The sequence below is a fragment of the Melanerpes formicivorus genome, unplaced genomic scaffold, assembly GCF_026170545.1.
Source record: "Melanerpes formicivorus ecotype bairdi unplaced genomic scaffold, bMelFor1.0.p_v2 SCAF_8, whole genome shotgun sequence".
In the NCBI taxonomy this organism is placed as follows: domain Eukaryota; kingdom Metazoa; phylum Chordata; class Aves; order Piciformes; family Picidae; genus Melanerpes; species Melanerpes formicivorus.
Window position 1 is genome coordinate 11,125,769 of NW_027142360.1, and position 253,660 is coordinate 11,379,428.

At 42.7% G+C, this 253,660-nt stretch overlaps 5 protein-coding genes across 12 annotated transcripts in view; 2 read left to right on the top strand and 3 right to left on the bottom strand.

The window, feature by feature from the left end:
• The window catches only part of SINHCAF (SIN3-HDAC complex associated factor), an 18,381-nt gene extending 4,777 nt beyond the window's left edge, over nucleotides 1-13,604 (bottom strand). The window contains exons 1-3 of the mRNA XM_068142123.1: nucleotides 13,515-13,604; nucleotides 3,094-3,242; nucleotides 194-293 (exon numbers count right to left, since the gene is read on the bottom strand). Coding sequence (XP_067998224.1) covers nucleotides 194-293; nucleotides 3,094-3,221 — 228 coding nt within the window. The 5' untranslated portion in view covers nucleotides 3,222-3,242; nucleotides 13,515-13,604. The remainder of the gene's footprint in view (nucleotides 1-193; nucleotides 294-3,093; nucleotides 3,243-13,514) is intronic.
• A 13,121-nt stretch (nucleotides 13,605-26,725) lies between these two features.
• On the bottom strand, nucleotides 26,726-135,023 carry DENND5B (DENN domain containing 5B). 4 transcript variants are annotated; one of them, XM_068142124.1, is made up of 23 exons: nucleotides 134,763-135,023; nucleotides 93,287-93,352; nucleotides 85,817-85,926; nucleotides 80,041-80,707; nucleotides 71,564-71,751; nucleotides 67,337-67,873; nucleotides 65,915-66,146; nucleotides 63,735-63,885; nucleotides 54,487-54,580; nucleotides 53,348-53,458; nucleotides 50,396-50,527; nucleotides 49,494-49,646; nucleotides 48,908-48,986; nucleotides 47,631-47,712; nucleotides 42,753-42,881; nucleotides 40,895-41,016; nucleotides 38,210-38,355; nucleotides 36,372-36,490; nucleotides 35,001-35,188; nucleotides 33,108-33,190; nucleotides 32,818-32,944; nucleotides 31,864-32,035; nucleotides 26,726-30,658 (listed from the first exon to the last, which is right to left on the bottom strand). In XM_068142124.1, exons 1-23 carry the CDS (start codon nucleotides 134,872-134,874, stop codon nucleotides 30,475-30,477), a joined length of 3,984 nt encoding a protein of 1,327 aa, XP_067998225.1. In that variant the 5' UTR covers nucleotides 134,875-135,023; the 3' UTR covers nucleotides 26,726-30,474. The 4 variants fall into 4 exon arrangements, with proteins under 4 accessions (XP_067998225.1, XP_067998227.1, XP_067998228.1 ...); XM_068142126.1 differs by lacking the exon at nucleotides 93,287-93,352; XM_068142127.1 differs by lacking the exon at nucleotides 53,348-53,458.
• A 12,608-nt stretch (nucleotides 135,024-147,631) lies between these two features.
• ETFBKMT (electron transfer flavoprotein subunit beta lysine methyltransferase) lies at nucleotides 147,632-154,221 on the top strand. Of its 3 annotated transcripts, XM_068142134.1 has the most exons (5): nucleotides 147,632-147,676; nucleotides 149,443-149,477; nucleotides 149,590-149,868; nucleotides 152,292-152,422; nucleotides 153,321-154,221. In XM_068142134.1, the coding sequence occupies exons 2-5, from the start codon at nucleotides 149,461-149,463 to the stop codon at nucleotides 153,683-153,685; spliced, it is 792 nt and encodes a 263-aa protein (XP_067998235.1). In that variant the 5' UTR covers nucleotides 147,632-147,676; nucleotides 149,443-149,460; the 3' UTR covers nucleotides 153,686-154,221. The 3 variants fall into 3 exon arrangements, with proteins under 3 accessions (XP_067998235.1, XP_067998233.1, XP_067998234.1); XM_068142132.1 differs by lacking the exon at nucleotides 147,632-147,676 and having other exon boundaries at nucleotides 149,422-149,477; XM_068142133.1 differs by lacking the exon at nucleotides 147,632-147,676 and having other exon boundaries at nucleotides 149,474-149,868.
• Nucleotides 154,209-173,544, bottom strand: AMN1 (antagonist of mitotic exit network 1 homolog). Its single transcript, XM_068142136.1, is given in 8 exon segments — nucleotides 154,209-157,938; nucleotides 158,546-158,657; nucleotides 160,837-160,893; nucleotides 162,534-162,751; nucleotides 164,622-164,766; nucleotides 165,713-165,845; nucleotides 173,358-173,452; nucleotides 173,455-173,544. Coding segments are annotated over 8 exon segments (909 nt in total). The 5' UTR covers nucleotides 173,530-173,544; the 3' UTR covers nucleotides 154,209-157,864.
• Nucleotides 173,545-204,655: 31,111 nt separating this feature from the next.
• On the top strand, nucleotides 204,656-232,858 carry RESF1 (retroelement silencing factor 1). 3 transcript variants are annotated; one of them, XM_068142129.1, is made up of 5 exons: nucleotides 204,656-204,780; nucleotides 221,379-221,463; nucleotides 223,653-228,910; nucleotides 229,665-229,739; nucleotides 230,968-232,858. In XM_068142129.1, the coding sequence occupies exons 3-5, from the start codon at nucleotides 223,684-223,686 to the stop codon at nucleotides 231,108-231,110; spliced, it is 5,445 nt and encodes a 1,814-aa protein (XP_067998230.1). In that variant the 5' UTR covers nucleotides 204,656-204,780; nucleotides 221,379-221,463; nucleotides 223,653-223,683; the 3' UTR covers nucleotides 231,111-232,858. The 3 variants fall into 3 exon arrangements, with proteins under 3 accessions (XP_067998230.1, XP_067998232.1, XP_067998231.1); XM_068142131.1 differs by lacking the exon at nucleotides 230,968-232,858 and adding an exon at nucleotides 230,309-230,956; XM_068142130.1 differs by lacking the exon at nucleotides 204,656-204,780 and adding an exon at nucleotides 204,819-205,603.
• The last annotated feature ends 20,802 nt before the right edge of the window (nucleotides 232,859-253,660 follow it).

Consider the following 253,660-nt stretch of genomic DNA (forward strand, 5'->3'; position numbering starts at 1 on the left):
ATACTCCAGGAAGGATTTAGGGATGCCAAGGGTGGGAAGGGAGAGTGTGAGGTAAATAGCAACTCCAAAATTCTTGCCTGCACCACCTCCCCTGCAGGAGAAGGGTTGTTTTCAGATAGCTTTTCCCCTCTCTAACATGATAGGCTAAGACAGAGATAAGTTAGTTTTGGGATGGAAGAGAAAAATTACTAACATGATTCCAGTTTTTTTTGGATCCTGCTGGCAATTTTTTCCATCTTTTCACCAAAAGGACACAGGCATTGCAAATATCTCCTGAGCGGGCCTCATGAAGCCTGGTAAAAACAAAAGCAAACATCACTTGTTAATAAAAGCATCCCTCTCCATTTGATAACAGCAAGGAGCATTAACATTTCTGGAAAAGAAGGGTTCTCAAGTTCTGTTTTTCAGGCATTACAATTCTACATGTGGTGGTCAAATAGCATGATTTAAAGACCAGATCTCACTTGCCAAAAGCTCTCTTAGAAATAATATGTTTTGTAAACTGACTCCAGAGGGGCACTAAAAACAAGAGTCCTGCACCTTCATTTACTTTTGCTTTTTTCTTAAAAAAACCCAAACCAACCAAGAAAACCACACAGGTCTCTGGTGGGTTGGTTTGCATGGAGAAGGAGGGAGGAGGACTAATCATACTCTTTGAATGCAAATTTGAGAACATACCTCAGAGACCTGACAGAAGCTTATTCCGCTCTTAATTTTCACATAGAGTTTCAAGGATAAGTAAGAAACGCCACCTATAGACACACTTTTACAGTTTGAAGGGGGAACTTTAGCCTAGTTCTTGACTGCAAAGGTTGAAAGTAAAATTACCACCATTGGATGCAAAAGGAAAATAATTAAGTCTATATAATTCATTGGATTGCTAATGGGAATATAGAACAGAGGCATAAACAGTTCTTTCTTCTTTTCTTCTTCTGTCACTTCTGCTTGCAACTCTCTCTTCTGTTGGCCTTACCAGAGTTATCTGTTTTGACTACTGTGTAAGGTAATGGGAAGGAGGGAGGGAGTTGGGGAGGAGGTAAACAGGTCCTCCTGGATCCATCCAGGGGGGCTCTGAGGAGTTTGTGCTGTTTACAAATTGTAAATCTATATATAGAGTACATTGTGTATTTTGTACATATTCATTGCATTTCATATTTCTAAATTTTAGTTGGCTTGTAAATATAGCTTCATTTGCTTCCATCCCAAACTGAGCTGGTCTGGCAATTTATTTTGGGCGTAGTTTTTGCCAAATTAATTGGGGGGTAATTTCAACCCACCACACACACTCTTCCTGAATAAGCATAGGATAAGATTTGATAAGATTTCAGAAACAGCAGTCACTGGAATGACAGCAACATTTGCTTCCTTAAAAGACCTTTCTTCAGAAATCATCTCTGCTCCTAATTTACGCTAAAAGAAATATAAATGAGATACAGTGTAGATTTTTTCAGCTATTTAAATGGGAAGACTTTGAAGCATTTATAGATGTATGGGGCAGGCTCAGATAAGCCATTATTTGCTCAGTGTTAAGACTGCATTTTTACCTTGACAAATATATTTCAGATAACAGAATACCAGAGGCCCTTGTATACATACAGCAAGCTTCTTTACTGTAGTTAACAGCAACATGAAAAAAACAAAAGCAATGGAGTCTTCACACTGTGATTCCATTGCCAAGGACAATAGCCGAGAAATACGATAAGGGAAACTCTCAGCACCAGATTTATGTACAAAAGGCCATGGTAAACACAAAATATTTTATATTAAAGGTGTACAAGAGTGTTTCTAGAAAAATGTGCAGGGGAAAGAACAGATTTCTAAAGACTGCAAAGATCTACACACAAAGTTAAGCATTGGAGACAAAAGCAGCCATACTGATATGTACATATGGTTTTTAATATACTGCATGAAAAGTTCCACTTGTGCCTAAGATTTTGATGAGAGGTAATCCAACAAAACTCGAAAGAAACAGCAGAAAACATACAGACAACACAGACTTTTTCCAGGGGAAATAATTTCATCAAACAATGCAGCATAAGCAGGAGAAATTCTTACTGGCTCAGAAAAAAAATAAAATAATGACAGTAAAAAAAATAATTACAAGCTGCCACAGAAGAATTTCCTTTGCTGTCAATTTAGGGACACAAATTTATAAAGAATTTCTAAGTACTTCAAAAGTGTTTCTAAAAAAAGTTAAAAGGTCACAGCAGCTGGTACAAGAAATCACTGGCATTTATAGTTTTGCGTACCAATGCTTTCACATAGCATTACATGCAGCATTATCTAATTGAAAAGCTAATTACTTGATGCTCACTTTCCATGAGAATGGGTTTCCAGTGAGAAGTTTTAATAACATGTTTATACATGCCCTATTTGAACAAAGGCATCAGTACCTGAAACAGTGTAGACCGCAAAACCCTGCTGGAACTACTAAATATTTATTCATCAAGTGTTGTCTATGATACTTGAATGTTCAGAGTCACAGCAAACCTCTAGAGACCTGTGCTGTTTACTGTCTTGTATGAGAATATATATGTTAGGAAGAAGTTCTGTACAGAGAGAGTGATTGCCCATTGGAGTGGGCTGCCTGGGGAGGTGGTGGAGTCACCATCATTGGAGGTGTTCAGGAGGAGACTTGATGGGGTGCTTGGTGCCATGGTTTAGTTGTTTAGGTGGGTTGGATTGGTTGATGGGTTGGACGCGATGATCTTGAAGGTTTCTTCCAACCTGGTTTATTATTCTGTTCTATTATTCTAAGGAACAAGTGCCAAATGCACAGCCTGAGAAGGCACTAAATCCCCACAGATGCTGTGAGGTGGGAGAGGCACAAACCTGACCCTTCACTGTTACATACTATAGCTGCTCTGCAATGGCAGCAACAGCAGGTCAACAACCAAGTGGTACCATGCACAGCAGGAGAGCATCCAGGCCTTCCTCCTCTGGTCAGGAAAGCTGGGAGGAAGCTGAAGCCATCCTTTCCTTGCCACCCACCTTTGCTAATCTAATCTTCCAGTCCTTCAGAGAAAAGAGGGATATGTCAGTTTTGTGGCTTGGAGATCAACATTATGATGTTGACTAAAGAAAGAATCTTACCCAAAACAGTTCTGGAAATCCTTTTCATAACGTTTGCTGTCAGTGAAACGAGAACTGGAAGACTTAGCTCTGCAAATACAGCAGCCTTCTATACTCCGATACATCTTCGGTTTGTGAAAGCCAAACATCTTTCCCTCCCCAGCTGTAGCCTGTAAAAACAAACAGGAACTGGTGTTACTTATCACTGTCAGATACAGAAAGAAACATCTAGGGAATACAGTGGGCAAACCAAAAGTACATTATAATACAGCATGGAATACTGCTAGATTAAGCCACGGCTTTATCCTGCATTGCCTCAGAAGAGCAGATACACCTCAAATGCACTCAATATAAAGAAATAAAGTTATAATTAACAACAGCTATACTATTATTATGCAATACCCAGCAGGACTCATGACAAGTTCATTTACTGTACAATTCTACTCTAAGGGCACATCTGCAACAGCACAACCCAGAGGTGTGAATGCAGCTGACTTGGCTAATGAAAGCCCTATGTATGTAGCAAAACAGGCTGCAGGACAGACTCTCTGAACTGCCTGAGCCCCTGGATAAATCATTGGCAGCTGAACTCTGGGTCACTGGAACTACTACCTCATCATCACCAATGTCTGTTGGAATCAACCCTGCCAAACTTTGTCGAAAGTGAGTAGGAGTCATTTTAAATGAACTGCCGTCATACCTCCAGGCTGTTGGGCAGACATACCTGAAAAGCCACTCTGAAAGCAGCAGGGTGGAGTCCCACCCAGCCCTCAATGGCCGTGTCTGCACTGCGGGACCCAGGAGCACTTCTTGATTCTCAGGCCTGAGTGAGCATCCCAGACACAACCCAGCTCCGTGTCAGCACAAGCTCAGTTCTTGCCCTCCCGCCTGCCTTCCCCGCCCTGCTTTCCATGGGAAGGAACCCTGTCTAGAAAAAGGCCAAGGAGCAGGACCCTGAGGCAAATTTCAGCCTCCACCTACCACATCCCAGCCACAGCCAATGACAGTGGAGCAAAAGCTACTCCATTTACAGAGAGGTTGTGTTTTCTTAAACATCAGCTCTGCAAACTCTGTGCTGGCTCAGAAAGCCAAAAGGCATGCTGCTCTTGGAGGGCTCCCTATCCTTTTCAGTACACCTGAGCTAGAACTTGCTATGAGAGCAGGTAACAAACAGTGGAGATGTTTACCAGGCAGGTTTTTTTAAGTTACTTACAAGTGGATTTACTGCACCCACCACCACAAAGACCCCTTCAATGTTGTCACCACCACCAAATCAGTCCTCCCCAGGAGCCAGTTACTCCCCAGTGCAGACTCCACAGACTCCTGTTATGCAGTTTGACACTGCATGATGTGCTGTCAGAGCAAAGACAGCTCCCACAAGCACTTAAAAAAAACCAAACCAACAACAGAGCAAAGTTGGTGCTTCCCTGGCACTGGGCCTGGACACACAGCAAGTCCTCACAGGCCACCGAGTATCAGTCTCATAACACAGGCAGGGACTGTTCCAAGATGTTCTCTTTTAAATAGACCACGCTGCCATGTTTGCCTAAACCACCCACTGCATGGAGTGAGCAGTCACCTCTGCTGCTTATCACATATTAATTGCTCAGAGGAGACTGGCCACCAGCTGCAAAAAGTTCCATGAGAATAGGGTCCCACTGCTGAGAGCTTCTCCTTCCAAAAAATTAAAATTAGATGGAATCACACAAGTAACATGAGATTCCCCCTCTTCCCTTAAGTAAAGGCCAAGTTGAAGAAGCTGACAGAAAACTATCTCTCCTCTTCACAAATACTACTGAAAGACCCAATAGCTCAGGCAGGACTTGAGGAAAGTGCAGAATTCTCCATTACTTGTGGGCAACTCTAGCGAGAAAACTCCTACTCACATCTCAGTTCCAAAAACTGTCAAGTCCCAGCAACCCAGCTTGCATTACTGGTGCATTACTGTGCATTACTGCATTACTGTGGCAGAGGGACCTGTTTCCAAATCTTCCACCTCCAGGGACATAGTAAGGGACATAATTCTAACATCCTCTAGAGAAACCAGAGAAAATTAACCTGAAATATTCAGTCTATAGCCCCAAGACTTGCCACATCATTACAGCAATAAAGTAATTTGAAAAGCAGGTTCAGGTGAGGTCAAAAAAAAGCATCATAGCCAGCATCATGCTTACTTTACTGACATGTGAGGGAAAAGATCCCATGCATTTTCACAGGATCACAGCAAAAGCTCGTGAACCAACAAGGCCTAGACACAGTCCTTGACAGAGACAAAAATACATCCTCCCAGTTCAGAGGGAAATATCAGAGCCCAGTGGCATTGCAAAATAAATGTACAAATGTGCAAGGTTCCACAGAAAGTTCCCAGGCTCCTATGAAAAAGAGAAAAGCAAAACATTTATCCAGTATCATTGGAGAAGACTTTTACACTAAATCCATTAAGGAACCCCTATCCAGCTGACAGTGTACATGTTTGTGTTTCAGTCTAACATATTATAATACAAGACCACTTGGTGCCCACTGAGGTTGGTCTCCTTGCACTATTGCATAAACATGTAGAAAGACACGAGTCAACTCTGTGAAAACTTGTCTTCACCAAACCCCTGGCAAAGCCTGTTAAAGCAAGAGACCCACATGAGCTGAATGCAAAGGAGACCCTTCAGGCTTAGGAGAGAGACAGAAGGGACATCTGCAGCACAAGGAGCAAACCTACCCAAGGACAGCTTGTGCAAACAGCCAGCAGTCACCCCAAATGCTGTTAGGCTTCTGCTCCCTCTGCTAGCACAGCATTGTCCTGGAGGCCAGGAGCAGGTATAAGTAAAGGAAGTTATAGAGCTAGTGACCTGCTGAATGCATTTGTTGAGGATGATTAGACTCAAAACTACTCTGTCCTACTGCTTCCACATGTTTTCAGGGACATGTAGCAAATGCAATGAAGGCAGAGTCAAATCAGATTAGTATCCCTGGACTGTCAAGACAAATAAACAACAGAGTGTCTAGGCAAACACTTAAGAATATGTATTTTTGTTTCCTAGCTTCCAATGTGCTTCTCTTCAAGAGACAGCCTCTTGAGGACACTGTGTTTAACAAGCCTCTGGAGTTCCAGTAGCATGTTCATGTGGGAATTTTCAACTACTCAATAGCAATTTTAAATTTTGTTTGACTACCCCAACGTTAAGTCTGTGGTCTGGTGCTTTTCTTCAGAAAGTAAAAGACACAAAGTTCATCAGCGCAGCAAAACTTAAGCAGCAAGAACATTACTGCTACAGGGCAAGACACAGAACTCATATCAATAATGTGATTTACTTTCTAACCCAGTTGCTTCCAGAAATCCAGACGCAGACAAGATGACCTCTGTCACCAGCTGCTATTTATACCACAGTAGAACACGATGCACATTTTACAATTCATGTTCTGGCAAAGGCTGGCATCAGACACATATATTCTGAAAATATTTTGGTTTGTATTGTTCCTGCCATTCTCACAGGAGCAGCCTTTCAGCACCATCTTTCAATACAAGGGAAACTAGTGCCATCTGTTTCCCACTTGATGAATGGTCAGCAACAGTATTACCATATATCACGCCTGAATGGGGGAAGAGCTAGCAGGAAAGCAATGAGTAAAGCAGATTTCTCCAACAAATGCATCAAATATAACTGCAGTTATAAATGGAAGGCATCAGTCCAGTTACATGTTTAATCCTAAAGAGTTGCCATTTGACCATTATACAATCAATACTCTGTCAGCTGCAAAACTCAATAGTTACTATGTATTTAGAAGTATATATATATATATATATGGCTGTGCCCTCTAAAAGTTTTAACTTGAAGCTTTGCAATTTAGATCTCAATTTAAAAGGAGGGAGTTAGACTGCCAGCTACTGTAGCACCTGAGCCTTAGCTGTTGAAGCTTAACCATTTGAAATCTGTGACAGATAAAAAGATGGCAATTAGGAATGAAGTAATTTCCACAGAAGTTTAAAAGCATTACACAAGCTTATTTCACTGAATCTAAGCATGCTATTAATGTTATTTAAACGTGTAATTAAAATATATGCTTTTTTTATTTTTAATCAGCAGCTGCACAGAATTAAAAGGGATGGCTCACCTGCAAATAATCAGAAATCTTAGTGGGGTGTATTTGGCATTCTGCAGAAATGGAGATATACCTGCCACAGTAGAAGAGCAGTATTCCCCAAGAGAGGGGAAAAAAAAACCCCAGTCTTCTTCCTCCCTGGCCCCCCTGCAAAAGGAGAAGTTGCTATTCCCCAATGTTTTACTTTAAACAACTGCTTCAGCGATTTGGACTCTCACTTTTGGAAAAGTAGCACCAAAATAGAGACTTGCCTTGCAAAAAAATTTGTGGGAGTCAGGCAGAGAACAATAATGTAGGTGGAGAATAATAAAACACACCAACACGCCCTGCTTATTATATTTGTGAAGGGCTAGTACAAAGCAGCATGCTTTGTGTGTGTGAAAATGGGGTTTCTGTTTTCACTACCTGTCAGGACTAGAATTTGGTGCTTAGTTTTCTCCACAAAGTTAATTTGATGGTCTAAATTAAAAGTAGGTATTACTTCAGGTGCTCGTGAAGTTTAAGTTAAGAGAGAACTTCTGAACTCTTTGAGATTTTAAAATAAGAGAAGCTGGGCCACTTTCATTTGCTTTTCCAGATTCTTTCTGCATTCTTTCTGATCATCCAAGAAGAATGAAAACCCTTTGTAGTAGAAAGCAAAGAATTCCTAGAAGGCAAGCATGTCTCCCTTTGTAACACGATTACCAGGCCATTACCAGGCCAGTCGGAAGAAGCATGCTCACCTGCTTCTTGCAAAGCTTGAAAGAGAAACATTCCCTGAGGTTAAGATAGAGCAGAGATGTCAGTCCAGCTACTTAGTACCTTCCCCTCTGTCCATTCTTCTCACTGACAGTATATCATTCGCCCTTTGTGCAACGCAAGACTGCCAGTACGCTGTCAGAGAGGAGGAGAAACCCTGCCAATAACGTGATTTTTCCCTTCTCTGTACAAAACAGCCTTAGCTCAGCCTCACAATAATCATCTCTACAGCATTTCACTGGAACTAAGAAACATAGCCAAAATAGTACCTTTTTTTTTTTTTTTTTTTAAGGAAAAGAAACACAGACCTCAACATAGAAAGAATATACATGCTCTGGCTTTTGCATCTGCAAGTGCACACACCTAGGCACAGGCACATACACGAAAAATGCTCCCAGAGCCGTCTACGGCGCCAGAAGCTGAGTTGCTTGTCTTGCTAATAAATTCTTGGGCCCGTCTCTCTGCTGAAATTAATTGCAATACCTCTCCTGAAAAATCAACTGAGAGAGAGAGAATTGTACATCAACAGAGGAGCTGATCTATACCAGAGACTCAATGTAAACATACCTCCCCACTAAGTTTACATGCCGCAGAAAGAAACTTTGGAATATAAGTTAAAACGGGACCCCAGAAAAACATATTTTAACAAGCCAGAATGCTCCAAGGAAGTAAGAGAACAAACTAATTTTGACAGAACTGAAAATGCAGCTTTGTTTTACACTGTTAGCTAACCTTGTATCTCAAAACAGTGACTTACTTCCAACAACTATACATAACCTTAGAATTATTTATACTGCACACACTCTTCAGTATCCTATGTCCTCAGATTTTCCTCCCACTTCCCTTCCTCTCTCCACCCAAAACAACTTTACTTGGAAGAAAGCTGTATTTGGCCGCTTACAGCCCAGGCACATCTGAACAAAACAGCATCCTCTGTGGAGTTTTCACTTGGAGCTATGTGAAACCACATCTTCAGGAATCTTTCCTTTGGTGACTCTTGCTGGTAGCTGTCTGCAGCTACTGTTGTGTGCTTGGTGCTGCAGTGAAATAACACCCTAGATGCACTTGGCAGTAACTACAAAGCACCTATCAAACCAGCCCTTTCCCCATCATGTTTGAGCCTCCACAGCATCCTAGCTGGATCACAAACTGTTCTAAGTTTTCAGAAGCAGTTAAGTCTCAAAGGAGCACACTTAGCTGCTGAACTTCAGCAGAAAGAAGTACCTAACCAATTTAGGCAAAAGAAGTGAAAGACTAAGCCACTTGAGTGTTCCACTAAACTGGTGTGCTTCAGAAGGGATAGGGCGAAGCATGAAAACAGTAACCAGTAATACCTGCAGGGTGGGGAGTGTGTAAAAAAAATCCCAAACCTGTCCCACCTGCAGGCATTCCATCTTGAAAGAGGACTTCACCCCCCACCCCTAGCCTCTGTGGCCTAACTAACACGACACTCAGCTTGATCAGGAGCCCTGAAAGGAAATCCTGGGATGTTCTCAAGCAAGTGATGGAGTTCAGTCTGTGATTGCTAATCTCAGTATAGCCACTGCAGCTGTTATGATGCTTGTTTGCAACCACCTGCTACTGGAAAAGCATCACAGATAATTGAGATCCTGAGACACTGAACAGTTTGGGGCTTTTTTTTTTTTTAAGGCGGCAACATACTAGTAATTATTTGGCAGAAGAGCTGAAGAAGTGACTACTTTAAAAAGGACATATTTCCATGTCCTTAAGTAATATCACTGGTCATTTCCCTTGGACTTTGGACTGTGCACATTCTACAGAAAGGTAAAGATTTGAGTCATGAAATGGAGTCCCACCCGTCCATTCTGCTTAACCACTCAAGTTTTCAAGTCTCAGCTCACTTAGTTCTTTTCGGTTAAAAGTGCTACAAGGGGTGTAATTCTGAAGAAGTTTGTTGTCTGGTAGGACTATGAATGTCATTCATGTCATTATCAGAGGTACAAAGCATCAGGTGTTAAGAATGCAAAGCAGAAAGTCTGGTGAGACAAAAAAAGAGATGTTTCAGCATGAGTAAGACAACAAACCGTCAGTTTTAATGCTGGTTATTTTTAACCTGTGTAAATTTATTGTGTCTTTTGACATCTACTGTAAGAAGTCAGCAACGATTTCGTTTTAAAGGAAAGACTGGAAATATAGGCAATTGGATCTTTTCTGAATCTATGGGCTGGGAGAGAAGCAAGGAGGAATTTTTTTTCCCAGAAGCTCTGGCACTCAATCCCACCTACTTTCAGTGGGAACTGGATAGTGCATGCCTGTGGGTATGCTTCAAAATCCCACAACTTGTTATTTGCTGATTGTCTACCATGAACCACAGATACCAAGACAACTGGAATCCACCTGGATGCCAAAGGAGTCCAGTATCCACGGGTGCCAGCAGAAAGGCCTCCAGTTCAGTCTGCCCCTGTGCTGCAGAGTTTGTGCAATCTTCTTTATTAAAACACAAAGCAAAAACAACACCCACAACTGTAAATTACAGTGAATCTGGCTATGTGCAGACCAAGGACAAAGGGGCTTCCAACAGGGACACACCCTGAACACAGCTGGGAGTAACAGTCTCACCTTTGGAAGCAAATACACAGTAGTAAAAGGGTTTACTGAAGAATCATTACCCTCCTGGTTTGCCTTGTAAAATGGATAAGATAATGCCTCCATGGATGTCAACCCACCACCTTCCACTAGCACCGGATTAAAACTCAGGATGAAAAAGCATCACAGTTCAGTTGTGCTCAAGTTTATTATTCGGTCTCCACCAAAAAATGCAATGCTGAAGTTCTGGGCTCAATTCTAGACACTGGGCCTCATCTCCCCACTCACAAGGCGGGGGGGGGGGGGGCAGAATGCCGGCCTTCAGCCCTGCCAAGAGACACGTGCTTCAGGCACAGGGTAGCAGGTTGAGGGACAGCATCCTGCAGCAGCCGCCTACAGAACTACAACGCCGGGGCACTGTTACAAACTTTTTAAGCTATTTTTAACGGTTATTGAATAATTTGGGTCCAAAGGACTGCCCGGCAGCGAATTGAGGAAGACAAGGGTCTTTGAAGGATGAACCGGGGCTATTCCCGCCGGCGAGGCTAGGGGAGTCCCGGGCCAGGCACGATTCAGCCCTGATGGCTGCGCTAAGGAACAACCGAATAAACAACAGGTTTGGCAGGTCCCTTTAAATCTCTTCAACTACAAGACCCGGAGACTGGTACTCGAGAGGAGACGGCAAGTTTTATGTCACGAAAGTGAGAGCTCGACTAGTAGACTTTCCCCGACTCAGAACTCCCAAGGTTTTAAAAAATAGTAGTGACAGAAGATGGCTGAGGTGGTGAGAGTTCGGGTCGCGCCGCTCCCGCAGCCCCTAGGACAGGCGCAGTGAGGGAGGCGGCGGCTGCGGCCACGTTCCGCCAGGCACCGCGTGGCGCGGGGGAAGCGGCGGCGGACCGGGGCACGGCGGGACGCACCGCTCCCGACAGTTACCGCCGGCGGGGCTGCGGGATCATTCGCTCAGCGGCTGGGGGCCGCGGCGAGCGGAGGCGCGGGAGCGCCGGGAACAAAGACTCCCCCCCGGAGCGGACGACCTACTTTCGCAGGCGGGCAGCGCCGCCGGCCAGGTGGAGCCACCGGCGCACACACGCGGGCGGCACCAGCCCCTCTTTCCCGGGGCTGCCAAGCGTTGAAAGGCGAATAAAATTAAAAATAAATTTAAACAGCACAGGAAGGGGAAGGCGGCGCGCCGGAGAGGAAAGCTCCAAGCGCGGAGGTGGGCGCTGCGAGACGGCCCCCGCGCCGCAAACACCGCCCCACCACGCGGTCTCGGTGCAGCCGCCCCATCCGGCGAGGGGGCGGGGGTGAAGCGGCGGGAAACGGAGGGTCGAGCCCCGACAGCTCTGCCGGGCACACCGACCCCAGCTCCAGTAGGGTGATGGCTGCTTCCCGCCGCCGCCCCCACCCCCCGCCCGCCCCGCGCTGGCACCTCATGGCTCGGCCCTGACGTAATTCAAACATGGCAACAGTTGCACTTCAAAGGGCCGTCGCAGACCTCCCAGCAACGCGGGCACGCCGCGGCGGGGACGACGCGGACCACTCCGGACCCCAGACCCCTGCGCCTGCCCCGGGGCGCTCAGCGGGGCGCGTCTGTTCAGCAGCGCACGCCAACGCCGTGTACGCAGCGTGGTAGCTAGGGGACCGCGTGTGCGTCCAAAGTTTCACCAGCCCTCCAAAGTCCTCCAGAATCGGCAGGCAGCCGGTACAAAACACCAGCCCCCGCGGGACATGTTTTATCCCACGAGCACCCCCGCACACACCTGGGCTGAGCTCCCCCCGGCACCGCACAGACGAGCGCTTTCCTCCGGCGCGCCGGGGAGCCGCGGCGCCCGCAGCACATGCGAGCCCTTTGTTTTCACTTACAGCCGGGCGCTGCCTACGTGCCGCGCCGGGGGCACGCCAGCCGCCCCGCCGCTCCGCTCCGCGCAAACACCGCGGAAGCTGGCCAAGTCGGGAAACTTGTTGGCGCCGGGCGAGGGCACACGCTGACGGCAACTGGAGCGACTTTTCACTCGCGCTGTGCTGCGAGAGCGGCAGGACGCCATCACCGCCCGCCGCACCATCCCCACACCGGCAACACCCCACACGGGATCGGCGGCACGGCGCCTGCCGATGTGGGGAAGGCCCCACACAACCCAACACTGCGACCCGTGCGACCGGCAGCACGTGTCACTCCAGCCCACAGCAGCACGTTTCCCCGTAACGGGGCGCGTAGAGACCCCCATCCTCCGCAAATACTAGCGATAACTAAAAATCAACTGCCCACTCTCCCCCTTGAAACACGGCATAAGGGAAGGGATGGATGGCGGGCACTACTATAGCCTCCTGCCGTCCGCCATCCCACTGGCACCAACTTGTGCGCGCTGGTGCTACAGGTGTGAGGTGCGGAGCGGCGCTCCGCGGAGCGCGTCAGGGGCCGCACCTGTGACACCCGGTCCCCTCCACACCGGCAAGGCACAGCCGGCGGGGCCGCGTCCCCCCTTCTCGGCAGAACCGGTGGTGCCTAGTAGTCCGCGTGGCGAGGCTAGGCAGCCGCGGCCCGTCACCGCCAGGCAGCCCGGTTTAACCAAACCCGCTCTGCAGCTAGGGACCACTATTGGAGTTAAATGGTCGGGAACCTGGCTGCTCTTCATCCCAGAGAACTGAAGCTTTGGGTGGGCAACGGCAGAGCTCCCGGGATGGGTCTGCAACAATACAGGAGGCGCCTCTCCCCGCCAACATCTCCTTTAAACTCCACTAATTGAAGAGGGAAACAGCCGCGCACAAGCACCACGCGTGTCAAACTGTTTGAGACGGCAAAGTCTTTTCGCCGCGGCACAACTAGAGACACGCTCCAGGATTAATTTGTGCTTAAGGGAAACCACCGACTGCTGCTGCAAATTTAAAAAATGCGTATTAAAAAGATCAGCCCAACAAACCCACCCCAGGAACACATAGATAAAACGAAACGAAAAAAAAACCCAAACCAACAAAACACCCTGTTTAAGCCTCCCGCTCTCTTTCAGCTGTACTTTTCTTTTCTCCTCCCTAAGCAGAAGAAAGAAGCAGAACTCACTCACCGCTGTCTTACGCTCACAAACGCGGGGTACGGTGTCGGTACGGTGCGCGGCCAAGCCCCACCGCTGCGCGCGCTCCCCACCTCGCTGCGCTCTGCCAGCCCGCGCGAGCGCGCGAGGCCGCGCCCCCGCCTCCTCCCCGCCCCTCCAGGGCAGCCGCTCTGCGCATGCGCCGTTCCCACGGCTCCATTCTATTCAATCGAGCCTTCCTCGCTTTGAGCGCCCCATTGTCCTTTTAAGGGAGAAAGGCCGCGCGGGAAGGCTGGGAGGAGGAGGTGCTGCTGCCCATTGTGACGGCGGAGATGACTTCACGCACGTGGCCCGTTCCCCCGTCCCGCCCCCGGTGGGCAGGGCTGGGCCCCAGCCGCAGCCCCTGTGGTGCTGGGCCGTCCCGGGCACCTGTCTGCTCGGCAGCGCGATGTGGCCGTGGTCGGCTACCGGGAGTCGATGCAGCCTGCTGCTCTGAGCGCGGGCATCGCTCATCGCTCATTCCGCCCGCGCCGTTTATAACGGCACCCCCCAGCAGCAACCAGTGCCTCTCCGCGCGGAGCACAGCCGGTCTTGCTCTGGAGACACCGCCGCTAAACCCCAATGCACCCGCGGGCAGGCTGTCACGGCCTCTGGGAGGATGAAGGAAAAAGTTTTTGCTCTTCTAGAAGGTTTTTTTTTTTTTTTCCATGTAGAGTTCCTTTTAACGTGATGTAAAAGTCATCAGCGGCTCACTTGTTCTTTTTCATGCTGTGTCAGAATGAGTGATTTAAGCATTCACATCATCACCACCTCTTGTTAACGCTTTTTGTGCAATTTAGGAAAAGTGGCTTTATGAAACATCTGGTGGGTTATGTCAAAATAAGTTGCCTTAAAAAACTAGCTATGTCAGAAGGATTAGCACATAATGTACAAGGCGACACTCAGGCACTTCTGACTTAGCACCCTTGCAGCCTGTGACTGCAACAAAACCACAAGCTGCTCCCTCCCAGGCTCGTGTTCAAGCCAAGCCTGAATACTAAACACCTTTTTTCAAACTATTTAAAAGACAAAACTTCTCCCACCGACTGAACAGCAGCTCAAGCACAGCTGCTAGTAGTTGCTGTTTAATACTCTAAAAGAGTAAAATAATATAAATGAATATTCTTGTAACAAGTTGTTTTATCCTGATAGTGACATTTTCAGTCTAATCCTAATACAGGTACAGATGTGGCAGGTCACCAAGAGCTCTTGACAAAATGATCCCGTTACCTCTAGCAGCAGCACCAGCACTAGCTCCCTGTGAGGGAGTCCCAGGGGAACAGCATCATTACCTTTTCCTCACCTTAGTCAGCACCTTGCCCTCATCTCTACTTCCTTGTAAATCCTTGGTAATTCTACAACATTGCCTTCCTCGGTGCTGTAAAACCAGCCAATATGGGCATGAACAGCAGGAGGATTTCTCACAGGGAAGTCTTCAAGTTTGTATGTGAGGTGTTGAGATTTTTTTTTAATGACTCTTACGTGCTGCCTTTTTTACTGGTCCTTCATTACAGACACCGCTAACCCAAATCATATTTAATATGGGACAGGATCATAGCTAGTGCTACATTGTCTTCCGAAGCATACATACAATTTTACTGGTTTTAAGTGGTCTAGGGTGCTCTTCTATGTCTTTTGAGAACTTTTGTTTGCGTAAAACATGCATCTATTTTTTTTCTGCCCCTTTCTCTTTTGTTTGAGGAAGTGATTCTCCCAGATTTTATCCCATTATTTTCCCCCTTTTTCCTCTCCACACTTCTCGAGGTCCCTTGGTGACAGTCCTTTTATTCCAGTGCCATTCAGCATAGAAATTAAATCCCCAAATGAGAATGAAATATTGTTTTCAAGGAGAATTCTCATATATAGCAAGCAACATGCAGCCTCTCACCACTTAGACGAACAAAACTGATCTCCTGATGCCAGTCAGTTGCTATCTTCCCTTACCACCATGCTGAGCATTAACAGAATGGCCAGGGTAGGATTTGATTGTCCATAAATTGGGGTCAGCACAAGTGCTTAGATATTTATGTCACACTCAAATGTTGTGCAAGCACCGAAGCCCAACGGAGGACAGAGGCTTCTTTCTTACAATGATGAAAATAGTTGATGCTGTAATCTGGAGAGGATCTAAACTTCCAAACACTGGCCTCTGAATAGCATGGCCATTCCTGCCCTCTCAGAAGAAAGCAATTTCTAACCACAGAAGTCCAAAAGGCAATGCAAGAACATGGTCAAAACTGTCATTTGTGAAACTTCTCCAGTTTCCCTGAAACATCTGCTGATGACATTTCAGGGCTACCCTATAACTTGACAGAGGTTTGAGTATCCATTTTTGGCTGATAGCCATCTTGCAGATAAACAAAAGGCATTTAAATAGCTAATGACCTTTCATCGAGGTTCCTCTAGCTCCTTCCTCTTATGCAAGCCACTTGTGCTCCCAACACCATGAAAGAAACACCTTGTCTGAATTCACTGTGTGGAAAAGAGAGTGACGAAAAATAACCCCCAAGCAAGTGTTTAATCTGGCAAATGCAGATGTGTGAAGCAACGCATGCACCTTTACACAAAGGCTCTGATTTAAAAAATTAGGCATCTTTCCTTCCACTCAGACCTTGGTAAAAAGGAGGAATATGGTATTTCCTGGAGCTCACAAGTGACCTGGAATACAGGCTTTAGACATCTACTTGAAGAATGCCTGTAGTCTCTGGAAATCCAATGGGACTGTTGCTGTCAAACTAGTTAAACTGGTACCTTTCTTGGGTGGGATCTTAATTAATTTATCTGGGAAGCTGAATTATGTCAATCGTGTGATAATAAAGCTAACCACCAGGGGTTTTAAAATACAAAACACACCTGTATCATGAATGCTGAGGCAGAGGCATTAATCCAGAGGAAAAGTAGGGCATTTGCCAGCTAAGACATCTGATCCTATTGTGTTATTTTTCAATATGAACGAGTAAGTAAACACAAATAGGCTACTTGTTGTGAGGGGAGGAGCAGCAGTCAAACCCAAAGCCAGGCAGCTGTTCCTGCTTTAAGATTTCACTGTAAAATGTTTTCTACAAGTTATTTCAGAAGGAAAAAAGTGTTGACTGACTTACAGATGTAAATAAGATTTTGTCAACAAATACAGTTTGAGAGGGAGATAATATCAACAGATCAACTCTTTAGCTCCTGCTTGTACCAGTTGTCCATACAAGAAATGTTATTTCTTTGAAGGTGCAAATGCTCACAGAACCGGTAGTTTAAAAGCAAACAGGTTAATAAAAATATGTGCTTTTCCCATGTTTTAGGCTGAATGACAATGACTACAAATAAACAGTGGCAGCAAAGTTTGATTCTAATAAAAATGGTATATTGTGATATCCATGTTGCCAAAAAAGAACCACTCAAGTTATGTGACTCAGATAGATCAGCCCACTCTGCCTGCCAGGCTGTTTCCTGTCAAGAAAGTTGTATCCTCCCTGTATCTTGTTATTTGGGACAGTTCTGAAAATGGAGACCAAGAGAACCAAGATCCCCATCCTTCCAAACAGTGCAACATTTCAGAGTAACCTTTAGGGAAGAAAAAGAGATGAACTGCTTTGGAGTGTTGTGTAGGCCTGGCCTCACACGGGGATCGTTTAAGGGACATAATTTTCTCTTTAAAGCTTCTGACAGAACCAAAGACACTTGACCAAGTGCATCTATCTTCTTAACCCTGTTAGTCACTTCATAGCCCTGAGCACAGGCACAGCTGGTTGGCTGAGAACAAAACGCAAGGGTAGGTAGTCATAAGACCATCTGTGGTGGCTAGAGAGCAATGCTTCAGCATGACAGGCTTTTTCTCTTGAGGTCTCTCTCAACTGAAATCAAGCAGGTAAACAGGGATACCTGGGAACAGAACCTAGGGAAGCTGATTGTTCTTTGTTGTGGTTCAGGAATGAGATTTTACCCTGGTGTCTGAAATCCTGTGCATCATGATCAGTATGGGAGGGAACAGGACTCCTAGGGGCAGCTGCCACAAAGGATTTTCTCACAGGTGTATACACATATTCTAGGCTCATACCCAGAATGCTGTTAAACAGAACCAAGCAACATGAGTCAGTATGTTTCCAGGTTAAAGCTTCACTCATCACCATTCTTTGGAGATTTTGTAGCCTACAGGTCTGTTCTCAGTGACACTGATTTTTAATCTATAGTATCAGCAGGCGCAACAAGGGTTCCCCTTTCTGGAGAAAACAAACAAACTAACCCCCTACCCTTCTATCCCAATCAACAACAAATCAATCAAACAAACCCCACCAAAAAACCAAAACAACTCCCCAACCCCAAACCAAACAAAAATAATAAAAAATAAAACCAAACACCTCCCCCCCCAAAAAAAAAACAAACCCAAACCAACCAACCACCACCACCACCACAAAAATACCCAATCCAGAGAAGAATAAGCGATCTCAGATCACGGAAGAGCGAAGTGAAGAATGACATCAACCTAGCAGTGAGATAGCCCCAGGAAAGGAAAATGGTACTTTGAAGGAGGTGAGTTTCAGATTTAAGGCTTTGACTTCAGGAAGCCACAGAAACTATGGAGAAAACATCTCTTGGTAGGCAGAGTTTTGACTCAGCCAAAGCAAGGCAGTGATACTTCACCAAGCTCAGGTGCAAGTGACTAGTCTCACAAGGGGATGGCATCTTGCTGCCCTTATTGCCAAACTGCCAGACAGACACAGTGCTTACAAATCTCTGGTGAGGAAGAAGAGCTGTGGGCAGACTTGCCTAACCAGGAGAAGGAGGTGGTGGGAGGAGATGGTCTCTGAATGAAATTTGCAGAACCTGGAGTCCTGATCACAAGCTTTGAAGAAGCAGCCAAGAACCAAGTGGAAATCTACCACTGAGATCTGGAGGAAGAGCTGGAGGCAAATTTTTTTGCAAGGGTAAGAAGGAATGGAGTTGGCTGACAAAGCCATCACATAACACAGATAACTTCAGATAGCTTAATTGGATTGAATCAGCTAATTAGACTGCAACAAATCAACCAGATTTGACACATAACATCCTCTAAATACAAGCCAAGGGCAGAGAGAGGAAAAGGGCAAGCAGTGAGACAACAACATGAAGGGAGGAGACAGTAGGATACAGCCCTCTTCCTCAGGGTAGAGGCATCTCTCTCTGAAAATTAGAAGAAGATAAGAAAAGGTGAAAGACTTTCCAGGAGGAAGTCTTCACTCACAAAATCACATAAATAAGGGGAGGCACAAGCAGGATGGGTGAGCTTCAGACTAAGTGTGAGCAGATGCTGATCACAAGGATTCCCAAAACCAAGTTTGGTCTCAGAATGTGTGGTAATAGCTGGAAATTAACTCTACAGGGTGATGGAAGAGATCTAAATAAATCCAAATCAGGACACTTAATTTTCTTACCTTAGTGACTTCCCTCAGGTCTGACTGCCTGTTCATACTGCAAATTACAGCATGCAGAGAAGTCAAGGGCACCAGATGATGCCTCCAGGGCAGAAGTGGCAGAGCCTGAGCCACAGAGCTAATGTGCAGCAGGAAGCCTTGCTACACTGGCACAGAGTGATGGGATAGATATCCTAGAGCCAGCAGGAAAGGTTCTGTCTTCACTGACCTACTAATGCAGACAACAGCAAGGTATGGGAGAGAAGGAATAAAAGAGGGTACCAGTCCTGGAAGGCCAGAGAAGTATTTTGCAAATTATGTGTGTTTCCAGGAAAGGTTTATGAAACCTCTCAGGATGGAGAGAGCAGTTTTTGAAGCAGAAGCATTTAGGACTTCCATACCACATACCTTTCAGGTTCCAAATAAATATCTGGTTAGAGCCACAGTTGAGATTTCCCTTTCTGAATGGAGTACTGGTTTTATTTGTGAGGAGTTGTGGCTGATTAGGTGCCATGGGAGGGGAGATACTCATCTGGGACTGAGCTCACCTGAGCAAGTTGGAAGCTCAGCAGAACACCAGTGCCATGAAGTGTATGGGATGTGCAGGAACCCCAGCTTCCCTGAAGGAATGCAGGTGAGCATGCATAGGGTGGTTCCCTGAGTGAAGGCATCCCAAAATGAGTTCATGCTTCTCCTAGGAGCCCCAGGGAAGCTGAACAAGAGCAGCCTGCAGGGATGGCCAGGCCATGAACAGCTGCCCTGGGATAGCATTGTCCTTCAGGCATGTGCACTCTCTGAAAACCAGCTAAACAAAGTGATTGTTACTTACAGAGTAATGTGCTGGCCAATCAGAGACACTTCAGAACTGGCCTTTCTAAAACCAGCTAGCAGTGTGGTTTCTGAGATGCTATTTTCAACATGCTGTCAAAACAAATCTCTTTCCATAGCTAAACCGAATGACTCTTCAGGACAACTAACCTTACCAGTGGCTGAAACAATCATAGGTGCAAGGTTTCAAACCCAAGAGCAATATTGACTGGTAGATTTGTGTTATCTGTTAGGAAGGAAGTAGAAAACCTGAACAGTATGAAAGTGACCTCTTGAGCTGGTCTTTCTTTGCCTTGTGAGTGCTGGAGCTGAGCATCACTTGCACTCAGAAGTGATTAGGGAATGACGAACGTCTAATTCACACCATGTAATACAAGAAGTCTGAGTATAGGCTAAATTCCTTCCACTTGGGGCAATTGTTAACTGCTGGATGGCAAGCAAAACAGTTCAAGGTTTCAGACACTTTGTGCCACCCAGTACCATCCATGGTCCCAGACATACCAGAGTCTGCAGATCTTACCAGCCTGGTGTTTGTGCTGCTTCTAGATCCTCAAGCTGCTTCAGAGCAGAGAGGTCCAACACATTTAGACAGACAAAGAAGTCAAGAGAAGTAGCTCACCTGCAATCCTCGAGTGCAAAAACATTGGTACTGGTACCCATCAAGCTGAGAAGACCCAGGGCTTTCCCAGTTGTGTGTAAGCATTCAAATGCTTCTTACTTCAGGCCAGGTTTACCCTCTTGTAAAACATATCCTGCTGTAAATCAGAATAAGTAGCTATTCATAGGATGTCTAAAAAATAGGAGGGGTTTCATATATGCTGTTCGGTAAGGCAGCAGCAGCATTTTATAAGCTGTGGCTAATGGCCTCCCAGCATCCTCTGAGTCAGCATGTCTGTCAGGGCAAGTAAACAGAAGCAGAAAACGTCATCTGCCTGTATGAAATTCATACAGGGTCCTTGCCAAAACACTGAGAGTAGCCAGCTACAGCATCCTAACTACATTTCTCATTGAAATTTAGACTGAGTTGGTGGGGCACAGTCTGTTCAGTGTGGTAACCCTATTCTGGTATGGTGGGCTAACAGCTGGTTTAGACTTGAAAACATCCATAAAACTCTTGAAGAAGCATGTTCCTTTCACTGATAGTTTCTCATTGTCACCAAGGGCTTCTAAAACTCACCTATATTCTATATATGATCCTAAGAATGCAAGTATTTTCCTCTCCATAGAGGGAACGGGCATACCCAACTTCTCTGAGATGAGTAAATAACTTGCTGATGGAAAAGTCCTGTTTTGCTCTCAGGTAGGAGTCATAATGCCCATAGCAGCAAGAAACTACAAACAGCACTAACATTTAACCAACTACATAGTATATGTACCCTAAGATGTTCTTACCAAAATCCCACCTTCCAAAGTATTCATCAAAGTAAGGTCATTCACTCCGTACCCAGCTGTAGGACCACACATGGTGTCAGAAGGAGAGCAGAGAATCTCCTGCCTCAGGAAAACAATTTGCATTGTGTCCAGCAACAAATAAGTCCTGTTCTCTTATCAGGAAGCTGGGGCTGGCACAGAACACCACCCCTTGTTCTCAGGTTGTGAGGTGTCTCTGACCACCACGACTATGTCTAGGGTCAACAAGGGTTAGCTTTCGAAGATGGATGAAAGCAGTGCCTGTACATACACAGATCGATTCCAGCACAGAGCAAGCTAAGTACACTCTGGTTATTCTCTGTTAAGGAACTGGGGACTCTTCTGGCTGGGCAAAATCCACCTGGTCTGAATTGTACTGAATATAGCTTAGTATGAAAGTAAAAAAAAAAAGTAGGGGCCAGCTTTTATGTTTCATGTTGTTCATCAATACAGGATGCCCAGGGTTTGACAAAAGTCACTGACAGCTGCTACCTGACACTGCTTCCAGGCTATTCAACCTGTTGCTCCCTGAGCAGTTTATTCTTTGTGGACTCATATTGGTTGTAGTACAAATTCTGAGCACTAGACAAGGCTGAATTCAGACCTAAAAGCAATATCTTGGACCAAAGTTTTTCACTAGCCAGCAAGAGAGAATTTTTTTCTGTCACCAAAACAAGACAGAAACTGTGATTCTTGATTTTATAGAGGAAGTGCAATGGTATCTTTGGCCCTGGTCTGATTGCAAGATGGAAAATATATTGACTCAGAAGGACATTTGTGCCTGTGAATCTGATACCACGGGACAAGCAACTGAGATCATACGATGAGATGGCCTCCTAGATAAAACAAAGAAAATAAGTTTTAAAACATCTGGTCTCATGTTTAACTTCATGAATAATTTGTTTCCCAAACCTTGCCAATTGCAGGAGTAGATAGGCTTACATTTACCTGCAGGCCTGCACAAAGCCTGCAAGACTGTTCAGAACAGAGTAGAAATGGACTCTTAAATAAGTACACAGGCTTAGCCTTTGTTAATCCTCAGAGGTTGATACTGGATGTGTCCTACTGGTTTGGAGACGTCAATGCTTCAGGTAGATAAATGCTTCCTATTCAAAATAAGTTATATGAAGTTGAATCAATCTATGAGAACAACAACAGAAGCTAAACTTAAGAAGCCTACAACTGGAGGGCTGCCAGTCTTCTCTTACCTCCCAGCTGGTATCAGCTGTTAGAGTGGCACCTCCTTCATTGATAATGTGACTACCATTTAAAAGAACCACCCTACATGAAACATCTGTATTGAAGGGTTTTGACTCTGGCCTTTCAGCAGAGAACAGATCTGGACTGTTATTGATCGCCCTTTCACCAGACTGTGTCCCATTGCGGTGGGAAGAATGAAAACAAATGGTTAATAAGACCAAAAGTCCCTTCCCTTAGAGGTTCCACTTCTTCCTTTGCTCTTGGGTCAGCTGAGTTGTGAAATGATGCTAGCTCTTGTGCAGGCTTAGTTATTTCAAATGTAGAGTAGTGTGTGTAGCTCTGACTTCAGGGGGTTAGAATAACTTTTTCTGGCTAAGACTGCAGATGTGTTTGCTCTGGGCTGAGCTCATGGCTGGTCTGTAAGCTTAAATTACACACCCAGACTTCCAGCATGCCAAAATGCACAAGATTCCTGCTTAGTCACCTTTTGTCTTGACTGTTGTGGTCTCTTCCTCACTACTGCAGCTCTTGGTACTGCAGCACAATGGGCAGCACCGGGTGTGCCATGATAGACCCTTCTGCCCCATGGGGAAGCCTCCGAATTCTCCTCCAGCCACACCTGACTTCATCAAACTCACTTGCATTCCAGCATAGCAGCAGAATGAATGTCAGTGTTTTGCCTGCTCCTCAGGCACTGCTCCATTGCCACTCACCTTTTTTACCTTAAAAACATTGTGGGAGAGTGCTGGCTGTCCACCTGCAAGCTTCAGCCCTCTACAAGCCCCAGCCTCCTCTACACTACCATGCCAGGGCTGGCAGCTACACCATGAGGTTTACAACATTGCACCTATTCAACCATACTGTCAGATGGCAGGACCCTTTACTGGTCCAGTTTCAGCTTGACAGGGCAGTTCTGTGGCAGTCTTAGCCAGTGGTTTCTTCAGGCCAGCACAGGGCATGGGGACCCCATGCTTCCCTCCACAGGAACTCACAGGTTAAGGCTGTGGTCCCTTTGCTACCTTGAAGAAATTATGGCTCTGTTTTCCCCTAGGCATTCACATAGAACTTGTCATGGCCTTCTAGAATTCCTGCATGGTTCTGCCAGTTTCCTGTGGGCTGGCTGAGGTGGGCCAGTGGAGTACACAAGGCAGCAGATAGAGAAGAGGATGCAAATCTTCATGCTCCATTTGCTGTTCTACTTGCAGCCCTCAGAGTTGCTTTCCCCTGAGCCTGCATGGTCCTCTCTAGCTCTGTCTTCCTCTGCTCTCCTGCTCTTACTGTTTATTTTGATCCTGTGTTGTCCTCTTGCTTTTTTATCTTCCTCAATTTATTTTTTATTTTATACCTTTGATAACTCCTTGGTGATCCTGCCTCTTTTGCAGTCCTTCCTCAATCTTGTTGCTGAACAATACTTATCTATACAGGTTTGCATTAAAGCGGAATCAACTCTAAATGTCTCCATGATTTCTGTTTAGGGAATGGAGCATATAGAAGTGCTATGCTTCAGCCCACACTGTTCAGCTGGGCTCTACATGCTCATGTCATTCCACAGAGTCCCTCATTTTGCCATCTTTGAAGTCACAACTGGAGAAGAATAGATCAGGTTTATTCTGTAGTGTCTTTATCAGGTGCAGCAAGGAACCAAGCAGTTTCACTTACTAGTTTTTACCCCAAGGGTTCATTCTGTGCTTGGACAAAACACACTTGTATTTGGATTGATAGAAAAATGAATACTCAAAAGCTGAGTGTCTTTTTATCAGACTCAACTTTGTTACTAGTTTCACATTCATTTTTCCCTTTGTTTTACATTATGTCAGATTTGCTCTTGGACATGCCTTGTGCATTTAGCCAGAGGTTCAAGAACAATCTCCTGTCTCATCCAAGTTTTTCCTCCTGCTTTAATATGTTTTGTCTATTTCTTTGCTACTTTTGCTGAGAACACAGTGCCCTTGGAAAAATCTTGTTTTGCTGCATAGAGCACACCCTTTCTATCAGTACTAACTTTAGAGACAGGCAAAGCACAATGCAAAGGTGTTCAGACAGCTTTGGCCCCTGTCAGCTGTTTGTGTATTTCATGCATTTTTAATTGCATGCGCTTCTGCTTGTCTCCAGTTTTTTTCTTCATTAGCCTGTGTTACTGTTACTATGAATGGGAAACTTTTCACAGGTTTAAGAACATGAATGCTAGGTACAGCCATGGGGTGGTATTGCCCTTTTATGTTCCCTGAATTGTGGCAATGCTAGCGACGAGCAGTGTGAGCAATCTGGCAGTGTAGGCCTAGAGCCTTGGAACAACAGGACATGCACCTGCATCAACAAACCTCATGTGTTGTTAGTAGTTGGACTGATAATCTATAATAGGGCGATGTGTGGTCACTCCTAGGGAACCAATGAAGCCATGCCAACAAGGCACTCTGAGTTTATACAAGTTGTAGAAGTTCCCTTGCTAAGCACTTCTGCCTTTCCTTTCTCTTCTTCTATGCTTTACTGTACTGTGCTATACTCGCACCATAGGCCTACACTACTGGAACAATAAAGGAACAATACTCGATCATATTGGTCGGCTGTATTGACTCCAATCTCCATCATCTATACTGAATAAATTTTTTCCAAAAATGATTGTTTTATGTGTGTAAGTGTCTGGTGCACCACACCTCTTTTCATCCATCTTCATACTATTTATCTAGTCAGCAATAAGAGACCATGTGCAAGAGGTTTAGATCTCAGGACAGCCTATAGCCACACTAACTCCAAGCTGGTGGGTTCTTATTATCTGGTCTGATTTAGAGCACATCTTATTTACCTCATGGGGTAATGACAATTCAAAAGCTGCATGTCCCTTCTTCCCTCTCCCATCTTGGTTAAAGGATAAAATATTTGTCTGGTTCCATCCTCTTTTGACAGAAGAAGTTCTGACAGAGGAGCTGAAATGCCCTGCAAAGTCTGCAGGAATACAAATGGGCCTATTAAAGTGTCAGCATTCCTCCAGAACTAGAGCCTTCCACTGACAAATCATCTCTATAGTGGCTTTGGCAGATAGCTTGCCTTAACCAGCCACTGGATAGCAGACTTGTACAGTAATTGTCCCACTCCATTCACATCCTGTACTGAGCTCAAACCAGCTTATAATGATATGTATTTGATGGAATAGTAGGGGAGAAAATAGGAATGTCAGCAATGAAATACTCCCTGACTGCAATGACAGGAGCCTCAACCTCTGAGCTGATGGACTGACAGATGGGGAAGGTGGTTCACACTTAATTTGGGCATAATTTGTTCCAACAAGTTTACCTGAAACATTTGCAAGGAACAAACTAGACTGGTGAGGTTATTTAAATTCCTACCTAGTCAAGTTTTCTCCATTTTCTTCAACTTACCTTTGGCAGAAAACATTGCAGTGTTTCCAGACTGCATCAATGACAGCACAGTAGAGAGGAAGCTATTTGTACTTCCTCATCTGGACAAGTTTAGTCCTGCTTTACTTCAAGTGCTTACTGCCTTTAACATGTCAGATCCCACTATCTTCAATTTACATACCTAAGCCTAAGGTGTATTAAGTACTCTATTGAAATTTGACCACACACTGTATAGATTTCATTCACTCTTATGGGATCCCGTAAATTTGCTGCTACGCTGTGATAAACATCACTATCCTACACTCCAGCTAATAAGGAAGAGAGCAATCCAGGCTGCCTAGCAAATACAATTTCACTTCAATCCTGTTTCTTCCTTTTGATCAGCCATGCTTTCCACCACACCTTGAAAATGGCTAAACTTCAGTGTCAGGGAAGGGAAGAAGGGCAGATTTTGAGAGCGGACCCTCGGAAGCCTTATCCCACATCTTTGCTCCAGTGAGCTCCCAGCACCGGAAGTTGCTATCGGCTGAGTAATTTTGTTCTGCTCATTCCATTGCTGGAACGAGTCCAGAGAAGGGCAACAAAGTTAGTGAAGAGTTTGGAACACAAGCCCTATGAGGAGAGACTGAGGGAGCTGGGGTTGCTTAGCCTGGACAGGAGGAGACTCAGGGGTGACCTTATTGCTCTCTACAACTACCTGAAGGGAAGTTGTAGACAGACAGATGTTGGTCTCTTCTCCCAGGCAGCCAGTACCAGAACAAGAGGACACAGTCTCAGGCTGCACCAGGGGAGGTTTAGGTTGGATGTTAGGAAGAAGTTCTATGCAGAGAGAGTGATTGCCCATTGGAACGGGATGCCTGGGGAGGTGGTGGAGTCACCATCATTGGAGGTGTTCAGGAGGAGACTTGATGGGGTGCTTGGTGCCATGGGTTAGTTGTTTAGGTGGGTTGGATTGGTTGATGGGTTGGATGCCATGAACTTGAGACTCAGATCTCCCGGTTCCTCTGCAAGGAGAAAGTGACACCAACCATTATTCTCACAGTTTTATTTGTAAAGGACATTGCATGAAAAGCTGTATTTCAATGTACTTCAAAACCTGAAAAACCTATGTCAGTTTTTTTTGTGTGGTATGTATGTTAAAGTGCTTGAGATAACAATACTTTTACTAATGTCATCTTGAAAAGAATCCAGTTCTTATTCAGTCAGTAATAATGTAAAGATAAAATATACTTAATGGAAACATTTAAGGATCATTTTAAGCTATACAGGGTGCATTTGTACATTTCAAGTGTAACATACAACATTTCCCCTTATGAAGTGCACCTTCATTGGATTGAAAGAAGTCCTTTCTCTCAAAGACGCCATTGCGCACCTATTCTAAAGAAGACATTTTTTGAACCATGACATCTAATGACACAAACTGACTTGGAATAAACATGAGTAGATGTTTTCACTAAACAGGAGAATTTAGCTCATTTCAGAGAATTATAAATACACGTTTTGTACATAGTGAGGCATCTGATTCTCTGACTCCTTCAAGTTACCACGCTGGATGTTAGTATAACAGGACCATGAAAACTCAGATGTCTGCAGAGAGGCATTGGATGGGAATTTTTTCTTGCCTCTGTTTTGTCAAAAAACAACCCCCCCCAAACACTGCAAAAAACAGGTACCAGAGATCATTGGTCTTTTCTAAGCTTCCCTTTCTCAACCAAAGAAGGTGCTTTAACACTCAAGTAAAAAACTGTGTTAGCTTAGAAGAATCCTGATGGGTTTCTTGCCATTCTATCAGGAAGAATGGTTTCTGTAAAATGTACAGAAACCCCCCCTCAATTTTCAATAACAAAAGTAGTCTACTAAAATAAAAATTCATCATACATGGTAAACATACCCTACAAAGAACCATACTCCAAGGCTGTAAAATAACTAGTCTAGGAATCTGAGGCACTCAGCTGCGCCCCTTGCAACACAGGGTGTTTTATTGCCTACAAGGAAATATCAGACGTACATGATTTTTATTGTATTGTTATTATTAACATGATGTGAAACCCAACAAAACCAAACAAGTCAACATTTGCTGAAAAAGCTGACGTGAAGTTGTGTTAAAGTTACATGCCAGAAGGTCCTTAATGCAGTTTGAGACAGGGGAAGGCCCTATTTTGAATATTAAAATTTCTCAGGCTGATTTATTTTAACTTAAGAAAGACTTCATGTAGTTATTACCCTTCTCCCTGTGTCTGGTTTATACATCTATGCTTGCCCTTTAGAGGTGCCCACTTGTCCTGATTGCACTTAACCTGTGTCACATTGGGCATATGTTATGACTGCTTAAGTCATAAATAGGCTTTGGAGAAGTCTGCAGCAGTACATGTTTGAAATGTATCCAGCAAGCAAATGCAGATGATACTGCGAAGAAATCTAAGGACTAAAGGGGTTATTATTTCAGTAAAATGAAAGTCACTCAGACTGGGTTGGGCATGAAAATTCATGTATAGCAGCTATTAGACATAAAAGGCCTGATCTGCAACAGAAATCAAAACATCCTAAGCAGTCATTACCAAATAATGCTGCCACATGGTTTCTGGTGCTAAATGTATAATTTATTGATAGAGTTAAGTACTGGGGGCGGCATTTTCAATTGCTGCTAAAGAGCCGTCATGCATCTTCTGCTGAGTTAAGCAGACTTGCCTGGCCACACATCCTTAACATTCAGATATCTCTGGAATCCAGATGATCCTTGGGGTCCCTTCCAGCTTGGCATTCTGTCATTCCAAATGTCGCATTTCTGGAAATGTAAGAGAGGTGTCACACTGTTGGGGGCTCTGGCTACTAACTCATGACACCTTTGTGTTAGTTACTCACACCTACAGTACTGACATTGCAGTGCTGCCTGAAGTATTTGCGATGAGTTTAGTCAGTTTAAGGAAGGAAGTACCAGCCCAGAAGGAAAGAACTGTTACTGAAAGCTGGAACCCTCATTACAGTCAATGACTCCCTGACATGTTATTTTACTTCTTTCTTAGAAACAAAGTGACTTCTATAACATAAAACTCCTCCCTTCTAATGAAACAAAGTCACAAGAGGAGTTTTCTTCTGGCTGGGAATGTGATATGAAACTCAGACACTAAAGTGAGTGCTGGTGTAAGAACTGGACAGCAGAAGGACCACAGGAAATTAGAGAAGCTTTGACAAATGGTAGGTGAGAATGCAAACTCTAATTTTCATCCTCTTTCCTTTTCCTTTGCTTTCATCCCTCTCTTCACAAAGTGCACACTATACCAAGACCTGCTACGGCCCTCCTAATGCTACTTGATAGCACAGCACAAGGCAATACACCTACAGTACCAGCTAGGGGCCGTCCCCAAGCCACACCCAACAGTGAGAGATCCACAGAAATCCACTAATTAAGCGGCCAAGATCATAGGGAATAAACATGTGAAAACTGGCTTCCAAAAACTAAACCCAGATGAAGTTAACTATGCCCTCAGATCCTTCCCACTCCCACCCACAAGCATGGAAAATGCACTCCATATTTGCTGCATGGTATCCGCTTGATGGTTTCAATGTAACCTTTTAACATTTTTAGCATACAGGATTTTAGTTGCTCCCACTGCCTCTTCAAGAGCTGTATTACACTCTGTGAAGTAATGTGTTTGTAGGAGAGACACCTCAAAATACCTAAGTGAGATTCTCTTTTTGTTTTGTTTTAGTTTGGTATCTGGATAGCTTGACGGGATAAAGGAAGACTCATAACCTGTCAGCATTGGAAAACCAGCTGACAGGTCAGTAGCACAGCAACATCGGTGTTTGTGGCTCTGCAGCAATGATTCTTCTCAAGTACAGCAAGAATTTGATATTAAACAAATTCCTCAGAATGAGAAAGAAAGGAAAAAAAAAAAAAACAACACCCACAACACAGACTGGCTGAGGGTGTCAGAACATGTACACAGGTGAAGGACACACCAAGTGAGTCAAGCAATCCATCATTCCCCACCTCAGGCTGCAGCAGCGCCACTTACACAGGTCTCATACTTAGGCTCTGAGGCTGACAGTTGTCCTCCCCTCCAGTGTTCAAGCATTTCAGCACTTGTCCCCCCTTTTGGTGATCAACAAAAGTGACCCAAAAGACCTTACAGGGAAAAAAATTGACTCAAAACTTCTGTGCATGGCAAAGGTCGAGTCTTCAAACAAACAAACAAAAAGCAACCTAGGAGAGACTATGTACAGTCGGTAAACCAGCATTTGCTTACATTTCCAAGAGTGAGACAATCCCAATGGCTATGTAAGGGTATCTGCCATATGAATTTGCAATACCTGAAAAAAGCCCTGCTGAGTTTGCGCTGTATTTACACATTGATTGGCTTCTTCCTTGCAAGCAAGTAGCAACATCCCTTCCCACCTCAGTCCTTCCCTCCTGACAGGTCCTTCCCCTGGGTTTCAGCTACTCATAGTCAAGAACAAGAACATTTAGTCTAAGAAAAATTTCTTAGAGTAATATAATTTCTTAAAGAAGATAGCATATTTACACACATCTAACACATGAAAATACTCTATTTTATACTAAATTTCTGTTTCAAATAAACTACAATACTGCATCTTAGCTTTCTGCAGCTTTAGAGGACAGTCCCCGTTGGGCAGAAACTGGGCTTCCCACTCCCACTTCAGCTGGCAGCTTTGCCTTACAGTGGTGCACTACCATCGTGTTCAAGTCCTGACAGGTCTCCTGTTGTGGTTTGCTTGCTTGGGAAAGGAATAAATGAAGTTCTCAGCAAAGCCATGCTAAACATCCACTCCTTTAATAAGTGATCCTTCTAGGATGATGTTGAAATCTTGCAATGTCTGTAGGACACGGATAAGGGAGTTGACAGTCATGCGGTCCCGTAAGAGAGCATTCTCCTCATACATCCTTGTAATGGGTGGGCATTCTGCCAACAATGGGATCCACTGAGAGAGGAAGTGGTCCCTGCAAAAAGGATGAAAGGAATTATTTTAGCAGGGTACAACACATCTCTAACTGAATTTCTTCTCCAAGAATACAACCCACTTTTTTCCTCTTTTTGTGGGTGATACATGTTGTTTTCACATAAAAGTGTCCTGTAATCTGTAATCAAGTATAATTATAACCCTTGATATTAGAATAGAATAGAATTAACCAGGTTGGAAGAGACCTTTGAGATCATCAAGTCCAACCTATCATCTAACACTATCTAATCAACTAAACCATGGCACTGAGCACCCCATCCAATTTCCTCCTAAACACCCTCAGTGATGGTGACTCCACCACCTCCCTGGGCAGCCCATTCCAATGGCCAGTCACTCTTTCTATGAAGAACTTCTTCCTAATATCTAGCCCAAACCTCCCCGGTGCAGCCTGAGACTGTGTCCTCTTGTTCTGGTGCTGGTTGCCTGGGAGAAGAGACCAGCCTCCACCTGGCTACAACCTCCCTTCAGGTAGTTGTAGATGGCAATAAGGTCTCCCCTGAGCCTCCTCTTCAGGCTAGTATTGTTAGTAAGATCCTGGTAACTGAATGTAGTGTATGAATGAAGATGGAAAGATATCAGCAGAACTGGACAACCCACTTTGGAAGAATTCAGCAATATTTTCAGATCAGGAACAGGGAAAATAAAACTCAGGAGAACACAAAGACTGCTTTCCAACCAGTTTTCCATGTATCCAGACAGACAAGACAAAAATTGTACTTATTTCTAGACATACCAACTTCCATCCTCCAAGACACACCTAAGTTGCTCTCACTATGGCCCTCTTACAAGTGCAAGACAGAAAGCATTCTATTAGGAAATAAAGATTCATCTAGAACAGTATAACAGACATCACATTTTCATTGGCCATGTGATTCAATGATGACTTAGAAATGCACCAGCGCTTGCAAAGGAACTCTGAGCTCCCAAAGCCAGTACTTCATCAGAAGCACCATTTCAAGATAAATTTCATACCTATGACTGTCAAGTTAACAGTTATACAAGAGCAGAAAACATTTTTAGAAGTTTAAACACTGCTTCATTGCTTCATTTTTTTGCCTAAAATAGGTACTGGATAATAGATAGGTATGAGATACCTTAAAATGGAAAACTACAGGTAATAGCAATGCAAAAATATTCTTCCAGTTCGATGCAAGAAGACACATATAAAGAACAGCAGTTAGGTACCTTGTCCCCAGGCAAACCAGAATTTGGAACTTGCCATCCTTTCCAATATTCCTTGGAGCCGTATTGATGGCATTTACATAATGACAGAAGGTCTTGCATGAAGATCTTTGCAGCAAAAAGGCCTCCTCATTGTCTCCAATGTCACTGGTTTCAAAATAAGCAACAGCTTTCTCTGTGGTAAGGACAAAAATCAGAATCCTGTGAGCAGAAGTCTTTCACTGTGACACAAAATGACACAACATAATTCTTAAAGAACCCAACCTGCTGAGAGCTATTCCACAGCTTCTCTATGGATTTCTCACTCTGAAGACCATAGGCAGGTGGTGATCTCCACCTTTGCTACATAGCAGTGGCCAGCAGACTGGTTGATGCCTAATACAGTTAAGTAGCTGCACCCCAGTACCTATCAATGATTTCATTGTAAGTGATAAAATCAGCTTTGATGTTTTGTATTTTCTGAGTAAACATTTACCCTCAGGCTAAGTATTTCAACATGCAAGCAAGTTTTAAGGGAACAAGCATGTCTTAAATTACCACAACATAGGCCTACAGAGAAGCATCAGTAGAAGACAAGTGCAATAATTGGGAGAGTTCTCACAACTAGAAATATAAACCTTTCACTCCCTGCCCTTTTCCAGCTCTCCCCTTAACATCGATCGCTACTCTACTCGACCCTCCAGCCTACCCTCTTTCTGGGTAGAAAAACAGCTGTTTGAACACACATACATGAATGAGTAGAATTTGAAGTGCTCTTAAATTTCTGCACAGATTCACACTCATCCCTTGTATACAGTTTAGTATTTCTCATCTCCTATCTTGTTTCTCACTGACTTAAGCCCACCAGGTGCTGTGCAGGAACAAATGGCACCCTAGCTGAGAAGACTTTGAGGTCTGTGCATGAGTAGTCATTTTCCCTTAAAGTTTCTTCTGCCTCCAAATCACATACCAGCTTACCTATGAAATCCCAAATAAAGACATTCTTATGAAAAATGCGAGCTGATTTGAATCCATGGTGGAAGACCTGCTCCAATGCTGCAACCAGACCGTTTTCTCCACACAACAGAATGGTAAGGCTCCCTCTCTGCACAGAAAGGAAAGTCTGTAAGCATAGCTTGCCTTGCTTGCATGCCAGAAGCTTCAAATATGTAAGTTAACAGTCTGATAGTACTCCAGTTCTGTTTCTGTTCACAAAAGTATTTACATGCATTGTAGGTACCAGGCAAGTGATAAAAAGAAGGAAGTACCTCTTTCTCTGGCTTGTGAAAGTGTTTCACAATATTGTTCACAGCTTCCCCAATTCCCTCTTGGATCTGACCCGCATTAGGTTCTATGAAATGATGGAGAGCATATCAGCTGAAGACAGCAACTTTAAAACACTCATCAAATTCTCACAATGACATAACTTGAACTGCAGGAATTATTCTGTAGCTTTAACAGAGTTCAGGCAATAATTTGTCTTTGGTAAACCTGAACCTTAATTACAAGCAACTGACAAGCAACCCTGGAATAGTCAAATAAATCACTCTGCTTAAAAATATACAGCCCAAGGATCTGGCTTGATAAATATTCTATTTGAATTTATCATACCTTGCTCATCACAGAGTACAGCAACCCTCACATGAAGAGACATGGGCTGGGAGGTTGTAGTCCAGTCATTTGACTCAATTCTACGTGGCAGAGGCCAGAAAACTCAGCAGTCATTAATTCCTCACTTGAACCTGCATTGTTTTATTGAGCCAAAACAGGCATCTATTTTAGGCACATGTCCTGTCATTCTATCTATATGAGGGGCCACAGGCAGAGAATATCCCTTCCAAGAATAAGTTATCTTCTGTGTTAAAACATATGCCACGCTTCTGTTCTGAATCTTTTTACATGCATGCTCCAACTACTGATTCCTGCTATCAATACAGACTGGGGGATGAGGTATTGGAAAGCAGCCCTGTGGAAAAGGATTACGGGGTGCTGATGGATAAGAAGATGGACATGAGTACGCAGTGTGCACTTGCAGCCCAGGAGGCAAATCACATCCTGGGCTGCATCAAAAGATGCGTTGCCAGCAGATCCAGAGAAGTGATTCTGCCAATTTGCTCTGCTCTGGTAAGACCTCACCTGGAGTACTGTGTACAGGTCTGGAGCTCTCAAATATAGGAAGGACATGGACCTGATGGAGAGGGTCCAGAGGATGGCCACGAAAATGATCAGAGGGTTGAACCACTTCTGCTACAAGGACAGGCTGAGGGAGCTGGGATTGTTCAGCCTTACATCAATTGCTAATGACTTGTCCTGCAATTATTTTGGAAGCATTCAGTATCATTTTAGTACATGATAACCTCCACAGTTTTTGATAGGTCTAACACAGAGACTCGTGTGCCTTACAAGACAAATGAATTATTTGCCCTTAGCATTCTCAGACCTAAGGAAATACTCTTGTGCCCACTCCTCCAGTATGGACTCACACATGTGAAGAGCTGCAGTGGTCCCATGGTGGTTTTTAAATGCTGCATCACTCTCAGAAGCTAATCTTTCCTTGCTTGACATTTCAGCAGTCATATCCTCTAATTTTACAGGAGCTGGATGGATTTACAAACAGGGTCTACACTGTGCTCATCTGTATGTTTTAGCATAGAATACTCCACATGGCCTTTATAGTTTCATGCTCTATTGCAGATATGTGAAGTTACTCTTAAAAGCTGAATGTAGTGATGTGAAGTTGATGTACCCTAGGGTCCCCCTTGATACGTGCTCCTCCAGAAGGCAGTTCACAGCATCCACATCAGGCTCTGAACTGTCCTTCAGAGAAGTCTGTCTTCCCGTGCACTGCAAAGTGAGCCAGGAAGCTGAGCAGCATCAGCTGCTGCAAATTTTGCTGCCTCCTCCTCCCTCGTCTCATATCTCCATGCTCCAAGGAAAGAGATTATTATCTCTTAACTGTCAAATGGGGACATTGAAAGAGGCAACGTACAGTCACAGAGCAAGCGGCAGACACAAACTGGGGCAGGGGAATCACCTCACAGCTGTTCCTCTGCACCAAGCAGAGCTTGGAGCAATAGAAGGTCTCCTGTTCACAGGAGCTTTATTTCTCAGCAGTTGCTGCTCATTTCCCTAGGCTTCTGGGGAGAAAGAAAAGTACTTACTGCTGTTCTTCCCTGTAAGGGAAGTGATGCTCAGCCGTCGAGCCATAGTAGGAGATTTCTGTTGGGGTGGGGTACGGCACTGCTTTCCCAGCTCTTCATCGGACGTGGAGGACACCAGCTCTCCAATAAGTATTCGCTCCAAGCTGCCATCGTCAACACCCTTCCCAAGCCACTTTCCACAGGGAAACCTGCCACGAAGCCAGCACAGGCACAGGTCAGCCACACAAAAGTCTAGCTTGCTCTTCAAGTCAGAGGGACCACTAGCACCCAGAAAATCTGCTAACGGGCAGAGAGCAGTCTATAGCCAGAAACTTTTCACAAAGCAGAACTCAGCAGGCAGCACACTGTGCACCACAACTGACAGAAAAAAAACCAGAAAACTATATTCATCCCCATCCTTAGGAAAAGGGAAAACCACAAAGCTTGTGTGCAAGCAGAGAACAACAGAAAATATTATACACATATTTCATGGGCCACATCTTGTTATCTTGATTTCTGCTGGGTTGTTTTTCACTTGCAACCACAACTGACACTCAGCCTTTCAAAACATTGTGAATGACAAGCAATTACATACCCTCACAGAGTTCCCACCCAACTGAAGCCATGACATAGCCTCATATTCCAGCCTCACCTCGTTTTATGGCTGTATTTTTTGACCCCATCTACAGTCCTAATGAAATCCATGCACGTATCCATAGCCCCAGTGCTTGTACCCTATTTCTTCCTACTTTCTCCCTGCACTGTGAGCAAACTTGAGCTCTGAAGCTCACCCCTCCCTATTACTGTTTTCCAAGTCCACAGTTAGAAAAAAACAGTAAGTCTGCTTAGCCAGATGCTTTGTAAAACCAAGGGTATGTCAGATCATTTTGACAGAAGAGGTTTGTACTTAATAGAAGAACTCATCAAGAACTTTTATTTTCTTGTAATCCAAGTTTCTTATCATGTTATAATATTTAGACATCTGATTTATTGGGTTTTTTTTGAGACAGAAAAAGAAACAAAAAATTTGCCCAGAACTATCATTGCAGCTCTTAAAGAGTTCATTTCTGCACAATTTTACCACAATACTTTAAATCAAGAGATTCATTACACACAAACATGTGAATCACTTCAGAAGTCTTCATACTGTCTACCCAGTCTCAGAGAGACATAAAGAACGTTCTACATTCAAGTCTCATTTATCAGATTATTTGACTTCAGTAGTGCTTCTGAAATGAGAGAACTGGGGGTGGAGGAAAACAACGCCATCCTATCAGGTACCCACATCGGCCCACAGCGTTCTGTCAACTGAGAAGATGGTGAATATGTTTTTGTGCTTTCTTTAGATTTAATAGGTAACAATTACAGACAAAATTAAAACTTGTTACCTACCTGTATGTGTGTCCTGTAATTTCGTTTCTGACCATGACACAATCGACCAGCCACTTGGCTAGCAGCCCTGAGTTGTCATGACCAATCTGCACGGTTGTCAGCTTCCCTAAATTTTGGCACTGAAACAAATAGCAGTTTTTACTTGATTTAAAAACAACAGACAACACACACCCACACCCATGCACACATATGGTCTCCGATGTAGGTTCTCATTTCAGTCCCCTTTGATTTGTACAGTAAGTATTTTCAACCAAATACACAGAAAAGCAGAATCATTATTTTAAGACAGAAGGAAAGAAATACCTTGAGATAAAACTATTAAAAGCTTGTGAAAAGATTACATTCTTTGCTGTGAGCACTCACTTTGAATATCTCTGAAAAGTATTCGTTACAAATTTCTAAGGTAAGGCAGTAAGAAGGTGTGTTTTTGTAGAAGAAATAGATCTTCAGTACACACATTTTCAGGAATGCAGTTTGATCATACTGATCATAGTGTCGAGAGTCTAGACTTTCTACACTATGAAACAGTACTTAGCTGCTTTATTACTTTTAAAGATCAGTTTTGCAAGGCAAAAATCACTACCATGAGACCCTCAACACCACAAAGAGACAGAACAAGGAAAACAAGCAACTGTGAATTCCAGTGCAATACGTAATTGTAGGTGGAGCTGGCAGCAACATCCGTTAATGCCACCTAAACACTTCCCTTCTAAGACCTTGGTTTTCATTGCTCCTCATACTGCCAAACATGCAGCTACGGGCTGACGTTTTCCCCAGCAGGTGGCTACCCAAGTTGGTATTTTTGGAAACCTTCAGCCAAACAAATAATCCAGAACAGTTAGTATGGTCCTTAGAAATGCCTGGATATGTTTTTCTCTTCTTGTTAAGAGACCATAGATCTTTTCTACAAAATACTAATATCTCAGTGAGCGGCAACCACTGTATCACAAAAATATCCTCTTGGCTTCTGTCAAAATCTACCCAATATTAGGCACAAAGGTTTTTTCGCTGCTGTTGTTGAAGATCAGTATGCATATTATCGATGGGTGCAGCTTCAATTTTATTAGCAGATTTTCCTACAAAATCACTTCTTACTCAATACAGTACAGCCAGGAGCTACAGAAGCTCGAAGGGGCTTCCCCTGCAACTCCCATTACCAGCTGCTTTGAGGTGGCACCAAGCAACCTGTAACTTATGGGTGGGAAAGCAGATGGGAATGCCAGGTAGTCAAACACAAAGAAGCCACAGCAATCCCAGAGAAGAGAGCCCAGTGGGAATGGCATCTCTGCAGTTTCCTGGGAGCACCAAATGAAGCTGGGAAGTTGAAGGGCTCAGGGTTTAGACTGTCTGGTTGGAAGGAAAATGGCAAGGTCAGGCAAGGAACTGGGGTGTGAGTAGAAGAAATCCAGGACTGGCTGGAGCTAGAAAAGGGATCTGGGTGTTGGTAAGTGGGAAGATAGGTTGAAAGAAGGGAAAAGAAACTTGAAAGAGAAATAAAGTGTCAGAAATGAGCCTTGAAAGGTAAAATTAGGCAAGGAGACATGGAAGACAATGAGATGTGGAAATAGATTGGGTAAGTGAGAAGGAGAGCTCTAGTCTGGGACAGGGATAGCAGTGAAATCTATCGTTAGAAGTCGGATGTGCTCACAGGAAACTTTCTTTCAGCACAGGAGGCCCAGACAGCACTATTTTGCCTGTATGTATCTGAATGCAGAGCAAATTCACAATCAAAAATCTCAAATGCTGTGATTTTAAGGCAATAAACCCTCACCAAATTAATGGTTTTTCAAAACCACGTTTCAAATTGAAAAGTAAAACATAAAGAGCATGTAACTCACCTCAAATGTCATTTCTAGGTGGTTTTTAGGAATCTGCATTACACCTGTATCTCCTAGTTCTCCTGATACACAGATCCATGGGTTTGAGGTGGTTATTGAATTGCTTAGTTTTTTGATGGGAATTATCACTGACCTGTAAGGGATCACTAAGAACAGAGAGGTGAGGGAAAGTTAGTCTTGATTATTTTTTTCCTTCCTTACAATAAACACAATTTCTGGAGGAAACACATCTCTCTCTTTTTGTCCCACATCTCAGCGAACTAACACGAAGGACTCCTCCCCTGTTTTCCCTGTAACAGCTGATGTAACGGCCGAGACAAATCTCCAGCGTATGCCTTCCCCGGGCACTGAGCACTGCAAGGCGTCTCCCGCAGCAGCCTCTCCCGCCGTTCTACGGCTCAGCGAGGGGCCCGGTGCCATCTCGCCAGAGGCGGCGGTGGGCGGCGGTGCCGCACGGTGGAGCTGCAGCCCCGCGGCACAACCGACCGCCGCCTCCACCGCAGCGCCGGGGCCGCTACTTACGGCCCGTTACTTACAGCTCCGGGGACAGGGAGAGACCCCGCCGGCCACGACGGGCGGAAAGGCTGAAGGGGCACACAGAAAGTTATGGGGGTTAGGGAAAGTCAGGAGTGCCGGTGCGGCTGTTAATGTCAGCCAAGGTCTGGACATCCCTCCGTTAAAAATTGTGGTGTAAGGTCTAGCACCCGGGTTGGAGCAATCCCAAGCACAGGTTCACACAGGATGTTAGGGGTTGGAAGGGTCCTCTGGAGACCATCTAGTCCACCCCCCCTGCCAGAGCAAGACCATAAAATCCAGTGCAGGTCGCACAGGTATGCATCCAGATGGGTCCTGACAGTCTCAGAGAGAAGGAGACTCCACAACCTCTCTGGGGAGCCTGTTCCAGTGCTCTGCAACCCTCACAGTGAAGAAGTTCCTCCTAATGTTGAGGTGGAAACTCCTGTGCTGTAGGGATGCATGGATTAAGCAGCCCTGTGGAGATGTGCTTGGGGATGAAAAACTGAATATGCGCTGGCAGTGTGCGCTCACAGCCCAGGAACACAATCACATCCTGGGCTGCACCAAAACAAGTGTGGCAGCAGGGCAAGGGAGGTGATTCTCCCCCTCTGCTCCACTCTTGAGAGACCACACCTGGAGTACTGTCTCCAACTCAGCACAAGAATGGCATGGACCTCTTGGAGTGAGTCCAGAGGAGAGCCAGGACTGGAGCACCTTTCCTGTGAGGACAAGCTGAGACAGCTGGGGTTGCTCAGCCTGGAGAAGAGAAGGCTTTGGGAAGACCTTCCAGTATTTAAAGGGGGGGGGGGGTGAGGGTGTCTGTGGGAAAAATAGGGAAGGACTCTTCATCCCAGAGTATAGTGATAGGACAAGGGGTAGCATTTTCGAACTGAAAGAGGGTATATTTATATTAGGTATTAGGAAGAAATCCTTTACTGTGAGGCTGGTGAGACAGTGGAACAGGTTGCCCAGAGAAGTTGTAAATGCCCTCTCTCTAGGAATGTTCAATTCCAGGTTGGATGGTCTAGTGAAAGATGTCCCTGCCCATATCAGGGAGTAACTAGAACTAGACAATCTTTAAGGTCCCTCCCAACCCAAAACATTCTAGGATTCTATCATTATTTTTATTATTATTATTTTGTTTTTAAATCTGTGCCACTTACATGTGATTAAGGCAAGGACTGCCACACACCCTGTTTTGGATTTGACATACACACTGCACACTAGCACATCAAGACTCTCCCTCCTTTCACAAGCTGCCATTTTGCCCAGGTAAAGGTAAGCCAGCCTTTTTACTTTTTTGTATGCTATACACTAATATTACACTCAAAATAAATACCCTAAAATTCCAGATGTTTGTGCTACAAGACATAGATGTCAAGCTAGGTACCCTACAGAAAAAAGGTAGTCAAGGATGAATAAATCTCCTTGTACTGTGGTAGTTCTGAGGGGATTTATTGCTTTAAAAGGGGAAAAAGCAGAATGAGTGCCTGCTTTGACAGCAATGTAAAACTTGCTTCACTTCACTCTGAACAGGCATGGAAATGAAGACAAAGTGCTACCAAAGCAAATCCAAATAATTGGGTCATCCCACTGGGTTCTGCCTGCACCACATGGCCTAGTGCTAGAGAAAAAGATTCATTTTCAGATTTCAGTCCTATCTCTGCTCTCCTCCTTACAAGAGTGTAAGAGAAAGGGAATCACTTTGGCACTTAAGAAGAGATAAAAAGAGATGTAAAATATACAGCAGAGCACAAAATGCCATGTATTTCATCCTCCAAGATTTCTACCTCCTTTTCAGTCTCTGTAGAGCAGGCTGTTCAGCTGCACACTTGGCAAAGGCCAAGGATGTGATTGATTGTGGTGAGGACTTGTCTGGGAAGAAAGAGACCATGCAACTTGGTGAAGAAAATCAAGTACTAGTGTGTCACTCTCTGCTGATTACTCCCCTTTGTGAAATGCTCTTATCCAAAGCACTCCACCGCATCCTTGCCTTTCCAGTTGGTTTCCAAGAGCAACACCCAGCACCTGTGAGCCCAGATGCAGTAACCAACGTTTTCAGATAAGGGCTCCACTACTCAGGCACCAGCACCAGCAACATCACCTCTTACAAGTCATGACAGCAACTAATTTTTATTCAGGGGGAAAACAATTGATTCTCCAACTCACTGATTGTGGTGAAGACACTCGTGAAGCAAAAGTAATCCACAGCGTTGAGTGACAGCAGGTGATAGAGAAACTGCTCCCGTTCCTCTTCGCAGCGCAGGAAAGCGTAACGCTTGTAAAGTTTCCTGGTAGAAAGAGATACATTGCCTTTTGTTGTTATTGTTGTGGACAAAGTGTCTTAAAAGGTGTTTGAATCTCAAAACAACACATGAAGACTTGACCTTAATAGTAGGTATGAAAAGTAAGACTCCCCAGCTAATACAAGCTGCTAGAAACCCATTTACCATCTATGATACACATTCTGCAGATCCCTGCTATCATAGCAAGGATATGAGATGGAGAAGAGGAGGCTCAGGGGTGACCTCATTGCCCTCTACAACTACCTGAAAGGTGGTTGTAGCCAGGAAGGGATTGGCCTCTTCTCCCAGGCAACCAGCACCAGAACAAGGGGACACAGTCTCAAGCTGCGCCAGGGGAGGTTTAGACTCGAGGTGAGGAGGAAGTTCTTCACCAAGCGAGTCATTCGTCATTGGAACGGGTTGCCCGGGGAGGTGGTTGAGTCACCGTCCCTGGAGGTGTTCAAGAGGGGATTGGACGTGGCACTTGGTGCCGTGGTCTAGTCATGGGGTCTGTGTTGATAGGTTGGACTCGACGATCCTCGAGGTCCTTTCCAACCTAAGTTATACTGTGATACTGTGCTATAGAGTTCATCACATTAAAGGACTGGTTTGGTTTTGCTGCAAAGGACAGATATAAACTAACACTATGGACAACAACAGATCTGAACTAACGTACAGCAACCTCATTTCTTCCTCTCCCAACTGTGAATTATCCTTGTCTAAAAACCTAATCTTCCTTCTGCTTCAGTGTGAGAGGGAAAACTAAGCAGAAGACACCAAACCAGGGAAGGCACCAAGCAGCAGCAGGGGTCCACTATACATCATTGATTGCCCAGTGCAGTGCCTTGGGACACCAGGACACCTGCTTTGAGAAAGCACAGGGCTTGTCACACTGCCTGTAGTCTGAAGGCAACAGACTCCCAAAAAGCTGCCAAGGTTAATGGCTGTAGATAAAAACTTCAGGAAAATAAACGGTCTGCCACCATCCTTTCGGCTGACCACCCAGGAGGTGACTTTCTGCAGCTACTCCTCTTTCTTCCCATTAGCAGATCTGAGTATTTGGTAGCTTCTGGCATAAATCCTATGTGTAACTCATCAGAGCCAGAACTCTCTGCAATAACCATGATGTTTTCTTTTCATAAGGTTTGGTGTTTGTTTTTGTTTGTGGTTTTGTTTGTTTTGTGTGGTTTTGTTCTTGTTTTGCTGTTGTGGTTTTTTTTGTTTGGTTGTTTTTTTTCTCTAAATGCATTCCTTTGGGAAAATAAAGTTAGGGAACATCTACATAGGCAGGTCCTTAAGTACCTGTGCTTGCAAAAGGAGGCAAAGCCATGACATCCACTAAGAGGCTGAGAGAACTCAGCACCTGGGCAGTTTGGGCAGCAGGGGGTGGGGGCTGTGTTTGTCTTGTGTCAATGTGACACAGGGCTGTGTGAGAAAATGGACATTTTTTCCCCTTGCTGCTTCACTTGCAGAAGATACAGTGATTGTAGAGCTGTGAAATGGCTTGGATCTGACTAAACCCATACACCTTCTTCCTGAAAACTGTGATTCATTTTTCATGCAGATGAGCAGACTTCTGCCCTGCCCTCCTTCCCCAGCCACCCTCCATCCTTCAGTCACTTCTACCTAGAAACCACAGTACCCATACAGGGTGCCCGGCTGTGCCCCAAGCCTGCACAGCACCTTGACACACCACTGAGGAAATCATGAAAGTGGACCTTTGAGAAAAGCAGACAGCTTACTTGGCAAGTGCCTGGTTGGAAAGAAGCTGTTTCAGGTGTTGAGACAAAAGCTTCTTCTCCAGAGAAAGCCTTATCCAGGCTCTGGCTCGTCCCACATCAGTCTTTATCTCACTCATGTTTTGAACGTGCCTGAAATGAGAGGGGACAAAAAAAAATATTTAAAAATAAATAAATAAACAAATCTCCTGACATAATTTCTAGAGGCAGAGACCTCCAGCAGAGCCCCTGCAGAGCCCTGCACTGTGGCACTGAGAGGCCCAGCAGCCCCAGGCTGGTCCAGGGACATGAGGCAGCCCTCTCCAGAAGTGGCAGGTTGCAACCAATTCAGCTGTGTCCTGGCATTTGCTTGGCTAGGGTCAGCAGAGGTAGATCTGCTCATCTCTGAATTGCTTGAGGTAGATGTCCTCACTGCTAACACTAAAAAGCAGCCACCTTGCAAAACTCAGTTGTATCACAGTTGCCCTCTCAAGCTGCTGACAGGAACAAATATGTGTGGGAGGGTCAAGAACCCATCATAAGAGAACATATAAGAGTTTCTCTGAACCACAGTCTACTCTGAAGGCTACAACAAACCCCTTGATGGCAATGGCAACAGGAATCTGAGAAAAGGAGGATTGTTCAGTGCAAAACTAGCTAGTCACAAGCAGAACCATATTTTCAAGGACATAAAGAGGCCCTAGTGTAAGCGATAATCTGGACAGCCCTCCACATTCCTGGTCTGTAGGAAAGCAGAACTGTTCATAGTGGGGTTCTTCTATGTTCTTTCTTTTCTTTTCTTTTTTTAAACTTCCCATATATCAGCTTGGAGAGCACCAGAAACACTAGTTTTAGTGCACAGGGAGCTTTAGGAGAGGAAGAGAGCTGCCATGGCAGGGCAAAGCTGCTTCCAAAAAAAATCAACAACCAAACACTTGGTTAAACAAACAGCAAGAAAAATGTGCAACAGTTGACAGCAGGAGAAAGAAAAAGCTGCAAATTTTGTGTGATTTGCATGCTAAGTGCACAGGCAATTCACCCCTCCAAACCTCTGTGGCATGCTCCAACTATCATCACCTGAGTCTGAACTGATCTCTGTTATGACTGACTTCCCAACTCCTGTGTCTTCCTGGAAGGACCCCAGTGCATTTATTGGTGTTAGGGAATGTGGCAATATTTACTCCAAAACCAGTCCAACAAAGTCAGGCTGTGACTAATGTTTTGCACATTGACTAGTACAGTCTCACTGTCTCGTGCTTTCCCCCATCTGTTACACCTGAGTGCATGCTTGGCACTATATTTAGAGCCTGCATTATTTGAGAAAAATACTGTCCTGTTTACAGAGCTTCTAGCATAATGAGACCAGGACCTTAAGGGCAAATCTGTAAAGTACAACTTAATCCTGTCCAGAAATACATATTCACTGTGCAAAAAGGAAGTGGATACCACATGTAGCTCAGCATCATCCTTCTCTGCCAGGCTGACCAATCCAAATTCTCAAAACACAGGTCTACCTCTGCAGTCCAAGCTGAGGTGTCTGTGTCACATGGTTCTCTGCTGTATGTACATGCTTGGAGCACCATCAGGAAGAAACAAGCACTAAGAGTAATGGTAGCTTTCCAATGACAAAACCTAGGTTACTTAAAACTCCTTTTAAAAGAAAAGAGGGAAAAAAAGAGGGAGGATTTTTTTTATTTTAAAGAAGAAACTTTATTCCCGTTTCCTAATGTGACACATGGATAGCTCTCTGATGGACTAGGTGAAAAGAACTAATTCTTAGTGAGCTGTAAAACAAACCCAGGAAGCCCCTTTATAAGCAAGCTCAGCAGCTTCCCTCTGTCAGCAGTGATGCTTACCAGCCAAACCGCTGCTCAGAGCCTTGCTTCTGCCACTGCAAAGCCCTTCCTGACTCAGAGTGTGGCAGCCAGGCACACCATCTGGTGCCCCTGAGAAACAGGAGATGGGCACTACACTCAACTACATCTCGCCGAGACACTCTTCTCAGACATTTCAAGGTTTTCTGAGATGGGAAGATCAAAGCACATCTCCCCTCCCTCCCCTTCCTCCCTCAAGTGCTTGGCTTGAATTACATCAAATAGGGAATGCTGCGTAGAATACGTTATTTTACTGTGAGAATACTGAAGTGCAGATGGGCTCAACCTTACTCTGTACATGCTCTGTACCTCTTCATTACCTGCTTCTGATTCAGATCAGAGTGGCATTATCCACACATTTGGGAAAAACAAGGATCTGCAATCACAAGCCTTGCCACAGGCATTGAAAAGGTTCAGTAATCAGTCTTGGTATCAGCAACAGCTGAGTGTAACAGAAGAACAGAGCAAAGCATTCAGGAACTCAAATATATTTCACTCCCAGAACAGCTCTATTTTTATCTGTGACCTAAGCATTGTATGCTCACCACTGCACAGCAAACTCTTCTTGTCAGAGCACTGAACAGCAATTTCAATGCAGCTCCCTAGGTTGGGACTTGCTTTTAATCCCATTAGCAATAAAGCAAAATCTATTTACCCTGTCAAATGTAAGCCTGAGGTATGGCGAGACATACCCTCTGCAAATAGCTGTGCTGACAGAAGAGGTTACAGCTGCTCAGTGTCACATGCCCCTGAGGATGGTGTGCATGCTCTACATTGCAGCACAGTAAGAAACAAGCAGCACTAGCTCATCCCATGTAGGTAGGAGGTCTTTGCTAACCCAGCTGCTTTTGACTGCAGCAGGTTACACATCACTGACATGGACCCAGCACCCAGGGCTTGCATCTTCTACTGCAAGTTCCACACAGGAAGGGAGACACAATGTGGGCATGAAAACAAGCACTAGCAGCAAGAAAGAGCTTGCCTGAAGGAGAAGGACAGAAACCTTGAACTGGATAGATGAAAGGTTTCAGGGAGTTGCCTTGGTGCTGACTGGTCTGGCTGAATGCACAGAAATGTGCCCAAAGGTGAGGCAGTGCAGCTGGAAAAGGGGTGGGAGAGATGCCACAGATCCTTGTCCAGAGGAAAGGCTGACGGGCATTCCCCTAGACATACTTGTACAGAACTTGTGCAGAGAACTAAAAGAAATATCTTGAGCACCTCCTTTACTACATCTAAGTTACCTGTAGCCCAGGCATGTTGCACATTCAGAGCGTGACTGTGATTCAGTCCTGATTTAAGTTGTTTACGTAACCTTGCATGAGCCATCAAAACCAAGCCATGCTTAAGGCAATGATTAATCTTCTAGCCATTAGTTCAGTTAGCACCACAAGCCCAGCAATTTAACAATTATCCATCCTTCTATCTTCAGCATAAATCTATGTGTGCAAACAAGTATTAGTCAGCATTCTTTCCAAGCAGGAGAAAGTACACCGTGAGACTATGGATGACAAATGCAACTTATCATCTGCTCAGCATTTTCTATGACCAGACATGTCTGTGGAATACTCAAGTTATTACACAAGGTAGTGCTCTACTTCTGCACTTTTTCTCTCAAAAGCAGTGGAATCATTCTTGTGATGCAAGCAAAAGAGCTTAGATCTACGCTGGGCTACATGCATGCAGCGAGTGCGTGCAGCCTCCTGTCAGCAATCCCCTCCCAGCATGCAAGTTTCCGCTCCAGATCCTCCTTCAGCCTTTCCTCAGACTGACCCTCTACATGCCTGTCAGCCTTACAGGACTGAATTAAGTAAATAGCTGCCACATCCCATGAGAGGGAAGCTCAAGTGACAGACACACATTCAAAATGACCTCTTAGCATCACACTCCTAATTATACTGTATACTGTTCTCCCCTCCCAGTTTCACACGTTTTAGCCTTATGTGGCAAAGCCACATTCTTCACAATCAGAGCACAGCACTCAGACAAAAAGGTGGCACACTGCACATGGAAATTACAGCCATTTTCTTTCAGAATAGTCTGACTCATCTGTGAGATCTCACATCGGAATACAAAAAAAACCCTGTAATAACACACATGGTAAAAGTCACTGTACCCATGTTTTTGTGAACTACAATTAATCTTATTTTTGCCACAAGATCTTTCCCCCCATATTTTTATGTCAAAGAAGGACATGGTATTACAAGAAATAATACCCATGTTGCCTCATCCATTAAATGGCTATCAATTGCTTGCAGCTCTCTACAGGTGAGCATTATTGCATTAACTCCTCCCCACTTTTCATGACACATTTTCCCAACTGCAAGCCTTAGCCATGGCAAGCAAATATTAAAACAGTAGTCTGACCTGGCAGTGGCACTGAAGAACTTCTGCTGGGTGTTGTTACATCGGCTTCCACCTCTTGTTACTTTAATCCTTCTGTTTCCCAACCAACACTGCTTAAAAAGCTCTCCAGAATCAGGCTGTGGTCTCCTACAGAGCACCTACCACTACTTCGTATCCCAGCTCTAAACTCAACCAAATACTGGGTTTGATTATATTTCTAAATATGTACATTCATAACTATTTTCCATAAAATGCTAAGTGAAAAGAAAGAAAGAACATTGCTCAGGCATCATAAACAGGTTTTTATGTCCTTTTGCTTTGTCTTGTAGCTTGCTCAGTATTCTGAATGGTCAATACTCTGAAACAAGCAAAAAGTTAACAGGTACTGAGTATCAAGAAATTCAGTGTATCTGCTGCTATTTGTAGAAGTTTGCCTTACTGCTAGAAAACCCTCCTTGGAGAAACAAAAACCCCAGTAACAGGTGTGTGTTTTTCATTGTCTTTTAGGTAAAACAAATCGAGTGAACATGAAAAACAAAGCTTTGCAAAATAAAAAGGCAACACTTTGTAGGCTAAGGAGGTTTAATTCTCTTTAGCTTTTTTAGACCTAAAGCCAGTGAGGATCTTTATGTTATGCTACACAACTGAAACCATCAATGAATGCCTCAGGAAACAAACTGCATACCTCATATCTTGTATCAGGGAAACCCTCAAAGTAGGCAGACTAATTCCTGTATCAGACTTCCGTCTTTCTGTTCCAACAGCAACTGCAGTGAAGAAAACAGATGAAGTTTGTACAAAATTATGGAAACAGTCTGCAATGCATTTGCTTTACATACAGCTGAAAAACACTCTTAAGTAGTTGGTAACCACAATGTTTCTGTGCACTTTCAGTAACTCTATCCTGAAAATGTAGAAGTAGATCAAAAAAGATGCTTAATACATTACCTATATCTTCTTTAAACAAGCACTGAACTTGGACATTTAGCTTCCTAATTTCTTTGTGAACTATATTAACATAAATCTGCATGGCATTGAGTTTTATTAGTAGCATGCTCCTATGGAAAGCTCACAACTGAGGAGGACATGAAATGAAGCTACAGTAGCAGGTCTGATGCTAAGAATGCCATGCATTTCTCTGCTCTGCTACCCTGATCAAACTGCTTTGTGGTGACAGATTTTGCTCTCAGGAATTTGTGCCTGCCAGCTAGATTGCTTAGTGCATTACTCATTGAAGCTTACTAAGAAGTCCTTTTATGAGTGAGACTGGTTTATCCATAGATATGTCATTCAGGACAGATCATACATGTTCCCATCTGCAGGATTTAGAGGATTGGAGAGTCCACTAAGTTCAGACATATTTACTACAATACCCAGCAGCAGCCACTGGGCAGGGAGATCTCAAGGTCATCAGAAACATAGAAATACTTCAGTGATTGCAAAGGGCCAAGCTAAAGTGTGCACTAAGCATGGAGACTGATGTACAGAAATTACTTACACATCTTCTGAACCACTCGCCATTATAAAGATTTATTGAACAAGGAGTTATTCACATTGGAACTGGAGAGGCAGATTATGCTCACTGAAAGAAAATTGTCAGCTGTCTTAGCTACAGCTTTACACCTTCTTTTTTTCAGAAATCACCTCCTGCAGAAACACTGTTTCTCCTATCTCCCTCAATGCTAATGAAAAGGGAACAAAGGTAATGAACAGACATCAAGTGGTTTTCCAGATAGGGATCGTTAAGTATGTTCCTTTGCCTTCAACGACATCAATCTCTTTTGTTCAGATATCACAGCATCTTCACAATGATTATTAAAGGTCTCAAAATGTAAATGTGATATTAGCAAGCAAACACACTGAAAATCCTGCATGGGATTCACATTGTTTGAAGCATTCCTCCAAAGCCCAAGTTCATTCGCTGCAGTGGACCCTTAATGGAATCAACTGCCAAGTACTCACCTGGGGAGCCTGCACTGTGCTCTTGCTTCTCTTCTTTCTCCTGGTACTGAAGTAAATGTGACCACAAAGCCGATTTCCCCTGAAAATGAGTATGTAGTTTTAAATAAATTGAGAAGGAAAAATAAAAAGAAAAAGAGGCCAACAAACACAGCAAAATCATGAGCTGACATTGCAGTGAGTAAGATGTTCAGTAGTGACAATCAATTTTTCTCTCTTAGGCCATGAAACTGCAGGAAGAGGAGTGAACCAAGCAATCACACCATCTGCCTTATTTGTTCTCTCCCTGGGTTTCCCTTCTGAAGGTTGAAAGAGAAGAAAGGAAACATCTATTTGACAACATCACTGAAATTTCCAGAGGTACCTCTCAAGTTAAACCAAACAACCAAACAAAAACAACCAGACAAAAAGTAAACCAACCCTCCCAGACTCTTGAAACTCTCAGGAGATAAAAACCAGGAACTCTTGAGACCAAAGATACCTCCCATTTCATGCTAGAATGACAGACTAACACTTTAAATGCCAGAGATGTCATTCAGTATTTGCTAGAGTACTGTACACACAAAGTCCCAACTTTCCAGTTACCAACCTGCTTGACCTGCAGACCATGGCTCCAGATTCTTTCTAGCAGATCACAGAGACTAGCAATCAATGTATTTTCCTCCAGACCTGTTATATTGGCTTCTCCATGTCCCAGCTCCACTGCTTCATGGCCCATCTTCTCTACCAACATGCGTTTAGTCTACAGAAAAACAAAGTAATTAAAATCCCCAAAGGTTCCTAAGAATGTTATCTATCAAGGGACAGAGTTTATTGAGACCATTGCTAATAGCCTGACCAGAGAAACTTCAAATCTCTTTACAAAGATTGTAAATTAAAAACAATAATTAAAGTCTGCACTATTACTCCACATTGTCCTATTCCTCCACTGCTCATTTAGAATAAATTAGAATTTATTATCAACCACTATCAAAAACATAGCACAGAGACAGATACATTTTCAGTCTTACTCAGTATCTGTATTGTTACAGCTACTGAGGCTTACAATGTAGGTAAAATTCAGTATACTACCAACTGCAATATGAAGAAGTCCCATTTCCATGGCTGCTAAAAGCTTCTTTAGTATTAGAAACTGATGTACTTCATTTGTGCTACATAAACAACATGCACAATAGGCACACATGCTGAATGCTCCCCTTGTGACTGACGGTCTCGAGCTCATGTTTAGGCTACATATAAATAGGGACAATTAAAGGAAATCCTCCCTCAGATGTCTGATTCTGTCAATGATTCTCCTCCCTGTCCTTTTTACTCTTTCCACTAGTTCTGACCACATAAACAGAAGCAGTTGAAAAATATAACATTAAAGGCACATCCACCTTGCAATAGCTGGGTACAGCAACAGACCAATGCCGTTGCAGCTGTGAAAGACTTTTAGGACACCATCTGCAGATGCTGTTTAGGCTCAGTGTGAGCAAGGGGAGAACCTACCTTCATGCGACATTCCTTCAGTAACCCTTCCACAAATTTCCAGTTGGTTTGTGCAATCACAGCTGGAGAGAGATCTGAGAGTTTGGGCTGCCTCAAATTTTTTCCTAAACTCCTTGCCTCCTGCATGTATTTCTAAAAATAAACAGAATAATTTTAGATACTTCAAGTCAGAGGGACTCTCTTTGTCCTAATCCTAAGCAAGCAAATACTGGTGAAAAGGAATGAGCTAGTGTTAATCTAGGAACAAAATTGTGATTTGTCTGAGGTTTAGGTGTGAGGCTGGAGAAGTGGAATACTCCCTTCTGACAACAGAAAAAGCAAGATATTTTCTTATATGGTACTGAAATAGTTGATGTTAGTTAGAGAACTGTGCTGTTAGCCACTAGCATGAAGTTAGCCACAGCAAGTGCATAACAGCAATACCTCTTCATTCAGCAATGAAATCAAAATACCAAGTAAGGTTTTTCTTTCATAGTTGATTCTCACATTTCAAAAAGGCAAACAAATAATACTAATAATTAAAAAAGGTCATTTGTGACCAAACCATAAATGAATTGAAAAAAAACATTCCTTGGAAAACAAATTACAAGAAGCAGAAATACACTTACTGAAGGAGAAAGATTTTATCCATTACTTTTTCTCTAGGTAGTTTATGGGGGGAAAAATAAGATTTGATTTGATTCTGAGTTAACTTTTTAATTACAAATTAAGACTGCTTTAAACAAAACTGACATTTAGGATGAATCCATGTGGGGTGGTTACTGAGAAGCATGGACAAAAATTAGCATATTCTTTTAAAAAGAGATTCAAGCTATAATAAGACTTGTAAAGTTTTCTGTTCCACTGCCTTGTTATTCAGGGGTGGGTTGGGTTTGTTTTGGTTTCATTTTTATGTTAACCTTAAACCAATCAATGTGTCCTCTGCCTCCAACATTACAGTATCACAGTATTGCCAAGGTTGGAAGAGACCTCAAGGATCATTGAGTCCAACCTGTCACCACAGACCCCTGACTAGACCATGGCACCAAGTGCCACGTCCAATCTCCTCTTGGAACACCTCCAGGGATGGTGACTCCACCACCTCCCTGGGCAGCACATTCCAATGATGAATAACTCTCTCTGTGAAGAACGTTCTCCTCACCTTGAGCCTAAACTTCCCCTGGCGCAGCTTGAGACTGTGTCCCCTTGTTCTGGTGCTGGTTGCCTGGGAGAAGAGACCAACCCCTTCCCAGCCACAACCACCCTTCAGGTAGTTGTAGAGGGCAATGAGGTCACCCCTGAGCCTCCTCTTCTCCAGGCTAAACAACCCCAGCTCCTTCAGCCTCTCCTCACAGGGCTATGTTCAAGGCCTCTCCCCAGCCTTGTTGCCCTTCTCTGTACACGTTCAAGTGTCTCAATGTCCTTCTTAAACTGAGGGGCCCAGAATTGGACACAGTACTCAAGGTGCTGCCTAACCAATGCAGAGTACAGGGGCACAATGACCTCCCTGCTCCTGCTGGCCACACTATTCCTAATACAGGCCAGGAGGCCATTGGCCTTCTTGGCCAGTGAGAGGTCTACATGGTGGGCAAGAAGTTTGCCATATTTAAGTGTGCAAATGTGAAGCCTACCAGAAAGCTGTCCAAGTATTATGAAGTTTTTGTTAAAAAGACCAAGATAATAGAATGATGCCAAAAAAAAGTCTTGAAACACAGCATTTGTAGCCTGGTGTGGGAATGCTCTGCTTCCACAGTGTGGTTTTATATAGTTAATGCTGCTTCTTTGGGGGATGGTATGTGACAATGACTGTTGTTCCCCCAGGAGGAGCAGATGATGTTCCTCCAGTGACTTAGTGTTGCCGCTGGCTGAGTTCTCTGGAGACCTGAGAGGTCAGTACAACTGCTGCATCCTTAAAGCTTTCTATCTGGGGAGACAATAATTTATATAATAGAATCATAAAACACTTTGGGTTGGAAGGGACCTTAAAGATCATCTAGATCCAACCTCCCTGCCATGGGCAGGCAAAATCCAAATGCACGGAAGTTAATTGAAATACCTTTTTTATTTTTGGGGGAGGAGTACAGTTTTTCTGACATGATTGGATTTTTTTGAAACACAAAATTTGGACAAGAACCACTTAGCATCAGTCCAAGAAGTCAGACAAGACTGCAGCGTTCTGCCACGAAAAGCTATGTTTGGCAAGAATGCTCAGCTAAGTAACTACAATTTCACTGACACTCTGAGGACTTAAAAATGGTTGAAAAACCACATGTGGGAATTAAAAGCACCCAAACCAGATAATGGAGGCATATTGCTCAGCAAGCAATCTCACAAGTGACTTCCACCTAGCTGAGTGCAAAAGATACTGACAGAAAAATATAAGGAATATAAAATTAGGAAATAGAATGTACCTTCTTACATGTAAAGGGATAAATAAAGTGCAAAGTGTGGTTATATTCTGAAGAGTACAGAACATGGATAACCTTACTTTATTCATTGTATGTCTTGTTATTATACTAAAATAAAAAAAAAAGGAAAGGATTATTAAATCTTGCAAGTTCATGAGAAGGGTAAGGATGGGATGAGAGAACTAATTGCCCTTTGTCTGTTGATCAGCATCCACATACCACCACCCTCTTCTCACTGAGATGCAGCAATCCCACAGTCAGATAGCAATGCTTCTTGGATTTAACACCCTAAGCTGAATTGACAGGCAATCAACACGGGAAAAACAGAAGTAAATCCAAATTCTTGTCTTTCAGCCTTGGAGCTGTCATGTTTACCATGAAGCAGGCACAGAAACCTACAGCTGGTTTCCAGCTACTTTTCTGATTATAACCACACTTTCAAGCGTTACAGGGATGTGCTCGTACTCTACAAGAAAGGGAGAGGTTTGAGACACAGTGAAGACAGTGGCTCCTCGTGTGAACAACATCCTAAAAGCAGCTTTCAATAAGAAAAACTAAAACATACCAGGCAGCATTCAGAGAAGGATTTTTTAGGAGGCCGTGCAGGAGGGGGTGGTCCCTGATCCCACTCCCAGAAGGCCATTGAGTTCTGACGAAGCAAATGCTCCTCTGATGGCTAAGAGGAGGCAGATGCCCCAATGGAAGAACAGCCAGAAAGAAAGAGGAGACAAAGGAAAAGAAGCATGCATATGATCCACAGCCAAAACAAAACAAAAATGAAGAAAGTAAATACATGACAAAGTATCAAAAAGGCTCTGCTGAGATAGACACACAAGGCAACATTGAAAATATATTTGCAAAGCCATGCTAGCAAAAATAGCAACAAACATGTTCAGGTGCTGTTTTGTTGTGTGTCCATGAAACCTTATTCCAAGCTGCAGTTCATAGGTCCACTCCCACTCATCAATCTGGGTTCTTTCAGAGGGCAAATGCCAACACTGGACATCATTATTCAGCAAGATTTAGCACAAAACAGCATGAATGTTTTGGGTTTGCTACTGACACACAAAAGAAGCACATGGGCATCAATGGAAAAATATAGCAGAACGTATTTAATGCAGGATGAGAAACTGAAAAGATGGGAAAGAAATGTATGTATGTGAGTGACATTTAGAAGATGCATGGGAGTTTCCAGGCTTTAGGTATAAAAAGGCCCCAAAGTTTTAACCTTTCAAATAGGCTTACTCATGTCAGGAATCTATGTAAGAGAGAGGGAAAAAAATTCCTTTGAAAAAGAAAAAAGCCCTGCCTCATTCACCTCTGCAGCACTGACATTTATTCAAGGAATTGACTTTTGCAGAGACTTTCACCCTGGCTGAGCTTGGTACCTGCACCAGGAAGGCACCAGGGCTCTACTCTCAGCATGCAGTGGCACAACTGGAGCCTAAATCACCAAATGAGCCATTTTCCTGATGAGAAAAGTGCTGTCTTATTTCAAACAAATAAAAATACTTCATTTATGTTGTGTGCTTTGCAGTTGTACAATGCATACAAGCACCTACGACAAGCAGCCTCTAAATGGCTGCTGAGACCCACACAAACTCTATGGTAGCCACAAAACTGCCTGAAGTAATAATACAACATTTGTCTAAACCTCAGCTCCTGAATCACAAGCTCATGTCACCTGTAGCTGATTCCACCTACCTCCCTCAAATCATTGTCCAGCCCGATGTGTTCTGAGTGCTGCCGCAGGCGGTCTTTCCTTCTCTGCGTGGTGGTGCTACGACTGGTCCAGCGGCTGCCAAGTCAGAGAGAGACAGAAAAGACACAAGTAGAAAAAATCAGGAGGGAAAGCCAGGGTCAGAAGCCAGAGGACACCTGACAAGTTTGCAGGAGAAGTGAAAGCACAGACTTGGACCTTGTGGTACATGTGGGTGGCAAGCTGGTGCCTGAGCCCATGAGAAACTGCCTGACAGCTCACAGGCCAGCACACACCCAAGGGACAAAAGCCCTGATAGCAATGTGCCCACTGCCTGCCAGAGCCTGCAGTGACAGCTCCTATGTTACCCGAAATGCAGGTCATGCAACAATAGTGATAGTAAATTGTACTCAGTTACTCAACAGTACTTGAAGGACCCTTCAAAATCTGTCTCTGTCCTGGCCTCTTTACTCCAGACTGAAGTGTTCATGCTGGGCACCACACCAGGATGACTGCTCTGAAACGGCCTTTTCTAGAGGACCTGCGATCAACATGTGGAGCCCCTGGGAATTTGGGCTCTCTGCTGGTGGTAGATCTATACAGAGGGAAACCTAGAGATGCTTGGTGAATCTTTCTACATAGGTGGTGTTGGCAAGGACAGCAGTCTCCAGATCCCCAAATCATCTATTCCTGTGTGCATCCCAAACAGAAGTACATACAAATAGGATCTAGGATCTGAATTTTGGCATGGAGTTTCAGCTGATAATACATAGGCAGATGTATGCCTGGAGGAAGAATCCTTTGCACAGATTTGTACTTGAGTCCTGAGATGTGAAGCAAGCCATTGGAGTTGTGCAAAGAGGGGAACTTGACCCAAGAGAGAAGTGCAGGGATGTGACTCCTGGTAACGAAAGCCACAGAGAGAAGGACTTTGCATACATGTACCTATCTCCATCAGTTCCCCCAATGGGTCTATCAAAGACCCAAGTTTAGCTAACCACACAGATGAAAAGGGAAAAAAGTCAAGAGACATACTTTTTGCAGTCAAGTCAAAATCCCTTTGTACCTCTGAAATAACATCAAGAAAACAAGTACAAAGGAAGAAACAAACATCTGGGTCAGCATGTAATTATGATTCAGCACCTCACCATCCCATATGACAAGAAATGTATTTTTAAAGCAACGTAGCCTCCAGTCTCCAGTAACAAAGCAACACAGCCCAATAGGTGTCTGCACAGCAAACACTGATACATTCTCAGAGGAATACATTACTGACATAAGTGTCTTTGCACCTCCTCAGAAGTATTAAAAATATATAGCCTGCAAGTTTAGTGAGTCCCCACACTTTTTTGGGGAGTTTTGTCTTCAGAAGCAACACCAGCACCTCATTATATCACTGAGTGGGGGAAAAGAAAACTCCACATTTTAATAATCTCAACAAACAGAAACTCAGCAGGAAAAAAACACCCTGAGGATACTTTAGCTACCTGGCTCTGGAGACCTTACATTTATTGCAAGTTAATGTCAGTCTTACATTTCACACCAGAGAATGCCAATAGCACACTGGAAAGCTAAGTCATAGATCAAGTATTACCCGTATTGTATTTATTTTTCTGCTCCAATTTATATGGCATTTTCTGAATTCTAGACAAAGCTTGGATCCCTCTTCACCTGCATTTATGCAATTACTGAAAGATATAAGAAGTACTAGAAGCATCCTTTGAGGGACCACATCACACCGAAGGTAAAAGCACAACAAAAGTCACATAATAATTACAATTAACACATCATCATTAAAGCATTTTCAGTTAATTCCAGCCCTGTAATCCATCTGGGAGAAAGCACAGACCATTCTCCAGATTATTAATCAGAACTATTTTAACATTTTAAATGTAAAGATCATTGGGCATTTATGACAAAGACACTGCTGCTCATTAACTGAGCAATTACACATGCAGCAAGCTGTGTGCTCTTGCTTCCCCATCCTCTGTTGCTGAGGAAGAGGAGATGCTGGGGCACTGGGTGAGCTCTCTGCATTCAGCTGCTGCTCTGAATCTTGTTGGGAGATTTTGTGAAGATCTAATAGCAGATAAGCAGGACTAAGCAGATAAATCTCTTAAAGCCTCTTCTCTAGGCCACACAAGAATTTTCCCAAAATAATGCTTCAACACTACAGAAACCATTCCCACCGCCCTCATCAGCAGAGGTTGCATTTTAAGCTACTCCTTCTCTCCCTTCAGTCACTCAGTGATTCTAAGGTAAGTAAAAGCCCTCTCCAGGGCCACACCACCTCCCTTGGCAAGAGAGCTGCTCGGGACTGGCACCAAGACTGAAAGGGTGGTACCCACAGCTGCCATCCTCTGCACGAAACAGCAGTAGTGATTTGCCAGCATCACCCCTTAAGCCCTGACAAACCCTTGTCCTAAGTGGTATTTAACTTGCAAATTCCCTTGAGACAGTAATACTGTTCAAGGAAGAGCAAACAGAATAGAGGATTCAAGGATTCAACACACATTTTTTGCTATGAATTTAAATTCTGCACAGCTATTTTAAAATCATCTATTAGCTCAAAGAAGTTAACTGCCCTTTTACCACCTTGCACCAGTTGAGCAGAGGATCAGTATTCAGCACACTTGCCCATTAGGTTCCAGGTCCCAGTAGCACACAGTTCCTATTTTAGAAGCCATCTTTAAGCACAGTTTGCCAGTCACACTTTATTCTTGCAAATGAATGCATTTGAACACAAGTGGTTAAGGTTTTCATTGGATCTGTTGGTGGTTTGCTGTATTACATTACCTAATCTATAGTAGCTGCCTGTTTCAAATTTTCATACATTAAAGGTGAGGTTTAATACCCACAAAGCTGAAATAACATCAGCATTGTGTGTGGATACCTCATGGCTGATTAATTTCTCACTCACTTAGATGCACTGCAGAGATGCTACTCTATACTACCGAAAATGCAACTGGCTTGACTTTCTTTTAAAGAAAAAGCTTCACTGAAGACAGTCAGCCTTAAAACAGCATCCAACAGATGGGGAGGCAGGAAAAAAACACTTTTATGATATGAAGCACTTGGTACAAGAGACAGAACATTTCCCATAGAAAAAATAAGTTACTACACACACAGAGACACATGCATGCATACATAGCTATCTAAAAATAGTGGGTTTTTTTTAAGAAAGCTCAACCAATGTTCATGCTTGTAAATGAGCAAACAGTAGTCCTGTTTTAAAATGATGAGAACAAGAGCATCAGGCAGATAAACCCTGGGCAGTTCACAACTGCAAGGGAGAGGGTGTTGATGATACAGTACAGTGATTAGAATAGAATAGAATAGAATAGAATAGAATAGAATAGACCAGACCAGGTTGGAAGAGACCTTCAAGATCATCGTGTCCAACCTATCATCCAACACCATCTAATCAACTAAACCATGCAACCAAGCACCCCATCAAGTCTCCTCCTAAACACCTTCAGTGATGGTGACTCCATCACCTCCATGGACAGCACATTCCAATGGGCAATCCCTCTCTCTGTGTAGAATTTCTTCCTAACATCCAGTCTGAGACTGGTCAGGTGCAGCCTGAGACTGTGTCCTCTTGTTCTGGTGCTGGTTGCCTGGGAGAAGAGACCAGCCCCCACCTCTCTACAACCTCCCTTCAGGTAGTTGCAGAGAGCAACAGGGTCTCCCCTGAGCCTCCTCTTCTCCAGGCTAAGCAATCCCAGCTCCCTCAGCCTCTCCATGTAGGGCTTCTGTTCCAAACCCTTCACCAACTTTGTTGCCCTTCTCTGGACACGTTCCAGCAAGTCAACATCTTTCCTAAACTGTGTGGCCCAGATGATATGGTACAGTGCCCACAGAAGTTGTACCATAAACTGCAGCATGCATAGTTTTTACAAATAAATATTGACATAGTGGTGAGATCAGCAAAACACAGCACAGGAACAAATGCCTGGAGAAAGCAATCAAATTCTTTTCATGGGTAAGAGCAACACATCACTTGGCTAAAGCCTGAGGTTAGGAGGCCAAGTATAGCAGGATCTGTGCTTGAAGACTTGGATTGTGCCTTCCTTTGGGAATTGCTGTAGGCCATTAGGACATAGGACAGACAAAAGCACGAAGCTCCCTGTAAACTGGGATACAAGTGAGAGGGCCTGGGAGAGAGAAGTGGCCAGTCCTGGGAAGAGGAAACAGGCTGATCAGGGAAGGAAGCAAGAAGCAAAGCAGGGCTCAGATAAAAGGTTAAAAAAAAACAGGGCTAACTAAAAGGAAAGGAAAAAAAGTATAACTTGAGCCATTTTGTAAATGTACAGCAAAGCAAAATCCTCCTTTAAAAACTATCAAAAATGAAGAAAAAATAAGAATCTGTTCAGTTGTTCTTTGCAAGCATTCACTGCAAATTGCCAGAATGGAAATACATTCCCATGCTTGATGTGCAATCAGTGTTTTCCTGTGCAATATTTAATCTCATTTATCAAGCTTCTTAGTACAAATTAAGTTACAAGGTAATCAATTAGATTGAAAACACAGCTTGTTTCATTGTTGTAATTTTGCACTGTAAGCATATTCACCATAATTCAACAATTAGCTAATCAAAAACCATGAAGTGTTTATGTAGCTTGGCTTTTTTGTCATTCAAATTCCTCTCTTGGATCATTGTAAATGCATCAGCCAGTGGAGTCCCAGTTATGATTTTAAAAGCCTAGTAGAAAATGCACACAGGGAAGGAAGCAAGAGGGGAATGTTTGGAAACCACAGTGTGGTGCTGGGGTCTGAGAGAAGAAAGGAGGAGTCTGGAAACTGTGGCTCTTATCCAGGATAACAGACAAACTGCCTAAGGGACTGCAGCCTATTTTCTCCTGGGACACTTCTGTAGAAGTAACTGCTTTAAAAGGTTAGAGCAGCATGGAAGGGCCACTTTTGAATCCAGAAGAAGATGCAGCTGCTCTCTGTAGGGTCAGGTTTTCTTACATCTGAAATAAACAACGGCCAGCAGGGGTAGGGGAAGTTATAATGACCCTGTACTGAGGCAATACCTCAAATAGTGTGTTCAGTTTTGTGCCACTCACTGCAAGAGGGACATTGAGATGCTGGAGTGGGTCCAGAGAAGGGCAACAAAGCTAGTGAAAGGCCTGGAAAACAAGTCTTACGAGAAGCGGCTGAGGAAACTGGGATTCTCTAGTCTGGAGAAGAGAAGGCTTGAGGGGAAACCTCATTGCTCTCTACTGCTATCTGAAAGAAGGCTGGAGTGAGGTGGGGGTCAGTCTCTTCTCCCTAGTGTCAAGTGACAGAGAGGAAATGGTCTAAAATCATAGAATCAATAAGGTTGGAAAAGACTTCAGAGATCATCAAGTCCAACTTGTCAGCCAATACCTCATGACTAGCTAAACCATGACTTTAAGTGCCAGATCCAATCCTTTTTTGAACACCTCCAGGGACAGCAAATCCACCACCTCCCTGGGCAGCACATTCCAATGGCCACTAACTCTTTCTGTGAAGAACTTTCTCTTCACCTCGAGCCTCAATGTTCCCTGGCACTGCTTGTACCAGAGGAGGTTTAGATTGGATATTAGGAACTAGAATAGGCTGCCCAGGGAGGTGGTGGAGTCACTGTCCCTGGAGGTGTTCAAAAAATGTGTAGATGTGGCACTTTGGACCATGGTTTAATGGCCGTGGTGGTGTTAGGTCAATGGTTTGACTTGATGATCTTTTCCAACCAAAATAATTCTGATTCCCTGAGTGCAGAGCAAGTCCCTCCAGTGGGACATTGTTGCCAGACTGGAAAGAGAACAGAACTAGGTAGGGGGGGTTTTGTTTGTTTTGTTTGGGTTTTTTTCAATTGCTGTGAGCTGGGATGAATTGCTCTTTTCTTTACAGAAGAATACTCTGCCTTTTAGTTTAGAGAAATAGTTTGGATACGATAGTTATCTTTAGCTTAAGTTTAGATCTGTGTACTCTGCAGTTAGTGTCTTTCCATGTTCTGTCAGTTTTGATCAAAAAGATGATTAGAGAAACTATACCTAGGAGCTTATTCTCCAATTTTATCACAGTGGGGATTTGGTGTTTGCTTTTTTTGGTTTGTTTGTGTTTCTTGGTGTTTGGTTTTTGCGGCATGGGGTTAAGTTTTGTTTTCTTTTTTTTTGTTTATTTGGTTTTAAAGTCTTCATTTATCTTTAGTAAACTGAACTCCAGAGTTATTTTCAGTGAAGTTTTTGCTTAGCTGAGCAAGCCACCAGTTCCTGACCACCATGGGGAAGAGGTACCAGCCCACATGACACTGTCCAGGGGCATTGTTTAGTGGTGGGCAGTGCTAGGTTAACAATTGGACTTAATGAACTTTAAGGCTTTTTTCAAACCTAAATGATTCTATGACATCAAGCATGCACCTGCAGTCTGAATGCTTGGAAGAATAAGAGCAAACAGAAGAGGAGTTGCTTTCTCAGCTCACAAATGACTGAGCAGATCAAAGAATGCAGTATGCAGAGTGATACTGGCTGGGGCCAGAGGAGCATAGGTTCACCCCCTTGTCCAGTCTTTTAAAAGAGGGGAAGTGGAAGGAGGCAGCAGAATGACAGAAGTAGGGCAAAGCATGCTGCTGTGCATGGCTGCAGGCTGACAGATGAAATCTTATTAGACTTCACTTCTATGACAGACTTTGGTGTTTTAACACTTACAAATGGTAATGTGATCAGCATTTGTTTCCAGCTGTGTTTAAGGTGTAAGTGATTCAATATGACTGTCAACCCTCACGCTGTCCCCAAGCCCTGCTCTCCGTGCCTAGCAAGCAAGAGCTACACACCTCCTCTCCTGATGACAATTTCTGCCTGTGTAGGCAGTGTTGTTTTCCGGGATAACACGTCATGTGATTTAGAACTAAAACCAAAAGTGTTTGTTGTTTGCACTGGATTTCATAGAATCAATAAGGTTGGAAGAGACCTCAAAGATCATCAAGTCCTACCTGTCACCCAAGACCTCATGACTATTAAGCCATGGCACCAAGTGCCACGTCCAATCCCCTCTTGAACACCTCCAGGGATGGTGACTCCACCACCTCCCTGGGCAGCCCATTCCAACAGCTAACAACTCCTCTGATTCAGATACAAGGCATTATATACCTAACAGTTCAGCAACTGACAGAGACGCCTTCAGCGAGCTGCTTGGTTACAGGAACACCCAGGTAACATGTTGAGTTATGTATTTGCTAGTTTATCTGCCCAGAAAGGAAAGCAACAAAAATCTGATTGCTGGCCAGGGAGACCAAATTTTCATGAGAAAACTCTGAACTGGTGCTCTTGCTACTGTCCAGCAACTGACTGTACCATTGGAATGATCTTTATATTTTTATTTTCCCTTCTGCAAATACACTTCCTTACAATGCTGAGGACTAAATTTACTATGTACAACTGAAGACTGCAAAAATAATTCTGGCCTGCATAGCCAGATCTTCTAAACACACAGAAGAGCTATATTGAAATGCCTGGAAATGTAGAGCTGAAATGCTGTGCTCTCCAAGCCCCATACATGAAGGTCCAGTCCAGTATGCAAGTATAATGAATCTCCAAGAAGCACACACTGGGAAACTCAAATTAATGGAGGTCTATACTTCAATTGATTTTGTGGCCAAGAGAATGATGCTGTTTTCTGCAAAGAGCATGAAAAGGCTATCTGTTTTACATGTGGGTGTAAATTCAGCAGAATTGCATGTCTTAAATGAGAGAGAGTCCTCTGCTGCTCACATAGAAAATCAGGAAGCAGAAAGATATAAACAGATGGTCTTGAGATTTTCCAATTATAACCCCTTTTGGCAATATACAACTGGATAAATTCCAAACATTTGTCACTTTGACACTGCTTTGTGGTAAGTAATAGGATTTAGGTACTAACAAATCCTGAAACATGCTACAATTTGAAGACCCAAACTGGCTATCTAAATTAAGTTTATCACTCCAGGAATTAAAAGTCAGGTTTTAGAATATGCACTAACCTAACAGAAGGGTCTTGCTAGGACTCTGCATCAGAGCCAGAAGAGACATGCAACTTGAAGCATGCTGGGTATGCTCACACCATTGCTGACACTGTAAAACTGAAACCCACCATAAGGATAAGAAGCAGGCTGCTAAACACAGCATGCCACAAGATGAAGAAATCCTACATTCCTCAAGGGAGCATTACCCAGAAACGTGTGTATCATTTGCAAGAAGACTGTGAACAAAAGGGCTTTGAAACGTGCACCCCTCTGGCTGGTTAGGTTTAGTGTTTGGGTTTTTTTTGTGTGTTTTTTCTCTGGGTTGTTCTTTTTTTAATTTTATTTATTTTAAAGTTGCTTACAGATATGGTATTTTATCATTTGCAAGCTTTAGAACAGAACAGAATAGAATAAACCAGGGTGGAAGAGACCTTTGAGATCATCACGTCCAACCCATCATCCAACACCACCTAATCAACTAAACTGTGGCACCAAGCATCCCATCAAGCCTCCTCCTAAACACCTGCAATGATGGTGACTCCACCACCTCCCCAGGCAGCCCATTCCAATGGACAATCACTCTCTGTATGAAGAATTTCTTCCTAAGATCCAGTCTAAACCTCCCCTGGTGCACTTGAGACTGTGTCCTCTTGTTCTGGTGCTGGTTGCCTGGGAGAAGAGACCAGCCCCCACCTGTCTACACCCTCCCTTCAGGCAGTTGTAGACGGCAATAAGGTCTCCTCTCAGCCTCTTCTCCAGGCTAAGCAATCCCAGCTCCCTCAGCCTCTCCATATAGGGCTTGTGTTCCAAACCCCTCACCAACTTTCTTGCCTTTATTCCTAGCAGGTTATTAAAAAGTGATTAGTGATTATTCCAATGAGAAAACTAAGCAAGAGATACAAAAAACTTTGGCTCATGTAATAACAAGGTAAGAATGGGCTAATTTCATTCTGCATAGCGAGGCAGAGTCTACCAATTTAATGTAAAACTGTGAGGAAACAAAATGTAAATTTATTATGGAATGATAAAACTAAAAATATGAGAAGACACATGATCCAGCATCCAACAGAAATCACTACTGAGGAATCTACCTAAAACCAGAGCTAATGCTTTCTGATATAGCCCAAACCATGACTTAAAAATCACAGCCTATACAAGCCACAAATGGAAATAGTTGCTAGAGCTCATTAGATGGGTTGGAAGCCATCCAAAATTAGGACTGCTGTGATGTGGATCTTTCATATGAGAAACCTTTCAAATCCAGAGAGTACAACCTATGCTTACTTGTTATTGGTGGGTCCTGTTGCCAAGACATCCGATTGCAGCTTTGGGAAAAATCCTTGCTCGTATTTCCCTTGGCCTATCTTCATATCCAGCAAATGGGGGTGGATAGCTGTGTGATCAATCTTCATCAGCCGCTGCTCGATGGATTGGGCTGAAAATTAGTCACAGGTGAACAACCATGTTAGTGAACCACCTGAACACACATGCTCCAACAACAGAAGTGGTCATGCTCCGACTCCTGAAAACACTCTAAAGAGTTAAATAATGACTTTAAAGCCAGAAATCTGCCACAAGTGAGGAAACAGCTGTTATTTTGTTATTTAGCTTTTAGTTTCTTCACCCAACACAACTAACTAACACAAATGAGTTAACTGTTAAGCAAGCAGGTATTTACAGGAGCCTACAAGATGGATTATGAATTGGCAAAGAGCACTGTGATCTTTCCCTGCAATTTGATGCTTGGCTTTAATGCTCCTTCAGCAGGACGGAGACCTCTGAGGCCAGCTGCAATTCTCTGCAGGCTTGTATACTTTGCTGAGCCCCAGACATGTTTCCCTGGGCAGATGTGTCAGATACCTGAATTTTGCAAACATTTGGCACCTACAGTGATCCTCCTTTTGAAATTAGGTATGCCATTACTGGATGACAGGTTGTCAAAAAGCATGGCAAAGGCCTGAGAAGCATCAAGATGAACAGATGCTTGGAAACAGAGGAGGCTACAGCAAGACCAGAGAGGGCTCTCCAGGAATCTCAGCTCTGCTGAGATTGACATAGTTCAGTGGGTTTGCTTCAAGACTGCAAGGATTTCACCTCAACTCTAGAGCAGAAAGAAAATAAAATCTGCCACCCTCTCAACATTGAGTCAGGGGAAAGGAGGTGTATGTGGGAAATCAGAGAGGGGAAAGGAGGTGTGTGTGGAAAAAAATCAGCATTTAATTGGCAGTTTGAATATTCAGCTCTTCATGGCTCATCCATTAATGGACAAGCACATTCTTTTCAGCATATCACGACTATTGAACAAATATTCAAAATGTGAAAGGTAACTCAATTTTCCATTTGTCAAGAACAACACAGAACTCATTTCCTATTTTATAAAGCTGTGACAGAAAAGAAACTGTCACAAGATTCACGTACATTATCATTAGAAACAGCAGGGTCACTGCATGTGATTTTACTTGAGAGAAAAGGACTGGGTAGTGTGGGGTCAGAGGGTTTGAGGGATTCCAAAACCAGTAGGTTAAACAAATAGGTGCTGGATCGGTGCTAGGGTCACATATATTGTGAAGGGTAAGTATGAAGGAAAGTTGGTATTACTATCAGTTTGCTGCTTTTCACAAGACAGCAAATGAGGTTCCGGTGCCACAATATCTACCAAAACTAGACGCTGAATAGACAGGCGACCTGCAGATTAGAAGTGATTTGAAATAGAAGTTAAGCAGACATAGGATTTCTATTCCTGCCACATCTGTAGCAAGCAAAATACTCTGAAGGAATTAAACAACACCCCCCACACAAGAAATGTGCTTGCTCCAGTTCATTAATATATGTTCCAACACATTTAAGAGTATTGGAAATTAAATATGTACTTGCACAGTATGCAACTCGAGTACAACTTGAAAATGCACCCCTGTGACTGTAATGGAAATAAATCCAAGCCTTCAGTACAGAGCACATTATTCATTAACACTGAGCAGCTGGAGCTGCTAAATATGCTAGAGACATAAACCTGTGTGGCATTGCCTGCTGTTCTAATCAAATGGCATAAGGCAAATAAAGGCCTTTTTATGGGAAGCGGGAAGACAATGGCCAATGAAGGAGACACCAGAACTTGGCTCTTGGGTGTGGCTGGCACTGGTCCCACCACTGCCGTGAAGCTCTCCTGATGATGGAACAGGAACTACCTGAAATAGGAAGCAGCAAGCCCAGGTCCATGGTTTGGTTTGTGTTTATTGAAGGCACCAGCCTATAAAAGCTTGAAGGGAAAATAAAGGCTCATGCTGGTTTTGGTGTTTAAAAGCATGGTGAAAGTTTTGCCTGGGGAAAATAAGGACACCGCTGAGTCCTTCTCAGGTAGCTCTGGGGCTTTGTCACCAGCTGTAATGCTCAGATGACTGAGGACCTACATTTCTTTGTGGTTGGCATTGTACTTCTGAATATTTTACTAGCCTGTCTGAACATACCTGCTTCTTTCAAAGTGCTGCATTTCTGATAGTTGGATGTCCGCAGTGCAGGGGCTCTTACATTATATAGCCTTAATTTCTCGATTCGGGAGTCAAAAACTCGCAGAAAAGGGTCCTTCTCTTCCCACTGGGAGATTATCTTATTGTCTATGAAGGTTGCAAACATCTGGGTTTCAATGAAGTGTGAAAGGAATGGGAGGTATGGCTCGGGTTGGTCCGAAAGGAAGGAAGCCTGAAACACAGAACAGATATTTACTGCCACATTCCCATCCAGTGATGATGTGACAAGCAGTCCTGTGGCAGAGAACTGATCTGGCAGCCAATGGGAAAGCTTAGTACAAAGCTTCCCCAACACAAAAACACCGCTCAGGGAGGGCAAGATCCAGTTACATAGGAGGTTAACTCATGGGCCATCTCTTTGGTCAGACTGCGAGGAACGACTAAGGTGTCACAGATATCAAGAGGTGTACAACGCTCTTGGGCTAATGTTCTGTTGTGAAGCTAAGTAGGACAACTAATCATTAAATTCCAAGCAAGACTGAGCTTGTGCCTAAGTCTAACTGAGCTCTGAAAACTCCACCTGTAGCAGTCCATTTTATTATAGCAGTAATAGTGTAGCTAGCCTAAACAACTCTCGCCTTTTGAACGCTGCACCATTCATTGCTTGCATATAAACAAGACCAATAAAAGGCATGGCAGCATTTTCATATTATTTTTCTTTTAATGAAAAATGGACTCAAATCAGTATTTAGTCTGTTCCTGACTGTTTACCTTTGTAACATTCTCCTCAGAGAAGGACTTGTATCTGAAAAACCCGATGGCTATGAGTGCTACCTACATTGCAAAGTCACTTTTAAACATTACTCATTCTTTTTTCTGGCTTACAGACTAGTTATTTCCTCACTTCTAATCTCAGCTTCCTTTTTACTCTGGTGTATACACTACCAGGAAATCATAACAGTACTCTTCTGCCTTAACAATGTGATAACCTTCTACTGAACAACACTACCCATAAAGAAAACACTCTGCCGTGAGATCAGGGAACAAGAGACTGGATTTGGTTCTTGTCTTGTGTGTGCAGCTCTCCTCTCAGCAAACAAAAAAAGAAAGATAAAAGTCACTTTCCATTACTACCCTTCCACCAAACCCACAGGAGAAGCCCCATCAGCTAGGCAGAAACCTGCCAGCCTGGTTTGTACAAGTCAGGACAGCTCTGACTGGCTCAGTGGATCTGCACCAATTTACTTTGGCAGGCGATCTGGCCCTGTGTAATCGAAACAGACAAATCTCTCGGTGAGGCAGATGAAGAACAGCGGATTAAAGAGTACCTATATACAGAGGCTATAGATACATAATATAGCTATTCTCTTTCCCTCCCAAATGCACTTTCAGATGAAAAAATGAATACATGGCTATCTTTACTTTGTCAAAATTTTGCATTTGTTCCCTGTTTGTCAGCCACGACTCCATGTCAGGAGCAGCCTGAATGACGAAAGCCTCATAGTCTGCAAACATCTGCGTGAAGCGGTTGGCAAAAACCTCACGAAGCTGCACATTCAGTTTGTAGTCCCTCAGCTCCATTTCCTCACATGGCAATTTCCCATCCTTCTCCTTCTCTGTGAGGGGAGCTGTGATGGCCATTTTTTCCATCATCACACCCGTTCTTTTGGTGAGGGCTTGCAGGCGGGCAATAGTCTCGTTGCCTTTCAGCAGCTCATACATGTTGAGGGCATTGCCAGGGATGTTCCCATTCTTCTTGTCGTTCACCAAGTCACTAAGAACCAAGTTCTTGAGTTTGGTGGCACTGTCACTGCAGTGAAGGTTACCCTCAGGTGGGATCCCAAACTGCAGGAGAACCTCGGAGATTTCCTGGATGAACTCCAGCTTGTTGGGGAACTGGGGAAATTCCTCTGGCAGTTCGATGAAATGGCTGTCAATGTCGACAAAGCACAAGTTTGCCTGAAATATAAAGAAAAGTTTTAAAACAGACACTCAGCACTGAATTTGGCTCCTCTGCTAAGCAGTCCTATTTTCCAGGGTGATCCAGACAAAAAAAGTAAAAGCACACATATGCAGGAGACTTATGTAGTGTGATCTAGCCTGTGAGATTTCAGTAAAGCTGAGGACCTACTAGGCAGCAATGATTTAGTGAGTAAATAAAACCTCCTGCCCACTCCTGTTCTCCTGGGGCTTGCAGATCCCACACATGCCACTACAAAGATGTCATATCAGCTTCCAGACCAGCCAAGGACACACCAGCAAGCAGCACCACTTTGCAGCCTACGTAAATACTATTTATGTGAATTATTACATCTCAAAGGTACATTTATTTTACCAGGACCCAGCTGCATGAAGCCTTTATAGCTGTGCTACCAAAGGATGAGATACTCAGTGGGAAAGATGACACTTCTATGAGCAAAGCTACAAAAGAAGATCCTATGCAAATACTCTGGGATTATGTCTGAATAGCTTGTCCACTGGAGGTCAAGCCCTTATTTCCCCACTCCCCTCTACCCTCTGTCTCCATGGAGGCTTTTAATCCTGGAAATTTCTCTGCTCAAGATTTAAAGAGAGTGCTTTTAGACAGCTTTGCTATGAATGGAGATGGATCTCAGCCCATAAGATTAAAGCTAAGTGAAGACATGAATCTACCAGGCAGTTACTTTTACTAGGCAAGTGTCAATAGGGGGATGGAAGAACCCTACATAAAAATTAATTACATTGCAAATGCACCCTCAGGAGTAATAAGAGAACGAAAACCAGTAATTGATCTTCTGAGCTGTGGCTTACATCCAAAATTCACTGAATAAAATCTTAAACCAGGTCAGATTCCCAAAGTGCTGAGCTCTGAGGGGTTTTACCCTGACCACAAAGCTTCAGAATGAGAGATGCAGAAACCCACAGGGCAGCAGTAGGTCTTTGTTAGCCTGACTTGGCCATTAACACAGCTCCTCTGATTTCTCCAAGGCACTTTTACTGTTCTTTACTTGTCACCAAACACCACAGACTTCTCTTCAGCTTACATGAACAGAAAGGACTTATTTCCCTCCTTTTCTGGAAAGGTTTTCAGCAGGACAATACATTCTATAGCAAATGCACTTAGAATATATTGGATATTTCAGGGACATGTTTGACATTAATCATATTTCACCCAGACACTTTAAAGGGTGTTAGGATTCATTTGGTGAAGCAGAAGTGTCCCTTTGGCTCACTTTCTCATTAGAAAGTTGACCTGTACAAAGAAAATACATTTCTCTATACAAAACAAATAGCTTTTTTTTTAAACTATACAGCTATTACAGAGTGGTGGTATGAGCTGGTACTGTTCTTTAGCTCAAGGACTGTCTTCTTATCTATCAATATTTCATTTCAAAGGCTTTTTAATTTCAGCTCTGCATATCATTTACAAAATTTGAAAAATGAGCTTTAGATTCAGAAAACCCTTGGGGAATTGTTCTCACTTCTCTCTTCAAAAACATCTGATGATTAAAGTTAATGCAGAGAGATTAGTAACCTTAAGACAGCGTGATGGCCACTTGTTAGAATTTTTATCTCTAACAAACAAATGGTTTCTATTTAGAGCAAGAGCCTGAAAAGCTAGCCCCTGGCCTGAACAATAAAGGAATGCTAAAGTGAACAGCACTTCATCACTGCTTGCATGTCGAAGGATTTTCTGTCTTTTGTTGTCCACAGAAATGTGAGATTAAAGAGCTTCCCTGTTCAAGACCCCTTTTTCTCTTTCCCTTTCCCATAGTTCCTGTATCTGTGGTGGTCATAAACACTGATTATTTTTTCACTCATTTGCCAAACATCATAACGGGGATGCGGTTTCCACCCTGCTATTACTCATCCCTCACTGGCAACGGTTAATTTGTTATTCTAGCAATACTGCAAGCCCATCACATTAAAATTTTCATTTAAGGAAAATGACAGCTTAATCTGCTAACTAACAGCACATGACTAATAATTTCAAAAATCACAGTAATTATGTAATATTAGCATGGTTTTACTGAAAAGCATCGCTAGATTTCAGCCTTGTTTCCATGCCAATGCAAATTTCATGCAATTGGGTCACTGCATCCACGAGGCAAGCCTTGATTTGCACTGCTACATGCCACCAAGGCTAAGAATCAGTCACCTCCATCAAATACATTCAAAAGATCTTTATTAAAAAACAAATTATCCTTGCACTGTGTCCACTTCCACATAAACACAATGCCCCCTCTCTCCACAGCCCCCCTGCATATTCTTCTCTGCTGCTGCTCATAACATCATACAAGGCAAGGGACCTTTAAAGGTCACCTCATCCAACCATTCTGCAGTTAGCAGAAACATCTTTAACTAGGTCAGGACGCTTAAACACCCATCCAATCTGACCTTGAATGTTTCCAGGGATGGTGCATTTATCACCCCCCTGGGCAATTTTTTCCAGTAATTCACCACCCTCATAGTAAAAAAACCAAATTCATTCTTAGGTCTAGGCTAAGCCTACTTTTAGTTTAAAACCATTGCTTTTTACTCTACAGCAGCAGACCCTGCTAAAAAGATTGTTCCCAGCTTTCTTTTAAGTCTCTTTCAAGCATTGAAAGGCCACAACAAGGTGGAGCCTTCTCTCCTCCAGGCTGAACAACCCTGACTCTCTCAGCCCTTCTTCACAGGAGAGGTATTCTGATCAATTTTGTGGCCCTCCTTGGGACCCATTACAACAGGTCCACATCTTTCTCTTGCTGATGACTCCAGACAGCACTCCAGATGGGGTCCCACCAGCTCTCACTTGCCTTCCCAGTAAACACACCTATTTTTAAGCCTTAGGACCTCTGCCCCCAGGAAAGGTCCCCATGTAGAGCCAAGCACAGCACTGTGACCACCATGAGATGTTACAGCCAACAAACAGCTATTCTTTGTTTCTCACTAATTTTAAGAAGAAATCCAAGTTAAAACATGGCATGTTCAAGAGATAGGTCCAGTCACCACCTCAAATGCAGGCAGGCTAGTTATATCCCAAAGTCTTTACAGTACAGACAGTGATCAGTGTCAAGGTTAAAATGTGAAGCAGTTGTAATCATCTCAGTTTCACTAAAGCTTTTAGCACCTAGACTAGGAGGACCACCTTTCCTTCCTTTTTTTTTTCCTCTGTGGAAGATGTAATAGACCAGGTAAAACCTGACCCAACAAGCAACATGCAGGCCCACTAGTAGGTGGAATGTGGCTGACAGGGCACTCTTCTCACCAGCAGTGGAAAGACAAGGACAGGTTTATACTATCTAGCAAATGCATCTGAGATCCAGATTCCCAAATATCATCCCTGAACAAGATGCTCTTTAGTGCTCTGTCAAAAAGATTGTGGTGCTGACAAAGAGTAACAAAACCTGGTGAATCATGTGATGTAGAAAAAGCAAAGAAACTTTCAGGGTCCCAGCAAGAAGCAGAAAGAGAAGCATTTAAAGGTCATTGCAATTAGCAGTACTCATTAAATGCAGAAATGGATCAGAAGGGCTGTGGAGACTTCCTCTGATGCCTCAGTCCTGATGGCAACAGTCTTCATGGTGCCTGATAAGCTTCACAACACTGAACACAGCATTTCCCAGCAGAAATTCATGCAAGCAATAACACAATTCAGAGCAGCAATCCCATAGGACAGAGACTCACCTCCTGAGGCAGCTCCAGCTTGGACCGATCGGTTCCCTCCTTAGACTGCAGCCCCATAAGATAGGGAACAGGAGCATCCAGAAAATGCAGGAGAGAGGCAGGAAGGATGGGGACATACACATGCTGCCATTGAAATGGGAACAGAAGCGTCGTGATCCCCTCTGCCACCGTCATCAGACGCTGATAGTCTAGAGAGAGGATGAGAGAGTGACATCAAATTATCTTTCTGTGTTTTGCATTTGAAATCTGGTTGGCAAGGACACTGGTGATAAAACATGACAAAACCCATGGTAAGGTGTTATTTTGAAAATAAAACAGTACTTTAAAACTTCAAACATTTTTTATTTTACCAAACCCCATTACTCCCAGGAAGCCTTTCTGAGCAGAAATATTCATGTCTTACATAGTTCTATTCCATCATTAAATGTATTTATTAAAAGGGTAACACAAGTTGTCCCCACAGTACAGAATAACAACACTAATCCTATTAAAAAAGGTATTTTTAAAATGGGCATAGAAGCTCTGAGATGTTATGCAATTCACAAAGCTCAAGATAAAACCCAAAACAATTACTGGCACAAAGAAGCCTGATATCCCAAAATCCTTCCCATACTGCAGTAAAGCAAAAACAAGATCTGTTGAAGGGAAAGGGACAACAATTTACCCCTGCCCAGAAGAGCTAAGGCCTCCCTAGTACTGGTGCTACCTCCAAAACAGGTTCAAATCTTTAGCTGTAAGTAAACAGAAGAGAATTTCATCTGGGATTTTCTCAGCAAATGCCCAACCACAGAATTTTTTACTCTAAAGCCTATGTAAGAGTGCACATACACTCATTCAAACCAGAAACAGTGTTCTTGCTGTGATCACTACACTGCCAGTCCGCTTTCAACACATGCAGCCTTCCTGATGAAAGAAGAATTTGGCAGTTTTCCAACTTTCTGTTCCAGTAACCCACTAAAGGTAAGGCAGGAAGCCTACTGCAGAGCTGAAGTCAGCCTGGATCTTCTAAATCCAGCCCAATGCTTTAAAAATAGACTGTGCTTCCTCTTTTGCTTCCTTTTAATGTTCTTTGAAAGCACTTGGAAGCATTTGAAATCATGGGCTACATAGACACCACTTCCTTTCCTCTACTGCTTCTTGAACATGCATAAAGCATGACCACAGCTTTGCAAGGCCACGCATTTAAACACGTATCCTGGAAGACGATATTTGGATGATGTTCTCAAAGAGGACCTTATCAAAAGGAACAAAATGATTCTAAGCAATAGTTGTAAACAAAACAAAACCAACAAAAACAATTGGAAATTAAAAATCCATGAGCCTTAATGAGTAAGAGAGAATTCTTCAGAGGGAAACAGGGGAACTGGCTTTAAAAGATTCACATAACTAATACTTTTACCAACATGCTACCTCTACAAAGTATTACAAGCAACTCCTATTCTCCTGGTGCTTTTTGTAACCAGGTATGGATTAGCTGAGCCAGGTATATTGGAAAAAAATGGAAAACAAACATTAATATTTTGCTCTGAGTGTGAGTCAGGCAGAGTGCACAACAGCTATGAGACTTGTCTAGGGGCTTGGTACTGTAGATCTGTAAGGTTTATATATAGCACCCTGCAGATGGAAAAGGAAATCTGAAATTCACATCTGAGACAAAAATTGTTTATGAAAGCAAGGGTTTTCAAATCAGATCTCAACAGCTCTACAGAAGCAGTGCCTCTATGCATCACAGGCTTCAAAGCATCCTGAAAGCTTCCATCTTTCATCTGGTTTGTATACTAGCAGCTGTGATGACTGACAAGCCAGAGCAGGTGATTTTCAAGAGATCTCAGATAAAATGCACAAAACCACTTCAGGAGATGTTTATTCACCACAGAAATCACCTTGCACCAGTGCTGCCTTCAGGAAACTTGGACAGGTTGGTGACATGGAGTAACCAGCAGACCATCCCGAGGAAATGACACATAGCATTGCAACACCCTTCATCCCCGATAGAAGAGTGATACAGCACAAGTTGCAAGATACAAGCAAAGCAGCAATTTATGTAAAGCTGAAAGTAAATATTTTCTTAAACAGGATGGTCAAGACAAGGCTGCGTCTATTAGCCTGAACTAAAAATTAGCATCTCAGGCTGGGGGTCAGCTCTGCCCCAAGAGAAATATTCTGAGAAGGATGCCCACCAAGACCAATTCTTTTCATGTTCTTTTCCTGGCAAATGTTTAATTGGAAAAAAATAGCTTCCACTTCAATAAATTTCCATTTACACTATTTATCCATGTCATAGCATGCCATCAGTGGTTCAGCATAAATTAGTTTATGATTAAGAGCCACCTCAAGAATTAATTCAGAGGAAAACCTGAATTAGCTCTTATTACTGGCATGGTTAAGCCTCTGAGAGCAGGATAAAAGTCTCTGACAAAGCTGACAAAGTGGTAGTAGGGCATGTGAAGATGCCCCTGATGACCCAGGAAGGCCCTAGCTCATCCCTGTGATGCTGGGGCAGAGCAGCTTCCGCAGCAGGCAGCAACTCTGTGCCAGGGCAGCAGGGTGGAGGGGAGGACACAGCCTCCAGCAAGGCAACAGCTTTGCACAAGAGCACTTTCAGGTGTTGTGTTATTTATCCAGCATTTGCTATAACTGGAATGTAAAGGCCTAATTTCATTTTCTTCCCCTCCCCATTCTTGATGTTTTATAATGGAAAATAATAAGAAGCCATTTAAAAGAGTGAGGAGGAGGTGGAGCGTGCCTGTGTGGGCACAGCGTAAAAGCAGTTGCCCCACTCTTCCTTTGCAGTTCACTGTGAATACAAACAGGAGTTGTGGCACAGACCCTATATTAGCTCCTTTTCCTTGTTTCCAGATGCTTTAAAAACTTGCCTTTTTAAGGCCATGTTGACAACTAAACTGAGCCACTTTTAGTTAGAAAATGTTTTTGTCTTTTCACAGAAGTTAAAGAGTATAATTAGATTCTCTTATTTCTCTATCCAATTACTTGCCTGCTTTCCAGACACACACACACTGCAGGCTCCTCTGTGGTGCCCTTGAGCCCTACACCTAAACCACTTTCACAGCACAGACGCTTTTTGTCTGTATGTAAATCGTTCTCCACAATAGCTTCCCATTGTTTTTGATGAATGCTAGTGTAAAGAGCATCTCTTTAAACAATGAGCTGAAGAGCAAAGGTTTTCTATGTAACTAGTTGTTGTGAGATGCTTTAAAAGGCAAATCATGCGTGTATTTGCTTTAAAAAAATCTCCCCCAAAATAGTCTGTGTAAGGAAGATCTTTCAGACATTACCTTGTTCTGTGTGATGACTATACACACACATATATATATATATGCATAGTAATTTGTTTTATAATTTCTAAGACTGAAACATAAAAGTGCAAGGACTATTTCAACCTTTGAGCAGCAATTACTCAGGCCCTTTGAAAAGCAGCTTGGGAAATGCTCAGAATTACAGCGAGCAGAAACAGCCTAAGCTTTAAGAAGTTTATCTTTGTCTCATCCACCCTCTCATGTTTAAATCCCAGAAAGCCAGACATGTGAAATGGATTGCCGAGGTTTCCACAGAGCCCACAGTTCAATTAATCTCTCTCCAACAGACAGCTCACGCCAGTGGCGTTTTGTTACTGATCCTTGGGAAGTTCTAGCAGCTAACATAGAATGTTATTAACTTGGACACTGCTGGAAGCCTGGACATTCACAATGCCCTTAAATCTCCACGGTCTCACAGGAGACCTATGTTCTGAATAAAATAAAGGGTACTTGAAAGAGAATTAATTTTTCTGATTGAATAAGCTATAATAAAACTACAACAGCAAGTCTGTTCCATAAGTGAAAGTCTGTAAGCTCACACAATGTTAGATGTGTGCTACACCATGTGCCTTGTTTAGGGATAATGAGTATGACTATGCATCATTTTTTCCTGCTTTATTGGAAGCCTGGTAGTTCTTCCTTTGGAAGTTATAGGAACACATCATAATCCAAGCTTTGAATTATAAAGGATAAAGTTTATAAGGCTACAAGCAAAAGACTGCACCCAGAAGAACTGCAGGGAAAAAATATCTAATCCCTCCTCTTGGTTTTCAAAGCCTCACTGTTAAAAAAAAACCCTACTATAGCTTAGAAGTATTCTCTATATGAAGGTACCACAGAATCACTGTGAAATCTAGTTGGAAGAGACCTCAAAGATCATCCAGTCCAACTCTTGACCCAGAACTGAAGGCTCAACACTAAACTGTGTCCCTAAGTGCCAGGTCCACACACCACTTGAACGCTCTTAGGGATGGTGACTCCCCTTCCAGGGAGGAAATATTTCCTAACAGGTAGCCTGAACCTCCCCTAGGGCAGCTTGTAACCATTTCCTGTGGTCCTGTCTCTTGCCATCAAGGCCCTCTCCTCACTCCAACTCCCTTCAGGTAGTTGTAGAGCGTAATGAGGTCTTCCCTCTGCCTCCTCTTCTTCAGAATGAACAACCCCAGCTCGCTCAGATGCTCATGTACTCCAGACCCTTCACCAGCCTCGCTGCCCTTCTCTGGACATGCTCCAGCACCCCAATGTGCTTCCTATAGTGAAGGGCCCAGAACTGAACACAATAGTGATTTTACTTAATTCTGAAGTCCGGTTTTGCCATTGAGGACACAAGCACAGGTTTCTGCCAGCTCCCAAGCTATCCCAGTCTTGTTTCACATGTTGCTCTAACACTGCCACAGCAAGCTGCACAGATGTTCCACATCTTCAGTTTGAAATGCTCTAGTCAAAGTGGCTTTTGCCCCAGAAGGACAAAATTATCCACACCAGCAGTTCCCAAACTCTGTTTTTCAAAGCCAAGGTGATATCTCCTTAGCACTAGGCTGCTCTAAAGTTTAAATCATAAACTTGAGAAATTGAGGATTACAGTAGTTGTCTACTTTGGGGTGTTTGAGGATGAAAGATGTTAAAAAGTGAGTGCAAAAAATGAGCTCATCATTCTCTCATGCCAGTCTCTCCATCATTCTGCTTGACCTCCACAGTCACAAGGTGAAGTTATAGTTCACTGAAATCACTTCATTTTTCCAAGTAATGGGGTACCCCTTACCTGTAAAATACCATGAACAGAGCAACTAGATAACTAAAGTTGACAGTAGCAGCCATAGTACTAACAGCTACCACCTGGTCCTATCCACTTCACAGAGTTTTGCCAGGCACTCTCATATCATGCTGGGAATATGTCCAGGGCAAGCTGGGTAAAGTCACCCAACACTCTCACCTCTTTATTTAGTTGGATGTCTTTGTTTTAGGCTGCTGCAAATATTATTCCTCAGCTACAGAGTTAAAAATAAACTGTTTCATCATAACTGCTAGTTGACTAGAGAAAAATCACTCCAGAAAAGCCAGTAGTGTCTGCACAATCTTTCTGCCACCTCTTCGCTGCTGTTAGTGCTAACTACCTGCAACTCCCCTTGACCACCATCCTTTAGCCAAGCAGTTTGCTGCCCTCACTTGCCTAGGAAGTTAGGAACTGAAGCTGTTTGGCCAGTGGTTCCCAGTGTTTGTAGTATCCATATCCCTCCTGCTCTTTCTTGGCTGCAAAAAGTAACCTGACTTCCGATGCTTAGCGAGAAGTTTCAGTTTCTCAGCAGCCAGCCAGCAGGCTCACTGTATGGTCAGGAGTGTGCAACAATTTATATTCTCCAACTCAACTTTCCAAAGGTCTTTACTCTTTAAAAAGAAGAACAATTTTCTATTTATTTATTTGGGCAAGCTGGAATGAAAAGCTTCCCTCCAATGAGGCTCCAAAAGGTCAGCTTGTATTTTCTTGCTGTGTCATTGCCCATGTCATCACTGAAACAGTTTGGAGAACTGAAGTTAGGTTTTTGGTCCAGTGCTCCGATTTCCCGAGTATGGGATCATTTCAGTGAATTCTGACTTTGCATTCACAATGCTGTCTTGCTTGAAACTGCACCCTGTGAGCACAAGAGCATCTTCTACTAAACTCTTCTTTTGTTCAGGAAGGTTCAAGCAAGGCCAGGCCACTGGAAACACACTCCAGTAAGTCCATTCACTTTAAAGCACAAAGGGAAGAAGGACAAATGTGCAAAATCTCTTTCTCATTTGTTACTTTGGAAGAAAGGATCTGTAAGTCAAAAATTTGTCTTCATCTTTTGACTTGAAAGAACCTGAGAATTAAGATAACATTTCTCCCTGATGGCTCTCAAAGCTTAGAGAAGAGATTTCAGTAGTATCTAGCCTAGTTATATGTCCAATCGTAGAAGAGCTGCTTTGCCTTCCTCTTTCAGGGACTGCAAAACTGACATTTAAAATAAGCTGCAGTGCACAATTATCCAAGCACTCAGCTATCAGGATATGCCAAAATTGAGGCTTTGCACTTGACCTCCACTCCACATTCCTCACCTCTGGGAACAGGCATTACGACGCTATTTACATAATCACAGTATTTCCCTAACACAACTTCTCCCCATGTGCCACCAAGTTGTGTCTACACTAGACAGGGAAACAAAGATCATATCAAGGACATGTCTAAATACATCAATAATGGGGGGGGGGGGGAGGGAGGGGAGGGTGGAAATGAAAAGAAAAAGTATCTGAATTTTGGAGGGTGGAGAAAATTAATTGTCACTCTCACTTTTCTTTTAAACAGTGCCACAGTGAAAACAAACAAAGCAAGTAAACCCTTAAACTTGAGCCAGTAACTGGAAGGAACCCACTTATTTACATAACTTCTGGTGGTGCTGAAAATGGAGTCAAAATTATTCAGTGGCTATTTTGTATCTATCTCAAGGACTACTACAAAACTGAAGCATCTGGAGGTCGCTCTCCATCTGCACAGAACATTACTGAAATGTAATCTGACAAGCAGACTTTTCCTACAGTTTACAGGAAAAAAATAATCTCAGTTTTCACTGAGTCTACAAGCAGGGACCAGGGCTTGATGGGAGTAACAAGCAGTGATGGGGAGTCTTTTCAGAGGAGCTGCTGTTTAATGTCAACCCCCAGTGTCAAGTGGTAAAGGCAGCACACACACAGAAGCAGAAGGGAGGGGAAAAGCAACCTAATGAAGACTAAAAGCAGGATTTTTGCTCACACTTCAAGCCAAGAGCAGATAAAGCCTTTCATTTTCAGTTCTTGAAAGCAAACCCCTGGAACCCATGTGGAGAAGAGCTCTGTAAAGAACTAGAAATTCTTTGAATACAGTCATTTGCAGAACTACCCTCCTTCCACCTCCCTGAACATTTTCCCCACTCTCAGTCATTTATTCATTAGTATTATTAATACACACTTACTGACCTTGTCTTTTATGTAACAAAGGCAAGTGTTCACTTCTGGAGCCTGAAGGTTCATTACCCATATTTTCCTTTCCATTCCAAGCTCTGTTGCTTGAACCACATCTCTTGAGAAGTTCAGGTATTCAGCATCTTTTCTTCTTTTTTTGTTAAGAGATACACATACCTTCTAGCTTCAAATTGTTCATTCTAGTCTGATAAAACCAGTCCCCACAAACTTTATGCCTGAGGTGCAGTTTACAAATTTAGAGCCAGCATCACAGAAATTGTGATAATATGGACAGACATCCATATGAGTCTTGGAAGAACCTCCAAAACACTTGGACAACCCCAGTGAGAAACTTGACTTGTTAGAGTACTCTGGTGCACTGCAACAGTTGCAGCACATAACTTTTGGTACCCCAATATCACCCAGGCTAGACTGGCAGAAACCTACATCATACAGGAAACAGTAATATGGGTGTGAAGACCCTGAGCATCCTCTGAGTTAAGTCAAGATTCCCAAGACTTGTTGCAAAGTATTGCACTATTGCAGAAAGACACAGCCAGAAAAGAAAAGGCCATGTTTTCAAAAGCTTGCTGGCATACTTCAACATGGACAGGCTTCATGCAGGCAACTAACCTTTGCTGATTACAATCTTCAGTGTCTCAAAATGTGCCACCAAAATCCTTGTCAGAAAAGTTCCCAGATGTCTCAGCTATGACTACAAAGAGCTGCCCTACAACTCCATTCAGTTCCAGCACAGCTAAAAAGTTCTGGGTGCTTTAACCAGAACACATTCATCACACAGGATATCTCAAACTGCAATGTGCTACTGAAATTTGAAATGGAAAGTAGCATGAGTGTCTTCTGAAAGATGGTGCCTGCTGGTATTTCTGCAGAAGGCAGGATTAGTTTCATGATGTCTTGGAGCATGATCAAGGGCAATGTAAGGATAATAATTAAGCAAATTCTACTGCTAGCTGTCACAAGTGATAAATACAATGCATAATTAAACAAGCAGCACCTAGACTGCCTGGAGGAAACAATTATTTAGGGCTTTCATTAGGACAGACTCCTTTCTCTCACATTTTTTCATTACATTCTCACACTTTACAAACCTGCTTAAAATCAACAGCTCTTGTGGCTGCAGCTGCCCAAGAACTGCCTGCTGGGAACAGACCTAACGTGCATCACCGGATGAATGCCCACCTTGTGAATACAGAAGGATCTGCATCTCCAGAAGAACACAGGTGAAAACCTGGACCAGGTTTTCCAGGCCCAGCAGCTCAAAGACTTCCCGCAGTGGGTAGTCAGAGAGTGGCAGTTCATTGGGCCCAGGTCTCTGGCAAATGATGGGCTCATAAACCCCATAAAACTTCAGCGACCTTCCTGGCGGCGGCAAGGGCACCTCGTAGAGGATGTTGTGGATGTAACTCTCCAGGGGCAGAGGTGGTGGCTGCTGGGAGGTCACTGCCTTGTAGAGCTGGATCAGGAACTTCTTGCAGGCTTGCATAAAGGGCAGCGGGGTGATGAGGCATATGCATTTGGAGACATATAGCGTGTCTCTGCTGATGTCATAGGAATTGTATCGCTGGAGCTTGGCAAGGGATGTGGCATCACCCTCATCAATGCTGCTTGCCAGGGAGTCCATGCTGCAAGAGGAGGAGGCACAGACACTACTGTATTGCTCTGCATTGTGCATCTGGTAGAGTGTTTGCATGGCTGTACAGATCTGCTTGCTGGTGACCTCCTCATAGAATGTGAGCACAAATCCGTAGGTACGAGAGCCATCTTCTCTGGTGATGATGAACGAATGGAGCTGTGGATCTCTGTTATCTGCCTGTGTCCTGAAAGACAGCCCTTTGGGCATACACAGCTAAGAAAAGAGAAGAGAAATAGATAGAGTTATCTAAGCTACAGTTTTGTTTTGTTGCTTTTGCTTTAGAGGCACATTCCTTTTATCCACTGCATCATAACAAGCCATATATCATTAAATATAATCCCCCTGAAAAGCAGCCCAAGAACAAACAGCCTGAAACTGCTGCTACTTAAGAAGTAGATGTGGCTGAAGAAGGGAAAACAACCTCCAACACGATCCACCTAGTAGGCCACTGCAACTCATCTTCATTACTGTTATTTTCACTACTGAATCGTCTGTCTCATTTACTTAAGCATCATATAAAGCCACCAATTTTTGTTCTTATTTGCATATATTATGCCCACAGTACTCTAAAGTCAGAGAGTCAAAGAAGCATCTTACACCACTCAATTCAAATTACACAGACTTCTTGAAATTCTTTGATCTTCTCTAATTTTCTTAAAAGAAGGAAAAAAGACTGACAGCTACTGCACTTACATTCTTCCCTACAGCTTATCTTGGAAAAAGAGGGGAAAGGCAGAAAAACTATGAAAGCCTCATGTTTTATTTACCGCTAAGCAAAATATTTTGCAGTGATTCTACTACACTGAGTGTTTCACTTAAAAGTAGCCCTAGTGATAATTAAAGGGCTTTTTTTATTCAGGCATTCCTCAGGAATTCTATTAGCCATCTAACACAAAATAACAAACATCCCGCAAAACTTCTTGGAATGTGTCAGCATGAAACTCCCTATGTTCTAACTAAATCAGTATGTTTATACATGAAGAACTGAAGCTTCCTTTGTACTTTACATCTGAAGAAATAAAAATAAAGAAGAGAGGGAGAGCCTTCAAAGTGCTCCTCCTGTTCCAAAAGGCAACATTAGAAGCCATCTTTCCCATGGGATGTGAACTACACTGAACTGAATGTGTACTCTAATGTATCATCTTGACCAGGAGTAAATTCTACTGATGGTGAAGGACTTCAGAAGAACCAATTATATATTTTCAGGCACATGACACTCTGAACTTCATCAGTGCACCCTGCAGAGACCATTCAACAGCCGGACAAAGCTGCTACCAGTCCAGCTGGGATTTAGGTAAGCAGTCCAGACTCACTTCACAATATGCTAGCAAGCCCCTGAATTATCTAGGGAAGCTCCTATGTATTCTTTAAACAGTAATGTATATGGAAATAAGTAGCCTGGAGTTTGGTAGAATAATTCAATTCAATTGATGGATTTTGCTGAGATAAACCATCACATTGTAGCCACAAATTGCGGCCAAATTGCTTCTCCAGTGTAAAAGGTAGTAACAAAATACTCGCTTCACACTTTACTTAAATTTATTTTGCACAGTATAGATCTGTTAACCTCATTCTTTTTGGCAAGCTCACTTAATAAACATTTATTTCTAGAACATGGTCATTCTTTGGTAGCCTTATTCAATTCAATCAGACTGAAATGGCAGGTTTTAATCTCAAAGCAATTAAAGGCTATATTTTCTTCACTTTATGGAAATACACATTCATAAGCAAATTATAAATACTGCTACAATCAGGAACAGAAAAGCATGAGGGAAATTTAGGCCAGCTGACACAGTTTCAGAAGGCTGTTTTAAATAAACTTCCTCTAAGTCTTAATTATTATTCCCTTGTCCTTTACAAACTGCGTATACACACACAAAGGGACACACATCAGTTTCAGTCACAGTTTGGCAGAGTATCAACATTTAAAGACCCTGGCTGCAAACCCCTGGCACAGATACTGCTACTGCTGCTGACATTAAATCTACAAAAGGACATGGGGAGAAAAGAGAAAGAAAGAAAGAAGATGGGAAAGTAGCAAGGCAGGGAAGAATTATCAAGAGTCACTTAAGAAGCTAAGATCAAAAGGAAGGGCATGCGTTCATTTTCCAGCGACAGAAAGCTTCAAATTTGCACTTAAGACATGAAAACTTTCATCTTAGTGCCGTGGACATCAATTGCTTCACATCTTGTCTGTTTGCTACATGCACCACAGGAGAGTGCTGGGGAAGAGCAGCTCAGGACCTGCTAAGGGCACCGAGAGCTTTGCCTGCTGGTGAAACTGGCTGACTAACGATGAGAAGGCAGCCAGTCAGTCACCTTTATTGCATCTTCATATAAACACATGAAGCTATCCAAGATTACTGATCAAAGGACAAGATTCTGTTTTTCAGAGCACTTTACTATTTATATTTAAACATATCCATCAGCAGGAAAAAAAAAAAGTGGAATTAAATTATACTTGCAATAAGGCTCAGCATTAATAAGGGTTGTAAAAAAAGGCAAGCTGCACAGACAGACAAAAAGATACCTATTCTATACCCATCTTTTGAAGGGGTAAGTAGGGGATACCCTTTTCCTAAACACAGGGGCAGGACACACACATGTTGTAATCCCACCCACTTCTTTCTCCTTCCAGTCATCATAAATTGCAGATATTTCTGAACCAAAGGTTCCCTCCGGACCGCTGCCCATTAGCACTGGTTGACCTCTTCTCCATGAGATCCCCTATTACACTTCTTAAGCCCCTGTGTATTTTTCATGTTCACAACATGCCGTGGCAGCAAGCTCCATACCTCAATTGCAGTGTGAGTGAGGGGGTGGAAAGAAACGTGGTTTTGTTTGTATTAAAGCCAGCTCCTTCAAATTACACTGGGGAGCCTTTAATTCTTTTATTTCAGATGTTAAATGGACAATGCTGCCTGAGAGTTCAGAAACACAGGCAAAAATGTATATCCCCTGATGAAACAGGGAGCTCAAATGGGAGGGTGTTTTCCTAAAAAATCCCACATTCCTCCCTGCTGAGAAGTTGGGTTTGGTGCAACTCATTACTTGCAGAATGGCCACAGAAGATAGTATATGTAACGTTTGGCAGCAATAATCCCAAAAAGCAAGGGGGGGAAGAGATAGTTCCCTATTAAAGAGAACTCTGTGCTTTGATATATTCTTTAGAAGGGAGAGACAACATGACTCATTGGCACAGTGATTGCTTGGGACTTCAGGGGGTTATTTTTTTAAGTGACAAGATGGTTTCAGAAGGCAATTGAAATTCCTCAGGCATCCAGCAACGCCAGAATTTGCCCAAGTTAACCTTCAAGGATTTATGCATTTTCTTCTCTGAAGAAAATTGCTTCTGGAAGCTCATATAAAGCAAATACATAAGCAGAACTAATACAGCAAAGCAAGATCAGAAAGGCCAATAATTGCCTCGAGGGATTTTGTGGAGGTGGATATTACTGTAAATGATGTTTAAGATCAAAACAACAAAGAAGTGTTCCTAAAGATGCTGCTGTTGGTAAATGACTTTTTTGTTTGAGTGTTTGTTGTTGTTGTCTGCTTGTCTGGTGTTCTGTTGATGTTTGTTGTTTCGGTTGGTTAGGATTTTTTGTTTTCTCTCTGACACACTGCAAATGAAAGATGTGTTCTTCAGCTATTTGATTTCAGCTGAATGCATCTCAGTTCAATTATTGTATTTTAATAGGTCTCTCGCTGTTTTTAGCATCCCATTTTTGTCTGATAATATCATCACACTTCATGAATACCAGACAGTTTTACCTGTAATGTGAGAAGACAAACAACACAGCAATGCCAGCTATTGCCTCTTGCCGCCACATTCTTCCTGCACACACCCCCACACTTCTCTCAACACGCCCTCAACTCAAAGGCAGAGCCTTGGTAGTTGAGTTTGTACCGTCTTAACTGTGCTGATAAAGCATCGTCCTGAGTTTTCTGTATAAGCACAGTGATATGGAGACCAACCCAAATACCACACCATCTCTACCAGTGCACAGTTTGAAGCAGTGAATAGTTTGAAATCAGAGCTGTCAGTGGGCAGAGGGAGTGATCAGGCTCATCTCTGCCTTTCCATGCATGTGCAGTGCTTTCTGTACCACTGCTATTTCCAGCTCTAGTGTTTTCATGTTAAGTATTTGCCACAATGCTAAAAAAAGAAAATTCAGTGGAAATTGAGATGTGATTTAGATTTCTGCATCTTCATGATTGCAAAGAAGTTCCAAATGAATTTTTGCATCTGCAAAAGCCATTTTACTGTGGATTTTATGTGTTCCTTGTATCACTGTCGCTTAGCTGAGGGCCAGGAGGTTTTTCTGACTTCATACTTGCAACCATAATCTTGGTTCTGTAGCTAGTATGCAATCCTTCCCTCCTTAGATGAGAAACACATCTAAACTAGATTGGGAAAATGGGGTTCCCTAGCTTTCCAGTTTGAGTTAGACCCAAGGCACATCTTTATAAACAGCTGGAAGCATTAATATTGTTTGCTACTATTACCACTGTTTACTTTTAAGTCCTAAACCAAATCACATTTTCTGTACTGGGAAGCTCAAATACCAGTAATCTGTTGTCTTTGCTAGGATATGTTCTTAACAAATGCTTTGGTGATTTTAGAAACATCCTTTGAATAGCAACCCTTTGGGAAAATTTCCAGTAGATCACCAGTCTTCCAGTTATCATTGCCCCCACTCCAGAAACTGTTTCCTCCTCCCATCCCTGTCAACGGGGCTTAGCCACATGGACATTCACATCAAAGTTAGTTGAGAGGAAAGAGATGTACAGATGTATTGCTCTACAGGTGCCATTAGAAGTGACTACCCAAAAAAGCTGTGGTTTAGGTAAGCTCCAGCTTCTGCACAAATATTCCTCTTTTCCTTGCTATATGCAGCATTAAGGGTTTCTTGTCCTTTAAAATTTCATGTGAATATTAAGCATCTTAAAAATTCCTCGGTTTACCTCCTTCCCACCTGTAGACATGTACACCCCTTCCAGGTGTAGTACCTGTGGACTACACCTCTTCTCACCCAGTCACTGAGATGGTGATTAGACTTGTTTCATCACACAGTAGACTTAACTAGAACTAATGAGAGAAATGCAGCATTTTACTTTTGTTGAGCATGAAAGTATTCTGTGTTTTCACAATACCTATTCCTCCACAGCTTTTCAACCAGCAACCTAAGAGCAGGTGGTCTTAGTTCCAGCAAAGCACCTTCATCATCACATCACAAGGGCCAGCTGTAAACAACCCAGGACCTACTTGAGAGTTGAAGCTGCCACGAAACAGGCCAAGATGACAGTCTCTCTACCTACCATGTTGACAGCATCCTGGTCAAAGGGGTTCCACTCAATGTTCTGAGGATAATGGGCCAAAACTTTGGACTTGAAGGTTCTTCGTAATGGACTCTGGTCAAAATTCTCTCCTGCAACAAATGAAGGAATAATGATTTGTCACACCAGTGAGGCTTCAGAGAGCTGGCTTGGGTAGCTTGATTTCACTTCGTTTTTTAACACCCTGTGAAATCTGAAGGGCATTTTCACTTCCAACAGATGTTCTACTATTAAAAGTGACACAGAAAAGATACACATTTGGTCTGATCTTACCCTCCTACTCACAAAATCTTACTACAGTTGCAACACAACCTGCAGCATAGTATTTACAGCATGGGCATTTATTGTTAAGAGAAAAATGACTGCTGGTATTTTATCAAAACAGGCCCTGCCATTAGCTGAATTCTCCACCCTCCCTTACAGCTTGAACATCTAGAGATGCTGTTACCTAGATGCTGAAAAAGCACTTTCTCCCAAGTTTGTTAGAAACTGTCTTATCAATAAAGGGTCAATAAAAGGTATGAGCACCTCTCAGCTATTATAAATTATTCAAGGATTCATTATAGATCTTTTTAATATCACAAGTCCTGTGTGAAGATTAAACATTTATTTTTTTCTACATCAAATTTCGAGGACAGACTTCTTTCACACGAAGAATCCAGCAAATGCAAAGAGGAAGACTGAAACTAGACCTCAAGCAGAAATGCATCCAGTTATCAGCATATGAATAGTGATGTGGTTAATGGAGTTTTCACCACTGGATGGTATGCAACACGGTAATCAAAATCATAGAATTCATTAGGATGGAAGGGACCTTTAAAGGTCATCTAGTCCACCCACCCCTGCAGTTAGCAGTGACATCCCCAACTAGATCAAGTTGTTCCGAGACCCATTAAGTCTGACCTTGAATATCTCCAGGGATGGGCCCTCCACCACCACCCACACAGTGAAGAACTTCCTCCTAATGTCCAATCTAAGTCTACCCTTCTCTAGTTTAAATCCACTGCCCTTTGCCTTAGTGCTACATGCCCTTGTAAGCACTTGGCCTTGTTGAACCTCATGAGGCTTTCCTTAAAAGAAGTTCTTAAAAATCTATTAATTATATTTCCATCTACCACACTTTTCTCAAGTATCAGGTGACTAATGTTAGGCTTCTTGCTTTAAAGATTACCACTGGGCCTTTCCTGTTCAGTTCCTTCCTCACCTGAGAGAGATGAATGGGATGAAAGTTCACAACACGCAATGTTTTTCACAAAACCCTACTCTGCACTCCAAAGCACCCTTTGGGACATCTTAGTGTTACCTATATGCTTCTCAAAATGAAATAGACTTTGATTTAATTTATTTTAGAAATAAAACAATACAAATCTTTATACTTAAAGACAGAGCCAGGATTTATGTTTTCAATGAGAGGTAATTTTGGATGAAAAAAAATATCATCGCTTGGCAAGCTGTAAAGGCAATCCAGAATTCCTGCAGAAACATTAAGCTACAGGTTACTAACCTCACTAACACCTCTCTGAGGTTGAGATGGATCACAGGAGTGTAATTTGTGTTTGCTGAACTACATACAACAGGCAAACCTTCGTGCAGCTGGCAGCCTCTGAGTGACATTGCAAAATCCACCACTCAGTGGTTACTCAGAGGTTTCTGAGGTCACAGCCATTTGGCACATGCCCTTTGCACCTTGCAAAGCACACTCCATACAATCATTTGCCTCAGACTGAATTACTGCAGGGAAGTGTTTGTAGAAACTGTTATTTGAAAGCAGAGCTTCTCAGTTTTTAATCTAGCAGAGCTCAGGATCTGCAGGTAATTGTGGAGAACACAAGGAAACAGAGAAAAATAGTGGCAGTTCACAAGGTAAAAATTACCCAGGCAAAGTTATAGCAAGGTTGAAAACCATTTGTTGTACAAAATCCTTAACACATCTTCAGTGCAGAGAGCAGAACTGCTTCTCAAGGGCTGCAGTGCCAGGGCTGTTACAGCAGCACCTGCACAACAGAGGGCAGGTGGAGGAAGAAGAGGCCATCATCAATGCCAGCCACCCACTTGGTGAAGAAGGGGAAGCGGAGGCTTATGCTGGAGCTCCCCTCCACAAGAACATGTGTAGGCAGGTGGAAATTCCTTCAGATGTAAGTCAGCTGTGCTGGGGCTGCAGCTCGCCCACTGTAAGAGTCACTGCACCAAGTGAGCTTGAAGGCCAGGTGGAGGAGGGCTAACCAGCTCTTCCAACAGCACTTGCTTTCAAATGCACTCACAGATAAGGTTTAAAATATTTTCCTTCCCGAGATACCTGTATTTTTAAAATCTGAGATATCTTTACACAACACCTCATTTTTAACACAGGATTTAGACACACTGCAGAATTATTTTTCTTCTAGCGTCATGTGCTTAATTTTGGTGGATAACCATGGGGGAGAAAAGCTTCCAAAATGACATATTGTGCTTCAGAGAAGGAAAGAGCCCAAGATGATGCAACGCTGCAGCCATACTTCCTGAGACAGAAATAAATGGAAATGTTAAGATGTGAGGAGCTCTGGCAGGGGAATCCAGCCTGCTTCTGAAATTGTTCAAGACAAACCAGGAATCCAGCAAAAGAAATAGAAATAAAGAAACAACAAAATAGAAATAAAGAAACAACAAAATAGAAATAAAGAAAAATGAAGGTATAAGCTAAACTGGCTCAAATGAAAAGACATGTCAAGGTTTAGCTGATTAGCCCATCACACCCATCAAGCTGGCTCAGACTTGCCACTAGCTGCTACAACAGTACAGAGCACAGGCTTTATGAAGACCCTCTCCATGCTTAGTTACAAAGCTTAGACTGAAGCACACAAAACCAGAGAGCATTACTCTATCCTACAGAACAGTAGAATAACCTCTTAGCTTGGTCCAGAGGTTCTTTGCAGAGGCATTAGAAATAAAGATATCATGTCACCCACCAATTCCTGAAGTTTCACCAAACAAAAATCCCAACAAACGTATCCATCAAAAATTCTCTCTCCAGGCATGCATTTAAATACAGTTGGCAGCATCTTTAATTCTTAGTAGCAGAGAGTAATTAATATGCTTGTCTAATCAAATGAATATGCATATGCTTATTTCCTAATTAGACTTTCAATCTTTCTCACATCTGACACAGTTTACCTTGTAACTGAATGAGCAGAAAGGCAGGTATCTGATGCTAAAATATTTTGGTTGCTTTTGCTAAAGTTCAAAGAGCAATGTGGATGACTTCATTACATTCTCTATTGCTAACAGCATGTGACTGCAAGAGTCCAAATTTCTTTGAAGGTTTCCTTTTCCATGACAAAAACATGTTGCTGTACTCTGGTAGATACTAACTGGGTAATCTCTAGAGTGCAGAGGCACTCAGCAACTCTGCAGTTCAACGGTTGAGCCCTTCACAGGTTCTTTAAGGGCCAGTTTCATACCCTAGAAACATCTTTTGCTTGAAAGAGATGACAGTCAACAACTAAATTGATTAATCACCTTGTAATGGCACATAACTGTAAGTGGGATTCCAACAGCAATGCACATTAATAACACCATTTACTCTTTCCAATGCCTGTGCTCACTGAAAGATACCAAAGAAACTGAAGAAGGCTTTGCCCTGTGTGCTGGCATGCTCAGGAGAGCCCTGCCTCTGGCACGTATAAGACATGGCATCTCAAGAGGATGGGGCTCTGTGTGCTTAGATTGAGTGGGACAGCAAACCACCCTGCTTTCACCTAAATAACTTCCATATGTACATGTAGATAGAGGGTTACAAGCCTGGTAGCTTTATTCCTGTATTTGGTAGCACTGGCTAAGCTTGTGGTGGAGCAGAGAGGGCAGCTCCTGAATGGTACTAGGTGCTGTCTTGCATTTCAGCTGTCCTCTGGCATTAGAGCAGCAATGGCAGACTTTAGATACATGTCAGACTGCTCAAAGGTATTTAGCAAGCAGACCTGGAAGGCTTCTCTCTTGAAAAATATCCTCCTCTCCTAGTTTGGTGTCTCAATTGATACCTAATCCTACCAGATGAAGTTGTACTTATTTCCAAGTTAGACCAAAAACTGCATCGCTGGGGATATAAGAGTGGGAAAGCCTTGAGTTTTTTTGCTGGTTTTGTTGCTGAGTATCTTTCATAGCATTTTCCCCATAAACCACCTTCCCTTCTTGACAGGCAGCATCTGGACCCAGTGGAGGGGAACCAGGTGTATTACAAATAAACCACTCTAATCATGAAAAACCTGTGTTTCAATCAGATCTTGGACACTGTTGCAAATGCTCATACAGTTGTTTGGATGACAGATATGTCTAAAATGTTTTGCTTATGAAGTACAAGCATTGCTTTAAGACATCCAGCTTCCCCAAACCAGCAGTAACAATGTTCTAGTAGGCTGACAACATGGATTAATTTTATTAAGTCAATAGCACAAATAACTTACCTTTACAGAGTGTTTGCAAGGTTTGCATTTTACTACTCCAGTGGTTTAAAAGAAACATAAATTTAAGGCAAAACATGAACACAAACTTACTTTCCCCCCCCCCAATAATCAGTGATCATGAGACAAAAGGAGAGCCAAGAAACCACACTGAAGTGAATCAACTGGTCATTAGCTTGAAAGGACACAAGATCATACCCCCCCACAAAGCTGCGTCCTGGAAAAGCTATGCAGGGTAAGCTTTTAGAGGAGATACATAATTCAGGAAAGAAATAGTGCAAGAATACAACAGAGTGCAGCCTGCATGTCAGGGTGAAATGCCATCATTGGGCCAAACTAGCAGGAAACACCTTCTCTCTCGTGAAAATGGGATGAGAGATGTGAACCATAACAGCCAGCTCCACACTGACAAGCAGCTGGAAGAGAACCATAGGGAGAACAAACTTCTTGGCAAATGTGAGGAAAGGGATCTAGACTGAAGGGTACCTGATACTATCAGCTATAGGCCTAGATAGCTCTGAAATGTGGAGCTCATGCATGGGAAAGAAAATTTACTTAGCTGTTATTCTAGACAAATAGTGACTTTTCGTTATACCTACTATGTGCTTTTAAGTGCCTGCTTGCTAGCTTTCAAAACAGGGTTAGCAAGGCACATTAAAATTGAAGCAATTATCAAATGTGAATTGAATCCATATTCTAAAACATTAATTGCCAGATAACAGCACTATGAATACAGACAGAATCACCTCATCTGATGTGTGGTACCCATTCATGCAAACAGCACATCTCATTGGGTAAACTGCCTCTCAGAGCTTACAGGATACTTTCAGGATGCTTTCAGGATATGATTTATTTTAAATCATTCAAGTAGTTTTCAAAATTGTGTAAAAAGTTCCACTTCAATTGGATACTACATCCCATGTCATGGTATTTTTAAACAACTCGTGGCTTCACTTTAAGGTGCTCAGTTTTAAAGGGCCGTTTAGTTTCGGGTTAAAAGGAAACGGTGAAGCGAGAGATGCTAGATCGAGGGAAAACTGTGTTAATTTAATTGCAAAATGAGAAGATGTCTCAGAATTGGAAAATAAGCCTGATCTGTGTTTCAGATGAAGGCTAAAATTACCAGGGAAATGCAGCTGCAGTTTGTGAGGGTGTCGCTTGTTGGGCGGCCCATTCCAATGGGCAGTTACTCCATTGGCCATTGAAACGTGCTGCCCAGGGAGGTGGTGGAGTCGCCATCCGTGGAGATGTTCAAAAAGGGATTGGACGTGGCACTTGAAGCCGTGGTTTAGTAGTCATGAGGTGTTGGGTGACAGGTTGGACTTGATGATCTCTGAGGTCTTTTCCAAACTCATTGTTTCTATGATTCTATGACTGGACATTGGCTGAGCTCACATTGAGTTTGCAAATAAAAGGAAACATTTAATCATACAGAAAGCTGTGTATTGTCTCACACATGCACCACACTTTTTCTTTACAGGGTGGAGTGGTCATCAAATGAAGAGCTGTTTAAAAACTGGAGGTGTTTAAAAAGAGCCTGGATGAGGCACTTGGTGCCATGGTTTAGTTGATTAGATGGTGTTGGGTGATAGGTTGGACTCAATGATCTCAAAGGTCTTTTCCAACCTGGTCAATTCAACTCAATTCAATTCAAGATGGCTTTCATGAGTGACCATATTTTAAAATGTAGCCATCTTAAGATTTAAGCAGATCCATTTTAATTAATTATCACAGCTACACAGGCATACACAAACATGTTCCAAATAAGCAGAGGCACCCTCCATCCACATTCTCTGGTCCAGAGAATGCAAGCTATCTGCCACTCTTTCCAGGCTCTGGAACGTTGACAGGAATGCTTGTGACCACAGAAATAAAAATATCTTTTATTCCTTTAGAGGAACATCCTAGGAGCATGATTATGCACGGTGTCAACCTCTCTGAAAGCTCTTTCTAATTGACAGTGTTCAGCACATCCAGCTATGTGGTTTCCCTGCAGGTTGAACTTTGCTAAGCACTGGATACCTGGATGACCCTGTACAAGAAGCAATAAATGCACACCATCCAAGGGACAAAACAGGAACAGTAGTGCTTGGCTGGGGAGCAACTAAAGCTATCAATTTAACTATTTAAATCCAGGTAGTGCAGAAGCTGGCTCTGCTGCTTTTCTTCTGTGCCTCAGCATGACACCAAGGTGGCAGTGGTAGGCAAGCTGGAGATCAAGGAGATTAACGCAGAGGCATTATTTCTGATCACATAGTCTCATAATCTTACAGCAAAGGAGGGAGATTATCTGAAAGGGATGGCCAGGACAAGGTAGACAAAATAGTTTTCATCTCAAAAAATTTAAAATCTGAATTGTCTGTGGGATGGGGGTGACTTTTTGTGAGGGCAGGAGAGCAGGGTAGAGTCTGACCTACCACTTGCATGTCAATGTGTAAAGGAATTGAAGGAATTTCTAAGCATGTAGCCATATCAATACATCTAAATAATTTGCACGGGGGTGGTTTTGTGCCTGTGTAGGCCTCCCTAATATTGCTATTTAAATCTAGACTGCAAAACATCCTTCCACAAGGAAGGTGTCAGGAACCTTTGGATCTCTGTGGCAGAAATCAGTGAAGCTGGACCTTCCAGTATTCATTATTCACAGATCTATATAACTATACCTAGTTGGATTTCTGGATAAGTATCCTCTAATATGGCCTCATACAATCACACAAGATGCTGTTCAGTCTTTATCAAGACCACAAAGACCAAGCACATCATATATCCATCAAAATACCCGATACCACTAATGGCATTTTGTTAGAGGGGGAAGGAAGCACATCTGCCAAGAGAGCTTCAAGAAACAAAAGAAAAATTACCAGATATCGATTTAAATTAGGTAAAAGGATGAAAAAATCCAGGAGTCTTGCTTTTGAATTCTGACCCATAATTTGATTCAAGAGGAGCTGGAAAATGGAAAACAAAGAGATAGAGAGGGCTGATGATTGGGAGGTTTTTGTCCTTAACCCCTCATTACCTGAGGTTTTGTCTGTAGTATCTGAGCTCTTGCCATGGAGATCTGCTTCTAGCCATTTGTACAAGACTACACAACATAACAGAGATAAAAAAAACAAAAACAAAAACAAGTATGAACAACATGAAAGGATATACAAATGTACTGGGGAAGGAAAAAAAATGGTGAAATTAAACATTAAACACTCCCCACTGCAACCTCTCTTCCCCCCGCCGCAGGCCAAGGGTAAATCCACATGATAAATAGAACCCTCCATGCCTGTATGACTACAAAGGTGTTGAACATGATGACAGACATTGTAGAAATACCTGTCAAAATTAGTAACAAGATTAAATTCTCAGCACTTCAAACAGTATGCTGCCATACCATACAGCTCCCTGATTATGAAAGGCATCTTTGATCGCTCAGCAAGCAATCCCAGAGCCTGTGAAACTTCGGCAGGGGAATCTACCAGTTCTTTAAGTGGTGGGAACTAAACCCAAGAAGTTACCTTCAGCATTACACTGTTAGCTGTTACACGTTCAGTGCTGTACTGCATGCCATTTTCAGGACTTATTCAAGTTACCTGATAGCTTTGTTCATCACTTCTGTCTCATAATAGGTGCTATTTTTAGACTACAACTTTAATACATAAGCTATGTGTAGAACTTGGATGGATAATTTTAATCCCTTCCAGTAACAACTACCCCAGTAGGCACTTCTAATGGAAGTGCTGCTAGCATGTCTGAGGTTTCTTCCAGCTAGTTTGCCCATCTCCTGCAGAAAAACACAAATGTTTTTGCTGACGCCATATGATTCTGTCACCACAAGTCCCATCAGTACACTCCACAAACGCACTACACAATCCTTCTCTATTTTTATATGCCTGGGGTGTGTCATTCAGTTTCAAGGTGTACACTCAGAGTATTTCCACTACACCCTCCTACTTGAGCTGTTAATCCAGGCATCAGTTTAGAGGACTTGGATAATTCTGCCAAGGCTGTAGTTCCTGGGAAGGTAGCCCTCAGCAGAGGGCACAGGATCTCTTTCAATAAAGATTTTTAGATGTGAATTTGTGTTTTAGGATAACTTTCTCCTTTCTTTAGCATGCACCTGAAGATAAGCCACATTCATATCTGCAGGATGGTTTTTTTTTTCCATTTCAGGTGTCTCAAGCTATTCCAATCTCCTTTTGATCTGTTTGAATTAAAAAGTTGCATAAATATTTAAAACTTAAGGAAATGAAACAAGCAATTGCCAAAGCTGGAGACTTCCCTTGCTAATGGTCCAAACCCACAAGGCCATTACAAGCTTGTCTGTCAGGCTGCCCTCACAGCTTTTCCCAAAGGTCCTTTACAACATTATTAATTCACAGGGAATTTGGCACTGAACTTCCATTGACTTGGCCACCACTTCTGCAACAGGAAGAATCAAAAGGAAAGATGCAACAAGTCTTAGAGGGATGCATAGCTAAATGGACTGGGACAGGTTCTGGTTTTGCCACCCATCTCAGTATTTTGACCACTTATCATCATTGATCATATGGCTAAAGGGTCACAAACCTTCTGTAAAAATTCCTGCACAAGACATCAGGTGACAGAGGGTCACTGCCAACACTGATACAAGTAACAGAGCTACAAACAACGTTGTACAGACTAATTCTTTATACAAACACAATGTAATATGGAATGGAATACAATGGAATACAAGTATTGCCACAAACTAATTACACTTAGAAAAGGCTCAGTATCTAAAAAAATCCATTTAAAAAGCTTTGTTCATCTGTAAGAGTTATTGCACAAGTCTAAATTCAGAAGAAAATGCTCTAACATGAAGCAGTTTAGTTTGCCACCATCCCTTCCTTCTGACCTTGGTTAAAATATTTAACTATCTCCCTACAGAGTAACATTATACAGCATCAACACTGTCAGCTTCTTAAAATAGCCCCAAGTTCCAGCTGCCAACAGGCCACAGATGTCCCACAAGCAAAGAAGTATGAATTACACCATCACTTTTACATCAAATTGAATTATAATTCATCAAACCCAGAAAGTCATGGTTTGGGTGATTTATTTTTTGGAATGGAGTGGAGAGAGTTTGATACCAAACAGCTACCTGAGACATGATGCTTCTACACTATTACCTTGGAGTCTGTCCCCAAAGGCAGGAAACAGTGGTGTGGGTTTAGCAGTGGACTTATCTTTCCAAATACAGGAAACTATTTATACCTCAGGTCTTTATTTTCTCTAGAAATCAAGGGCTGTTCATGTTGCTAGCCTGCCTTTCCAAGCATGGGCTCCCAAACCACTCCTAGGCAGCATACAGAATGCATGCCCTGGAAATCCTTAGTCTATTCTGCTTATTTACAGCAAGCAGATTTTAATGTGGGATTGATTAGTAAACAATGTAAGCAATTATTAAAAGTTCATTTAAATTTGTGTCTTATACATCCTGATTCTTAAATGGCCTGCTAACCTTTTCGGTTACACAACAAGTGAGCAGCATTCATAAGCATATGGAAGTGAAGGGTTTGAAATCCATCTCTCAGTTCCCAGAGAACATTAACAATATGAATGATTTTCAAGCCAGAGCAAGATACCAACTCAGGTCCTTAAGCACAGCAAAATGACAAAGCTCATCAGGTGAGGGGATCCCTGGCTTTGGAATAACTGGCACCTTCAGGCTTGGGCTGAACTGCCAAGGTAGTGAAGGCATTTTAGATGCTGTAACACCCTCTGTGATGTTTGGATGGCTTCCTGCTCATTGCAAATCCCATTTGCCACTCCTTGTCTCACATGTTCACCTTCCTTTTCAGACTGAATGCAGAATGAAGTACCCAGTCACACCTTTTGCACAGGCTCTCATTCATGCTTGTTCTTTCTAGTCATTTACAAGGGCAGGACCAAGACCAAATATGCCTAACTTTGGTGTTAAAACATGACATAGTTTTCAATTCAATTACATGAAGTAGAAACACTCCCTTGCATAGCACAAACTGATTTTGTTTAGGGGTTTTTGAGAAACTGCTGTTTAAGCTGCTACCAGTAAAGAAGTGTTCTTATGAACACAGTCTCTAAGAGTCAGTCTTCTGCCAGTTTCCAACAACTAAATTATTTCAGAAGAAAAGACAAAAGCTTTCTGCACATTGAGAAGTCACAAGAACCCACAGGCAAGGCTTGAAGTTACCACAGCTCCCAGACAGAGAAGACTGGTGAGCAGGAATGAAGATGCTGGCAGACAAGGGCCCATCGGCCACACAGCCATGTTGGTCCTTAAAGCTGATACTCCCACTTATAAGCTAACCAGGAAACCACTTCAGTTTGGAGATTGCTCTCAGATGCTTCAGCCCAGCTGTACTACAATAATTGAACATCAACATACTGCTGCAAACACTTCTATTGTGGGCAAAGCTGCCACTGAAAGAACAAGACATTTATACAACATGCTGAATGATGCTCTGGAAAAAGAAAAATAACAAAACAACAATGGAGTTTTGTCAACTTTTAGTTGACATCTTTGCAAGAACCTACATGTCTTGCTTAACACAACCTGCACTTAGAAGCTGCTTGAAGAACAGGTTGCTGCCAGTGGGTTTACACAAAGGATCATTAAGAAGCTGTTGGTGCACAGTAATTGCACATTCAAGCCACATGAAAAATATTCCTTGTGCTTAAGTAGACCATGACTAGTTAGACAGACCTTTAGATGTTTGCAGCAGAGCTCTGTATACTTCAGAAAAAGCATAAACAACCAGATTTATGATTTCTCATGGCTGACCATGTTTGGGCCAGTTTCCGAGTCTACTGAAAATACAGAAAGCTGAACCACAGACTCAAACACAGCAAAGTCTCAGGATTCAAGTTCAAAGGCATGGACCAACAGCAATCTCCACATGCAAACTAGACTACAGGTGGAACATACAAAGTACAGCGCCATTTCTAACTCACCTCTAGGTTTATTTCAGACCCCTACAAAGGCTAGCCAGGAAACAAAAGCCTTTGCCTTCCCTTAGTGCCTTGGGGAGTATTACATGCAAAGCATCTCTACAAAGGTAGATTTCCATCAGGAAGGCCAGAAAAGTACATATTTTGCTGATTATTTTAGTGCCCTGCTAGTAGAGATGAGAGCAGAAGAGAACAGAGATCTAAATAACCCTAAAATTACTTGACATTTAAGCATTTTCTCTTTACCACTAATTCATTCATTTTAGTGCCTGGATCCTAAGTTGATTGGCACACTAAAAACACATAGGTAGAAAGCATGTAATTGCTGTTCTAATTTTTAAATTAAGTGTGAGTTATCAGTGACTACAGAGAGGCTACTTCAAAACCAAAGCATTTAGCACCCCTCCAAAGAGGCAAAAGAGCCTCCTGGCCATTGCACACAACTGTTATTTCTGCATGAGATGTGATACAGTATTTCACACTTTCTTTTTGCACAAAGGGGAATTTTAAGGAGTTAAATAGAATGGTTGACATAATGGAGCAAGCCATACCGTGCTGCTGTGGAGACTTCAGTAACCATCTGAGCATACATTAGAAGCAGAGTATTTCACACTGAGCAGATCAAGGCTGGATTAGGCATGGACTGTACCATATCTGAACACATTTTATTACCTATGGTTTCTGAGCATACCAAGGTCTGGGAGGTCTATTAAATGCAGGGGAGTGCATGCAAAAGGAAACAGAATTAACAAAATGTATGGCTATAGCAACACAGCACTGAAAACAATGGTGTCTTCGTGAGACAATTCAATCTGATCATCCTGTTATAGAAAACAAGAGCATAATAATGTTGCACAGAGAGAATTGTTATTCCTTCAAATCAAGGAGTCATGGGGTGTGAGGATGGGTTTCAATCATCCCCACCCACATCCCTTATAAAACATACACCGAGCAACTGAAGAGCATTATTCCATGTCAGAGAGTGCACAGGTATATTGTATTCACAACATGTATGTGCATGCTCCCTGTGTAACAAAGACAGGGAACTAGCAGGAACATTGTTACAGGTCCAAAAGCTCTTCCCTGCACCTGGGGCTCTTCCCATTCTCCACAAAATAGCCCAAGCAACAATAGCTACATTCCTCAAACCTGAACACCAGCTGGCTCATAACTCCTCAAAGCACTGTGGTAGTATCATGAGCTCCTGCATTGCTCCCACAGGACTAGAATTCCCATCTCAAATCAGAGAGGATACACACAACCCCGATTAAAGAGACAGAGGCATTTGCATATCTCTTCAGGGTTTGACAGCTTTCTGGTGATTTATTCTGTAACATGCAAATACACTGAAAACATCCCTGATGGATACCTCCTTAATGCATAGGTTAACAGGTCTGTGCATTTTGGATTAAATATTTATATTAAGACAGCAAATTTTCCACATATACTTACATAGGAAGCACACACAAGAGGAAAGAACTAAACTATAAATATTTGTGACAACAAATGATGCAGATTTCAGCAGTTAACCAGCTGCTAGCAGTAAGGTATGCAGGGGATAGCTGAGCACAAGTATTACTGGATATTGCTTAAACAGAGCCTGCAGTTTTTATTACCAGGCTAAAAAATAGACCTTCTTGTAAAGGACTGTAAAATGACTCACCAGTATTAGATTACCACAGACTATAATGAATATTTCAAGGGCTTCACATGTGTACAGTGAATCAGCCCAAGTGTCCAAGCTGTCAGATGATAAGCGATGCATGTGGGGAACAGTCTTCTCCTTTGAAATCAAAAAGGCTATGCACATACATGAGATTAGAGGAATCTGAGCACTCACATACATCCTACAGATGCAAATTAAAGAGTCATGAAAGAATTACCAAAAAATTCAAACCTCTGGCTAAGCTTACTTACAAGCCAAAACAACAAAGCTTCCAAAATACATTCCTTTTGCCTCTGAAAAACAGAACTCCATCCTGGGCTTTGAATTCAGCAAGGTTTACTCTATTTATACTGATATGACAGCCTGCATGTGATACAGAAATAGGAAACTTCAATCTCAATCTGTATTTTGTGGCATAAGAGTATCAACTGATAAACAGCCTGAAAAATTGCTTGTTCTGGCAGTGCTTCTGGCAAAACCTTTCTCAAATTAGTCCTTCCCCAAAGGATGTGTCCCAAAGATCTGAACATTTTGGTGCGTTTACCTCTCTCACCTTTCCTGCTGCCTTTGTTATACTGGTGCTTTCTGCCAAAACTGGTTCAGGCTACAGGTTAGTGCTGAGCCCCATTTCATTCAGGTCACTGATACTTTCCACTTTGCAGTGGAATCCCAGTGTGCCACTTGTAACAATCCCACAGTGGCACTGTCCCATATCACTTTCCCACCTCTACATTGCTTCCTCTATGTCCAGAAAGGTCAGGATTTTGATGCAGCCCACTGAGGTAGATCTTGAGCAGCTGACTTAATGGCAGCAAAACACAACTCCTCCTCTGGTTTAGACCAAAGTGCAGTCACCCTACCCAAACCGTAACACACAGACTCACATGACTGCAGAAGTCATTCAGGTGGACTCTCTGACGCAGGTTTGCACTTTTTAAGGCAAACAACAACACTGCTTCATCTCCTTGATGGTCAGGGCACGTTGAAGGAGCCATGCAATCACCTTTGTGTAAAATAACTTGTGTTTCCTAAGCCTTTTTACTTTCTGCTTTGAAAATGCATTTCATCACAACCTTTTGTCAACCTGTAGAAGCAAAAGCACTTATTTCAATACAGGTTCTGTCCTTTTACTTATTATTTTGGAAATTGTGCTCTTTTGAGAAAAAAAATTCTATCTTATGCAATCTTCTGCCGCAGCTTCTAAGAACAACCTACATTTGTACCTCCCAGAAAAGGAGGGAGAAAATTGCCTGAGCTTTAACCTCCATGGCTACAACAGAAAAATGCTGCAATTATTTGTTAACATCAAGCCTGTGCTGTGTCAGCCCCATGTAATTCCCAGGTTACAACTTGGTCATTGCTATTCTTCTACTGCATGGCCTTTGGTGAGCCACAGACTGGGAGCTCACAGGGCAAGTGCTCTGCAAAGTGCAGACAAACACAAAGCAGTGATGTTTCAGGAACCACACACTGCTCCTGGCTCCTCCTCTCACGTCTGTTTATTCCCAGGCCTTCATTCAACCTCTTTGTTCACCAGCTAGAGTATTTCAAGTGGGGTGAGCTAAGCCACGGGGGATAAAGGAATCCCCAGCAGGGGGATAAGGGAATGAAGAACAGAGGGGCAAAGTGCTGCTTTCCACCCCACAGCTGGATTCATCTTTCCATTCAGTTGATTACACCTCTTTTTAAAAAAAAGAGGGTAGGAAATAATAGGTGAAGGAGACCAGGAGAAAGGACTGCACATGCTGGCACTACTGTCCAGAACAAGGGAATAGCATTCAAAGTCCACCAAAACCTCAAAAATTGAGCTTCACAGCTACAAAATGAACTTCTAAGCACCAGCGCAGGTCAAAAAAAAGCACAGGGAAATCCAGGCAATACAAAAGTAGTGTCCTATGGCAAGAAGAATAGCTGTACATGTGTGTGGTTTTGGGGGTTTTGGGGTTTTTGTTTATATGCAGTTTATAAAATTTGAAGCATCAGAAAAGCTTTTGACCACAGCTTCTTTTCCCAGCATCGTTCAGAGAGCAAAACCCCCAAGTCAGATCACAAACTTGCAAATTTCTGTGCCTCCAGACATTTTGAGTGCAAGCTGTCCCTTTCTTCAAACCTCTGGTCTATGCAAGCTGGACATATACAAAACTTGAAACCCACACATGGTCCTTAGGATGAAGAAAGGAGCTGCATCATGTAGAATTTTCCTGAAGAGCCCTTCTCTTCGAAGATTAATAATTAATTCCCTGACAACCAGAGCACTTCTCACAGAATGCCTGAGGCAGAAGATGCGGTAAGGCACTGCAGGCTGCTTCAGGTGCTCCAGGACCAGCTCAGGAGTTGCTGCAGGGTAAAATGGGAGTTTAAAGGTGAGAAGAGGGATTTCGAGCTGGGACATCACAAAGACAGGCTCAACAGGATTTCAGCCTTGTTTTAGCCAGTAGTTTCTTTACAGTCTCAACTCTGGAACATGAAAGTGTTTTTCTGGTCTATCAGGCAGACCTTTTCTGCCTTAGAAATAATCTGTTCTTTCCTCTCCCATCTTCTCACAATTTCAGAAAGGGCACCAAGTGGGAAAGTCCCCTTTCAACAGATGATCATGACAGCTGGAACTTTTGTGCAAGGGTAAAAACAAAAAGAGAAAAATGAAACCACGCAAAACTAAGAACAGATTGGGTTAACATTACATGTGCAAGCTCCATAAGAGCATCAGAACTCAAGAAACTGAGATCTGGACAGGAAGAGAGCATAGGTAAGCAGGTAGGATCTCAGACCACAACACTAGCTGTGACATGGAGCATCAAATCCCTTCCATGTTCTATAGCACATTGGATCTGCTTGAACAGCTTTGCAGAGACAGTCTTGCGCTCTCTCCTGAAACCCAGGTTGTCATCACCAAGGCTGGAGTGAAATGGTTCCAACATCCCTTTAACTGCCATCTGTGCTCACACAGGGAGGGGGCTCAAACTTGTCAAATGCCTTGAATTAAAAAAAAACCCAACCTCTTGCATCAGAAATGGCAAGAGCTGGCAAGTTCAAAGTAACAGCCTGAAGTCACTGACCATCAGCAGAGGACAGTGTATGATTCAAGCACAAAAACCAGGCTTCCATATGCAAACGTAACAACTGCACTGGGGAAAGTAACTTTTGCAGTTAGGACCAGATCTTGCCCAGCCTGCCTGAAGCACCAGCAGAGCTCCCACACCAGCCACACTTCTCTTACCCAGGAATAGCAAGAAACCCCTCAAAATACCACCACCAAAACCAGCTTAAAATAACCCTCCCCAAAAGCAAACACAAGACCCAGAGATACCAGAGTTGGAGAGATTCTTATATATTTTACTCACACATATGGGGACCAACCATTTCAGTGACTACTTAAGGATATGCATTAGAAGCTCCTTTGAAAGCCCCCCCCCCCCCCCCCTTTTTTTTTAACCTTTTACTCCTGCTTAAGAGTATCTCCCAAGCCATTTCACCTCCCTTTAAGAAAGTCATGTTTCAGAAAGCACTGCTGGTAACAGATATTCTTCTGCCTAACTAATAACTTCACACGGACTAAATGCTCCTTGCCATCAGACACCTCCCCAGGAGACCTTTGGTAACACAGCGCTGCTGGATCTTGTCACACCCTCGCCACAGCTGCAGTCTTGCCAACACCCCCACCAGTGCTATCTCACATATGAGTAAGCACAAGACAAGGCTGAGCACTTGGGACCCTTCCTTGACAAAGCCTGAAGGATTTTTCTAGTGATGAGAGCACTCAAAGATGTTCTGCTCCTGGTCTCAGTTCACTCATCTCAGACAGGTTTGCTGCTAATGATTTTTTCCTACGAAGGAGGATTTCTTATGTCACATAGCTTATAATTAATTGGGGCATCTTAGACCAGAAGGTCTGCTTGCTCCCCCCTAAATGAGCTTCCTAAACAATAAAAACATGCTTAACATGTGGCAGAGACATGGTTCAAAAGTTCATTTGGGCTTAGCTCAGTCCTAGAAAACAGTTTTAACATGTAAGTGTAGGCAGACACAGATTTACCTAGAGGTTTAGGAGGCAAAAGGCAACCCGAGCATAGCTGTGCATAATACAAGCACATTCTCATTTTATGTGGTTATACAATGATCTGTTACAGCTACTGACAGAGAAGGGATGACTAATGCTGAGCAGATACACAAGCAGACAGGGCCCTAAGAGAATCAGAGAAGAAGACAGACAATTTTGGGTGTAGGGTACCTATGAAAGCAAGGGAATCAGTATTGAAGGATCAGAACAATCACGTCAGAAACAGCCTTTGGAGGTCGCCTGGTCTGTGCCAAATTCAAAGCAAGGCTAACTTCAAAGCCAAATCATGGTGCTCAGGAGCAAGGCAAAAATAATTTTCAAGATGAAAAACTGCCAACACAATTCCGTAGCTGGAGGGATGGGAGAGCAAAAGTAAGACATCAACATTTCAGGATCTTTGAAGTGAAAAAGCCTAAGTTGAGATCTCTTTGACTTAATGTTTTCAGTGCAAACCAGTAGACACACTCTTGAACCTGCAAAGTAAATACCAGGCAGGAAAACTGAGGCTGTGAGGCATAAGAGCTATGAACTATTCCTTGCCAAACCTCAGGTCTTATATTTCCACCTCCTAGCCTTCATGTTGTTTAGTATTTAACAAATCTATTACAATATAACATAAGGCTAGCAGCAGCATCAGTAACAATTTTTTGGCTAGAGACAATATGCTGAACTTACTCACTGCCCACTGCCTTGCCTCTCTCCAGGAGAGCAAAGTCCAGCAAGTTTAAAGGCACTACTTGTACCTCCTGGATTTTACAGCTCCATGCACACTATAGCTTCTCCTGGCTTTTGTATTTATGGTCACATACAGAGAATCTTGCTGATTTCTCACTTTGAAGATACTTTTTTTGGCAGTTGGCTAGCGACTTTCACAACAAGGCCCAAGAAAAATACTCCATACAGTTTTGGTGCCTTTCCTAGCACAGCTACATCCCAGGCAGGACTTAATGCTAATCCCTCCTGAACAGCCTTGTTGCTTTTGCCTTGCTACAGGGCAGCCTGCCACAGCCCTCCTGACATTGGTTTAATGCTGATTAGTCCCGACACAATTCTGGTGCAGGCTTCCTGCCAGGCAAGCGAATGAACAAAACTGGGTTGCGCACAGACCAGACGACAGCTGCAGTCACTCCAGCTCAAATCTGTTGAATAAGGACCCTTTTCTTGTTTACCAAGATGATGCTAAATTAGCCCAGCATGAAACAGAAGGACAGAGTAAATCCTAAAAGCCAGAGATGCCAACCTGGCTCTGAAGGTGTGAGATGCAACTTGGTCAGGCTCCATCACTTGGGCTCAAATAAGCCACAGGGGAAGTGTAAGCTTTGTGTAAAGTGAACATCCCACTCTAGGTAAGAACTTGAGTTTTAAAATAAAATGATCCCTGGGGTAAGGGGGAAGATTACAAGCAGAATGCCTTCAGGTTTCTTTCAGAACCAGACAGTCAGTGCACACTTGTAGCATATTTTCCCCCATCTTTCTCCTCCAGCTCTGGGAAGAGAGAGGTCTCCAGCATCCATGAGCACCTCATCCCCTCAGTGCCCTTAAGGCAATGGCAGGTCCTAATCTCAGGAGCACTTTTTCCTCCTGTTCTGCTCTTCTCCTGTGGTGGAATACTAGAATCAATCTGCATTTATTCAGGTAACTTCAGATGCTTGCATCATGGTATCAGACAGCACTATAAATCTTAATAGACACACAGGCATCTCCAGATGGTTGCCAAATCAAAACTCAACATGCTTTCTAAAGACATTCTGGTGTCTGCTTAAGGATAGATGGTCTTTAGGTATGAAATCATTAAGACTGATGATATACTGTTCAGACCACAGAACACAACTGAAGTTAGGATGCATCAAGATTGAGAAAAGCAGTACAAGTAAAGAGTCTTTTAGATGGTTACTGCTCTTCGGTTACAGATGAGGAAATAGGGAGAGAAGGAAAGGTAAAGAATGATTCAATCTGCAAAGGAACAACTAAGTTATTTTTTGAAAAGGTACTTAGAGCCTCCTCATTCATCTCTTCTCTGGTTTGACTAAAATTACATTATGGATAGTTGCAGAAGATGCCTGAATAGCAAGAGGTTAAGGATATGTTTTTTGCTTGTTGGTGTAGTCTGAAGGGAAATTTCAGTTATCACTTAAGCACACACTTCTTTGGGGACCACCCTGGGCTACTTCAGCCTGGCTCTCCACACGTAAAAGATACTCACTAACATCAGAGATGCCTTAAAGAGCACCTTCAAAGCTGCAAAAGTGTGACCTTATCAGCCAGCTGTTAATAATTGCTTGTATTATCAGTATTGTTTATGATGCTTGTTTTTTAAAACAGAAGGTATCCTGTTTGAAAGGTTTTCTGCTCAGCAGTGATCTATAGATTTGATTGGAAGCATCACCTCTGTTTGCAGAATGATGCACAGATCTCTTGACATGAATTACAGAATCCTCACCTTCCCAGAGGCAGCACATGCACAGAGGCAACACTTGGACACGAACTGCTTTCACAAACTGCCAACAAGGCTGGTATTACTTAGGTTCTTACATAAGGGATTTAATAGGAAAGTAACAGTGCTAAGCTCTGTGGTCTTTGAAGAATGTTAATTCTATATCCAAAAGTGTATACAGCACCACAGGATTTTCCATACATACATATACATATGAAAAGCCTGGCTTTTGGCACTTGGAGGGTTGGCTACTTACTGATTAGTCGCTTATGGATTTAAATAACTCCTGGCCCGCAAATTCCACGGGCACCTCCAGCTCTGCAGGATTGCTCCTTCCCATCGTGTGTCCTCCCCTCAGACACCAGAGGCAAAGCTCTTGCCCGTGGCAACTGTCAGGCACCACTTTGCCTGGTTTCCAGTCCCTGCATAGGCTGATCCAGCAAGGAAGCTTCAAGTGTTCTATAAGCATAATATCCTCAGAAAATGCAGCTATAGTTTTTTTCCAAGGGCATGGCAAGGGCCTGGTTTAACATGACATAAGAGCATAGAACATTCACCTTCAGGAACAATAAACTTGTTCTGTTTGGGGTGGGGAGAGACTGGGTCTTGCCCAGGAGGAAGATGGAAAAAATGTTATTTCTCAGTAGTTCTCAGTGTCTAGATGTAGACTAGAGGAACTTTGCTTTTAAAGTCACTGGGGGAACTTGGTGAAGAAGGACCTGGCCAGGCAGAAACCATTTTCAGGTCACAATCTAAACACCTGTACCTCATCAGCTGTTCAACAGACATCTTTTACACACAGGAAGAAGTCAGTCTTGTGGATGATTCTGGGAAGTAAAAAAGAAACTTTTAAAAAGACAAAAATAGACACAGAAGGGGAGGAGGAAGTACAAAGTAAACTTCTATGTCTATATATTGACGAGACAGAAGTGTTACTAATTTTAAATTCAGAATTTATTCATGCATTTAACAGCTTTTCTGAAGTTCCCTATTTTACCCCCAAGACTTACTGCATTCACATAAAGGCAACTGTATCAAAGGCTGAAGGAGATTTTAAGCATCTCAAGATGAACACAAATAAACCACCAGCTTGTGAACAGTAATTTCACTTTGCAAGAAGTAGCAGACTGGGGAGAAAGACCAGTTTCTTAGCAGTCATCAAACCTCACTAAATGGTTCAGTAAATTTACTTACTGTACCAGTGCTGGAAATTTACCTCAGCTAAAACATTTTTCCAAACAAAGCTTAGCAGAAGTCCCAGACCCCAGCACAGGACAAGCAGGGTGTTCATCATTCCACCATCTCTCAGAGAACAGGCACTGAAATGAGTTTCTGTTTATCACTTTGCTACACTTATCCCTGTGACTGTGTTGCACAAGTTACCTTCAAACTGACCAAGTGACTGACTGCTGTCATTACTGGTTTCATGTGAAACTATTGCCTGCAAGGTGCCTTGATCACAGTTACACCCAACACACATTTATAAGATTCACATGGAAAACTCTAGTGATTTATTTGTCTCTAGCAAATAAAGCTTAGCCAGGTACTAGACCAGCACACATCTGGATGATTCTTGGTGAGATCAGGGAGGTTACAAGGATGTAAGGATCTCCAAAGCAGGGAGAAACAATTAGCTGTTTCGCTGGTAGAAAGCAGTCCAAGAAACAATAGCTCTAGTTTTCTTTTCATCCTTCTTCACTTGTTTTTCTCATTGCAATTGTTGTCCACACTTCAGTCTTGTGATTTATTATTATTTTTTTTAATCTGTTATGATTATGTTGAGCTGCTTCACAATAGAGGGGATAAGGTGGCTGCTCCTGGGCTCTACATGGCAGGACACCGCCAGGCTGGCTGCCGGGCAGCTGCAGGTCAGAAGGCAAGAGCACCCCAAGCCCCAAGGAGCCCAAATCCCAGTGCCAGGTAACATCCACAGGTCAGAGTCAAGCTGCTAACTCAAAGAGCAGAGTCTACCACCCAAAGTAATTAATTTATCACAAAGCATGATTAAAAAATGGGTATACATTGCTTCAACTTGTTGCTCTAACGTTTCACCTTCCAGTGCCCTAACAACTTGTTGCTATTTCTAATCCCACTGGCCCCGTGTATTCTGGAAAGTTCACCACTGAGGTACAAACAAGGGTTGCTCCAGTAGGTGCTATGCTATGTAACACAACTTGGAATTATTCAGGGGAGGAAACATTCACAATTTTTAGTTCTGTGACCTTCCCTTCAGTCCCTCCCAAACCATCCCACTTACAACTCAGCTTTTCTTTATTTTTTTTTCTTTAGTTTGACAACTCTTACAAATTGTACATGACTTCAGTACTATAAAAGAAAAAGAAAGCTTGCATTGTGCAATTATGGTTTGTTCTTTGTTCCTTTTTACTATGGATCTTCTATCCACCTTTTACAATAGTCTAAAAAGCAAGGCAAACTCACCTATCTGGAGGGCAGTGAGCACAAACATTCTTCTGTTTTAATGTCTCCTCAAGTGTTCTTTATATAGATGTCTAATTACTCTGCTTTTCACAGCACAAAAGCTGCTTTCAATCTGCTTTCATGCCACAGGGCTTGAGGGTGTATTCACAAGGCCATTGCTTTTACACAGGAACCAGAACAAGTCCCAAGAGACCAGTTCCCAAGAAGATAATATGCCTTCCCATAGCTACCATCCACTCTGCTCTACAGGGGAAACTCTGCATTTGCCAGCATTACTGAGATACCAGAAGTGACATCTCAATCTGCTGCCTCAGGAAATCTGGAGAGAGGAAGGGGGCTCTGGAAGAGGCAGCTCAAGGCAGACCCAAAGTGGGCAGGTGCTACAGGAGAAGACAGCCACCTGCTTGCCCCACTCCAGAGATGGAGATGGACTATCCCAGCTTCTCACTAGCATGGGGAGGGTCAAGAAGGACACAGAGCAGTCTCATTACTTAACACCAAGTGACTTCTTCCTTGCTCTCCCCTCCAGTGACTGCCTAGGCCCTGCCATGTCCTCTCCAGCCTTCACAGAAGAGCAGCCTGGTGCCCTAACCTCCTCAAAAGCCTCTCCAGGGAGCCCAAAGAATGACCACCCAGAGACTTCAGCAGTGACCTGATATACTCTTGTGCTACCAGAATTACATGGTAAAACTGGGTAAGCAGGGAGACCTCTCTGCTTCAACCCAAAGGTGGGCACAGGGTGAGGATGAGGGAGGATGTCACTAATAGCTGCCACCAGTGCTACTGTGTGTGCTTTGCCCCCAGAGAAGCGATGTGATGGCAACACCACAAAGAGCCCCTGCTGCAAGGAAAGGCACGTGCTCATTCTCAGACACTGAAAATCAATCATGTACAAGGCAAATCCACAGGAGACCTGGACTCCATTTGTTCTGGCGCTCAAGGAATTGATGGTTGTTTGCCTTAAACACACATTATTTCCCCACAATAGCAGTTAACGTACCACTTATTACTCCCACCATCTGAGAGGAAGGTATATGTTGACACTGGTTTGTAGCTTGCATGCAAGCCACCTACAGCTAAGGCAGGAACTACATCTTAGAATTGCACATAAAGAGTACTTTGCAATTTAAGTTAACTCTGGTAGAAGGGGGGAACAAAATAAATCCATTTGCAAGCAGAACAAAAACTTGTTTCCAGAAGGTCGTTTCCATTATCCTCTAGCTATTGTTTTCCAACAGTAACAACCACTAATCCTGAGAAAGATATGCATTCACTTAGAGAGAAAATATTGCAAAGAAAGAAAGAAAAAGAATAAATGGGAAATTGTCAAGTTGCAATAATGATAGCGACTGTAACTCAAAGATTTTCTGTGCCCTTCTGGCTCCCATTTGGCAGCTTTCTGTTCCAGTGTAACCATAGGAACTGCAGTTAAGGGTCTCATTTAAAAGCTTCCAGTTAACTGGTGGTTTAAGTTATGAGACTGCAGTGGGCTTGAATATTAAAAACATTCAAAAGGCTCTAAAAAAGGCACAATTTGAATGGGAACTGTATGACTATATTGTAGGAGACAGACATCTGTGTTGTAACAGGCGCAATGACCCGCCAACAAATTGGCAAGGGGAAGCCTGACACCAGCCACCCTAGAACAAACAAATGCTACTGACAGAGGTTACTGAAAACTGGGCTTAATAAACAGGTTAAGAATGCAAATTGTGACTTGCTCAATGTGCTGTGTGCCATCAAAATTGAAACCACATTTCCTGTAGCTGTCGTTTTGCTTAACGAACCACAACAAGTGGACTGGATGAACAGTGACAGTCCTCAATAATACAGCAACTTCTCTGCAACATTCACCCAAAACAGTACATTCAATATCCCAAATATTACTTAATCCTTCAAAGTAGAAAATTGCTCGACTCTGGCTCATCATCTTTCTTTCAAGAAATCTGAACAAACGCAAAGTCATCTGTCTTAAAAGAAATCCAGACACAGGAACAAAGTCGACCAAGTACATAGCCCAGGCAGATGTTAAACAGAGCACTCAGGAGCAAGTGAAATAAAAAATTAGAGATCAGAAAGGTATACCTAGGCATCTGGTACCTACAGACCTCCACCTTTCTCCTAAAGAACAGTAAGATAGCCACCAACCTAAAGCATCTGTTACCTTTAACACATTAGCAGTAAGACTCATCTGAAAGTGTATTTGGAGACATATTTAGTTACTCATATTCATTTACTCTCAAGCTGCACCAGGGGAAGTTTAGGCTGGATGTTAGGAAGAAATTCTTCATAGAGAGAGTGATTGCCCATTGGAATGGGCTGCCCAGGGAAGTGGTGGAGTTGCCATCGTTGGAGGTGTTTAGGAGGAGACTTGATGGGGTGCTTGGTTGCGTGGTTTAGTTGATTAGGTGGTGTTGGACGATGGGTTGGATGCGATGATCTTGAAGGTCTCTTCCAACCTGGTCTATTCTATTCTATTCTACTCAGTAGCAGCTATTTAAAACACTGCACTAAAATTAAAAAAAAAAAAGATTAAAAGAAAAAAGAAAGATGGGGGCATGTTCATGTTGCATTCATCACAAGGGCCAGGCCTGCATATAATAATAGCAAAGCATAACATCCCCTTTTTATATATTAGCAAGGACAATTAACATTTAAGCAATTATTCTATCCACCATCTAGAGAAAAAGTAAATAATCTTTTGGTACCTATCTGCACAATTTGCTGCCTTAATTCAGGAGTGTTGAAATATTCCAGGCCACGTCAGAGAAGAAAGAGAATAGAAAATGAAGCCTCAGTAACCATTTCCATACACTCCAGGGAACAGAATTTGCTGTCCTTAGAATGGTTCCAATCACCTGCTTAATTTCTCATCTATGTCCCTGCTCTGTGGGCTCTGGCTGGGGAGGAGGCAGGAAGAGATGAATACTTGTTTCTCCAAGCTGCCTTAGCATCACTTGTGAAGCATTCAGCAAGGATCAGACAAATCCATATTCTTTTCCTCATAACTTAATCATTCCCATGTTGCTGTCCTGTGATTTTCCATCTATTGCTCCTGCTCAAATGTGCTCTCCAGTATGCCTTACATGCATTCACTTTTAACTAATGCTGAGAATTTGTCCCCACAGGCCACTCTCTGCCTGTAGTAATCAGATTTTCAGGAGTGCCTGGGACCCCATGAGCCTCTGCAAAAGAGCAGCTGCTGTGGCAAGTAACAAGGGAAAACCAGAGCACCTTTATGCTTTGTATAATGTTGGTCACTTCCAATTGCCTCAGAGCTTCAGAATTATGACCTTTGTAACATTAGAGAATTCAAATAAAGCAAAGGCTTGTGTCACTTCAAGCTCTCCACATCTAACAGAGCAGCCTTTACTGCTGGGCTATTGCCAGGGTAGTCTATCAAGAAGGTTTATATTGCTGGAAATAGCTGTGCTTGTAGGTAATTTTGGCTTTATTTTAAGAGGGAAAGAATTGTTTTTCTATTTCTGGTGTCCTTGTTGTTCTAAGCACCTGTGCAGCTGAGCTGATTAACTTAGCTCTGAGTGCCACAAAAGGATGTCAGACAACTCTCCCTCATCTTTTCACAGTTTGAGTAACAAATCTCAATATTATTGCAAGGCCTTGTTCTTGTTTTATTTATAGATGGTAATTGATGATACATTCAGATTCACATATAAAATTTTCATGTTCAACATCTGCAAGCTAATTACAATACAAAAGTCTCCACAAGCTGCAGTGCATTGCATGGTAGGCTAGCAATGCCTCAGAGAAGATTTCAGTTTCTTCTGTTAAAAAGAGGATGGGAAGGATATGGGGGAAAGGAGCAAGCAGCATCACCTTTATATAGTCCAGGGAAACTGTCTCTGGTTGCACAGGCAAAAGAAGCTTTCAATTTCTGAATAGTGGAAATTTATATCAGTAAGGTGCACTGATTTAGAATAGAACAGAATTAACCAGGTTGGAAAAGACCTTTGAGATCATCATGTCCAACCTATCATCCAACACCACCAACTAAACCATGGCACCAAGCACCCTATCCAGTCTCTTCCTAAATGCCTGCAGTGATGGTGACTCCACCACCTCCCTAGGCAGCCCATTCCAATGGCTAATCACTCTCTCTGTGAAGAACTTCTTCCTAACATCCAGCCTAAACCTCCCCTGGTGCAGCTTGAGAATGTGTCCTCCTGTTCTGGTGCTGGTTGCCTGGGAGAAGAGACCAACCCCACCTGGCTACCACCTCCCTTCAGGTAGTTGCAGACAGCAATAAGGACAATAAAAGACAGCTGTTCTCTCTAGGAAATGAGATGCCAAACTTGCAAAAAAAAAAACTATTAGGACACAAAAGAAAAAGACAGCAGAAGAAAATACATGAAAACTAACCTGAAATGCAGGATGATGGAAAATATTTAATTACATCCTTTTCAAATAAGATTCCCATAGCTGCCTTACCAAAATGTGGCTTATGAAGGGGAAGCTGGGGGATTTTTCAAATGTGCAGCCAGTTGCTTCCTCTTAGGAGGATACTGCTCATTTCTGCCCTCCCTCCCACATGCATGCTACTGCAAGGCAGTCCATAAGCTGCTGTTCAACATGACTGCACTTAGAATTTACACCATGGCAGATACTGTAGTGAGAGGAACTGAACCCGAAGAGCCCAAGGCTCTTCACTGCTTTAAAGTAGCCATCCCTGCGATGAGCAAGGGATATTTTATTTATTACTTTTAAATAACAGACCACATCAAGTGAAATACCAGTTCTACAGAACCACTGAACCATACTTGCGGCAACCAAGAACAAAAAGCTCTTTTAGAGATGTATGCCTCGGTGTCCAGGTTCTCCATATCAGACACATGGATGAGGTGCTCCAAAACATTGCCAACTCAATCACTACACACAGTCCTTCAGAATCTGCAGTGATGATTATGCATTAATTCAAACCATGCTGTGCAAGTGACACCTTAGTAGAGGAAAAATGTCATGCCTGGCTAAGCCAGGAAGCTTGTAGAATGACCACAGACGTGACCTGTAAAGTAACTGTATCTCTATAGCTCCCTGGTGACACCACTCTTCTGACTGGGATGAGCTCCATCTTGTCAGGTGAAACAGCTGGATAAACATAGGGACAAATCATGGGAGTATGGACAAGCACTTCCTCAGTCTTAGACTGAATCTTGTAACTGTGTTATAGAATCAAAGTTCCTCTCCTGCTCTACAGCTTTCCTTAGGTCAGAGATACTCATGGGCCCCATTAAGGAGAAGCCCCATTACTTCCTAGGGCAAGTTGTTTTGTGGATATGAACCTAGAGAGTTAATTGCGTGCTGATTCCTGTAACTATCACTGCTCACATCATACTTTCTGATGCTTCCTGCCTAGTATTCTGAAGAAGGGCAGGGGAAATCCTTTTTTGCATGCATATTTCAGGAGAATCTTCTCCTGCTTGAACACACACACACACACAGAGAGAACATCATGTTCTAACATTTTAATGAGGTGTTTAAACCATGCTTGTTGTAATTAAACTTTAACAAGTTTTTAAAGCAAGATTTTAAGTTCTATGTTAATATTTCACAATGTGCTGCACTACCTTCTGCCACTCTATACCAAGGAGTTTATGCAGCCTACACAAGCTTTTTATTCAGCCAGGCACTACAGCTGTGCAAGACACAGCAGAGTGACCTGTGTTCAGCCCTAGGAGAATGCATTCCTTCACTCAGCCCCTTAGAGCTGCTACTGGCCTTGCAACACAAAAAAAAGGTTTGTCCTTGTAAACCAAAGCGTGGTAGGACACTGGAATATGAACTACAAGATGACATTGAAAAGATAAATCAACTTATGGTTTGTACCACAAGGATATTTGATTTTCTTATCAGCAAGTCAGAAGTCACACAGAATCCAGTCCTACTCGCACAAGAGGCTCACACAATTTTCTAAGACCATGTCCCCTGCCCCTTTTCTTCCACCAGAGATTTCTCGTAGGAAATCATGACAAATAATGGAACCCTTAGCTTTTTGTAAAAAGCCAAAGTACATTCTCTTTGTGAGGGGAATTTCCTGAAATTCCTCAACCCCACAGTGGATGCTTTGCATCAATTCTCATTAGAAGACAAGGTTTTAGTACCACTGCTCCTCTTGAGGGGAACTCCAGGGAGAGGGAGAGAGTATAGAACTCCATAGGGGAGCACCCCCAAACCTCTTCTGTTAGCCTGTGTCACTCCTTCCTAGATGCTCAGATGCAGATCTGCTGAAAGCTCAGGCAACCACAACATAAACCCACAAATTAAAGTGAGACCTATAAGCTCTCTTTTGCTCTTTCTAGAAGGACACTGGGGGATCTCCCAGGAAATTTCTATGGACAAGCTGAAACTTGAGGCTCATAATCTGTATACTTATTGGCAGAACTGTAGTAAACTAATACACTGAAAAACTCAGTTGTTTCTTATGGAGGGCTGAGACTGTCTGGTAAGAAGTAACAGCTGTGTAACAAATTAACCAGATACAATGGATGCACCAAAGAGCAAAACATTGATGGAATAAATTGAAAACAATGAAACCCATATTGGTGACTCCATGACTTTGTTTCAACTGGTTTTGTGCTAACTGGTAAGGCAGTTTTGATTAACACTGTGTTTGCATTGAACTTCAATCTGTTCGTACTTTGTTTCTTCATATTCTTGCATCTGATTGAAGGACCAGGGCTTGTTGAGCATGAGTAACCATGCATAGTGAAATGGCACAATGCACCAGCTTCTATTCAAGGGCAATGGACACACTGCTGCTGCACTTTGATTACAGAAGAGGCCCAGCTGGAAAAGTTTCCTGATATTGTAGAAAAGAGCAGTAAGCACATTCTTCAAAAATGCCAAACCTGCCTGCACTACAATCTTCAGAAAGTCAATCTGGCAGCCTCAAGGAAGCAAATCAAATAGACTGCATCATTCTCTTTCTCACTTCCAAAAGTATCATCCCATCTCACCAAGTTATGACTCCCCACACACCGTCTAAACCACATTCCAAAATCAGGTTGCAATAGAATTGTAACACAGTGGTAGGGATAAATCCCATCCATCAAACAAACTGAACATAGTTACACAGGCATCACCTGAATTATTCACAGGCTGAGGATGATCATGAAGAGAACTTGAGGTACATAGGAAACAGCGAAACAAAAACTTCCTTTGACATCAATAGAGGACAATAAGCTGGCTAACCGTTGTCCATGTCTGCCCCATCACAGCACACTGGGCTCAGCAGAAGGATGTAAGTGCACTCAAACCTCTTACTATTTCAGTATCTCTGAGGTCCCTTCCAACCTGAGCCATCCTATGATTCTATGTAAATCAGCCTGTCCAAATGATAAGCAGGATGATGTGCCCCCTCAGGGAGAGTTATTTCATAACACTGTTGATGAACCACACTCCATAGCAACACCATATACCAGCTATTCGACAGGATGAACAGTACATCTGACCAGAACAGGAATTGCCATGAGTTATCCACAGTTACTGGGCAATAGCACTCTGAATCCTTGACCCTTTGGCTATCTAGGTAGACACTGATAGCACAGAACAGCATTTTCAGCTCAAGCTACTTCAGACTGCCTGAATGAGATGACTCAGTTTTTAATTCAGCCTTCCAAGTAAATTTAACCCACTAATACAATATGTGGTAACAACTAAGATTAGCTGTTTTACATTAAATTGTTGTTTCAAAATGGAAACTACTTTCTTTGGGCATGCAGCAAGGGAAGACAGAAGGCAAAGGGAGTTGTGAGACTGTTTTCCTACTACACAGGTCAAGTATTGGAGAGAAAGACAGCTTTCAGACTAAGACCTCTGAGGCCTCTTATACCACACACTTTCTTGCATAAAAAGCTTACAGGTTCTCAGACAACTCTCTCCTCTTTGTTAATACTCCACAGAAACACCACACGTTGAAGAATAAGAAACCTTGTCTTGAAAGAAATTTTTAAGGAAAGAATTTATTTCTTTAAAAGCTGTCAAAATCCGTTCCATGCTCCCACACGCAAGATTTTTAGCAAGATAGTTCATCTAAGTCCTTTTGTGCAGTTAAGTGTCACCAGATGGGTCAGTTCAAATCAAGTCATGCATCTTCCTAAACTTTGTCATGAACGATTGCCAACTCTCCTCTTCCTCCACTCACTGCTTTGCCAGTGCTGCACTGTCACCACCACACCAGAAAGCTAACTCTGCTATCTGATAATATTTTCCCCTTATAAGCTGGAAAAATTGATCAGGTCTCTTAGTGATTTCTTATTTCTTTGGCTACAGACTTCTCCTCCTCTATAAGTGTCTGCAAGTTCATTTTTCCAAACAGAAGTCTGTATTCTAGATTTAGTGTGTTTTTTAATCTCAAACTTTGTATCTGGGCTATTTTAATGCAGTGGACCAAAGGAAAAACAAACCTGAAAGATAACCTTAAGTTACAAAGAGTCTTGTGTTCATTGACCCATATTCTTAATGCCCCCCTCCCACCGTCCCACAAACACTATTCATTGCACTGAAAGTAATTTCCTCTGGGTCCAACAGAGCACACATCATCTTCCTTAATCCAGGGCAGGAATCTCACACACCCTCAGAGGCACACCCATGCCCACAGATGAACTGCATCACTCTTACTAACCAGTATTTTGGACAGCACAAATAGAAAGCACGCACTCTAGGACTTGAGAACTCTAGGACAGCAGAAAGCTTGCCTGTTTTCACAAGGAAGTTACAGTCTTCTGTCTTGCTCTGTTGGTTGAAATTTGGCTTGCTTCTCAGAGGCACTTCAAATATATTCAAATGTTACATTCAAATATACCTGAACAACTTGAGCTCTCTTTTTAGCTTAAAGACTTTGAAGAGCTGGCATTCATCCTGAATCAAAGCAACATGCCTTTTATGAGATTATTTGAACAACCTTCCTGCTCAGGCTTGAGCCTGTGCCCTCCAATTTCCTTCTCCACCTCAATTTATCTTCCTCCAATTGAAATCACTATTACAGCAGAGGAGGTTTATCAAGTTTATCAAACAAAAACAGCAGCTCCTACATCCAAGGCTCCAAATGAACTCAGAGGGAGGGTACTGATTTGCACACTGCTCTTTCCCTTCCCCGTTGAAGTAACAACTGATTTGGTAGAATGTTAGTTCCCTACCGCTCCACTAGGGCAGACTGAAACCACTCAATGCTGAACTAGTTCAGAAACATCCATCTGTATAAACAAATAACTGCATCTTCCATAGCCAGCATTTTCACTGCCCTGTGTAAATAACACATTTCTTTCCAGTAACATGCAGGCAACACAGAACATAAAGCTCCTTGGGACCTACAGTCAATGCCATAAAATTTACTCTTATTCTTCTTGAGACAAATAATGCTCCTGTGGAATGGGATGTGAAAACTCTTGGCTTCCTCTCACAGCTCCCAAACAATCTCAGTTTTCCATCTCCATAAAGTCTTGATCAGATTAGATGTATTCTCCTGAGCGCAGCTTGTGCAGGCACAAGCACACACAGACCTCTGCAAGGAAGAAAATCCCAGTGTGGCAATCCGTGCTGCCTGCGGTAAGCAATTCATTTCTATGTGTTGGACACACGCCCAAATGTCCCAGACTGACTCAGAAAAAGGAAATGACCCACCATCACCAACAGGTCAAGAAAGTATTTCAGTGCTGACTTTCTAGTTTACACAGCATTTGCTCAGCGTTTTTCATCACCTCTTGGCAGCTTTGAATGCTGCTGACTAGTAACGGCAGGGGCTGAAACTATGCCAGGGCTTGTTCCAGCTTGGCAAATTCAATTAAGCACAGCAGAAAAGGTCTCCTCTGATAGCGGCCAAACTTCTTTGGTTAAACCAACTATAGCAGCTGCTATTTCTCTGCATGAGTTTCCCACCGTTTTTGTCCTTGCTTTTAAGTGTTTTATCCTGTGCCCTTCTCCTCACTACACGCCCTCCCCCCTCCTTCCCTCCCCCCCCCCCCCCCCCGTTCGTTTTTTTTTTTCCAAAGGTGTAGCAAATACAAAAGCCACACAAAAAGAGAAGATGCAGTGGAATACACAGCTACCACTGCAGCAAGCTTGAAAGCTCCCAAGGAGTAATATATACACATGTTGCCAAAAGCCTGGAGATCACAAATGGACCATAAAGAACATGTTGGCTTCTTAAACTCAACATTCATTTAAAATCACAGTGACAACACAACCACCAAGAAGTACTTGGGGCATCATCATTGACTACTGCATCCCATTATGAAAGTGTTTCTCAAATCAAATCCTTTCAACTTTAATCTGCTCCTCTTAAATTAACAAAGACACTTCTGTAATGCTTTTTGCATCACCCTGTATTTCAGTGGAAGGGAGACAACAGATTCTCAGCTTTGGTAATTTAAAGTTAACTGGATGAAAATGTTTTGGCTTCCTCAAGCATATTTCCAAAGTTCCCATACAGGTGTTAAGACTTGACACCATAGCACTGCTGCACCTAAAAGGAAACATTAAGTTTTTCTGCAGCTTGAAAGGAGTTGGAGGCAGCCAGATAGGCTGACTAAAGAGGCATACATTTTATGGCTGAGCCATCATGTCTCCAAAGAAAATCACCAGCATCAGCTGTCCTGAGATGGGTAGATTACATGGCAGGACCTGACAAGCCAGTCCCTGGCAAAATATTTAACAACCACAAAATTGCCACCTAGGAGCCTGTATTAGTAGAAGCAGCCTATGATCAGGCTACCTACACCTATCAGCTCTGGTCTTTATGTAAGAGCTGGGTATGCCATCATTTAAATAAACTCAAATGACCACTTCTCCAGGCTTCAGGTATTTCTCTGGAGTGTTTCTCAGGCTTCTTTCAGGATGGACTCTCCAAAGGAACAGTGTTTGGGGAGGGGGAAGTTGTGTGGGGATGATGAACACAAGAACAGGAGGCAATGAACTCAAGTCTATTTCTCACTTAAGGTTTCTGCTAGTGGCTGGCAACTGGAATAAACAAAGAAAAAGTGTTGGTGGAAAATGCTGGTTTGCAGGAGGGTGCCAAGATGCCTGGCATGGTGATGAAGGCAGGCTTTGCTGGCACAGTACATGGGCTGTTGTGTTTAGGGGCGAGTGGAAGGTGCCAGTTTCTTCTGGCTGCCATCGCAGTCTTAATGTGACATTCAGCAGTAGCATAGGAACTCACTTTCTGCAACCAGGGGAGCATTGCACTTCAGCCCCATATTCATTGATGCACATGTGTACCTACACAGCTACAGCAGCCACACCAGTCACTCCCCTTAATGAAAAAGAAAATTATAAGTGTTAGGAAGCACTTTATCACCCCCCACCTACCCCGTATTGCACCAGGACAGCGACTGGCTAAATAAATGGGCAGGACAAGATTGTGTGCCAGGACCTCTTTATCAGTGCTGGCAGTCCTGCTTGTCACCGGCTGGAAAGAAAACTGCAGAGACTTTACTCACTATTTCTGCTAAATCCTGCAGTAGGATGTTTTCCTGCCCTTGAGACCTGGACTGCATGGCTCTGTGCTACGTCCAGTAGTTATACATAGAAACAATCCATTAACAGTAAGGTTAACACAGCACATAAACAGATCATACTTGTCAGCATGTCTAAGCCCTACAGGTCGGCTGCTCATTTATTCAAGAGACTGCGGTGGAATCACTGCAGTAAAGGAGGACTTTCCAACCTCAATTAAAGGGACAGAGTATGATCAACTGTTTTTTCTGTTGTCCTTAAGAAAGCACAAGACAAGACCACAGCACAAGTGAAAATTCAAATGAAGGATGAATATTATTTCTTTTCCAGTCTGTGCCTTGTATTCTTATGTATCGCAATACATGCAAACAATCTGAATGCAGCCAGACTTTGTATTTCAGAAAGCTTAGGTAGAGGCTGGAGAGAAGAACAAAACACACTTGGAGGTTGAGGATTAATATTCTACAATAGAAGCATTTTAGAAGATGTCAACCCATCACTAATGATATTTGAATGTTCAGCTTGCCTGGAGAAGGGCCACAGTGGAGTTCTGCTATCAATAAACTGTATTTAGTCTTGAAATTAAAAGCTCAAATACAACAGCTTAGTAGTTGTTGGGGTTTTTTTGGGGGGAGTGGTAAATCTCAACATTTTCAGCATGCAAGCTGCATCACTTCTCCATAAAAACTTGCTTTTAGAAACAGATGGCAGCCTGCAAGACCCACAAATCCTTTGTCTGGAGTGGCAAACTAGGCCCTATTGCCCATCAAAGTCAACCATCACATTGTGAAGCACTGACCCTAACAAATCCATTATGTTTCTCTCTACCACAATGCTAAACCAGACAAAATGAGTCAGACTTAATAGGAAAGGGGTTTTAAATCCCTTTCCCCCCCATCCCTGCAAAAAATAATGACAAAGGGGACAGTCTGTGTTGACCCTTCACTTATGAGCCCTGCCAAACCCTGCCGTTAGGGCTATCCATTTGGGCCAGGGTACACAAAGGAGGATGGATTTGGGTTTGAAGCATTTGAGTGGCGTTGTGCAACGGCTTTGAAGTCAGCACACTGTGTCAAACTACCCACACGGTCAGGAGCAAATATCCCGAGCAGGAAAGAAAGGCCCTTATGCTGGCTAAATAATTAGGTCTGATGTGCTTTGTAGTTTCTCTGCCTCCCTTCTCAGCTCTGCCAAAGTGCTGTGCAGATACACAGAGCAGAGACAGGGAAAGCTCTTCACAGGTAGCTGTAGGGAAGAGAATATAATGCTTTAACTCCTGTGTGAGCTGAACTCATGCAAAGGAAAGAGAAATGTGAAGAAATAGGATCTCATATCAAAGGGCTGCCGCTTTCAGTCAAGGGAGAAAACAACAGGGAAGCCTGCTGAGGAGGTGACGGATGGAGCTATGGTGTGGAAAGGACTGAAAAGCCTTTTTGCAGCTATGGGTATTTGGTGCATCTTGACACACAAAAGGAACCACCCATCACTGGTACTGTCACAAGACATCTCCTGGCAAGGACTACTTCTGTCAAAGAGAAAAATCTTTCTCAGTAACAGTGGGTCCAGTTTGTGAATGATCCAACTGCTTTCCACCTGCATATTTAAAAATGAGATACTCAAAAAAAGTCACTGTCCTCAGAGCAACACACTGGTTGGATTCTTCACATTCTGCTATTGCCTCCCATCCCCTTTTACTGCTTTTCTACAGCATAAAACATCTTTCAAGGACATGGCAACGACAATGCAAAATTCAAAGCATTGAGATCAAACACATGAAGCTGACGCTCATTATGGCTAAATTATGTCACCTATCTGAAGGCTCAAGCTTATTATTTAAGACAATACAATAGTCATTAATCACAGCCATTGTGCAGTGCTCAAAAGGCGTCTAAAAAGAATACAGGGGAGATTTATTATACTACAGTGCCAGATTTAATTACATGGTTTTCTCCTCAGCATCTTGCCGCTTGTAGTTCACCACCTGTTTGCTCCAGAGGACTTGAAATAAAGACACACCAGCCCTTGAGGCTAAAGCATGCAAGAGATGGCTTGTGGGGAGCTTTTGCTACGACTGTTGCAGTAGCAGAGCAGTGTGCAAAAAGAACGGACAGTTTTGGGGGCAGCTGGCGGACAAACTGCTTGCACAGAGCTATTGTTTTTTCTTCTGAAGTTTTGAACTTCCAGTTGCTTTTCATATATATTGATGCGCCAAAAAAGTACACCGCTAAGCCCCTGCACAAGGAGGAAAAAAACCTTGCTGTCTTCTTCCTAAAGCTGCAGCACAACAATGTATTTAAGCAGTATGTCTGTCTGCTGGCAGCCTTCTGAGTTTGCATTTTCTTCTATAAATATTTAACGCAGACGAACTGTTCATGTTACCCACTTTGCCCGAAGTGTTTTGACAGCCATGCTCACCACCTGACAATGATGCTCTATTTAACAGTGCAGCTGCAGACTAAATTTGGTTTCAGTTTTATACAATATTGTGAAACTGATGACCTCCCACAAGATAAACCTGATAATACATTTTTAAAGAGTAGAATTTAAATGTAGTAGCAAGGCAACAAACAGTAAGCCACCACAAGACAGCAAACCAGAAATTTAAGTCTTCAGTGCAACAGTTTGCTTAAATTTAGGTGAAATTCCTTTTTTATTAAACACATTCAGAAAGTAAACTACAATCAACTCTCCAAAAGCTGAAATGGTTTTCTCTTCAGGATAGAATAATCTCCAAGCTTTCTGAACTACAAACTATCATCAGTCTTCAGAGACCTCTATGCACTTTTACCAACTGGTTCATTGCACTTGCTCACACGAAGGCAATGGCTCAAAGGACCACTTACTTGGCCAGCCCTGACAGAGGTTTGGCCCCAACCACTCCAACATGCTCTAACAGACTCAGCATAGTTTAGCAGGGAATAATCAGAGTCAATCTTTCACATCAAAAGATTACAGTATTTTTCAGGTAGAGAAAGTTCAGGTAAACAAAAAAGGCTTAAATAACCCAGTTGGTTAAAGTCATACAAAACAGCTCTGCTCACTTCAACTTGGAATCACTTAAACACTCCTTGGAAAAATTATGTAGAAGTAATGATAAGACAAAGAAATCAAGTCCACAATGCTTATCCTTCCTGATTTCCCCCTGTGGCCCCCAAGTATAGTCTGGGTTACTCAGGGGCTCATTAATGCACTCATCTATTACAAGCTTGCTGGAAGCATGGAGTGATGCCACTTCAGCATGGGCAGATTAATCAAGCGTGGATTGCCAACCTCCCACGGCACTGCAACACAACGCAATGCCACCTCTTTCTAGGCCATGTAAGTGGACATATTCAGCTGAATATCGCCATTAACTTCCAAGACAACTCATAAATGCAAAGTGATTAGCAATCCCTTGCAGTGCCTTTTACTGGAGTGACTCAAAATTTAATGCACTTAGTACAGTTTTATGTCTCCTTATGCATCATTAGCACTTTAACACATAGGAATACATTCTCGGTTCTTAATATTGCCAGAAAGGTCAGAATAGCTTTTTAAAGCAATAAAGCACGAGAATGAGCTGGGTTATTTTTAAATGTGGGATAGGGAAATATTAAGAAGGAAAATGGAAGTAGAGAGCCCCCTCCCCCAGCATGTCCAGATGCTGTATCTCCCATTCAGTGCATTTTGGTGGGGTCAGGAGGAGGGGGAAAAAAAAAAACCCAACAGTGCTTTTCCCTATACTCTTGGATACAATAGCACCAACGCAGCCAAGTGCCTACATCCTTTCATGGAGCTTAAGGAAGGACTTGGACCCAGCAAACACCTATCCTTGCATTGCTATTTATTGCCAAACATAGCTTTGCTCCTATCACCCATTATCACATTGTAGGAGCTGTTGCAGAATTGCTCTCTTAACAAAGAGAGCAATACTCTTCATTTGAGACTGAGAATAAAAGACTAAGAAAGATGGTATTGACACAGCTGTATGGTTTCACAGGTATGGGTGAAGAGCTCTGGGAGTTATGTGACAGGATGCTGGGACAGAAATCATGGTTCTGCCATTTGTAGCTCCTTTTGCTCACACAAGCCTGTGAGGTCTGATCTTCCTTTCTTCCTTCCTCCTCAGTACCACAAGCTCCCCTTCATTCCCTGATGGGCAGGAGGCAATGCATGCTCTGCTCGGACCCCAGCTATGTGGCTGCCAATTAGCCTGCCAAGGTACCCACATGGAGGGGCCTCTCTTGCTTTCTAAAGTGCTGCTGCTTTTCCCGCAGCCTTTGTATTATTGGAAGGTTAATTAGGATCTCTGCTGTAGCTGCAGGGACTTCAGCAAAATATAAAAGTTAAAAGTAATAATTAAACCCCCCACCATATATTTTTAATTTCACCTTTGACAAAATTTAATTGACCTGTGGGCTCAGAAGCTGCAGATAGGATACAGATTATTTTGGAAGGTTGGGGGTTTGAATTTTTTTTTTTTTTAAGGAAACATGTCTAGTGTGATCCCATTATCAATCACACGAGCCGGGTTCTGAGCGTGGTAACGCTACACCATTAACAACACAGATGGTCTCCTGCTTAGCCTCAGCTTCCTTTTTGAGCTATTCAGTGCGCCACGAGAAATGCTGGGGCACAATCAGAAGTCATTGCCACAATATGTTGACAAAATATGAACCAATAACTGAAACCCAAGACAGATTTTGAATTGCAAATAGTTTTCAGATCTTCAGCACAATCAGATACGATATATCTTGGACGCTCCACTGCGCTGGGACAGACCTAAATCTGTGCCTTTTCTCCCCAGCTCCTCGACAAATGTCTCTTCCAGCACTAAGCACAGACCTGCAGGCTAGGAGCATGAATACATCCAGCCCTCAAGACAAGATGTTTTCCCATTCTTATTCCTGCTGAAAGCACAAAAGCTGAACTAATCGGGGCCCTCAGCCCCTAGGTCACAGCTAGGGCACCCGCGCTGGGGACCTCAACTCTTTCTCACCTGCTGACAAGGACAAAGCAGGGCCGAGGGGTCCGAGCTCATTAAAGCAGAGTTTTCATGGGAAGTTCAGCTCACATTAAGCTAGAGGGATTTTGTTGGTGGTGAGCTTTCTGTACCAGTGTGTTAGGCTGCGCAATTTTCAACAGCACTCTTTCTTTCCCTCCCAACTCACTGCCCTGTGGGCAGCTCCAAGAAGAAAGAAAACAAAGGCACAGGCGCAGAAATGACAGTATGTTATTAACCAGAACTGCTATTGTGAAAGTTAACATCTCCCATTACCATTCCCCTTTTGCTACATATGACAGCAGCCTAGAGCTACAGCTGCCTCACCCTATGAGATACTCATATTTATACAGGAAAAAACGCTTACTTAATAGCATTCCTTACACCGGAGTTCTTCACCTCTTAGTCATTCCTTGTTTTGAGATAGAAACACTAGACTACATATCCCTGCTTGAATTAAGAGTGCCAAACAACATCTGCTATCACACTTTGCTGAAGTTAGAAAGGGTCAACATATTTGCAAATACTAGTAAGAGAAACATATCTTGAATGGCATCATATTAGGAAAAAGGCTAAACACCTAATTCATCTGTGCTGAATGGCTCCTATCCCCATTCCAGAGATACTCTCTCTCCCTCAAGAGATTGATAACACTTGTCATTAGACACAAAGATTGACAAACCAAAAAGGGGTGCATTAGAGACACTAGTATTTTAACTCCTGGCCTTGAGAAAGCGTTTACAAGACACAACACAGAGCAGAATACACCCTTCACAGCTCTGCTACAGAGTATACATCCAGCATCAGTCATTACAAAGCACCTGGCAGATTTTAAACATTGAGTCATGAACACCCATTTCATCTCTTTGGTTGTTTTTCTTTGGGTTTTGGTTGGTTGGTTTTGGTTTTGTGGGTTTTGTTTGGGTTTGGTTTTGGAAGGTCAAAACTCTTGTCCCAAATATTCAGTGCTGTGTATTTTCACACTGTTACACTGGAAGAATAAATAAAGTGAGAAAGCACAACATCTGCATTACAAAAAGTCCCACTCTAGAAACTGTGCAAGAGCCCTTCGTCTCCCCCACACCAGCCAGCATCACAGCCAAGAGCACATCTATGTTAACAGAGACGTTGTTGTTTTGGCTTTAAGTATAAAATTGTCCTGAATTTTAAATTCATGCCAGAGTATTGCGCAGCCCAAACCAAACGAGAATACCAAGTGGGAATAGTGATGGAAAAATAGTATTGAGTAACTAATCAGCAAATCCTCCCCTCCCTCAACAATGAAAAGCCAAATATTTACTCAATTGCATATTGCATTCTTTGCTCAAATACTTCATAGTTTGTATTTTAACAAGTAAATCTGAATTGTCTTTCCTTAGCATCTCACAGGAAAGCAGAGGGCCCAGCTGCACATATTTACACCACCTGACCTGATTAATCTCAGCAGCAACCTGCAGAAAAACAACGGGGGGGGGCTCCTAAATCAGGATTCGGACCCTCCAAGCAGTCTCCAGGCCAGCAAGAAAATGGGCTCTAGACCCCACCAGACATCTAAAGTCAGTGTAAGCAATACCTATCTGGACCATGAAAGCAGCATCCTCTCCCAGCAGGTTAGCAGACTAACCCCAGAAGTAAGTTACTCCAAAGCAGACTGCTTGGCCCATTTGATCAGTATTTCATTGAGAAATTACCAGTTAAGTGAGCACTTGGTTTCATTGTTTCATTACAAAGAGCTCAGCCCTGTTGGCTTTCAGTCACAAGCCTCAGAAGCACCTCTGGTAAGGAAGTAAGGAGCATCTATGGCAACGCAGGTGACATTGCATTACAACACGTGGCTCAGCTTGTGTGTGTTTGGGAAAACAGCCACGCAGGGAAATGAGCATAGGTTTATAGAGATGCTAAGGGGGAAATGGAAATGCAAATTTATACAAATCATTTCAGTCATCCATGAAAAGCAGCAGCCACACACACTTGTCATCGCTTCCACACAACGGTGGTTCAGATTAAGCCCCTTTACCCTTTCACATGTTAGTCTTTAACATGACAAGAGAATGCCAAGAAGGGGGTGAACGGAGGATTCGTCTAGCTTTCATGCAGTGCAACCAATCATTTACACAACTTCAAAGCATGATTTGATTCAATCTGATATAAAGCTGGGGGGGTTGGTTGTTTTTTGGGGTTGGTTTTGGAGGAGTGGAGTGGTTTGGGGGTTTTGTTTGTTTTGGTGGGGGGGTTTATGGGTTTTGGTAAGTCTTTTTTTTTGGTTGGTTGGGGTTTTTTGTTGCTTTTTTGTTTTCTTGATTGGGGGGTGGTTGATTTTTCTTTTTTGGTTTGGTTTCCTTTTTTTCATTTTTTTTTTTTTAATTAATTCCTTAGGTGCAAGAATTATTATGATGATGAATAATATGACTGCAAACCAAAGCCTTGTCCATGCTCCAAGGAGGAGGAGCTCACTCTCTAAGACTGACATATTTAAACATTGCTTCTGACCATAAAGCAAGAACTGCTGACATTTTTGTATGAATCCATGAAGAAAAATGCTCTTCTCCAGGGAAAGAGCAAGTTTTCTTCACAGATCCACCAAAGCCAGATGCCTCCCCCCCCCAATATTATATTCTACTAAAACTTAGGTTTTATACTATCACTGGAAGCATGTAACTGACAAGTATAAAGGTTCTTAAAAACACCTCCACATGGAGTATGTATTAGCAATGGCATATTCTTTCCATTACACTCTTTAAGCATCTGTTTAGGTGCTTTGATGTTATTGTTCATGGATTGGGTTAGGTGGAGGAAGAAACAAAACATCACACCTTGAAGGGGCATGGCTTCATGTATCCAACCAGGCACCTTCATAAGCCTTAGACACCCTAAGGAGAAAGCTCTCAGCTAAGATACCATGATCAGACAGCTAAATAAAACCATCTCTGACTCCAAGCAAGGAGCACCAGCCAAACACCACAGCGTTAACTTGATCAAAGGGCACACACTGGTTTGTTTTCTTTCACTCACGTTTGTCATTGACTCCAGCCCCCACTGGAACAGATCAGGAACTGCAGTGGGGAGCACTGTGCCAGCCATGTATCCAGCATCAGCCCACGCAGAAGCTTTGCAGGCTGTACGTTTGCCAGCATGATTCAGGGACAAGCTGGCATTAAGGACAACTTGATTAGTCCATGACAAGCAGGTGAAAGAAGACAGGCAAGAGAGCCCTGACATCCCTGTTCTGATGGCTTGTATGCATCTCCGCCTTTCCTGAAGCAGCTTATTTTGGAGGGATTTCTGCAGCAGGTTCCACACTAGCACAGATCTGTGGGCAGGGTGTTAGGGTGCTGGCACAGCTCCGGCAGCACTGGGAAATTCCTCTGGAGAGGACAGAAAGACTTACAGGCAAAGAGCTGAGCAGAGAAATCAATACTACAGTCACACACTGCCCTGAGCAATTCTGACATATACACAGTTTCTGCTTCCCTGTTTTCAGAGGGGCAGGTATCACCTTTCCCCAGACGCTCCACTGCCACGAGGACCACCACAGAGATGGATGTCAACACAGAAGCCTCTCCACTGGCAACAGGGACCTGCACCTTCAACATAAGCTGAGAAAAACCATGTGTCTTCATGTTCCCTGACAATACCTAGCTGTAGCAAGGCCTGATCTGGCACTGGTAGGCTTCAGGATGTGGCACATTTGCCTTTCAGCGCTCTCTGCTTGAGGAAGGTGGCTGTGATCCCAGGGATCCTGGCTCTCCCCAGCCACTGCACCACTAAGCTGCCAGGATGGTGCCAGTGGTGAGTTCAAGCTGATGTGTAGGAACAAGATTAGAGTTGGATTTAGTCCGTTCTTACAAAGAATGGCAGTTCAGCCATTCTGCCTGCCAGATGTGTGAAGGAAAAAGGCTACCTATAGGAATATTAACAGTCCAGTTACTAGGATTTTCACTGAACAGAAGCCCTGGTACACAGTCATACCTTTGTCTGCACTACCCAACAGGTGCTGGCTGCAAAACAGCCTCCAAGAGTGCTAGAGAATTTTGTTTTTCAGAGTGGAAATTAAACCAGCAGTTTATCTGATAAAAGAAGTACAAGAAACCTCTCTGATTTAGCATTAGTGAAATCAGTGATATTGATAGCAACCCAATCAATACTTTATTTTCAAAGGAATACAGTGTAAAACACTTAGATGAAGGCAAATGCGTAACTGAATAGTCACAGCAGGTCTGGGGAAGCATTTAAACCCAGCATCTCTCTGGCATAGATACAGAAAGACAGACAGCACTATTACTAAAACATAATAATACATCACAGCCATTAGCAATTCCACAAGTAGCTCCATGAGAGTTACTCCTCACTGTACATGGAGATGATACTTGTCAATAATATTGACAGTTCTTTATAAAAAGCACTGTTTCCTTTGGCTGCAGAAATCCTCGTGCACAAGCTGAGTATTTAATGTATAATTCAGAAACCTATTTAAAAAAAAAAAAGGTTAAAGAAAACCCTCAGTGTGGTGTTACAGTGGAATTCTGGTTTTCCCCAGCAGCAAACCCCTCCACGTTTAGAATAAACCATCACACCGACTACCCATGCCACCACCTTTAAAGCCATAGAAGACAGCAGAAACATTACTCCTATTTCAGGACCAAATGGAGGTTTGCATGAAAGCAGAGATTATCTCCATACTTAACTAGAAACACAACACTTCGGCAAACCAAGATCAAAAGACTTGTTTTTCACACGAACAAAGTATTAACCCAGCTGAGATTTTGATCACACAGCTTTCCTAAATGTATACCCAGTGTTTCCTCGTTTATTATGACAATTTACAAAACCCAAGTAACTTCAGTAAGCCAACTACTCCATCCAATCCCCTCATCCATGAGACTTGCTTATTCCAGTTGTAAAGGTCAGATTTAGTGCTGTGTTTGTGTATTGCTTCCTAAGGGGAGCAGGAGAAATGTTTGGAGTCTCACGCCTCCCTTAAGTCTTGTGATGATCAAAAATCCTAAGCAATCTACAACTGCTTCTGAAAAATTAGTTAAGTATTGCTAAATTGTACAGCATAAGCCATCTTCTCTTCTACCCATACCACTCTTGTCCACATCCAGGCTGCTTAATCTGGACAAGCCTTCTGAAAATGCTTTGTGCAACTCTGAACTGTACTCCAGAGATGACAAGCAAAACTCCTGTAGCCTGCCATTCATTTGTGGCGACTGAGCAAGTCATGAAGTTGGGCCACAACTCTTTGGATATTCCTTGGTGAAGGGAAATTTCTCAGTCTATTTCCAGCAAACTAGGAAAAACCCCATGTACTTACTTTCAGAAAAAAAGTCAGGAACACAAGAAGTTGTATTGCTGAGCTCTCTGGCACTGCAGGGTGATTTGGCACAAAGGAAGTGCAATGGAAAACTTCAAGGGCTGCAGGGAGACTCTGCAAGGAATGAGCATGCAGATGCCAAGCAAAAGTCTTTTAGCTTTCTAAAAATACAAGCCTACTAGTCAGAAGTACAGACTGCAGCATGCCCTGGTTTTCAATGTTATGAACTGAAGTAACATTGCATTGGATTAAAATTATGTATCGATCTCTGGATATTTGTAGGAAAACAGCGCAAGGTAGAAAGTGTGGCCAAGACTAGACAATGTAAAGTATCTTGACAGACACAATACAGTAACTAGAACATCTCCTCACTCTAAGTATAGTCTTGAGGTAATATTTTAAGGTTTATGTGTGGAGAAAAAAGCCATTAAATTTTTAATTTCACACAGCTAGAGAGATACCACATTTCCACCACTGTTCATATTCTGAGACCCAGAAGGCACCATCAACCATGGCCCCTCAGGTCTCATCCCATGCTGGCTTACTGCATCCTCCCTCCTTTCAAACTGCTCCAGCACCATCATCCTCAGTGGAGCATGGACCAGTCTTGGGAACCAAAACACCCATCCCTAATTCTGTCTCTACTTTCCTCCAGTACATTATATTACTTCTCCAAGAGAGGATACTTTCATTTCTTTTTTTCACTTGAATCCTGTGCATTCTGGATTTTTCTAAATTGCAGTTTGCAACTCACTGTAACAAGATCCTACAAAATTCAACATGCTCTCAAAGCAAAATGAAAAAGCTGCTGCAGCCAGGAAAAAACAATCTCATGCCTTGCACATAGACTGCAAGTGTATAGACTATATACTTCTAAGCATTTTATAAATACTACCACATCATCCAGCTCATTAATGGAAAGAGTGTATAGAAGTGACAGAAAACTGACCTCAGGGACCTCACCTGCAGTATCTCCCTGGTATAATAACTAACCTTGGGTACCTCTTTTTTGAATGCAACTTTTCTTTTTGAATTAATTATGCATCAGCTCCTTGGGATAGTTTCACCTAGACCACATTTCCCACCTTTGCCTTTAAAAAATATGAGATGGTATCAAAGTTATAAACTTATATATAGTATGACAAAATATGTAATAGAAACACCTTAATGACCAATAATGGCTGTTTAAGGCAACAGTAAATACTTACTCTAACAAGTTCATTTAAGTGCATGCAATGCCAAGGCTGATAGGTTCAAAATGGCTTTACCTGAAGGAAGTAGGAATGAAGATGAAAGAGGACTGAAACATATTTTCCATCAGCTATGAGCATGAGGGAAAATCTCACTTCATCCTATTTTAGCAGAGTTCAACAGGGCACAGAAGCCAATACTGAAATTTGCATGCTTCTCACATCAAATGCTATTTCATATCAAATACCCTGATTTTCTGACCTCTCTAAGTAAGTGCTAAGAAATCTTTCATTTCCTTTCCTCCCTCAAACCCCTAGAAAGACTTCCCCCCCTCCCCTTCTATCCTTGACTGAGAGCTTTGTGATAGTTCCACAAGTATTTTGACAGCATTATAATTCATATGTTACTTTGCTCTGTGCCTGGATGCACGACCAAGTTGAGCAATAGGTGATCAGCTTTTTACCTATCAAAATGAATTCATTTAAAAACCCCAAATTAATTCACTTTTAAACCCACCCCCCCCCCCCCCCCCCAAAATTAGTCCACCTGAAAAGCTACCTGTGCAGCAATTTCTTCTTTAAAAAAGCCAAACAAACTAGGAAATTGTGTACCACAAGACAGCATATATACAAAAGAGGAAAGAAAAGAAAAAAATGAAGGAAAATCCAAGGAAAATGAACCACTTGCATGGTGGAAAACTCTCATCTACCAAGTTTATTTTAAGCACTGAGCATCCACAGGAATGAGAACTATAAAGCAAGTCACTTCTCCCTGAAAGTATGTCAAGACCTTATACAATTTGAAAAGATTTCATTTTGTGAACAGACCTAACAGCTTTGCAATAAGAATTCAAAATGTAGTTTTCACCCTGCCTCCAGGAGCATCCTCAAGACATTTCAAAAACGTGCCACTTCATGCCTGATGCAGCAGATGAGGGGGGTTTGGTGGTTTGTTTGGTTTTGTGGGGAAAAATAGTTTGGGTTTAAGCCATCAGGCAAGGAAAAGCCTTCACACAGGAGCTGGTCCCAGTCTGTCTGCAGGTCAGGGAGCTCCAGATGACAGCAGAGCTGACTCACCAGCAGCTCCTTGGCATGCCACGTGCCCTGGTGAGGTGTCTGTGCCTCAGCTGATTATCAGCAGGTCAATCTAGAAGCCAAAAATCCCTGGAGAGTTTTGAGACTTCTGCTTCTCTGTTCACTGGAGAGGCCCTAGGGCCTTTGGGGCTGTGGAAGAGCTCCTCTCAGCCTCCTCTGCTCAGCCCTAGCACGGCTCCTAATCAGTGAGACCGGGCTTGAGCAAGGCACTTTGTGTATGCTAGCTGTTAAGGGATTCACGGGTTTGGAGACCAGCAGTTTCCTGATTGCCTTTTGTTTTTTTTTTGCTAAACTGGGGATAACCTGTATGGTGGCTTAAGTCGCAGCAACTTTTCACTGATACTGTGACTTACCACATGCTCCTTAAGCATGAGAATAGGAAGATGGAAAGCTATCACAGCTACATAATTCAGTACTGAAAGGGTTCCTCATTCTTTTCTACAGAATGTTGCAAGACCTTTGTTAGAAAGAATAGCCTCCATTTGTGTGTTTCCTGTGATACCATAGACTTTCTGTTCCCTCAAGCGTCTTCCTCCTCACCTATTCTGATAAATCAATCCTAGCAGCTCAGTTTTTGAAATCTGTAACACGGATTTCTAGATGGGATCTCACCAGTACCTGCCTATAATGACATTAATACACCCCAAGCTTTAGCACAAATGCTTTCTTAGCTACATCTAAAACCAAGTGTTGTTTCTTCCACAGCTGCATTATATTTGTGGCTTACAGCACTCCCTGTTCTTCCCTAACATTTCCAACAACTGAGCTCCCAGCTGATAGCAGAAAGCTCTTGTCATGAGTCCCTAAAAATACAACATTGCTCAACAGCAGTTATTAAGTCCCATCATATTTCTGTTAATCCACTTACTTGCTTCATCCTCTATCATACCCCAACTCTCCTTGGTATTGAGAATACCTCCCAGATTGGCATTACCAAAATTCTTGTATGCTCAAATCATACTGCTGGACCTTGGCTAGTTTAAACCAGTTACAAAGACCATTCTACTTGTTATTTCCTACTGAAGAGAGGGGAAAGAAAAGTGAGATATCTGTCCCACTTGCTTCAGGAAGACTTCACTTTGTGGCAGCTTCACTTTGAAATTATTCATAGTTGCATTATATTTTATAAGTGGGCATGCCCCAGGTGTGCCAAAATGTCATTCTTTAACTGAAAAATGAAGAGGGAGACTTCCTTTAGCTTTGAAGTCTCTTTAGTATTGCTGAAGCAGTTCAGCTAAACCCACCGAACGATCATAAAAGATGAGCCCTGTAGTTAAGCCACTTACATTGCACAAACCCACTGCCTTCAGCCCATCCTGGAGGAGTGCTCCCAAAGAACACGACTGCACATCTCACTGGGAAATGGAGCAGAAATCAGCAAAAGCCAAGTTTGGAAGTCTGGGTATTCATTAGGGAAGGCACAGCCTGACAGTCCACACTGGTTTAAAAATAGTTTATTTTAGATAGAAGGGTTCAAGATGACTTCAAGTTTAAGAAGCTGAAACCCTAAGGTCCTATTATGCAAATTAAACCCTGTACACCATTAGCTGGCAGATGGCTCACCAGTCAGGAGTTTCCCACTTTCAGAAGCAAAACTTAAACCATACAATTGCAGCCATTAGTACCTATGAAAAAGGAAACTGACATTAAAGTACTTTTGACTAATGCTTCCTCTTGGAGATCCCAAGACTAGCTCCAGTGTGTGCTCATTGCAAGGGGAAAAGATTGAGGTATGCTGCGTTCAGATAAAGCTCCTCAGAACGTCAGGCACATGTACACACTCCTTTTACAGGTGACAAAAATATGAACTTCAACCAGGGTATACGTTGATCAGTAATGCAGATCAAGTCCTTCTCTTACACAACCAGAAGGCAAGGTACTTCCTGATGCAATAGCAGCAGAGACCTCACCAGGATCCCATCACCAGGCACCGGAGCCCACCACTGCAACTTCAGTCATGTACAGCTCATTTGCCTGCAGTGCGAATGCATAGAAGCGGTCAAACATATATGCTAAGGGCTTTCCAACGCTTAACTCCGTGAGAAGATGTTTAGCCTCCACGCAATTATGTCCTGTCACTAAGCTCACAGTCAATCTAATCTTGTATGTAAAAATCTGACTTAAACAGCTCCTTCCACATAAACAAAAGGGACATTCAGGAAGGAATACCGCCCTTCCCCAATATAATCAGCTCACATCCATTCATGAACCTTTTAAAATAAACATTTTAGAAAATGTGTTAGATCGCATAGTAATTATTTTGGTCTTTGCTTTTGTAACATTCTTGGCAGTGGAAGGGAAGGAAGGATGCAGGCAGACTATTTCTGAACAGGCAGAAGATGCGACTAAAAAGACATAATTAAAGATGCAATTCCATTAATTTATTCAGTTCTTCCCAGACAACTCCCCTCCCCTTCCACCGCAAACAGGGAAGAAAATCCATCTGCCACCCCCGGAAAGCTCAGCCACTCTGCTCCCGACACTTCCATAACCCTCGGTATCCTCCCGTCAGTCGCACCCGGCCAGCCGTGGCTGAGCCGCGGCACCCACCAGTCGAGGGCGGGCAAGGGCTGCCATCCCCCTTCAACTCCTTAGGGACCAGGGGCAGCGGTGGGTCGGCATAACCCGGCCTGCGGGGAAGGCGCATCCCAGTGCGCGGCAGGAGCTCCACGGAGGTGGAGGATGCTCCATCAGCCCTTTGCCGAATGCTTTATCTTCCAAAGCTGTTCCCTCCCTGCGGGTTCTGCCGCCTCGGCGATCCCCCATCCAACCTCCCTTGGTCCCCTCCTTGCTGGGGGACCAGATATTTTGCAGCAGCAGATTGCAAAAGCCCGGCAAGCCGCATCGGCGCGGGTGCGGGTGCGGGCGAGGCCTCCGCGCCGCGCCTGGCCCCAGCAGCGCCGCCGCTCACCTGCCAGTTCGTCGGGCTCCAGCCCGCTCTCCGCGTCGATGCCGCACAGCACGAAGTAGTGGGCGAAGCGGCAGGGTGCCGCGCCGGGCCCGGGGGCGCCGCTCCCGCTCATCCCGCCGGCGGCGGCGGCTCCCTGCGGCACCGCGGCTCTGCGCAGCGGCGGCGCGCCTAAGGGCCGGTCACAGCGCACCGCTCCCCATTCCCGGCGGTGGCGCGCAGGCCGCGGCGAGCAACGAACACCGGCTCCCGCAGGCGATGGAAAGAGAGCGGGCGAACGAGAGGGCTAGCTGGCGCGGAGAGGCTCCTCTGTCAGCTGAGCGGGGCGGGGGCAACGGGGCGGGCGGCGCCGCACTGATCGCCCGGCCCCCGCGGGGCATTTAAACCTTGGGAGGCAGCGGCGGCCTGGCGCCTCTCTCGTCTCTTTCCTAGCCTTTATCAGCGGTTTGGATGTAAGGGGTGCGGGAGAGCTCTGGGCGACCTTGTGCCTCAGCACTGCTTAGGAGGTAACTAGAGCCTGTTTTCGCCCGCCCCCCAAATCAAGAGTAGGAGAGATTGGCTTTTATCTCAGTGAAAAATGAGATGGTGCTCTCCGCATGAGGGGGTTGCTCCTGACTTCCCACAGCCAGAACTAGGACGACCATCGGCTGCGCCTAGCGTTTCCTGCCGGAATCCCGCTTCGGGAAATGGCTTTTTCTTTTGCTGACCCGCATGTCGAAACAACAATTCGAATGCCAGCGAGAGCCTGCCTGAAAAGATGGAGGGGGGAGGAGCGGGCTGGCGGATGACTTTTGGGCAGTCCCCGTCCCAGCGCTGTGACCAGTGTTAACCGCACCACGTTTGCTCCTAGGATGGAGAAATATTTCCTTGCTACACGCGCTCCGTTTCAAAGGGAAATTCTAAACTGTTGAAATGTTGCTTCATTCCCAGTTTGTTTAAGATTTACCAACCACTCTGCCACGTCCAGGCAGAAATCAGTATTATTTTATCCCCGTTGCTTGGCCATTGGAATGGGCTGCCCGTGAAGGTGGTGGAGTCACCATCACTGGAAGTGTTTAAGAGGAGACTGGATGCTTAGTGCCATGATTTAGTTAGATGGTGTTGAGTGATAGATTGGACTCTATGACCTTGAAGGTCTTTTCCAACCTGGTTTATTCTGTTCTATTCTATTCTAAAACCGTTCAGGAGTGGCATCTGCATTTAAAGAGACAGAGATAATTCTGCTGAAATTTTGGGGGTTTGTTTTACTTTGTTTTTTCTCTGACATGTTGAGATCTTTGCTTATGTCAGATAATTCTGCCATGTATTTAAAGGAGGTTGTTTGCAGAATTCAGTATGCACTCTCATCCTTTTGGGTTTGTCTGTTTTATGTTGAGGGGAATTTTCAACCCACCTCACCTGCCTTGGTCCATTCAGTCTATAATCATTACAGTATCATCCTTTGCTTGTTGTAAACTCTTATGACCTTTTTCATGTACCTCTCAGCAGCATGAGCCACGTTTTTTCTGTGATTTATGTTTGTGCTTATTCAACAAGTGCCTTTGATAAAGAAATGCCTGCAAGGAACCTGATATTTCATCCAGCATAGGTCATTTTATGGTGGCACATGGAATAATTATTTGTTCCTACCTGGAGGCAACCTAGATCAGCATATCTCTCTCCCCTTTGAATTAGTGAGTTTTATGCCTTTTTACTTCTCAGCTTCCTGTAGTGCTCTCTGAAAGCAGACAAGAGCTAATCCAATTTCCTTACTTCTCAATATCCAAGAGAAAGAAAAAAAAGTCCTCTCTCACCATCACTGATTCTGGTGGTTGCAGCACCCAGTATTACAAGCTGAACCTTGATAGCCCCACGTAGGAATTTGCCTGGAGACCAGTTATTTTCTCAACTTTGCCCTGTGAGCTAGGCTATTTTATTTAGTTTGGTTTGTTTATTAACTTGTGTGTATTTGCTTGTTTGGCTTTAGATCAGATGACATGAGTTAAGTCAGTCTCTGACCCTCGTTCAAAATGAATTGTTCTTACTGGGGAGAAGTACCATCATTTTCTCTTATTGGGAGCTTCTCTTTTGGAGGCCAGGTGGCATGGGTGTCTCCACTCCAAAACAGAGGCTTCACCAGCTCTAGGACTGCTTCTAAGATTAACCCAAAGTTTAACACAATGGCCCTGAGCTTTTTACCTTGGCAGAAGGTGGTTCTGGATGACTTTAATTTAGCTGTCTTCTGTACAAGACAGTATTTTTGTTCCTGAATAAAGTTCAGTGCACAGACACTTTAATCCCAATAAAGTCAGTCATACCTATAGCATTAAACAAGGGGATAAAGCACAACACATGAGATTGCAATCATAAAATCTAATATAGTTGTTCCTCTTCTTGGAATGGATGAAAGGTTGCACTCCTGCTCCTGTACCCAAAGCTCTCACAGATATTCTTGTTGGAGTTTCACAGAAGCAATGATTTCTTCTTCTAAGACAACTGATCTTCTGGGTGTAAATGTCATCCAAACAAGGCTGCTCAGCTCCTTTGCCATGCCAGCAGACACGTCTGTGCCAAGTGTGCCTGGGCTCTGGTAAGTCATGTTATGTCCCCAAGCCTGATTTTTTTTTTTCCCTCATCAAAACCCTTCCATCTAAGTTGTACCAGTCTTCCTCCCAAGCTGCTCAATCTTCAGACACGCTGTACCGCCTCTGGGTAGCAATTCTTCACTCTCATGCTTTTTTTCTTTCATCTTGGCCCTCATTCCAAGGAAGATTTTTCCAGTGAAAGTAGGCTTGAAAGTTAGCTCACAGGACAACATCATTGATTATAATAACAAATTTCAGAGCTTAACTGCAGGAGGTAGATTGGATACTCACTTACAGGTATTTTTCCATTTGTCTTCTTTCACTCTTCAGCTACATTTATGTCAGCACAAAATGGATAGCAACACAACCCAAGTTAGCTGTAAGCTGCTGCCTTCTTCCATCCAGTTATAAAAACTGCCATTAGGAAGAGGCAGCAGAGGCCTTTACATTTGGCTTGAGCAAGCCTGCACAGCAGAGAGTTGGCTGAGTTGTATTGGCTTGTAGCACCCAGGAGCACTCTGTGCCCATCACATGTTCTGTTGTGCCACGAAGGCTTCCCACATCGTGTATGTGACAAAGTGCAATGGCACCTCTTTATACCACATGCCACTGCCTGACAGATACTATCATATTATGTACAGCACAGGAAAGCACCAAGGTGTTCCCTCAGTGTCAGTAATTGCTGTTTCTCTATATCAAAACTTTTTGCACTATTTTTTTCCCAGAATCTAGGCATTTTAGTCGTTTTTCCACCACCCAGGCCCACCTTGCACTGGTCATCAGTGCCTCTCTAAAGGCTCTGCCCTGCTTTAGAGATGGGCCAAACATTTCTGCTCCATTTGCAACATTGCTTGAATTTTGCAGTGGTCACAGGCAGGTCCACAAAGGGGCTGTGGAGATCCTTGCAGGAGCAAGTGGATAACAAAGATGAGGCCCCAAAGCATCACAAACTGTTCATAACCAGTTAAATGCCATGGGAAAGCATTTGGCAGCCTGGGAAGGGGCAGTGACTAATAGGATGTGCTGGCAGGCAAGAAGGCAAATCATATCCTGGGCTGCATCAAAAGAAGCATGTCCAGCAGATTGAGAAAGTTGATTCTGCCACTTTGCTCTGGTGAGACCTCACCTGGAGCACTGCATTCAGGTATGGAGCTCTGAACACAGGAAGAACATGGACCTGATGGAGTAGGTCTAGAGGAGGGCCATGCAAATGTTCAGGGGGTTGGAACACCTCTGCTACAAAGACAGGCTGATGAAGATGGGGTTGTTCAGCCTGGAGAAGAGAAGGGAGATGTAATAACAACCTTCTGCTACCTATAAGAGGGCCTACAAGGATGGAGAGATTATTTACAAAGTTTTATAGTGATAGGATGAGGGACAATGGTTTGAAATGAGAGGAGATTTAGATTGGATGTTAAGAACAAGTTATTTACCATGAGGGGAGTGGAATACTGGAACAGATTGCCCAGGGAGGCAGTTGAGGCCCTATCCCAGAAGATATTCAAGGTGAGGCTCGACAGGGCTCTGGGCAACCTGACCTAGTCAAGGATGCCCCTGCTCACTGCAGAGGGAGTTGGACTAGATTGCCTTTAGAGGTCCTTTCCAGCCCAGACCATTCTATGATTCTATGATTGTGCCATGAGGCACGGATGATCAGAAGTAAGGGTGTGGGGTTAAGTGTATTTTTTCCTTGCATGAGCAAAGGGTGTTAAAGCTCCACAAGTGGAATGGATGTGCTGGATGTCCCCTATTCAAGGCATTTTAACAATAATCCTGGGGAGATAAGGCTTGTCTCTGTCACAACAGAGCACAAAGCAGTGGCAGAGCACTTCTCACATGTTCCTCTAAGGAACAGGAATAAGGTAGGATTGAGAATCTCAGACTAGGATGAGCACAAAAAAACCCTACTGGAATAGACCAGATGTGCCTGAGACCTTTTGTTTTGACCTGCTCTCCTGTGGCAGTAGCTTTGTCGAATCACCAGCTGGATTGCCAGTGGTGCAACACAAGGGAAGGTTTTTGATTTGTTCTTCAGTAAGTATTTGCAACTTCATTTGTAGTGAATATTTCTGTCAATATGAAGTTAGTTCAGCTTTCCTTCTCCCTAACCTCTGTGAATCTTTGTTTCTCAGAACCTGTTAGTTTAAACTGGGTCAAATGCTAACAAGCATGTCAGCCCCCCTGCCCTTAGGATCTGCCATAAAAGATCAGGATATAGGCCTGTCAAGCTCTTTGTCCTACTTCTGCAAGGAGCAAATGCTTCAGAGAGGTGGAAAAAGCCTGCTATTTAAAGGTTACAGCCCTTCTTCTTGCTGGGACGCTGTTGCTTCACTTCTAATTTTCTTCAGTGCTCTTCAATGGATGGGAAATCATGCTTCTGGTGATGGATTGCTCAACTCCTCACACAGCTCTGCAGTTCCCTATAGATCTTTCACCAGCTGCCAAACCACATTGATTTTCCACTGAAAGCCTCTCCTGTTTTACTCCAATATCTATGGGGGTCACAAGATGCTGTAGGGTGGAAGGCAGGGAAAACTGCTAAGATACAACATGCATGTTTGTAATGCTCAGTACTTTGGGCTGATTTTCATTTGAGCAGTTTGCAGTGCTGCTCTGAGTTTCTTCATAAGAATCTTAAGTGTGACTCATCAGCTGAAAGAAATGGGATAAGGATGGACTGTAAGACCCAAACTGAAGTCATCCTGGCACAAATTGGAGAAGAACATTTAACAGAAGTGGGAAGACAAACAACAGCAGGAAATTTCATAGCAGGGCTCATAAAGAAAGTGATTTTTATTCCCTGAGCTTATGCAAAAAGACTACTTACAGCATTTGAAAGGTATTGGCTGCCTTAGGGTTTAAAAACCAAATAAACCAGATCACTAGCCATAAGGCATAAAGCAGAGAACATTTCCTCCAGTGCAATTCATCGTTACTTAGAAAGCAAATACTGCAGGCATACATTAAAATATTAAATAAAATTATAATACCATTAAAGCAAGTAGCTCATCTTGTGTACTGGCCTCCTATCTATAAAGATTAAGCTTGAATAAAAGCACATGGCTATCCTCTGTCCCTCTGTGTAATTATTATTCACACAACAGAATTAGAGATAAAGCAAAAGATGACTACTTTCCTGCATGTCTACCACAGGATCTCTGAAGCTTCAGTAATTTAAAGGTTTAAACACTCTAATTCCCTATTGTATCTCATTGTATTTTATTCATTTTATGTACATCCATACTACACATTGCCTTGCACTGCAAACACACAGAGAAAGATTCCACTCTTTTCTGCTTTGAGAGAGGATCCTTGATGGACATGTTCCATGAGGTGACTAAAATGATTTAACAGTTAATTGCACCTCCTTCCCCACTTCGTGCATCCAGTTAATCATCAGAAAAGAGTTCTAAAACATGGACAAGAACTGGAGCTCTGTTGCCTGTCTTCATTCTCATGGGCATCACGCTGCAAGCCAAGCTTTACAGCACAGAGCTCAGCCCTCTGCTGATGGGGGTACTTCCTCTTCACGGCTGGCCTCATCTGCTTGTTTCAGACCTCACCCCAGCCTGAATCAGGGTTCAGATCTTGGGGGTAAGTGGCAGTGACGCTCCAGGCAGATATGGCACATGAACTTTGAACATCATCTCAGAAACAACACCCATGCAAGGTTTCTGGAGGTTTGTGTCCTTTGTCACCCTGCCATTTCCTCTCCACGTGTTCAGTGGCACAGAATGGCAAAAATCCGTGGTGACTCCTGGCATTTCACACCACTTCTGCCTGTGATTTCATACTGAGCTTGAGAGATGTGTATCCTGCTGCCAAGGAACTGATTAAGTGGCTTTTCCTTCCTCTCCCTTCCTCCATCCTGAAGTCAGAAGGATCATATTCAGCCATTACATCTTGTATGATTTAGTGCCAAGATCCTGAGGTCAAAGACCATATTTTGCTCAGCGTGAGGTACACCTTCTGCTCTTTGGATGTAGGAGACACACAGACTGTTCCAGTTGCTACTGAGATAAAACCTAATCAGCAAAGCATGCTGCTTCGATAAATCATTAGCATGTCACACATTAATGGAGGTGGTGTGCTGGGACCACCAAGCTAAAGTACCTACACAGAGATTTCCATCCATCTCTGACAGCATCACTCATTTGCTGCATGACCTTGGCCAAATTGCTCACAGCTTGGCTTGCAGAAGCACCAACATCCTGGAAATCAGGTCAGTGCGCTCCCTGGGCCTTAACTGCCCTCTGGAAAAGAAAGCAAATATTGCTTCTCCACTGCCCAAACATCTGCCAGGCGCAAAGCTCTATTGTTCCCAATGCTATTTTCAACGGTGTTAACACCGAGAGGCAGATGTACCTCTATGTGGGCAGCAGCCCTGATGCCGAGTGCTTCCAGCCCATGTGTCCCGACGCCATCCTCTGGTGACAGATGTCTTTTTTGCATCACATCTGAAATGAGGTGGGTATTCAGTGTGGACAGAACCCCCCTATTTTTAATTTTGAAATCATTTTTGCTCTCTGTTGGGGGCTTTCGTTTCCCTGCCTCTAAACTCAAAATCCTCTTTTTTTTTTTTTTTTCAGTGCTCCAAGACCACAATACCTTAACAGTCTGTCTGTTTGGGTAAGATCTGAGGAAATAAGAGTCTTGCAACATAATAAGCCTACCCATGTAAAGCATGAGAAAAGGGCTGTGCCTTTAAAACAAACAAACAAACAACACGCGCAAAAAAACACCAACAAAAAAAAACACAACCCAAAAAAATCAAAACAACCCCGAAAATCCCCAAACAACCCATAGAGCTTCACTGGTACCTATTGTGGCAAGGAGAAAGGCAGGAGGAGATCCTGGCAAGCTATTTGGACCACTCACCCACAGCAATATTGTTTGTAGCAGTGGGGTTTTTGGATACAGCTGTGCTCACAGTTAACTGATCTCTGGTGAATGGAAAGCTTCCAGAGCAGATGTATTCAAGCTGCCACATCTGCCAGGGTAACAGCATTGTGTTCAAAGCCTGGTCACAAATACTGCTTTTCTTGTTCTCAGTTTCCAAAAGTCAGGCTGTCCTGTGTCTGTCAGGACCAGTGGAGCCATGAACCAACCCTACATTTTCAGGGACTCTGGACAAAACACATCCATGAACAGCAGGTAAGCTCTTTGTCAAAATGCCTGTGGCCTCTGTACAAATGTAATTGAAGTCTAATTTCAACCTCACTGATTTCAGTTGCTCAACTTCCCTTTGAAACCTTTTTGAGTAAGAAGTGCCAGACACCCCGTGTCTACATTACAATGCATCCTAGCACACTTGAAAGCTCAGGGGCATGCTAAAGAAATCCAAATCCACCCAATCCATATCCAATATACAACATAAGATCAAGGACAGATGAAGAGTATTTCCTGCAATGAATATGCAGTGTGAAATGTTTTGTTATTTAGCAAGGTCATCTGCTTTGCTCTGTGCTCTATGTGCTCACATCGTTACAGCAATGTTATGCTATGAATCTAAAAGCAGTTCTTGCTAATCAAGGCACTAAAGTGCTTGTTTCAGTTTCCCTAATAGTGTTTTTAGCAGGAGCTTAAACATTATATCCATAAACTCAGCCATATTTCTTTGTCACTTACTCATCATGCTTGATGCTAGCATGTTGTACTGAAGTACTTTCTACTGACAATAACTAGATTGTAGCTTTTCTGTATCGGCTTACTCCACTCATGATGTACTTCAAATCAGCTCTGAGCTTACTTTGAAAAGAAGAACAGAGATCAAAGCAGTTTCCTTCTCCTTGAAGATCGCATTTCCTAGTGACTTCCTTGCAAACCAATTGCCACAACTTATTTAAGCCAGGATCCATGCTGAGCAATTCCAGCCCTTCCCATCAAGCACATCCTTTGAGGGTGGGAGCATTTGACACTGTCTGATGTAGCAACAGGCTAGCCCAGCACCTTCCTACAGGCTGGAATGCAGTCGTTACCAGGAAATCTTGATTAAAAGATAAACCAGAGCCACTGACTTCCTGGGGCTCAGCACCACCAGAGGTTAAAGCAGCAGTCTTTAGTGCTAGCCACAGTCAGTGTGTCCAGCTGCTCTGACTCTCACATCATCCCACAGGTGGGGGCCAGGATCACACCCAGTTAGGGGAACCAGGCTGGGGACACAGCCCCAGGATGGCCATAGAAAGGAGGATGGCTTGGTGAGTCCCATGGACAGGCAGAGCAGGATTGTTGAGAGCTAGACATCAGCCCTGATGAGACATCACTGGGCCAAGGACTGACAGCCCCAGGGGTGCCAAAATAGGGTCCATGTCCTGAAAGTGTAAGTGGTGCACCTAGACTTTCACAAGAAGGATGGCAGCTATCATTGATATCAGAGCTTTCTTATGTTATGCTAGGAGTCTATGAGGTCTATACAACTAAATATTTGTAGTGCAATAAGAAAGAGGATTTCTGGTTTTAATGTATCAACCAACATTGCTGGGAAGCAAGAAATTCAACTCTCCTTTTTCACTGGGAAGATTTTTTAAACTACCTCAGCATGATATTCATCTGTATTAGACACAGATACCAAGCAATGTCACATATCAGGAGTTCAAAAAATTTGGACCTGAGAAGTTACTTGTTAAAATGCCCAGTCAAAGGCACCAAAGATCCCAGCCTTTCTTGTCAGATTTCTCTGAGAACCTTCTCAGGAATAAAATAACATGTGCAAGGTAGAAATGTATTACTACCTGTCAGTTTGCTTAAACCTGTTACCACATCTTACATGGCATCTCAAGCCAACAAGATCACAGAATGGTAGGTGTTGGAAGGGACCTCTGGAGAACACCCAGTCCAAACTTCCTGCTAATACAGGTACACCTAAATCAGACAGCACAGGAATGTGTCCAGGGACTTAGAATTCTCCAGAGAACAAGACTCCACAGCCTCTCTGGGCAGCCCATTGCAGTGTTCTGTCATCTTCTAAGTAATGAAGCTACGTGCCATTAGATCAACCCTTAACCTGTACTGTTGTATGGGGTTAGCACCAGAACAAGAGGACACAGTCTCAAGCTGCACCAGGGGAGGTTTATGCTGGATGTTAGGAAGAAGTTCTTCACAGAAAGAGTGATTGGACATTGGAATGGGCTGCCCAGGGAGGTGGTGGAGTCACCATCACTGGAGGTGTTTAAGAAGAGACTGGATGAGGTGCTTGGTGCCATGGTTTAGTTGATTAGATAGTGTTGGGTGATAGGTTGGACTCAATGATCTCAAAGGTCTTTTCCAACCTGTTCTGTTCTATTCTATTCTATTCTATTCTATTCTATTCTATTCTATTCTATTCTATTCTATTCTACTCTACTCTACTCTACTCTACTCTACTCTACTCTACTCTACTCTACTCTACTCTACTCTACTCTACTCTCTTTTCCAGGTGCAGGACTCTAAACTTGTCCTTGTTGAATGTCATGAGGTTCACCTCTGCCCAACCCTCCAGCCTGTCCGGGCCTCACTGAATTGCAGCACAGCCTTCTGGTGTGTCAGCCACTCCTCCCAGTTTTGTATCATCAGCAAACTTTCTGAGAGTACACTCTGTTCCTTCATCTAGGTTTCTGATGAGTATGTTGAAATAGACTGGACACAGTACTGACCCCTGGGGAGCACCACTAGCCACAGGCCTCCAACTAGACCCTGCACCATTGATCCTATCCCTTGATAAAGATTTTTCTGTTCTTTATTCCTAGCACAATGGTGAGAATCTAGAGATCACAAAGGCCTGTGTCCTGAATTGTACATTTTATACACAATTTTGGGTATTATAAGTGTTTTTCAATGTCTCCTTCCTTGGAGAGGACTAGCAAGAGCTGCTGAAGAACTCAAGAAAAAAAGACTTTGGAAAATTACTGGTTTGTCAAGGGCTTCAAGAAACTAGGTCCTTGAGCCTAAACCACAAAGGTCCACAGCTTTATATAAACTTGGAAGATCATTTACAAAAAGACTGAGTGCGAGTCTTGCTTTACAAGAGCAAAATGCATGCAAGTAGAATAGAATGGAATTAACCAGTTTGGAAGAGACCTTTGATATCATTGTGTACAAACTATCATCCAGCACCATCTAATCAACTAAACCATGGCACCAAGCACCCCATCAAGTCTCTTCCTAAACATCTGCAGTGATGGTGACTCCACCACCTCCCTCGGCAGCCCATTCCAATGGGCAATCACTCTTTCTATGAAGAACTTCTTCCTAACATCCAGCGTAAACCTCCCCTGGCACAACTCAAGACTGTGTCCTCTTGTTCTGGAGCTGGTTGCCTGGGAGAAGAGACCAACCCCCACCTGGCTACAACCTCCCTTCAGGTAGTTGTAGAGAGCAATACGGTCACCCCTGAGCCTCCTCTTCTCCAGGCTAAGCAACCCCAGCTCCCTCAGCCTCTCCTCATAGGGTTAGTGCTCCAAACCCCTCACCAGCTTTGTTGCCCTTCTCTGGACACATTCCAGCAAGTCAACATCTTTCCTAAACTGAGGGGCCCAGAGGTGGACACAGTACTCAAGGTGTGGCCTAACCAGTGCTGAGTACAGTGGCAGGATGACCTCCCTGCTATAATTACAGCTTAACATGCCTGTGGACTTCAGTCTCCTTTACATGGCAGGTGGAGAATAGTTTTTGCTCAGGTCCTGGCCTTCCCCCACTGCATCACCTCCATCCTGGCCTCTCTGTAGCCCATTATGGAGGGGCTACCTTCTCCTGAGACATTGGGAATCGCCCTCATTTAGGGAAAATGTCCAGCTTTCCAGGCAGCTTTCACACTCTGGAGAGCACACATTATTTGTACTAAGCCAGCACAAACCACTAGATGGCTTCATAACCTCAGAGATTTGGGCATATTCAGACAGGCAGAGGAAACACCAGATGTGTTTTAAAAAACTTACACCCTAAGTGTTGCAGGACTTAGAACGACCACCTCAGGCAATATACAAGAGCCTTTTCAAAAGGCAGTGTGTTAAACTGGGGACACTTTGTCCCATAGGGAAGACAGACAAAATCCTATTTGTTACTCTGCTGTCAGAAGCTGGTTGTATTCCCTAAATCCTGGCAGATGCACATGGAGATGGGGCAGAGGCCTGGTGGGAGCTGTTGGAGAGCTGTAGATGTCTCTCCAGCCTCCTTTGGCTGGGGGCAGCTAAACTGTGTAGCAAAACCAGCTCCTGCGGGAAGGATGGCCCACCTGGAAGGAATGTGAGCTCCTGTCTGATGGTATCACCCTGTGTAAGCCATCAGCCAGGGAAGGGTGCAAGTGCAGGAGTTTGGCTCCTTGCTCAGCCACTGGCAAGTCAGTTTCTGCCTGGTGAATATGCACTTTATGACCTCGGAGGAAACACCACTGTTAGCAGGTTGTTAGGTGCTTATCTGCAGCAGAGCTGGTCCCTCCTGAGGAACAAAATAGTGAAATACTATTGAAATAATGCAAGACATCCTCCTCAGGTCCACACTGGAGAGGGTTTGGGGAAGAAAGAAATTAAACAGACCTTTACAGCAGCAGAAATATTAATGGCACGGATGGAGCCAAGACGATGAGAAACATGAGAGAATAAAACAGAGGTTTAGCTGGCCTGAAGAACAGACCCAGCCCTGGAACACTGGCTAGCCAGCCTTTCAGTGGCCAGTACCTTCAATAACTGTTGTGTTTTTTGAGAGATTGGGAAACTTTGGCTAGGCCATACCAGATTGGGCAGTGACCTTGATCTGATGTGCAAAGGAATTAAAAACAAACAAACAAACCCCCCATCAAACACATCTTCACTGCTGTCAAATTATTACTCCTTTTCCCATTTTTTTTTTCTGTTTTAAAATGAACATTTTAAAATACAGAGCTGGCTGACATAGACCGAAGTCTTTTAAGTGAAGCAGGAACACTGCAAGCACTTGGCACTGGTCAGAGGTCCAGGGTTAGAGGTCCAGGGTTAGAGAAGGGCGCTGCCCCGAAGCTCTACGGTACGGGGCAAAACAAACAGACAAACTAAACACCCCCAAACAAACCAACCCCCCACAAACAAAACTAAAACCAAAACCAAAACCAACAAACAAAGCTACAAATAAACCCCAAACCAAACAACAACAACCACAACCACCAAAAAAAAAAAAAAAAACACCCACAAACCACCACCAAACCAAAAAAACCACCAGCAAAAACCTCGGGTGCGAAACGCGCCCGGAGCCAGACCCGAACGCCTGCCGGCGCGGACACTTGAAACGCGAGCCGGGCACCGGCTCTCCTTGGCTCGGCCCGGCCCAGCCCGGGCCAGCCCCCGCGCAGCGCGGCGGGGCGGGGCGAAGCACAGAGGCAGTGGCGACTGCGGCGGCCGGCAGCAGGTAAGTGTGCGCTGGGAGCTTTCCATCCCCGGTCCCGCCCTGGCGGGGGGCGGTGCAGTGCAGCGGGGCGGGGGTGGGCCGGGAGCGATGGGACCCGGAGCGGCGGAGTGGCTGCCGCAGCGGCTCGGCTCGAGTCGGCTTGGCGCGGCAGGGCCTACGCGGGACGGGACGGCCCAGCCGATGGCAGTGACTCTGGTGCATGTCTTCCCCTTGCCGGCGCGCCGCCGGGGCTGCCTGTGCCCCTCGGGGGCTAGCGGCCGTTTTTCAGAGGGACGCCCAGCCTGAGGTGACAACCTGGCTCGCCCGAGGTGCAGGCGGGTAACTCGTGGCCTCCGGGCTGGGTAACAGCGACATGACTTGCTTTCCCGGCAGCTTTTGGCCTTGGTTAGGTCTGGCTCCCTGCGATGGGAAGCGTGGGGATTCTTTGAAAGGCACCTGCTGCTTTCAAACATACAAACAAACGAAAAGCTTACATTGCACAGGAATTGCTGTTGATCGGGCTGGTTTTTTTTTTTCGGTTGGTTTTATTTGGTTTTGTCCCCTTCTCCAAGTTCCACTCACCCACTGATAAGATGGGAGGGCCAGGAGTGTCAAATGCAAGGCTATCATTCCCGATGCCTTCCTCTCAGCTTGGCATTTCGAGCAGAGAGCTCTTGGCTGCCATTTCTTTACTGACAATTAATTTTAAAAGTAACCATCATGAAAGGCAGTGCAAAATAACTTGCTACTGCATCTCAGCCCTGCTAATTTGCAGCAATTCATGGGGAAAAACCAGCGTACAGAATTAGCTGACAAGATTTACGTGTGACTGAATGCAGTTAACTTCATGTTTCCCTTAGGCAGATGAGGACTGTATAGCTCTGCCTTCAAGAAGGAAGGCGTTCATTAATTACAGGGATTCTGCTGAATGGTATTCTTGAATGTGGAAAAATGCAAAATGTTCAGTCACATGTATTTATTTACAATAAAAATACAAAGCCCTTAGCCAGTTACTTAAAAACCTAACTGGACTATCAGCTTAAACAGCCAAGTGTTACAGGAGGGGAGTTCACAGCTTAACATTTAATAAGTCTCCCATTACCTAAAGCAGAGGCCAGCACAACAAAAATGCCACTAAACACATATGAACCTTTACTCAAGATACAGACAAATATCACAACTTGAGGCTAGGCCAGCCACTAAACAAATGACAGTTACTCTCTATTAACATCTCTTCCCAGGAAGAAAGGAAAGGGAATAAGGGAGAGAGACTGATGGGCTGGGAAAAAAACCAATCAAAATAGCTTTAATGAAACGGTGTACTTGTGTCAGTAAATGAGTTTGTATGGATTATGCTTCCATTCCCGTACTCTCATATGGATCCAATCCTTAGTAATAACTATAAACACAAAATGTTATCGCTTCTAGAGGCAGGCACTGTTTGGAGAACTATGCTGTTACCTTCAGAAAGTGCAGTTACTTAGAAAAGGCTTAGCTGAAAAGTAAAATCACTAAACAGAGAGTTCATACTCTTTCAGCTCGAATCAGGACAACAAAGAAAAATGGAAGTAGTGAAACACAGTGATAAGACTTGGTTCACAGCAGTCTCCTGAGTGGGTATCATGCTAGCTTCTTCCTTAAATATCACTTCTTTCATACTTCAAATGTTTTTTTGGGCAGGGACAAGGCATGCATTCATGGTCAGATGAAAGCACATTAACATTATCTTCCTAAAGCCCTGGTGGTGCTGAAGAAACACTACTTACATGGCATTGTTCTCCATTCAGGAACTGTCATCCATCACTATGAAAAACAACATCCTGTGAGTTTGTTTCAAGCTTTCTGCCTCATCACCTGCTTTAGATACACTGTATTCTGAGCATTCCCAGGGACATGGCCTTCCGCAGCTGGAAGTGGCTCCTTCTCTTGGGCAGGCAGAACACCTTTGCCAAGGCTTGGAGGAGCAGGAGGGGAGGCCCTTCTCTGCGCTGGAAGCGCTGCTGCCATTGGGGCACTGGCAAGTCTCTGGACCCTGAGGTGAGAGCATTTTTGGAGGAGAACACAGAGGTCACCAGCAGTGGGCACCTCACGCCAGAGATACGACTGCGCCTCCTCACTCCTCGCTGCAGGTTCTGGAGGGAAAAACCTGATCTGTGGCCTTACGGGGATCCATTCTGGGCAATTTACTGGCCAGGAGGCCAAGCCCTCTCCAGGTACACAGCATGTAACTGAAAGCAATCAAAGTTGACAAGTTCTGTTTGCTGCAGTCCAGAATGTCAGACCTGTTTGCAGTAATTCCTAGCAGTGTGCATTTACCTTGTATGAGAGCACATTATCCATACTCCTCTGCTTACACAGGAGAAACAGTGTCTGCTGGTTGGCAGTGAAGTTCCAGCACCTGCTGTATGTAGAATAACTTATGGCTCTTAAGCTGAAATGTGTTGTCTTCAGTGGTTATGTGTGTGTTGACAGTGGGGCTGAATCTGGGTCTGTGTAAGGGTGTGCACTACCATCAAAAGTGAGGTGTTTAATTCTACCACTCATTGTCACTTTAAACAGGAGGATTGCTATTTTGTTGTAACACATTGGGGGGTTTGTCAGAGACAGACAGGAGTGTGGATCTGTCTGGGCCTGCTGAGAAAAGTAGGTTAATGCTTGGAGTGTTGGTTAGCCTGAATCACTCTCCTCATTTAGGATTTCAGCAGCTTTATTATCAAGTGTTACTGTGGCAGTCTTTTAATCACATCAGAGGCCATTTTGGCCACTTACTGTCAAGATGTCTTTAAGGTTCCTGATACTCAGGACCTAGAGTTCCTTTAGTCTGTAAAATTAAATCTCTCACAGCAGAAAAAGTTCTTAGTTATTACAGCAAAGAAAAAGCTGTCAGACATAACTCACATAGATGAAAGGGAAGGATCTGAACTGGGGCTTTGCTGGTTTTCTGCAAGAAAGCATAAATAGGAAGGTGTTTTTGACCAGGAAAAAGGTGAGTCTTACAGTTAAATTGTGAGTTAATTAGCCTGCCATGTAGACAAACTAGAAGGCTCCTAAAGATTGCATAATTAAATTAGGTAAAACTATATCTACTTAAAAAAAAAAAAAAAAAGTTATTGTATGACTCATATTTGGGTAGCATTAATAATTATCTGGCATTTCACCATTTTGTTGACTTATTATTTATGAACTTGTTTTTAAGTCTTTTGAGAATGTCAGAAATTAGCTGCATCATCTGAAAAAGTAAAATGAAAAAGGGAGCAGGGAAACATGCCACTTCCCATAACTGTGCTAGTTTCATAGTTGGCATTTCCACATCAGAAATTTCCTATTTCAAGCTATTCCTCTTGGTGTAACCTAAGATAGCTTGGTAACCCAGCATGACAGATGGCAGCCTCCAACAACAGAGTGATGCCCTGTGTCCATGCCAGGGGACACAGTGGGCTCCAGTTGTCCTAAGTCACCACAATAATTCGTAGTAACTTGAGAACCATTCAGCTGGAAACAAGGCACTTGCAGCATGAAGCCAGGCTGTGGTCTACACAAGCTCCTGCTGGAAAGCACTTCCAAATCCAACCATAGCCTCTAGAAAGGAGAAACTTTGTAGAAAGAACACTTACTGTAAAGATCCCACCCCTGTCCTCTGCCCTCTGTTAAACTGGGGGCTCTCAGGGGAGTAATGGCTTCAGAGTGATTGCCAAACATCTGAGTTGCCAACCATCTGCACAGATGTCCTGCCTAGGTGCTCTCAGAAAGCATCTGTAGAGCTTCAGAGTAGCAAATTTTCACTAAAACTGAGCTGGTTTCACTCATTGGATTCATAACCACATACTCAGAAGCACCAAGCTGTGCATGTCCAAGCTGTCTGCTAGGATTCCTTGTGATCGCCTGTATATAGGACAAGATGCATGGCATGTCAGGTCCTCCTCATGTTTCCTGGGTTTCTGATCTGATATTTTGTGTCTTCAGTCCTGGTCTCAACCTTCTTAATCCTCACTTAATGGCTTGAACTGTTTAGCTTGAAGGTAGGATGTCTTTTATTCTCTCTGCCTTGGCTCCTGGGAATCTGTATACAGATGTGCTGAGATCTAGGTGCCATCAATACTGGACGCACTTACTAGGCCTCCTCCTGCCATTCCTGCTGGGGCTTCTAGGTCCAGACATTCCCATCTATCTGTTTGCCATTTACACCAACCTTAACATTTCTCATTTCCATCACAGTTCTGTGTGGGAACCCCCCTGAAAAAGCTGTGCTTACCAGTGGCCCTGTGTGCAGTCGGCCATCAGTTTCCTTTCAGAATTCTTTCCTGTTTCCAGTTTAAAAGAAGTTATTGAAATTGGTGGTAAATTTATGGCACTTTGCAGTAATTTTTGTCACCTAGAGCCTCCACCCTTGCAGAAGATTCAGTTCCAAGGCAATTGTTGAAGCTCTGAACCCTCAGTAATGTCTGTGTGATTCCCAGTGTTCAACAGCAACCACTGCTTGCTTTCTGTCACTTTTCCTCTGTTTCCAGCCTAGAGGATTTTGCTTGATTCCTCGTGGCAAGTGTTAGCAATTAAATGAAGATGCTCTTTCTCCTCACTGCTGCTCTGTTTTCATTTTCTTGTTGCTACTCTTGGCTTTAACAGTTTTTCTTTTCAGGTATATTTTAGATAATCCATACGTTGTTAAAGGACGATCGGTTCTGGATCTTGGAAGTGGATGTGGAGCAACAGCAATAGCTGCTGTGATGAGTGGGGCATCACAAGTCCTTGCTAATGACATTGACCCTAGTAAGGCCTTTTCTAGTCTCTCTGTAAAGATACTTATTTTTTAAAGCACATTAAACACCAACTTTGCTCCATTTGAGAGCAGCTCAGGTTCCAAAGAGTACTAAGAATGCTTAAAAGGTGAATGGATTTTGCCAGGATGAGAGGCTGGATTACAGTATCACAGTATCACTAAGGTTGGAAGAGACCTCAAGGATCATCAAGTCCAACCTGTCACCACAGACCTCATGACTAGACCATGGCACCAAGTGCCACGTCCAGTCTCCTCTTGAACACCTCCAGGGATGGTGACTCCACCACCTCCCTGGGCAGCCCATTCCAATGACTAATGACTCTCTCGGTGAAGAACTTTCCTTGTACCAGCCTCCCCTGCATTGAGTCTATCTCCACAGCTCCTTAGAATGAGAGACAGCACAAAGTTTGTATCAAATGTTGCCAACACACTGTCACTGCTGGTTTGGAAGAGAACTCCAAGTGCAGATGGCAATTTGGCTTCTCTTCAGAACTACAGCATTTTCCTGCACTTCAGTCCTAGATTTTGCCTGTTCCACCCAGACTTTCTTTTCCCATAACTGACTTATGAATTCAGGTTATTAATAATTTAGTAAGTCATTGGTTAGGGAGGATTAAGGCAGTTGGATATTCTGGTTTGACTCTGTGATTAGTTTTCATTGGTATCCATTCTAGGAATAGTTATTTCCGGAGTTATGGTGCAGTAAGGATAAAATTCCCTCACTTCATGACAGATTTTGACCCATAATGAAAACCGTGGAAATCCCTACACAGGATAAACAAAAATATTTGAGAGATTAAATGGAAAGAGGTGTCAAGGAAATTTGTAAGGAGGCTGAATAGCAGAATCCTAAAACATAACTTTCACCTGACTTTGAGTTTTCTTCAGTTGCAGGAATGGCAATGATCTTGAACTGTGAACTGAACCACCTGACTCCCTTCCCCATCACCATTAAGAACATCATTAATTCAGAAGCTGGCAACTGGGACCTCATTGTTCTAGGAGACATGTTTTATGATGAACAGCTTGCTGATGGTCTGCATCACTGGCTGAGGAAATGCATCAGGATACAGCAAACTGAAGTGCTGATTGGTGACCCTGGCAGGCATCAGTTTTTAAGCCACAGCATTCGCAGCCAATTGCACAAAGTTATAGAATATTCCCTTCCTGAGTACACTAGACAAGAAAACAATGGATTAACATCAAGTGTTGTCTGGAGTTACCAGCCCTCAAATAGCTCAGAAAGCTGTTGAAGCTGACTTTCTAATGAACTTCGCTCACTTTGCTGTCTTTCTTTTCTAAGTGTGTAAAATGAAAATGAGAATTAAACCTGGAGCTTATCTGTTGGTGCAAAGTAATTACTGTACCTTCATTGTACTAATTTCAGTCGTTTGAGATAAAAGCTACATCTAAATTGTATTCAAAGCAGCCTGCACTGAACTGCAAATCTAAAGACAAGTTACATGTCAGAGTTTGCATGCTTGGTGTTTTTTGTGTATATTCATGTCTTGCTCCCTGACACTATTGTGAAATGCTTTGGATGTCCAGCACACTGCTCTGGGGACAAGGTGGTGGTGGCTGAAAGATTACTGTGCAGCTTTCCCAGTCTGTTGCAGCTTATTTATGGAGAAAATTACTGTTGTCCTTCATGAAACTCTTAGCTAGGTTATTAGCTCATAGTTCAACTTCAAGTGCCTTGCTCTTTTTCTGGATCTCTCTTCTGAATGTCAAAGTAACTAATTTGACTCTCCCTCTTTCCCTCTATAATAAAACCTTACCCTTCCTTGAAGCTGCCAGAGTGATTACTTAGGAGTTGCACACAAATCTAAAATATGTTTCTTGAATTCTAGCCAAAGTGAAAATTTTTAGTAAGTGGAAAGTGATTACGTAGTAAGAGCTATAGGATAACTTATAACCTAGAGAGTAGGGTCAAATGATCTACACTCCCTAACTTTTCAGGGGTAAAAAACCATCAATCTATCACCATGGGAAACTGGTGAGGAATGAAGAAATCTTTCCTTCTGTGGTGTGTCTGAACAGAAGTTAGCTACATAAAAATGAGGAAAGAAAGTCAGGTATAATTATTTTTCTCTTGAGGAGATGCAGGGAATCATTCTCAAATACCCATGTCAAGGAAGACCCCTCTACAGGGTAAAAAGTGGGGGGAAATATAATATTTTGATCCAAGAAGCTGTAGTAGCACCCCTTTGAAGATTAAACCAATGTTTTCAGAGCTATCTTGCAGGAACTACCTCATCTATTGAAGAAGTAGTGATGGGGGGATAATAACTGCAGAATTGAACACAATGCACCTACAACTACTGAAATGCCAGGAGCTGTGATGTTTTGTCACATCCCTCTCAACCAGAGAGGGAGGAGGGAAAAGAGAGTGACTCTGGTTTGATGATTTTCCTGGATCAAATTAAGAGATTTGTTACCTGTCTGGCTAAAGTTGTATGTGTGTATACATATATAAAATGTGTCTGAGAGAGAGAATGGGTAATGATCCAGATCAACACCCAGAGTTCCACTGATGTCTTTAGGTTTAGGAGCACATTCAGATGTTAATTTATGACCGTGTACAAATGGAAGTGAAGACTTACCAACAGTCTTCAGTATGTGAATATTCTGCAGTGCTCACACAACAATTTACAGCAATAACAATATCCAAACAATTCAGATCATGAAGTGATCAGTGTATACCTGATGTTCTTCTTCAGTTTCAACCAGTTCTTGTAAACATTTGTTGTCAATGACTATGATTTACCCTACATCAAAAACACTCCAGTAGAGTTCTGCCAGTAATAAACATTTAAGAGTAGACTCAGGCTCTCACAGTGAAGGATTTACTACAAAATACAGTGTTAAATCATTGCAGGCCTGTACAGATTTTTAAGCACATACCACTAAGTTACACATTTAGAAGGAGAAGATGGTAAATTATGTACATGTACACAATATATGCTGAATTTACCTTCAACATGACAAATGCAAGGTTATATCAAGAAGGGGGGGGAAAGGACAAGTTTGCTGGTGAGGCTAGCAGTAGCACAAACATTTTTTCCAAGTGTCCTTTGCTGTTCAGATTTTGGCTGTCTTCCACCGTAATCTACTTTACATTATCTTAATTTACAATTTTCTTTCTGGATTGAAAGAAAAGTGGCACCTGACACAAGTCTGGTGCCCATCACTGCACTATGTTACAGTTAACATGTCTGACTAAGCTGTTCTGAGCTGGCCCTACTTTGGGCAGGAACTTAGGCTATAAACCTCCTGAGGCCCCTTCCAATTTGAGTTAGCTTACAATTCTACTTACTCTTTCTTGTCGCCCTTCCTGAAACTAGGGCTGTCAGCCTGGTCCTAATGCTTTATTTACTTGACCCAATTGGAGAGTGTCATTGCTGCTGCCTATTCAGCTAGATGAATCAATATGAAAAACAGTGCAAAACAAATGTATTGCTACCTCACATCCATGAGTTCAAAGGAATTATGTGCCCTGACTGGTATCAGGGATTCCACAGGATAAAGCACGGTTGATTAGGTTCATAGGCTTCTATCTGGTCCATGGATTTGCTACAGTTACAGCCTTCAGATGCTAATTGCTAATGTAACAAAACCAACTTCTGCTTGCAGGAATGGTTTGTACTGGTGCAGCTATACCTATGGGTATCATAGGAACACATTCATCACTGGGCTGAATAGTGGCACTGCATACAACAAGAGCTGGGGATTTAGGCACTGGAGTTGGAAAACTATGCTTTCTGGTACACTTAATCAAGTTTTCAAAATGGATTTGCACTTCAATAAACCATATAATGAAGAGAAGAACAGAGATTCTTGTCAGACATCATAATATCCTTTAATGTCACTGGATGCAATCTATATTATATTATATTATGTTCCATGCAATTTGACCTGAACTTTAAACAGGTTAGGAGAAGACTGGTTTATTTCTGCAACACTTAAAATGAGTGTGGTTAGAAGTGCTAAATGATAAAGTAAACATATTCCTTATAGTTGCCTAAAATCATGGGTTTCTAAGTGTCATCAGACCCATGTAAGACCACCCTAGCTAAACCCTGTTACTTCCAGATTCAGTGTGCTACCTGCCTTTTATAATGCTAAAATGGGTAGCATTTTAAAAAGTTAAATGTAGAAATCATGAAAATCTCTTTAGAGGTTATGCTGTTTCAGGAAAGCAAATGAACACAACTTGTAGTTGTAATGAGACCACTGCTTCATCAGTATCAAACTCACTCTACAGTTTCAAGCTTTTTTTTTTTTCTTTCTTTCATGTGACTATAGTTGAACAATATATCAACAGCTGGTATTTTCAGCTTCTGGAGGCCACTGGTGATACAATAAACTGCATACAGCAAAATACATACTCTGCTGAATTCTACCACCATGAGAGTCATGTACTGAGATACTAAGTTTGGTACTACTTCACTCACAGCTATGCTCACAAGGACCAGTGTTTTGTTCCCTAAAAAGACTTTCATGCAGGAACATTGTCGAAGGCCAGAACAAGTAAGTGTTTGCCCATATATGAGATTCTTTTATTGATCAAAGCTACTGCCCTGAAATTTGTTAAGTCACCACAACAATTTAAAAGCAAGTTTGTATTTACATGTTTACAGACTCTGCTTTTGGATGTGTAAAAATCCAGCAAATATTTGATGGTAAAAGCCCCAGAATTCTGCAGCATCAGTAATGCCAAAAGAAAGGTTTTCTTACAGGTCTAGCAAAAGTATATGGTGAAAGGAGGTTGTTTGTTACTACTTAAGATACATTTGCATTGCTGTAAATGTTACCTCCATTCACCAGGTCTCTCTGTTTGTTGACTTTTGTCACATTAAAGTCCCAATTTTACAGATACTTCTGCATGCAACTACATACTCAGACTACATACTCAAAACACAGACTTATTTAAACTGGGTTTGTATATGTAGCTAAGATGCTAAAAGATGCTAAGTAGCAGCCAAATCTGATAGTTCAGGGATGATGAGCAATGAGAGCATAGTATAATGGGATGTCCAGGGAGGTGGTTGGGGCCCTGTCCCTGGAAGTGTTTAAGACCAGGCTGGATGAGGTTCTGACCAGCCTGATCTAGTGTGGGGTGTCCCTGACCATGGCACGGGGGTTGGAACTAGATGATCATTGTGGTCCCTTCCAACCCTGACTGATACTATGATAAATTACAGTTTAGCTTTCCTCTTAATGAAGTATGATCAACAATGCAAAGCCAGGCATGGCCGTAAGTAGAGACAATGGGGAAGCTCAAACTCACAGGCAAAGACTGGAATGGTCACAGAGACCTCTGGTGGGAACACAGAGCGAAGCAAAGTCACCATCACTTTCTCCACGATGCTTGCCTTCTGAAAGAGCTCTCCCATCTGTAAACTTTACACTTATATGTACAGGGCAAATAGTCAGTAAACAGTCCATGTTACTTGCTTGATTTTGTTCGATATGACAAGCTGCTCTAAAACATCTCGGGACCGATCTGCAAAAACACCAAGGCATTTCTTGTTATTCATTCAGAAGTGCTTAAACAGCAAAATAATCCAACTGTATATCTGAACTTCTTGCTATTAAAATATCACACTTCAGATACACTTGTAGTAATTAAAATCTACTCAGCTCTTTCTCCAACCACTTAACTGTAAAGGATCACTAACCAAATTAACTTAAAAACCCCCATGATACAACACCTCTCTTCAGCTGTTGTTTTCTGTCTGAACAGTTCCACTATTTCTTGAGTAGATGATGTTCCATACATTTGGAACAGAGTAGGAATTTAAGATGCTAACATATTTTTCTAAAGTCTTATCACCAAGTTTGGGTCTTTCTCAGCTCATTGGGGAGGGAGGAAGAAGGAAATAAAATAAAAATTAAAAATCCAAATTCCAAAACAACAACAAAAAATCCCTCTCTGAAGGCTGCCATGTTTCAGAGCAAACTCTCACCTTGTTTTGAAAATCTCAGTGTATAATTATGGTATCTATTAAGTTATTACTTAAGATCATTGACATATTATGCTTTTTCCAGCAAGCAAGAAGATGCTGTTTAGAAGTAATTACCCTCCATACTCCCGGCATGATTTGACCTACCTGTCATCAATGGGCATCCATGGAACAGAAAAATGTGTATCTTTGGACAAGATGTAAGGACTGCTTCCACAGCAACATCAGTCAGATTCACACAGCGTACCATATGGATCTCCTGTTATGAGAATAATAGTAACAAGAGCCTGTCATAGTTTTGGAGGCAGAGCTTACCTTTGCCCAATCCTTTTCAGAGGCAAAGGCCCACCATTCCATTCTTCCACCTGTCACCTGCAATTCTGCTGACCAGAAGAGTCACATCAAAACCAGTATCTTGTGCAACTGATAAAGGAACAACTGTTTGACCACCAGGAACAATGGCTTGACCACAGTCCCACCCACACACTCTGCACAGTAGTAGATAATGAGGCAGAAGTATTGCCCTGATTTCGTATCTCAGTTGGAGGGGATTTAGAGTTCGATGCCAAAGGGCCAAGACAGATTGGTGATTTTTGTCCCCTTCACCCCATTACTACCCATAAAGGACACCTTTTTGGTATGATTTGTAACCTTAGCAATGCCAAGAGCTTCCCCAGGAGACTGAGTTTGTGACTGCAGCTGCATTTCCAAGCTATAGAGCGAGTCTGCAGCTCAGTGCATGGCAATCACAAAAAATCTGTACATGTTGCATATGAATCAGCAGTGCTGTTCATGCACCTGACTGCTGCTTCTGAATGCAGCCAGACCTACTGCAGACAGGCTACTTCTGCATCTGGTGTTGGGCCTACAGTCATGGCAGTAACTGGCCTACCTATTGAGAGAGACATCCAGCCACCCCTAGCCTGTCTAACCTCTGGAGACTAGCTAAAATGCAAGAGGATTCATCTCTTACCAAATTTATCCTTCTCTAAATGTTAAATCTAATGAATATAGGATTTGGGAAAATATACTTTGAGGATCTTGGGGTAAAAGTAAGAAAAAACCAAGACTGTTTTATTGTAAAAGTCCCTTCCAAATAATAAACTCCAAAGATCTTCAAAGAACACATCAATGAAACAGATCTTTTGCTGTAAGTACAGCTTTGTACAGAATGGCAACTCATAAAGCAGGAACTATATTCACAGAAACAAGATATACAAAAGCTGATAGATGCATAGTTTTTAGTAAGTGGAATGTGCAATCTGTGAATGCCCCTAAATTAAGTCAAAAGATCTATAAGTCTACCTGGTAATTGCAGTTTGAGAATGTTAAGATCTCAGTGTTTTCACCATGTACCTGACATTAGCTCACTGGCTATAAATTTGCACTTTGATGACACGAAACAGAGGTATGAGGGCTGTAACACAGACAAGTGCCCCATTACTGCACAGATTGCCCTCTCCAAAAAAAAGCCCCCCAAAATAAATACTTAAATACTTAGCTTTTAGGAAAGTAGAAACAAATATTGAGGACAGGAAAATGAACAAGCAAAACCCGTGTTGCTGTTCAGGTATTTTCAAGTTGCTTCTAGTCTCTCTCTCTATATATATGAAACCTTCATTGTTATGGTCTGAAAAATACTCATTTCATCTTGTACCAGAAGACTCAGAAAGACTAAAAAAACTGTTGAAAGTAGACAAAGTCTAACTGTTCACCTTCCAAATAAAACAGTAAGCATTCTGTTTTTCTCCAGGATATTCATACTGTCAGTTGACTCAAATTTGGTGTTTTGTTTAGAGTACATTTTTTAATTAAACACTACAAGCTAGCAAAAATACTATTCCTTTTCCCATCTTATGGATTGATAACTTGCAATCAGAATCAGCCTCTATGAACGTAAACCTACACATGCAAATAAAAAATGTAGATCATTTATTGGCAGAGGAATGAGATGCCTCTTCTCCACCACTGACTCAGTGCCCATCTTATATAAAGATAACTTCATTGTCACAGTTGTCTTTGTAAGTTAAGACATTTACCTACAGCGAGGTGCTTCTTAAGGTAATTTCTTAAACCCATGAAATTATCCAGACTACAAATTCTGCTTCAGTGTTCTAACTCCAATGAAATCTAGATAAAAAGTTAAGCATTCATTTGCATGTATTACATACAGCTTTCAAAAACATCATGACTGAAAACAAGCATACTACATTCAACAGAACTAAACTCATTTTGAAAAGGCTGACATTCTTAAAAAGCTGGTCTGGGGCACTGCTAGAGAGAAACAGAAAATGTTCAATTCACAAGCAAAATCAGGGTAAGTGTGTACACAGGCAAGAGTTTAATAAAAAACATCCCTCAGAAGTAATACTGATGATAATAATTTAACAATGCAGGTATTGACTTTTGTTCATGTCTTTGTTGTTAGGTTAAGTTACCTTTAAATTCTTTGAACACATTCCACTCACTAATGCTACAACGCCATCATCTGTTACCTAGAGGAAAACACACATTGTTACTTACACAATGCTTTAAAGCCCTTGTATTTTATTTTTTCAAACACAACTACTTGGGGGAAAAGAAAATAACATTAATTTATTCACTCCCTGCAGTCACTGAATACAGTTTACATTAAAATATTTTCTATCCAGCTAAGCTTGTAGATAAAATTATCCAAGTACAATTGTTTTTCTCAGTCTATCAAACACTCTTGCTGTTTGCTCCCATGTGAGCCTGTCTGGATTTCTGTCAGGATGTTTTCAACTGTGTACCTGCTATTTCTGCAGTTTCCTTGTCTATTTAGCAGAGTCTATTATGGTCAGAGTGTGGCACTTTTAATTTATAAGGTTTAAAGTGCTTCTGCTCTACCTAGACCAATTCTTCTCCTGTTTTCAGGATTGCTTCAGATGTTCCAGAAAGAAGTTTCTCAGGTTGAAAAAAAAACCCAAACCACACCAACAGTAATCACTGCAGTCTTTTATCTTCTGTCTTACTTTTACTTACCTTGAAGTAAACCAGTTACATAAGAAAAAAATCTCTCAAACAAGCAGTCTTACAGCAGTCATCTGTGGCAGATGCACCTGCCCTGACAAAGGCCAGGGCTTTATGGCCATTTAAACCAGATAATTTTGTTTCAGGCCCTTACCTTGCCTTTGTGGCATGCTTGCTCCCAGCTACTTAGAATGACCATAGGTCAGACTCAGCTGAGATATAAATGGAGCCCTGCTGGAGAGCCAATGCTGAACTGTCGACCTCAGAGGAGCAGATCTACATTTGGGGACTCTCCCCTTAGATCAAAACAATACCCAAGGAAACTTCCCAGAACTGAGTGAGTCCTCACTCCCTCCTTTTGGTGAGACAATAGTTCTGTATATATACTTGTGTGAGCCCTCATCCTCTTTTGAGTAAGTGATCCCCTTTCTGGATACCCTTTTGTAAGTGAGTGTGTGTGACTGAACACTGGAGACACCATCCAAGTGCTACTGCTTTGATACCAGGGAATATAAGGTTATGGTAGCACTGAGAGCACAAAAACCAGTTTTGCATTAAAACAAAGTCCCCTTGCTTCCCTGTACGAGCTCACAGTAACTACTGCTGTATTATTTCTACAGTGTTGCAGTATTGTTTCCTACTTTATTGAATGTCTATCTATGTCCATCATCAGCATATATCTGACCATTCTCATCATGCCAAATCTGCCCAACTTCATCAAGGGATACACTCTTATATTAGGGACAAACTAACCATAATTAGTATGAAGCTATAAATCATGAGCCTCTTGGTACAGAGCAGTCATCATCAAACTCTGTATACATCTCTAGCAAAGGCTTACATAGCCCACTACCAGCAGTTGAGTACATTAGCAGTCTAGTGTGGTTCTACATGAGCAGGGTCTGAACAGATAAAATGGCTAGCCCACAACATTCCTGCTTCTGCCAGAGAACTTATCTGTCCCACATCCTACATATCAAACTGCTGCAGTCTGCGTAGTCCCTTCAGGCACCATTCTTCCCACAGTTCTTTGCCATACACAAAGCAATGCGCATTAAAGAGGAAATGTACGGTTTCAATTTTATCACCACAGCCTTAAAAATAAACAGACAAAAGTCCTCTGGCCAGTTGCCACCATAGTTACCTGAGTAGATGAAAAGTCCACACTGTGAAGAAATTTGCAGTTCTCTCCTAGTGCCTGCAGAGATGCATCCATGATGCCTGAACAGCCACCCAAGCTCACTATTTCTAGGAACTGGCAGTTGAGTGCAAGAGCAAGAACTCCACTGTCAGTTATATCGCAGCACCTTTTAAAAGAGGCTTCACGCAAGTAAGGGCAGGATAAGGCCAGCGCTATGACACCTGCCAAAGAAACAAAGCCATTTAAACAATTACTCCTTTTTTAACATAACCACAATGCTGAATCCAATATGCTGTCCCTTGGTCACTGATTGTTTAACTTTCAGCTCATGCCCCAACTCTGTATAACACAAATAATTTTGTGCTGTTTCTATAAATTCAAGGATGAGAAAAAGAAAATTACAATGAGCAATGCTGGAGTTGATTAAGATTTCTAAATGCTTGATTCCCTTCCAAAGGGATTCAGTGCAGAAAAGCTGCCTTCAGTTCTTACCCTATCTTCTGGCCCCAAGGTTCTTGTGCTGCCTTCTGTTTGTTGCTCTGCCCCTCATCCTTTTTGTTTCCCCCAGTGGCATTCCCACCCCTCTGCATTCAACTATATTCATACACTTTGCATTGATATTGGTGCAGTTCTTCCTGAATTTTTGGTGCTGTTTGGCTTCTCTTTCACTAGCTGTGAATGTAAACTCTGCTGCATTTTGATTTGAGACCTCAAGGTGATAGATCACCATTCAAAATCAGGAAGGAGATAACCTGAAAATCAGCAGGGGCAAGAGGATGAAAGAAGTTCAGCCTTTCAGCAGCTGAATAGTACCACAAAGTACAGAGCTTTCCTATCTAAAAGGCAGAGTTGAGATGGATCAGAAAAGAAACACAATACATTCCTTAGAAGATGACATCACAGTTTATTGTTTAGCATTTAATGAATAGTGAGGACCACAGCCATGCTTAGGTCAGAGAACAGATAAGTTGGGAAAGCTCTCAGAGCACTGAAGATTGCAGACTGAGCAGTGTGTTGTTCCTGATTGCAGTTCTGTTTCACAGCACCCAGAATACCGTGGCCACGTGCGATCCACCCTGGGATGTGTTCCTGTGTGATCTGGTATAGGTGATCCTGCTCTGGCAGTGGGGATTGGACTAGATGATCTTTCAAGGTCCCTTCCAACCCCCTAACATTCTGCAATTCTGTGGTTTTCAGAAAATATCCAATACAGCCTGTTGCCTGCAGCACAGCAAACACGAGATCAACTGCAGAAGGATGTTACCTACATGAGATATTACCTGAGTGAGTGCATGAAAAAAATGCCAATGCCTTCAGTAAATAGGTAAGTGTATCACTATGCACTGGAAAGAAACTATAAACCAAGACTGATATAATGTATGGTATACATTAGCTCAGGCAGGGGCATTGGACTCAAGGATCTTCAGAGGTCCCTTCCACTCCCTACTATTCCATGATTCTATGACTTATTTGGCCTCAATTTTCAATAAGGAAGTAGTAATAATGGAGCAAAGGAATAAGTGTAATCAAAAGACAAATCAAAACTTGTGGGAAATAAAACTCAGCAAGTTGAATTATTTTAACCTAATAGCTCCTTGACATAACTTGAAACTGGAGGTTAAAAGTCATACCTGAAATTGTGAAGCAATTGAAGTCTTTAAAGCAAGTCAAGCCTTTAAAGTCAAAGAAGATGCTATAAGCTTATTTAATATCAAACACATTTAATCAGAAGAAAGTAAAAAAGTAATTTAGGAAATCACAAGCCTGAAACTTCAACCCCAGTGGTACTGGTGAGGCTCTGGAACAAGTTTTGAAGAAGGAATAATTAAGATAAAGCAAAAAATATGATCAAATGTAGCACAGTTACCAGAAACGTAGCATGAGAGTAACTTGATAGCCCTCTCTCATAAGACAATCAGTGCTCTTGGCCCATAATTTACACCATTGAAGTGACTTTTAATTAGTATTGGTATGGCACTGGGGAGTTTTTTTAAGCAATATTCTCCCTAGCTACTTTTGCAAGTTTTTGCAAGCTAACAAGAAAAATAGAACAGAAATAAGATCTCAGCTATCCATACACAGGTAACATACCTTCTGAAGTGATTCCCAATCTGTTTTCTTTGCAAGAATTTAAGTTGATTTTTTTCAGTTGTTTGCAGTTATAAAGCTGCAGTAATGCATTATCTGAAACATCACAGTCTCGGAGGTCTAGAGCTTCTACAGCTGGGTGCAACACCTGCAACAAAAACCTACCACTTGAGTCAAACTTTGTTATGTCACAGAACATACATACTTTTATCTAAAACACTTGCAATGTTAGACATCACATAGAACTATATAAAAATATTAATTAGAGGATGGAGTTGTCAGTCCTAGGAACTATAAACTCTGAAGAAAACATGGCGTATTTGCCACAACAATTCAGCTCCTACAGCAAGAACACTCAGTTTCTGTGACCACATCTAGAGTAGGAAGGGACTAACACTACTATTTTGAGGGTACCCTTGCTAATACTAGTGCTTCTGCCAGCACAGATATGGTAGAAGGATAATACCAAGGATAATAACCTCAAATTTACTTAACACAACTTTGATGGCAGAAATCTGAAGAGTGAAAAAATTACTGACAGTGATCAAAACTTAAATCTCCTGAACAGGTAAGGGTAATATTTTGCCCCAGAGTATTTTTTTTTATCACCTAACACACACTCTTTTTCTTATAAACAAGGAATCTCATTACCATACCATGAGGACGTACCAAATCCTCATTACATAGGCTCTTTCACTCCCACAAGGCCATAAGTTAAGAGGTTTTTGTGAAATATTCCCAGAGAGGACTTACAAATCTAGAGCTGAGGCAAAGGAAGGCCTCAGATTTTAGCAGTCTAGTTTATATGAGTCTAGTTTGCTGCACTGAAAAGGGTTGATATATGTCAGGTGATTACATAAGTCAATCATCATTGAAGGGAGAACATTTTTAATTTACTTGATGCTACAAATACAACCTTATTACTATGAATACAGGAATATTAATATTACAAAGTTTAAGAAACCAACCACCACCTGTAAAAACAGAGACATAGTAAGCATCCCTGAATTTGTTGTTTTGTGCAAACAGTTTTAGTTTAGTTCATCGCTGGATGTTAACTATTACAAGCAGAATAGTTTTGAGTGGATTCTTACCTCACTGATATTTGAATCAGTTATTTGTCCTTGACTACTCATTAATTTTATCAGTTTGTCCTTTATGTTAGGTGGCAATGACTTAATATCTGCAGCATATCTGGAAAGGTTCTCTGTCAAACATCGAAGGCATCTGAAACAAAGGCAAGTTACAGTACAGTTGAAAAAAAGCATTACATATTAGAACTACAACAATCAAGCCTTAAAATGTCACCTTCTATATCCAGCTGACCTGGAGAAAAGAGCCCCACAACTCACAAAGAGTTATGAAGAGGTATGCTTCTGCAAGGGGGATCACTCCGCCTAACTCCCATAGCATTCACCGGCACAAGCTGTTATTTACGTTACAAAAGCAAATATATTCATTAGGTTTCTTAGGATAGGAGTAGCTAACTACTTCCAGGAACTCATTCACATAGGTGTTCTCCCATTCTCTGAGTGTAATCAAAGCTGGCCAGGAACTCATTAAGTTGATACAAAGCAGTACCCCACCTTCAAGGACACAAATATCTCCCATCCCTCTTTATCAGTGGTTCTGACTGTTACAGCTGGTCTTATCAGTGGTTCTGCCTGCCTAACTTTTACAGCTGGCCTTGTGAGGCCCCCGGAGAGTAGTGAGAATTTAACACCTAAAGACAGGATTCTTGTGTGCTTAAACTTAAAAACATACAATACTTTGCCCCTCATCACAGCTGTGCTGCGTTGAAACCTTACTAGTTCCAGATGTTCCATGGCGGTACCAACTCAGTCGTTCCCCTTTGGGGTCAATTAACGGATCCTGGTGTGCAAGTGTTACCCAACTCCAATCAGTTGTAGACTGGAGCTGTAGCCTCATTCACTGTGATGACTGACCCAGCTCACAAAGTGTGTTTGTTGCCAGTATATTCATGAGCTCTAAGAAAAGCCTTTTCACTGGCCAAGCCACCAATTGGTAGGCAGTAAAATCTTTAGTAGGGATAAATAGTTCCAAAGAAGAGATGCTACTCTTTCACGTCAGTTAAAAACACGAAGGAGATCTTTTCAGATGCAGTATTTTGTTCACTGCATAATTGGTAGCATTATTTTAATAAGAATCAATGCAGTGTAACTCTGTGTAACCCTTTCAACTATGTGCTTAAAACCAGATCTGATCACAAAAGATTGTCACTCGAGGCAGAATTTTTTCTTAGTGGAGTCCAGAAAATCTTGTGTCAACAAGCTTGTGGTAGATTAAGCAAATACAGTAACAAGTGGACGTAGAAAATATAAGGGAAGGAAAATCCACTTGGATTTTTACAAGGTATTCAAAAAGCTTCATCAGTAATGGTTCTTCAAGAAATAAGGCTGACTGGTGTGAAAGGTAGAACTACCCAACATAAACACAAAAGCCTGACAGACATCTAGAGGCTGATAAAGATCAGCTTGGTGCTCCTCAGACATTAACCAGCACCTCCAAGCCCAGGCTCTTACTCTGCTTTTGTGTGGTCCTGTGGGCTCAGTCTGCCAATTAATTAGAACTGACCACATTTCACCCTTGACTCAGGATATAAATGGAGTCCTGCCACAGAGCCATTTTGAGTTGGTCTCCATGCAGCAGGTAGCCTCGCAGTCAGATCCTCTCCCCTTACAATGGGACACCATCTTGTCACTGAAATCAGGAAATGGAACTCCTTAACACTGAGATAGTAGTATGAAGCAAGGCAGTCATCTCTTTATTGCAGCATAGGGGTCTCTCCTCCAAGTATGCACACTGTGAAGATTTCTCCTGGTTCTTTATACATTCAGCTTTACAAAGTAATGCCTATCTCATATAATTATTCCTCCTACCTATTCACTTCTGCAATATTGTGTACTACAGAGGGACAGCAATCATGCAATCCTGTATTTTAAGACTGCTAAGGCACTTCAATATATACAAAGATACATAAAATACTACTGTGCCAACATCTGCAACTTTATATTACAATCACAGACTTACTGTGTCCTGAAGGGACAAAGCCTCAAGAATAGCACAGAATAGCATAGCATATCATAGAATAGCACAGAATAGACCAGATTGGAAGAGACCTTTGAAGATCATTGTGTCCAAACTATCATCCAACACTACCCAATCAACTAAACCATGGCACCAAGCACCCCATCAAGTCTCTTCCTAAACACCTCCAGTGATGGTGACTCCACCACCTCCCTCGGCAGCCCACTCCAATGGCAAGTAACTCTTTCTATGAAGAACTTCTTCCTAACATCCAGCCTAAACCTCCCCTGGGACAGCTTGAGACTGTGTCCTCTTGTTCTGGTGCTGGTTGCCTGGGAGAAGAGACCAACCCCCTCCTGGCTACAACCTCCCTTCAGGTAGTTGTAGACAGCAATAAGCTCTCCCCTGAGCCTCCTTTTCTCCAGGCTAAACAACCCCAGCTCCCTCAGCCTCTCCTCATAAGACTTGTGCTCCAAACCCCTCACTATGCTCTGAACCAGACAATGGACAAGGAGCTGGGAGGTCTGGTTTGCCAGGACACAGCCCACATTGCCCATGGCTTGTCTGAACATTCCCTGGGTGCAGACACCATCACCGGCCGGCATGAATTGAAACGTGCTCCATGTTCTTGGGATTATAAGCATAGTAACCGAATATAGCGGACTAAAGCGGTTTGCAGTGAGTAACCCAGCAAATCTGACTTTTGCAGGCATCTGTCAAAGGGTTCTGTTGCCCTAGCTGCTGTACTGGGCAAGTTCTAGAGTTCCCCTTTGTGGGCAAAGCTGGCATATTGCCAAAGTCTGTCTTTATAGTTTAAATTACCGTTTGCCGTTTCTAGCTTTTGCTAAGACTGTTACATGTTCCTGCTTGTGAGATACCTTCCCACAACCATATATTTTGAATTAGTAAATAGCTTTTAATAATATTTACTGTGGAATTTTTTATTAATAAAGGTGTTAATATTTTTATTAATTGTTCTGCCAGTTATTGACTATTAATAACCATAACACACTGAAACAGCAGAGGCAGCTCTGGGAAGAGTTTATGAATAGTTTCTGTGCATTCTGAGCATCCTGATCTTCAGAGCAATCATCATTCATTAACATGCTAAAACACAACTGCTGGTCCTTAAGGAAGGAATTGCAGACATGCGGAAGCAAATTTTATTATCAACAAAGTTGCTAACTACATGAGGAATATAAACTGTAGCGAGCATCATCCAGAGGTAACTGAAAAGGTAACATGCTGTTGGCCAGGAAATGCCAAGGGTTTAAAAAAGCATTACACTACAGCAAAACTAAAAGGGAGGCAGCTGAAATGGGGGAGAACAACTCTCCACTGTCCTCTCTTGCTTAAAAACCTAACATAAGTTAATCCCTATAAGTGAAGAAGTGCTTTGAATTGGAAATTCTATTATCTATTGACCAAAGCTACCTGAAATAGATTCCTTAGGTCAACTTTTCTTTTAAAATCCTATCCAACATATTGAAAGAAAACATACTGTCCTTATTTTGCTTCTGTAGAATAAACATTTGTCCATTAATTTGGCCCAACTAGTAAACACAGAGCAGTTACTGCAATAGCACAGTAACCTGTTCTACTGCAGAGAAAGTTACATACTATTATATACTGATACTGTGCAGTAGAAGTGACTTGTTGGTTAGTCTTTGTGACAAGACACAACACAGCTGGAGACCCACAATATCTGTAGGCCTCAGACAAGGAGATGATAAATCATGGAAGGAAAAGTAATAAATTGTGTATGAAGCAGTTTTCTTCAAGATAAGAAAGAACAGAGCCTTCTAAACAGTTAAGACTCTCACTAATGATTCCATACCTCTCTGAGCATGTGTGAACCTTGGGGTCAACTAGCAAACAGAGTGAAAAATATGGAAGCATCAGAGAAGAAGTCAGGGGGATCCTTTTTGAAGATCCTTTCCCAAAATTCACCAGAGGATGGGAATGTGCATGTGGAAGAGATATTTGCATATATTAGCACAAGCCCTGAAAGGTTGACAAGTATGTTAATTAATTCCCAGAAATTTAGTGAATATGCATAGAATGCTGACATATATACACTGTAAGGTGCTCATGTGGGCTGAGTGATCCCCTGTGTGCCTGACTATAACTAAAAGGAATGTCTACTCCCCAAAATTGAAATCAGTATTGGGGAGTTAACTTGCTGTGTTCAGTAAAAACACTAGATACTCTACACTTGTATCTTATCTGGATACAAACAGTACAAACTAAGACTGGCAAGTAAAAAGCGTAAAGCATTCACCTGGCAGACAGACTTTGTCCACGTCTAGCTTAGTGAAAGAAACCACAAGTCCTGCTTTTCATGGACAGGAAAATCTCAGGGGTGCCTTACTCCTGTAATGACCTAATGAAAGATCATTTCCCTTTCAGAACACCCCAACTGCTTTCTCCCTGCTCCACATTACCACACTTCTTACACCAGCTGTTTATAGTTCAGAGTTGTCTACAAAGCACTAAATAGTTCTAAATATGTCAAGAGGTACAGAAAAGGTCTGTGATCTTTGAGTTTTCAATGACAAGTTTAAAGCCATATGACAGGACAAATGTGTATATCTAATAATTATTCTAATATCTAATAATTATTCTATATGTAATAATTATTCTACAAATAGTCTAACTTACATCAAAATGCTACTAAGTTATGTCACATGAAATAGAATAGCAGAACAGATGTTGGAAGAGGGACACATAAGAAGTGAATCAGAATAGACACTAAAATAGGTTTAATGGCAAACAATTTAACAGATGCATCTTTCTGCATTCTTCAGGGTTGGGTAATTTATATTCATAGTAGGACCATAAAAGGAAGCTCTCTGCAATAGGCTGGCACCCTATTAATGATATGATACACAGCGACACATGTAACAATCAGACCTAAGGAGTATCTCAATACATACTCTTGTGATGATTTGCATGTGCAGACTTCATCATGTAGTGACAACCTCCATTAAAACATTTTAAAATTTCATGTTTTATTTGTGTTGCCCTAAGAGTCTTCGTTTTTGACAGCAGAAACTCCCTTGGTTCTGAGCTCATGTCTGGGCATGGACAAGTCAGCTTAAAACACTTGCTTGGGCTTCTGAGAGATTTCTAACAGCAGCCCCCTCCATGCATGACAGCTAAAGTTATAATCTGCACCAGCTGCCTTCTCCACCTATCCAGTAAATGTTGTTGCTGCCAAGCACTCATTCACTGCTTGCCAAGCCTTGCAACCCTTGAAAACTAAGTTTTCAACCAAGCGTAATTACAAATTTGGTGTATGCTGACCTTAAAACTGCATCAGCTAGGAGTGCATGTGTGAGCTGGTCATTTCCCTCTGGGGGAATAATAACTTCAGGAAACAGACTCTAAGATAAGATATAAATTGAGAAGAAAAAGAAAAAATAATGTTTCTGGGTATTTCAAATACAATGATCTTCTGATATGGTGGTCTTTGGAGAGCTAATTTCTCTCTTAGGGCAGGAGGCAGAAGCCAACAAGCAGCAGTCAAGCAGCAGGTAACATCGCACAGCAGAAACTCCTTAATAAAAACACTTTCTGTTTAGGTTTTGAGATCATAAAAATAATTACCTTATTAAAAGGACTATTCAAGTAGTCCTCACTACAATCTACACTGATAGATTTGTTTCAGTTTTAATTTCTGCTGTTAAGTTCTGATAGTTAAACAATAAGCCTAAGGGTTAGCAGAAGTAAGAAGCTGTCATAAATGGATTACACATGACTGCACCTATTGAGTAATTTTTTTTGTTTCAGGTATTAGTTATACTGGTATTGTAATTACATTGATATGTTAATATAGAAGATAGCTGCAACAGTTCTAACAAATTGGTGCAAAAGGGACTAATTGCCAACATTAGATTTTTTTTACATTATCAAGTGCTCCAATACACCTGAAGAGACATTCCTATGTATAAGATCTAAGGTTAATCATGAGAACATAAGCATTTTAAGTAACACATACCTTAAATATAATTTTAACAGATTAATCATGCACACACAAAAAAGTAAATACAGGCACTGTTTTAGCTTTTCAAAAAGAGAAAAGTTATTAGCAAGACAAAACCCTTGTAATTAATTACTATTAATCTACATGTCATTGCACACCATTCTAACCAAACCTAAAGTCCAAATAGAGGTTGAAAAGGCTATTTTCCATGGCCCACTTATCTCCCCAACCACTTTTCACTGTGCCTTCCTCATGCTGGTTATGAAATTCACAGAGCTGCTTGATATCTGAAGGAAAATTCCCTTGACTGAAAATTTGAAGAGAAATAATACTGCCAGAAGTGGCAGGGGGCAGCAGCAGCCTGAAGTTAAGCCAAACTAAGTTTACCATAGTTACAAGTCTAGTGTCCCTATAGACAGCCTTTTTTTGCAACACAAACTTGTCAGGGATCAGCATGCCATGAAATCACAGCAATTTAAACTCATACCAACTGAAAACTCTACAGGGGACAAAATACTAAGGCTAATACTAATCTGTTAAGCAAAGAAAGATGATTTCCCATGTAGAATCACATTAAAAACCCCTTGAGAGTTAGCGGTGTAATAGAGACACTTGTAGCAGGTCACTGCAGAAGACACTGCAATGAGGAGACAGCAATTTAAAGCCAAATGTGGGCAGTTTAACCACAGGCCTTAGCTGCAGCGTGAGTGACCACTAGATAACCAGACCACACACCATAACAACTTTTAACTCATTCCTCTGGAGGTGTGTAACAATGCATTGCCTTCTCTGTACCTCAGTGACTGCTAACATTAATAAAGAAGCCTGTGCATAGCTCCAGCTATTTACAAGTAGATTACATCACCCAGTCTTGTCTTGGGATTAAGCAGCATATATACAGGTAACATTCCTTTATTTGACTGCAGAAATGAAGAATACTTGTTTACATCGAAAAAAAAAGAAAGAAAAAAAATCCCTTCAAAGCTCTAAAGACCACAATGAGCCTGAACCTCACCACAGAGAATCTGTGCAGTAATGTGAAGGGACTTGTCTCATGCTGTGATAGCTGGGGTCCTCAGCCTCAGAAAGAACACAAGATTGTTACTGCATTTTCTACTCCTACTATTCTTTGTGCAATAAACAAGAAGCCCATACCTTTCCTACTAAGATCCCAAATGAATCAACACCTTCTCAGAGCAAAACAGCACCCTACCTTTAGCTAAGACAAATCAAATAGACTTTCCGAGCCTTTTGTGAGGCTGTGTTCACCTACTACATGACTGTTTCCTCTTCTATGATGAATGCCTGTTGAGTCATGTGAACGGGCATGCAGCTGTCATACACAGCCATACACTTTGGCACCATGGGGAACACTGATTTATCGTATATCACTTCTGCCACACGCTGTCACCTCTCCCGTAGCTCCTGCTTACCTCTGTCAAACCCTGTCACCTACCCTGCCATCATTACTAAACGCTGTCACTCACTCGTACCACTCCCACCAAAGGCCTGATAAACTATCCCCAGCGCTGTCACTCCAGCCAAACCCTTCCGCCGGGCTCCTCCGTAGGAGGGTTGCGCGAACTGCCTTGGGGGAGCTGCCTTAACTGGAGGCCGTTGTTCCGCTGTGAAGATAAGGGTCTGACCCGCCCTGAACCCGCCGGGAAAAGGGATCGCCGGGCACAGGGTCTCGGGGCAGCACTCACAGGTCCAGGAGGAGCTCTAAAGGAGCGAAGATATCCTTATCGGCGCCGTCCCAACGGCCGCTGAGGCGGCTCATGGAGGCGGCTGGGGATCGGGGAACGCGGCGCCACCCCAACTCCGCGGCTGCGGGGAACGGGGCCAAAATGGCGACGGCTCTCTTCCCCTAGTGGGCATGATGGGAGATGTAGTCCCGCTCCCAATCTGTCCAGAGATCGCCTGGGGTTGTAGTGGGATACGGCCGGAGGGTCTCATGAAACGGCCTCAACTGTTGTGAAAACCTTCAAATCTCGCACAAAGGGCCTGTCCCTCAGCACTTAGTATTTGGAATAGAGTATTTCCCCTGGAAGATACTGGGGAGAAAACACTGGAATCCTGGACAAGGGGCATAGATGTTTTAACAGCTGTTCTGCTTATTGCTGCCGTCGGTAGTCATACCACCATACCGGTTTTCCTGGTCTTCATCAGTACGTAGAGACGAGAGCTTGCAATTCATTTTTTTTCTCTCTCTCTCCTTCCCTCCATCTCTTCCTCTCTTCCCCCCGCCCTTTAACAATTCTGCCTGTGATATAAATTGAGACTACACAGTCCTCAGGTGCTAACAACATTATTAGCATGTCACTGCAGCATTGCTATCTTCAGACTCAAGACCCATAAGCTACCCTTACTAAAAAGAACAAGGGATCAACTAAAATAAGGGAACCTCTGTTCTTGCAAAATTAATTGAAGGACCCATATCTGACATAAACGTGGTGTGGAATAATTGCTAGAGGTGACTCCATAAATATACCTGGAATGTATCAGTGAGTTCTAATCGCTGAGATTTCAGATGATAATGAACTACAACCTATCTTTGATTGTGTATTTCCTCCACAATGTGCAGTCACCACTTGTCTTAAGAGATCTTGATTTTTGCCTTTTGACTATTAGGATGTGTAGCTAAAATGCAGTTAGTAGGGAGCAGTGAATCCAATTTCTGGCTCTGTCAGACTTGCTGTATTATGTCAGGCCAGTAATTTAGAGGGAATGTCTCCAACTTCATGTCCTATGTTACATATGTCTACTAGTTATACATCTGCATTGATCTAGTTGTGTGAACTTCTGTAGCCACTATAGAGGCAGCATCATAAAAAGTAGCTTGTCCCTTCTTAAACAGTTCTGCGATGTACTGTTCATTTTTTTCCATGTGTTGACTGGAAGTCAGGTAGGAAAAGTTCCAACTTCAGAATGAAACTTTCTTTTCTTTTTTTTTTTTTTTTTTTTAATAATGAAAACCAACTTCTGGAAGTCAGGTTATGTAGAGAATCCCCTAGCTCTGCCAGCATAGGAGACAGATTCATTCTTCTAAGGTACAGTGATCCCAGGCTTTCTGCACAAACCCACCATTTCTCTTCTTGATCCTGCTGAGGGGTTTCCTGACTGAATTTTCTTCTCAATCTATTGCCAGGCCACTTTCACATCAAGGTACAAGCATTGGGGAAAACATAAACTAAGCATAATTTCAGAATTCACACATTGCAAAACTAGATCTTCCAAAAAGTGGATGTGACAGATGGAGAAATAATTTGTTTATGGTGAAATAATTTGTTTCTAAAATATGACCTAGAGTTTCTCTTAATAAATAAAATATTATAAATATCTTCCAGTTAAAATGTAGGGTTTTTTACACAAATGGCATTATTGGTTTTAGTTGCATGTCAGCCTCTAACAGCTGGGAAGCGATTCCAGACATGCACTTCAGGACATGGCTTAATGATCATGGTGATATTAGGTCAATGGTTGGACTCAATGATCCTAGAGGTCTTTTCCAACTAAAACAATTCTGTGTGTCTGTGTGACTTGGAAATTAAACATGTAAAGTACAGCATTGTTCACACATTAAGGAGAGGTATAATATTGAAGAAGCTTCCAGGTCAGAGTGCAATTGGCATGCAAGAGATCCATTCCATGGGGATTCCCTGAGCAACATAGCCTGCAACCTTAGAAACAGCACTGAGGGTGGAGCACAGTGATGACACACCATGGCCAGGATTTGTAATATCATTGCTGGGATGGGAACTGGATGGTACTATGGAACTGTTAAGATTGTGTAAGTATATTTTAACATGTCTGTTTTGATTTCCCTGCGTTAGCAAAACACTTGTGTGCTTGCATGAGGCCTACAATGGTCGTCAGGTGGCCATTTGGGGAGTCATCCCCTTCCCCACATTATCCTTTTATGATATTGAGTCACGCCATGACTTAAATATTTGTCCAATTCAGCCAACTTCCTAGACAAAGACTGTCATTGTTGCTCAAACAACCGTAAGTTTTTTCATATCTGATATTGGTTTATACGTTTGATGCACACGGATGGGTTTTGAGTGGATTAGTTACTTGGCTCATCCTGACATTTCAGGACTAAAAGCTTTCTAACTAACTCCCTAGATAAATGTTAAAACATTCTCAAGGCCTTATGCAATGAACAAAGAAACTACATAGTTATACATTGATTCAGTCAAAAACACCAAGGCCTTGAACTTTGGAATGCAGCCTCAAAGTGACACATGGTGCCTGAGCAGCAGGGAGGCTACAGGAGCAGGTTAGCCTCAGCCATGGGTTCATGAAGGGCAGGTCCTGCTTAATAAGCCTGATCTCCTTCTATGACAAGGTGATCCACCTAGTGGATGAAGGAAAGGCTATTGATGATGTTTATCTGGACTTCAGTAATGCCTTTGACATAATTTTCCACAGCATCCTGGAGATGCACATGGCTTCGATGGGTGGTACATAGAGCTATTCCACTCCAGGTGGAAGTGCAAGACAGCACTTCCATTTGCTGAGCTTCACAAGCTCCCTTTCAGCCAATTTCTCCAACTTGTCAGTTGTCTCTGTTCAAGAGAGACATCATCTGGTACATCAACTGAAAATTTTGGATCACCTGCAAAACTGCAAGAATGCACTTCAGCCTATTGTCACGGTCATTAATGAAGATGTTAAGTGATATGACCCTAGTACTGACCACAAGGGACTCACCTTCAGCTTTGTGCTGCTGATCACAAACTCTTTGAACCTGGAAGCTGGCAGGCTGTTTTCAATTGACCTGGCTATCCGATTATCCATACCGGGCTGGGTAGCAAACTGATCTAGTGGAAGATGTTCCTGCTCATTACAGGGCATTTGGACTAAATAAACTTTAGAGATTCCTTCCAATCCAAACTATAATTCTATTAGGCAATGAAGGCATTGAGGACCTCAGCCTTTTCTATGCCTCCTTTGCATTGTGAGGTTCTGATTCTGTTGGATCTCAACAAAAAGACAGAAGATACTCAAGAGAAAAAGATGGGTTTAAATATTACATTGAGAAGTCTTACATGATGCTTCTAATGCTGGGAAACACACAGTGATACAGCGTGAATGGTCAGTCCTCTGGTAGAGACACTGCTGACCAGACTTCTTCTGTGGTGAGGATTAATGACCTCATTGTTCCACACATCTTTACTGTATTCTTCAAAGTCAATCAAAGCTATCAATCTGTTACTTGTACAATACTGAATGTTCTAGAGGGTACACTGAGGGTTGCTGAAAGTGTTATGCTTTCATCCATTCCTGTGGGAACAAACTCTTGTAAAGAGAACATACAAGTTGTACTGCTAATGGCAGCACATATTAATATTATATATCTAGGTATAGCAGCCACTCAGGCTAACATATGCACTTCTACCGTCAAAATTTACAGTTAAATTCTGCTGAAGTTCTGCCTGAAATCACTCTCTTTTCTTTAAAATGCCTTCTGTGGTGGCCTGCTATGGTATTCTTTTTCACCAGGTCTCAGCCCCATTCAGGAGTGGGTCCACATTTTCTCTTGTAGAATAAAACACTTCTTGTTGCCCTTCATCTCACTCACAAGATTCAACTCTAGATGGATTTGGCTTTGCTAATTTCCAACCTTGCATACCTGCTCTGTTCTTTATGGGCTACCTGTCCTTGCTTCCACCTCCTGTATGTTTTGTTTTCATGCTTGAGTTCAGGATCTCCTTGCTCATCCAACAGAAGTATACATATTATCCAGATGTCCTCTACCTATACAAAAGATCATCTTATCTAAAACTAACAGAAGTAAACTACCAAAAAAAAAAAAATCCTGTTATTCCTTATCTATGCTGTCTGTCTATTCCTCTCCCCCTTCCTGCATTCCAGCTAACAATGGGAGTTCCTTATCAACTCTGTTACTCTGAAAATAGGAATATTCTGATCACCACATGTGCCTGTCATCTATGAGGGACTCTCCATCTGAGGACTCCTCAAGAACCACTGACCATTCCATGATCCCTGGGTGCAGTTGTGCAGTAAGCTCCAGCATGCATTACAACACTCTTGAACATGGAACTCCTGGTTGTAGCATCATGGAGTAATGGACTTTATAAAATGCAAGTACAATTGAGCCAGTGGTAATTACTTCTCAAGCAAAGTGGTTCCATGGGCTGTGAGGTACTATAGAGTAGTTGTTAACAGTATTGATGTGGCAGATGCAGCTGCCCTGACATAAAACTCACAAAAACCTCACAAAAGTGTCACAGACACCTGACAAAAGTAGAGAGACAGGCCAGAGACCTGATAAAGATCAGCTTGGCACCTCAAGGCCGTTAAATGGCACCTCACAGTCTAGGCTTTTAGCCTGCCTTTGTGGTGTGCTTGCCCCCAGCTAAAACATGGTCTGAACAGTTACTGAATCACAGAATCACAGAATGGTAGGGGCTGGAAGGGACCTCGAGAGATCACCTAGTCCCACCCTCTCTGCCAGAGCAGGATCACTTATACCAGATCATGCAGGAATTCATCCAGGCGGGTCTCGAATATCTCCAGAGAGGGAGACTCCACAACCCCACTGGGCAGCCTGTTCCAGTGTTCTGTCACCCTCACAGTGAAATAATTCTTCCTCCTGTTTCCATGGAACTTCCTATGCCTTGGCTTCCACCCATTGCCCCTTGTCCTGTCATTGGGCATCATCCAGCAGAGCCAGGCTCCATCCTCTTGGCACTCACCCTTTATGTATTTTTAAGCATGAATGAAGTCATCCCTTACTCTCCTCTTGTCCAAGCTAAAGACCCCCAGCTCCCTCAGTCTCTCATAAAGAAGATGTTCCACTCCCTTAGTAATTTTGTGGCTCTGTGCTGGACTCTTTCAAGCAGTTCCCTGTCCTTCTTGACCTGAGTGGCCCAAAACTGGACACAATATGCCAGATGTGGCCTCACCAGGGCAAAGTAGAGAGGGAGAAGAACCTCCCTCGACCTGCTGACCACACCCCCTCTAATACAACCCAGGATACCATTGGACTTCCTGGCCACAAGAGTGCGGTGCTGGCTCATGGTCAACCTTCCATCCACTAGGACCCTCAGGTCCTTTTCCCCTTTGCTGCACTCCAGCAGGTCAGTCCCCACCCTCAGCTCAGATATATAAGCTAAGTGAAAGAAGGAAGTGTGGGGACATTCATTGATGGCATTGCTCCTATGGAGCAACTGCTATGCATATTGAAGCCCTGCTTCCCAGGAGCGACCAAAAGTCATCTGGCTTGATGGGAGGTAGAGAATAACATCTTTCTTTGTTTTTGCTTCCATGCATGGCCTTTGCTTTTACTTTACATTATTAAAATTGCATCTATCTTATTACAGGCCTTTTGTTATATTTTCCCCTCTGCCCTGTCCATCTAAGAAGGGGAATGATAGAATGGCTTGGTAGGCTTTTTGCCCCAGCCAAGGCCAAACCACCACAAGAAGAAACTAAGAAACATCTGTAATTAGTATGTAAATATGACTGTAAATCAATCATCATACTCCAGAAATAGATGGCAGTCCAGGGCCCATTGAGCTCCTGCTCCCACTTCACAACAGTGGGCTGTGCAGTGTGATCTCCCCATGAGTAGAGTCTCTTCTCAAGGTTACTCCTTGAGGTTGAGAGAGAATACTTGCCACAGCAGATTCTCATTAAGTGGGCTGCATCAGGAGAAGTGTGGCCAGCAGGTCAAGGGAGGTGATCCTCCCCCTCTACTCAGCTCTGGTGAGACCCCATCTGGAGTACCGCATCCAGTTCTGGAGCCCCTATTACAAGAGGGATGTGGAGGTGCTGGAACGTGTCCAGAGAAGGGCCACAAGGATGATCAGAGGGCTGGAGCACCTCTCCTGTGAGAACAGACTGAAGGAGTTGGGGCTGTTCAGTCTGGAGAAGAGAAGGCTCCGAGTTGACCTAATTGTGGCCTTCAGTATCTGAAGGGCGCCTACAGGAAGGCTGGGGAAGGACTTCTCAGGATGTCAGGTAGTGATAGGACTAGGGGGAATGGAATGAAGCTGGAGGTGGGGAGATTCAGGCTGGATGTGAGGAGGAAGTTCTTCACCATGAGAGTGGTGAAGCCCTGGAATGGGTTGTCCAGAGAGGTGGTTGAGGCCTCATCCCTGGAGGTGTTTAAGACCAGGCTGGATGAGGCTCTGGCCAGCCTGGTCTAGTGTGGGGTGTCCCTGCCCATGGCAGGGGGTTTGGAACTAGGTGATCCTTGTGGTCCCTTCCAACCCTGACTGATACTATGATACTACGATTAATAACATGCTAAACTTTGAAATCCTGACTATGTAATAGAAAGGAATAATTTTGCACTTCCAATCCTTTAGACATAAACCATTGACCAAGGATGGGTTGGAGTCTGGATCCAGCTGTACTTACACTCCCTTCTGAGAAAGAGTTTAGAAGGCAAGGGAGTCCTCCCTGAACCTCATGACTCAACTGTCTTCGTAGCAGTTTTGTATGGCCCTGTCCTCTACGCTGTAAATACTCAGGTGTACCTGGTCATTGAATCTTGTTGAGCCACTACTGCATTTATTACAAAACTTCATTAAATCATTGTTTTGCATGAATAAACACATTGCTAATTCTCTCCTATAAGCAAAGCATGTCACTCTGCCCACGACACCATCAGTGCAAAGGTTCCCATAACCATGAGCCTGTGACCTCCTTCTGCCTTTTAATGTCCTCCTACAGAACAGTATTTGAAAATCTTGGAAAGGTGTATTACAGTATCTCCATGGAATGATCCGACTGGCAGCCTATGCCGACACCTGGGTGCAAAATCCATAGGGGATGTCTGACACTGAGTTGCAAGTTGAGGGTTTGGGGGTCTTTTCCGCCTTTTGTTGTGCCAACCACTGCAAGATCGGTTCCATCCATTCCATCCTACATTCTGTATCATCTTCTCTTCTAGATTTCCTTACTCATATATACTCCTCATCTGTTTTTTAGAATCTGTGACCTAAAGTACTGTCATACAAGGTTAATTATTGGCAAAAGACTGCTTTTCTCAAGGCTATATGCAGATGTTATTTTCTCCTCAAGGCTATACTACTTTATAAGGTTATTTATACTTCCCTTCAGCACACATGCTTGTCCAAGGTTAATTAAAACTACTTTTTTTCCCTACAAAATAATGGTTCCTTGTGAGAATATGCATGCACAATGATTTTGCACTAGACCTGTTATTACTATTTGTATAGTTACGGAAGTGTTACTGTTGCACTGATATATCAGTTTTACTCAAATGTATTTGATTTCTTTCAGGTTATGTCACCAGATGGAGCTATGTTGGACCTATGTTGAAATAAGCAATCATAAATCTTACTTCACTTGCACTTCAGAACTCTGTTTAGTACTTAGAGAACCAAAAGGTCACTGAATGGTAAGAAAGGAGGTTGACAGCTGAGTTTAGATATCAGTAAAACAATTTTATTACTGTGCCTTTTTTTGACAGCAGGTTTGGTTTGTTTGTTTTCACTTAGTGAAACAGCATTATTGCTTGCTTCTCTATGCACAAGAGATGATGTGATTGTCTCAGCAAGGACTGTCTTTTCGAGTTTGAACACACATGGTGTGTTGAAAAAGATACCAGAATATGTTTCCAAAAATATCTTCTTTGCATGAAAAATTTCAGCAGAGTCACATGTACCTTAATAAAAAACTGAACTTTCCCTTTGTTTTCTCCTTTCCCAAAGCAAATGGTGCTGTGTACAAAGTTTCTACATCATGTCTCTTGTCTAAGACCTAAGAAGCAGCAGAAAAGGAAGTTAGAGGGTTAAGGGAGAATCCACTGCCTAAGCATTCACACACCATTCAAGGCACCACATACACACCATCCAAGATTAAATGATACAAACCAGAGTGAGTCCTTTCACAGTGGGCAGTTCTGTTAAGGAAATGGGTGCCCCTTCCATTCCTCACGCATTCATCCTCAGGTACTTCCTCTTTCCTCAGGCTCAACTCTAGGTTTCCCAAAACAGTCTCTGACACAAGGTATGTCATGTAAATTTACTGAGTGGTACAGCTCGATGTTGAGTGCTCCAGAAAGGGACCCCAAATGAAGAAATATCTGGGCAATTACATCCTTGTAGTCTAAGTTCCCTCCCCTCATGCAGCAATTTGGTTCAGTAGCAATATTTGTGTCTGGGGCGTTCTTGTTCCTTATTGGATGCTTCCTTTGTCTCCAAGCTAGCTATTCCTTTTCTTCTCTGGAGGACACAGCTTTGGTTGATGGATGTGGCTACCTTATTTTTCACAGGATGCACCAAGAGTGCCTCTCAGATAAGAAATTATTTCAAAAAGCAACAACTACACATGAGGACTTTTCCCTTTAGATAAAGAGATGTCTTGATTGCAGTTCTTGTAATTGTCAAGAAAGGTCACATGATAGGAAGAGCAAAAGAAGGTGATCTAAAAATGTTAAGTTCTTTCCAAAAGTACTTGCTGTTTTGTTGTTGCAGTATACAGTGATACAGACATAGCATCACTCTGATAGAATAATTTTTCACTGAGACAATGACACTTCCTAGGGATTTTGGAAAAAACTCTATTTTATATATATTTAGAGAAGCCAAACATGTATATATGTTTATTGCTTTGACTTCTTAACACAGCGATTTGTAGTCAAAGTATGAAGATTATTGTGAGTGGGTTATGAATGGAAACATTTGCATGTGAAAGCAGGAGTAAACACATTAGAGGAAGTGTTAAAAGAATGCCTTGTGTCAGTCCCTAACTAGGCAGATGACTAACAGCAATAAAACTGGTAAGTACCGAGGAGCATCCTGTTTGTATCACACCCAAAGACCTCCACTCCACGTGACACATATGACTTATCAGCAGACCACCTCCAGTATCAGAGTCCAAAAGCCATTAATGAGCTTTAAAAGACCTGAACAGCCTCACCTGAGACCTTTTCCCCACAACATGGGCTTGGAAACCTCAAGAAGGTGAGACCTGGACCTGGACTTTTTGCCTGAGCTGTGCTGGAGGAGTGCTAATCTTCAGCTCTCTTTGAGCCTTTGTGTCTAGCTATGGACCTCTAGTTATCCAGCCTTCAGCTCCTGGACTGGCTTAACCCTGAATCTATGTCATTGCCTTGAGGACTCATAATCTGGCCTCTTAGCTGGATTTGGTTACCATCTCTAGCTTTGGCCTGCTTCCCTTGATCAGGTACCCTGGACCTGGCCACTGGCTGGTGAAGGCTATGAACTGCTATCTGTAGGATCCATCATGGCTCCTGGATGCCTGTCTTCTACAGAGCAACCTTGCTGTTGCTGCTGCCTGGTATACAGCCTGGCAGCAGGAAGACAGCAGCAAGTTTACAGTGTGCTGCATTGTACTCTTTCTCTTCCAACATGAAGACAAGCTACAACCCTTATGATATTCCTATTTTTGTCAGGATAGGTGATGCCGAATTTTGCCCCAAAAGGCGAGAATAACTGCCTAAGAGACTCAGTTTAAGTCAGATAGACAGGAGGTATTTTTATTGGCAACGCGTTGGAGAAATCACTAAATGGATTTCTCCCTTTCCCGTAACAAAAGCATGCCTTTTATACAGTTTTGGATGTAGTATTACATCAGATCATATACATAATCATATCTTTGCATGCATATTCATATGGGGCGTGGTGTAGGCGGAGCGTGGGCGGGGACATCTCTTTTGAGGATCTTCTTGGTGGTCATTCCGGTGGCCTTCATCATGGGCAGGGGTCTCCTGATGAGTCTTCCTCCTTAAACTTTTGAACTCCTTTCCTAATTTGGTCAATTCCCGGTGTACCTGGCTTGGTTCCCCTGGCTTGACAAGGCTCTTAAGGTCAGTTTGACCTTGTTGGCTCTGAATCATGCTTAGTTCAACAGCTCTTATCAGTTTCTATTCCCTATCTCCTTTTTCTGTCACAGTGTTCCATGCCTTAGCCGATTTATTGCTCTATCTGGTTTATGCTTTCTTCAAATGCTCCACATTCTATGTTTTAACCCATTATTTCTCGAAAGCTATCTGTTTTGGGGCTTCATAGGACTGATGGAAAAATAAAGGTACTAATCAGCAGCATTACTGAAGGCCTAAGGATGCTAAAGGGAACAATGTTCAAAGGCAATTAATTGCTCTTGCTAGAATTACTGCTGACTCCTACAGGATATGTCCAAAAAGTAACTAGAATTCCTGTTTTAGTGAATCAAGAGGAGTCTAAGACATGTAGAGAAGACTCAGTAGTTGTTTTGTGTCCCCTAGGTGACATGCAGGGCATTCTGCTGTGAGATAACTGCCCAGCTTGCCATGTGACAGGAATGCAGGTTAATTTAGTGCACTTCAGAAGAAAGGTTGAGATTCTTACAACCAAGAGATGGAGATCTGCAGAGCTGGCCTGCCAGACGGTTGAAGGAGGGAATCTTGTAAAGATAAGACTGTCCTGTTTCAACTAAAACTATGGGGGCAAGGCTGAAACAACAAAACCAAGCAACTTCAAAACAGATTTTGAAAGCTATAGTTACTGAGTGAAGACTTTTGCCTAATTAACTGCAAAATGAAATGAATGTTTACACTCCTAAGTATGGTACTCAGACAAATTTAGTACATTCTGAACATATATGACTATATTACTGACCTAGAAATCAGAGACAGCTGGGGTTAGAATATATAAAATCCATAAGGGAAACACCTCTTTAGGTGGGGGAAAAGACTGAAGATTTAGAGAGGTGGGGATGCTTGGCAGGCTGTGCTCCTTTTCTGTGTGAACTAAGAATTGGCAGATAATAAGACGGTCACACTGACCTTCAGATTGTGTGGGGAACTGCAGTAAAACCAGGACACCTGTCACGAGAGTGTGTGAAAAGCAAGCTGGAAAGCCCTCTGCAAGAGTGAGAGGCATCAGTGGGATTAATAAGCAGACAAATATGAAGGCCAGAAGGCTGTGGGAATGGAAGTAAAGTATGTAAACATCGACAGCTTGCATATGGAGCGATTGTCAGCAAGTGGTCACCTCTCCAAGAACTTGTGTGAGTGTGTATTTTCAGCACATCGCCTTGGGACTCGGCTGGTCTGGGAATGAGATATCAGCAAGCGATGGTGGTGCCCCATGCACTTTTCCTCCAGCCAAAACAGGGCTGCCTTTGTAATAAGAATTGCACCATCAATAAACAGCTTAACTTTTGCTAGCATCACTTTTAGTGCTATCGCAAAGATCTGCATCTCTGAGTTTGTTGGATGTTACCAGGAATTACTGACTTTAGACAGATCACTTGCAGTTAGTGTATTTATTACCAGCAATTCTGAATCTGTTATATCTGTCACTTCAATAAATTAGACTGATCTATATTTTAACTTTTCAAAACTATGTCAGTGGAAGTTCTTATTAAGGACTCTGAAAAAGGCAAAATCAATTTTGCCAGGCAGTGTCACTAATAGTCCCAGGGCTCTGAGACAGGCAGCCTTCAGGATCTCAACAACAACATGACACCTGGAGAGTCTGTTTTGATACATACATCTTTGGTGCTTTAAGTATCAGAGAATGAGCAGGAAAAAAACAACTTTTAAAGTAGAAGTGCCTTCCCCTTCCATATGTCCCACTGTGAGTTTAGTTGTATTTATTTCCTGTGTTAATAGGTAACAACAGTTAGATATCACAGAATCACAGAATTGTCAGTGTTGGAAGGGACCCTGAGGATCACCTAGCTCCAACTGCCCTGACACACCCAGGGACACCCTCCACTAAATCAGATTGCCCAGAGTCACATCCAGCCTGACCTTAAAGACATCCATATATATTTGTTAAATCATTTCAGTTCCTGGATACTTTCATAAGTTAAGGCACCAATGGGTACCACAATTAATGAAGCAATTAATTCATGAACATCTGCTGTTGCATCAGCTCTGTTAGACTGCCTTGCACTGACTCCCAATAATTGTTAAAGGATATGACGTGTCTTATCTGCGATGCCAGAAGGTTTGCACAATAATTACTAATTGTTACTTCATTATAGTTTGTTAGCCTGTATGAATTATAAGATCCTCTTTCCATGGTAGCAAATGTATTTCTCTTAGGACAAAATATCTCATGGTATTAGCATGGTTTATGTCTGGTCAATAGATTCTCTCCCTCAAAACTGGACTTGATGGATATCAATAAGAAAGCAGACTTTGTGCCCTGCTTTTGTCCCTTCAAATGATGACTGTCAGGTGCTGTTGTGGAGGCACCCACAAACAGCCAGCAACAGCCACCTGAAAACTGTAGATTTATTGCAATTAATCTGCTCTCCTTCCAACTCAATGCAATTACAGGTTTGGATGTCAGCTGGGAATACACTGCTGCACAAGCAGATGAGTTATCTGGAGAGACATGAAGCAAAATGTGCACTCGCTCACTTAGAAAGGGAAAAATCTCCCCACAGGTACACAAAATGTATACATATACACTCACCAAAGCTGTGAATAGGGGTGAGAGATGGGATGAAGGCTTCTTAAATGAGGTCCCAGTCTAAGGGGAGAGGATTTAATTGCTTGCTTGCCTGCCTGCTTGCTTGCCTGCCTGCTTGCTTGCCTGCCTGCCTGCCTGCCTGCCTGCCTGCCTGCCTGCCTGCTTGCCTGCCTGCCTGCCTGCTTGCTTGCCTGCCTGCTTGCCTGCCTGCCTGCCTGCCTGCTTGCCTGCCCGCCTGCCTGCTTTGGGGAGAACCCCCTCTCTCCATAGCAGGACTCCATTTATATCCTGTCAAGTGTGCTGCTGTGATCAATTTTTTAAATAGTCAGAAGGCCAAGTCCTCCAAGCAATGAAGGAACTTCTGGGCCCAGAGGCACCCAGTTTGGGGGACTTTGACCTTTATTATCTTCTGGCAATTCTCAGCCCTTTGTGTTTGCAAGGGTGGTTGTACCTGCCACAAGTATTAATATACTAATCTTCTGATCTGAGTGATGGTGGGCCCAGGTCACAGATAATGGGCAGGTAAGGAGAAGAAGAAGTTTGTACAGCTCTCTGAGAGCTAGAGCTAAGGTGGTATTTGTGTGGGAGACCACAAGAAATCCTGAGGTACAGTGAAGCAAAAGGTGAAGATACACCGGGGCAAATGTGATGCCCCTTATTGCCCAAAAGGAGAGATAAGAAATGCTGCACCACCACATCTGTTGTGGGAAGGATATCAGCAGCTGTTCCTTCCAGTGGTCAAAGGACAACAGTCATATGTGTAGCAATGCTGATCAGAATCCTGCATTTTGCACACCCAGGTCTGAAGACAGGAATCTTGGTGATGTTTCTTGCAATCTCATACACCATGCAGATGCATTTCCATCTCTGCTATGAGTGATTGATGGACCTTTCACAGGGACCTGTTTTCTTTAACTTGATATCCTGTTTATCTGTAGATTGTCCATCAAGATAGCTAGAAGTCTTCACCCATGCTTGCTAAACAAGATAAGTTTGTTTACTTGAAATGCAAAGTAAGAGTTTTTGTTGCATGGTGTCATGATCTTCTTAGTGTCTTCCCTGTTAAGTTCTTTGTCTTGCATACATTAGCAGTTTAGACCCTCAGGGGTCTGTACCTCAACCAGTGCTGTTCAGTATTTTCATCAGTGATATAGACAGTGGGATTGAGTACACACTCAGCGAATTTGATGATGATACCAAGCTAAGCAGTGTAGTCGATAAGATTGAAGGATGAGATGCCATCCAGAGTGGCCTGGACAGGCTGGAAAGGTGGGCAGAGATGAATCTCATGAGGGTCAAGAAGGTAAAGTGCAAGGTTCTGCACCCAGGTTGGGGCAACCCTTGATATCAATACAGGCCAGGGGATGATAAAACTGAGAGCAGTCCTGCAGAAAAGGACTTGGGGGTACTGGTGGATGAGATGCTAGACATGGCCCAGCACCCCACACATGCAGCCCAGATGACCAATGGCATCCTTTGCTACACCAGAAGAAGCGTGGCCAGCAGGTCTAGAGAGGTGGGCTGCAAAAGCAAGAGCGTAACACCAAAGAAAAGAGCTAAATGCTAGGAAGCTGTGACAATTTTAATTACCTTCTTAGTGAGACTTCTTCCATATGAAATGGAAATTTTTGGCTGTGCATATAAATATCATTGTAACTTAGTGTACACCAATAATAACCATTTGTTGTACTTTGATTAGATTAAGGATTAATCATATTAAGAATAAATTCTTGACTTTGTATTTAAGATCCATTGTTTTTCTTTTGCCTATTCTAGCTTAACTGATCTACAACAGGTCTTTTCAGAAGAATTGAACATCTGATTGGGGTAAAATGAGGGGAATATGGAGATTTTGACGTTGCTAAGACTGTTATAGGCACCTGGGAAATTTCCAAATAATGGTAAAGTCTCTAATAATGGTTCACTTTGAACTGCAATTTGTCATTTAAACAAAAAAGTCCTGGGGTTGATTGCTTTCAATTTGACCTATTTTGTGAGGGAATTTCTATTCTTTCAGGAGTGCTTCTTGTCAACATCTTTACATAACAAAGTTAGCAAAGACTATGCAGTTATTTTTCTCAGTAGCCACATTATTCACGTTATTCAGCATGCTAACACAGAGATACTGAATATTTTTGTTCAAAAGTGTTTATTATTCTAGTCCTTTTTGCTAAGCCTTACATTTGAGAATAATCTAGTCATTTTACAATCACTTTGTAAATCAGAACAGTAAAGGAATTATGACCTTTCGATCTGAACAGCAAATTCAGATTTTAGTATATGTACCAAGCATTCTGGAATTTGGCTAACAGGGTGCAAAAGATTTGGATGGATGGATGGATGGATGGATGGATGGATGGATACAGAGTTTAGCATGGAATAATTGGCTAGTCAATCTATGTTTCAATTGTTGGGCTGCTGCTCTTTTACACATAATCTGACCAAATTCTCTTTGCAGGACAAAATGATACTGACTTGTACTATTTTCAGGACAGTGCCTCCCTAATTATCTTCATTGATAAAATATATCCAGGAAAACACAGACTGTGCTAGTTTGTTCCCATGAGATACAAGTAAATCATTGCTTCCTATCTGACCTTGCCTCCTGACTTTGTTTTTCTTTTATCAAGTTAGGATGGTTTATACTGTGCTTTGAGATACTAATTTAAGGATGAATTCTGCTAGTTGGCTGTTAGTGAGCTGCTTATATTCTAGTGACTAAAGAATGAAGTCTCTGTGTGTTAGGAAGAATGAAAGAAAGTGAACTAAGAGTGTGCCAGTTTCAGTTTCTCATGTCAGTAAAGTGAGAATTTATACCTCTAGTTTGAGGTGAGCCAAGTCAAGGTACCTGGTGTGAGATATTAATACATCTGCTCTGCTTCCACACTTCTTTTCTTCTACTTCTCTCCATCTCTCCATCTGTGGCTCTTTTCTTTTTTTGGAGATGCCATATTTATGTGAGAAACTTACACTAGTTCTTATGAAGCCTTTTCAAGTTTACATGCATTAACAGAAAGGGACTCTTGAAAGCAGTCTTGGGGACAGCACCAGCAGAGAATCAGGGCTGCTGTGAGACCTGGGCTGAGTTGGGGACTGGTGGATGGCTGCTTCTCCTAGGAACAAAAAGGAGACACCAGAGAGCTTTTACCTTGGAAAGGTCCCTCAGGGCAGGGGCAACAGCAGTTAACAGCTCTTTAAGCAGCTAACAGATATTCCTAGCTCTCTCCACGCAATTTTTCCCTGAAGGAGACTGGTACCATGCCTGGAAGGGGAACTGGACCATACACAGTCCATGCCCATCACAGTAGCACTTGAGCCTAACTGCCCATTTACTTTTCTGTATTGCTAAAGATTCCTGCCCACTCACCCTCAAGCACTGCTGGGCAGCCCTTTCCATTTAATGCCTGCTACTATGTATAGAACTTAATGGCTGTGAGTCAGTGGATTGCTTTGGAGCAAGCTGGAGCTCTTCATTACACAGCAGTTGCATTCACCCAGGAATTTTGCAGAGGTGTTCATTTCCCCTCCAGTATGGTGTCTCTTCAGAATAGGAATCACAGAATCAGTCAGGGTTGGAAGGGACCACAAGGATCATCTAGTTCCAACCCCCCTGCCATGGGCAGGGACACCTCACACTAGATCAGGCTGGCCAGAGCCTCATCCAACCTGGTCTTAAACACCTCCAGGGACGGGGCCTCAACCACCTCTCTGGACAACCCATTCCAGGGTTTCACCACTCTCATGGTGAAGAACTTCTTTCTCACATCCAGCCTGAATCTCCCCACCTCCAGCTTCATTCCATTCCCCCTAGTCCTATCACTACCTGAGATCCTGAGAAGTCCCTCCCCAGACTTCCTGTAGGCCCCCTTCAGATACTGGAAGGCCACAATTAGATCATCTTGGAGCCTTCTTTTCTCCAGACTGAACAGCCCCAACTCCTTCAGTCTGTCCTCATAGGAGAGGTGCTCCAGCCCTCTGATCATCCTCGTAGCCTTAGGAGTATTTTCACAATCTCTCAGATATATTTTTTAAATTGATAAACATTTATTGTCTGATCTGTATAGCCCAAGTATTAACCTGGTGTATTTAGATTCACCTGTTTTTAATTCTGCATTACCTGGTTTGGCCCTAGTGAGATGCCTGTACTACTATGAAGGGGCAGAGACATGCACAGCCAGAAAGAACTACAGAGATATATACTTAAGAAAAGTATTCTCACAGTTTTTCACTCATGTAACTAATAAGCAGAACTGCTGACCATTGTGAAGTCACACATGTAGACCCTGAATGTGTCTAAGACCTGGCTGGGTGAGGCTTTGAGCAACTGGTTTAGTGGGAGGTGTCCCTGCCAGTGGCAGGGGGGTTGGAACCAGATGATCTTTGAGGTCCCTTCCAATTGAAGCCATTATATGATTCTATGTAAAAGATACAATTTTAGCAAAGCTTACTTATCTCTTAGTTATCCTTAGTTAACTCTTCCTTTCACAAAACTGTTCCTTCTTTTAAACGTAACGTCTCATTATTCGCCTTTAAGGCTTATCTTGCCAAGCATTTCTTTGTCCATTAGTGCCAACTTCAGCCTTGCATTTTCGCTTCTAGTGTCAGTGGCAGCTGATGAAAATAGCTAGCTAACTTATGTTTGGCATGTTGTTTTTATTGGTGTTGATTTAGAGAAGGAGAAGAAACTCATTAAGTTTCATGTATTGTGCTGGACACAGGGGGATCTCTCCCAAAGGCATGTGTACCAACAGACGTTTCAGTACATGCTAATATATGAAAAGTTATCTATCTAAAATGACTGAGGTATGTTGATATTTCACAGAAAGTCCTATCTATACAGAGGTTCTTTCCATCTATACAAAGGTTATCTATCCAAGAATGACAGGGGTGTGGCAATATTTTATAGAAAGTCCCAGTTGCTGTTTGGTCTTCCTTTCTTCTTTTTCTTAAATTATTGCCTGTTCTTTTTCAAACAAGGTCTGCCTGACCCTTCCTGCATTCCAGCCAATTATAAGAAGGGGAGTTCTTAATCAATTTTGTCATTTCATTAAATTTGGTATCTCCCTTATCAACTCTGTTGCTTTGTTAAACCTGGTAATTCTTTTTAAAGAATTTTCCACTTATCAGTTCCAAGGATTTTCTACTTATCAGCATAAATACTCCCCTCTGTAAGAAACCGATTTCCTGCAATGGATATTAAAGTGGAAACCACAATGTGCATGATGTCACTCGATATACAGGGCTCCTGTTAGTATGGAGCTGAGACACAGCTGAAATCCACATCAAAGATTTCAGGCAGGACTACCTGTAAAAAAAATGTGCCCCACGAGAACAGCATTTTCCTATAGTGTCTAGAAAATGAGAGTACTGATGATGTTCAAAGGAGATTGAGCTCAAAATTTATGCTGCTGCTTAGAAATTAATAGATTTGTCAGAATGAGGGTACTTCCCTAGGAAAAAAATATAGTGGAAGTGAGACTGGGTTTGGTTTTGTTTCAACATGAGTGAGGTTTAGATTCAATTGGGCTGCTGAGCCAGGTCTGCAGAAAGTTGTTTCCAGCTGTTGACCAAGAGTTATGAAAGAAAGCTTTTTAGTCTGGACATCCAGGGTCCATCATGCTTTAGATGTGGACTACATCTATTAGGTTTGTACTCATGAGGCTGTGTTTCAGTGGGCCACAGATGGTTAACACATACTGCTTAAGCTATGGCCAGGAAGAAGGTTACATGCAACAGCCAATCTATACTGGCAATTTTACAGTAAAACCTATTCTAGCTATCAAGATATTTACTGAATGAGTAACCAATGATAAAGGAATGTGTGAATTGTAAGGTTTATGTCAACATTATATGTGAGTGTTTATGGTGACTGAACAGCCATTCATTTAGCATGCCTTACTTAGTACCAGGGCAAGAGTTCTGTAACTTTATCCAACTTCATGTTCGGAGGAGAAAGGAGTCATTATGGATTCCAGGAGGCTCCTTTCAGACTGTGATTCATATATGTTCTTGTGGCTTCAGAGCAAGGCATCTCTCATGAAAACTTCTTGCAAGACAAGAGACACAAAACACCCTGACATACCTCCCCTTGCTTTTGTGTTCAGAACTTTCTGCTTAAATAATTTATAAATGTTGGAATTGGTTTCAGTTTTGTGGTTAAAGTAGGTGCTTTGTGGTTAATTTTGCCTGTGACAAACACTGTTAAGGTTAGTCAAATGATGTAAAAGAACTCATCATAAATGGGCTATACGACATAATGCAAGTGCACATAAGAGATCATTTTAAAGCCTGACAGATATGCAGGAAATTTGCAGCAGCAACAGTACTTCCTATATACGAGTAGTAAGATAGATGCACTGGCCACAAAATGTTCTGTATTGCAGGCAGGTTTTAATCCAATAATAATGAAAGTCCTCCAAACTAGCACTAGCAGAAAAAAAAATAATAAAATACTCCCTTGCCCTGAGGCTTGATTAATCAGCTAACCCTCAGGCTTAGTGAGCCAAAGGAGAATAAAGATTTGTCTCCAGCACCGCAATAACCATGGTCATCACCGTGGTATTTGCACCAACTCTCAGGACTTCTGCAAACTACAGCAAGAGGAAATAATTATTTGTCTTTGTTGATATCATTAACCAACCTGATTGAAAGTCTCTCCTAGAAAAGGATAGCATAGAGGTTTATGGCCTTCTGTAGCTGACAGAATATTTCATTTATGGAGGAAATGCTTTCAGTGTCATAAAACTCAATCATACTCCCCAGAATAATTAGTTCACCTGATTTCTAAGTAACAGGTTGTAACGCACATTTCTATGGTATTAGATAATCCCCATGTTGATAAGGATGCAGAGAAATCAAATAAAACCAATTGCAAAACCTGAAGGAAAATGGCAACTGCAATATTTGAATTACTACAGATCCCAAAGCCTGAGCCTCTACAAATGGCTCAACCATACTTAGCTTATTTGAAACAATAAGTGCCAAAGGTCCTCTTGAGGGCTGGGGCACTCCAGACAGCCTCAGACTCTTTGAGAGAGACCAACCTTAGGCTGTAAGATGCTCCATGTAAGACAGTATGCTGTTTAGCATTTAGGTAATAATATTGTATGTTGAAGAGGGTTTGTACACAGCAAAGTTATGACTGAACCTATTCCTGCACAGGCAAGGCATTGCCAGCATGACTTTGGGATGAAATCTTTTCATTAGACTATATTTTGATTTGGACTCTTCCACGTGAGTTGTGGAAAACAAACAGAGGACCTGAACAAACAGAGACTGGTTCTGTTACAGGAGCCATTGGGGCTTCTGTCACTGGCTTGGTTTTGTTCTTGCTTTATTACAAAACATTCTGTAAGTTTCTAAGTCCTCTGCAATGTTGTACATGACACATATCTTCTTCAGACGGGTACACCAAGATAACTGTAGGCCTACTTTTAGGACTTTGATTAAGCTTCAACTCTTAAGATGTTCATGATCCTAATCTGATAGATCCACAAATACAGAATGTTCTTTATGACAGTATGTACTGGAAACATTCTTTCCATAAAGATAATGAAGAACTGGAAAGCAAACCACAGAAAACACATCAGCAGCAAAGAAATTCCCTATGATGAGTCCTGCTAGAACTTGTCTAACAACAGAACAGACAAACAAAACTAGCAATTTAACTTAAATATTTTATGTTAGTGATTGATAGCATAAAAAAAGACAGCAGCTTGAAACCCTAATTTGCAAATGAACTCCTAATTTGTAGTTGGAATTTATGCACACATTTGTAACTTAAATGCTCAGGTTGTTTTGAATGAAGAGGGAGTAGAACAGTACTTGGGCAAGTGGAAACATGAGAAGAAACAGTAGAACAAGGAGTAAAATAATGTCATATATTGTTACCTAAGGTCAGCAGTTCACCTGGATCATAGTGCAGCCAAGAATGGTTTCATTCAATAACCAGACAGCAAGAAAATAAAATCATAAGGGAAGATGACAGGAAGATAAAGGAACTGGCCTGAAAACAGGGATAACTAGATGGGGAAAACAAAAGCAGAGCATTGACTCACTGTGTTGCCTAAGACTCACATGGAATGAAACTACATATTGAGGCAAAAGCTCACAAGTGCTGATTCTAGCTGTATAAGGCCTATCTAAAAGCCATTTGTTCTCAGCAGTGGAGATCTCAGGACACATAGACAGGATGCAGGACTAGCATGTCTTATCCTACATGTCATATACAATGTATCCTGGGTAGATTACTTAGACACACTGATACTTCTGTTGGTGCACACATGAAAAGAAAAGCAGAAACACACTCAAGAAAAGTAGAAAAGCAAAGCAGAAACTCAAGAAAAACACTTATTTAATTGAAGTTCCAGAAAAGGTGATGGCAAGTTATAAAATCCTAAATCCCTTCTGCTGCTGGGAACCCTGAGATGATACAGCATCAGATGGACCTCTGGTGATGGCATAGTACAGTGTGCAAACTTCATCCACAGTGAGCTCACCTGCACTCATAGAGATTTGCTCATAATTTGGATTAAGCAGCCCTGATAGCAATCAGGTTTGGGATGTGGACTGAGCTTTGAAAAGTCTGAGGTGTGGGGTTTGTATTATAATGAGGTCAGTTCAACTTCAGGGCACCAGTCTGGGGAACTCTGATGACTCTGATAAACAATGCTAATCCTCACTGATGCACACCTGCTGTTTTGGGAGACTCTGACCTTTCATCCTTCATTAAGATTTCCCTGGGGCCAGTTATCTCAGTACAATTTTATCTTCAGGCAAGCGATATCAGCCTAACTTTAAACAGTTATCAATTCTGGTGACAATGATATCAGCACTAATAGTCCATTTCATGTATTTATTACAGAAAAAGCCACATTAAGTGGCAATTAAAACAATTGTACAGAAACTTCCTAGTACCTACGCCTGTTCTCTGGTGTTAGACTTACCCTTTCACTGCCCCTCTAGCCCTAAAGTTTAATAGTGATGACTCTTATTTGAAGAGTTATGATGAATGACTGGTGTCCCTTGTTCTTTACTTGGGGGAGGGGGTGTGGAAATGATAGTAGTACAAGATCCTGCTCTCTGTGCTCCCTGTGAGAGGCTGAGGGAGCTGGGATTGTTTAGCCTAGAGAAGAGGAGGCTCAGGGGAGACCTTATTGCTCTCTACAACTACCTGATGGGATTTTGTAGCCAGGATGGGGTTGGTCTCGTCTCCCAGGCAACCAGCACCAGAACAAGAGCACACAGTCTCAAGCTGCACCAGGGGAAGTTAAGGCTGGATGCGAGGAGAAAGTCATTAGCCATTGGAATGTGCTGCCCAGGGAGGTGGTTGAGTCACCATCCCTGGAGGTGTTCAAGAGGGGACTGGATGTGGCACTTGGTGCCATGGTTTAGTCATGAGGGCTGTGGTGACAAGTTGGACTTGATGACCTTTGAGGTCTCTTCCAACCTTGGTGATTCTGTGATTCTGGAATCTGATGGTGATGGTGGGGACCTCTTCCTCACTCTAGGGTCTGTGCTTGGATTTGTTACATATCTTAAATTGTAAGTAGACGGATGATGCCAAACGCACAGGATAATGCAAAGGTGCTTTATTCTGGTGCCAGGGAACAGGGGACTGGTGTCCAAAGCACTGTTCCACTGAACCACCAATTTTAAGCAGCATTTTCACTGTTTTGGATACAACTCATTATCATAAAAATTCTCATTCTCGGCAGTAACCTTTGAGGTCATTGGATAGGTGTCTTCAAAACACATTCCATGGGATTACATGAAATTCTTCAGATTCTCGTTTCTAAGCACAATTCCTTATCTGGCATTAGAAGTTGCCATATCTTAGAATATTGATCCATAGAGGTTACGGTACGTACCAAGTACTTCCAAGCTAAGTGTGGATAGTTATAAAACAATCATAAATAACTAAGTGTTCTGGTTTCACAGTCTTGATTGAGCGTTTAGCTGACAAAACATTTCTAATGTTAACATTTCTCAACAGTATCATGCACCACATCTTGGCCTTTATTTATTATTTCACAATTCTTTATTAAAACAAAATTTACCATGTGTGGTTGAGTTTCAATTATATTGCATACTTGCTCTCTGCTCTCTTTCTTATCCTTAAAACTGGTTTTATCCAGTTCCCAAGGCTTCATTCCTTTAGTTACCAGTAATTGACCACTACTGATTTATTTACAACCCTGAGGTCTCTGGTATCATCTGGTGCCTGAACTTTCAAGCCCTTTGCTATCACTCTGCACTTCCACTCCTCTATACTTCTAGGTCACTGACAGTTCCCACTACACTGAATAACGACCTGTTTTCTCTAACTATAGTTACAGAAATACACTGAAACTAATATAAGAGTACAGCAGAAAATTGCACAAACCTGAGTCAAAACAAGTTAGGTAATATTGTAGGTAATTTGTTAGGAAACTGTTACAGCTAAACAAGCTATGGCAAAGCCCTACACAGGCCACGACAAGCCCAGACAAAGCAACTGCTGATAGCCTTGAAGAAGTGCAAAACTAAATCACAGCCTCTAGCCTCTCTACCAGCAATGGCACCACTTTACCTGGGCTATAAGGCTACACCCTAAAGATGTATTTCTCTGACAGCATTTCCGTTTGTGACTCCATGAGTTTCACATCTATGAAGATACAATTCCTTGGCTCATGTTTCCTCTGATGTATCTTAACATACTTATCTTGATAGTGTTATCTGGGTGTGGCATCCTAGCAGTCTTAGCACATTCCAATGCAGTCCTCTTCTAGGGTTGATAAATAGATACTTCCCTGTTCCAGCAACTTTCAAAAATAACTTTATACATTAATGGTAAAATAATACATGCATACAACACTTTTTCCAACTCTTTGCTCTTGGTGTCTATATAATTATGGCATACTACCTGCATGAGTTTAAATCAGATTCTTTTCAGGTTATGATACTATGCCCTTTAGTAAAGAAGGGCCAAAATATAAATGCTCAACCCCTGTAGAAGAATACTTTACGGGTAGAAGGCTTTGAAGCATGATTGCACAAGCAAAATTTGCTTCTCTGTTGGAAGTACAATATTATGTGGAAGATGATACATTGGATTTGCAGCCCTGACCATCCATAGGGACAAAGTTCTGATCAGGTAATCCCAGCATGCAGACCTGCAAGTGATTTTAGAGACCAGGAGGTGATAAAAGGATGAATGCTTTGAGATTCAGATTACTGTGTGAAGGGAATATGACAATGGATATTTACATGAGCCAAAATGTGGTGGAAGTCAGGATATGGGAAGATTACTTCAAATAAGGAGCCATGTAAAGAATCTGATAAATGGATAAGTCAGTCTGGGAACCATTTGTGGATAAGACATGTGAAAATTCATCAAAGGAACAGGATTAAGAAATCAAATGAAAGAACGGTGGATATCCCTGTTAGAGAAATTGCCAGCCAGAGGCATGTGATAAAATCAGTGATAGCAAATATCAGTGCCCAGTAGAAACACAAAGATCAGGAAAACATGAAATGGAATAGAAGATGGAGGAATAAATGAACATACAGCATATTACACAATAACTTGAAACATACCCTACATGTGTGACTCCACAAGTTACTGACTCAGATGGAGGCCTTTGCTTCAAGGGTTTAGTGAGGATGAAACAAAGGTTGCAAATGCTGTGACCTTCAGCCATCCTGACTGCACAAGTGATGCATAAAAATCACAGGCATTAGGGAAGACAGTAAGCATGGGAAGGACTGAAATTACCATTTGTCCTTGATATTGACAGTTTTAAGAAGCTTCAGCTGACTGACATCTGGGATCTTCCAAGTCCCTTTTTGGAATGAAGATGTTGTTCATTATGCCTGTAACTTCATTAGAAACTCCCATCAGAGAGAAGTATTTTAACCTGGAAAGGTGATGTCACAGAATCAGCGTGGTAGGGGTTGGAAGGAGCCTCTGGAGATCATCTAGTCCGACTTCCCTGCTAACCTAGGTTGATCTAGATCAGCTTGTGCTAATCTAGGACTCCAGGTGGGTTTTGAATTTCTCCAGAGGAGGAAACTCCACAATCTCTCTGGGAGGCATGTTCTACTGTTCCACCCTCAAGGAAGTTTTTCCTCAAGCTCAAGTTAAATTTTCCATGTTCTAGTTTGTACCTAGTGCCCCAGTTTTGTATCTGACATTGACTGAACACAGCCTGCAGTACAAAGGTGAAGGCCTATCTGTGACTATAAATAGGATGAGTCCTCTGTCATATCAAATGAATGAAATACCATAATGAAAAATGAGTACATACATCACAGTTCAAACTTATGGGCTACCAAGAACATTCTGCTCATTTATATCCCTTAGATAGCAATGTTATTCATTGCAAGGTGAAGATTTGGAAGACTGGTAAAGAGTCAAGGATGTGGCTTGGTGTGCATGACCCAACTTTAGTTCACCAAGGGAGCATCCTGCCCCTGCTGACAATCATCAGTTCACAGTGACCCCAAATTCTATTTACTGCAGCATTGAATTGTTTGGTGTGCAACCATGTGAGGGTGGTAATACAGTCTGCTGTCAGAAAGAAAGACCACATAAGCAGAGGCAGGGCCATCCCTGAGGCAAGCCTCAGCTGGATACCTGCCCCCAGCTGTTGCTTTCCCCAAGGGCAGGGCTGAGGACATCCTATCACCCCAGCTGGGCCCAGCTGAGCCCCTGGCACCACATACTGCTGGAACATCAGCCTATAGGTCAGGCCAAGTGAACGCAAACAGGGTCAGACGTAGCCTCAAGCTGGCTGAGTAAGGTCCTGGGGATGATCCAAGGCTGGGCCAGGGCATTGACCTGTGTCTTGGCATAGCGCAGTGGAGCCACAGCCAGGCAGGGCAGGGCTGTGGGGAGCTGGAGGCTGGCACTGCCATGGTGTCTCTGTGGCATGGACTGTGACAGCTCTGGGGAGGTTCTGAATGGGGTCCTGAGCCATGGGCAGGGTGAGGTCAGGCCCATGGCAGCTGAGCAGGAACACTCAGGGCTGCTGGTGCCTTCAGGTTCATGACACATACCCAGGTAATATGAAAAACGACATCTCCATCACAAGCAAAACCCTTTCCTTCAGTGAAAACAGATTTTCCTGCCTACTATTGGTGATGGTCACAGTAATAACAAGTGTGTCTCCCTTTGCTATTCTGAGAACTATGGGAAGTCAGTGCAGTGGGATAGTAACATTGTGTTTCAAGATGCTGGGAACAACACACTTACTGATGGAGGTTTTTGATTGGAAGAAAATTAACTGGAAATGATAGTAACCTGATCTGGTGAGTTTATTTAGACTCAGCCTTACTAGACGTCAATGTAATATAGAGAAATTATAACGGAATCTATACATAGAATCAAAGAATGCATTGGGCTGGAAGGAACTCTCAGAGGTCATCTTGTCCAATCCCCCTGCAGTGAGCAGGGATAGCTTTGACTAGATCAGGCTCCTCAGGGCCCCATGAAGTTTGACCTTGAATGTTTCTAGGGATGCAGCCTCCACCATATCTCTGGTTACTTCCTCCTAATGTCTAACCTAAATCTATCTGGCTCTAGTTTAAAACTGTTGTACCTTGTCCTATCACTACAAGCCCTTCTAAACAGTCCCTCCCCAGCCTTCCTGTAGATCCCCTGCAGATGCTGAAATGCCAGTAGAAGGTCTCTCTGGAGCATTCTCTTCTCCAGGCTGAATAACCTCAACTCTCCCAGCCTATCTTTGTGGGAAAGGTGCCCCAGCCCTCTGATCATTTTTGTGGCCTTCCTCTGGATCCACTCCAGCAGGTCCATGTCCTTCCTGGGTGGAGGATTCCAAAGCTGGACATAGTAATTCAGGTAAGGTCTCACCAGAGCAGGCTGGCAGAATCACCTCTGTTGATCTGCTGGCCACACTTCCTTTGATGCAGCCCAGGACATGTTTGCCTTCTGGGCTGCAAGTGCACATTGCTGTCTCATGTCCAGCTTCTTATCCACCAGTACCCTCAAGTCCTTTTCTGCAGGGCTGCTCTCAATCTCATCATCCCTCAACCTGTATGACAACAAGGATTGCCCTGACAATAAGGACTGCCCTGACCCAGCTACAGGACATTGCACTTCACCTTATGAACCTCATGCGGTTTGCCAGAGCCAAAATCTCGATGAACTGAAACACATGAAAAAAACATGATATGGACTGAGATTAAATGAGTGTGAGATCCCAGAACAGAGTGGAAGTTGAAACCAGGTTGTGTTTGTCTCTGCCTAGGTTCCTCTCAAAACAAACAATGCTCCCTATATTACTTCCTCCTCATTGGCCATAATTCTGCTACTCCTGCTTCTCAACCTGGTGTTTCCAACACATTTTGGCCCAGTGTGGTGTAACTAATCTAATCAATGGATTGTAAGAGCCTTCAAGGCAAGCAGGCTTGCATCTTGAGACTACCTTCTGTGAGAGACTAAAAGTTTGTCTCTCTTGGTGTGACTCAACAAAGATAAAATCACTTGCTGCTTGCCCAGACAATAGCTGATATGTGTTGGGCAGAGCCACTGGAACAACTCTTGGAAGGTGCAAAGATAACATTGCTCACTGGGCCACAGCTGGCCTGACAACAATGGACCGAGGCCACCTTCGGGAATATGCATGAGACAAGATAATCCCCACCCATCAAGTACCCTGGGAAGGGTGACACAATGGATTCACCACCTGTTTTCCTGATGTGTAATGAGTGTGGGGGCTTGTCTGGATGGAGACGGAGGAGGCGGAGGGCCTCCCCACCCCCCATCTAGATCTCTTGCCCAAACACACAGAAATACACAGAAAGATTTCTGGGGGAACGATACCTGGACATTTACCTAAGGATGATTTCCTTGCCTCGGAATTCCTGAGGGACAATACTTGGACACATACCTGAGGACTAAAAAACTGTATAAAAGACTGGAGCCACTACTGGCTACTTGGAAGAAAAACACAGAAGGAAAATGTGGGGGACTGTGTCCCCTGGACTGGATGATTAAAAGAGAAGAAAAGCGCAGGAGATGGAGGAAAACACGGGAGACAGACCATGCCGCTGAGAAGGAACCCAGGCTGCCCAGAGCACCACAGCTCTTCTCCAGCCAGAGCCTCAGCACCATTCCTGTACCAACCCAACATCTCCTGCAGCACCTTTCCTCCACAGACTCAAACTGTCTTGGGGGGGATGAGGGGTGTGGTAATATAATTCCTTTCCTCTTCTCTCTCTCTTCTCTTTCTCCCTCTCTATTTTCTCCCTCTCCCCTTCTTATGTCCACTTTGTTTATGTAATAAATAGTCTAGCTGTTGATATTTTGGCCTCGTTTGTGCCTCTAATTTCACAACATGGGAATATTTAAAAGGACTGTGTCTCTGGACCGAGACACCTTCTGACACTTAATTCATGGTAGTTATGCTTAATTTATATTATATGCTTTCTACAGAGAATGATTTATCCTTGACTCCTGTGCTTTTTCAGAGTGCTCTCCTGTCCATAGTTCAGCCATGGCACACAGTAAGGCTCATTCCACTCAGTTTCCGTTTACAGCACCCTGCTGGTCACACTTTATTATAGGTCGCTCCTTTTTGCATAATAGATTCAGTTCTTGACCAAGGAGAGGCCATTCCTGACAGTGTAGGAAGGAGGCAAGGGTGCCACACAAACAGCACCAGCTTGGGAGGCATGCTCTTGTAGTTGGAATCAGACGGGAAATATGATGGATGCCCAAAAAATTAAGCACTGAGTAGCAAATAAGCCACACAGCCTTGGCCAATGAGGAAACCAATACACAATAAGCCCCTCTGCTGCAATAGCCTCCTGATCTCGCTGCTGTAATGGGAAATTGTGAAGTGCACGTAAGCATGTGTGTGTGTTTGTGCAAGGGTAATCAAAACATAGGACAGAATCATAAAATTGTTTTTGTTGGAAAATACCTCTAAGATCATGGCTTCACCTGTTGACCTAAAACTGTCATGGCCCTTAAACCATGTCCTGAAGTGCCATGATTACTCATAGGATCATTTTGGATGGAAAAGACCTTTAAGATCATCAAGTCCAACCACTATCTAACCCAAATGAGTCTGGTGCTAAACCATGTTCCTTAAGCAAACAGGTCTAAATGGTCTCCATCACTCATCTGACCTCTGTTATCAATCTACCTCATTTCTATCCATTCCAAGACAAAATGTGTACTTCACACACCTCATAGGCCTACCATGTTGGTATCTACAGAATAGATCACAGAATGCATTGGGTTGGAAGGGGTAGTCAAAGGTCATCTTGTCCAGCTCCCCTGCAGTGAGCAGGGACACCTCCAACTAGATCAGGCCGCCAAGGGCTACATGAAGTTCAACCTTGAACGTGTCCAGGGATGGGGTCTCAATCACACCTCTGGAAAACCTGTTCCAAATACTCTGTTTTGTCAGGACATGTATTGATTACATGTTTTTTTAACATCTTAAGGGATGGTGACTCCACCATCTTCCTGGGAAATCTGTTCCAATGCCTGACCAACCTTTCCATAAAGAAATTTTTCCTAATGTCCAAGCTAAACCTCCCCTAACACAACTTAAGGCCATTTCCTCTCATTATATAACTTGATACTAGAGAGAAGAGACCAACACTCACCTCACTGTAACCTCCTTTCAGGTAGTTGTAGAGAGCAATGAGGTCTCCCCTCAGCTTCCTCTTCTACAGACTAAACAACCCCAGTTCCCTCAGCTGCTCCTCATGAGACTTGTTCTCCAGGCCCTTCACTAGCTTCCTTGCCTTTCTCTGGGTATGTTCTAGCAACTCTGTCTTTCTCATAGTGAGCTGTGGCCTCACCAGTGCCAAGTACAGGGGCATGATCACTTCCCTACTTGTGCTGGCCACACTACTCTTGATATAGGCCAAGATGCTGTTGGCTTTCTTGACCACCTGAACACATTGCTGGCTCATGGCTGTGAAGCAAAGTTTGTACAACCTTATAAAGTAATGTAGCTTTGTGAAGAAAACAGTTTTGCATATAGCCTTGTGAAAAACACTCTTTTACAAGTAAGAGGTCATAGGTCTTAGAACAGATGGAGAATGTATACAAATAAGGAGGTCTTATAGATAAGATGATCTGAAATGCAGGATGGAAGTGGCACAGTAAAAATAGACAATTTGACTCAAATTAATTGAAAGGACAGAGTGATGAAGAGAAAGATGATGAAGTAACCACCACCAGAGACCCCTGAAGACCACCAAAGGACTGTAATGAGCATATAGTAGTGGGCAGGAACCAATGTAAGTGAGTTTTTGGAAACCAATTGCATACATATTACTTTTCTTGGGAATCTAATGAATATGTGTACAGTGTACCAGTATAACCAGGGCTTGTGATATGCTCAGGGATACATGTTAGGAGGAGATCTCCCCCGTGCCACCTTGTGCTGCAATAAAGAATACCTGCTTAACAGTAAATATTTTGCTGTTGAATCTAACTCCTTCCTCTCAGCTGTCAAACAGCACCCTCACATTCTTTTCAGCCAGGCATCTTTCCACCCGCTCTGCCCAAAGCCTGCAGCCTTGCATGGGGTTACTGTGACCCAGGTGCGGGTCCTGCCAATTGGTCTTGTTAAACCTCACGTAACTGACCTTGCCCCTTTGATCCAGCCTGTCCAGATTCCTCTGCAGGGCCTTCCTGCCTTCAAGCAGACCAACACTCTCACCCACTTTGGTGTCATTTGCAGATGGTGCACTTTTAAGAGTCAGAGTCTAGGTTATGATTATTGTATTGTACACTGATTATTAAGAATTTGACTCAATCTGCAGAGGAGGTACAGGTGACTAAAATATCTAGGTGTTTTAGATGATAGGAAAGCTGTGCTAATTGCTAGGAATTGTGTGTAACAATAAACTGCACAGATTGCTAAAATCTTTGTATAATACTAAAGCTGTAACTACACAATTATGGTCAGTTCTCATTCTACTAAGGATTGTGATGTGCAATTTAAGTACTGTACTGTTTACATATATTTTCTTCACACATTAAATATCTAACTTCCCCCCCCCCCCCCCCCCCCCCCTTATCTACCTGGTTTTCACTACAGAGCCCCAGGGTTCCTCCAATTACAGGCTGCTCTGGAAGACCCAGCTGGTCCTCAGCTCATGGTGGGAAAGAACAACAGTATTCTTCTTATAAATTGTGATGTTCCTGAAGCAGGGAGCTGCCAGAGTTCTCCGGGTACTCGAGAAGGCAGGGAGATCAAGTAGGAGGGGCTCAGCCTGGAGAAACTGGAGAACTGGGAAGTCAAATCGGAGAGCGGTGCACAGCTCCCTGTCAGTGGCCTGGTGAAACCAGGGGCAGGCTTATGCTTCCGCGGGCCGTACTCGACCTCTCAGGGGACACAAGCCGGCGGCAGTCTGAACCACGGCATTCATATTGCTTCCTCTCTGGGCCGATGCGGTCCGGCCAGCTCAAGCCTCCAGCCCCAAATCCTCATACAACCAGGCAAAGTCCGCACAGGCCAGCGGGACCTGACAGCAGAGACCCCGTTTCCCCGCCCCGCAGCGGATCCCGCCCCGGGGCGGTCCTTGGCGCCAGACCCAGAGGCCCCTGCCCGACGGCGGTAACGGCACAGCGGATGGTCGTGGTCTTTTCCGCTTTTCGCCAGAGCCATCGACTGCTGGCTCCGCCTCTGCACGCAGAACGACTCGCCGGCTAGTCGCGCCAGGCTAGGTGAGGACGGGCAGTGGCGGAGAGGGAAAGGGATGGGAGCGGAGCAGGGCGGGGCGGACCGGGCCACACCACTCCGCAGCGGTGGCTGTGCGGCACGATCTATGTCTTCCTCCGCCTGTGGGGCCGCGGACCTGGGGGCTGCAGGAAGCCGCTGCCTTGGACCCCTAGGCGAGGAAGAGAGAGCTGTTGAGGGCCGCGCGGCCCCTCCAGTGGGGCTGGAGGCGCGTAGCCGAGCCGTTCTGCTCGGGTCGGGTCTGTGAGATCCGATCCGCCTCTCCCTTGGGGTAGCGGAGGAGGCCGCGAGCGGAGTCGTGAGGAGCAGCGGCAGCTGAGGGCCCTGCGAGACTGTGGTGGTCGGTCCGGGCGGCTGCCGGTCTCTTAAGGCGGCCGGCTGTCCCGTGCTGATGGTGGGGTGGGGGATACTTGATGTAGAGCCGGTCAAGCACCGAGACGCGCAGTAGCAGGCAGGTAGTTTGCGGCTCGTCTCGCAGGCACAGTTAATATCAATCAAGCGCCCTGCGAGGGGCTGAGCAAAACGCGGTGATACCTGCAGGCGCGCTTTTCGGTCGAGCTGTCTCCAGAAGCATCCTCCGCTGCAGAAGTTTACTGTCTTTCTCCATAAAATATGGTAATCCATCCAGGGAGATAGGGCTGAAAAAATATGAGGAGGAAAAAAAAAAAAAGACAAGGAAAACAAAGTAGGAATAGCTTTTAGGGTCGTGAGCTTGTATTGTGAGGAATGCCAGGTATTTTAGGTGCCCGGCATTCAAGCTTTCTGATGGAAGGCCAGTGTTGGCCTGTCGTTTTTGCTTCAGCCTTTTAGGTATGTATCAGAAGGTATGGGGTAGGAAGGCAGCATTTGGCCTTGTGTAAGAGGGACATCTGCAGTCAAGTGTTGTGGTTGAACTAACAAACCTGTTTATACAACAATAGATGGAAAGGTTTTAAAGACATATAGGTTGTTATTTCTGCTTTTGTGATTGAAAGAATTACATAACTTACTTATGTGTGGGAAAAAAAAGGCAAGTGCCCTTGATACGGGGAAAATTTTTTGTATAAAATAAGAATTAATACGGGAAAAGATTAACCTTTTGTATAACATAAGAGTTTTTAAACTGTCAAAAGGACCAAAATAATCACAAGGGATAGTTAAGTGGATGATAATAAGGAGAGGAGAAACATCTGCAGGATTGAAGGACTGAAATAATCACAATGGGTAGCTATAAGAAAAAGAGGAAAAACATCCACAGAAACCCACAGAAAACAGGAAAACAAGCAACAGATTTCTGGGACTAAACCGCTCCCACTTCCTCTTTTATGAAAATAAATTGAGTTTGTGAAATTCTGCTTGGCACACAGGGTTTTAATAGAGACCCTGCCTGCATCTTAGTGCTGTAATAAAGCATATAAAACTCCATAATTTATTTGAGTCATGGAGTTTGTCTTTTTTCACAGACCACCCTATCAAAGACTTGTTTCTCAGCTTGCTTCATATGCTTTTGGTATTGGTGAAAACAAGAGGCCTCAGATAGGATGTGAGTAGGTTTTCCCCTGGAGCACTAGATACGCTTCAGAAGCCCATAGGAATGCTGGAGATTGTTTTCCTAGAAATTACTGAAAGATTGACAACTCTTTCTAGGAGCTCTGTGGTAACGTCAGGCCTTTCCCCACTCTTAACTAGCCTCCTGGGATGGCTTAGAACAAAACAAACCCAGCTCACTCTGATTCCTGGTAAATATTTTCTAGCTCTTGCTTCTGAGAACGTTGGGAGTAAAACTTGTCACTAACATCAAAAGATCCCAACTGAATTCTTCTCACCTGATTTCCTTGACTTAACCAGCCAGTGTCTTAAAACATTTAGATAAACATTTCTGGCAGAGAAGGCAGGCTTGTGTTAAAGATAAGAGCAGGATCTGACAGCAGTGTGGTGCTTGATAGCCACTATAAACGTTCCTCTTGAGTCTCAAAGCAAAGTTTCAACCGGTGTGTAGCCAGCAAGTGATTGACTTCCATGTTTTCTGCAGGCAAGCATGTTTTGGTAATAGAATACTTTAATATCTCTTTTTAGAAAGTACAGAAAATAGTATTTCCTGTTCCTGGCTCTCTTGTTTGTGGGGGTTTGTGTGTGGTGACATTGGTTTTATTTATTTATTTTTTTATCAATGATCAAAATGGGCCTGTGTGTTTGCTCCATTACCTGTGACGGAGGAGAGGTGTGATGGCACACCTGGCCAAGTGAGGCAGTTTACTTCTGGGGCAGTCCTCGTTGCCAGGACTTTGCCCATAATGGACCAGTTGACCTGTTTGCTGTGATCTTCTGAGTGTATTGACTTTTGGCTGTGGGATGCAAAGGAAGGAAGTGTTTGTTTTTTTAATCCTGTATGTGCTGAGCTTGCTCAGTTTCATTTGTGGCAACCAGGAGCAACATATCAATGTGTTGGAGATGTATGACTTTGTCACAGTGTTTGTGGCCTCTCCTGGTCCTGATTTTGCTAAGGGATGTGAACAATAACAACAAAAGGCTTCTACAGGAGTGTCAACCAGAAAAGAAAAGTTAAAGGAAATGTACACTCCACAATGAGCAAGCAAGAATGGCAGGCTAGTCACAACAGACAAGGAGAAGGCTGAGGTTCTCAAAAACTATTTTTTTTGCCTTGGTCTTCATTTGTAACCTCTCTCCTCACACCTCCTGAGTTGGGCTACAGGATGGGGTCCAGGGGGTCAAAGTCCCTTCTACTGTAAGTGAAGAGGGCATGTGACCACCTGAGGAACTTGAACATGCACAAGTCTATGGGACCTGGTGAGATCCATCTCACAGTCCTGAGGAAACTGGCTGATTTCCATGCTGTTTGAAAAGTCCTGGTGGTCAGTTGAAGTCCCTGGAGACTGGAAGAAGAGAACCTATGCACCCATTTTTAAAAAGGGGGACCCTTGGAACTACCAACCTGCCAGCCTCACCTCTGTGCATGAGAGAATCATGGAACAGGTCGTCCTAGGAGCTCTGATAAGGTACATGGAGGACAGGGAGGTGATTTGAGACAGTTGTTATGGCTTCACTGAAGGCAAGTCCTGCCTGACCAGTCTAGTGGCTTTCTACATTGGAGTGACTACATCAGTGGACAAAGGAAAGACCTTGGATGTCACCTATCCAGCCTTAATGCAAGGCCTTTGACATGGTTCCACCCGACTTTTCTAAGTTGGAGAGATATGGATTTAATGGGTGCGCTGTTCAGCGGATAAGGAACTGGCTGGATGCTTGCATCTAGAGAGTAGTGTTCAATAGCTTATTGTGTAAATGGAGACGTGTTGTCAAGTGTTCCTTGGAGGTCTGTATTGGTACCAGTGATGTTCAGGATCTTCATCAATGCTATAGACAATGAGTTTGAATCACACAATATATCTGGTTGGAAGAGCAAATTTGTAGATGACACTAAGCTGAATGGTGAGGCTGATATGCCAGATGGATGGGATGTCACCCAGAAGGACTTGGACAAACTTGAGAAATGGGCCCAGGTGAAACTCATGAGGTTCAACAAGGCCAAGTGCGAGGTCCTGCACCTGGTATGGGGCAGTCCTTGTTATCAGTACAGGCTGGGGGATGATGATGATGTGGGATGATAGAGAGCAGCCCTGCAGAAAGCGCCTTGGGGGTACTAGTGGGTGAAAAGCTGGACATACGCTAGCTATGTGCATTTATATGCTCAGGAGACCAGTTGCATCCTGGACCACATCAAAAAAAGTGTGGCTAGCAGGTGGAGAGAGGTGGTTTTGTCACTCTGCTTTGGTGAGATCTCAGCTGGACTACTGTATCCAGCTCTGGGGCCCTCAAGAAGGACATGGACCTGATGAAGAGGGTCCAGAGGAGGGCCAGAGAAGAGAGGGGGAAAGAGGCTGATAGGGACATCTTGGACTCTTGGTAGTAGCTATGATTCCCAGCATAGGCAGCATCCTGCTGGTGGTCTTCTGATTCTTGTGGTCCTTGGTGGGGAAAGCTTCTGAAGGTTGGTTGCCAAGAAGCTCTCTTTTTACACTCTGTAACATACCCTGCCTGTGGATCTCTGCCAGTCTCCACATTTCTTGAGTGAGGCTTCCATGCATGCCCAGGGAGCAGTGTCTGAGGTGTGGTCTGCCTTGGGGTTGGGTAGCTTTTGACCAGGAGGAGTGTTTTCATGTTATAGTGACATTATAATGAGCAAAGTTTATCTAAAGTTCATGATTTCTTCATTGATGCTGAGATAGCTGCTGTCCAGGAAGACTGATCACAACTGCTGTATAGTTGATTGGTTATGGGGAATGGCAGGGTACTCTCCATACTATGCAGTTCTCATTCCTGGAGTGTTTGCACCTTTGTATCCATACAGAGTGCATTCCATTCTTGGGATCAATAACTGGCTCTCAGGCAGGCTGCTGCAGGCTCATGTTAAAATGCTTGCCTGTTTTGGGGTACAAGTTTCTGATGACAAGGTTAAGGCAATGGTGTCCTTCCAGCTGACTCTTACAATGTGGCAATGGATCACCTGAAACTTACAGCAGGGTTCCATACAAAGGAGGTTAAATAAAATTGGAGGCACAGGCAGGCTGACAAACAATTGTGAAAGAAATGGTGCACACACAGAGGCAGATCTGAACCAAACTGCACATATATGGAGGTTGACCTGTGATTAAAAATTCACTTTTTGTGTTTCAAGAAAAGGGATGTGTGCTGACATTATCAATGGATGATCAATGAACCTTGTAACATCAGGCCTTTAGAGTCCTCATGAAGTCATTGATAGATTATCTTTGAATCCTCACAAAATCTTCTCTGAGAAGTGTCCCCAGATCAGGGGGAGCACTGGTTAGGCCACACCTTGAGTATCGTGTCCAGTTCTGGGCTCCTCAATTTCAGGAGGACATGGAGATACTTGAATGTGTCCAGAGAAGGGCAATGAGGCTGGTGAGATATATTGAGCACAAGCCCTATGGGGAGAGGCTGAGGGAGCTGGGATTGTTTAGCCTGGAGAAGAGGAGGCTCAGGAGACCTTATTGCTCTCTACAATTACCTGAAGAGAGGTTGTAGACAGGTGGGGGTTGGTCTCTTCTCCCAAGCAACCAATGTCAGAACAAGAGGACACAGTGTCAAGCTGTGCCAGGGGAAGTTTAGGCTTGAGCTGAGGAGAAAGTTCTTCACAGAGTAATTGGCCATTGGAATGTGCTGCCCAGGGAGGTGGTGGAGTTGCTGGAGGTGTTCAACAGAAGATGGGATGTGGCACTTGGTGCCATGGTTTAGTTGTCATGTGGTGTTAGATATTGGGTAATAGATTGGACTTGATGATCTCTGAGGTCTTTTCCAACCTGGTTAATTCTGTGATTCTGCAATTTTAAATTCTCTGAGGATTCTGACAGTAAGCAGGAAGTGCTCTGCTGTCCTCTTTACTGATTCAGTCTACCACTGGGTGCTCTGAAGCTGGCTGTCTTCCATGGTTCACTTGAGCTGTTCTAAATATACGCTGCACTCAGTCCTGCAGCCCAAGCTGCATACTCTCAGCCTATTTCCAGTGCAGACAAAAGCACCTACAAGTCAACCAGGTCAGAGGAACCTGCCTGACTAGCTGTGTGGCCTCTGCAGTACTAGTGCTGGCACGTGGGAAGGTGCACAAACATGTTGCCAAAGATGCTGGATTATGCATCCTACTGTGGTCCTGGAGGACTCAAAAGGCATTGCTTCTGAATTGCTGTTTATAGAATATTTATAGGATTATAGATTATTTGCTTTGGTTGGTATTCTCCATTCTGGCCACAACTGGTGCTGAGTCATTCTTAAGTATAATTCAGGCAGCAGGTGGCCCAGGTGTGGCCAGGGGATTCCTGACCACCCTAGCTCCAGGCTGTTGCACTTATGATGGAGATAACAGCACAATGGGAGTATTTTCCAATGCATGGCTTATCCTGATGTACCATTCAAGCAGCAGATAGCCCAGGTGTGGTGATTGTTGCTGCGATTGTATCCAAGATAACAGTACAAGGGAGCACATCCTGAGATCTCAGAGGGGCTGGGCAGCTATTCCAGCACAATGGAGCATATCTTCCCCAGATGGGGCATATGGGGCTTGCCTGTATAATTGATAACACACCTAAAGTTGGACTAGCTGGTGGGTAGAGGCTGTGAGTCCATGAAGGGGTATCAGAAGAGCAGAGAGTCTGGCATTTGGGGAGTTCTGTGAGCATGGGTGCTTATGAAACAAGTGTGTGAGTGCTGTTGAAGGCAGCACCTCTGCGGCTGTCTGGAACCATGTCCTCCATGTGTATCTGGGGTGCATGTTCAGCCTTGCTACTGGTTGAGCCTGCAAACAGGAACACAGTAACAGCACTTGTGTTCACAGAATTGCAGAAGTGACACTTGGGTGTCCAGGCGGGGCTTCAGCATCAGAGCAGGAGCAACCACCAAGCCATAGAGCTCCTTGAAGGTGGTCACTTGTGGTATCCCTTAACAAGTCCTGGGGATTTGCTAATGAAATAATTTGAAGAATATAATTTTGATGAGTTTTGAGTTAATGGCTGTTGCTTGAACTGAAAAGTCTATTACCTGTTTTGAAAAAGTCCTGTTGGAGAGCTCTTCCTGCTGTGCTAGATTTGGGCCGTGAGGACTTTGAGAATTAAGTGCATTCACTTAGCAGGTTTGTTAGTTTAAGGATTATTATAACTAACAAACTGACTCAGAAATACTGCTGGGTAAGACTGAATAAAGTCACAGGAAAAGTCATAGAATCATAGAATCAGGTTGGAAAAGACCTCAGAGATCAAGTCCAACCTGTCACCCAGCACCTCATGGCTACAAAACCATGGCTTCAAGTGTCACATCCAGTCCCCTCTTGAACATCTTCAGGGATGGTGACTCCAGCACCTCCCTGGGCAGCGCATTCCAATGGCCAATAACTCCTATGAAGAACTTTCTTCTCACTCAAGCCTAAATGTCCCCTGGTGCAGCTTGAGACTGCTTCCTGACTGCATCTATCAGTTCAGGAGGCCAGTTATCCTGAAGTCCTCCTGCCTTACTGTTGAAAATGGAGGCAAAGAAGGTATTTAGTATCTCAGCCTTTTCCTTGTCTTTTGTTACAGTGTTCCCCTCTAGGTCCAATGTAGAGTGGAGGTTCTTCTTGCCCTCTTTTTAGCATTAGTATACTTATAAAAATGCTTTTTATTGTCTTTCACAGAAGTGGCCAGCTTAAGTTCTAACTGGGCTTCTGCCTCTCTAATTTTTCCTCCTACATGATCTAACATCCTTAAATGTATCTTGAGTTGCCTCTCCCCCTGTCCAAAGGCGATACAGCCTCTTTTTTCCCCTTAATTCCTTCAAGAGCTGCTTGCCCATCCAGGCCGGTCACCTTCCCCTCGGCTCATCTTTCAGCACGTGGACACAGCCTGTTCTGTACCTTTGGGAGCTCCTGTTTGAAGTAGGTCCAACCATCCTGGACCCCTTTGCTCTTAAAGGCTGCTGTCCAGGGTACTCTCTGCATTAGTTGCTTAAATAAGCTGAAGTCTGCCCTCTGGAAGTTCAAAGTAAGGGTTCTGTTATTGCTCCTCATTTCCCTGCATATTGAAAACTCTACCAGCTCATGGTTGCTGCACCCTAGACAGCCTCCCACCATCATGTCTCCCACCAGCCCTTCTCTATTTGAGAACAGCAGGTCAAGCCTGACCCCTGGTAGGCTCACTTAAGAGCTGCATCATGAAGCTGTTCTCCATACACTCTAAGAACCTTCTGGAGTGCTTGCTCTCTGCTGAGTTAAGCTCCCAGCAGATGTCAGGCAGGTTGAAGTCACCCACAAGAACAAGATCTGATGATCTTGAGACAGCCTCCAGTTGCTTATAGAATATTTCATCTGCCTCTTCATCGTGGTTGGGTGGTCTATAACAGACTCCAACCAGTCCTGGTGACTGGAGGAGACAATGTTAAGACTGCAAAGGAGGGTTGAGAGGAAGAGCTTGATTCAATATGAAATTCAGGGGTTTAAAACTAAATCAGGTCAAGGCAATAACCATTTTTGCAATGCTCCTCTGTAGCAGCAAATATCTTAGGGGACAACAAAGCCAATAGGTTAATGTAGGAAATATGCTGTTGCAGGTGATGGAATGGGAATCTGCAGAAAGAAGTGGCCAGTCTTCACATGCTTAAAGTTATTGTAACTGCCCTGTGATTGACTGCCCGCCTGAGATAATAGGTGATTTCTGACAAATTATCTGCTGTGTAACTGCTGATACTCCTGTGGCAGGAAAACCCTTCTGTCTTGGTGCTGTGTCATGTGAAACACAGTTACAAACTGAGGAAAATTTGGATTCCTGGTATGTATGTACTCTTGGGCATGTCTGGTTGATTCAGACCACCTTGTACCACAGGGGCAGGTCTGCCAAGCTGCCCTAATTTTTCAAATTAATTTAAAATGACTTTGGTTAACTGGGACTGGCTGCTAGAAGTCCAGAAGCAGAAACTGGAGCACATTTGTGTTGTCATGCAGCTGAACTTCTGTCTTTTCAGTTCTTGGAATGTTGTGTTTGCTGAACTATGTGTCCTGGAGAGGTGGGAAACCAGAACTGTAGTTTAGTGTGGCTAGTGTTGAAATACCTGTTTGGTGTTTAGCATTTCAGTCCAATTAAAGGGAGCTTTTAATAAAGAACAAGAACATAACTCTTGTGAGTGCTTCAGTTACACTTGTTTTGGGGGAGATTCAGGCTGTTTAAAGAGCCCCCACCAAAGGTAGCAGCAAAAGTGGTTTTATGGAAGTAAGATGTTGAAAAAATGAGGCTTAAGAGAGCCCCATGGCAAGGATCAATCTTACTTGCTCTACAGAGGGTGTAATAATAATTGAAAAAATACTGGCACAGGATCTTAATGCCCCATGGTATAAGGTTATGCATAATATCAGTCACTTACCAAAGATCTGCAGTTGGTAAGGAGTGCCTTAACCTTGAGAGGGGTCCCAGTTCAAGGAGAGATCACCACCATGTATCTAGCTGCTTGGCAGGGAGAGCAAAAAGAGAAAAGGCTCACTCAGGCTGTCATATTTTTGGAATAAAGTGGTTGGTTCCTAGTCAATTTCTGTGCAATGGAGAAGGTGAACATGAGACTCCTTATATCCACAACTTCATTTGTTCCTTGACAAATTAGCCTTGGAAGAACTGCCTACTATTCATGTGTTAATCACATGACCAGTGTTTTATATCCTTCAAAACTCACCATGTCACCCTGTTCCTGTGTAGCTTTTTCAAAGAACAGTTTGGAACCAGGGAAGGCCTTGACCAGATCACAGCCTGGGGCTCTACTTCCTTCAGAGCCCGAACCAATCACTAGTTTTGGTGAAGGAGTTGAGTGCATCTGTCACACTCCTACCCCGTGACTACAAGCAATTCAGTTTCTTGACTCAGAGTGGTAGTGTGGTTGTGGCTTTATGTAATAAACATAGTGTATTGAAGATCAGTAGCAAAGATACAGTTATTTGAGTTTCTTAGCTTAAGGCCTACAGTCAATGCTGATTAATACCATTGCACATACAGAATCATTTGGCTGTATGTGTCTTACATGTTGGATTAACATAATTTCTTTTGGTTTATGACCAAGTTTGATGTACAGAATGACTATAAGCAATAATCTCAATAGAATCAAAATTAACAAAACTGAAAATTCAGAGCTACAGTTGCTCTGGATGACCATACAAGCTCATAAACATACACAGCCATTGCTGATGTAGAGGAGACCTGTCTCAGCCTGTTCACAAAATTTACTGAGGAATATCAGACTCATGGAATTCCATTCACATATGCACCCCTTCCCAGATTAGGGATGCAGGATCCAGACTTGTCTTGGTGTAAACTCAGAGATAGGATAGGGTAAATTCATTCAGTACTTTAATCTCCTGTAGCCAGTACATAGGCAGAAGCTGAATTTGTGTTTGTATTACATATAAAGCTTACTGAGAGCTGCTAGGCTTGCAGCTGTCATTTGGGGTCAGCAACATTATTCTGTACAACTTTTATGGGTTCCAGCAGGTAGGATTCTGCTGTCACTTTCTCTTAAGATTCCAGCTATTGTATCTTGCACCCTTGTTTGGGCTTCAAGACATCTTAGAGATGATGAAACATTCACTTGGGTTACTCTAGAAGAGTCAGCAATAACTTGAAGTCACTGTTTTGGATGTTCCTATAAGAGTGAAGTGTTTGTAGTCAACCACTGTCCTAGTCTTAACTTAGGTAATGGTAACTGTAAGGGAGAGTGAAGATTTTGTAGAGAAATACTCACTGTGTCTGGCTTATTGCCTGGAGTTTCTATATTCCATACTGTTTAGCATTCCAAATAATCTGTAAGATTTCCATATGTCCTGGCTGTGCAATGCTGTAGGTAAGTGCCTGAGCAGAAGTCTTTGGCAATAAAGAAAAGTAAACAGGGTAGATGGGCAGTGAAGTTCAAGTGCTTCTGAATCAATTGGGCCCACAACCTGGGCTGCTCAGGGACCCCAGCACCTGTGATAGGCATGGGCTGCAGATGCATCATGGTGCAGTTTCTCTTCCAGGCATGGTACCAGTTTCTTTTGGAGAACAAGTGCCTGGAAATTGCTAGGAAGAGCTGTTAGCTGCTGTTGCCCCGTCCTGGGTGACAAAAGGGTCTCTCTCTTGTTCCCAACTGAGCCCATGACTCATAGCAACCCCAATTCCCTGCTTATGCTGCCCCCAAGACTGCTTTCAAGTGAAGAGTCCCTTTCTGTTAATGCATATGGACTTGAAAAGACTTCGTAAGAATCAACATAAATAGTAGAAGGGTGGAAGCAGAGCTTATGTGTCCAAATCTCACACCAAATACCTTGGCTCTGCTTGCCACAAACTTAAGGACAGGTATAAGTTCTCCTCACTTTACTCATGAGTAAGTGAAATGGGCTTGTTCTTTCTCATGCTTTCTTTCCCTATACCAAATACTTAAGAGACTTCAGTAGTTAGTCACTTCTCCTTTCTTGTAAGTTTCTTCTAAGTTTCTTTAGACTGGAATTAAATAACCTTGATTTTTGCAGACCTCTTTATCAGTGGGAATACCTGGAAATATAGCCTTTATTTGATGTCATGTTAGTGACTCCAAAATTAAAGAGCTGTCTAAAGTTTTGCTGTTTTGTTTGGAGTAGTACTCCTGTTTTACCACCAGTGATTTTTAAGGGGCATTGTAGCAAAGTCTGTAGGTGTGTACACTCATGTTCCTGTATTTTCTGTCAAATAAGATTCTGAATTTGGCTATAGCCTGTGTGTCTCACTGGGAATTTGGACCTTAAGCCTGTGCTACTCAGGACCTTGGAGATCCCAAATGTGCAAGTACCTGTAAAGAGATGATCCAGACCAAAGAGGGCCCTAGGCTTGCCCAGCAGCAAAGTGGTACAGTTATGTGGTAATCCAGAAAGGACTGAGTGATGTGTAAACTGCTCCCTGGGAGCCCCAATGAGAGGATGTGCCTGGTAGTCTCCCCTTAATTGGGATGCTGGGTGAGGACACTTTCCTGGGAATTGAGTGATGCCTATTAGGTATATTCTAAGGAATTTGTGTTAGAGATTTTAATTGTTACTGACTTTGAGTGCCTACCCCAAGTAAACTTCACTTTGCCTTTAAAACTTACTGTTTCAAAGAGTGGACAGTGGCAAAGAGTCTGATTGCAACAGCAGCATTTGAACTAATTTCCCCACATCAGTTTCATTTTTGCACTTGGCGTACATCAGCTTTCAGTCACAAACAAGACCTACACGTAGCAGGGCTTAGAGACTGCTTTTTAATGCTGCTGTACCCGGGTGTTCAGGTTAACACTTTACAGGAATGAATTCTGTTGAAGAGGCTTTTTGTTAGTTTATATTCTTAGTTTTTTATATGTATATGCAAACAATTTTTATATGCAGTTTGATTTAAGGAAAAAAAAAAAAAACAACCTAGAAACGTAAAACATAGTTTGAACATCAATTCCCACATCTAAGTGAATGCAATTACCAGCAAAGCATATCGGCTTCAGAGGGATGCCATGTGCCATTAACCTTCAGGCTCAAACTAGCCAGCTGAAAACAGAGCAAGATTAGGTCAGACCAACTATAGGTTAGCAAGACAATTAGGTCAGCAAGATTAGGTCTGACCAACTGGACAGATGGGCGGAGTCCAGTGGGATGTCATTCAACAAGTCCAAGTGCCAGGTGCTGCACTTTGGCCATGGCAACCCCATGCAGAGCTACAGGCTGGGGTCAGAGTGGCTGGAGAGCAGCCAAACAGAGAGGGACCTGGGGGTGCTGATTGACAGCCACCTATACATGAGTCAGCAGTGTGCCCAGGTGGCCAAGAAGGCCAATGGTATCCTGGCCTGCATTAGAAATAGTGTGGCCAGCAGGAGCAGGGAAGTCATTGTGCCCCTGTACTCTGCATTGGTTAGGCTGCACCTTGAGTACTGTGTCCAGTTCTGGGCCTCTCAGTTTAAGAAGGACATCAAGACACTTGAACGTGTCCAGAGAAGGGCAACAAGGCTGGTGAGAGGCCTCGAGCACAAGCCCTACAAGGAGAGGCTGAGGGAGCTGGGATTGTTTAGCCTGGAGAAGAGGAGGCTCAGGGGTGACCTCATTGCCCTCTACAACTACCTGAAAGGTGGTTGTAGCCCGGAAGGGGTTGGTCTCTTCTCCCAGGCAACCAGCACCAGAACAAGGGGACACAGTCTCAAGCTGTGCCAGGGGAAGTTTAGGCTCGAGGTGAGGAGAAAGTTCTTCACAGAGTAATTGGCCATTGGGATGTGCTGCCCAGGGAGGTGGTGGAGTCACCATCCCTGGCGGTGTTCAAGAGGAGAATGAATGTGGCACTTGGTGCCATGGTCTAGTCATGGGTCTGTGGTGACAGGTTGGACTCGATGAGGTCTCTTCCAACCTTGGCGATACTGTATGTAGCCAAACAGACAAAGCTCAATACCTAAATGGAAATAAGTAAAATATGTTTATTAGTTGAAGTTTATATTTAAATTGTCATCTTGCAAACTTCAGGCAGATAAGCTACTTTTGTTCATACTGCTTACTTCCTGATTATTTATGTTCCTAATTAATATACTATACGTGTGGGGGATGGGGAGGTGGTTGTAGGACACCTTCAGTGCTGTCTGCATTCTCCACCACCTTGTCCCTGGGCAGCCATGATGCTAGAGCACAAGGATCAATCTGTAATGGTCAGTTCCTCTAATGCCTTCAGCATGCTGAATTTCATCATGGTGTGCTGTGATGGTTGATAATTAGCATGGAAGTGGTCATGCCAGGGAGAAAGATGAGCCCTTAATTCAAGTATCTGTTATCTAAAACTAATAAAACAAGAGTTCTAAATAAAACCTATTGGTCACGAGCTGATCAGTTCAATGCTGTTTACAGTCCTGTACTGCATATGGCTGGAATGGAGATAATTTTCTTCACAACAGTTACACAGTATCACAGTATCACTTAGGTTGGAAAGGACCTCGAGGATCATCGAGTCCAACCTATCAACACAGACCCCATGCCTAGACCATGGCACCAAGTGCCACGTCCAATCTCCCCTTGAACGCCTCCAGGGTCGATGACTCAACCACCTCCCTGGGCAACCCGTTCCAATGCCGAATGACTCGCTCGGTGAAGAACTTCCTCCTATGTTTTGGATCTCTGGCTATAACAGTGTTAGCAATTTATGAGTGTTTTGGTGATTGCTGAGCAAATACTTGCACAGTATCAGGGCCTGCTGTTTTCCACTCCACCTCCACAGTGAGTGGTGTGAGAGTAGGCAAGAGACTGGGAGCGGATGTAGCCAGGACAGGTGACCCAGGTTGGCAAAAGAGGATATTCTGTACAGCATAGCCTTGTTCGCAGCAGTTAAAAGAGGTGGAGGAAGAAGGCAGGGGTTGGCTTCCAGTCTGGCTGTTGCTTGGGAGCTAGGCAGGCATTGGTCTGCTTGTAGGAAGTCATTTCCACTGTGTTAATCGATTGTTTCTGCCCGCTGTGTCCCCTTTCCTTTACCTGTTAAACTCTCTATCCTGACTATTGGGTTTTCTCACTTGTTCTAATTTCCTCTCCTGCCCTTGGAGGGTGAGCAAGTGGCTGCAGGGGACCTTGGCTACTGGCTGAGGTCAACCTATGCTGCTACCAGAGGATTTATGCTCCCATTGACCTATCCTGATAGGTAACTGAGGGGAGACCATCTGTGCGTTAGTGGTCACATGGACTGGTAAATAAGAGGACTCTGCTGACCACAGTTCAAATCACAAGACGATGTGATCTTCTTCCTTATCAGTGGACCTGGATCAAGTAAACTTCAATGCTTTTGAAAAGCAATGGGTCCTACATGTGGCTGTTTCTCCAGAGTGATCAAAGGGTCTTCCATTGAGTTGGCTTTGATGTGCTGAATTAATATTACTAGTCTCCTGGTCCCAGTGTATATAGGCCAACTGATCAAATAGTCCTTATTTGTCACTGTTCCTTTCATCTCCTGTTGCTGGTTGCTTCCTTGTGGTGCTTTTGGGTTACTGATGTCACTAAGCTCATGTGAGTATTGTTTACTTCCTTCCACTAATCATGCTTAAGGTCAATGTGTTACTAGGAGCAAATGTCACTTAGCAGAGAATAAAGCCCATGACTATGCAAACAGTACAGTGGGGGATTTTATTGTTGGCTTTGTTGTTGTTTTTAATAGCCCAAGCACTACAGCATGCAACTGAAATAAAAACAATTACACAAATACTGTAACATAAAGTAAACTGTAATAGAGAACTATTCTGATCATGTAGTTTATTCAAGATTGAAGCAGTTTAAGAATGTGTAATTAACTGGCAATCACTCAACCATATCTTCAGAAGGAAAATAGTCCTATAACAAATAAACAACAAAGTGTTAAGCATCTGCAGTTTCTGGAAACCATGCTGTTTCTAAACACCCTTCCTTTATCTCAAAATGACATGCATCCCTTTCTCTCCATCTTGTAACCCTGATGTATGGGTTGCTAAACTATGTCCCAAAGTGCAATGCCCACATATTTCTTGAACACCTTCAGGGACAGTGACATCACCACTACTCTGGTCAGCCTATTCCAACGCCTGAGCACTCTTTCAGTGAAGACATTTTTCCTAATATCAATCTAAACCTCCCCTGGTGCAACCTGAGGCCATTTCCTCTCATTCTATCACATGAGACTAGAGAGGAGAGACCAACACCCACCTCACTCCAACCTCCTTTCAGGTAGTTGTAGAGAGCAATGAGATCTTCCTTCAGCCTCCTGTTCTCCAGACTAAATCCTAGTTCCCTCAGCTGTTCCTTGTAAGACTTGTTTTCTAGACCCTTCACCAGCTTTGTTGGTCTTCTCTGGATCCACTCCAGCACCTCAATGTCCTCCTTGCAGAGAAGTGCCCCAAGCTGAACCAGTATTCAGGGTGTGGCCACACCAGTGCCAAGTACAGGGACACTATCACTTTCCTACTCCAGCGGGCCACACTATCCCTGATACAGCCCAGGATACTGCTGGTCACCATGGCCACCTGAGCACACTGCTGGCTCATGCTTAGATGGCTATCATACAACACCCTCAGGTCTTTTTCAGCCAGGCAACTTTCCAGCCACTCTCCCCCAAGCCTGTAGCATTGCATGGGGTTGGTGTGACCGAACGACCTGAGGCTTGGCTTTGTTAAACCTCAGACATCTGACCTCAGCTTATTGATCCAGCCTGTGTGGATCTCTACAGAGCCCTTCTACCCTTGAGTAGATCAGCACTCCTACCAAATTTGGTGTTGCCTGTAAACTTACTGAAGGTCCACTCAATTCTCATCCAGATCACTGAAAAAGATATTAAACTGTCCCCAGTACTGAGCGTTGGGGAACACCACTTGTGACTGGCTGCCGACTGTATTCAGCTCCATTCACCACCACTCTTTGAGACGACCAGCCAGTTTGTAACATTCCATGAGAGAGGCCAGAGGCCAGAGACTTGCTTAAAAGTGTCTAGCATGTTAGCATTTTTAGTTGCATTGTTGATTTGTTCAAGAGCTGTGCTGTTACTCTGTGTTGGATGAGGTCATCTCTGCATCCCCTTTTCCTATGTACTGCCAATGAAAATTTGGTAGCTGCCTCTGTAATAGTTGCTGATGATTTTTGAGGCTTGTGATCAGGTTGAGAGAGCAGCAGGTGAAGGAATGAAGTAGGCCTTTATAAGCAAATCTTCCTTTTGTCGTTCAGAGTCTTGTATTTGTACTGAGTTTCTCAAATGTGCTCCCCAAGATAAGCACTTTTTAAATTAGAATGTTTTGTTGTATTTAAGGTTGTGATCACAGTTGCAAACTTACTTTTCTTAACCCAGGTGATAATGATGATGACTACAGCTGCATTCCTCATTTTTATGGTTGTGACAGTGACAAGAGTTGAGTTTCACTCTTGGCTAAATTGTGTTGCATACAGTCAAAATTTCTCTTTGGTTTATCAAGGATTTTGCAATAACTACTAGTTGGCATCCTGGCTTTATTTACATGTGTCAGTCTTGGGTCTGAAATGTATAAATGTGTTAAAATTCTCCAGCAGTTATCTAACTCAAAGATGTGATTGTTTTATTCCCTGATTATTTTTCAGAAAATACCCAGTGTAACGTTGGTGACCTGAAATCTTTAGCTTGGATATGAAAACCTGTTTTTTCATCTAAGATTCCTGCATCACTGTGAGTATTGCCTTAGTGCTGGCGTTGATGGTTTTTACTAATTTCATACGTGACTCTGTTTTCCTGTTTTCTTTTGTCAGTTGTGTCCTTTGAGATCAGAGAAAGTAAAAGAGAGGAAGATAGAGATATTTTTGCACCTTGATAAAAGCACCTGGGAAACTACAACTTTGTGGCTTTTATAGAATAGAATAGAAGTAACCAGGTTGGAAATGACCTTTGAGATCGAGTCCAACCTATCATCCAACACTATCTAATCGACTAAGCCATGGCACCAAATGCCCCATCCAGCCTCTTCGAAAACACCTCCAGTGATGGTGACCTTACCACCTCCCTGGGCAGCCCATTCCAATGGCCAATCACTCCTTCTGTGAAGAACTATAGACCAGATCTGAGTGATGTTCATAATTTCTAAATTTGACATCAAGTGTCTTAAAATCTAGAAAAGCCTATGAAAAAAAAAGTAAGAAGTTTGGAGTGATCTAGGAGAAGAAGCATTTTGTTGTGAAATTGTCTAATACTTTGCACAAAGCAAGGTGTTTGTTCTGTTCTAGGTTAGTTTGACCATACTAAGAGGAACTTACTGAGATACAATGTTCATACTTGTAGATTGTCCTGATTTTGTGGTGTGAGTTTTTTTTTTGGTGTGTTTATTTTGTTGTTGTTGTTTTGGTTTTCTTTTTTTGAAACCTGAAACGTTGTTTGGCTTTGAAGATGTTGTCTCTAACAATTTTGCAGAGGTCATTCAGATGTAACCTGCTCACCCAGTTGGGCTTCTTGGTCATCAGAGTAAATTCAGGAATGTAACACATGAAGTGTTAGAGATTTGTGACTTTGTCACCTCCTGGAGGACTAAATGCAGTAGCAGAGGTGATGGCGTCATCTCCATGCTTCATGTTTTCTGCCTGATGTTAACACCTATCAAAAAGAATTAGGAGTGGCTTGGTTGTAGCTATGTGTGCCATTAACTAGAGTCAGACTGGTGTTTCTCAGAAGTCAGTAACTGCCCACAATGTCAGGGAAGATTAAATGACATGCAAAATAAAAACAAGTGTCCACAGTATTACTGGAGTTCTTTCCTGAACCCAAATTAATTTTCTCCTTTCTTTTGTTGTATTTGAAGGTATAAATGAAGTAGAGTCTTGTCGGAAAACTGATCTCTATTATAGTCTCTGGGTACTTCTCATGCTCTGCTTTTAACCATTACTTATTGTACCATGTTATAGAAATATATTAGGGTTTTTTTTGGTTGTTTTTGGATGAGAAGGGAAATACATCAATCTTAAATTTAAAAATTGAATGATAATAGAATTAGCAGAATAACTCGAGGACTTTGTTCATTAGACATTCAACAGAATTATTAGTTGCTTGAAGGATTCAATTTAGGGAGCAGAACTTCAAGCACCGCTCAGCTGATAGAAGGAAATGTTTTAGCCCTCGTGGGTCATAAACCCTGGGAACAGAGTGTAGCTGTGTAGAGGGGAAAAAAAGCAGATAGCTGACTACCAACGATCACTGTGACTCAGGGAAGTTACGCAAGGACCTGAAAACAGGAGCTCAGTAAACACTGCAACAGTCTCTTTTGTCTTCTGTCTGACCCCTGATAAGAGATGTGTGTTCGTTTGTCTTTTGTCTAACACCTGTCTGAGCCTTGATAAGAGATGTGTGTTCTGTGATATTTTCTTATCAGCCAATCATGAGTCTGTTACTGTCACATGGACATATCTAATAACCAATCACAAGCTGCTTTTGATTATGTTAGCCTATATAAAGAAAAGACTTTGTACAATAAAGTGACACTTCGCTTGCATCAAGCTGTGTCCCATCTCTCAGTCACAGTAGGTTTTTCTTTTGGTTTTGGATGCAAAGGTAAATATAGCAATCTTTAATTTAAAAATTGAATGATAATAGAATTAGCAGAATAACATGAGCACTTTGTTTATTAGACAGTCAACAGAATTGCTAGTTGCTTATCTGTTCTTTTATACCTTAAATGTGTTCTGTGAAATAATTCATGCAGCTTAACATTGACAGCATTGATGTCCATGAGATGTGTCAATGGAGTGCTCTTCCACCTAGCAATTTAAGTGCAATGGTCCTGTTCATAATACATTCTGAATCACTTACTGGAAAGGGAAATAAGTTTTAATTGAAAGATGATTAAGATCTGATTATTTTAACTTTTCTTTTAGGATTTTGGGATTTAGCTGAAAACTGGAAAAGATGGACTGGAATGTAAGACCGCTCCAGAATACTGTTGCGAACAACCCGCAAAGTCAAGATGGATGTTATACTCAGATGCTTTCTAGTGCTCATACTTTTTCTCAAACAAATGCCTATTCCTCTTCAAACGCGTGCACTTATGCTGCAAATAACCAAATGATGTATCCACCAACTGGCAATGCTGCCATTCAGCTTGTAAATGCTGAAGGATTCAAAACTTCAGATCAGGCCTTACCAGGAGCATCTGCGTCTGGTAATGATTATGGGTTTTTTATCTCAAAGTACCCAGCTGATCGACATCTTAAGCCCATAGCTCCAAAACCTCCCAAACAGACATCACATTTGCAAGCAGAGATAACTCAAACTTCTTGGCCAGTCTCTAATGTCTACAGTAATTCCCCTAGAAATCTACCTCTGCTGTCTTCTCAAAGCAGCGTTGGAAGTAACATGAGGAGTGTATATCAAGACCCTCAGTATGTCACCACAAATGGTTACACTGGGTGGCCACAAATACCACAGCCGAATTCTGTGAGAACTACAATGTTATATCGAAGTACTGTTCATTCCCAGGGTAGTTCTGCATCTCTTGGTACATCTGGGCAACATGTCCAAAACCAAGTATATCATCCCAACGCTCAGTTTCAAGTTTTACAGTCCCTGAATCAAAATACAGAAGCAAATGTACAGCAGCCACAATATCAGCCAAGCCAGATGGGGTCAGAAGCTCCTGGTGGATATTCTGCACCATCTTTGTTGCCTGCTAACTGTGATTCAAGAGCTGCAGCACAATCTTCAATAGAGGTACCACAGGCAGTTCAAAATGTACGTAATAGATATTCTTTGAGCCAACAGAGGTACCCATCGGATCCAAAAAATGTTTCTGGTTTTAATAGTGTTCAGCAACAATGTCAGAAACAGCTGTCTGGAGGAGTCAATCAATCAGTTGGGAATGTCTGTAAATCAAGTGGACATGTGACTGCAAATCAGCCTCTTAGTGAAATGTCTGTGGCATCTCCTGATATTTACAAAGAACTGTATAGTATTCTAAACAGAATGGAAACTCTTTCTTCGATGGCTGCTTCAAAGCAACTGAGTGGTCCTGCTTCAGTTCAAGAAAGTCAGACTAGTAGTCTAAAGAATGGGTCTGTTAATTCTCAAATTTCTGCAGCAGAAGGAAGAACAAATGCAGAAGACAGACGAGCTTGGGAAGCTCAAAGGCTGCTTGCTATGAAAAAAAGAAGCTTCCAGCTTGAAAAGATGGATAATTTTAGAAGAAAACTCTTAGCAGCTGCACAAAATAATGAAAGTACTCTCCCACCTCCAGGTTACCAAGAAACTCTCACTAATCGTCTTCAATGCGTGCCCAACCAAAATGTACCAGTTCCATTTGAAACAGTGCGGACAGATGGTCCAAAAAGTAACTCTTTATCTGAAGAAAGGATGGACAAAACTGTAATTAATGGTGATAATAGAGGCTTAGAGGTGACTCAGAATAACCTTTGGGTGGAGCAGGGAAGCTCTTCATCCAGATCTGCTCCTGTTTCCTCTCACAGCAAATGTCCTGCTCAGTTAAATAATCCTGAGAGCATTCTTGTCTCAGAGCAAAGGGGTACAGATGTCTTGGCCTCTTCTCAATCTGTGACATCCTTGAACAATGCTTCATCTTTTAGTCAAACAAATAGCCCTGTTAAAATTGCATCAAAGAATGTGGCATCATACCCTGAGAACTCACCATTTCTTCAGTTTGTGTTGAGCAGCACAAATATATTGAAAGAGAAGACAGCTGGTGCTACTGCTGATAAAATACTGACTAATCTCTTGTGTAGTGAAAAAACACTTGTAGATACATCTGTTTCAGTTGGAAGCTTACTAAAAGACACTAATAAGAAGAACACAGGAAGTTTGAATGGTGAGCAGGCATTTATGGTTCACACAAACTTTCCTGTATCAGAAACAACCAGTTCTGGTGAAGCTGAATTTCAGAGTAATGTAGCTCAGAAAAAAAAGCCGCTTACTGAAAATACATCTTTTAAACAGAGCAGTCATAGTGTGGAAGAGGTAACTGTATGTCTGGGCTTGTGGAGAAAGGATCCTTCAGAAGCTGTAAAGGTGCAAAGCCACCAGTCAAACAAAAGCCCCACAGCAAACAGAATTTCACTTTATAACCAAAACACAAAAAACAGAGAACAAAATACTGGTCTGGTTAATAGAAATATGGATGAAACAGTTTTGCCTGTAACAGCTGCTTCTGCAGGAGAAAAACCTGATGCATTGAGTTGCAATTTGATAAAAAGTATTGAACTTCAGGTTGCAGTTGTCTCTCCTTTAGTACTTGCTAAAAAGAGAATACATAGTGAGCAGGCAGACAAATGCCCAACATCTGCAGCTAAAACCTATCCAGTGATTGACTTGGAGAGCCCATGTAGCTTGCAAGAAGAGAGGAAAAATTATTTAAGTGTGGTAAATACTGATAAAGAAGTAGTGGAAACTGTTCAGTTATCACCTAGTGATTGTATTCTAGTAGAGAAAGTTGACTCACCTCTGCAGCAGACCAAATTAGCTGATGGAAACAGAATGGTAAAAACCATTGTGAGTACAAATGATTCATATGATGAAAACCAAATGAAACTTAGCCAACCTGCACAAGATAACAGAGAAAATCTGCAGCTTGGATTACAAAACAAGCCACCTCTTCCTGAATTTGGCATAAATTTTTCTAGTCAAATCTTTCAAGAAGGTGCAAGAGACCATAAAGACAAACAACCTTTGTTAGAGACAGGAGGTACATCCACAGCTGTGTTGGAAGAACAGATGCTTTGTATTTCTAGTGTATGTTCTCTCGTTGAAGGTGATAGGTATTATAATCCACAAATAGCAAGTATCTTCAAGCCAGTTTCTGAGACACATGCATTAAATGGTACCTCATCAGAAGGAAATGCATCTGAACCAAGGCAAAAGAAACAACGTCTGGTCTTGTGTAAGGATAAGTTGAGTAGTAACACTCCCCAAAGAGACACCTTGCTGCAAAATATGCTGGGAGAATCATCGAGCTGCGTGAGTAAATCATGTGAGATGTGGAATTGTACCACAACCAGTCACTTGGAGAAAGAAGGCAGTGGCAATCCTCTGGAAACAACTTCTGCCTCAGAACAGAAAACATCATTCAATTTATCTTTCAAGCATCCTGAAAATGACCTGGAAATTCCTGCTAGTATAAACCAGCAGTTGGCTCAAAATTCACTAGATTCATCGATCAGCATGATTGCTGAAACAAATTCCTCAGCTGTTTCAAGTGACAACAGTAAACAAAATGACGTGTCCAGTAAAAATAGTACAGACAAAGAGATGATCCTCTGTGAGGCAGAATCTCTTAAATGCCTAGACGATCAGTTGTCTGAACTGATGCATTGGTTTCCATATGGCATTGAAAGTACTAATTTGCGAACCAAAGGACCAGTACGAAGTGATTCTGTGACTGATTGGAAAGAGAATCAACCTCAAAAAGAGACTCAAACTTGTGACAAAAATTCACATTTGAAGGACCCGATAGATGAGATAAAAATCAAAGTGTTAAACTCTGATCAGATACAAGAACTGTTTCCTGAGCACAACCAGTGTTCCTCTGGTGACAGCAGGGGAATAGCAAGCCCACAGTCAGAAAAGATGTCAGCTGGGGAGGAGAATGTTGAAGGCAGTGTGCAGTCTAGTCAGAGTCCTTGTGAACAGGAAAAAACCCAACAAATAACTACCAACCCTAAAAAAGAGAAAAAGGATTTTTCTTCAGTGACTTTGCTATCTGTAGCATGCGAAATACCACAGTGCCCCAGCAAAGGTGGGATATCTGGTTCAGAAAAAAATGATGATCAGTTTTCAAAAGCTGAATATACTAGCTCTACAGAGAGCCTGTTAAACAACAGTAAATCCGATGCTGTAATTAGGAACAAATGTGCAGTTGGAAACCCTCAAGTTTCTGAAAAAACCCCAAACAGCATTAGCAAAAATAAAGAAGGTATTTCTAAATGCACCTCTGTCATGTGTAAAAATGCTGAGCTAAAGGTGAATAATGAACACCAACTGCTTACAACACAGCAGGAAGAGCCACAGATCAACAGAGAGACCCCATTGTTAGACGAAGAACTTGATTCTGTCAAAAAGGAAGAGGAAGTTTCCAAAACAGAGTTATTTTCTGAAGATAGCACCAAACCAGATCTGGCCACGAAATCCAAACCAGACATTCACGAATGTACAAAATCAGAAGTTGTTGAAATTAAGTGTGATGAAGTCACTCAAGGACAAAAAATGAACGCTTGTGAAGAGTACTCAGGTGAAGGACAGAACTGTAGGAAGCAAAAGGAGGTACTTGGTCAAGATGTAGGAATTAACGTGGAAAATAATGCCAAATTATCAGCAGAAATGAAGGATAAAACCCTGAATAGTTATTGTACTGATGCTGTAAAGTTGCCAAATTGTGGCTCTGTAGACTTAAAGTCACAGAACCCCAAATATTTGCAGCATAAGTCTGTGAAAGTTCATCCTTCACAGGAGCAGCCGTACAAATGGAAGAGGAAGAGAAATACGGTTGGGAAGAGAGACTCTAAGAAAACAAAGGTGGAAGAGGAGAGACTGAAACAGCCAGAAGCAAAAAATTCCAAGCATTTTTCTCATCCTTGCATGATAAATACTGACAAAGCTAAAAAAATGAACAGAGAGAATGGCTGGAAACGGAAGAGTTCGTTAGCAGATCGCTCTGTGCTTAAACGACGTAAAAAAGGGGCTCAATCTTCTGCTATCTCTAGAAGCTGCTGTGCTAGCAAAGAGAGATGTCTTGATACACAAAACAAAGACAAGTGCTCTGAGAAAACGTTTCCTGATAAAAACCTGCTCTACTTAAATAAATGGAATAACAGGTTAAAATTGCATCTTCAGAAGGAACCAAAAATACACTACCTGAACAGAGTTGCATTTAAACGTACATCACAAGAGCGCATATATCTGACAAAACTAGAGACATCACCTGTCAGACATGCCCGGCGTGCGAAGTCCAAAGTGTCACAAAACAATCCGGATGCCAAAAGAGGCGCTTCTGTCTCGGAAGTTAAGAAACCACGCAAACTGGAATTACTCGAGTTTAAGCTGTGTCCAGAGATACTCTTCAGAAATCCAACCACTGATGAAGAAATCTCCGCTGCAAAGAATTCCCTGGAAAGAGAGAAAAGTGTTGTGTCAGGTACAGTACTATTTTGATTATTAAATTAGAAGTACGTTAATTTACAAATGTACTCCTTTGAAAAATCATGCTGCACAAAAATACAGACAGTGAAAATAGAAGATGAAGTTTGAAATAGCTTGGCTAACTTTCTGACAGGACTGTAGCTGTGTGTCAAGCTGAGAAAGAGCATGGGACTTTTCCTTCAGTTCAATGCTTTGTTCTTCTTTCCTTTAAGCTTTACATAATAAGGTTAGAGTCACTTAGAGCATGGCAGTTCCAAGTAACTTTACAAGAAGACTTTCTAACTTACTTGTAGAAGATAGCTTGGCTTGTTTGTGGAAAGCAGATTCCTGTGTCACAGTTGGCCAGGGTAATCTGTTTTCTATTCAGTGTTCACCTGGTTGTGTATAAATCTGGTTGGTTAAACAGTGGAGGGAGAGATCTTCTATGGCATTGAGGGCTTGGGCCGGACATCCTGCTCACAGTCTCTGTAACATTTGCCATCTCTAATTTAAGCTACCTTTTTTTTTCTGCCCCCCCCCCCCCCCCCCTTCTCAATCTTTCAACATTTTACATGGTGCTTTGTGAAGCATATTTGTGTCATAGCTGTACCTGATTGTAAATAAAAACCTACCAGCCCTTGCAGTCATTTCCACGCCTGAAAGAAATTTTGTTTAACATGTGTTAGTTTATGTATTGAAACTTAATGCTGAAGAGACCAAAACTTGTGATACAGGAACCTCAAAAACATTTCCAAAAATTTTCTCTTTAGGTGTCAAGAGTAAAAAAGAAGATTGGTTAAAATGTGATGCAGTGAAGCAAAAAAAGCTGGAAGAGATCTCTACAGGTGAAATGACTTCTGCTGAAATATAAATGAAATACTCTTTACTTGGTTTTAAGTGTCCCTTTACAGTAGCAAATCCCAATAAAATATTGAAACTTATTCTTTACTAGCTTTGCTGCTAAAATGTATACTGTGGAGCAGACACAGAAGTTTCAAAGATTTGTGGAGATCTTTATTGCCATATGAACATGTTGTTGGAGATGACTGGAATTTTCTACATGTGTGTGCCATTGAATTAGATGTTGCACTGGAGGCTCAAGTACCGTTTTAAACTGTAGGTGAAGGCTATGCTATCTTTTTCCTACCTTAAAATGTGGGAAGTTGCAGAAGAAAAGGTAGTGTGAGACTACACAAACAGTGATTTAATTTTTTTAAGCTGTCTTTGGCTTTCATAGTAAGTTGGCACTGTGTGCACATACAGCCACGCTCACATGTACCGAGACTGGCATATGCCAGTCATCTGGACAGGATTGCATGTGAGACACGCAGAGGAAAATTGGTGCCGCTAGTACATCTTCCTTGTTTCTCTTGATTGGCAAATTACTTGTTGGGTGGTCTTTTGTACCCTTTAGGAATCAACAGTTATGACAGTGGCATCTTTCATCTCAGGATCTTGGTTGTTCCATCCTTTGGGTGAGATTGCTTCCTGCTGTCTTTCTTTGCTTTAGGTTTCTTTCTAGTTATAGCCTTGTTTCCCTTTGGTCTAGCAGAATGCAAAATGGTGCATTCAGCCTGCTGTAACCTTGTTGCCATCCTTTTCTTATCAGAGTGCAAATCCTCTGCTGACAAACTCTGTGTTGTAGTCTTCATGCAAGCAATACATTTTGCAATATTTACATCTTTTATTGTTGTTGAATGTGTCCTTAGCATTGGTATCTGCCATTCTTTCATCCCTTCCTCTTGTTTTTTCTCTTACTTTCCCATATGCACATTTTCATTCACAGCCTTCTTAATTTTCTTTGGAAAGCTCTCATTTGAAGACACCCAATAACCATTTAGTGCTTAAAGATTAAATCTGAAGTGGAAAAGAAGTTAGGAAGGAAGTTTGTGGCATCCTTTTAGGCAATGGCTGGCCTTAGGTACCACATACACACACATAAGGAGCAGAGTGTGGTGGGTTGAAACCCACTAACAACCTGTAACAGAACTTTAAAGGCACAGTCTAAAACTACCACACAGAGTTATTTGAGACTCTTGAGCTTTTGCTTTAACCTGCTTCTCTGTCTTTCAGATGAGGACTGTATTCCACTTGATACAGCTATAAAGATCCTGGATGGGGATGGTGAGGCTCTTCACAGTCCAGTCAAAGACTCAAAAGAGGTGTTTCAGACCTACCGGAAAATGTATCTGGAAAAAAAGATGCAAAATCCTTGATAGCACTCCTGTATCATACTTCTTAATGCAGTATCCCTATGGAAAAAATGTCAACACTAAAATGCTTTTCCTCTTTCCTCATATTTCTGAATAATTGCAAAAATGTATGTATATAATTTTTGTTTGGGTGTTGGCATTTTTTCCCCCTCATAACTGTGAATGATTGAGATCTTGTTCTGTATTTTTGCACAAACAGCTTTGGTGCTGAAAATGCCATTGTCAAGTTACTGTTTCTTTTTGGTATATTTGAACTTTTTGTTACTGTTGGGGTTTTTTCTTTCTTCTTTTTTTTCTCTTTTTTAAAGATACAGGAGTTAGTTGGATCTTGACCAAAAAAAAAACCTCAAACTTTAAACTTAAACTGTCAGAGTCATGTTTTTCTTTTCTGACGATGAAAAACTTCTATTTGTGATACTTTCCATTGCTGGCAGTGGAAAAATGTTCCTACTGGGAAGGGATTGCAGTAACATTCCCAAGCATTACACCTTTACACTAACCTGCATGTTGTGTTTCTAAAAAGGCTATCTATTTTTGTAGAAACTTTTTTTTTTTTAAAAAAAAAATGGTAGTAAAAATACAAAAACTTGGGATTAGACATACAGATCAGGGGGTACCATGAAGTATTTATGCTGCTACCCAGTTTTCTTACTTTTGTTTTGGTGGAACTCGTGAGTTTTTCATCTGAACACGATGCTGTAAACTGGTAGTCGACTCAACAGTTCTTTGGTTTTTCTCTCTTTGCTTTTTTTACACTTGAAAGGTGTGATTGTGGAAGTGCAGGGAGTTTGGATTCACTCTTGTCCACGTTGTTTCTTGCTTTAACTAGGCTGTAATTCATTCCTTTGTTTATAAAGTGTTAGATAGTATTTGCCTACGTGTTCACTGTGACATAAGAGTTTTATTTGTTGCTGAATATCTTCCATCCAAGTGCCTTTTCATTATTCAGAATTCTGAATTCAAATAGTTTGGGTCCCCCCCCCCCCCCCCCCCCGAAAGTTCATACTTGATTATACCTGTTTAAAACCTTTTTCCTGAGAGTAAAAACTATAGATATTTCATTAAGTGTTTTTTATACTAGAAATAAACATCTGAAGGCTATGCCTTGTCTCTTTATAGCTTAAAAGTATAAAGTTGTATTTATCACAGGTAGTTAAATAGGCCTTGAAGATATTCCTGTAGATGTGAAACAGCATTATAAGGTTCCAGATCTTCTTTTTTAAAAGGTTTCATAGTTGCAAGTGAGAATTGGAATTCACGCCAAGGTTTTCTAATGAACTCCAAACAGCATGTACTTAGACTTCAGAGAATGTATCAGGACTGTTTTGCTCTTTGGCATCCTTTTTCTTCCTTTTTTTATTTCTTACCCCTCATTTTTCTGACTTGGAGTTGGGAATTGGTTGTTGTGCGTACTTAAAAAGCCTTCAGTACTACTCCATTCCTGAAAATGTATCATTGTAGGATATAATTACTCAGTGGAACAGAACTATAATTTCCTAGCTCTGTCTGTATGCTGAATTAAAAATTGGCTCTTTGGGGAGAACAAAGTCCTCCCCATCTGTTACATGTACATTTCTGCTCTCAAACTAGGGAATTATTTGGGAGGTTTTTCACTCACTTTCTGATATCACTGTCCTAATAACTTTGGTGGGGTTTTTTTTGTTTGTTTTTTATGACTGGATGGTCAAATATTAGTCTGAGGGGAATGTTGTCACTTGAGAATTTTGTAATAAAGCTGGTAACCCTGAGAAGGTTGTATTTTCATTTCATTGGGAGTTTAGCACCTGTATTATACTGTCAGTTAAGGAAGATTTATTGTAGCCTTAAGTGTACCCAGTACAAACAACATACAGTTCCTGTCAAGAATTTAATTTGGATTGTGTCCTGCATAATGATAGATGAAGCTGACTTAAATGCTTGAGTGAATTCTTCACAGTTGTAAATTATTCAGTGATTGACCCCTGATGATTATATTCTAAATATTTGGAGCAATTTGCTTACCAACCCTGTGTGCCCAGTAAGTGAGAATGTCAGGTTTGAGTCCAAATGGATACAGCTACATCTTCCTCACTTACACCAAGGAGTGAATCTTGTCTCTGTGACCATGTTTATATGGTGATTTATCTGTACTGTGTTGGTATGGCTAGGATCATGGGAAAGACTGGCCACATCCTGTCTGCTGTGTTCACATGTGAGTGCATTCAAAGTACTCTGCATTCAGAGCTGGCTTCTAGCCTGTGCTGTGCTTCCTGAAAATTGCTGCATGCACCTGCATTCTAAGAGTGCTGTCCCAGGTGCTTTTACTCAGTTGCCATTTTCTCCTGCTTCTTAAGGTACTGACTGAAGCCATGATGCTACAGCAAGCCCTTGGCCTTGGACAGGCAAAATGCTGGCATCCACCTAGATGTGGCTGCTATGAAAAATAGTGCTATGTTGCTTGAGGCAAGCTAATAAATGTGAGCATGAAGAGCGCTCACCAGCACTGAAGGTGTGATTTGTGCATGTAGCCTATACCTGAAAGGTCTTTTGATGTGAATGTTATCAGTAGAGTTCCTTTGTATGAACTATGGATCTTGTGTGGCTTTGAGAGCGCTAATAGGTCTTAATGATCCTGATCATCCATATGGGGAACCTCCACTCATATTGCCAGCTCATGGGCCCAGGAGCTCCACTTAAGATCAAGCCAGGGCTTCAGTCCCTGCCTGAGCAATGTTCAAGGTCTGCCTGTTTCTAGCTCTGAGTGTGGGCATGAAAATTGCTTGTTGATCCATGGATGATGTCCCTGCCTGGACTCAGATTTATGTTACTCCTATGGAGCTGCCTGTCAATCTTCTCTGGTCTGCAGATTGACTTCCTTGTTTTACGTTGGCCCTGCTTCATCTCTACATGCTTGTTTGGGCTCTGGCTTGTCTCTGACTACTATCTCTGTCCAGCTTGCCTTGCTTGAGTGTTGCAGGGATGGGGCCTCAGCTAATGAGGCCTCTGTCTTGCCAGTTATGGTATCTCCCCTAGCTTCTTGCTTTTGGCCCTTAGGGACCTTCTGCTCCTTGCTGAGGCCAAACAGATACAGAACTGTAGGATGTGGGTGTACGACATCTTGTGCTATTGGTGTGTCCTCTCCTTCCCATTACCTTTCAGGAAACTTTCTATGTCAGTATGAAGAGCAATGACTTCTGTCATTCTTGCCTTTGTACCCCAAGAGAGTCATGGATGAGGTTCCTGGTAAGTATAAAAAGGAAAATGTCATTTGCCACTCATTTTCAAAGACAAGATTACCAACAGAAATACAAGAGACTAGTCAGACAACCTGACCCCTTTCTTAGGGAAGTTCATAGAATAATCCTCCTTGGAGCCATGACTACCCAGGTACAGCAAGGATGAAATGATTTGGAACAGTCAGCATGAATTTATAAAGGGTAAATCACGCCTGATGGATTTGATTGATGGTGAAATGACAGCTTCTGTGGACAAAGATGCTGCAGAAAATGTTGTTTGACAAGGCTTTTGGTGTGGTTTCTCAATATTCTTGTAAGCAAATTGGAAGGAGGTAATTTGGTAGGTAAGTGACCTTGTGGGAATTGTATGTGAAGAATTAAGATGCTTGTGACCATGAGATTCTTATGCTGGGTGGAGGGCTGCTGGTCTGGCATGTGGGCTGGCTGAAGGAGGAAGTCTTTTAAGATAACATGATCCTGTTCCAGCTGGAAACATTGAAGCAAGCAGTTTTGACACATTTTAGAGGTCATAGTGCCCTTTGCCTCATTATCTGCAGAAGTTTAAAAATATGTCTACGCCATATGAAAATGATAATGAGCTTAATGAAGAACATGCTAAACACACATGACTATGTTACTTGATTCTCCACCTAAATCATGTGAAGACATCACTCAGGGTGGGGGTGGGAATTGAGATACGAAATCCAAAGACAAGAGTGCCTTTTTGGGAGGAAAAGACTGAACAGGAGCAGTCAACAGGCTGTACTCCTCTTCCTCCACTCCAGACAGGAAGGCCTTTTTGGTAAGAATTGTGCCCTCAACATGTAGTGAAGAGGCGCTGGGGTAGCTTTTGCTACTCTTGCTATTGCATATTAGTGCCGTGTCAGTGAATGCATTTATGAACGTCCATTCTGAACTCGCTGCCTCTGTCACCTTAATAAATTACCTATCTCTTCAGCTTTGCAAAAGTGAAGATCCTTAGCAGAGCTCTGAAACAGACAAAAGTTGACCTACTTTTTGAATGTGCAAAACTTTCACTCAAAGGCCTTGTGGCTCTGAAACAGGCAAGCATAGAATCCTGCTGCATAATGCAACAAACTTAGACAGTTGGTGAAAATTAGCAGACCACCTGGCTGTCGTGGGATACTGTCAGTATCAGTGATACAAAGTCCAGCTGGCATCTGATTACTTGCGCATTCTTCAGCAATTGATACTGGGCCTACCATTGATCACTGTCTTCATTGCTGAGATTCAGAGCTAAATACTGCAAAACAATGGTGTCTGTTAAAGTTCAAGTGAATGTGGGCCTTGCAGTCTTCAATGTTAAAGGTAAAACTCACCTCAGTGTTTTCATTTAATGAACACTAGGAAGAGAAAGATTTCTATCTTTGTGGTTATATCATAGCATTAATTGAGAGGCATTGATAGAGTGTAATGCCACATTTGCCAAGGTATCTGTGTTCTGGGGAGAGGTGTATGTGTTCTGTGGGTACGTGCATATGTATATTTCAGTAGTGATTAGTTCATACCACTCCTCGTGTTTCTCCATGCAGTGCTAACTGATGAGACTTGCTTGTTTGATCTTATAAAGATGGCTTAGATTATTCACACAGTTATTTCAACCATAAACCATTTTACAGCTCAGTGTAAAATGACAGAGTTTTCTGTCATTAGTGTTATGGCACTAATAATTCAAGTGCGTGGGAAGCAAACCTGTTTTTGAAAGGGTGTTAGAATTGTAAAAGGGAATCTGCATCATCCTGCACCTCAGGCCCTCCAATGTTTCCCCTGTGTGCAATTGTATTGCATCTAATCATCAGTGCTATTACAAAGCCATAAATAGCATTCTCCTTAAAACTAAAAAACCTAAGTCCCTCTGCCATAGCATCACTTGTTCAATATAAAACAAGATTACAGCCAGGAATTACAGTCTTTGCAACAAAATAATCCTACAGCAAATCACCACTGAAGGTGGTCTTCAGACTGAAATGTGGAGGAATAGCTAATAAGGAATAAAAAGCACTCTGTATGTTAATTGGTTCATAGTGCCTTTCCATTACATCCCGTTAGATATTTTTCAGAAAGAAATGAGCCTTCCACTAAGAGGTGAGTCCAGCTGCTTCTGACCCATCTGATCTCTTGAGGACTGGTGAGAACACAAAGGGAATCATCTCTTACCAGATTTATTCATGTTTTACTAAATTTATTCATCACTAACAGTACTGTAGAACGGCTGCTGATTGCAACAGCAGGGACACGTCTCTTTGAGGATGTTGAATGCACTTTGTTAATCTCAGTGCCTATGTACTTCTCTGATTCTTTAATGATTTAACTACAATGATTCTGAGTACAGAGACTGTCCTGAGTCTCTGGCACTGTAGAAACAGGATGCAGTGTTGCCAGATACAGTAGAAGCAGCCTACACAAGGAGAATTTATTGCAGTGTTTAAACTGAATCATAATTAAGTTGGACCTGGAGAGGTGCTTGTTCACGCTGGAGGACACAAGGGACTGAAAGTAACTGTACCAACATAAGCCCAAAAGATATTGTTTAGTCTATAGTGTTCTCTCAGGAGGACAAAACAATGCAGATGAGAAATAACAGGCTATAAATGCAGTGAATATGAATGAAGACTAAGAGAAATAGTTTACTTTTGCTTGCAATCATTCTGCAGGTAAGAACAAAAATGAATGCTCTTCTTAGACCCCAGCAGGAGATAGATTGTGGCCCACTATGCAAATTCATCTTCTAGGACATTGGATTAAAACAATAACAGAAAAAAGGTCAAAAATACTTTGCTTCCAACTGAGCTGCTCTGTCAAATTTAATGTTGGTGGGTGTGTGTGTGTGAGATTTTCAACTCACCACCTAGATAGAGCAGACACTCTGTAGGGGGATCACAACAGCTGGCAGCTGGCAGAACAGGCATTTTCCTTTAAAGAGTTGTCTGTGGAATCCTAACTAAACCTGGCAGTATGCTTGACAGGAAACTTCTGCAAAACTGTCTGTAAATATAAAGTGTAAGGTGTTGATGTTCCTTGCTGTAAACAGTTCTTAGTGTAGGAAGAAAAGAAAAATGGAGGGCTACAAAGTTGATTAGGAGACCACAGCATCCCTCTTACAAGGACAGGCTGAGAGAGCTGCAGCTGTTTAGCCTAGAGAAGACTGAGAGGGGATATTCTCAGTGCTTATAAATAGCTAAATGGCAGAGGTCAAGAGGATGGTGATCTGCGGAAGAAGACAAACAACATGACATAAATAAGTTGTGAAGTTAAGATGTTTTTATTGTGGCACCAGGTGCAGGTAGGATCCTTCCTAAAGATCCTGCATGCCAAGCAGAGTTTCACAGCATCATTTTATTTTCATCGAAGAGGAACTGGGAGTGTTCAGTAAAATGAGTCCTTAGAAGTCTGTTGCATATTCTGTGACTTCCCCAAAGTCATTTTAGTACCACAAAGTGGGTTAGTGAGCCTGCACGAGCCCTCTGGGGGTCGTACTCGCTGGTTGGTGAGAAGCAGGCTCTGAGTCTTCCTCACCTTTGTCCTTTTGACCTGCTGGGCTGGCGCATGCTCTTTTCTTGTATTCTGCTGTTTCTTGCTGATACAGACACAAGTTCCTTCGATGCAGACACAGGTTTCCTCCTGATATCTCCCCCTTTTCCTCAACAGCCTATCAGATATGTACTGTGGTTATGGTGGTATGCTAGCTAAGCTCAGTTTGCAAAATAAGAAACTTTACAGATGGTTTAATTTTCTTATTTTATACAAAAAGGTTACTCTTTTCCCATGTCAATTCAACCAGATTCTTTTCACTGATGCACAGTGATAGAACAAAAGAAAAACTTCTTTACTGTGAGGATGACAGAGCACTGGAACATGCTGCCCAGCAAGGTTAAGGAGTCTCTTTCTCCAGAGACTTTTAAAACCTTCCTGCATATGTTCCTGTGCAATCTCCTCTAGGCATACCTGTGTTAGCAGGATGGTTGGTTTGGGTGATATCCAGCGGGGTCCCTTCCAACCCCCACTGTTCTGATTCTCAGAATCTGTGATCATCGTGCCAATATTATAAATCCTTGTGTGGGTAAAACAGCAAAGCTCATCTGTTTCCAGATATGACCAAATATCAACACAGTGAGGTAATAGCCAGCCAGCACAAATAATATAGGTAGGAGGGGAAAAGCAAACCAACCAACCAAACCCGGAACAATATTTGGGTTTTGTTGTGTTGTTTGGTGTTGGGTTTTGGTTTTTTTTCTGTTCATTATCACAACTTGCTTGCTGAGGCATATTGGCAAAGGGAAAATTGTCTGATCTTATCAACACAGAAGAATTAGTTCAGTGGCAGTTATTCTTGACACAAGTCAGGAGCTGTTTTACGTTTGTAATTTGTCAAGCTCCATAAACAAATGTCCCTTAATGTTCAATTATGCCATATTCAGCAGATTGCTGTTATTTTAAACTGCTGAAGGCAGTTCCTGTCTCCAGTGTATTAAGTTCATAGCAATTTTGTCAATATTGGAATCTCTTTGATAAATTGCTGCAACTGATAAATTGGCCACTGTCCATTCTGACAGCTGCTCAGAGGGAAATACCTGCAAGGAGCAGCATTACAGCTACAAGGAGTGCCTACAGAGAGCAGCACAAAAAGTCTGAAGACCATCTGTTCCGTAGAAGCAGCACTCTGGATACGTTTATAAATGTCACATCTTAACATCAAACCTATTAGTGTGGTCATGCTGGCTTGCCACAGGCCTGCATAGCAAAGAACCAAACATGTAGCTGAGTGGGGGTTGGTCTCTTCTCCCAGGAACCAGTACCAGAACAAGAGGATGCAGTCTCAAGCTGTGCCAGGGGAAGTTTAGGCTTGAGGTGAGGAGAAAGTTCTTCACAGAAAGAGTAATTGGCCATTGGAGTGGACTGCCCAGGGAGGTGGTAGAGTCACCATCCCTGGAGGTGTTCAAAAAGGGATTGGATGTGGCACTTGGAGCCATGGTTTAGTAGTCATGGGGTGTTGGGCAATAGGTTGGACTTGGTGATCTCGGAGGTCTTTTCCAACCTGGTTGATTCTATGATTGTCTCTGCTACTGTCACCTGTGGGCATCTCCTGCAACTGCAATACAAATGGGCAGCTTGGCAGAAGAGCCAAGAAAAGCTTTCTGTATGGAAACCTGACATTGCTCCTTGGCATTTCTACTCTGCATCTCAAGCAGCTACTGTTGAAGCTGTTCTGATGTACAAGTACATCCAAAGCAAATTTGTTCTCTGTTCCACACAAGACTTAAACATCCAAGAGTCCCTACATTTTAAATGCTGCTACAATAAAGAAGATAGTCTTGATAGAAAGGGTATAGGAAAGAGAGCTCAAATAAAGCACAAAATTCTGACATGCTTTAATATTTAGAGGTGACTATATATATATATGAGATTAGTTTTAAGGGGTTAATGGCTGTGTAAACTTTGATTTTGTAGTATGAGTGTTGACAGACATCTTTTTACTGTGCTGTAACTATCCATCCCATGTTAAGTCACTGCTGTCCTTCACATACATATATTTTGCAAAAGCTTCACTGTGATATAATGAGCAAGATGAAAGATGTTTAGAAATGGCTGTATCCTGAGGATACTTGTACTAGATTTATTTGTGAACACTAATCCCAGAATGCTTTTGACTTGTAGTAATTTGGCACTGAGATGATACTCAGGGTAAAGAGAGGCTCTCAGGTTAAAAAAAAAACAGTGTAAGGTGAGAAATCCCACTGCTGTCTGGTGGGGGTGCACTCTGTGCTGGGCTGATGCAACTAGCTCTCAGCTTTTCTATGCTCCCAAGAGGTTTTGTTGCAAAATCCACTCCTTTCCCATGGCCATTACATAACCATGTATAGTCCATGTTCTCCAATACTAGGCATGCTTTAGCTCCCAGGATGCCCAGAAGCTGTGAAGCCAGTGTTCAGTGCATAATGTTGTCTATAACCACAGCAAAAGGACTGCTTATTCCTCAAATGGGAAATTATAGCAGAAGCATGGACACAGAAAAAACATAATGTGTCCAAGAGTTGTTGACCTCATTTCACAAGCAAAACTCAAGAAAAACCTGTAATGCCTGCTATAGCTTCCACACTCTGAACTCTTGTGGGTTTTTTCTTTTTTGGTCATGTAGCCATAGGCTACTAGGGAGGGGATGGCAGCTTCTGTTCCTGCAGCTGACTGTCCATTTTTGCAGAAGAAGGAGCCCAGAAGAAATAACAGAATCTCAGAATAGGTTCAGTTGGAAGTGACTTTTAGAAGTCATTTTGTCTAACCTTCCTGCAGTGAGCAGGGACTGAACCAGGTGGCTCAGAACCCCACTCAACCTGACTTCGAATGTTTCCAGGGCATCTGCTACATCTCTGGGCAAATTGTTCCAGTGTTCCCTGCTTTCACTCTGTAACATTTCTCCCTTGTATGGAGTCTAAATCTATGCTCCTTTACCCTTTGTCCTGCAGTAACAGGTCCTGCTAAAAGAGACTGTCCCTGTCCCTCTCCCTTTAAGTAATGCAAGGGTGCAGTAAGTTCTGTCTGGAGCTTTCTCTTCTCAAGGCTGGATAATCCCAACTCTTTCAATCTTTCCTCACAGTAGAGGTGTTCCAGTCCTCTGATAGTTTTGGTGGGCCTTCTTTGGAGATGCTCCAATGGGTTCTTGGTTTCCTTCAAAAAGTGGCAAACACAATTTTGATCTTTCTTAGTGATTCCATTCTCCTATCTGTGTGTGACAAGCATTTCAGTTTCTTCTGTTACATGCCTAAAAGAAAGATTTCTTTCATGTTCGGTTTTTATGGTATAAACACCACCTTGTGAAATGATAATGCTTTATGGTGGAGTTAAGTGGCCATTTGGAACTCTTACAAAATTAGACCAAATCATACCACTTGGAAATAGCACAGTGGGACAGAGCCCAGAAATGAAACACATCAGAATTAAGAAATGGGTCTAAGACTCTTCCCCCCAAAAAACCCACAACAAGCTTAACCAGAAGTAGCAAAGTAATTATATCCCCTTGCCTTACTTGGGACACTTGGTCTTTGTAATCATGATAAGATTATAGGGGAAAAAAAAATCTACTCTGAAATACTTTCTCCTGTCCTGAATTCTGTTACTGAAATGGTCCTTTCAACAGGGGCAGGTTTCTGTTATGAGCTTGTTGACAGAGTGGATTAGCTGTCAGCTCTGTGAGGGTGGCCACTTGCTGGCAAGGTCTAACACAAACTTAATTTGCAGCTGTTGATTTTAATCTCCTGTCTTGTATCTATTATGTGCACCAATTTCTGAATTCATTTTGTCTTTTGTGCTTCACCTATTTCTTCATTTGCTTATGATCCTTGACGTCTCTTCCAACCTTCTTGATTCTGAGATTCTATGAAGAAATGAATTTGAACGTTAAGTGCTGAAGAAGCCAGGTTGCTCTAGAAGATGCTGCTTAAATCCTGTGCTCCCAGCTTTTGTCTAGGAGTCAGCCACAAAGGTGGTAATGGATGGCTTTTCCCCACTAGATCAATACCATAGCTTGTGGAACAGACTTTTTATTTTTGGCAGATGGTCAATAAAACAGTTATTAACCTGAAGACTGTTATCAAAAATAACCTTGGAATATATTCATGCAAGAGGGTTTATAAAAAGCCTCTGGTGTGAATGCAGAAGCACAGCTACAGAGAAGAAAAGCTGGTCCAGACTAGTAGCTTGTGGTTTGTAAACTGTTAGACTGGACCATGTTTAAAATACTATTTCCCCTTTCTGTCCTTTACAGCGCCATTTTCACTTCTCTCTTTTAAAAGGGAAAATCTGGAGGCAGTGTGTGTTTGTGAGGAAGGGGGGGGTGGTGGGTGGGTGGGTGGGTAACAGAACTGTTGAGCTGAGATAGGCCAGTGAGAAAATTGCCAAACCAGCACAAACATATTTAGCATTTCTTCTGATGGGACAGAGACTGGCTGAATCACTGACTGAGTATAACTGTAAAGCAACAATAGAATTGCTGACCTGGCATTAATATATTTATCTAATTGCTGCTTTAACATCTGATAGGTCATAGAGGGGGATGTTGTGAAATCAGATGTGGTTAAACCAGCTGCAGAGAAAGGGTGAAGTGGTCAATTACCTCTGGAAGGTAGCTGTGGAATGCAGATGGAGTGATTTTGAGCTGAGTCCCTGTAAGAATCGGTCTGAAGAACATCTGTCTTAATACCATCATCAGGAACTGAGACCCCTAAAACTTGTCCTAATATCTTAATATGAGTTTACAGTGGCCTGCTCCAGTCATAAGTTGCTGATTAAATTACTGAGCCTGTACAATGGAATGTGGTTTCCATGGCTATGCAGGTGCAAGCTCTATTGGAAGGGAGCAACACGATACCATGAGTTTCTGCACTTTTTGATCACAGCAAATGAACTGTCATAAGTACACTGAGTGGACTGTCACACTCCCTGGGCCTGATGAGCAATCTGGCTGCATAAAAGAGGAAAAAGAGAAGGCCAGGGCTTGCTGAAACTGAGGAGATAAATGGGAAAATCACAGCATCACCAAGGTTGGAAGAGACCTCAAAGATCATCAAGTCCAACCTGTCACATCAAAGAACTAAAGGTAGGCTTAGCAGAATAAGATTGGCATTGGAGATCCTCCTGTTGGGGAATCCATAGCTACTAAGGAAAACATCTTCAGGCCACCTCACTGCATGAGCTGGGACATCCCTCTGAGTGTGGAACCTAAGGACCATCAGCTGGATCTTGCATACCTTATCGAACTGGGAGAACCTGGGGTTTTGGGAGTGCTTGTCCTGCCTGTAACACTGTTTTACTAATATTTATCATACCTGCATACTGCTAAGTTTGTTGTAGCTACATAATTGTAAGGTTTAGGCAAACATAACTGGCATAACTGTATGTCAGAATGTTCTTACCCTTGCAGTACTTGAATATTGGGCAATTAGAATAGAGACTGTAAACAGTGTGGGGCTAAAGCCTGTAGAGGCACAGGAACCATGTAAAGAGACACACTCGCTGTGTTCATCTTTGTAGAGCTGTCTTTGAAGACTGGAGGATTTTCAAAGGGCACCTACATCACTTGGAGTAAACTGATAGGGGCTTTATTCTGTCTTTCACAGACAAGAAACTTATTTCTACCTTGCTGTAAGGAAAAGAGCTACTTGCCTAAAAGAAAAGACAAGAGACACTGCAGCTGCTGGCTGGCAGTGGGCAACTAATCTGCCTGGGAATTACAGTAACCAGATTAAAAAAGAATTATTGTGGCATAGAATTAAAATTAGGACAACACACGTATTGTAAATGTGGGATTCAGAAAGAATGGAGATAAAAAAAGGTGTATATAGTATGTCTAGCAAAATCACAGTGTAGTACTAAGCTGAGCTCTGGATATGACTACTGAATCCACTAGATGACAGTGTGGCAACTACATTCAACTCGGCAGCAACATACCTCTGTTCTTTAGAGGCCTGTTGGCATCATCTCACTGCTCTCTGCTACAAAATTAGTTTGCAATGGACCTCTGCTCCTACCCAGGGGCTTCACATGTCTCCACGGAGAGTAGGTGATCTCTGTCAGTACTAACAGTACAGATAACACTGTTGTAATATTGCCTTCCAAAGCTATCTGAAAACAACCTTTCTCCTACATTACACTGGCATGAAAGACCTACCTGTCACCTCTTCAGCACTGGCTTTTTTTTTCCCCCTAAGATTTGGGGGCTTGGATTAAAGTGAGCTAAAGGATGAAGGGGTAGCCACCAATCTGTGCTGTGCCTTGCAGCCAAATCTTGTGCAGGAGGACAGATCTTTTAGTGGGCCTGTCATGATGGGAAAAGGGGTAAGGGTTTGAAACCAGGGTAGGTTTTTGTACAAGGAAGAACATGGTGCTGGAAGCAGACAGCACAAACCATTGAAAATAGCAAAGCTCATCACTGCTGATAAGCACCTTAGAGCAGACACTGAGCCTGGATGAAGATCCAATGGTCTGAGTTGTGATGACGTCAAGGAGAAAATGTGGATTGGAGCTAGGTGAGGTCCTGGCCTCCCCTTTCTCCTACTTACTGTAGCAGTTAACTTTTCATGGCAGAAGCTGTCTTTTCCCAGCAGAAGGCATCAAGGCTGAAAGACTCACCAAGCTGTGTTTGTGCAATTGTAAAACCCACTTAGTGATTTGGCTGCAGTCCCTCCCCACACTTTGCACAGTAATAGAGAAGTGAGGTATAAATGTTAGCCCTTTTGGACTCAATTTATGGACCAGAATTTGACACCAAAAGCCACAGGGACACAGTGAGGGCTATTTTGTTCTCCTTACCCATCCCAGAAGGGACACCTTTTGGTAAGATTTGTGGCCTTGGCTATACAGTGTGTATTTTACTCCAGCTATTTACACTTGTAATTGCAATTGTGTTTTTGTACAGCTATACAGCAATTTCTGCAGCTAGGTGCTTATCACTGGCAGCATTAAAAAATTCGGCACATGTTGTGAGTGTAAATAATCCGTGTCACTCGTGTCCAGCTGCTTAAGTGTAACCAGCCCTCCAGCAAAACTGGGCTGTTTGTATACTGCTCTGGGACCTATAGGCATGGGAAAACTATGCTCTTTGTCTGTCTGACTGCCTCCCGTGAAGGGAACTGAACCTACTGATTTAGAGAAGGACAAGAGACTCAGTAAGTTTCTTGTATTATGCTTCTATTTTCAGCACTGGACACAAGTTGGATACCTCCAAAAGACTTGTGCACCTTCAGAGAGTTTTGTGCAGGCTTTTATACAAAAAGTTACCCATCCAAAATGACAGTGGCATGTTAATATTTCATAGAAAAGCCCAGATCTTTCTGTCTGTACAAAGGTTATCTATCTAAAAACAACTGAAGTATACAAAATGTCCAAAATATACAAAAGAGTATCTAAGACTAACGGAATTACAGAAAAATCCTGTTATTTCTTATCCATGCAAGTGCTATCTGTCTAATCCTCTCCCCCTCCCTGCATTCCAGCTAACAAGGGGGGAGGGGGTTCCTTATCAGCTGTGTTACTTTGTTAAACTCAATAAGAAATTTAGAAGAATTTTCTGCTCATCACTACAGCACACAGGCTGTTCATGAATCTGGTGTCAGAGCTATGGTCACATTTAAATGGTGCTATTTGTACATCCAGCTGCTCCCTTTTGGGGCAAGTGGACCTACAGTAAAACTATGCAGGTGCCTGGTGTCAGACCCAAAGCAAAATATCTTAACTGGCATACCCGTTAAGAGATAAGTTCAGCTGCTTCTAGCCCCTCTAGTCTCTGTGGACTGGCTAGAATACAAAGGAATTAATCTCTTACTACATTTACTCTTCATGAAATCTGGTAAGACACAGTTGCCCAGAGAGATTGTGGATGCCCCATCCCTGGAAATATTCAAGGAAAGACTTGTATGGGGCTCTGAGCAACCTGATCTAGTTAAAAGTGTAGCTGTTCGTTGCAGGAAGGGTTGGACTAGATATCTTTTAAAGGTCTCTTTCAATGCATACTGTTGTGATTCTATTTGCACACCATGAGCTCCTCCCATCGCTGCCTCAGTGCATTCACACAGCATGTGGTGCTGGGCTTAAACATCCCCCGGGACTGCCGACAGATAGAGCAAGGAAAAGACTAGAAAGAAAAGGCTAGAAGACAAGTTGACGAGGATTAGATGCATGGTACAATTTTGGCTTCTGTGTTTTTTCCAGTTTTGTATGAGGTATTGAGTAAATCCAGATAAGAACACATGGAGAACACAGAGAGTTTCTTTTCATAGCTTTGGTTTCTCCATGCAGCCTCCTTCCATTTAGGACATGAAGTGACCCACTGTACATGTATCATCACTGTAGCTGTAGTGTGAAAGACGACTAGAAGTTATGACTGCATATTTAATGCCCAGCTAGGAATTACACTAAAAGAAGAAGAAAATTGAAGCAAAGGCTGTATGTTAATAGAAATTAGTACAGACAGGTACTATACATGTTTGTTTTGAAAATGTGTTGTGCCTGTATATTAATAAAAATCAGTGTGTAGTAGGTTAATGTAAATAGTGCTATACATATGTAGGGTAAGTTTTATGACAACGTTGTTTGTTCTGAAAAAGGGCTGTCATTATAGAGGCATGATGTAAGTTAATGAGCATGTAAATCATGGTTGCTGTGATTAGCCTTTCTTTGAGGTGATAAATGTGATCTTAGTCCTGCTTAGTCCTGTCAAATAGCCTTCATTTAGCCACACATTCTCACCCCAATATTGTCCGCATTTCAAACCAGTTCTGTGGGTTTCTTACTTTTCCTTTCTTGTAACATGAATGGTTTTTAGTCATGCTCCTGCAGTCCAAGCCAGAGAGGTTACAGGGATCTCCTCTTGTGGTGGCCTCCCAGGGGCAGCAGCACAGCAGGGGTTACAACCTCCCCATCCAAGGGCACAAACCATCTAATTTCTGGATGTAGGGCTAAGGTAATCTCCCCTTCTCTTCTGCTGTGTCTCTCCCCTGCTAAAAATGCTTTAAATAAAAGGATGTCAAATATTAATCTGTTGTGCCTTTTATGTAGTGCAGCTTGCCATGCACTGGAATATCAAAGCACCCTGAATTTTGTCTTAGCCTGACACAGATGCCTTGAAACTGGCACTTGGAAGTTGTCCTGGTGATTTTATAAGACCCAGAATTTTAGGATTTTTTGATTTATATGCTTCAGGAGCTTTGCCCTGTACGGCATAACATGAAATTCCACGAGTGAGAACCGACAGATTTTCTTTTGCTCGGCTTTTTCTTTCCATGTAAGGAAAGATTTACAAGTCTAATTCTTTTTCTGCCACTCTTTCTGTAACTGGAAAGAGGAAAATACCATGAGTGATCTCACTTAATAACCATCACTCTATGAGTTTCTCATGCCCTTTGTATTAGGTAGCTGTGCACAGAAGGATTTAAAATCAAAATGACTGTGAATCTTCCTTTTCTTCTAAATTAACTGTATATTGTAATTTTATAAACAATTATTTCAGTCTCTTTACTTCTCAAACACAGCATTATTTATCATTAAAGGCCTCTTTGAACATAAAACTATTTGAATGGCTTACTGCAGCTCTCTTTCTAATGAAGTTTTTGCTTTATGACTTGCTGGCTGAGTTTGGGCTCTTATTTTAAATCACACAATTGATTCAGTGTTCAAAGTCAGTTTATCAGACCGTATCTTCATGAAATTGCCTGCCAGCAGAACAGCCTAGGCAATGAAAAATTAGATGGAAAACAAAGCAACCTTGTTATTTTTTTTAAATTGCCAAGCATTTGAGGTCTGCTTCTCCAACTCTTAAACTGTGGAAGGGAGGGGAACTTCTGATGCCAGCCCAACAAAGCCAAAAGCAAGCAATCGTCTGAAGTGACACTGCTTCCCTCTCAGAGGACAATGGACAGCCCAGGACTGCAGCAGCTCTGCTGATGAGCTCATCACATCAGCCTCCCTCTTCCTGTTTTTCTGATGAGATATCTGCAAATGCCTACACTATAAATTCATTTTGACAGTGAAGTGTACAGGGAATGTAGTAGCCTTCAGGAAAGTCATCTTCTGTGCTATGAGCGAGGTGTGGTGAGTTACCATGGCTGCCTTATTAAACTATGCAGCAGTAAAACACATTTTGCAAGATAGAATAGTTGAAATTATAATGAACAGCATCATCTGAGAGGACGAGGTTATGTTAGACACTTGTTTTCCCTTGGCTAGCCTGGTGCCATTGGTGGTGAGGCAGATAGCAAGGGGCACTTGGAGGAGGATGTTTAAAACTCTGCTGGACACAGAGCTGGAGGTGGTGTGCAGTCCTGTAGTCAAGGGTAAAAGCTCACCTGCCACTGGATTAGGCAATGTAGGGTCTCATCACCTGGATAATCAAGTTTATCTGCCTTTCCCCCACCCTGCATCAGTGACAGCAGCTTGGCTGGACCAAGGCCTGGTTTCATGCACACCTCAGTGGTTTCTAGGCAGGAACTGAATTTGACCCTTTAACAAAAGAAAATGCCACATTGTAAACCCCTTGCTACCTCTGGATTAAGAGTTACGACAGTAAACATATCCTGAACATGCACATACTTAGTTTTTGGTACTTGGACATTGCAGGGGGAGACTTCTTGTGCTGTGGTGGGGTACAAACTTACAAATACTTGACCACAACCTGATGCCAAAATAATTTTGAATTTGCTAGCAGAACAAAGAGTTAAATAAGTATCCAGAATGTTCTGGGGTTTTGATGAAAAAAATATCATTTTACATTGTCTTTTCAGTGAAAAAATTGTTCATGTTAAATATGCATCAGATCTTTATACAATTTTTAGTCACTTTTTATTGATTTTATTTTTGCCCTTTTAGAAATACATTGAGGTTTGTTTATAAAACTGTGTGTACTTCAGTCTGAACTAAAAAAAATACAACCCACTGGATAGATCCTTATGAAAATATCTTCATTTGTAAGCCACAGTAGAAAGAACATTGAAACTGTGGTAAGAAAAGCAGTGCTATAACACATAGGAGGAGTTCCACAAAACCAAGTTGCTCTAGTGAAGAGACTACTAGCTACCTAGGATCTTACAATTCTAAGTGTTTTACTCATCTGTCAAGGCTTCAGGGCAAATGTGCAGGCAGAAATGTTGGCAGTTCCCTAGTTCAACTCACATGACAGGCTTTGAGATTGTAAGAGGTAATTTCTAGAGCTGGGTGAAAAAGAGCTCAAGAAAATCTGATAATACAGCATTAGTTTTGACCTAAATTGGAATGCAAATACGAGGCCTTTTCCTCTCCAGATTTTGTCCTGTAAATGCTAAAGAGTTGCATCAAAACAAAGCAGCCTGACATTCCTGAAAAGGAAACATATTTTACTGCAACTTCTTAGGAAACTACAGTAACCTAGACCGAATTCTAGGTTTAGATAGCTAGTGTGACCCCTACTTAAAGTCCATTTACTGTGACTTACAGCAGAACCTGCCTCTACAACAAATGAGCATTGCTGCTCTGTATAATAACCACACAAATACCTTCAAACCCAAGTCCTATTATCTGAAAAATAGTTATTGATTTTAAATATGCTTTGCCTAATTTGTCACATATAGCTTTTCCAATATTGTGGATTGCATTTTGAATGTTGCTTTTGAGCAACCCAGTGCTCACCATAATGCAGATTTTCCCGGTGAGGCACATTTTCCATAGCTTCTGCAGATGAAGCTTATCCAGGGCTTTACCAGTTGGATTAAGGTTTGCTCATTCTGGTAAGAAACTATGGGAGTGGATGATAACTGGAAGAAGAGACAGGAGATGGCAAAGAACTACTAAAACCTGCAAATCATTGTATATGTGCCTGTTCAGTATTTAAATGTGTTAATATAAATTAATTATGAACTTGCAATCAAAGTGAAAAGGTAGAGTATTTATGGAAGGGGTATAATGTGCTATAACCTAAAAATAAATTAGTTTGGGCTGTATAAGAAGAAAAATGGGGCCAAAACCTTCCAGTGATCTACCTCCAGCTTCCATGTTTGGTGATGAGTTGACTGAATTTGTTCTCCAGGGCTGCAGAATATTGTGAGATCAAAAGGGCTGACCCATATAGAAATTTCAGTTGACAAATAAAATCTGATCCTGCTGCTTTTCTGACACCACTGATAACAATGCAAATCACAGAAGCATATAAAAATGCAGCAGAAGAAAACTGTTTCATGAGAACTTCTTCCCCTTGCAACATATCTTTGAAATAAATGTACACCTCTTCTGTCTGGGCACTGACACCAGAGATACAGCTCTATGGGGGAAGGAAAATCCTATGGAAAGAGGCAAATGGAATCTATTATGATTCTCTCTAAAACTACATTATTGTGTCAAGCACGGCTCATTATGCTCAGTAACTCAACCCTTGATCAAGGCAAAGACATGATGCTCCTGTAAAAGCATTATTTATGAACAACTGTATAAATAAATGTGTTCCTGTGGATGTTTCTCTCTTGTTTTGTATTTACTTAGCATCAGATCTTATCTGCTTGTTGTGAAACAACCCACATTCTGCTTGCCCTTTTCTTTGGATAACCTTGAAGTGTATGTGTGAGTGTGTGTCTGTTCCAGCTTTCCATGGATTGGATTCAAAGGACTGTAGCTAATGGCCATAGAGGCTGGCCAAGACATGTCTTCCCTGACCATTCCTATGAGGAATTCCTTCTTCAAAATAAGTCCTTCATCCTGCTAATTCATTTTCAGAACATGTTTCTACTCTGACAGATCTCTGCAGAGAAAATCTGTGACAAGTTTGCAAATTAAGCTTCCCTTCTGCACCTAACATCAGTAAATTGCCAAATCCCTTAAAACATAGCAGCTGCCATTTTCTTGCAATATAAGGGGAAGAAATGCTCTTAAAGATAAGTAGGGAGGAGAGAAGGATTAGTATTTGGTTTTCTCTTTTTATCTGGGCACTTTTATTGTCTTCTTCATGGTCATGAATTTTCTTCTTGAAGGGTGTTTCCTATTTATTAGTTGCCTGTCAACAACAGTGCTGTTGATGTTTTGAGTGATCAGCAGCAGGTAACAGAGTAGCTGGAATCCAGGCAGGAGCTGGAGGATGATCAGGTTCCCACATTTATTTCCCCATTCTTGTACTGAATACTCCCAAGCACCATCTTTCTTTCAGAAAAGTCTATTTCTCTGTCTGCACTTGCAGAGATTGTTCCATTCATATTGTATAGATAAATGTGGCAATAATATCTGCCTGAATTTTCAGGCAGCCTGAAAATCAGAACTATTAATGATCTTACTCATTTTAAAAGGAATGTGGAGATCATCAGGCATCAATATTAAATAAAATTGTGATATACTACCACTTTGTTCATCAAAGCAGGCAAGAGTGAGAGGTGTGGTTACAGACATGTCCAAAGCAGAACCGAGATGTTCTGCAGGACTGTATCACAGCTGCAGCAAGATTTTTGCATGTACTTTGTTTGTAACTAGGTTTTCCTAAGGTGCCATCACTCACATGTATTCGGTGTGGGACATCATGGAGGAGTTACTTTGCATGTTGTCCAAAAAATGCTGAGTTGTTTTAGCTTTTCACAAGGCCGTTTTGGGACTTACCAGGAACTGAGCAGAAGTACAGCTCCCCATCTTGTCGTGTCCCCTTCCATGAGCAAAATTACTCTCTCTTCTATCTTCTCCTGTGCAACACACATTCCCATTTGCAATTGACAAGCTGTCTCTAAAGCTTTTCCACATAGTATCTCCAAGAGGTCATGGGGGAAGCAGTAGCAGATGGGTTCCTTGCACCAAAGGAAACCACCATCTGTTATATCTCTTCACAGTTTTGTGCAATGCTGGCAAGAATTTGATTATTTCTCCCATTTTAACTTGATCCTTTGCTGCCCAGCTGGGGAGACTAAGGTAAGCTCCCCTCATGCCTTTTACCTGGGCTACACAAGGAAAAGTAAGCAACAGTAACATTCAGCATCTAAAGGTGGTCGTACCTCCACTCTACAGAATCCTTATGCCAAGCTCCATCTGCTGCACTTTCAGAACCTCCTAATTACCCAACAAAGGAATGAAAAAAAGCCTCAGGAAACATCATCACAGAAACTCCCCAATTAACCCTATCCCCTTCCCAAATGGCAATTCGTATCAGGAAAGGCTCTAGCACTGTGGGATTAGTTTACTCTACTCTTACACCATATTATTTTTTCCCAGCTAAATATATTTGGATAGCTGTTGTTAAAATACAACGTGATACCTTGCTACATATCCTCATTGACAAGACTTACTTTTGATAGAAAAATGCTTCACTCAAAAACCATGCTGTGTTTCCCACCAGGACAGCTCTAGGAATTTAGTAATGTTTTCTAGTCTGTAAGGTCACAGTTGGCAACTGCTGCATTCTCATTATGTCTTGATAATTGGTGGGTTTAGTTACAGTCCATCTCTCCTAGGCCTCTAAAGTTAATTCATTAATTGACTGCTCCAGGGGAGGTTCAGACTGGATGTTAGGAAGAAATTCTTCACCGAGAAAGTGATTGCCCATTGGAATGGGCTGCCCAGGGAAGTGGTGGAGTCGTCATCATTTGAGGAGGTGTTTAGGAGGAGACTTGATAGGGTGCTTGGTTGCATGGTTTATTTGATGAGGTGGTGATGGATGATGGGTTGGACACAATGGTCTTGAAGGTCTCTTCCAACCTGGTTTGTTCTATTCTATTCTATTCTATTCTATTCTATTCTATTCTATTCTATTCTATTCTATTCTATTCTATTCTATTCTATTCTATTCGTCTGTTGGGGGCTTAGTTTTTTTGTTTGTCCGCTTTGTTGTTGTTGTTGGGGTTGTTTGGTTTGATTTTGGTTTTTAATAAAGCTCTTGGTTGTAAGGAAAAGCTGGAACCATATACCAGCCATTTTTGACTTGGCTCAGAAAGCAAAAAGCAAATTGAAATAACCCAAAATATTGTGGCAAAACAAACCACAAAGAAAATACTTCTATGATTTTTTTCCCCATGGATTTAATTATTATTATTTATTTAAAATTTAACATACAGAATTCATAAGACATAATTCTATGCAGCACTTATTTCAGCTATTCCAGTCCTTTTCTGTGTGTGGAATAATGTGATTATTATAAAAAGCAACATTTATGGTGTAATTCTCACTACTGAAAAAAAAGTTCTGCAGAGATTTTAAAGTAGTTAAGGTCATGATACCTTGCTTTATGGTATAACTTATAGGTAATAAAATATACACAATAAAATCTAGTCTATAAAAATAACACCCCATAATATAATGATTTATACACCTCATATAATAATTGTATTCAAGACATGCAAAGTGTGAGTGGGAAAATTCACACTGAAGTCAATCTCCAGTTCAAGTTCTTAATCTCCTAATGACTCTTTGACCTGAGGAAAATAATTGTATCTTTGATCCAGATGCCTTCTTTGAAGGCCTCTTGTCCTGGGTTCAACTAGGACAGGGTTAACTTTTTGTTAGGCTATTTTCCCCCTTCATAGGAAGCTGGGAGGGGCCACAGCCAAGACAGGCAGCTGAACCAGCCAACGAGTATTTGATGCCATTGAGGCTTCATGCCTGCTATATAAGGGAAGGGCTGGCTGCTCATTTTGACGTGGCGCAGGATCAAGTGGCTGTATGTACTCTTTCATTACTGTTATTGTTCACCCTGGTTGCTGGTCTGTCTTTGTGATGTTCTGTTGCACTCTTCTTATCTCAGCCCATGGAACTTTGCTATTTTCTCCAAATTCTCTTTCTCATTCCATTATGGGGTGGTCCTGGGGAAGTTGTGTGAGGGGCTACGTGGGGATCAGCTGC

Excerpts from the sequence above, each read along its gene's own strand:
- DENND5B (XM_068142124.1), bottom strand. The coding sequence starts at position 134,874 with ATGAGCGGGAGCGGCGCCCCCGGGCCCGGCGCGGCACCCTGCCGCTTC. Across the intron at positions 48,987-49,493 it reads ATGGTCTGCAGGTCAAGCAG|GGGAAATCGGCTTTGTGGTC; the intron begins GTTGGTAACTGG and ends ACTCATTTTCAG. Across the intron at positions 30,659-31,863 it reads CTGGTTTGCCTGGGGACAAG|GGACCACTTCCTCTCTCAGT; the intron begins GTACCTAACTGC and ends TCCTTTTTGCAG.
- ETFBKMT (XM_068142132.1), top strand. The coding sequence starts at position 149,422 with ATGGCATTGTTCTCCATTCAGGAACTGTCATCCATCACTATGAAAAAC. Across the intron at positions 149,478-149,589 it reads ACTATGAAAAACAACATCCT|GCAGAACACCTTTGCCAAGG; the intron begins GTGAGTTTGTTT and ends TCTCTTGGGCAG. Across the intron at positions 149,869-152,291 it reads GGAGGCCAAGCCCTCTCCAG|GTATATTTTAGATAATCCAT; the intron begins GTACACAGCATG and ends TTTTCTTTTCAG.
- RESF1 (XM_068142129.1), top strand. The coding sequence starts at position 223,684 with ATGGACTGGAATGTAAGACCGCTCCAGAATACTGTTGCGAACAACCCG. Across the intron at positions 228,911-229,664 it reads AGAGAAAAGTGTTGTGTCAG|GTGTCAAGAGTAAAAAAGAA; the intron begins GTACAGTACTAT and ends TTTTCTCTTTAG. Across the intron at positions 229,740-230,967 it reads GCTGGAAGAGATCTCTACAG|ATGAGGACTGTATTCCACTT; the intron begins GTGAAATGACTT and ends TCTGTCTTTCAG.